Source organism: Rhinolophus hipposideros (genome assembly GCF_964194185.1).
Source record: "Rhinolophus hipposideros genome assembly, chromosome: 15".
NCBI classification, from domain to species: domain Eukaryota; kingdom Metazoa; phylum Chordata; class Mammalia; order Chiroptera; family Rhinolophidae; genus Rhinolophus; species Rhinolophus hipposideros.
The window spans coordinates 9,842,696-10,068,701 of NC_138061.1; the positions used below are offsets into that span (position 1 = coordinate 9,842,696).

A 226,006-nucleotide genomic window follows, 5' to 3' on the forward strand; every position below is an offset into this window, starting at 1 on the left:
TCTTCCCCCTAAATATCAGGATGTTAAGCTTCAGATGGACACTAGTGGTGAAGTGATTTCTTTAAAAAAAACCAAGAATGGGTGCTCTGTGATTGTGGGGATAAGCTTTTTATTCCTGTCTCAGGTGAACTCTAGAGAATGAGGAATTTGTTCACTAAGTTTCCAATTATGGTTTTGCAAACAAGGACATACATTCCCTCATGTATCAGAGAGTGGGGAGCTGATGAATTGAGACCCAACTCCCAGGTCCTGGCTCTGGATTTGGGAGCAGGCTTTGTTTACAAGCTTTGCAAACTGTGAGGCCAGCTCAGCCATGGTTCACATTCTGTCATTGTTTACTTTCATTTTGGCTGTGGCTGTTCTAGAACTTACATTTATTTAAGTGCTAAATGGTCTTGTCCAACCATTAGCTTCCAGGGTTTTTAAATTTGCATCTCTTCTCCAGGTTGCATACAATGCAGTGAGCATTGTCAAAGAGCTGCTGCCCGGGAAGCGAGGGAGGGGAGAAACCTCAAGCACAGCTAGGGAGAAGGTAGAATCGTGGTGGAAATAGTCCCCAATCCTTGGGCAGAGCAGATGGGCTCTCCTGGGATTCCCATAGGCATTGCAAGTCCAAAGTTGGGCACGCAGAGACCTGTGGGCCCTTCTCCTCTGAGTGAGGGTCTTGCAGGTCATGCTCTCTCTGGGTGCTTAGATGGAGGGTGTTCACCCCACCTGGAAAGACGGGGGTTCTTTTCCTGTTACCCGCAAAGCCACTGGGTAGGGGCACGTGGAGGTGGCCTGAGACTTTCCTGCGCTTGTATGTCTGATCCACTAGCAAGTCCTCTAGATTCTTCTTTAAAATCCAGTTTGAATGTGTCTATGTGCTCCCATCGCCACGGCTCTGGGCTCTGACCAAGCTGCCTCCCTCATCACTTGCCTGGATGGCTGTGACAGCCTCTCACTGGTCTGTCCTCCTCATTCCACACCCCTCCACATCTTCACCCAGCATCCGTCTTTTAAAAGGACAGACCTGACCATGCTGCTCACCTGTATGAGCCCCTCGGTGCCTTTCCTTGTTCTCAGAATAAAAATTCAGGTCATGACCATGGCCTCATGACAAGGTCAGGAATGCTGAGCCCAGACCCCCCTCGCTTTAGGCCCCTCTGTGGCGGTTGTCTGCCCTTTGCGTCTTTCCTGAGGACCCCATTAAACAGCACCCCCCAAATGCCCCTTCCCAGCCCCACCCCCTACACATGGCTATTGATCTATTACCAGTTTGTGGCCTCTCTCCTCAAGGACAGAGAGTGGGTGTGTTTCACTGTGTGCCCAGGACTGACCCAGAGCAGCCACATAGCAGCTTCTCCGTAAATGTTTCTTGAGTGAGTGAATGAATGCCAGGATCTCAAATTTTGGTTTATCTCATTCATAGCCTGGCACCGCAGTGTTGCCTCTTGCTAATGGCTAACCCTGTGATTGTCATAAAAATGCAGAACTGGGAGGGCTGGAGAGGCCACCATTTCCTGAGCGCCTGTTGTGGCCGAGCACTGTGTGAGGGGCACTGCGGTGGGTGTGGCTCCCACTGTATCAGTGGGGAGCTGACTTCAGAGGCATTGAAACCCCAGTAGGTCACCATGGCTCGTGGTTGATGGTGGCAGGATTGGAACCCAGTGCACAGTGTTTTAGAACCCAAAGCCCACCATCTTTCACTCTACTAGGCTGGGCTAGAATTCAGCTCAGGCATATCTCTGGCCATTCCAGCTAAAAAGGGGGACTGTTGTCTCAGGGAGAAGGGCACTACCCCGCTGGCCTGGACCCATTCTTCTTTTTCTTCTGCAGAGGGGGCCTCCCCCCAGCCAGGTAGGTGAAGGCAAATGCTCCTTTAAAAAAGGCTGGTTTTGTATTTGCAACCAGTTTTTTTTTTTTTTTAATCCCGTAGTGATATATCATGACCGTCTTTCCATGCCAATAAACATAATTATACACCATCAAAAAAGTTTCAAGATTATCTAGAGAAGATAAATGTTTCCCTTATGCTAATTCCAGCACAGTTTATATGGTGTTTTGTAACACGGGCAAACTGTTTTCTTCTCACTTAAGCATTTAAACTCTGCTTTTAAAATTGTTATGGCATACGGATCGCCCAAGAGTAACAGATGTCTGCTTGATAGAGATGTTCCCAGGAAAAGAACTTGCTGCTTCTTGGTCTCCAGAGGAAGGATGCCTTCGCAAGTATGTGGCTTTTGGTCCACATGTCGCCCCTCACCCCCATAAGAGAAATGGGAGAAGAGACATAGCACTGCAGGCTGCCTTGTAAGTATCTGTGTTTACAGACCCTGGGACTATAGAGGTGAGACCTTGGTCTCTCAGGAGGGTTGTTCCTGCCCCTCCTGCAAGGTGTATTTCTCTGAATTTTCCTCGGGAGGGGGGGGTGAGGCCACGATCTGGACACATGAAAATGTGCACCCACTTTTACTAAATGTGCAGCTTTCTCCAGAATCTCAGTAGTGAAAGAATTTCTTTCAATTATTATTATTTTTCTTTACTATTGGTTAGCATGAGAATTTTGCTTAAGACCATGTCATGAAGTTTGCCTAAATTCTAACCCAGCTCTATCACTTGTTAGCTGCGTGATCTTGGGCAAGTCATATATCTTTCCAAGCCTATGTTTCCTCACCTGTTAGATAAGGATAACATTGGTCCCAACGTGAGATTCAATAAGATATTATATGTAATGTGCACAGCACAGTGCCTGGTTCAGAGGGGGCCAATAAATAGTAGTGACCCAGAGAGGTTGTGTGCTCTGTTCAAGGTCACACAGGGCAGACTAGCAGATTCCTGGTTCTGGTGGAGGCGAATTTCTGACTCCTTGGCTGGGGCTCTTACCCCATGACCTCTGAGTGGCTACAGGAAGACCACCAGGGCCACGGGGCTGGATCTGAATGCCGTTCAAATGACTGAAGTGGGAAGTATGTGGGCCTCTGACCAGGAAAGGGTGACGCCCAGAAGAGGATTGCGGAGGGCAGCCAGGGAGGTGACAGGGAGACCTGGCTGGGCCTGGGATTGGGTAACAAGGCCAGGAGATAGCTCCATTGCCAGCCAGGAGCCAGGTTCCTAGTCCAAACAAGTGGCCAAGTTAACGGGAAGGATGTCTGAGAGAAGGTCCCTGACAGAAGGAGTTGGTGTCCCAGGAGGGAAAAGCAGAGAAAACAGGGAGCCGGTTGTGTCTCTGGAGGCATTTTGCATCTGAAAGAAGGGGAAGAGAATCTAGTAGATGGCCTTGGGCGAGCCGCTCGTGTCCTCGGTGACTTTCCTTGGCACGTGAGGACGACGGTTTCCCACGGAGGAGCTGACCCCGCGCTTTCCTGGATGTGCAGGGCTCCCAGACCCCTCGGAGGGAACAGCCTTCCTGAAGTTCCCGGCTTGGGCTCACGGGGGAGCTGGCGAGCTGCAGAGGGAGGGAGCAGCTGGGCTTCCTCCCGGGAGGTCCCTGCAGGGAGGAAGGAACCTCGGATCTCTGGGAACCGCCCCGCTGCCCCGGGGTCCCTCTAGAGCGGGCCCTGCGGAGCCCCCTCCCCAGGTCCGGTGGTAAAGGATTCTTGGTGATCAGCTTCCGAGAGCCCAGGTCTGGGGAGGGGCAGCCCCGGAACTGCCAAGTCCGTGCCTGCTGGCCAAGGCCACCGCCCTGGCTTCCAGGGCTGAGTCTGGGACTGGGCAGGAAGGTGGGGCAGCCGCTCATACCCTTCCTGGCTCCCACAGCCCCATGGCAGGAGCAAGAGGCACTTCTGGGCTTGCGGGGAGGTTTTCTTTCCACTCATTTCAGCTGGTTCTTGACCTCTTTCCTCCACCTGTGCCCCCCCCACCACCTTCCCCCTTGGCCTCTGCTGGTTCCAAAGACCCCAGATATCCCACCGGGCCATCAGTGGGACACGGTTTCATTTCTAAAGTCACTACTGATTTTAAAAAAATGCTTGGATAAAAAGTTTTGATGCGAGTTTATTACTTAAAGAACTGCAGGACTTTGTGCATAAACTGCCAGGTATTCAAGTTACAGTAACATGGAGATCAAGAAAGGACTGGCTGTGTGCAGAGGCCGAAAGGTTTAAAGTGGTTGAGATACTAAATTTCTCCCTTTCCCACCACTGGATTTTAAAAGTATATCTCCAGAGTCTCACCTTTTCGCTTTGGTGTTTTGTTCTGAAATGTAGTTATTCTATTTATTTATTTTTAAAGATTTTATTGCGGAAGGGGAACAGGACTTTATTGGGAAACAGAGTGTTTTTCCCAGGACCCATCAGCTCCATTCAAGTCAAGTTGTCCTTTCTATCTTAGTTGTAGGGGGCGCAGCCCACCTCTCTTGGAGTCCAACTGGCAACCTTGTGGTTGAAAGTACAAGCTCCAACTGAGCCACCAGGCCGACCCGGAGCTCAGGAGCTCAGCAGCAGCTCGTTGTCTTCATTCTAGTTGTGGAGGGCGCAGCTCGCTGGGCCATGTGGGAATCGAACCGGCAGTCCTGTTGCCCATAGCTCAGGTTCTAACCAACTGAGCCACCCATCCACCCCGGAAATGTAGTTCTTCTTTCTGAAGCTCCCTTCTACCTCCTACAACCTCCAGTGGGATCTGGGTATGTGGGGTGGGAAGGGCACACAGCCTGGCCGAGTGCCTTTGGGGGAGGGTTTTCTTGGGAAGGAGTCAATGACCCCCGGCTGGGCATCAGGAGGTAGGAGAGTCCCTTCTTCCTGGAGGCATTTACAGGTGGGGCAGCCTCCTGTGGGATATGGGATGGGGGCACTCAGGCGTCCCCTGAGACTGGGCTGGCCGAACCCTGAAGCCTCTTTCAACTCTGAAAGGTTTATGTTCTGGAAGATGCTTCCCAGGAAAGACGGGAACTCACATCTCCATTTTCACCCTGAGGGATAGCAGGAAGTGAGTTTAAAAGGGAGATTTAAGAGAGGTAAAAAATATCCCGAAGGGCACGTTTTGTTTCAACATTTGCACAAGCTCTTAAGTTTGGGCCCTGGAGCTTTGAGGACATCATCAAAGGAAACCGTTTCAATGGAATAATAAATATTAATCCGGGAACATTCGCTGTTACCAGCTGTCCTCAGGATCCATCACCGCCAGCTGGATCACCACCCCGCTGCATGAGGAGGCAGGGTTCGTTCTAGCCCAGGGAGGTTAGACCGGACTGTGTGATACAGGAAGATGGAGAAGGGAGAGAGCAGCAGGGGAGGTGCCAGGGAGACTGAGGGGGGAAGGGGTGGGGGGTTCAGATAAGTGGGTGGGACAGAAACAGGGATTTCAATTCGTTCCAGAATCTGGTGTTTGGATCTCCTTCAGGATGATCCTTTTCCACGGAGGAGCTGGGTTTTGAGGAAACAACAGGAAAGCACATTGGACTGTGCTTCTTCGAAGGCACAAGTCCTCTGAGACTGGACCATGTAGGTGCCGGGTTTTATAAATGTTCCTTTATTAACCCTCGGGCTTCGAGAGCAGAGGCAGTGGGCTGGCCACTGTGGGGAGTTCATAATGCTCGTTGTTGTAGGGTGTGGTCAGAGAATCTTCTAGTCACTTGATTTGCCTTAGGAATGGTACTGCTTTCTGGCTCCCTAAAAAACAACCCCACCCTATAGATTGCAAAGCACTTACTCACTCTTCCAAGTGATCTCCTTCAAGCCTCATGACAAGTCCAGAGAGAACACGTGGGTATTAATATGCCCATTAAGCAGATGGGAAAAGTAAGACTCAGAGGTATATAAAGAACACGGGGATGTGCAAGCTTACTTTTTCTGACTGCTTTTCCCACTGCCTCCCCTGTGGACATCAGACTCTCAATCCACCTGAACTTTGGCTTGAAGAGTCATCAAGTTGGTTTGGCTTTCCTGTCCCCAGAGCAACTTTCAAATAACTTTGGAACTCAAGGCTGAGTTGTGATTCTGTTGTGTGTTTTTTTTTTCTCCTGAGCTTTCTTTGCTTGTTGGAAGCACTCTTTAAAAACCCATTGAATTGTTTCTGAAAATGAGTGACAGTACACTTCCCAAAGCATCATGTGGGTGGTGGCATTCTGCTATCTGTTCTGTACACACAGAGAAATGATGCTGCTAATTACATCTGTCCTGTCTGGATGTGCCCATGTGTCCCTTAGCACTGCTACTATTTATGGTGTTCTCAGCGTTGGCTCAGACAACTCAGACGTGAAAGGGAGCCAGGGCCCTATTCTCTCTGTGGTGTTTACAGAGAGCCAAGGACGCTGTTGTCAAGGTCATATTTTCGTGTTGTTGGTGTTGGGAGGTAGGGTAGGAAAGAAGGAACAGGGTAATTCTTGGAAGAAAATGGGGTGGGGGGCAAAGGCATCATACATTGCAACTAGAAATGAAACCTTCTATGGTTTAACTTGTAGCAAGTTCAAAGGATATGTTAGGGGAAATTGCAGGTGCTGGTTCTGAGGTATTTGGAATTTAGAAGAAAAAGAGAAGCAAACAGACTACTTGGCAGCTCATCTCGTAGAGGCACTGGTATGCAGGTCACTCCTTCTGACAGGAACCTTCTTTCCAGTGGGTCCTGAAGGAGGTGAGGGTGGTGGAAGGGGGCAGAGGGAGGAGAAATAGGGACAAAACACACTTTTTGAGACAAACTCACCCAGCTTTCGATTTGGAAACAGAGTGGGGGATAGATCAGGCATCCCATCAGAAAATTCTAAGAGATTCAACAGAAGGAAAGAAATTTTCTGATGGTGCTCAAGTGCAGAAACTACAGAGTTTCTTCAGAGATGGAATCAGTTCCCTGGGCTATTTTTTAAAAAAAATAATGTAGAAAAAATAGGTTCCAAGATGCTACCAGCTCTGCAAAGCTTTCTTTAAGTATCACAGAGGTCTAGAGTGTGCAGAGGCTGGCTGATCTCTTTATTCCTTCAGTTCAGACCCTAGGAGTCAGAAATCACATGATGTCCCATGGGGTGCCCCCCAGGAGGATCTGATGGGAACTGCTCACTCATTCATTGTCCACTCCTTCCATTCGTTCCCCAGAGCAAATGCTCATTTGTGCTCAAGTTGTATGGGACGGGCTCACAGGGTGTTGGTTTCTAGATTTTTCTTTAAAAAAATAAATGCACACATTTGGGATTCAGTTGTTTCCAAGGGTATTCCATGATTCTTTTCATGATCGTGATTAATACCTAGTAGTTGGCCTCTAAGGAGGACCCAGGCTGGGTGACAAATAAGCATCTTTAAACACCAGAATCATAGGCAGTGAGATATTCTCACCAAGGTGAGGCAGTAAGGCCAGCTGACCCTCACATCTGTCACTCAGGGCAAATATGGTCCCTGTGTGGGATGGCGCGTGGAACTGCCTCAACTTTTAAAATGGTTATTTCTCTCTCTCAAGTGAATAGAGTTAAATGTCTACATTAAAGGAGCTTCCGATGTGACCTCCTTGTACTCAGAGACTCTTAGATGCAGCTTGGGGTCCCTTTTCTTGAGCCCTGAGTCTACCTACATATGACAGCCTTCCCTTTTCCTCTGTGACGTTAAGGTATGTAAAAAGAAAATAAAGGCAGGTTATTCTGGCTGGCTCATCAGCCTATGTATGATAAGGATTGTTGAGCTTCTGGTCTGTACTTGCCGGAGGAAGAGGGGCAGAAAGTGAAACAGGAATTGAGAGAAAAGGGTAAAAGCTGAGGAGAGGAAAGTGCCTCCAAACCCCTGGGGGCTGCAGTGGACAGAAGAAGGAATCCACCCCCTACCGATCTCCCATGTGGTGTGCTGAATCAGCAAATACAGCTCCTAAGAGCCAATTATGTGCATCTCTTCCCAGCTCCGAGGTCGGTGTGTGAAATTAACCATGGTGGTGGGAACATTTACACCACAGAAATCGACAAGTGCTACAATCAGGGCTTTTCACTCCTCTCCCCTAAGAGTCTATTAAACATTTACCAGCACACCACTGAAGATTCCCAGGCAGAGGGGGTCACTATCATAGAGAGTGACAGCTATTGATCTCTATTTCTGTCTATCTAGCTCTCTGTTTAATTCATAGGACCAGGGGGTCCAGAAACACATCCTCTGTTGGGCAATGGATAAATAGAAAAAAAAGGGGGGGGGCAAATGGTGCACTCAGACCTGGGTAGTGGATATGTGAGGAACGGGGGTAAACAAGAACAGAGAAACACTTATTAAGCAGATTTAGGAGGACAGACATAAAGTTCAAATTCATTCTTCTTTAGGGAATAAAAAGATTATTAAAACAAATTCATTCCTTCTTCAGCTGTTGAGAATTTTCACAAATTATGTTGCAAGAGGCAGCGTCCCCAGAGGCCTGTTGTGGAGGTATAATGTCACTAATCCCCTCCCAGTCCTCTGGAAATGGCCCCAACACCCAACTTCAAGAGCAGCTGCAAAGAAGACAAAGCCTTTTCTGAACACTCTGAGCCCCGTGAGGGATTGAGCCAGAGGCTGTCACCCTCGTCTTGCCCTTGTTTGCTACATTATGTTTACATCACCCAGGCTTTTCCCATTCGCTTGGATGAATGTTTGTTATCATTTACAAAAACATGAACAAAATCCCTGAACTACACTTTCCAACCTCAAACCCTCTTATTGTTTTTGGAAACTTCGGCGAGTCCTGGGCCACTGTGAAAGGGGACGGCTTTGTAGCTGGGCCAGTGACTCGGTCCTTGTGAAGGCTGAGACCGAGGTCCACAAAGGGACTTCTCTGGACCTCCAAGGACTTGGTGTGAAAGATCTGAATCCATCACATTTTGATGGCTTTCCCCCCACCCTCCATTGTTGTTGCTGGTTTGGGCTCCCTTTGTGGGACTGAAATAAAGATGGCTTTAGAATAAAAAACAAGGCAGTGAGGAAACTGGCTGGGAGTGTTTGGTTAGCTCTGTGCCAACCTACTTCCAGTTAAAACGTGGCTGGGCAGCTGGAGAACTGGAAATTGCAAAGAGATGAACTTGGAAGTTTGGGGCCAACTGCTGAGAGGTGCCTGGGGCACTGGCCCCCTGTGCCAGGTGGTGCCAGATGCCACAGGGCGGTGTAGAGTGAATGAACATGACACAACCTTGCCTGCTGAATCTGAGGCTAGTTGTGCTACCAGCCATGGCCTCAGGGCCAGGGCCAGGGCCAGGGCAAGGTAACATGTCCTGCCGGAGACCAACCTTTGCTCCCAGGCCCAGCAGGAGCCAGGCGTCAAATACATGCCTGCAGATGAGGAAGACATCCTCAGTGGGCATAACACCCCATCCTCATGGCCCCTGGGCATTTCAGCACACACGACGCCATTCTAGTTCGGTGTATGCCAAACACAGCCGATTCCAAACCGAGGTGGGCTGGATAAGCTGTGGGAAAAACCCAGAAAGCTCAGTTAGCTACCCTCAGACCCTGCTGGCTGGCATCATGCTTCTCTAAACCTTCCCCATTCTGGAGACAAGAAACTCTTGGATGACAAAGTTCCTTGGAAGGAAGGGCCCTGGTGGGGAAGGATGGACTGGTTCTGTTACTCCATGTGGGATGCGTTAGAAATAAATAAGTTAAATAGACTGAATACAGGGGAGGTCAGAGTGCTGATCCCAGGGACTTGGGCTCTGGGGGAGCTGCCGATGGTCTTCAGTGTGCTGCTTCTAGGCACCTGGCCTCTGAGTCCCCAACCTCCACCTTCCTGGAACCTCAGAGGGCTGGGCTTTGGCACATGGGAAGGGGACTTCTTTTCAGAGAGAAAAACCTGGGAGTGAGGGGAGGGTAAAGGGAGGTGGGGCAGGAGGGAGCGTATATGAGACCTTAGGAGAGCAAGAGACAGGCGGAGGGACCTCGATGGACGAGACACAGACAGAGAAAAAGACAGACAAGAAACAGACATGGGTTCAAAGAAACAAGCACAAACAGAGACTGACATGCGTAGAGAGACAGAGAGCAGGAGGGTTTCACTGAGGTGTATTTGAGCCTCCCAACCTCCTGCCAGCCCGTCTGAACCATGTCCGTCCCAGCACTGAGAAGGCAGGTGGGGGGTCTCTGGAGTTACTGACCCTGCAATGTCCCCCCGGGGCTGGAGGCAGTTTGGAGGACCAACACAGCCTATGCTTTCTCCTCCCTGGGAGGGGTGAAGGGCATTTATAGGCTCAGGGAGGCCTGGTCTCCTCCAGTCCAGCGCACACCCCTCCCCTCCTGGGAGCTCCCCAGAGGAAAGCAAATCTGGCTGCTGTGAGGATGCTGTCTGCCCGCCACCCATTCCCTCTCAGAAGAGAGTTGTGTGTCCTCTCCAGGCGCTGCCTGGCTCTCCCAGGTGTGGGGGTGCACAGAGGATCTCCCTTGGAGTTCAGGGCCATGTCAGCAGCCAAAGCAGGGCTCTTAAATCACCAAGGTGGCAGTAGACACTTGACCACCAGCAAAGAGAAAGGCAAAGAGAGCAGCTGAGGGGACCCCGCCTCTCCCAGTCTTGGGGGCCAGCCCCACCAGCCTCTTTTACCCGCCTGCTCTCCCCACTTCTGAAGAAACACTTCTTCCCCTTGTGGCTTATGTCCTCCTTGGCAAGCACGGTGCTCAGAGCTTAACATTTCTCCCCTCAGCAAATGTCGCATTGGCCTCGTGGGGCAGCTGCTGTCATTAGATCAGTTTAACAGACAAGAGAACAGACTCCGAGACATTAAGGTCACTTGCCCAAGGTCACACAGCTAGTAAGTGTCAGAGTCAGAATCCGATCCCAGCTCTCTTTGCATCCAAAGCAGAGAATGAATGAGTGATTGGTCAGCATTTAGAATTCTAGAGAGGCAGAGCTGGAAAGAGCTGAGAGGTCCTCAAGTTTATGAGCAAATTCACTGGCACCATTTTCCTTCCTGGGCCCACTGCGGACTTCACTAATGGATCCAGTCATTCTCTTCTGCTGAGCCACCATCCAGCCCCACTATCTCCCTCAACACTGGGTGCTCCAGGCAGCCACTCCTACTGAAGACAATAACAATAGAGCAGGCACTTTGGTGCTATGAAGATGCCTGTCAGCAGGTGGGCGCGCCCACACCCCAGATGCTCCAGATGGCAGCTGTGGAGGACTCCCCTGCACCTTGCTCTGGAGGCTAGCCCCAGCAGCCTCCTCCAGAGATGCCTGAGGAACTCTGCAGCTCTCCCTCCTGGTGGCCTGTGGAAGGGCTACAACAGTCCTGCCCCAGGACCACTTCTGGGCTGCAATCAATGCTCCAGAGCTCCCTGTGGGACCAGGTTGAGGCTGTACTTCTCCTGAGACCACATCTTTGCTTCTTCCACAGCCTGTCCTGCTTCCCTCACTCCCTTGATAAGTCAGGTGCACGAGAAGCCCAGTCTCAGGCTCTGCTTCTAGAGAACCTGGCCCAAGACAAACAGCAACGGGCTAACGTGTACTGAGCACTTCCTAGGTGCTGGGCGCTGTGACACATGCTTTCTATGCCTTGTCACCTGTGGTGCGTGAAGCTGGGAGTCTCACCTCATTTCACAGCTGATAGAACAGGCCGAGAGTGTGGACCTTATTCCAGGTCACGTCAGTGGTGTGCTCTAGAGCCAGGGTTTAAACCAGATCTCCCTGCCCCCAAGCTGCATGTTCCTTACACCACACTGGGAAGGGGCATTCTTTCCTCTTCCCCTTCCTGCTTCTCTTGTAAGCTTTGTAGGTGTAGAAGGGAAATTGCTGAAAGCTTTGGCTTGGTTTAATTCATGTTTAATTTGATTTGTTTGGGGTGGGGGTCACTTCTGGGTTTGGGTGACTTCCCAACCTGCCTGTGGCGTCCCTGTTCTGCCATTGCTTTGTGTCCCGGCAGTTTCTGCCATAGGCCCCTTCCTCCTCGATGCCGTCCCTGAGCAATCCAAGGGCCACCTCCCAGGAGAGGTAGCCGCTGATCCCGAGAACTGGTTGCTGCCTGTCTATGCTCTAACAGCTTAGCCCTCTGCAGGGGGAACATAAGGGAGGAAAGGTGGCCTGAGGTTACAGCATGGAAAAAGGGCGTTAGGCCCAAGTGGAATGGGCTGGAAGGGGTCATTAGGGCACGAGGTCCACTGGCGTGTGCCATGTGTGCTTGTTCTTTGAAGGGTGGAGGCAGGCCAGACGGGGCTCCTCTAGGAGGTCTGCACACCGCCCAGCCCGGGGGAGGGAAATTGGACCAGCTGGCCCTTCACTAGCCCACCTACCCTCCTGTGGTAGCTTCCTGCCACAGCAGGAGAGATTGAAGGCACCTCCTCCAGCCCTTCTCCACCTGCAGGATTGGAGGTTGCAGTCAGGACTAGAAGGAATCTTCGGGGGTCCCTCCTCATTCTAAACATGAGGACCCTCAGCCAGAAGTGGCCACGCCACTTGACGAGAGGCAGTGTGCGTGTTGGCATCAACAGTGTTTGGGGTAAGAAATATCTGGAACTCTCCTATGTCATCCCCTTATAGAGAAAAAGAATCAGTATGGCCCTATATGTAGACTACTGATCAGATAAAAAGTAATGAGGCAAATCTTTATGCACTGAGGTGGAACCCTCTTCAAGATGCAGTGTGAGGTGAAAAAGCCAGGTGGAGACAAGGGTGTGTAGCCCCACTGTGACTAAGACAAAAAGGACTATATATATATATATATATATATTTTTTTTCCTCTCCAGAAAGCTATACAAAGAATAATGAAAACTCTCTTCCTTTCTCTAGTAAGAGGAACTGTCATGTGATACTTTTTATAGAAAGAAAGAGAGAGAGAGAAGAAAGAAAACAATTGAATAGAAAAATGGAGGCCTCTGGAATTAGACAGACCTGGGATTTGAGTCTTGCTTCTTTCACTCACCTCAGCACCCCCATCTGTAAAATAAGGGGAGTGATCGTAATGACAGCCAGCCTGGGTGGTTGAGAGAACTGAGTGAGAAATGCATGTGAAGCACGTGACCCAATAAATACTGTTAAATGCTATGATATTTATTGATAAAGATCCCGCGCACAACCCGCTGTTCCTCACAAGCCTGAAGGCAGTGGCGAACTCCCCTCTTGCCAAGAAACTTGGGTGCTGTGAATGTCCCCCAGCTGGCCAGTGGGCGGGCTGAAACTAGGTGGCTGGCTCTGAGTACCTTGAGTACACACTGGCGGTCCACCTACATATGTGACTGAATCCAGCTTTCAGAGCTTCGGGGATGGACATGCCCCCCCCACACACACACACTTCCACGGGGCATGGTGAAGGATACAGGAAGGAAAGTGGCTCCATCGCTCACCAACAGTGAGACTGGGAGCAAATTATAGAACCCTCTGTGCTGGTTTCCTCGGTTTCAAGAAAGGGACGACCTCATCCAGCCTGCCTACCTTTTGGAGCTGAGCAGTTCTCTAAAGTTGGAGCCAAACTGTAAAGTGCGGTGCAAAAGAAACCAAAGCCCAGTGAGGGGAAGCACTTTCTTGCGATCACACAGTAAAAGACATTGAAAGGTTGTTTCATACACGTGGATTCCCCCAGGGGTTTGTTTTTGGGGGAGAAAAGGCCCTGCTGCTACAAGTTAGGGGAAAGCACTCATCCTGTTCTGCCTCCTCTCAGAATCAGGTGGGTGTTCTAGAGAACAGGTCATTACAAAACAAGACAGGAATGAAAACAAAAACCAGCTGCCGACAGCAAACCAGGAAATGACCTTAACTTGAAAAGGAGGAAGAGGGGTCCTTTCAGATCGATTCCTACAGTCCCCCACAAAGAAGTGGGGACACTGGGTGGGCAAGGAACATCGTTGCCACACTGAGAGCTGATGACAGGAGTGTGGTCTTGGCCTCGGACCCACAGAAGACTGGCTTCTGATGAGCGTGGAGTCCATCCTGTGCTTGGGAAGAGAGGTTTTCTGTGTCCTCATGATGGAATTCAAGGGGACACCACCACCGCTTTCACAACCCAGCCCAGCCCAAACCACCACCTGCCTGCCCATCCACACCCCCTCCCCTTCTCCGCCTTCTGTTCTATTGTGAAATCCCAGACCTCGTATCATGTCATCTGTAAATATGTCAGTATGTATCTCAAAAGGTATACTTAAAAACTAGAACCAAGGCAATATTGTCATATAAATAAATAGCTATTTAAACATAACACCAAACTCTCCAATAGAAAGAAAAATAAACTAGCATTTATTGTTCACAGTACGCTCGGTTCATGCCATGTCTAATGTAAACCACCTACCTGCCCTTTCAGGCACTTATGTATCGTCATGCTCTATCCAAAATTTCAACATCCGCTACCCACATCATACCTATCCTTTCTCCCTACTTTAGTTTATATTTTCTTACATATTAAAGAAAAACTTTTAATTTTGAAATATAGATTCGCGGCAAGTTGCAAAGACAGTACAGAGAGGTCCCACGAACCCTTCACCCGGTTCCCCCAACGGCTCCAGCTTATATCACTCCAGCAACAACATCAAAGCCAGGACATTGACACAGGTCCCATGTGGATGTATAGTTTTGTGTCATTTTTAAACACATGTCTAGATTTGTGTAACTACCACTACAACCAAGATACAGAACTAGTCTATCATCGCAAAGACCTCTCTCAGGCTACCTTTTCTAGTCACATGCCCCCAACCCCAGGCAACCTTACATCTGTCCCCCATCTCTATGATTTTGACATTCTGAGAATGGTGCATAATTCCCTTGAGATCCATCCAGGTTGTTGCATGTATCAATAGTTCCATCCTTTTTATTGCTGTGTAGATGTCCATGAGATGGATGGACCAGTTTATTAACCATTTGCCTGCTGAAGGGGATGTTTCTCTCTGCTTTGTTTTCTCCTTGGCATGTTTAAAGAATGCACTGTGTATTTATTTATGTGTCTGATTTATTTCCCATACCCCTCTAGAGGGCAAGCGCCAGGAGAGCAGAGACTTCTGCCTCTTGTGCATTGCTGTCTCTCTAAGGTCAGGGATAATGCCTGCCCAGAGTAAGAACTCAGGAGATATTTGTAGAGTGAATGGTTGCATGAGTTTTACAGAGGAGGAGATCTAGGTTTGGGGAGTGTAAGTAACTTGCTCAAGTGAGTGGTAGATGGTAGAGCCTGGACTTGCACCAGCTCCCCTGGCTCAAAGCCCCACTCTCAACCCCACGTGCACCGGCTTTCTTCTCTCTGGCCAAGCACGGGCAAAGCGGCTCCCAGCTCTGTGTTTCCCTTGGCTTAAAGGACGCTGCGCAGGGTTTTCAAATGAAACTTTACTGACAACCCGCAAAGCCCAAAGGGAAATAAACAAGGGAAACATGAGGGCTTATAAAATGTTGAACTTATAAAATAGAGTTTTTCTTTCTTCCTTTCTTCTTTCCTTTCTCTTTTTTTTTCTTTGTCCTTTCTCTCCCTTCCTCCCTTCCTTCCTTTCATTCTTTCTTTCAACGAGTGTGAAGATTTAATGAGAAAAAGCATATAAACTTTTAGGACAGTGCCTGGGACATAGCATATACTGAATAAACAGTACTCTTTTTCCTTTCATTTCCTCCTCCTTTTCTAAGTTCCTAGAGTGCTGTGAGGCAATACTGGGGTCCAAGAGAAGAATAAAACGCAGTTCATACCCTTAAGGAATCTATAATCTAGTTAGGCAGACACCATTGCAAAATGCCGGGGAAATTGTAAAGCTCAATATGAGTGACACTATTGAGGTAATGACTATATTAACATCAATTATTGCATTAGTTTCCTATTGCGGCTGTAACAAATTACCACCAACTTAGTGGCTTAAATCAACACACACGTATTATCTTACATTTTGGAGGGTAAAATCTAAAATGGGTTGGCAGGGCTATGGGGTGGGCCTGGCAGGTGTGGCACTGCTAATACTTGCAGTACACTCTGTGATGTACATTATGTTGGCCTACATTACATTGATGAAACGCTTAAAAATAATAATGAACATGATAAATGAAAACAAGCTTCACGTTAGAAGACCCCACCCCTACCCCGGACTCGTCCTTTGTCGTGGCTACTGCACGTTCATGCTCCTGGCGTCTAGACAGCAAGTAGGAGTTACGGGGAGGGAACAGGTAGAGAGTGAAGGCGCCAGGGTAGGGAACTTACCCACAGCCCTGGGCACTGATATTTGACACCACCGTGGACAGCAGAGAGTGGACCAAGGATGGGGCATTCAAGGGGCAGGTTGCCAGCACTCGGAGATGGCCCTGGGGACAAACTTCTGCAGAAAAGAGCCACTATTTGCCAGCAACTCTCTTCTCCTGTGAGTTCTCCAGGCTCTAAGTGGATCAGTGGAGAGCCCCGGTAGGGAGTGGCTGAATAGAACTCACCCTCTAGCCAACTGAATGGGTGTCTTTCCTGCTGTTCCCGCGAGGCTACAGAGCCAGGCCCCGTTCTCCTCCCCAGGACAACTGGCCCAGACTGGGCAGGAGGAACTACTGGGCAACGTGGCCCCAGGAGCCCTGACTCGCTGTAGCTTGAGCGCCTGTTCCTAAGGGCCTGACTTTCCTCCTCTTCAGGTCTCCAGAGAGGGCAGAGAGATGCCAACACCCCTATGGAACCCCCTCCCAGAGGGAGAGTGGCTTGAAGCTCCTTGGTGCCCCAGGGACACCCATTTTGAGCCTTTCTTGGAAATGAGTTAGTTGGAGACCATTTTCGTGCTCCCACTTACCAAATCCACAGAGATCTGGAGTTGAGAGGAGGTGAAGGGGCCTAAATGGGTAGAGGAGGTGAGGAATGGGTGCCGCCAGCCCCAACTGCAAAAGAAGGGCTCGAAGCTGCCGAGCAGAGGGGTGTAAATGGTGGGGTGGGCTGGTGCTGTGGGGCTGGAGTTTCTTCCTCAGATGCAATTACCCAGAAGGACGGTGGCTTCTCTCTGCCTGGGAGGCTGGCTCAGTGTCATGCAGAGTATCATGCGGAGTCTCTGGTCCTGCTCCCCACATAAGAACGCAGGATACGGTGAGGCCAAATAGGAACACCCACGGAGCCATAGGTAGGGAAGTCATACCACTATATTCTCGCTGGTGGCTGGGTTGGAGACACAGGAAGCAGGAGCCACACGATCTGCAGCCTGCCGTCCATTTGTCTCTGCCAACCAACCAACCCCTTGCTAACTGCAATCCATGCTTGCAGGCTCAGCCACCATCTTCTTGCTAGCCCCCATTTTTTCTGCTAGCGTAGCCACGGCAGTTATATTAGTGGCCAATGGCTCACTGGTTACAGCTGACGGCCAACTAGCCACAGCTGATGGCCATCCAATCACAGTTGATGGCCATTTACTACCTGAGTGAGCACCTTTCCACATGAGGCCGAGAGCCTGGAAACTGCTCTCTGGGGCTCTGTCCCCACACTCCTCCCATCCAGGGTCTCGCCTCACAATCTACGCGACAAGCATCTTCCGCGAGGGGCCCTGTGCGAGGAGCCTGGAGGTGAATGCAATATTCTGGACACAGCCAGGGTATCTCAGGGCACAGCCAGTCCTTCTGGGCCGAGCCCGACTTCCTGGGCAGAGCCAGAGTTCTTAGGGCAGCCTGCTTTTTCTGGGCACAACCAGACCTACTGGAATTCTTAGGGTACCACCAGTCTCCCCAGGCACAGCCGGGGTCTCTTAGGGTACTGCCACTCTCTCTGGGCACAGAATGGGTCTCTAAGGGTACCGCCACTCTTTCTGGACACAGCTAGACTTCATGGGCACAGCCAGGGTTTCTCAGGGTACCACCACTTTCTGGGCAAAGCCAGATTTCCTGGACACAGCCAGGGTTTCTCATAGTACCACCAGTCTTTCTGCACAGAGCCCGATTTCTGGGCACAGGCAGGGTTCTCAGGGCACCATGCTGGAACAACAATGTCCATAGGCAAGGTGCTTACATATTCTCGATGGCAGCCAGTCGAGACACAGAAAGCAAACATCCACAGGTTCAGCTGCATGGTGTTACGTTCTCAAGCAAACAGTCAAGTGGTCCATCAAATCAGGGATGGAAGGCAATTCCCCACAGTCCACAGTTATTCGCCAGGGCTGTATGTTGGCCCCACAACGTGTGTTCTCTCCGCCGGGCGAGGGCTCCAAGTCCTCCCCAACCTGGGGGTGAGGGACGACCTTGACCTCACCCTCATCTCCCACGGAGGACTCAGCAAGCATTTCCTCCTGGGCTACAAGTCCTGCATCGGGGCTGTCTCAGCAAGCACTTCCCAGCCCACACGGCCACAACCTTCGCTTTCTCCGGCCTGTGCTGGTCGGAGAACTGTCCATGTCTTCCTACCCCTCCTCGGGGGTCCAGCTCTCCTGCAGCTGCTCCTCCTCGTTTTCCTCAGACTGAGTGTTCATACGTACAAACTGCTCCACCGCCCTTCGGGGAGCTTTGGCCGGCACCGTACCCTGCTCGCTGCGCCATTTGTCACGCAGGGTATTAGGCGGGGTCTCTGGTCCCGCTCCTCACATAAGAAAGCAGGACATAGTGAGGCCAAAAAGGAACACCCATGGAGCCATAAGTAGGGGAGTCATATCACTATATTCTCGCTGGCGGCTGGGTTGGAGACACAGGAAGCAGGAGCCACACAATCTGCAGCCTGCAGTCCACTTCTCTGCCAACCAACCAACCCCTTGCTAACTACAATCCATGCTTGCCAGCCACCACCTTCTTGCTAGCCCCCATTTTCTGCTAGCGTAGCCACGGCAGTTATGTTAGTGGCAATAGCTTACTGGTAACAGCTGATGGCCATCCAATCACAGTTTATGGCCATTTACTACCTGAGCGAACACCTTTCCATGTGAGGCCGAGAGCCTGGAAACTGCACTCCTGGCTGTGTCCCCACACTCAACCCATCCAAGGTCTCGCCTCACAATCTACGCGACAAGCATCTTCCGCGAGGGGCCCTGTGCGAGGAGCCTGGAGGTGAATGCAGCATCCTGGACACAGCCAGGCTCTCTGGACACAGCCAGGGTTTCTCAGGGCACAACCAGGCCTTCTGGGCACAGCCAGACTTCCTGGGCTTCTGAGGGTACCACCAGTCTCCCCTGGCACCGCCAGGGTCTCTCAGGGCACTGCCACTCTCTCTGGGCACAGTCAGACTTCCTGGGCACAGGCAGGGTTCTCAGGGCACCATGCTGGAACAACAATGTCCATAGGCAAGGTGCTTACATATTCTCGATGGGCAGCCAGTCGAGACACAGAAAGCAAACATCCACAGGTTCAGCTGCATGGTGTTACGTTCTCAAGCAAACAGTCAAGTGGTCCATCAAATCAGGAATGGAAGGCAATTCCCCACAGTCCACAGTTATTCGCCAGGGCTGTATGTTGGCCCCACAACGTGTGTTCTCTCCGCCGGGCGAGGGCTCCAAGTCCTCCCCAACCTGGGGGTGAGAGACGACCTTGACCTCACCCTCATCTCCCACGGAGGACTCAGCAAGCATTTCCTCCTGGGCTACAAGTCCTGCATCGGGGCTGTCTCAGCAAGCACTTCCCAGCCCACACGGCCACAACGACCTTCGCTTTCTCCGGCCTGTGCTGGTCGGAGAACTGTCCATGTCTTCCTACCCCTCCTCGGGGGTCCAGCTCTCCTGCAGCTGCTCCTCCTGGTCTTCCTGAGACCGAGTGTTCATACGTACAAACTGCTCCAGCGCCCTTCAGAGAGCTTTGGCCGGCACCGTACCCTGCTCGCTGCGCCATTTGTCACGCAGGGTGTTAGGCGGGGTCTCTGGTCCCGCTCCCTACATAACGCAGGACATAGTGAGGCCAAAAAGGAACACCCACGGAGCCATAGGTAGGGGAGTCATATCACTACAGTCTCGCTGGCGGCTTGGTTGGAGACACAGGAAGCAGGAGCCACACGATCCGCAGCCCGACGTCCGCTTCTCTGCCAACCAACCCCTTGCTAACTGCAACTCGCCGAACTAATTGCAGTCCACACTGGCCAGCCACCATTCGCTGCTACTGCAGCCACGGCAGTTATAGTAGAGGCCAAAGGCTCACTGGTTACAGCTGACGGCCAACTAGCCACAGCTGATGGCCATCCGATCACAGTTGATGGCCATTTACTACCTGAGCCAGCACATTTCCACATAAGGCAGAGCCTAGAAACTGCACTCCTGGCTCTGTCCCCAGACTCAGACTGTGGAAGTTTTTGGAGGGGTGAGAGAAGTTTCCAGAGAAAACGCTGGGGTCACTGAGAGAACAGGAAGGGTCTTTCCCGTACCTGCTCTGAGGTCAGAGTGCTTCCTCTCTTCCACCCCCTCCATTTTCTCCTGGTGGTCTTTCACTGTCAACAAACCCTTCACTGTAGGTTCCCTCCACCCTTCCGCTGATTGGGTTCCCTCCATTTCAGGAGAGAACTTTTTTGAGTCTCATCTGCTCCTACTGCACCTCCATCGCTAACCAGCCCCCCTTTCTCTCTCTTCAGTTTTAGAGTCCCCCAGTAAGCAGAATCCTTCTCGTTCCTTTCCTCTAATTAAGAAAGGCACCTGCTTCTGGGAGGCAAGGGTAAATCACTGTTGCAATTGCTACCTTGTCTGTGAGGCCCCAGGCCCGTGCTGGGAGGCGGGCAAAAGCGAACCTTGACTCCCAGCTCAGGGTGCTGCGCCTACCGAGCTCTGCTGGGAAGGCCTCACGCTCTGGGCGGGCCTGGCGCGAATGTGGGTCTAGCACCCCTGCCTCTCCTGAGGTCAAAGAGCAAAAGGGGTCCAGAGACAACCAGGGTCACCGTGTCCTCCAGGGACACCTTCTGTGCTGAGTGTCACACATGTTCCCCACTGCGCAGGGATCTCATTTTATGAACAAACACCCCAAGGCTCAGTTCAGCAGCTACTTCAGGTTGTACTGCCAGTAAGCGGTTGCCTGAGCCCAGAGCCTTTCTCATTCTACCACTGAGCCAAGCAGGTGGCAGGGGTGCTGAAGGGACCTCAGGTCCTAGATGGGAACCCTGGGCTCTGAGGCACTCAGGTGTCCTGCCCTGCTGGTTACCCAGTTCCAGCGTGCAGCTGGCTGGGTGAAGGCCACAGCACCCCTCTCTGCACAGCCTACCTCAGAGTAAAAACACAGCCTGTCACGCAAAACATGCTAGGGAGAGGTGCGAATGCCTGTCTGATGTCTGGGTGCCAGCACTGACTTCTGACCGGGCTCCTGCTTGGTGCCCTGTGGCAGGATCACTTCTGGGGTCACTGCTGGGTTGGGGCTCAAAGCCAATCAACCTGGACAGGGGTCAGGTGGGCTCCTGAGGCCCTGCCCACCGGAGCGGGACCATCTTGGGCAGGTCAGGGGAGGTCAGCGTGTGGGCCAGTTTTGGGTGGGGCTGAACCCTCCACCTGAGCGAAGGTCAACTCAGAGACAGCAGGTGCTGGCATCTTGAAGCACAGCTGTCATGGGCGGAAGGACCAGATCAATAGCTCAGCAGAAGGAAAGAAGCAGTCATTTTCATTAAGGAATTTATTTCTCTTAAAAAAACAACAACAGTGGTTCGATCTAGGTACAGCAGCACTGTGACGTCTGAGACGGAACATACAAAGATTCTGCGCAGCAGGAGAACAAAAGCTCTTATCCTCAGGAATGACCTCCAAAATGGAATTATTTTCATTCACCCATGTTAAAATTTCCCTGAAAAAAAAAGAAACCTTTGGATACTAGGATTATTACTTTAACACTACCGACAGCCACTAAGCTCTTCTGTCGAGAACGTCTGCTTTTGATCTATTACAAAAATGACTCATTGATGGACCAGGAAAGACATCTAGAGTCTTCTTTGGGGAAATGTCCTTCCTTTCTAGGGAGAGCCAGCTTTTCACGTGTTTTTTTTTTTTTTTAAACTTTTATTTATTTAAGTGTGTTTTTCCAGGACCCATCAGCTCCAAGTCAAGCAGTTGTTTCAATCTAGTTGTGGAGGGCTCAGCTCACTGGCCCATGCAAGGATTGAACTGACGACCCTGTTGTTAAGAGCTCCACCCTCTAACCAATTGAGCTAACCGGCCACCCCTTTTCAGGTGTTTTAACCACTGTCTGCAGCACAAGCCTTTAAAATCAGACCAGGAGAGACACCCGAGCAGGGTTAGACCCGCACAGCTGAGCTTCTGAAACTGGGAGGGTTGGTTCTGGAAGCAGGTGCGGCAGGGGCCTGAGAGACGAGGCATCACCGCCATCGTCTGTGGTGATCAGAGAGAAGTGAGCTCTTCACTGTTCATGACTCACGGCTCCGGTGCTTCAAAATGCACAAAGACTTCACACACTCTCTTTCCATAACAAAGGCTAGAAAGTTAGGTCCTGTCTCAGAGGGTGGCCCTAGGCAGGGCACAGGTGCTCTCAGGGATTCTGGAGCAGACAGCAGCCCCAGAGGACAGCCGGTGTTTCCTCTTCATCTCAGTGGACTTCTGGTCGTCCACGAGGCCACTGTTCCCTTTCGTGAGGCCTGGGAAGCCAGGCTCGAGGAGGCCCCGGTTCTCCCTCCATATTGAGGGGTGGGTCATCAGCTCATATGAGACAGTTGGTGAGAAACAAACCGTTGATCTGAGCCTTTTGGTAAAGGACATGGGTGTGGAAGAGTAAAGAGGAGCTCTGCGGTGGGCTGGGCTCCTTGGAAAGGCATGGAGACCCCGGCTTCTCGGAGGGCAGGCCCTGGGCCTCAGCAGAGCTTGCAGGCTCAAAGATATTCGGCCACATCCACCTTATGCCTTCAATGCCAAGGAGGTTTGTCCTTAGAACTCACAGCCATGTGTCCCAGGGCACTGCTTGTCAAGTGTGCATATAACCAGGCCACACCACTTCCTTCTGTGCAGCATAGCCACCCTTCCACCCACCCTCCAAGACTGGGTGTTCCCTGTTGCTAAGAGCAGTGCATTTCAGGGAACAAGCATACCTTCCTGGGCTGCTCGAGACATAGCAACACTTAGCTACTGCACACGTGAGCAGCTCAAAGCTCATGGTTTAGAAAGCGAGGCTCCTGGCCTGGAAAGAGGGGCGAAGGAGTCAATGTGGGCTGTGGTGCCATCCTCCATGAGGGTGATACTATGGGTGACGCAATGAGAACCCCTGGGGGGCTGGATGAATGTGCGTCAGTCATGGTGATCGTGGCAGGGACCACCCCTGTCCCATCAGGGATGGCACCTTGTCTCTGGGAACTGGAAACAGACACTGCAAGACCCTGCGTCTCACCTCAAAGGCACGAAATCAGTGAACATCCGGTGAGAAAAATGTCAGGCTTGGAGAAAGAAATGCTCTCTGTGAAGAGCTCAAATGCAGTAAAAAGATTTCAATCCATTCACTGTCCAAATATGCCTCATCCTGGACAGGTGGATGGATGGGTGGGAAGGGGTTTTTTGTTTTTTAAATTAAATACCTTTTAAAATGCAGTTATAGGAAACAAGCTGGAGTAGAAGCAATTGGGTTGGGGGTGGGGCGAAGGGTCAGAGACAGGATCTGTGGTGATTGGTGAGAGGAGGGCTAATTTTCAGGCACTGTTCGAAATTAAGACTTCCCTTCTCTTGCACAAAGCAATGGGCCGAAAGGAAAAAGAGGTTTGGAAAGGCCAGGGACTCTGACCCTATGTCCTACGGGCACTCGCCGGGGGCCGGTGGACGTGAAGGAAGACTCCAGTTATTTTAAGTCACACAAGGACTTTTGCTGTAGTTTCGGTTGAGCTCTCACGACGTAGAAGCACACTAAGCAGATTTATGTTTTCTTTCTTGCTCCTTGAGGATTCTCTACTGCAAATGGCCAATGTGTTGGTTTTGAGGCCTAAAAAGAGACTGGCCTCTCAATGCCGGCCTACTTGGTAAGGGTTGGGTTGCTGTGAATTGGACAAAATAAGTGAAACTGCTAGATAGGAGGGCTGGTGATTATCCCAGGATGATGACCATCCTTCTGGTCATTAAGAAAGGAGGGTCAGCAAGAGCTTGGGGGTCTCAAAAGAGCTTGGGGGTCAAAGAGCTTTCCACTACTTGGCAAAAACCGAATATAGCTGTTTGTATTTATCTTGTATTCAGCCCAAGAAGGGTAATGCAGGCAGCCTCATGAGGCAAGAACTGGTCCTGAAGAAAATAATTCTGCCCATTAAAGCTGAGGGAAGCCCAGCTGTTTCTTCTCTCCCATTTGTTTGTAAAAATGACCTCAAAATGATCAGTCCCAACGGACAGGCTTTCGAGAAGGATGCCCTGGGACCACGGGTAACGTTTAGGAAAAGAGCATGGAAACTGGGACACAAGGCTGACATCCTCGCTACTCTGTCTTCCCCCCCAGAAGCTCATGCCCCAAAGTTGCCTGGGTCGCCCAGAGAAATAAGTCTGGGATGGCCTAGGATGCGTCAGAATGACCTGGCGAGCTTTCAAAACATGCAGACGCCTAGGTTTGGGGTGAAGCCTGGAATCTGCATTTTATGAGTGCAGGGCCCTCGCTGGGAGAAACCCTGGCAGTTTCCCGGTGGCTGAGACCAGGCCTGACTGAGCCTGGCCAGGGAGCAGAGGAAGTGACCCGCTTACCCTGTCCCAGAGGGAAGGCGAGGGCGGGTTTGCTCCTCTCAGAGGCAGCCGGGGAGGCCAGTGGCTCCCTGGGACTAGATGGCCACGCTCTAAGGGCCTGGGGACTGTCCTCAGAGGCCCTGGTCTGGCCAAGCCACGAAGTCCTCCTGAGGCTACCTCTGCCTGAATCTTTAAGATCCCCATTAGAGCTGGCCTCTGCCTGCCTCTCCCGGGAAGTGACTGTGAGCTTGTCTTGAGCTTCTTTGGTGGCCCAGCCTCTCCTTGGGCATTCTGGAGAGCTAACCCCATCCATGCCACCTAGGCCAATGAATCTGTGGGCCCCAGGAAGCTCTCAAGGTCCTGTGGCCCCCGTAAAGACTTAAGGAACAAACCCAGAGCCCCTGGGCAGGTCCATCCTCCTTCTACAGATTCATCCAGGATGACCCGCTGACTCCACTCTCTGATGCCCCCATGGGCCATACAGGTTGGGGACACTTGAGGCTCTGTGACGACTCCTTATCATTGTGATGCTTCTCTTAAAAATAGAATAAAACAACACTCCCCCCCAAACAAGCCTCCTTAACACATATTGGCTTTAGCAGTCACAACCTGCTTAGAAGGAAAGAGGCCCAGAGACCACTGTGCTGAAGATGCCTGGCTCCATAGACTGGCCGCCTTTCAGAAAGTAGAGGCCGAGGTCAAAGCCACAAGGGCACCGGGAGCCCCTGCAGGGACAGGGCACCTTCCACGGAGCTGCCCCAGGAACCCCACAGACCCAGCAGAGGACGTCCCGGCTGGGGGAGAAGTCCCAACAGTGTCTCGGAGGATTTAATTCCAATTCTTACAAGCCAACAGAAGGGTGATACCAATGAGAGGGCAAGGTTAGAGAGATGGATACAACCAATCCTTTTAAAGGTGAAATGTGAATCATTTTCTACATTTAATAAAAACGTTTTCTCATTGAGGCTCTGGAAGTCTTGAGTCACATTTTTTTTTTAATCCCCCCACCCCCTCTAAAATGTCTGAAAACATGGCTTAACAGTGGCTGCACAGAAAATATACACCCTCAAAGTCTGACTTTCATTTAAATACAAATATACAAAATGTAAACTGAGACAATAGAGAAATTTACAAAACTTTTCTTTAAAAATAATAAAGACAAAATTCAGTTCTAGTTATGACGCTATTAAAATACGTGCAAGTCGTCGTATCCAATTGGATTTCTATTGCAATGTCCGACAGAGACAAATCCAGTCCACCCCGGCTCGAGGGCCACCTCTGCAAACAGACCTGAGTGGAAATTGCTTTGAGAAGCCTAGAGGCTCTGTGTTGAGGGGGTGGCAGCCTCCTTCCCCGGCTCCTGGAGGGCTCCCTCATCCGCCCGGCCAGAGCAGAAGCTCCATGGGTCACAAGATCCGCTTCTGAGGAGAAGGGTCGAGGCTGGTCCCATTGTGGACTTCAAGGCCAAGCTGGAACTAGCTGCTTCCGGTGGAGTTGGAACTGACATGGTTTGAATTTATGTGGTGGTTAAAACTGCTCTTGGAATTGGGCGAACTCTTGGAATTGTTCTGATGCTGGGAGTGGGGTGTAAGCAGGGAGAGAGAGGGAGAGAGAAAGCAAATCAGTCGTCGCAGAGCCAGGCCCTGTGGCCTGCACGTCACGGGGGCCTCTGGACCTGGATGTAGGGCTGTGGGTCAGGGGCTGCTGACCAGAACTCCTCTTGCTTTTAGCTGCCTTTCGCACTCTCCCTGCAGACTGAGGTCCAGTGTTCTAGCAGGGGTGGTTCTGTCCCCAGGGGACGTCGTCTGGAGACATTTTCCAAGGAGAGGGGGTAGGGAGGGAGGTGCACTGGTATCTGGTGGCTGGAGGCCGGAAAGGCTGCTAAATATCCGTCAGCACACAAGACGCCCACATGATAACCCAAAACCGTGCCGAGGTGAAGACAGCCCGACGAACGGCAAACTTGGGGCTGGCCCTGCCCTTCCACCCTGGGGGTCCCGTCAGCCAGTGGGTTTGGGGCGCTTCACACAGGTTGCCTGCCCCTTCAAGGTTGCCGCTCCCCCCGGTCTCCCAAGCCCCACATGTAGTTGGAAATCTGCAGCTCTGGTTTCAATGGCAGGGAAGTGCCTGGGCCCAGGGTCCCCGGGGCAGAGGCCAGGACAGCTGCGCGTGGTGGTGAGGGTAGGGTGGGGTGGGGTGTGGGGGGGTGGCCTCTCACCTGACGCTTGAAGATTCTCTGGAACAGCCCCTTCTTTGGTGGTTCTGGTGGGTGGCTTCTGTTCAGGTCTGGCGAGAGGGTACCGTTGGGTCCAAACACGTTCAGCTCCTTGAAGCATTCTGTTTCTATCATCTGGAAAAGCGGTGCATAAACATGGGCAGTGTGAGGGGCTGCGGCCGTCATCTTGGGTGGAGAGGAACCCCAGCACCGAGCCCTGGGCTGACACCTTCCCCTGAGCCTGGTCCTACCAGGTCCTCCACCTGCCCTCCGTCTTACCAGGGCCACCTGCCCACTGCCTCTCCCCGACGGCCTTCACTGAGAAGGCAGAAGACGTCCACCACCAAACCTCCTTCACCCCACTGAAGCCCAGGTCACCCCACATGCTCTGGAACCTCCCCCTTTCAGGGCTTCAGCCCCCTCCTCTGCCCTGTCATTTCTATCTCATCCGAGCTACTCTAAGACCCCCACCTCATATCCACTTGTGCCTCCAGCCACTGCTCTATTTTTCCCTCCTTTCCCAGCCAAACATCTCAAGAGAGTCATCCAGACTGGCCACATCTGTCCCGCCTCCTCTTCCCTCTTCTGACCCCACCCCACACAATGCCCTAGTCCAGGCCACAAGGACACCTGAGCCAGCAGTCCCTCTTCTGTCTTCATGGCACCCCACCCGCAGGGCGAGGCCGCCACCCGGCCTGCTCACCTCGTTTTGCCACGGGATGGGCACGGAGCCGGTGGAGAACTTGGAGTAGAAGTCGTCGTCTGTGTGGTCCAGATTGACGCCCTTCACCGTGGAGAACTGCTCGATGTCCAACACGTCCTTACAGTACACGGCCCGGGGCTGAGAGGGCAGAGCTCAGTCGCACGGGCCCTGCCCATGGCCCCGCTGTCCCCCAGCCAGGCCTCGGGGTCTTATGGAGCAGAGGGGCATCTGCCCGAGGCCACCCCCACCTCGGGAACCTGTGCTGCTCTCTCAGATCCGCCAAGCGGACCCTGGCCAGGGTGAAACATGAGCTCAGGGTGTCTAGGGACCCTTCCTGCCATCACGCCCTCCCACATGCCACAGGTCACCCATGTCTTTCCTCCAGGCTGGGCCGGGGGGTGGGGGCAGTCAGAACACCCCTATCTCTCAGCTCATACTCTTCGGCATCCCTGGGGATCCCCACTCCCCTATCAGGCACTCGTTCTCTCCCCAAAGCCCACAGGATCGGGGCGGTGGGAATGTTTCCAAAGTCATCACTGTTGGAATGAGGGTTGGCAGTTTGGGGGCTCTGGTCCAGTTCTCCACAGAGAGAAAAGTACTGGTTCCCAGGGCCAGGAGAGGGCCTGGCAGAGACAGTGCTTCACTGGGAACAGTGCCGCAGGGACGCAGCGATGGCGGGTGTCCCAGGAGGACCTCCGGCCCCTCCTCATGCGAGGGTGCAGCACCCAGGCTCTGCAGCCAGACAGGCTGGGCTGGGGTCCCAGCTATGGTGCTTGGGAACTTGGGGAAAGTCACATAGCTCCACAGGCCTGTGTCCTCACCTGCAAAATGGGATACACAGGCATCTGTGCCACTTGGGGCTGTGGTAAATGCTGTCACCGAGCCTGGTGCCATGCCACGAGTGCCACTGTTACGGTACTCGTAGCTTTTCTCACTCGTTTGTCAAACATGCAATGGGGGCTGCTCTATGTCAGGACTCACGAGATGAACCTGGATGGGCTTTGCCCTCTAGGAGTTCAAAGTTGGTGGGAGAGGCCTCCCAGGGGCTCTGAAAGCCTGGGGGTCTGGAGATGAGGACTTCAGAAAGGCGATGACTCCAGGATGGGTGCAGAAGGACCCCCGACCTGGCCACATGTCTGTTACTAGAGGGCAGAGGCCGCCTCCTGCCCCCGGGTCCCCTCAGCTCCCTTTCCGGGGCCCAGCACGGATGTTCGGGGAAACTGAAGCTTGTGAACCAGTGCACAGCCTCAGTCCGGGCTGGGGGAGGCTACTCACGTCTGGAATGAAGGGAGGGTCCAACATCCCGGCTTCTAAACGCTTGAAATTCATGTTCCTGAAGAAGGGGTGTCTCTTGACCTCTGCAGCCCCCTCTGCCTGGCAGCCCAGCCTCCGCTTTGCATCTTTGGTGAGCAGCTGTGAAAAGACAGAGTCCCATGCGGCCATGCCTGGGGGGCCTTCCTCCTCCTGGAGGCAGAGGGGCTTTAGGAGGCCTGTGGTCACCTCCCTGTCACAGGTGCGTCCCTCAGCCTCCCCGGAGGCCCTCGTGCAGCCTTCTCCAGCCTGTGCAACCCAGGAACCCAGTGGACGCAGCCTGGCCCTGCTCAGGGCTTGTCTCACGGGCACGTCCGAGGCCACATCCAGAGCCTGCTGAGATGCCTGCAGCCTCCAGGACAGCAGGAACGCCCGGTGCCTGTGAGTACTGGGCACCCACTGATGTTCGCTGAATGGATGGTACCTCTTCTGATACAGGGAAGCTACAAGGGCGAGGGCTCTACCTGGAGGTCTCTCATTCATTTACCCAACTCACAAGCACAGAGCTGACTTGAGCCTACTTGGTGCAAACCACTGTGGTGGGGGAGAGGGAGGGAAGAAAGGCAAAATCGTGTTTAGAGGCCCCATCCCCATATGGTCAGGGGAACGCGAACTGGCTGCCAGCTGGGGGGTCGGGAACCTTCCTGGGGAAGGGGCATTAGGGACAGATAGGCTTTCAAAAGGCGGGAAGGTGAAGACACCAGCTGGAGGGACACAGGGGTGTGTATGAGAGCCCCCATCTGAGTTTGAGTGGAGGGTGAGTGTGGGGTCCGTCAATGTGATGGGGACTGGTTGGAAGAGGTGACAAAGGGTCCTGAAGGCCAGGTCTGCAGGTAGTGGGGAGCCAGGGAGAGTGGGATAGGGGAGTATCCTCATCGAACCATGAGGCAGGAGCGTTTCTAGGAGAGGAAAAGGCTGCAGGGCAGATCCAGGCCAGATGGGATGAAGGTAGATGAGGCCGGAGGGCCGAGCCTCAGCTGCTGACGGAGGAGAGCAGCCAGGTGACGTCCACAGGACTGAGGCCCCTGCCCCGAAGTCCCAGTGTCCCTGCCTCACTGCACTGCACCTTGTACACAGTCGGAATCTACTGTTTGCTTTGAACGTAAAATCAAGGTGGGCAGTCTGTGCCTGAGGGAGTCCAGCCCTTTCTGTCACCAGTACCTCGGGCCTTCTGTGCTCGGCCCTTCCAGACGCATTTCCAGCTGGTCTGTGTGGGCTGGGGGCGCAGTGAGAGCCAGCAGGCAGGTGAGCCTCCTGGGGCTCCCGGTCTGGAGGGGGAGGCTCTCAGGGACAGTCCTTACCCCAAAGGACTCCAAGGTGGCAGTGGGGCAAGCCCCACGTTATAGCCTTGAAAGGACTAAGCCGTGAGTCCAATGTCACCTTTTGGTCCACTGACCACCTAGATGTGTTTCACCCAGTGAGCTGGTAGCTCAGAGACTCAGCTTCTCTTCTCTGGGGGTTTTACTTTCCACAAAAGCTTCGGGAATTGGGCTGTGCTGCGCCCGAGCTCCTCCCTGTTCTGATAAATCCCAAAGAGGCAGGCTCCTCGTGTGGACCTGAACCTCCTGGCTGCAGACCCCAGAGTCTGCCAGCACTGGCCAGATAGGTGACACAAATGAGAGTGATAAAGGTGAGGGGTGAGCCAGGTGGGCCATGCCAGGCTGCCCATCAGCTCCCATCAGGCAGGAATGTCGGCCAGGGCTGCTGCTTTTATCAAGAGAAGCCAGAAAATCTAGATTTTTATGTGAAATCTCTCCAATAATAAATCTTGGTAATGAACCCACCATTCACTTCTTTCCAAAACACTGTGCAGACTGAACTAAACATCTACCTACACGATGCCTGTTTGCAACTCTAATACCAGGTGTGCAACAGAAGTGAGAGGGGGAGGTGGTGAGAGGAGGGCCGTCCTGGGGGCAGAGGCCTAGCGATGGGCTAGGACAGGTGAGACTGAGATGGCTGACGCGCCCGAGGACACGAGTGGCAGGTGGAGAAGGACCAGTGCTGGAACTCAGCAGGGGCCTAAGAAGGTGGGGCTGAGGTCTGGGCCTACGGGCTGGACTCAGCGGAGAGGGCAGTGAGACGCATAAATTTCAGGACCCCAGGGGCAGTGGAGAGGAGCTGCCAAAATGGAATGGGGGACAGAATCTAGGGACCAAGGACCAGCTTCCTTGCTGTTTGTAGAGAGGCTTTCTCAGGCAGGCAGGGCTGGCGCTGCGCAGGGCCTCCATCGTCTTCTTATAATTGGGCCCCACTGCGTCCTGAGCCAGCACCCGTTGGAGGGAAGAGAGCAAGCCGGGCTGCCAGACCAGACAGACTGTGGTTAAAGGCACAGAGGAAGCCCAAGACCAGAATCCCAAGACCCCAGGGTCATTTTTAGGAAGATGGAGCAAGACCAGAGGCCTCCCGCAGTTCTTCCCGCTGAGGAAGACGACGGGATATTGGTTTGACACGAGGCACCCACAGGCCCAGGTCTACCTGGAGCCACAGGCTCAGCGCCGCTTTTTCCACCCGTGGCCACCAGGGGGCAGACGAGGGACAGCAGCGCCTCTGGTCCTGGGGCCCCAAAGCTAGGCGCCAAAGTGGATGACTGCGGCCTCTGTGCCTCTCTGTCCTCTCAGCACGTCCCAGGTGCCTGTTGGGGTCTCTTAAGACCTGCTTGTCTGAATCCTCAACCCTCACGTGGGACATCTGATGATGCTCTGACCTCCCTCTTCTGTCCCTCACCGAGTTTGGTCCCACTGGGTATCTACTCACCCTGACACATAACCAAGTATAGTTGGCACTCCCCACCCCTAGTTTTCAAACATCCCCAGGAGCCCACATTTCCATTTACCTGCCTTTTTCTGCCTTGCTTTTCCTGTCTTCCCACCCAACTCTGGCTGCTGTGACTACCTGTTCTCTTAGAGGCCTCGGGCTTTGTGGGCAAGTGCCCAGCTGCGGGCTGGCCTGTGGGCCACAGGCTCTGGGTGTGTGTTTGCGCATGGACCTTCTCCCCCTCCCTCACTGTCTCTCACACATGCAAATGACAGCACTGTGCGTCCTCTTGTTTTTGGAAGTGGTCAGATGGCAGCTCGAGCGCCAATCCTTCTTCCCAAGGCTCTGTGACGTCAGACTGAAGGTGGTAAGAGGAAGTGGTCAAGCAGCGGATGGACGGATCCAGGAGAGGGGCCTCCTGGGGACAGGCAGCCAGGCCAGGTGGCTCCTGGGCCCCCAGCAGTGCAGCGTGTGGTTTTCTAGCAGCACAAGCTTTGCTACTTTTCATCGGCTCCCAGGCCTGCTCTTCTCCACACTCCAGCCTAGTTGCTATGCACACGAGTCAGAGGTGGGAGGTCCCACCTGCTTGCCTGCTGCTCTGGGTACAGCAACACTCAGGGAGACAATGTCCATGCGCTTGCAAGTGAGCAGACTGGACACTCAGGCCCCCCGTCCCTGTGTGGCCGCCACTGGAGGGCAGCTGCCTGAGGTGTGGGTGCCAGCACAGCTGTGTTGGGCACCAGAGGGAGGAGGGCCCCAAGGGACACAGCAGAAGCTGGGAGCCTAAGAGCCAGGCAGGAGCTGGAAGTGGCCATTCCCCCACAACGCCCCTGGCCAGGCTGAAGGAAAGGGCAGTGGTCCAGGGGGGGTCTCTCTTCCAGCCCCATTTTTGATGGTTCTTGCCACTCCTTCCTCTGTCTGGCTTCCCAGCCCCCAATCTGTCCCCCCCCCCGCCCCCCCGCCTATCTAAGTGTCACTCCTCACGTGCGCCCTGCCTAGATGGGTCAAATCTCACGACCCATTGATGCGGCCATACAGGTGTGACCAGCATTCCACTAATAGAGGGAATACTGGGTTATAAGATGTTCAGAGACCGACAGTGTCACCACCCAGCACCCGCAGCCTTCGCCGTCACCCCAGTCCAGCAGGCAGTGCCGGCACCTCGGGTGGTCTCACTGCCCACACCCTAACGTGCCCAGACCCTGGCCACCTCAGTTGTTTGCTGTTCTCAGCTGGGAGTGGGGAGTGGAAACACTGCTGGACACCTGGCCCAAGGGCAGCATCTGGCTCACCAGGAGCTCACCATTTTGCAGATGGACTTGGCCTCCTCGGAGAACTTGTGGGAATACACCTCCTCGGTCTCTAGGACCCGGCAATCCACCTCCTCCCGCTTCACCTTCTCCTTGCGGCCTCGGAACGGTGACTGGCCCTCGATCATCTCATAGATGAGGCAGCCCAGACCCCAGTAGTCGGGGCTCAGGCCATATCTCTGGTTATTCAGGACCTCCGGAGCTGGGGGCAGAGGAGGAGAGTGAGGAAAGGTAAGAGACAGCCGGTGGCAGGACAACCCAGGCACCCGGGCGCAGGGCTATGACCCACGGCAGCCAGGCCTCAGAAGTCCTGCTCCCAGGAGAGAGAATGTTCCTCATGAAGCCTTGAGTGTCATGGCTGGGACAGCTTCCCCTGCTGACTCCTACTCACCAACTGCTATATATACCATCTCCTCCAAGGAGCCTACCCTGATTGCTCTCCTCTATCTGTGGCTTCAGAAGCCTGACCACAGTGAATGGAAACAGCCTGCTCCTTTAATGTCTCCCCTAGAATGTGAATTCTTTATTCACTGCTGTGTCCCAGTAACAGGTATGACAGCTGGCACATAGTGGGTGTCGCATATATACATTTGTATCAATGAACGAGGGTATGTTCACTCAAATTAAAGATGATTTTAAATTTACCTAGAATTCAAACAGCCTCTTCCTATGGCTTCCCTACTACTTTGATAAAATGACTTACAGATTCACCATAGAAGTGCAAAAAAGATAGTTTCACGTCATCAGGCAGGTCACACATATCCAGAGGCAAATGTCTACACACATGTTGGCATGTATGCACCAGGGGCTGTGTACAGAGATGCATGCCACCCTGTGCCGAGGAGACACACACGGGTGCACAGCAGACATGTACACAGGCGCTGAGAGATCTGTCAGTCACCATCTGTCTATCCATTATCTATTATCTATCTATCATCTATCTGTCTGTCTGTCTGTCTGTCTGTCTATCGTCCATCCACCAGCATTTGCATGTGTATACACACAGTCACATACACACAGAAACGAATCCCACAGGTTCCCAAATGTCATGCATTCTGAAAAGGACCCTCTAGCACCACAACATACAGAATCCTGTGCACGTGCTGTTGGCATGAGGGTGGCAGAGGACAACCACATCCCTGGCCCCCAGAGCTTTCTGGAGCCCTCTATCTGCTGGGGTGAGTGAAGGCATGTGTGTGAGGTGTGCAGAAGAAGCCCAGGGGCGTTCCCTAATTGGAAGGGGGATGGATCCAGGGGACTGGATGTCGCTCCGTCTCTTCCCTGCAGCCCCAGGAAGACAGTCTCAGAGTAGCCTCAGGAGAGGCAGGGCTGGGAGCTCGAGGCTGGTGTCTACTTAGAATCATGCTTGGTGACACAGAAGTGGTGCGCTTCTCTCCTTTCTGAGCCTGTCCTAATGCCCTCCCTCCTCTCAGGCTCTCACGGAAAGGCTGCCCGCCAACCCACTGGACCCCCACTTCTGAGCAGTGCTGTGTGCCACCCCTGGCCACTGAGCCTGACAATAGCTTGGCTTTCAACACAGTCGGGGCTGGGGTTGGGGATTACAGAGAGGTCAGTTTAGTCAAGTCACATCCAATGCTGCTCCCCAACCTGGCTAAGACCCCTCACCGCCCACTGAGAGTCCACTTTTGATCAGAGCTGCACAAAGAGTCCAGGGACGCCGAGAGGCGGGTGTGGGCAGGGGCCACACCCAAACTCACCCATGTAGCCGACCGTGCCCACCCGGCCACGGATCAGGTCCCCCTCGGGGATCTTCACGGCCAGGCCCAGGTCCGAGATCCTAATGTGGCCTGAAGGGGAAGAGCAGAATCAGCGGGCGGTACATTTGCACCCCCACCCCAGGCAGGGCCACAGATTTGCCGTGTACCCCTAGGCAAGGCACGTGAACTCGGTGTTTTCATTTATTGCACAGAGAGGGGACTCCAATCTGCTATTTCAGGGTGACAGCCGACCCTTGGGAGAGTCCAGGTGTCAGAGGATGTGGGTAAATCATTATTTTTTACGAGAAAAACATAAAGATGCAAAAGGACGCCCGAATTTGGCTGGATGTTAGCCGACCTGCCTCATAAAATGCTCTAATGGGCTTCTTGGAAGGCTGAGGTCACAAAGTTTAAAATGCCTTGGCTTGATTCTGAGATTGCTTCATGGAAAAAAATGTGAGATTCTCCTGACATTTTGCAACAATTTGCTTAAGGGGAAAAATTATAAAGCAATTCTGAAAGCAACTCCCTATCCTGCCTCGATAATCTCGGAGGTGGTTTTCTCCCTTTAGAGAAACAAGATGGAAGATGCCCAGGTCCCTGGAGACTGGGAGATGGATCAGAGCTCCCATCCAGGACCGACCTCCAAAGGCTGAGACAACATGGGAGAGCTCGTCTCCATGTTGTCTCAGCTGGTGGCCCACCCAGGGACAGGGGTCATGGCCACATCTGACCCTGCAGGAAGGAACACTGCCCCCATCCCCGTCTGCGGGTGCCAGGGCCCCCACAGCCTGGACCTCAGCAAGGCCCAATGCCAGGGTCCCCGGCCAGGCCAGAGCTGCGTGGGTCCCCCAGGTTCAGGGGCTCCTGACAAAGGCAGGAAGGGTGAAGGGAGCACGAGGATTCCAGCCATTGGGGCAGAGGTCAGTGGTGGGCACGGCTCTGAGACCAACAGGGAATAGGAAGCCTGGTGGCCACCGGGCCCTCTGCCTGCTCCTCCACATGGCAGCATTACCAGGTCACCAACGACCGGTCCCCTACCCTGTCTGGGGCTGCCTGGTGTCTGGGGCACACTGGGGGATCTAGCCTCTGCTCTTGACTCCCCACTGATATTGCTGGGTGACCACGGCAACTTGGCTCCTCTGAACCTTCACCTTGTCATCTGTAAAATGGGTACAGGGACACCAGCCCTTTGTCCTCTGTGGAGATGGGAAGATCTACTCAAATTAAAGACATCAAAACCATTTCCTAGGCATGACAGCTTATACAGTTGTGAGGCATTGCTGTGGCTATCCTTGTTACCCATGCGTGCACACAAGAGAAAAATAACAATAGTGATGCACAAACACTAATGACTAACAGATTTATAGCTGGCTATGGTTGACAAAACAATTTCCCCTCAAGCTATCTTGTCGGAACTTCCACCACCACCCTCTGACGTAGGCAGGGCAGGGCCCCTTGTTTCCATTTTACAAACAAGGATGATGAGGTACAGAGAAGTTGTGTTAGAGTTCAGTATTTACCCAGCATCTCTGAAATTCTGGACTCCTCATTCAGCACATCATCCTCTCTCTCTCTCTCTCTCTCTCTCTCTCTCTCTCTCTCTCTCTCTCTCTCTCTCTCTCCCCTCCTCCTTCTCCCTGCCCTCCTTTGTCTCTCTCCACTGAGCCACACGGCTTCTTACCAAGTGGGATTTTTTAACCACGCCCATTGCAGGATCCCAGGACCGAGGAGATGGAAAGGGTCCTCCCCCTTCTTGCCCACTGCCCTCCCGTGGGCCCAGGCTCGGTGCCTGAATCTCTGGGAGGCCCTCTGCTCCCTTTGGGTTGCGACGCTCACCTCAGCTACACAGTAGGAAAAGGATCTTCTGAGCTGCTCCCGGACTTACCATAATCGTCTAGCAGGATATTTTCAGGTTTCAAATCTCTGAAAGGGAAAGATCACAAGCTGTGAGTGTGGCTATCCTGGGCAGCTGGGGCACACTGGCATCTGGGTGGACCCCTTGGGCCAGCCAGGCCTGCAGGTTTCCTCCCCACTTCCTGGCTCAGGCTGTCTGTCCTCTCTCTGGGTCAAGACAATCTTGGGCTGATTTCTCTCCTTCCAGTGTTTGTCATAGGCATATTCCTGACCCTGGAGAGTGACTAGGAAGGAGGATAGGCCAAGGCTGGTCATGGCTCCTGTCCACATACTGTCAGCCCCCAGGGCTGAGAATACATCTGGCTGGAGTGGTGACAGACCCCTCCAGGACTGGGAAGACCCCGAGGTCTCAGGAGGCCCTGGGGTGCCCTGAAGGCAGAGCAGGGCCTGGGAATAAAGGGAGAGAAGTTACTGAGAACAAAGCACCAGCTGTAGAATTGGGACAGAGAATTGTAGGGATGAGGATGGCTGCCACCAGGAGAATGACCCCCTTGGAAGGGGCCCCCAGGAGCCTGGGATATCTCCCAACTCCAGCTGAGCCACAGCCTGGGAGAAAGTGCAGCCAGAACGTACAGCTGCAGGTGTGGCCACCTTCTCCTGTCCCTAATCTGTCCCTAATGTCTCTCTTCTCTTTGATGACACAATCATGCTCCTAAGAAAGAGAACCTCTCCATTCCCAGTAGGGGGAATAGGCAGCAGAAGTGTCTAGTTTTACTAATAAAAGGTCTCCCCATGAGTAAAAGAACAGCCAATAGGATGGTGTATGTGCAACTCCCCACTGGGCAAACAATACACAGCATCTGGGTTGAGGATTGGTTCTCAACCAACTGGTTTTGTTGATTTAACTGATGGCAGCTGTCCTCATGGGGAGTGGTTAATGTGCCCAAATGCGGTGGGCAGCCTCACAAAGTGATAATTGCTTTTCGTATGTAGTTATTCATCACAAAATACTTTTTGTTGTTGTTGTTACTTAATTTGCATTTTTTTTGATGTGTTAATAATTCCAAATAAGGGCAAGAGCCACTGACTCAAAAAACCAGCAGCCACAGGACTGGAAAGAGAGTGGGCCAGTGGGCACAGGCCAGAACCTCAGCCCACGAGAGGCCAATGCAAGTGTTCCGGCTGGAACTCGGAGGGCCGCCTTCTTTTTTTTTTTTAATGAAAGGCAATTAAGTGGAGGATTCTTTCTCCCACTCTTAGGAAAACTGTTCTACTCTCTTCTCACTTGAATGAAAACAAAAGCACAAATGGGGAGATGGTGTGGGGGGGAAAGGAAATGTCATCAAGACCTTCCTTCTTGTTTTGAAAACCTTGGACTCCCAAGATAATCTCCACCAAGGGCTCCACGGCAAAGGTCTTCAAACTGGGGTTTGTGTGCTGGGGATCTGTGGGGGAACTGCCCAGGGGGTTCCCACAGGCTGGGATTTCTAGGTCCTTAATATCATAATGGCCTGTCATGGTATCCTTTGGGATCTTCCCTCCCAGCTCTTCTCCTAACCCACAGAAGAAAAACAGGCCCCGCCTAGCTCCTGAATATTAATTACTATGGTATCATTCTCCAGGGTCCCCATTAGAAGTGGGATCTCCTACCATGTTTCCCCGAAAATCAGACCTAGCCGGACCATCAGCTCTAATGCGTCTTTTGGAGGAAAAATTAATATAAGACCCGGTATTATATTATACTGATCTTATATTATAGTAAAATAAGAACAGGTATTACATTATATTATTATTATTATTATTATTATTATTATATAAGACCCACTCTTATATTATAGTAAAATAAGACTGGGTCTTACATTAATCTTTGCTCCAAAAGATGCTTTAGAGCTGATAGTCCGACTAGGTCTTATTTTTGGGGAAACATGGTAGTAATAACTACAATGGCCACTCAACAGAAGAAATTATTTTGATACTTAGAGCCTTACAGTCAAAGGAAATTAAAAAAAATATATATATCCATATGTTTCAGAGCTGAATGCTGATCAATGAAAGACTTTTAGGCAAAAAATTATATTACTTTATAAAAACATTCTGTGGGGGAGGAGGGAAGTGGAGGAGAAAATGGATGGGAGGAAATTCCTCACCATTAAAGAGTTTCATGCATTTTTTAGATGGATGATAGTGGAAATCAATTTGCCACAACAATTAGATTCCACTGAATACCTTTAAAAATGCGATATCACTATTCAGTTTCAAAATATTAGTATTAACCACTATTTAAACATATGATAGGCTATTTCAGATGTCTACTAAAAATGTATGTCAGAATTCTTTGAGGAGGTCTGTGAGACAAGTTTGCAGGACTCTGCTCCCAGAACCTGGACCCTGGTCCTGTAAGGTCAGGCAGTATGGGACGGACGGAGGCCTGCTGGTGGTGCTGACCCTCCTGAGGTCTTCCTGGGGCTGGGTCCAGGCCACGACCACAGGCTCCACCGCGATTCCTCGGGCACTGAGTGAAGGGACCAGTGGCCACCGCGTTTGGCCCGCCTAAGCAGCCCACCTCACTCACTCAGTTCCAAGGTGGGAGTCTGTCCAACTCAAGCCCCTTCACCCTCGAGGGCAATGACCAGGCCTTGGTTCCCAGGCCAGGAACGACCAACGACCCAAGGCAGGGACGGGTCCCCATCCACTCAGACTCAGGTGGGAGGACGGGCGAGCCTGCTCACCTGTACACGGTGTTCTCGCGGTGCAGGTCTTCCAAGCCACACAGGATCTCTGCCGCGTAGAACAAGGCTCGCTCCTCCTCGAAGCCAGGGTTCCCCATGTTGTAGATGTGGAACTTCAGGTCCCCCCCGTTCATGATGGTCAGAACCAAGCACAGTGCATCCTTGGTCTCATAAGCATAGGCCAGGTTGACCTGGGAGCACAAGACAGCAGCACCGTGAGGTTCTGCCAACTGCCCCCCCTTCTGCTCATCCTCCTCAGGGTCCTTGAAGCTGGGGGGGGGGGAGGGCTGACGCAGTTTCATGCCACCCCCCTGCACCCAGATGGCCTCATAGCGCCCTGTCTGCTGCCCCTCTGGGCTGATGAAGGACTCACACCTTTCAATTCAGTGGTTCCAGGTGAGGAGGCAAAAGGGGAGTGGCACTGGGTCCCCTGCCCTTTCAGGGATCTGGCCAGGATGGTATCTCTGTGTTTACACCACAAAAGCACGTGCAGGCATTAGTTGGCCAAAACTATATGTTGCCTTGTTGGCTGGTCAAGAAAAGCAAGGCCCAGATGCCCTCAAACGTTATCACTGCAGGGACGTGGGACTGGGCTGTGGAGGTGGCCAGCGGGGCTTCATGAAGTGGAAACCAGAGTGGCGGAGACAGTCTTCCGCTGCACGCAGGACACGCCTGGCCAGAGGGACCATCAGCAGAGGGGCTCTAGTCCCTTGCTGGTGGAGACCAGCCTGAGGCGCGTGGGCAGAGGCCGTGGGGGCGGGAGAGGCAGCGGGACTGCGTCTGAGGCAAAGTACGTTGGGTGGTACTCGTCCTTCTCCACTTAGGGAGATGGTACAAATGAAATCTGGCCACCATGGACCAGGCTGGAGATAGGCCGGGCCAGAAAACTTGGATACAAATGTCAGGAACAAAAGGGTTATTTCTGAGGAAAGGAGACAATGGCGGTGAGGGTGAGAGCTCTGGGGACTGTGCTCTGGCACCAACGGACAGCGCTGCCCCCAGAGCCGCCCCACACCTGCCCAGGTGATCACCTAGGAAGGACTCCAGGAGGGGCAGAGGACAGGGGAGAGTCGAGGAAGGTCCACGCCCTTGAAGACATGTCACCTCGGGTCTGCCAGGCACACAGCCTTTTCCTGAGTAGAAACTACCATCACCAACCCTGACAAGAGCCAGAACAGTCTTTTCCTTTACTGATGAGGGCTACAGCATCGAGATGGCGACAGTGGTCCCTATTGAAGGGGCTGGCAGCACAGAGGAAGGTTCCAGAATCAAAGAGGCCGGGGGCCAAAATAATGGCTGGTGTTGGTCTCTTCCACTGCCTCCCACACAACCCCATCTCCTGGGCGGGGCTGGCAGCTGGTGGCAGCCTGGGATGAGACCCAGAGACGCACACTTCTGTCCTCTTTGAGCGTCACCTTATGACCACCCCTTTCTAGGGAATAATGAGAGCACTAGGCTGATGGCATCGCTTGCTCTTACACACAGCTGGTGGGAGTTTAATTGGGGCAATCCTCACGGAGAGCTACCGAATGGAAGGCACACACACCCTCTGACACAGCATACATCCTGCAGACACTTTCACAGAAATGTGCCAAAGGGATGTTCAAGGATGGACATCGCAGCCTGTTTTGCTGTGGCTTCAAAATCAGAAACGCTCCTATCCGTGGGGATTGGCTGCACAGGTTCTGGTTTCTCTCTTCCCTGTCGACCAGGGGAATGGCGCACAGCTTTTTAAAAAAAGGTGCAGCCATAGATCCGGATATAGAAAATGATCTACATTTTAAGGGGAAATTAAACATTCATGCTTAATGAATAGAACATGTGGAAATGGTTCCTTAAAGAAGGAGGCTTTTGTTTTTATTTTGTATCGGTCTGTGCTGTTCGAATTTTTACCTTGTACATACATTGTTTTTTTTGTAGTGACATGTGGCAGAGACACTTACAGCTGACCAAATATGCTCCTCCACATTTCCCTACAGGTGGCGTGCCCCTTACAGGGACGAGCTCTGGCCCACACACTGCAGGTAGAAGTGAGGCTTGTCCCTGTGGCTGAGGCAGTGACGCCTCTGCACCCCTAGGGCACACTTCCATGACTAAGACGGAGGAGGGGGGCCTGGTGACTGGACCCCATGTGAGTGACAGAACAGTCTTTGGTGTTTTCAGCTACTCTGAGTTGGGGTTAATTTGTTATTACAACAGAGCTCAGCTTAGATGGAGAAACACAGCAGATATAAATATAAACAAGATGGCACCTTGTTTATGGTACCTCTCCAGGAGGCTGACACCAAGGTCTCCGCCATGAGGAAACCAGCCTACCGAGGTCTGTGGAAACAAAGCTCCTTGGCTGGGCCCAGGGTGGGCTTCTTTTGTCCACTGAGGAGTTTACAAGGGGGTCCTGCAGAATAGAGGCCCGAGTCCCACACACAGAGGCGAGCCAAGCTAGCTCTGGTGACAGGACAAAGTCAGCCATCATTGACCACGTGGTGCCTTGTGACGGAAGAGCGTCTGGCTACCTTTCTGCAGCGTACCTTCTCACTGCATTCCACCTCCCTGCGGATGGGGAGGACCACCCACTCCCCAGGGACAGAAGCCCTGGTCACTAGAAGGTAGCCCGTCACTGGGCCCCAGATGCTCACCACAAACTGACTGTTGACCTTTTCTAGGATCTGCTTCTCGTTGAGGGCCATGGACTCCCCTTTCCTCTTTTTGATCCTCTTCTTCTCCAAGCGCTTGCAGGCGTACATTTTACCAGTGGCCCGAACCTGGCAGGCACAGACCTAAGGTGCAAGAAAGAAGCCAAGGAGATGGGAGAGGAGACAAAGGGATTAGAACGTACAATACAAATTAGTAATCACAATGTAGCCACGGGGATATGAAAGACAGTTTGGGGAATATAATCAACAATGTTGTAAAGGTTTTGTAGGGGGTCAGATGGGCACATGTCTTATTAGGGAGACCACTTCATGGACAGTGTAGACATCTGACCACTGCGCTGTACACCTGAAGCTGAAGTTGAATAATATTGAATGTCAACTATAATTAAATAGACATACATGGTCACAGCCTGTGGAGTACAGCACAGGGAATAGAGTTAATGGAACTGTCACAGCTGTATACGACGTCAGAAGGGTAGTAGATTGAGGGAAAGGGGTTATCACTTTGTGAGGGGTACAAATGTCTATTACATTGCTTTGTACACCTGAAACTAATAAAAAAAAGAAAGGAAGGAAGGAAGGAGCCAAGGAGATGGAACACGTGAAGCCTGCCTGAAGCTCCTCCATGGCCAGGACGCTGGGCCTCGGGATGGGGACTGCTGGGGCCACAGCTGGCCACGCCTGGCCCTGTGGGAGTCCTCAGCCACAGGACCGGACAATGCCTGGCCTTGGACCCACAGCTGCCTTGGGCCCTGCCCTCAAGATCTGGCTTCAGGCCCACTCTGCTCTCCTTCCCCACACTTTAGGTAGATCCTAGATCTAGAAGCCATTTATGCTGATGTTTAGATGACTGGCTGGGGCCTAAAGCACCTTCCTCTCTCACAGGCCACTAGATTTTCTGTCCTAAGTTTCCAACCAGATGCAACCATTGCTAACTGGGGACTTTCAAGCCCCAGCTGCTGGTAGAAGATGCTTGTTGGGGGATCAGTGATGAGAGACCCCCGAGAAGCCCGAGTTTATAATTCAGAGGTATGGAAACCAGGGTACTTGGGTGCTAATCTTAGTTCTGCCCCTTATTGGTTGTGTGCCCTTAGCTGGGTTCCCTAACCATTTTGAACCTCAGCTTTCCTCATCTCTAAAATGGGAATAATAAGGCTTGCCTCACTGCTGGGATGATCAGATAGATAAAGTTCAACAGTGCATATAAACAGTGTTCTCTGGCCAACTTGTTTAGGCCCCTCATGCCCTCACTTCTCCCTCCAAACACAGCTAAGAACGCCCATTTCTCCTCTCCAGTCTGGAACCCTGCCTGAGGCTGGCTCCAAGAGCAACTCTGTCTCACCCCCACTGCCACACACAAGGCGACTGCTCCACACTCTCCTTTCCCATTTTAGACACGTCTGACCTTCCCAAAGACTCTGAGCCTCCCCCTCCCTCTCCACCAGGGGGCCCACAACCGAGCTGTTTGCTCAGGACACTTTAGGCACATCCAGAAGGGACAGAAAAGGTGTGTAAAGAACGGGAACTGAAAACATGGACATTCACTTACCTCCCCAAAGCCTCCCTTTCCTAGCACTCGGTACTGCCTGAAAGTGTTTTTGGTTACTGGTTGCCTGGAAAAAAGCAAGAATCCAACATTGGTCTCACGGTGTTAAGATGCAGAATCCATAAGCAACAAACGATGGCAGCATTGAACACAGCGGGTGTGAGGCACAATTCCATGCCCTCCTAACCAGGCCAGGGGACCCCAGGATTCATCGTTGCAGATGGGACCTCAAAGACTTACTCTGGGGCTGGGTGTACAAATCCCAGGCCACCAGCCCAGGACGCCCTGCAGCCTGGGAGAAGAGCAAAAGGGCAGAAAGCTTGAAAAATGTGAGCTGAAGCCGCTTGACCGCACTTTCCGTGTGGTTCCCCCCTCTCTCCCAAATGCAAATCAGGTGGTTAAACTCAGAAGGAAGCTGTGTCCTCTGTGCAGGGAGAGGGGAGGGGGCCAGGAGCCACAGAGATTCAGTGTCCCACGGAGGACGAGGAAACCGCAGCCCTCCCCACACCTGCACACCTCTGCCTGCCTAGCAGGCCTACAGCACTCTCTCCCCAGGAGCCCGGGGCTATTCCTTCCTGCTCCTCCAGCCCAGGACTGGCAGAGCCCCGAGAAGACCTGTGTCCCAGTCTCGTCTCAGCAATGTCACCATTGGCTCCTGACCTTTCCACGGAGGCCTCTTTATTATATTTCCCATCGCTCCAGAACACTAGAAGGTCCTGTCTGCCAAAAGTGGAATTTAGGGAGTAATCATCACTTTGTGTCTCCAGATGCCCCACTTGAATTAGCCAAAGCCATGTAGCATGTCTAATCAGACAGGACCTCTGACCATGAGGCAAGGATGGGACTGCCTGCAGTAAGCAAACAAATGAGTTACGATGCGGAATCTGTGTTGCAGATAACTTGTGCTTTCTCATCACTGGCCTGTGGTTACGAATGATCAGCTCTTTTTTGACCTATACTGAGGTATAACTGACAGTGTATAACTTGCTGTTTCGATATATGTACACACTGTGAAGTGATCACCACAATGCAGCTAATTAACCTCCTATCACCTCCCATGATTAACCTCTTTCCTCTTTCTGTCTTTCTTTCCTCCCTCCCCCACCCTCCTCCTTCCTTCTTTCCCCCCTCCTTGCCTCCTCCCTCGTTCCCTCCCTTCCTTCCTTCCTTCTTTTCTTTCTCTGGTAAGAACTTGTAAGACTTATCCACTCAGCGAAGTTCAAGTATACAATGCAGTGCTGTGAACAACTGTCACCACGCTGCACGTTGCATTCCCAGAACTTACTCATCCTGAGTGGCTGAAACTTCGCACCCTTGACCAACATCTCCACATTTCCCCAATCCCCTCCCCACCTCTAGCAACCACCATTCTGCTTTCTGCTTCTATGATTTTGACTATTTTAGATGTCACATGTAAGTGAGATCATGGGGTATGTATCTTTCTGTGTCTGGCTTATTTCACTTTGCAAGTGTCCTCCAGGTTCAGCCATGTGGTCATGAATGGCAGGATTTCCTTCTTTTTTAAGGCTGAATAATACTCCACTGTGGATATGTGGGGATATATGTATATATGCCAAAAAAATGTAAACAAGTGGACACTTTGGTCAACGTTGCTCAAGCAGTAGTTCGCCATAATTAGAAGTGTCTGGACACTGATGGGAACCACTTTGAGCACCTCTTGTAATTGCAGAAGTCAAACGTGACTTGTATTTATCTTTTGTTATTGGTATATATTATTACAATTTTAATACAGTTTTCCTTTCTTCAAATGCGTATACATTTTTTTGGCCCCCTCTGTATTTATGTACACACACACACACACACACACACCACCACCACTACCACCACATTTTCACTCCCATGTTCACTGCAGCATTATTCACAATGGCCAAGATATGGAAACAATGTCTATGTCTATCAACTGATGAAACGGGTAAGAAAACCATCAGTTTTACGACATTAAAATTGGCTCTTGGATCTGCATCCTCCAACTCCACCCCAAGATCCTGACCAGGGTGGGGATTGGAATGAGACTGAATTGGGCCAAAGAACTGGGTCAGCCCGAGAAAGACCCGTGAGCCTCTGGTCACCCGGCAGCTCTTGAATGAATCTGCCACAAAAACTCTTCTGGCTGCTGGGTCCAGTGGAGGATTTGGGTTTCACCGGAAATCACATCTTTGGACCATGCTGTTCTCACAGGACGGCCCTGAAACCCCAGGCCACGCCATCTGGAATTCACATGCTGTGACTCACTCTCTCATCCCTGGTGTTTCTTTAGGATGCAGGGCCCAGGCCCCACCAGTAGCACAGGGCTGCCCCACGGCAGGACTGGCCATTGCTCTGTATCTTTCTTCTGCACACGAGCAGCCCGGGCCCTGGAGAAACCTGCCGAGCGCCGGCGTCCGCCATGCGCCCTGGGAGTGTTTCCTACAGCTGCCCTCGAAACCACATGAAGGCATCCGGGCCTAACAGTTTACGATACATGGAGAACAAACAGTCGGTCGACATTACCGCAGAACTCCTCTGCTAGGGGAAATAAGTGTAATACAATTTCCGAGGAATTTCTTGGTTAACCTTGGGAGGGAAAGAATCCTTTTAATATTTCAACAGTACAGCATTAAGGGGCCATGATCTTGTTAGCAAACAAAAAAAAGAGTGGATGGGGAGGCAGTGTGTTGTCAGTCATTTAGGATGGTCCCGACTGGCTTCAACAACTTAATGCAAAAGGGCTTAACTTCTCAGATTTAAAAAGTCCATTTCTCCATTTCATGTGCTTGGTACACACAAGTAGGTAAAAGTCAGTGGCCACAGCTGGGTTCTGTTGGAATGGGAGTGTTGGGTACATGAAAGGTGAAGGATTTGAGTGAGGGACCTGGAGTTCAGATTCCAGCCTTGCCAGGCTCTTGCTGTGTGACCCAAGGCCAATCCATCAACCTCTCTGAGCCTTGCATCTTCAATGAAATGGAGATATCGAAAAGGTATTTGCATCCAAAGGCTTTCTGTAAGCTGCTGTTCAAACGTCATTATTAGAACTCTAGGAAGAAAGGACATGGCCCCCTTTGGGGATCTCTGTAGTGGAAGTCCCCACTGCTCAAATCACCCTGTAGGGTGGCCAGTGACAGTCAGTGGGCTAACAGAGAAGGCTGTCCACTGCTCACTCTGTCATTCCCATTGGTCAGGGTGCAGAACAACGTCCCTGAGCGGCTGACGGGCAGTGTTTTACTCTGGCTTCCTGAAGTGGGCAGGGAGGGACCGGGAATGGGGCTTCCAGGGAGTTTGTGCCTGAAGCTTCCTGACAGTCTGTAGGGGCCTCAGACAGCCGAGGTGCTGATACATACCCAGCAGCAGCATGGTTCCGTGCTCTCTAACCACAGCAGGCACAGATGGCTGCGAGTGCCAGGCCTTCAGGGCACAGGTTGCTCTCCCAGCCTCATCTACCAGCTTAGCCCAGAACGGACTCAATGCAGGCATCACCCTGCCCTGCAAATCCTGAAACGTGGTGGGCAGAGCACTGTGCCAGGAGTCCTGGTCCAGGGACCCCCTTGGCTGTACTACTGGCCTGCTGGGTGACAAGGAAAGCCATGTCCTCTCTGTGTCTCTCCTTCCTCATCAGTCACATGGAGGCCACATCTGCCCGGTCAAGTCACCACCATGCATATGAGAGTACTTGGCAGAAAACGACGCAGCAAATAAAACATGACAAGATACTCAGTCTCACCCAATGTTAGAGATGAAAAGATAAATGAGAAGGAACATTGCTGCACATGTATGGGACGGGAAGACATGAGAACGGGGTTGCTGAAGCTGACAGGAAATAGGCACTGGGGCACTGGCAGGACTGGGAATTGGACACGCTGCTTGGGATGGTGATATAGCAGGCCCTCACTATAGCGGGCCCTCACTATAGTGGGCCCTCACTATAGCACGCCCTCACTATAGCGGGCCCTCACTATAGCACGCCCTCACTATAGCACGCCCTCACTATAGCACGCCCTCACTATAGCGGGCCCTCACTATAGCATGCCCTCACTATAGCGGGCCCTCACTATAGCACGCCCTCACTATAGCACGCCCTCACTATAGCGGGCCCTCACTATAGCACGCCCTCACTATAGCACGCCCTCACTATAGCGGGCCCTCACTATAGCACGCCCTCACTATAGCGGGCCCTCACTATAGCACGCCCTCACTATAGCATGCCCTCACTATAGCACGCCCTCACTATAGCGGGCCCTCACTATAGCGGGCCCTCACTATAGCACGCCCTCACTATAGCGGGCCCTCACTATAGCGGGCCCTCACTATAGCACACCTTCACTATAGCATGCCCTCACTATAGCAGGCCCTCACTATAGAGGGCCCTCACTATAGCGGGCCCTCACTATAGCACGCCCTCACAGCTTAGCATCGGTGCTTTTGGATCCTGAAATGCCTCTGCTAGCAATTTCTATGGTCATACTTGAAAAGTACATAGAGGTATATGTATAAAGTTTTTCATTACTTAGGGAAGGTTGCACACAAAATTGAGAGCCACCTGTATGTCCATCAATAGCGGATTGGGTTAAATAAGGGATGTGCAACTCATTCAAAGACTATGGCAGCTCTTCATTCTCTGATGGACAAAGAATTCCCAAGGACAGTGAACCAAAACAGAACCAGATGCCAAGATGCTGTATAGGTACATGAGTGTGAGTGTGAGAGTGTGTAAGTACATTTTAATAAGCACAGAGCATTTCTAGAAGAATACACAGAATTTAATTAATAGAAGGGTGGTTAATTTAATTTGATCCATGGGTCCATGGAGGTACCTGATTTTAGTATCACTTCTCAGGGGAAAAGCCAGTAACCAACCCCCGCTTCCCCTCCACACACACACATTGTCACACGCACATAGGGTGTGCCAGGGGAGCGCTCACCTTTCCAACCACTTCCACTGGAGAAAGCGATCAAAATACATGCTGTCCAGATACTCGTGGAAGGGTTCTCCACTCAGGTAGTTGTGGACAGACCTGGCTCGGAGGGAACAGAGAAACATTTTATCATCCTGATCCATCAGGCTGACGCAATGCTCCGGCCCCATCCATTTCCAGACTTTGGAAATGCAAACACACAGGGTCCAGAGGCCCCACAGTTCCAGGAGGTCACTGAGATTGCCTGCATGATCCTGCAGACATGGGCGGAGTATGTGCCACGGGCATGCTCCAGGCCTGGGGTATAGCAGTGAGCACGTGGATGGCATCACAACAGTAAATAACAAACATTAAATAGGGACATGTTATCATGAGTTAGTTAGGTGAGGTCCCGGGGTTGGGGCGGGGGGAGTCATGGAGATCTTTCTGAAAAAGGGACAAGAGTGGAGATGACAACAGATACAGATTTAACTGCATGCAGGGGAGCGTAGGGACTCCGAGGTGGTGGGTAGTGTTGGGCTGAGTGGGGATGAGGCCTGAGGGCCCAGGCTCTGCATTTGGTCCAGGATCAGCAAAGCTGTGGGGAGATTTTCATCCCCGCAGCAGAATTTACTGGTCACTTGCTATGGGCCTGGCCCCAGACCAGACCTGCAGGGTTCTGAACCTGGCTGCAGGCAGGGATAGGATTCTTCCCTTTGAAAAGTGGCAATGCCAACCAATCTGGCCCAGGCACTTGGGATCTAGTGAAGGGAGGTGCCATGGGGAGTGGGGGCATTTCACAGCTGTGTCCTGCCAAACCTGAAAACGGGCTGGCATGGCCACTCCCTCAGAGTCCGGGTGACAACCCAGAGACCTCACTGGTTGTCACATCTGACCGTTGGCTAGCTCCAAGAGGGCAGCAACCAGGTCTGATGCTGCTCATGGCCGTGTCTCCTCGGCACCTAACACAGGGCTGGGTCCCAAACTGGCCTCCCTAAATGTCTATCCTCTTCGTCGCACTCCCTGTGCATGGGGGGTGATGGCTTCCTTGCCCTCCCTGCCTGGCAGGAAGCTCAGTGAAAGCTGGGACTGGGTTCCTGCTCACCATGGCGTCCCCCGGCACCAAGCAGAGTGCCAGGCACACAGCAGGTGTGTTAATACCTGTGAGGCAAAGGCTGAACAAGGGCACACAAAAAGCCCCCAATTCGCCCAGGTGTGTGGAGTGATTGGGCTCCGGACGTCTCTTGGTGTGTAGGTATGTTTGTATGCACGCGTGAGTCAGCTTATGGGGAGCAGTGCGTGTGGGCAATGAATGTGTGTGCTACGGTTTCGTTGTGTGTAGGGGCTTAATTGGTACACGGCTGGCACTGCACCCACAGAATTGTCTCATATTCCATACGGTGGTTGTATGGTCTACAGAGGTGATTGGGTGTGGCTCTGACGGCAGCCAGCAGCCCCCTCCTGTAGCAGTGCCACCTGGCTGTGGTTGGTGTCAGCGGTGGTGGTTGGGGGGCCGGGGAAGGATTTCCAAACCACCCAGACTGGGTCAAATTTTTTCACATTCCTCTGTCTCAACAGCCTGGAGAGCCACTTGCTTTCAACACCCTTTGAGGCAGATGTTTTCTTTGGACTTGGCCCCCTGGTATCTTTTTCCCTGCTTAAGAAGTATACAAATAGCTGGGTGGCTTGGCTGGGGCCCTTGGCCACCGAAGACCTGTGCCCAGTGCCCAGTGCCCAGGAGGAGGCTAGAGGCAGCCCCTCTCGGGCAGCTGTGTGGCTGCCCAGAGGAGGCTGAGGGGCCTGATGCCCCCGGCCCAGGAAGGGAGGGAGACGGCTCTGTCTGGGGAGGCCAGGCAGGCTGCGGCACTTACTGTGCACAGGCAGAAAAGAGTTCTTTGCAGGGCTTCTGAAGGAGCTTCTCCTCTGTCTGGGAGACTAGGTCCCGGCCGACTTGAGTGATGAAAACTGGGGACTGGAGGGAGGAAGAGAGAGGAGGTGGTCAGTGATGGGAGGAGCGGGGCGGCCAGGATCACCCCAAGGTGCTGGGTGCACAGTGACCCTCTCTGAGTGTCTTGTCCTCCTGCCCACACCTGGCCCTGGGCCACGTGCAGTGTTCGGTGGTGCAGGTAAGTGGCTAGGCGGAAAGATGGCTCTGCCACTTCCAGTTGGTGTCCCCTCATGGAGGTCACACAGCCCTCTGAGCATCACTGCCCGCGTCTGCAGGACATCCATCACGACATTCCCGTGCCTTGGGCCTGTGGTCAGAACTGAATGAGGTATGCGAGTGCGCGTGACATAGGGAGCCGTGCAAGACAGCCCCTTCCATCAGCCACCCCCTCGGAGCTTGCCGACGTCCCTCAGCCACTCTGGGGCTATCTCCTCAGAAGGCAGACATGAAATGAATACCTGCCTAGTCTCAAGGTCATGAGCAAAAGGGTCTGAAATGGGCAAGAGGGCAGGTGAACAGGATGGCCCAACAACCAGGGGAGGGGAGCTCAGCAGCTCTATGGGGATAGCTTTGTCATGGACAGGCCTGGGTTCTAATCCCAGATCTGCTATTTGTAGCTGTGGGACTTTGGTCTTGACTGCTCAGTCTCAGTTATCAGGAAGATGACCAAAAATAAGAATTTCTCCCAGAAGGAATCAATGAAACATTTAGGTTAAGCCTTTGGCCCAGATCCTGGCACATAGTAGAAAGCATGCAATAAATGTCACCACTGTCATTTCATTCTTCTTGGTTAAACTACCTGGCCTGAATAATTCAAGTATGAAAGAGCAGCTCCGAGAGTTTCTGTGTCCCACCCAGAAACAGCCACCTCTGGGAAGGTAGCCCCCCACTGCACCCATCCCCTCCCCGCACCAGTCACCCTCCACCAGCTGCTCACCCACCAGGTGGGTTTTTAATAATCTAGAGCAATAATTGTGAAAATTGCTGGGAGTGGGCTCAGAAAGACAGGGTGTAGACGTATCTTTCCCAAAGATGTTGAGATCTGAAAGGCTTTCTTTCTCTTCCCAGCTATTGAAATGTGACCATGGGGCTGATTACTCTGCTAAGCCCACTGGGCAGTGTCTGGGAGGTGGTTCCATTGTAAGAGTGGAGGTGGGGCAGCCTGGAATAGCCCTGGTGAATGAAACCAGTGGCTCATTTTCTATTTCGCTACCTTTCTGAATGCCTTCCTCCCTCCCTCCCTCCCTCCCTCCCTCCCTCCCTCCCTCCCTCCCTCCCTCCCTCCCTCCCTCCCTCCCTCCCTCCCTTCCTTCCTTCCTTCCTTCCTTCTCCCTCTCCTAGGCCCTGCCCTCTGTAGGTTTCCCCTGCCCTGGGGCCTCCCTACGGTGCAGGGGGAGGCCTTAGGTGTGGAGGGAGCCTCTGTGATGGTAAATGCCACCTGTCCACTGAGTGCAGGCAAAGACAATTACACCATGCATCTCAGCATGTCTCCCTGACGTCTGCTGTCTCCAGTCCTGGGTGGTGGGGGCTCCCTTTTGTCCCACTCCACCCTGGACCATCCCTCTCTCCCACCCGAACAACTTAATGAGACTGCAGAAGAGCAACCAGTGCAGTGCTGGTTTCTGGAGCTCCTGCTGCTCCTTTCACAGAAAAGATGCTGAACCGAGAGGTGGGAGCCCTCCACTCTGGCCCACCCTCTGCCCTTGGCCATTTTGGGCCTCCATATTCTCCTTGATGACAGGAAAGAGCTGCTCGAGACGCCTGATGGGTCCTTCAAAACTTGGGAATTGATGGTTAGGAGTTTTTCAGCTTCTAAGACTTGGGGAACTTTCCCGGGAATTCTGGCATCTGAGTGTCTTAGAGACCAATAACTGCAGGCAACTTCAGAGCAATCAAGTATTAGAAGAAACCTTGAGGCTGTGGGCAAATGTGCTTCAGGAGAAGAGGTGATGGCTGGCACAAACAAACTTGGTTGGAAGGGCCCAGGGGCTGGCACAGAACTGGTGCCCACCATTTATTTGTTAATGAGGGAGATAAAACAATGTGTTGTGCCAGGATACGGCTTGAACCTGGGGTGAGTCAACAAAGACCAAATAGAGATGCTGGGTGGATGGGCCACAGGGAGAAACAGCCATTTCGTGGACCTCGGAAGAGGCACCAAGGTTGTGCACTCACATATACCCCTGTGGCCATCAGCTGACACCCAGGGAGGACCCACCCTTACCCACAGTAGGCCCAGCCTGGTACTGGGTACAGTGGGCTGCGGGTCGGGGAATTTAAAAGGTGAAGCCAGTGTGGTCCTTGACCGCAAATCACTTTTTCTCCAATAGGACATAAATGAGATAAATTTATATCATACCAGAAAAGTGCTTTTGCATTTCTTAGCTATAGGTGGTGATGGATAAAGTGGGCGGGTTGGAACTCCGTGGTTCTCAAACTGTGTATACATATTTGTAGCAGCAAGTTTCTTTTCTCCTTCTCTGCATGAAATTTATCTATAGACTCGATATTTAAAACAAATAGAAATAATATAATGGGTAACAATAGTTTACTTATATTGAGGCTAACGCTGGCCGGAAGCCACGTGAAATGCCTTACATGCATTTTTTCACTCAGTCTTCATTGTGGCTCTGTGAGGTAGACGCTATTATGATGCTCTGTGAGGTAGACGTATCACTTCGCAGATGAGGAAACCGAGGTTCAGAAAGGTAAAGTCATTTGCCCAAGGCCACCAGGACAGGAAGCGGCAGAGAGGGGATTTGAACCAAGGGTGAGTGGGTCAAGAATGAGTTTGAGGTGGTGGGGTGTACTCCCCTCACTCCCCACCTCCCAGGAGGCCCCTGAGACGTAACTTTAGCTCTGCTGACAGAACGCTGCGGCCCTCCAGCAGAGGCAGGTGGAGCTTACATGGAAGAGGACATAGCTCAGGGCCACGAGCCACTGGGCTCAGGGAAGGGGGAGATCCTTATGGGAGGGTCTCCCTGGGGAAGGCTCCTGAAGGATGGGGTCAGAAGCAAAGCGGAATCTGGCTGCAGACCCCTCACCCCTCCTGGGCCCTCCCAGCTGAAGGGCTCCCTGCTCAGCCACCCTCCCCTTGCTCCTAAGCAGATGGCAGGACTGTCCCGGGACTGAAGGTGACCCAGCTGTGTGTGTGAAGTCGCACCATCCCATTCCTTGGGGTTGGCTGGAGGGAGGGCTCTGAGGACACTGCCCACGGGTCAAAGCCCTAATGAGAGTTAACAAGGAGGTAATAATGCATTTAGTTTAACGACCATGGGTTCAAACTCAGTCTCTGACTCGACATGAAGAGATTAAGAGATTCCAACCAAACCCCCTTTCAAGTGACTCCAGGGAGTGACACCTTTGCCAATGAGAAGGGAGTAAGACGCCCTTGGCCAGTTTAAGTTGGAAAGTGAAACCCAAACCTGCCAGGAAGGTGAGCTGAGCGCTGCTCAAAGGGGCATTTCAGTGGGACATTCGCTATTTGCATTGATGGAATCAGAGGGTGTCTGGTCCTTCCCCTTCCTGTCAGAGAAGTGAATTTCAAAGGGAGATCATTAGGAAGGTTCTGCCTGGCCTGTATGTAACGTGTGACCCATGTAAGAAAAAGGGCCCCCAGATGTTCACAGGACTCTGGGGTTCCAGCAACCACAATCCACCCCCTGCAGCTTGAAAGCAGAATTTCATGCAGTTTCAGATCTCTTTCCAGGAAGTTAATCTCTTTTGGTCCCAGGGGGCCTCTGAGGAGGCTAAGGAAAGGGGGGCATATCCTCCGGGCCAGGTGGGCTCTGGACAGCAATGACAACCTCACTGCACCGAGGGCTCTGGAGAGCTATGGCTGGGCTGCCCCTGGCACGGATGAAGGGGACCCAGTGGGCTTTGTACCTTCACTCTTCTCTAATCCCCTCTGCCCCCTTTTATCTCCATGCCCCCATTACATTCTGTGTCCCCAAGCTGCCTGCACTGCCTGTGACCCTAAACTTGGATGTATGGCCTAGGGCATATCTCTCTCATCCTCTGCTCCATCAAAATGAAAAATATCACAATATTCAGGCACAGTATTGATGAACTCCTTTCAGTGCCCTGGAGCAGGGGTGTCCAAACTTTTTTCAACGTTTTTTACCAAGGGCCGCATGCGGTAAAATACACAAACAGCCGGGCCACTCACTCGAAGTGAAGTACGTATTGCCTCACCTGGTTTATTTAAGTAAACTAAATATGTTTTTGGAATTTGCTGTGGGCCAATTCACAATGGATTGCGGGCCGCAGTTGGCCCGCGGGCCGCAGTTTGGAGGCCCCTGCCCTGGAGCCTCAGGAGTTCTAAAGAGGAGATGATAGATGTTGGGGGGTGGGAGGGACAGTCTGGTTGGACTGAAAACCTAAGGACGAGTCCTGAAGCTGCATTTGCGTGGCGATGGCTTTGGAGTGAGCATAGGCAGTGGTTTACAGCACCCCTTGGGGCTGCAATTGCTGAGGGGCTCACCCCTCCCGGGTCATAACTGCAGCTTCACAAGGGCCTTCTGTGCTTCACCTGAAGCAGGACAATCTAGGGAATTTCAGGGACTGAGTAGGCTGGTGAGGAAGGAATGGTGGTAGAAAAGACATTGGCCTGGCTTGGGCACGAAGCCACCCCGCAAGGGCTTTAGTTAGCTCTCAATCGGGAAGCATATGCTCATCACCCATCACTCTCAGGGCTCTGCCTCCCTGGGATTCTCCAGCATCCAACCTCAGTGATTTCACAGCAAGAGGGACTGACGCCCCAGGCAGGCCTACAGCCCAACCCCAGTGGGCTCAGCCAGTACCGGCCAGGTCATCCAGTCTCGGCCAGCCTGGCCATGAGTCCACAAGGTGGCACTGTTGCGCCCTTGGAGTCTGTGCGTCACTGTGCACCCAGCGGCGGGTAGACCAGCAGCCCCAACCCCCAGGCCTCTAAGAGCAGGCAGGCCAGGTGGCACACGGGAAATAATGATCAAGTGATTCATCTCAGACCTGAGGACTGCGGCCTTTGCAATAACAGTTGGGGGGGAGGGGAACGAGAGATTGGTTTTGGCGGGAGCTCTGGAGAGGGAAGATGAGAGAAGTCGGATGTACCAGGTGGAGGGGACAGCACCGGCAGAGCCCTGGAGGCGGGACTAAGTGGAGAGCACGGGGGTGCTGCTCAGGGCGAGAAGGACTCATCTAGACAACGCTAACTAAGCAGGACTAAGCACGTGCCAATGTCTCTTGTGAGGCTGGTTCTCCCAGCCCCGAGGGCGGCATTGTGAGGGCCCTGCGATCAGCTGCCCCAGTTGCTGTACCTGCTCTCTCTGGGCACTGCTGTCCCCTCTGCACTGTGATTGATGACTGGCAGAAGGAAGGAACATCATTTCCTGCAGCAGTGAGAAACTCCACATGTCTGAGGACCCGTTTCCAAAAGCATCTCCCAGCTTCAAAGTCTCTTGTTTGAAGATGTCAAAGTGGAAATTTGATCGACTGTATGTGGCTGGTGCCGTTGGAGGCAGCCAGGGATGGAGGCACACACAGTTGGGCCATGAAAGGCTTTTCAGAACCACCCCCCACTCCTCTTCAGTAGCCATCAATCATTCTGAAGACAGCACCCATCATGTCACCCTCGGAGCCTTCTAGACACACATACCCTCTACTTGTTCAGAGATTCAGGACCCACGATGGAACAGGAGGAGGAGGAGATCACAGGACTCTCCTGGGCCCAGCTGATTCAATGCATTCATGGTACAGATGGGGAACTGAGAGAATGGACCAAGAAGGGAAGGGACTCCTCCAAGGTCACCCTGCTGGCCCATGGTGGAGCCAGGACCAACACACACAGCAGGGCTCCATGGCAGGCTTCAGAGCGGTAATGAATCTGAGCTGCATGGGCTCTAAGTCAGCTGTTCTGGGCCAGCTCTAGGGGAAGGACATAGCTCTGCCTTCATTGGTCCCACTCAAAACCAGCTTGTCCCCATTTCACAGATGGGAACATGCACACACAGCAATCTTAGCCCTGGTATCTCTCCCACCTACCTGTCCTCTCCATCCCCACCTCAGTGCCCGGTTTTAAGAATTCTCTTCTCTTGCCTGGACTATCAGTATGCCCCTCACAGCTCTCTGTTACCACTTACACCACTTACACCACACAGCACAGATGGTCTCCACTGCCAAAGGACAAAGTCCACTGCCTTCTTGGGCTTGGCCCCAAACACCCTTCTCGACCAGCTTCCCCTTCCTGCCTTCTGCTCGTGGATGATCTCACGCTACACTCGCTGTTTCCTGGGCAAGCTCTGGCTTTCCGGCTGCTGGGCCTTTGCTCATTCCTTTAGAAGGAGCCCTTCGTGCCCCATCATGGCACGTCCCAAAATCACCCAGTCTTCAAAATGCCCTTCCAATACAACCTCATCCAAGATGATTCTCTGAGCAGGCAGGACCTTTCACCAACCCCACCTCCCAGTGACAAATGTCACCGTCATCACCGTCATCATCGTCACTGCCATTTCCTGAGCACCTAATGTATATTAAGTCCTAGGTGCTTTACGTGGGATTACCTTTTTTAATCCTCTCAAGATAGGTTTTATTATTACAATCTGCATTTTACAGATGCAGAAACAGACTCAGAAAAGTTAAATAACTTGCTCAAGGTCACATGGGACTAAAGATAGAATTCAAACCCAGGCAATCTGGTCAGAGAGCCTCTTCCCTAAGCCATCGTGCCCTCTAAAAGACGCCACAGTCCTTCTCAGACAGTGTGAGGAGGGTATGGCTTTGGCCTTGAAGAACAAGGCTGGATAATGAGGCGCAGTGGGCGCTGCACGTTTTGGCAAATGCTATTTGTACAGTGCTGTCAACGTACCGCCCCCCACCCCCACAGGCTAATGGCCAACATACGCTTTGCTTCAACATATGAAAACATCCCACCAACGGGCTCAGTGCTCATTAGCAGTGGTTCCATCAGTGAACAAAAGGTCAGTCCAGGAGACTGTCCGCTTTATCTCCAGACGCAAGCACTTACGGCTTAATGATGATGTATATTTTCACATGTGGGCAGCTGACATTCCCCATGTAAACTATTATGATCAAGTGAAAGGCCAGCTCGCTTGACTCCAGCACTTTCCCAATGTGGACAGACTTAGCTTTCAGGAAAAGCAGAGCAGGACAAGACACTCTGGAAGAAAGGGGTTCGAGGGGGTCCCCTTCCTTCCAAATAACAGGGGGTTGCCCTCCCACCCAGTGGAGGCAGCTACCTCTTGGGGGCCCACCCCCCATTTCTCCTCCAGGATAGGAGGGGGAGGGACACTTGCACAGCGGCCCCTTGACCCTTCACAGGGGAATCTGCGTCAGTGACGGGAAGCCACTAGGGCCTGGCCATGGGTGGGGGCAGGGGTGGGAAAGAGGCTCCAGTTGTGGGCTCCTGGAAGAGGGGGTTGGCCTGACCCCCTTGACGTGAGTTTCCCTACATTTAAACTGCTGCTGCTCTCCAGAACAATGTCATAAGGTGAAGCTTGTCGTCCCAGGGTCACAGGTGTGGAAACTGAGCCTCAGAGAACTCTTTGAAGGGTGGGAGTGTTCATTCCTGTCTCATCAGCGTCCAGCACAGTATTTGGGGAGCAGCTAGTGCATGCCACACATGCTTGTAGACCGAATAGTAAACGGTGGATCTGAGATTCAAATCCAGACTCCAAAACCTGTAATCTCTCAACCCCTTTGCTGAAATGAACCGGTGATATTCCCGGCACATAGAAGGTAGTCAGTATATTTGTGGCATACATGTGTGTGTACACATGTGCATTCATAGCAGGAACGAGGGAGGAAGAGAACAAAGACGTCTGTCTGTCAGAAGCACTTTCATGAGGTCATCTGGTCTACCCCTGCCTTTGGACAAGTGGGCCAATCAGAGCTCTGTGGGAGTTTCTTAGTTGCAACCTGTTGGAACGCCTATGTCAGGCAGAAACAGTGGGCTGGAGGCTTGGGTGGCCAGCGGGGGGAGAACCCAGCATTGACCTTGGGAGAGGCATCCTTGTGCTAGGGTTTCCTCGGCCCAGATACAGCCATGTCTCTCTCACAATTTCATTTCATCATATCCCCCTCCCTTCCAACAAGTTCCTCCTTTGTTTGAGCAACTGGGTTAAGTACGTGCTACTTGCTGCCAAGACTAGTTCACCATCTGTAAAATAGGAGTTGGGCCAGGTAACCAGAAGTAACTTCCAGATGCTACCTAACCCACCAGGGCTTCCTCTCTCTCCTCGCTTTTCTCTTCCCACCCTCAAGTTGGCTGGTTCCAAGCTCCATGAAATAACTGAGGCCAGCTCACTTGACTCCAGGAAAGGAACTCAGCAATGATGGCACGGCTGGTAGAAGGGGGACAGACGGGGACTCCCTTCAACCCTAAATCCTGGCTTGAAATGAAACCTGCTTGTACAATCACAACCAGAAGACAAAGGACAGTTTACTGAACGGCAGCCTTGGACAGCGTTTCCTCACTTGAGGGTTGATTTAAGGTCTGGCTGACAGGAAGAAAAAGCGCCATTCTTCCACCTTTTTAATCAAAACCTTCAGTGCCATGTGGAAAAGTCACCGCCGTGTGCCCGTCTGGGATAGTTCCTCTCTCTGTACACAGCCAGGCAGCAGGCATGAGCCCCAAACAAGACCAGAACCAAAGAAAAAAGGCAGGGTTTTGTTTTCTTTCTCACTGGGGAAAAAGAAATCCGCCCAGCCAAATGCTCATGAGCGAAGTGCTGTGGGGCCATGGCTCCCTCCACGCGGGGGCCTGATGTCTGCATCCTGCAGCTCTTGGCAGAAAAAGCCCAACTCCTCCCCCCGTGTCTGCATGGTCAGCCTGGATGGGGAGACTGCATGGTCTGAGCACTGTGCCGGATCAGCCCCATTGGGCAGGTACACACGGCTAGACATGCAGCTGGTAGCGGGGATTCCTTGGGGCAGAAGCCTGAAAAACGACAAGTCTCCCCCTCAGGAACTCACTGGGCCTCCTTTAAGTTCTAAGGGAAGGTGACGTTCACCGCTTCCCAACGTGGTGGGCATGGTCTCCACCAGAAGTGACTTACCCTGAAGCAGAGGAAGTTTAAGCTTTGGGGCCCTTTACCTGCAGTCCTGCGAGCTACAAGTGTTCTAGGTGGGAGGAAAAGCCACGTTTCGCGGGGGAAGCATTTCTACATAAGCACCTCAGGTACCTTGAGATCGCAGATGAAAAGGACCTGAATCTCCAAGGCTCCTGTCATTTGTTATGATTTCTTTTCCCATTCTCAGGGAAGACTCGCTTTTGTACCTAATGTTCTGTTCTAAGAGAACACTCCCCAAGTTATTTAAGCTTCAGCCCCCACAAAACCCAGATCTTCCCTTGTCTCCAACAGCACTCAGTCTCAAGGGGGCCTTCTCCAGAGGGACACCCAGGAGTCCACCTCCTGCCTGATGCCACGAAACCTTAGGAAGATGGAGCCTGATCTGCACCGTTATCTTCCGCGATGAACAGCCAAAGACCAGAGTCCAAGCGGCTCACGGGACCCCCAGGGCTTCTCATGGTTGGAGGAGGAGGCGAGGAAGGCCAACGCCCTGGAACTGTATTAGGAAGCAGCCCCGGGGCTTCTGTAATGCCCACAATTCTGTTATACCTGCGACTACCCTGGCTGCTTCTCCTTAACTCTTTGGGCAACGATCTCTTGCATTAATTTGGGGGTGACCCTGAGAATGGCTGCTCACTCTGCCAGGCCGGGAAGACCCTAAAAGGGATGGGAGCAAGCGGAGCTGGCGGTGGTGCTACTGCTGTGACTCATCAGAAAGCCAGGAGATTGTTGCTTCTCCAGCTGGGGTCTGAGCTGATTCAGTCTGTCAGCCACACTGGTTCCCCGAGTGTCCATTCTGTGCCCAGGTCAGGAGCTGCACCCCAACAACCTCATCGACCACTCACTCGGTCAATGGCAGGAGTTCAAGGCTGATGGGGACCAAGGGAGCCAGGTGGGCTGCAGCCTATCAGCCCGCAGGAGGGAGAGCTCAGGGAGATGGTTGTCTCAGACTGAGGTGGGGTTTGACTAAGGCCCGAAGGAGGAAGGGGGTTTGGCTAGGCAATGAGAAGGACCCTTCCTTCCTTCCTTCAACCTGGCATTTTCACACTGGGAAGTACTGAGAAGGGCAGGGCTCCGAAAGAATCGATTTTTTCCTATGGCAAGGACACTTCTCTGGACAAACTTAATATGGCAGGATTGCCTTTGAGAACCTCGCAGCAGGCTCAGAGTGAACATCAAGAGAGGGAGGGGCCACGAGGCCAGGAAGTGCTCTGAGGGAGGGGGTTCCAGCCTTTTCTGATGGTGCCCCTGCTGACCTGGTCACCCCAGGTCACAAGGTGTCACGGACCCTGGGTCAGCAAAGTACAGAATCACAGCTCTTGAGAAATAGCCACAATCTTCAAGAAGAGAAAAGCAGATTGGGGCCTAACAGATCTTGACCTATATTTCTTTGCTATTCCTGGGCTTCGCAGAAATCAGGATGAAGGATTTTTAGAAGTCAGGAAGTGAGAGGATGTTTCTAAACACTGGCGGAATTTAGCCAGGGGCCTGAGAGCTGGGCAACTTTAATGAGAAAGAAAGGAAAATACACAAGCAACTCTGCCCCAGAGCTTGACTCCTTACGTCAAAAGCCAAAAAATGATAATTAACAAAACGAAATATGCCTGGAGGTGGACGGAGGGCCCAGCCGGGCTCTGTCAATTCCATAATCCCCGGTCAATTCCATAATCCCCAGTCATGACCTATGGGCCCAAAGTACATGATGGGAGATGACACATTGTTTACATAGGCTGCGAGCTGACTCTTGGGGACCCCGAGAGTGGGGGTTTTTCCTGGCAAGTGGCTTGAACCCAGCCAACTCTGCTCTGGGTCAGTGCAGCCATGTGTAGGTAATTGTCAAGTGGAACCTGGGTCCGAAGGGCTGGGTGCAGAATGCTCACGGCGGGGAGTGTCCCTCATTCCTTGTGCGTGAGAGGCGAGGGCCCTGCAAGCCAACTTTCCATCTTCCAGAACACCCTCCCATTCCACGGCTTCCAAACCGGCTTCACTTTGAAACTGTGTTGGAAATATCTTGGCCTTGGAAGATTTTTCTCTGGTGAGGATTTCATTCCCCAGGCTTGGGAGTGAAGGAGGGGCAGGAATCCAGATCCAGGGAATTCAATGTACCCCATCACCATGGTGTCACTTCCCTGCCTAAAGCCCACCTGCGGCCACACGGGGAGTCAGCCCAGCACAAGCACCACAGAGACCAGCGTCACCGCCCACCTAGGGCAAAGCTTGGGGGAGGGAGATGTTCCTCAGAAAGCCTACGGCTGAGCTCTCTGTATCCAGCCACTCTAAAGAGAAGAACTATGGGCAGGAAATACTCTACATACACGGGGGAACAGGGAGTTGGAGGCAGAGCTGCTCCACCAGCATGAAAGGAACATCCTACTTTCTGACCTTGAAGGTCACGAGAAAGGAAAAGGGACCCAGACGGGCATACTTGGGCCTGCTGTGAGGAGCCCCAGCTGGCACATCAGTCTCAAGGACCTCAGGAGGAGCAGGAAAGAAATCAGGCTTTGGGCAAAGAGCATCTGTTTCTCAGGAAAGGTTGGGGGAGGAAATAAAGTATGTCTATTTGAAAGACAATTACAGTCATTAAAAATGCTGTGTAGGGAGACTGTGACATGGGAATGCTAAGGACACAGTACAAAGTGAAAGTTGATGCCCAGGTTCAGGGCCAGTAGCTGGACAGGGGCCAGAATGTACATCCTCAGTTTGGCCCACCTGGAATGGTGGGGGGGAATTTGTGGTTAAGTTTTGAGAAGATAAGACAGTGGAGGAGAAAGACTACAGATACTGGAACCAGAAAGAGCGGGGTTATACCTCAGATTCATTCTTTTTTTTGTTGTTTTTCTTTCATGGTGGTAAAATATACAGAGGGTGCCAAAAAATGTATACACATTTTAAGAAAGGAAAACTGTATTAAAATTGTAATACTCAATATATACCGATAACAAAAGATAAATACAAGTCACGTTTGACTTCTGCAATTACAAGAGGTGCTCAAAAAAAAAAAAGCATTCAGACACTTTTGATTACAGCGAACTGCTGCTTGAGCAACGTTGACCAAAGTGCCCACTTGTATACATCTTTTTGGTACCCCCAGTACATTGGCATTGGAACCATTTTAAAGGCACAATTCAGTGTACATTGATTACATTCATAATGTCAGCCATCCTACCATCTTTTTCCAAATTTTTTTCATTGTCTTAAACAGAAACACTATACCCATAGAGCAGTAACTCCCCATTCCCTTCCTCCCACCAGCCCCTGGTAAACACTAATTAACTTCCTGTCGCAATGGATTTGCTTATTCTGGACATTTCATATAAGTGGAACCATACAATATGTGGTCTTTCGTGTCTGCTTTCTTTCACTTAGCATCATGTTCGCAAGGTTCATCTGTGTCGTGGCAGGTGTCAGAACTCCATTCCTGTGTCTGGCTATAAATAATAACATTGCATTGTATGCACAGACCATATTCTGTTTATCCATTCATCTCTTTATGGACACTTGGATCATTTCTACTTTGTGGCCACTGTGAATAGTGCTGGTGTGGACATTTGCATACGAGTATCTGTTTGACTCCCTGTTTTCAATTCTCCCAGCTTTCACTCTCTACTAAGGAACTTTGCCCAGGGTACAAAGGGGACAATTGTGTCTACTACACAGAACTGTCATGAATATGGGATGAAATAAAGAAGGAAAGCACATAGTGTACAGTAGGTGCTAAATTAATGTTATGTTGCTCCATCTCTCCCATTAAAACCCACCCTTAGTAAAGGAGTGGGAGAGGGTTCATGATGGCGCTACCCCTTCCTTCAAGGGTATCTCCTTTTAAAAAGCACCGATGTTCAAACGGTGGAGCTGCAGCCTTTTCTGCTCTGCTCAGACGCTACACAGGGCTCAGTATGTGACACAGATGGACCGGCCCAGGAAGAAGTGCCCCAGAGGAGTTCAAGCCCAGTTACAGGCCAGCCACGGTGGGCACCTGAGAGCCGAGTCAGGAAGCATTCCTTTTGGTGCCTTCTCTCTATGCTTGTAGCACAAAGTTGTGGAAAGCCCAAAGAGGAACATTCCAGTCTCCTCCGAGCCATGTGACCCTGGGGAGGTGGTGGGGGCGGGGGAGGTCCAGCCTTTTTTTGGGCCTCAGTTCCCTCATCTACGAAATGACAAGTTTGGCTTAACTCCATGGTTTTAAAACTGGGTTCCATGGAGCCATAAGTGTTCTTCTCAAAGCCAGGGCCTGGGGAGACGGAGGGAGGCAAAAGGGGGGCCTGGCCCTCAGGTCGCTCAACTATAGCAGACCTTGTGGACTGGATGGCCCCTGAGATTCCCCTGGGTGCTGCAGCCAACCCTAGGTGGTGTCCTCCTTCTTTTGGGGTGAACTGGAGGAAAACTCCTCAAGGATGAGCTCTCGGGTCCTCTTCCAACGGACCTGGACTTCTAGAGGCCCTGGCCCCAATTCAGAGGAAAACTAAACAGCAGGTGTGCTCCATGGGGAGCAAGGCAGCTGCTGGGCTCTGGGGCGACCTGGAAACGACTCAGGAGCCCTGGCAGGCCTTGCTGCCCAACATCAGCACCCCAGCTCTCTGGCGAGTGCTCCTGGGACAATAACAATCCCTCAGCAAGAAGAGATGTGAGCGGTAGGGAGCCAGGCTAGGCTACCTTAGGAGAGCAAGTTACTTAACCTCTCTGTGTCTTCATCTCCTCACCTTTAAAATGGAGACAATCCCGGGGGTAGATGTGCGGATCGAGTTATTTAAAGCCCTCGGCAGAGTGCTTGGCACATAGTAAGAGCTGTTTCTGGGACTGTGAATTTTATCATTACTATAGGTGGTTAGAGTGGAAAGGCAGCACCCAGACCAACTTCCTCCCTCTACCCATGGTGAGGCCCAGGGCGAGGGGACATCTGGCTGGGAGGGGATGGGAAGACGACAGGCCTGGCTTCAAGTCCCTGCTCTGGCCCTACTGGGTGTTCTTGGGCAATTACTTAACCTCTTTGAGCCCCCATTTCTCAACCTTTCAGCTGGCTATTATAAGGACTGAGTTAAATGTGAAACATGAAGTTCCAGGCATACAGTAATTGCTCAATAAATGCTAGCTCCCTTCTGTCTCGCCCCAAGACAGCTAGTGAGCACAAATGTGGCTTTGTTTTGATTTCCAGCAATTCTCTGCTGCTCCCAAAAATGGAAGAGGAAGAGGCCCAGCCCCTCCACTCCCCCACTGTGGCTTGAGAAAACTCCAGGAAGTTCCTTTCAGGAACTTTCAGTCCTCTTCCACCGTTGGGTCCTCTTGCAGTGCTGTGGTGGAAAGTAGGAGAAGCCAGGGGCATGGCCCAGCTGCCCTTCCAGCCCAACGCAGGACAAGCTGAAGGGAATATGGACTTCAAGCTCACCAGGTACATCAACGGGATGGAGATGCTGCTCTGGGTGCTGGGAGACGGACGAGGGCCAAGCAATCTTTGCAGAGATGAAAAGCTGGCTCCAGGGCCAGGGGCTGGAAGCCCAAGCCCCAGAGAAGATGGGGCAAGCTATTGTAAAGGAGGGATTTGCTCAAGCCACCCATATTCCATGCCATGGGCTGCCCTGGAGACCAAGAGTTGGTTAGATCTGTGGCCTCCTCCCAAGGCCACAGATCCAGGAAGGGAGATGGGGAATAAGCCTGACTCCTAGTCCAGTGCTCTTTGCTCTGTCACTCTGTCTCTTCCAACAAGCCAGCATTTATAAAATGCATCATAGCTGGGAAGTAGTTAGCCCAGCATTTTCCCAAAAATGATGAGGTAGGTGATTTTAGGAGGTACAGAGACACAGTTTAATCATATTAATCACTCAGTGAAAACGGTGGTCCCTTTTCGATTCTCCTTCAAGCCCCCCACCCTCAAGTAGAAAGCCTGCGTGTGGTGTTACAATGTTATAACCTTGCTCACACGTCTCTAATATTCAGGAATCTCCCTTCAAACAAAGAGGAAGGAGGCTTCAGGCTCAGGGCCTCAGGTAGGCAAAAGTCTATCTAGCTAGAATTCAGTATCAATCCTTCCACTCATCTTTATGTATGACAAATCAATGCTGGTTTTCCAGACATGTTCCTGATACAAAGTTTCCTCTTAAAGCTCATTTAAAGTTAACGGATGAGTTAATTTAAAGAAAAATGTTATATAAATAATTGTTAGGGGGCCTGCAGATATAGCCATATACATGCAGATATAGTGAAGGTGCTTTGAGAATGACTGACGGCCACAAGCCCATTTGAGCACCATTGTCATCATCTCCATACTCAGATGGGGAAACTGAGGCCCCAAAGAGGCACAGCTATAAAGTGGCAGAACTGGGGTTCCATGTGAAACTGGGGACAAGGACTGAAGCTCCTGACTGCCCCTGAGGCAATCCCCTGCTAAGAAGCCAGCCTGCCTGGCTAGCTCAGACTCCCGTGGTGGGACAGGGAAGGCACCATAGAAGTGGCGCTGTGGGGGCGGGGGGGGGGGGGTAGCAAAGAAAGAGGAACTTAGAATTATTTCCTTTCATTCAAACTCTTTACTTTTAAAAAGGTGGATGTTTTCCGGAGAGCAAAACAAGCATTAGGAATAGATTTCTTTTGTGCAGGGCTGATGGGTAATTTCGCCCTAAACAAGAACAAACTTCCCTGTCTTACCCTATCATTGTTTATAGAAACAAAGAAGCATCGTCTCTGGAGGGACCCAGAAAACAATATCCTTCCAGCGGACCTCCAGCAAGAAATGCCCTCTGAGCGCTGCCTGCCTGGGGCACTGTGAGCATCCCACAGAGAACACAAGCAGGTTCACGTCAGAAGCCTGCTCCAACGCACTTGTCCACTTGGTTGTCAGAGGAAACCCACGCAGGCGCTTTCGCCAGGTCTGAGCTTCCCCTGGACTCCACTGATACTCCCTAGTAAAACCGCACTGAAATTGGTACCACCAGCCGGGCTGGTGACTGGGAGGGGGCAGCTCAAAGCTGGAGACCCCGCACAGTTGCTCATGGGCCTAATTAAAATGAACCACAGCGGGGCGGCCGATGGCTCAGTTGGTTAGAGCGTGAGCTCTGAACAACAGAGTTGCCGGTTCGAGGGCCAGTGAGCTGCGCCTTCCACAACTAGACTGAAAACAAGCTGCTGCTGAGCTTCAGGAGGGGTGGCCGGATGGCTCAGTTGGTTAGAACGCGAGCTCTCAACAACAAGGTTGCTGGTTCAATTCCCACATGGGATGGTGGGCTGCAACCCCTGCAATGAACAGCGACTGGACTTGGAGCTGAGCTGCGCCCTCTACAACTAGTGGAAGGACAATGACTTGGAGCTGATGGGCCCTGGAGAAACACACTGTTCCCCAATATTCCCCAATAAAAAAAATGTAAAAAAAGACTAAATTTGTTAAAAAAAACCCCAAAAACTGAACCATAGCAAGGTGTCCTGCAAACAACACTGCTGAAGCAGCATACTCAGGGGCTCCACGTAAGCCCTAACCCTGCCTCCACTAATATAAACCAGCCTCTTCCCTTCCCAAACCTCAGTTGCCTGATCTGTAAAATGGGTCCACTAATACTCATCTTGGGGAGTTGCTATGAAGATCCAAGAACCCGTCTGTAAGATGCCATTGCAGTGCAGACATAGAGGGCCTAAGGATATTGCCATGTCAACCAAGGGAAGGGCTGGAATGTTCCTGAAGGACAGCTGTTTCCAACAGGTAATTAATTGGGCTTCGGTTCTCTAGAAGAAGACAGATTCATGAGCCTAATGTGTACTCCAGTTTGTTTACTTTGTCACCATACATAACCTGTTCCCCCCAAAACTGAGACCTTCTTATAAGGACAGATCAAAGTAAAAACCAACCATTGAAAAACACGTCACAAAAATGAATTTGAATTTCATCAAAATTTAACATCTTTATGCTTCAAAGGACACCGTCAAGAAAGTAAAAAGACAACTCACGGAATGGGAGAAAATATTTACAAATCATATATCTGATAAGGGACTTGCATCCAGAATATACAAAGAACCTTTAAAATTCAACATTAAGACGATAACAAAACACACACAAAAAAACCCAATTTAAAAACCAGGCAAAGGATTTGAATAGACATTTCTCCAAAGAAGATATGCAAATGGCTGATATGCACATGAAAAGATGCTCAACATCATTAGTCTCTGGGGAAATGCAAATCAAAACCACAATGAGATAACACTTCACACCCACTGGGAAGAATAAAATGAAAAAGATAGAAAATGTCAAGTGTTGGAGAGGCTGTAGCGATAGAGATTGGGAACCTTCGCACACTGCTGGTGGGAGTGACAAATGGTACAGCCACTTTGAAAACAGTCTGGCAGGTCCTCAAATGACTAAACATTGAGTTACCCTATGACCCACAAGTCCACTCCTAAATATATACCCAAGAGAAATGAAAACACATGTCCATGCAAAAATGTGTACATGACTGTTCACAGCAGCATTATTCATTAGAGCCAAAAACTGGAAATAACCTAAGTGTCCATCAATTGATGAGAAGATAAATAAAATGTGGCTTATTCACACAGTGGAATATTAGTTAGCCGTAAAAAGGAATGAAATATTGCTACATGTCACAACACGGATGAACATTGAAGACAAGCTAAGTGAAAGAAGTCAGTCACAAAAGTCCACTTATTATATGATTCGATTTATAAGAAATGTTCAAAACAGGCAAATCCATAGAAACAGAAAGCAGATTAGTGGTTTCCAGGAGCTGCGAGGAAAGGGAAACAGAGTTTCTATTGTGGATGATAAAATGTACTGGAATCAGATAGTGATAGCTGGACAACCGTGACTATTTTAAAAACCAATGAACTGTATACTTTAAAAGAGTGAATTTTATGGTACGTGAAGTATATTTCCATAAAGCTAGTATTTTAAAAAAGAAGTTCGTAGTGATGAATGACCATGGTATAGAATACTGTTTTCAGTATCACCTATTATTATTTATTATTACAATTAGAAATATTTCTGTCCACCCCAGCTCAGAGCAACCCTGCCCCACCCCCCAACACCTGTCACCTGTATCATTTCTGATCTGCAGGTACTTGGAAGTGAGCTGCCCAGGTCTCTACAGCCCCCAGCACACATGTCTGACGCTACCAGGGGGCTTCTGGGCAGCTTCTCTGAGCTGATCAGCCTGAGGCTATCGGTAAGACATGCCATGCTCGTGACTGTCTCAGCAGCACCAGAGACTAGCCTGCCACACAGACAATGTTTTCAGCTTGAGAGATGAGAACGGAGGGCAGAAGCAGTATTCCACATGGTCCCCTGAATACCCCCGCTTCCTAACCAAAGGCCTGGGAGAGGAAGTGACATGTCTTCCAGGCCAAGGCAATTAAAGCTCTTGTGCCTCCTTCACTTCTCTCTTCCCCTTTGGTGGTGACCATATGACATCTTCAAGACGGTGGAGCCACCAAAGAAACCAGGACCCCTGGTTTCACCCAGGAGAGTTGAAAACCCAATCAGATTGTACATGAGAAAGAAAGAAGTCTCTGTGGTGTGAAGGCCCTGAGAGTTGGGGCTTGTTTGTTGTGGCTGCTGGCGTTAATCGTCCTGACTAATGCATTGCGTTTTCATGAGTCTGGCCTGTCTGGCCAGCCCTCTGTGGCTGGGGGCTCTCTGGACCCCTCCCTGGCCTCTCACAACTGCACAGCTGGAGTTCATGTCTGGATGATTTCCTCTTTCAAGAGTCTGATTTTGAAAGCACAGGCAAGAGAGGGGAATGTCCGATGACAGCAAATGCTGAGGGAATGTCTAATATGTACCAGCTCCTGGGCTCTGCATGTGTTCACGACCCTCACCACTACCCTGCCCACTCCATAGACAAGCAACCCGTGGCACTAAGAGGTAAAGAAACTTTCCCAAGGCCACACAGCCAAAAGAGGCCAACTGTGGCTTCCAACGCAGGCACCTGGTTCTAAAACTCACCCGCTCACAGCACGCTGGTGCCTTCATGTTAGATCTCCATGGCTTTCAGCCCCTCCCAGAACCCACCCCGGGCTGTGCCCTCTAACGGCCTCCCCAAGTAAAGCTGGCCACTTATGGTCAACTGATACAGGACTCTGGGCAGCGTCCAAAGAGTGGACATTGCCTCTTGGGAGGGAAGCCTTCAAGCCAAGGTTTGAAGGGAATCATCCCATAGCGGGCAAGAATTTGACTCTGGGCATAAGCTTTGACTTTGAGCAGGGACTTTCCAGCCAGACTTGTAGCAAACACACCAAGTCATCTACCGGGGGACACAAGCCAGCTAAGTGTCAGCTCTCCAGAAAGAGGCATGCAGCAGGAGAGGTGAGGGGCCGGTGGAAAGAAGTTTCCCAGGACCCCCTCATTGTCTTAAACCAACTGGCAATGAATAAGAGTCATGTGTCCGGCACGGGGGCAGGGGACACCAGAAAGAGCAGGTGCCATCGTCTCTGCCCAATGAGCTAATAACCCTGCCACTTACAGCAACAACCCTCGTCCTATGCTCCCCTTCCTCCTTGGGCACCTGCACCCACTCAGTGACTCAAGATGGAGACAGGGAGTCACTCGGGAGTCCTCCCACCTGTTCTCGCCACACCCCACACCCGCCCGTCTCCCAGAGCTCCTTCCTCCTAACGTTTCCCAAGGCCCTCTGCCTCCCCATCCCGGCCCACTGCTCGCGCGTCAGCTCCCCACATCAGCTCCTGCCTTCAGTCTCTCCCCGTCTCCTCCGTGGGGTCAGAGGGATCATTCTGAATAGCAAACGGCATGCAGAGCCCTAATGGCTCCCCACTGCCTTTGAGATGGTGTCAAAGTCCCCAACATGCTTTTCCAGGCCCTGCCCCCCAGAGGACCCTGTACCCCTACACTGGCCTCATCTCACCGTTCCCACCTCTCTACCAGGGTTTCTCCCCCTCAGCACTACTGACATTGGGGGCCACAGAATTCTTTGCTACAGGGCCACCCTGTGCACGGTGGGACGTTCGGCAGTGTCCCCGGCCCATGTCCATTAGATGCCAGTAGCACGTCCTCCCAAATTGCCAATCAAAAAGTTCTCCAGGTACTGCCACATGAGGGGGGGATGACAAAATGTCCCCAGGTGAGAACCGCTGCTCTGACCTTTGCCCATGAAAGGCCCTTCTCTTTTCCTTTCGTTGGCACCTGACTTCCTCCTCCTCATTATCACGTTAAGATTTAATTCAGCAGCATCACCTCCCAGAAGCCTCTGCGGCTCCCCCAGGCTGGTCTAGGGCAGCTTCTCACGAGCCCCCTCCCCACTTCCCTTTGCACAGTTCCACCACTGCTCCTGTCACACTGCATCCCACCCATCTGTTGATATGTTGTCACCCCCTCCGTAAGGCGGGCTCTTGAGAACCCCCCCACCAGCCACGGAAGCACTGGCTGCATGGACCAGTGAAGCCCCACAAAGCAGCACACTCAGAAACCATCCAGGTAGGAACATGGCTTCTAACCAGAGGCACAGGAGGCTCCGTGAAGCGGGAGGCGGGCTGAGCAGGGACAGAGGGAGAAAGATGGAGTCGGGGGGCCACACCTGCCAGATGAAGGGCCTTGCAGGGAACAGCCCGAACCAAGGCAACGAGGTACGGACGTGAAGCTGAGCATGGGAAAGGTGTGGCCAGGGCCCCGTTTGGTGGCTGTGGAAAAGGTAACAGGAGAAAGGATGTTGGAGCAGAAGGAGGCCAGGTCGTGAAGACCTTGGATGTGTTCTGCAGCCCAAGATGTATTCAGCAGGATGTGGATTTGAAAAAGAAGAGCAGGTCTGATGGTCATATAAGTTTGGGAAATGTTTTGTTAGCAGTGAAACAGGTGTCTTTATTGCAGGACTTCTCAGAGTCTTTATTTAAAAGAGGGAGAGGCAGTGTTGCCCTCCCTCTAATGACTGCAGAGGTGGGGTTTTTTCCTCAGAGCCTCTCAAATGACCAGAGTCCTATGACCTACACTTTGGAAAATGCTGCTTGGAGCCAAGACACAGGAGCTGCAACTCGAGGGGGGCCCAAGGTAAGGATGATTTGGGCCTGGGGACAAAGGCTCTGGGGGTTGTTCCAAAGCCTCAGGGCCATTGCTCAGCCTCGGCCACTAGCTTGGCCCCTCTCCCGGCCCCTCGCTCCCCAGCACTTGGGCATCTGCAGGACTGACAAGTAAAACAGGCTGAGGAGAGGGAGACTACAGGAAGGCCTGGGAAGGCAGTGCAAAATTTATTGTCGAAAAACAGTCGACCCACGGGAGCACTTCGGCCACCTCCCCCAGGCCCCTGGGCCATAACATATGGTGCGGTTTAAATTCTAAAAACTGAGGAGTACTTAAGGAAAAAATGTTGGCAGGCTCCAAGGCGCTTGTAAAACGGTCTGAGCTGCTGGGGAGTCTGGGCCCCATCCCTCCAGGAGATGGATGCAGCACTGAGCAGGGGTGGGAAAGTCTGCAGGGCCCAGCTTGGGGTCTTCTAGCAGAAGCTTCTGGATGAGGTTGGCCAAAAGGGAAGAGAGGGAAGCAGCCCCCACGGCAGCCCTTGGATGGGCCGGAAGAGCCGACGAGACTGGGCTAAGAACCACCTCATCCTCACTGAGCTCAGCTAGGCCACCAGACTCGCGTGTGGGGTGGGGGCACTGGAAGGCAGCAAGGGGGCCGGGGTGGGAAACAGTGCACCACAGGGGACAGACCAAGGCCCAGGGCTTACCCCGACCTGGGCTCAAATCCCAGCTGTGCGACCCGGGACAGTGACAGCCCATCCTGAGCCTCCCTGTTCTGAGCCATAGGGTGGAGCCAACAGAATCCCATCATGTGGTGATGGTGAGGATGGCGCCTGCACACAGTGGGTCCTCGGTACATTAGCTGCCGTTGTCTGGCGGGAACCCAAGCAAGTGGGCAGCCCCGAGGGGGCCCAGATGCAGAGATAGATGGGCAAAGCCAAGCCACATGACAACTGCCTTCGCAGAGAGCAGCTGAAGAGTCCCTCAGCTGTGCCCTGTCTGGTAGCAGATTACTCCCTCTCAATCCTGGGAGCCACCTATAAACAGGGCTATCTGTCTCTCATCTCTTGGAGGCTGGAACCATCACAGAGGAGCACGCCTAGTTCTCTCAGGCACTCAGCCAGTGAGCTGTTGTTCTTATACCCCCCTGGGGTGAAGGAGCTACTGTGGGTTTACACCCCTCGTGTCACCCTGGATGCCTTCACGGGTGTGCAGGCTTTCAGCAGCCCAGCTGTACTGGAGGAGCTGCTGTATGTGACATGGATTCCTTCTGTCCACAACCCACCTCTGTCTCTGGAGTAGCTAACGCATCCACGTTTCAGTGCCTTCAGCTGACACAAGCCATGGAGGTTAGTGCCCCCATGGCGGCAGGGAGCTGGGGCCTTTTGAATTAAGCTAATTAAGAATCAACTAATGGATGAATACTCTTCGGTGGGTCAGGGGCTGCCTTTCTACAGGGGCTAAATGTCACATCCTGGATCTGTGTCTCGTTGGCAACACGTCTCTCCTTGCCTGGAAGCATCTCCCACCATCTGCTCATTGTTGTTTGGTTCTGGTCTAGGGAATCGCTTATCATTCCTTCAGTGTGGGCTTGGAGAGGATAGATTCTGATTATCCAGTTTGCAGGGACTCTTTGAGATGATCTGGTTAAATCTCACCCATTTTACAGCAAAGACCACTGAGGCCCGGGGAGAGGAAAAGCAAGGTCTCATAGAGAGTTAGGGGTAGGGCCATTTCCTGACCTGCGTGCCTGTGTGTTGCCACCCCTGCCACTCTGTGTATGGATGGACTGACAGCCAGGACCTGGTCACACACGCTATGGTGACCTCAGTCCACTGGCAGCTTGGCACATGAGGAGCACCCTTCTTAGGGGGCTGGTGCCCATAGTGCCCAGGTCCTGGGTGAAGATGACGCCACGGCTGGCCCACAGGGATGCAGGACGCACCCACAGCTCTTTGCACATAGGTCTCACCTCAGGTTCTCAAGGCCTCCAGGAGGTGGGTCCCTTTTAAGAAAGGGAAACTGAGGCCCAGTGAGGGAACATGGCTTGACTGCATAGGTAGACCAGCTGAGACTAGAACCCCAGGCGCCCAGGCCAGGCTCTCTGAACTAGACGGAGAAAACATTCATGTGTCAAGTCGGGGGCAAGAAGACACAAGCTCCAAGGAGCCAAGGCCACCAGGACCCTGGTGGGGAATCACAAGTGTGAGAGGGGTTCAGGGTGACCTGTCACCCTTCTGTGCACTCCAGAACCTACTTCAGGACACTCTGCGTTCTATCACGTGTTCAACTGACATTCCCTCCGCCGACAAGCTTCAGCCACCCCCTTGCGCTCCCGATCACCTCGGACCCTGCCCCACCACAACAACCTCTCAGAACCACCCCCCCACCCCTGCTGGCCTGGCCTGGGCCCCCGCCTTGGCCCTTCAGGCGTGTGCACTCTTTGGGGGAGGCTGAGAACTCTGGATCTCTGGAGACCAAGGGCAGCCACCAACCAGGTGCTTCCAGCTCCCCACACAGCCTGGCACAGACCTGGGGGCCCATATTCCTGGATAAGCCCTCCCCTGCCTCCTCTTACCTTTGAGGTGAGGTACTTGGTCATAATTTCCTTCCCTTTTTCGCCCAGTTTTTCATCTGGAGTAACTTCATATTCTGCCTAAAACAGAAGAAGGAAAAGAACAATAATAGATTTGCTCATGACCTTCTTATAGTTCAAGAACATTGGAGGCCCTGACCAATCCCCTCCTTATACAGGGCAGGGAGCTGAGGTCCAGAGAGGGGAGAAGACCTGCCTCCAGTCCAGCTGACTCCGCACCATCCACGATGTGTGCTTAGAACAGCGGCTCTCCTCCCGGGCTGCAATTAGCATCACTGGGGAGCAAACTCTGGTGCTCAGGCCCCCCTCCACACCAGCTGGGCCAGACCTTCTGGTGACGAGGGCCAGGCATCCAGGCAGCTGGGTTTGAGATGCCAGGCAGCTGGGTGGTTTAGATAAATCAAAGCGAGCCACTAGAAAATAACAAGCCACCAAGCTGGAAGGCCCACCTACGCCCAAGAGGCTGCCTTGGGTCACTCAGACCTTACAAGCGGCGTGACCTTAGACAATTTCCTTAATCTTTATAAACTGCAGATGGTGACTTCTAGGGTGATTGTGCAGATATTAATAGAAAAGTTGTGATAAAGCTCTTAGCCCAGAACTGGGCACGTAAATACTCAATTAACAGTTGCCATCATGATCACCATTCTTATGATGACACCTTCTGGGGACAAAGGCTCTGGGGGTTGACAAAGGCAAGAGGAAACAACAATATGGATGCCTTACCTTGTGCAACTTTTCAGCTTTCAAATGCACACACAGAGACTATTCAGATGTTCTTATCTGAACCTCAAAAGAGCCCAGATAGTGAAGCGGGAGGGCCAGGGCCACCATTATGTCCCTTCATCCACTTATGAAGAATGGGAGAGTCAGCAGAGTTTCCAGGGTCGTTCCCAGGGAGGTGGCAGGTCTGGCATTTGGACCTCCAATCCTGGAGCTTGTTCGCAACGACACCAAGGAATTTAAGACTTCAACTTGCAGGCCAAGCAGGTGGGACCCAGGCTCTAAAGAAGTGAGGCCTCTGAAAGGCAGACCTTTTTATTTTCCTCACCCAAGAGGGCCTCTTTCACTCACATCTGATGCACTTGCCCAGTGGATGACGCCTGGGGTTAACGGGAAGCCTGGGTGAGCCTGCCTTTCTCGTTGAGACAAGGCAACTAATTGCAAATTATTTATAACCATTTCAAAATCTACCACCCAAGTATTTGTCAGTCTCAGTCCAAAAGTACAGCTAATTCAAAGGAGACAAAGACAATGACATCAGCACAGACGAACTGAAACTCCTTCCCCCTCCGTCTCACTGTGGAGTTAAGACCCCCCAGCCCTCCGGGCCGGGTTCAGGGCAGCCCAGTGTCTAGCGACCAGTTTCTCCCCAGGGCAGTCCAGAGGACCCTCCCGGAAAAAGAGAAGTGCAGGCAGCACATGGAATGCCCACAGGGGCAGCCGGGCACGTGTCCACCCAAAGTGAGTGACTTTTCTTTTATGACCATTTCTCTTCTCATGGAGAATCAAGAGTCAATGATTTTCTCCAAGGAAACACTGACTACCATCATTTGAATCCCAGGACTATGGGATGGTGGTTCTGGAAGGAATCCAACCCACTCACTTAACAGAGCTGGACACTGAGGCTCAGAAGTGAAGGACTGGCCCAAGGTCACATAGCTGGTTGTGGCAGAGCCGGGACAGGTGCACAGACCTGACCTCCACTAGGCCACCCGCCGCTGTGCCTCTCTCTCCCGAGGTACAGCCAGTGGCTCCTCACCATTAGGATGAGTTTTGGGGGACTGATCATTCTTTGATGATTTAGTTTGATTGATGACGTCTTGAGACCATTTAAAGAGAGAAGGTTGAGCTTTTTCCTGTTATTTTCTCATTCTGTGCTGCCCAACAATCCCCCCAAACTGGCAGACATGTGCACGCACACACCCACACACAGTATGGAGTAGATTCTAGGCTCTCCCTACAAGGTAGATAGGTATTAAATCATTCCCAATTTACTGATAAAGAAACGCAGGCTCTCAGAGGCCAAATATAACCAGTTCAAATACAATAGAGCTAGCATCTAGGCTGGGCGCGGCATCTCTAAAGGGGCTGAGAGTTCTAGAGCACAACTGGCCACCCTTTTTCCCGGGTGAGGAGAGAAGCACCCAGCATCCACTGCTCTGGAAACCCGACCCTAGTGGTCTGGCACATGGGAATTTACTCAGACTGCTTTGCAAGGCCCAGGCCCCGGGCAAACGGCAGACCACCTTTTGGGGTAACTCAATCCCATGCAGAAGTCTGGATTTGCGCTGTCCCAAAATACATCTGTGAAGGCAGCTCTATTTAACCAAAAGGAGTCCTGAGGCTCACTAATCAGCCTCAATAACCAGCTGAAAATATTATTGCTTTAGGTACTAAAACCCACGTTAAAAAAATAACATCACTTTTAGGTCAGCTGCCTCCCAGCAGAGGCCTGGCCGGGCGGCTGGGCGCCACAGTTCCACAGGGAGGCAGCCGGGAGCACACGGGGACAGGCCTCCCAGCCCGGGATCAAAAGGCCTTTCTTTGAGAGTCCACATCAGGTCACCACCACTTGAAGGGCATTTGTGTTGGGAGGCAGAAAACCAACAGAAGGCTTCCAGCTGGGCTTTCCACACTGTTTAAGTCACTGGGAGTGACAGGCCATGTCTCCACAATGACCCCTGAGAGGGGCTTATGACCCCCGATGGGGAAACGTCTGGAGAGGTCACCTGCAGAGCTCAGGCACATCACACTACCCAAGGCGAGGGACCACCTGGGAACGCACTGCAATGGGAACACCTCTGCCCAAGTAGTGGGCAAAAGCTGCTGCAATCAGCTTACACCAGAAACCATAAGCAGCAAAGAAGAGGTGGGGCCACCAGCCTAGAATATTACAACTGGCTTGGGAAATGGCAGCCCGACAATGACTTCGATGACAAAAATGGTAAACTCCATGCAAGGTGTGCTCGTGTGACCTCCATCTGCCAGAGAGTTTCCTCCAACCACAGAGGGTGGTGGGCCCTGTCCCCTCCCCCAATTGAGGGGACACACACCACCCGTCCTCTCTGCTGTAATGCCCATGTGAAACCTTCTCCTGTCCAGAGCTCACCCCTAACAGCCAGAGCACCTCTGCCAATCCACTCGGAGAGCATTTCTCTTCCCCCGGGACCTCCAAGGTGCCAACCGAGGGAGGCACCCTTCAGTGGGCCTTGTCTTCGCACGGTGACGGATGCCACATGCAGGAACAACCTTTGGGGCGGAGATGCTCCTCTAACGCAAAGAGCAAAATACTGCATGGAGTTTACGGCAAAGGGAATTCTTTACTTCTCTGTGGCTGCCAAAGAGTATAAACACCCTGTGGACACCCAGTTTATAAACCTAATATGTCATTTTCTTGGCTTGCTCTAATTGCATCATCGGTCTTAGAAAATGCTGGTGAAAATATGTACTCCTAAGGGCGGTGGGGGGAGGGAGATGAGGGTAAGGGGGATCAAATATGTGGTGATGGAAGGAGAACTGACTCTGGGTGGTGAACACACAACGGGATTTACAGATGATGTAATACAGAATTGTACACCTGAAATCTATGTAATTTCACTAACAATTGTCACCCCAATAAACTTTTAATTAAAAAAAAAGAAAATACGTACTCCCTATTAAGACATATCCCTCATGATTTTAAAAACATGAAAATTGCAAGTTGATAAAAGGGGCCCTGCCACATTTTCACGCTGGTTTAAAGAACAGAGTTTGAGCTGAACTCCTCTTGGTCTCTAACTTTAGATGTCACCTCCTTCTCCCAGGAGACCTTCTCCTGCCCTGACAGGAAGATGAAGTCAGAGATGCTATGAGGTCTTGCCACCTCCGGCTTCTATAATTACCCATGTGGTCAGCTTTTCCACAGTCCTCATGGCAGGGGCGAGACACGCCTGCTTGGCAGCGCAGCTCACCATGGCCCTTTCTGGAGAAATACCCGGCTCTGCCCACACTGGCCCTGGTGTCTTACCCGTGCTGACCATGTGGATCGGGAGGAGTCTCCATTTGCCTCTCCAGAGCCACTTGCTGCCATGTTGCAGGGGCAGGCAAGAATGAGGGGTAGTTATCTGCTGGCTCTCTCCCCACCTGGGCACCACGGGCTCCTGCACTCCTCTTTGGAAGACCCAGCCTCAATACGCTGCCGCCTATGCAGACTATTCTCTGATGTCCAGCTGCCATCTGAGGAGCTCACCTGGGTCTGGGTCGGGAAGGGATTCATTAACCCCCTTTAGGGCAACAGATGGGACAGGACCAAAGATGGGAGGGAGGAATGAACCACTGGCCACAGTGGGGTAAAGACTGAGAGTAGTAGGAATGGCCCAAGGTGACCCTGGAACTTACTGACAGCGCCACAGCCACCAACCTGTGAGACATGGGGCAAAAGCTAAAAAGAAGGAGGAAAGGGGTGTGCACTTCTCTCCCGGGGAGAGGTGATTCATTTACCAGCAGCTGTCAGAGGGGCTATGCTGTCACTCATATCTGCACCATCGTCCTCCTGAGAGCCACAGCCCTGAACGGCTCCCCTGGCCCCAACCCCTGCCCAGCTGCTTCTCCTCCTCCCCAGGTCCCAGAATTAGTTCTGTCCTCACTCTCTGCTGATGCTGCGAAGGCCACTGTGCAGAGATCTTTTGACTTTCCCGGTTACTCTTTTGGTTCTAAGAGAAAAGGATCCCAACCCAGCCTAGTTCAGGCAAAATTATAATCTCTAGGTTCCTGGACTCCAAGGATGGGAGACTGGAAATGCAGCTGGCCTGGAGCACCAGGAACCAGGGACATAAGCACTTCTGGAACCTACTCTCATCTGTGTACTCATGCATGCGTGTGTGTGTGTGTGTGTGTGTGTGTGTGTGTGTGTGTGTGTGTGTTGGCCTCACGTGTCTCAGTGTTCACTGGCTTGCTCCAGTGGTAGGAAACATGGCAGTCAACAGCTCCCAGGTTTTTTATTTTAAGTCTTCTCTATCAGAAAACAACTTCCTCTCAAGTCTATAAAACCCAGAGAAAGGTCACAGGCTCCTCCCTGCTCCAATCAACTATGGTTTGGGGGTGACATCATTAGGAACGTGGCAGCTTCTAGGAGAGCCATGTTGTTTGGAAGTATGAGTGGGGCACCCAGGGGAACCCATTTTACAAGTATAAGTGGTACTTTTCCAGGGGGACCCTGCTCCCAGGGTCTGGCCTCACCAACTGCTGGAGTGTCTATATGTCCATCTGAATAATGATCACCTCCCTCCACCTTTTGGTTGATCACAGCAGTGATAGTAAGATGAAGAAGAATCATGGTATTTGTCTTTTCTCACACATAAGAGAAGCAGAATACTTAGTTCCCCGGGGAAAGTCTGTCAAATCAGTTTAGAACATAATTTCAGGATAATCAGGCAAATCTAAAGCCAAGTGATAACTTACTAATTTCAAGTTATTTTCCCTAGTTCTGGACTAGTACTATGGCTTGGAGATTTCATTAGTGGTGACTTCATGTTTGTCGTTGCCAGGCTCCACTATTAGAGACTTTAATAATTCTTGCTCCTGCTGTTCCTGCTCTAGGAAAGTTTCTTCCCATACTGAACAGGGCTAATCTGTGTAACCATTACGATATTAGGGACATGACAGTATGGAAACTCTGAGGCTAGGTTATAAAAGACATTGCAGCTTCCACCATGCTCTCTTGGGTCACTCGCTCTGGGGAAAGCCAGCCATGTTATGAGGACACTCAAGCAGTCCCATGGAGAGCTTCACACGAGAAACAACTGAGGCCTCCAACCGTCAGCCAGCACCAACCTATCAGCCATGTGCAGAAGCTTGGAGACACACCAAGCCTTCAGAGGGATGCAGCCCCAGCCACCATTTTGAGACAACCTTTTGAGAGACCTTGAGCCACTAGCCCCTCAGTAAACCATTTCCAAATCCTGACCCACAAAAAATATGAGATAACACACGTTTATTGCTGTTTCAAACTGCTAAGTTTTGGGGTAATTTCTTACACAGAAACAAAGAACAAAATACTTAACAGGCAACTGAACTCATAGCGAGTATCACTTAACTTCATTAAAAATGTTTCTTTTTCAATCTCTCGTTTCCTCAGCGAGCTTCACGAGAGTAGGAACTTCATGACTCCTGCTCTCTGCGCAGTCTCCAACCGCTAGAACACAGTGTGACGCATTGGAGACATCCAATATGTGCTGAGTAAGTCTGGTTGAGGATATGCCAAATGCCCTCAACCCCAAAGAGGAGACCTGAATACCACGCTGCACCGAACTGTGGGGACAGGAGGGTTTCCGATGAGCTGAGACGCTATCAGGGCCCCAGAAAACAGGTTAGAGAAGTACATCAATGTTTAAGAACCCCATGGCAAAACCCTATTAGCCTGTGGACGCTGACACTAACCTGAAACCCCTCTGATCCCTTGACAAGCTGGGCAAATCCTCTCGGCCCTCCAGAAGCCAAGCCTAGTCATAGCTTTGACTTTAGTCACTGACTCCACTTCTTGGTGGGAAAGCAATGGGGACTCCTTCTCAGGTTCCCAGAAGTCCCTTGACAAACAAGATTAAGCGCTGAAGTAGCCCTGCAGGCTGATAAGGGGTACACACACAGCTCTGCTGCCCCCCAAATCACCCAGGCCCCATTTACAAACAGCCGTAGTCTTCCGCTTGACTTGAGAAACTCAGACATGAGGGCTGTGCAGGAGAGCAGCCTTTTCTGGGGGGTACGTCAGAGCCCGACGAGGATGGGTTATTTTTAATAAACTCCACTTGGTAGAAATTCCACATAGAGGTGGGAACGGTGTGGATGGCGCTGGCTGAGCCAGGGAATACTGGGCGGTATGCAACACCCAGGACAGCGCCACCTCCTCCCTCCTCAGAGTTCCAGTCAGGATGGAAGGAAAAAAAACGTATTTCAGACAAGAATTGCGCCAGCCCTGGAAAACTCAATAAAGTCTTCATGCGTAAAAGAAGTGTTCCAAAGACTGGTCATTTGACGTCAAGATGGGCGATGAAAAGGCCTCGCTAATTCCCAGAGATGCAGACAAAACGCAAAGGGATGGGGTCAGCCTCTCGTAAGTGGCAGCTTCGTTAAGGCAATGTAAAGAGCGTTTGTCACGTCAATACAGGCAGCCAGACTCACATTTCCTTTCCAAAAAGAAAAAAACCTCCTGGTACAGGCCCAGCAAAAGGGAACGTCTGCATGCACAACCAGAATGAAAATGGGCATCCATCGGGGTTTTTTTCCTTCTTCTCAAACTGACTATACGCATCTAACAAGACACATGGCTGGAAATTTCCACTGGCTCCTGGGTTTAGCCTTGCTTCTCTCTGCCTCATCAACTCTAGACAGGTCCCAACGCTGCCGATGCCTTATCTTTTCCAAATGGGGAGCAGCTTTGGTCCAGCGCTCAGTCTTTGGGTTTCATCTCTTCCCTATCCACATGCATCTCCTTGGTGAACTCATCCAGCCCACGGCTCTAATAACCAGCTATACGTTGACAACTCCCCATTTTGTAATGGGAGCCCAGATCTTTTTCACAAAGTTCGGACCTGAACACCTTCTTCCCCTCAAACATCTCTATTTGGATGTCTGACAGACGTCTCAAGCTGAGTGTGCCTAAAATGGAGCGCCTGATCTTCCCCTAAACAAGCCTCCGACAGCCTTACCCTAATGCATCCTTCCAGTGGCTCAGGCTGACCCTTGGAAGTCATCTGTAACTCTTCTCTCTCACCCTCAATGCATCAGGAAATATGGTTAACTCTGCCTGCAAAACATGCCCCAAATCCAACCACTCTCACCACTGCCAACTGCTTCCACGTGGCTTGAGCCACGATCAGCTCTCACCTGGACTGCTGCAGAACCTCCTATCAGAGTTCCCTGCTCTTACCCTCTCCCCATGGCCTGTTCCCAACCCAGGAGTCAGAAAGCCTTTTGAAAACCTAAGTCAGACCACGCCACTGCTCTGCTCCGAACTCTCCAGTGGCTCCTCATTTCACTCAAAGTTCTTTAATGGCACAAGGTCTGGCGTGATCAACACCTCTTCTAGACCTCTCTGCCTTGCTCCCTCCATTCCAGCCAGGAACAAATCGCTTCAACCAGCCTGGCAAACAAGAGCTATCACAGGCAGATGGTGGGGCTAGAATGTAGGGCCTAAGAAAGACCCAGGGGAAGGTCGAGGATGAAAGGGCAGGCAGGGGCCTGTCGGTGGAAGGTCTGGTAAGCCAGCCTCAGAACTTGGACTCTATCCCATATCTCAATGCTTCCCAACCTTGGGTATTTCGTACAGTCCTGGGAAATTTGAAAAATGCAATGTCTACTACAAAGTATGGCCAGTCCAGTGGTAATGAGCACCCCTAGTGCCAAACTGGTCTCCAGCTATCATTTCCTAGTAGGGGAGCCAGGGCTCCTTGGAAAAATGATGGACTCTAGGAGTAGGGCAGGAAACATGCAACTCGAGCCTGGAACATCACATTATACCATGTGGCCAGAAGGCTACCAGTGACTACCGGGGTCCTCTCAAGAGCTCAGAAGCCAACCAGAAGGGCTCCCACTGGCCAATGAGGAAACCATGGGACACCAGTAAAAATAATGCCTACCATGCATCAAAACACACCATGTTTAAATCCACATGTTTCAAATCCAGCTGGCTACTGCTGTTGGAGGAGGCCAGTGCCACAACTCGGTACTTTGCAAACATCCATACAGGGAAAGAATCAAGCATTTCCTGTATGAACTTTACTGCTGGGGAACCAAATAGTAATCGAAAGGAAGTATTTCCAAGTTAGCAAATGGAGAAGGAATGATAGACTTAGAATGTCACCACGTTGTGACCCCTAATTAATCAACTGATATAGGTATTGAATATCAATGGCTGCTGCCATCTCAAAAAGAAGGACAACCAGCTATCACATGTCCCCTGACAGAGAACATGAAACCACTTATGAAGTCAGGCCCCCACCCCCAAAGTGGAAACTAATCTGACAAAGTTTCTAGATTCAATGAGCAATTTACAAGAAATACAGAGGAACCTATTAAATGACACATGGGGACGAGAGCACAAAATTCAGACTATGGGAGGCTCTTTGGGATGAACACGGGGAGACGCTTTTATAAAAAGTATGAGGAAATCAGAAATGGGAACACTGACAAATATTCGATCATAGGAGAGAATTATTTTTTTAGCTGTGGTGATGGTACTCTGATTATTTTTTGTTTGTTAAAGAGCCCTTATCGTTTAGACACATACTGAAATGTTCACAGGTGAAATAATATGTGTAAAATCTGCTACAGAGAGGAGGAAATGGAGGAAACAAGATTGGCCATGAGTTCATAATTATTGAAGTGGGGTGAAGGGTGCATGGGGGTTCATTATACAATTTTGTAGACTTTTACTTTTTATAGTTTGAAATTTTCCATAATGAAATGCTATGAAAATACTAGGCTCCACCCCAGAGACACAAATTAATGAGTGTGAACCAGTTCGAGCACTGGTATCTTTTTAAGGCTCCCAGGTGTTCGTACTGCTCAGCCAAGGTTGAGAATATTGTAATCGCTTACAGAAGATGTGCGGAGAACCTGCATGAAAACCCAGACAAAGGCCATGGCGGGGAGGGAACTGGTCTGGGAGAGGTCAAGGAGACAAGTGCGTGGTCCTTGATGGGGTTGGGGAAGGGACGAGGGAGAAGGAGGCGTCAAGGACAGTGCAAAGATTTCAGGCTTGGGTGACCAGAGGGTGCTGGTTACTAGAATAGGGAACATGACAGGGCTGGCAGTTTTGGGGGCCTTAGGGAAAAGTTCTGAATTTGTTTAAGACACGTTGACTTTGAGGGGGCCGATGTGACTGCTGGCAGGTACATTCAGTGGACAGTTTGGCTTGTGGGTCCAGAGATCCACACTGAGACCCTGAAGGAGACACAGAAACTAGGGTCCCACAGGCCTGTCTCCTCAACGAAGGCAGAGGTCGGGATGGCTGCAGCCGATAATGGCAGGAGGGTGTCTAGGAAACAACAGCACTTTGGCCCCCTGCCTTGGGAAAGAGCGCCTGGATGACCCCACTCCTTTCATGAGTGGTCTCCACTCTTCACCTTGAATAGAAACCCAAGGGCTGCTGCTCAGGCTGAGGTGCCTGCCTTCCTGAGCCCGTGCTCACAAACTCCTGCGTATTCCTACATCCGCTCCTTAAAACCCACGCAGCACAATCAGCATTTGTTAACCAAGTGAACACTGGTGCCTCTGCAGGACGTCCCCACGGTGCCAATCACAGCCCCACGAACAGCAGCTGTCAGGTTGGCTTGAAACTGCTAACACGTTCATTCCACAAATATACTGAATGCCTGTGTGTGCCAGGCACTGCGCTAGGCAGGGGTGAAGCGGAAGCCCAGGGTCCTGGTCTCAGGGAGCTGGCGTTCTAGTGGGGAAGTAGACAGGAAACAAGTACACAAACACAAGCTTTGGCATTTTAGAAAGTGGGTTCTCAGCGGGGGAAAGGGACATTGGGAACATCCTCCGACTTGCCCGGGCACAACCTGTGTAATAACCGAGGCTCCCAGAATCAGAGCTGATAGGGCCTCATTTTAAGCAGCAGCAACTAGGCCCAGAGGGGCTAGGTGGCCCACCCTTGGTCGCCCAGCAGTTGCACACCTGGAGACAAGCCTGCATTCTCAAAGTCTGCATTGGAAGTTTCTTGAGGAACAATTTTATTCTTCACCCTTCTAAACCATATGCTCTATCTTTTCCTTCGGACAAAAGTGATTGCTGATCACAGAGGACCAAAGACACCCCTTCTCCCCAGGACCAGGGACTTACCACTGAGTCCAGGAACTGAATGTAACACTCCAGCCCAGGTCTTGTTTCACAGAATTGCCGGAAAAGCAGTCTCCCAATTGGCTGCTTGTCACATAAACTGCAGTAATCTCTGTCTGGAGACAAAAAAAAAAAAAAGAATGTGGTAAGACTTAGGAGAATGTCAGGCAGAGCCATCCCACCAACCCACACCTGGTTCTAACATCCCAGATGGATGGAGAAAAGCGACTGGTGAACGCTTAGGACCCCTTATTTATTTCCAGGCTCTGCAGACTCAGAGGGGTCAAGGTCAGTGGAGAGGAAGGCAGGGGTTATGACCCAGCCTCTACTCCCTAGCCCACTCCCCCTTTCCAAGGCCCTCATTTCTGTATGTAGATGCCAGCAGTTCTGGAGACAATGACTGCCCCCTGGCTGGCAGATTAGCATGTCACATTCCCTGATTACAGTGACTGGGTAAAGGTGGCAGGCATGTAACCCAAGCCAGTAAAATCAGAATGAACCACAGACTTTGCCTACACACTGAGAAGAGGGGCTTTCTCTTTCTCGGGATGCTGGGTGCATGGGAGTGAGGCCAGAGTCCCACTGCGGCGTTCCTGGCACTGCAAAGGAAGCTGTGACACACAGAGGCCAGAGCTGGGAAAACTACAAGTAGACTTGGGGCCCTGGAAATGTCATGAATCTGGATAAACCATGCCTGCAGCACAAACACATCTGGAAAACTTATTTATGACCTTAGTTTAGGGCAGTTTGAAAAAAAAAATTTTTTAATTACTTGTAATTCAAAGCATCCTAATGAATACTGTAAAAAGTTTTTTTTTTCATTTTTGCCCAATTGGAGCAAGCCCCAGTTTCAGAATGCTTCAAATTATAAAAAACCTGCATTTTCTAGCTGAGGAGCTAAACGCACAGAGACAGAAAGTGATTAGGTCTCAGACACTCAGTAGCCAAGAGAGTTCTGAAGAGGAAATGCAGTGCAAGACTCTAAGCCCAGAGGCCTGGAGATCAGGGTTCTAGCCAGTGACTGGCTGTGTGACTTCAAGAAACTCACTTGCCTTCTCTGGGCCTAAGTCGTCCTCTGAAAAAAATGAAGACACATGTTGGAGGTAAGATGGAGGTGGGGGCTACCCCTTCTTGGCCCTTCCTGCAATGACTACAAGAGGCTTTCTCTGGCCAGAAGAGGCTCAAAGGACCGACTGAGGCACATTGCCTTGAATCCTCTCAAGCACTGAAAATTAGCCCTTTGATTCTGCAGTTGCACCAGAAACAGTCAGGTGGTTTTGTGGGGAAACCAGGAAGCGGGGTGAGCTAGCCTTGGTTAGGAGAGGTGCCTGGATGGAAGGAATGACTACCCTTGCCAATTGTAGAGGAGCCAGGACAATTGTCTCCGTAGAGGACGTTTCTCTAGAGATAGGAAATACAACAGGAGACTGGAATACAGCCATCATGCCATCTCATTTCCACACCCAAATTGCTTATCGATGGGGAGGTAAAGCTGTTACATGTAGGGAAGTTGGGGGCTGTGAGCATGGGTTATGGAGCTAAACCTCCTGGGTTCGAATCCCAGCCTCACCACTCAATGCCTGTGTGAAGTTGCTTGACATTTTTATCCCTCAGCTTCCTCACCTGTAAACTGGGAACAGTAACTGTACCGACCTCCTGGGACTATCATGAGGATTAAACAAGACAATTCATAGAAAGGACTCAGACCAGATCCTTGCACACAGGAAATGCTTAATAAACATCATCTATTATCATCACGGATATGGACTTTTTGGTCTGTTCCATCTCCCTTCCTTTTGGGACCTTCCTTTGCCAGAATCTGTAAAAATCCAACCTAAGGTTGTAAGGAAGCCGACTCCTCCCAAGCCTCAGGGATGGGCACATGACTCAGTCATAGCCAATCAGAGCCCTCTGCCTCACGGACACAATGAGTCGGCCTTGGAGTCCTTCCAAGGGTTTTGCTAGAACTTCCAAGAAAGACACTTGTTCCTCTCTGGGATGACAAGGCTTTAGGACTAGTCAGCCAAGAGCTGCCACAACTGTTTTTCCCATCAGGCAGCGAGAGCTCACGGAGAATGTAGGCAGCACAGGGAAGACAATTGAGTAGAGAAGAGAGAAACCCCGTGCTGTGAATGTCACTGTAGCTCCTGAAGCCAGCCCACCACGCCAGGCCGGTACCTACAGCAGTATTCACCTGACAGTCTTTCTTAAGCCAGTAGGTATGGAGGTTTTGTCTCTTGCAATTGAAAGACTAGACATACTGGCTGGAGAGAGCTACAAGCCACTTCTTCCTTCATGGCAAACTGCCTGAGGGCAGAGGCTGTTTTTGTAAGAATTCACCGGGCCTAAGTATACAGTGTACAAGAAGGCGCTCACAAATTGTCACCTCTCTGAGTAGGTTCCTTGATCAGTGTGGCCCCTTCCTCAAGTGGTTTGGCGCTGAAACTCGCCCTGAGCTATGGCCTTAATTCAGTCTGCCTTTCCATGCACAGATGGTTCACAAACAGCCACTCCAACAAACATTTAACCCACCTCGATGTGCCAGGATCAGTGGGGGTGGGAATGGGACATGGTCCCAGCCCGCGGGGATCCTGGAGTCTGTTGGAAGGGGAGTGTGTGTGAGGGTGAGCAGACAAGATCCCAAGTGACAGTAATAAAATGTCAAGTTAGATGAGTGTTGTCCTCAGCCACCGTAGGGAGTCTGGAAGGAGGGAGCCCAGAGGGGACAGGTCTGTAGCCCGCACCTGTGAGAATGCCGCCCTGCAGACCCGGCCTGCATTCTCTCTGCATCCCATTCCACCTGCTGCCCCAAGGTGAGGAAAACAAACTTCCCTCTCCTTTCCCAGTCAGCGGAGCTTCCCCAGCACAAACACAGAAGGAAAGTAAATTACTTTGCGTCAAATTCCAGTTTTATTCAGTTACGGCAGAGACCACACTGCTTATGCAATTTGAGCATGATCCCCCACCCCCTCCTTCTTTCCAAAAGCAATTACGAGATTTCATGTGCCATATTGTGATTGCTTAAGGCTTCATCTGACAGGATTTTTTCTCACCATATGGTGTTTGCTGTCAGTATGGAAACAAGGCCGTAATAAATTCATAGCACAGTAAACACCATGTGATTCCAACACAAGCTGTCAGCACCTCAGCTCCTCAGAGGCACAGGCCGCTCCCAGCTGTACAGGAGCCCAGGCAAGAGAGTCGCTTGCTGGAAGCCCAGGAAGGAAAAAAGGAGCAGTAATTATCTATTTGGAGTCTTTGCTCAGCCTTCAATGAAGATAAAGGGGCTTATCTTCTGAGGAAGCGCCGCCACTGCTGACCACCAAATCCAAGTGTAACGTTCGGGTTCCTTTAGAAATGAACAAGGAAGCCACAGAAGGAAGACGACAAATTTGGGGATTGATCCAGGTGACAAGAGGAGGCGCAAGTCAAAGTTCTCGCATCAAGGGCCAACCGGAGGGGCAGGGCACTTCTGGAAAGTCAGGCAACCCTGAAGCTGGCAGCATGAGGACCCTTTCGGGTCGGCGTCCACGGAAGCTGGTCCTGGGGTTGAAATCCAGTGTGGGAGCGCCCTGCCCCATGTGGGTTGTTGGGGTTGGTGGGGAACAGTGTCCAGGACAGAGGGGCGGAAGCCTTTTCTGTCTGACTCTCTGTCAGGCTGGGAGAACCCTGGGATGTTGTGCACACAGGCACCCATGCTCTGTACACACACACACACACACACACACACACACACACACACACACACACCCCAGCTCTTCCACAAGAAAATCCTGCTTTGGGACATTTGCCTCACTGATCTTTCCCTCCAAGCCAGAAAAAGGCTATTGTTAGGTAAGATATGAGGGGCATCCGTGTCCCCTGCCCCCAAAGTACCCACCAGTCATCTAATCATTCTATCTATTATTTTAGGTCCTTCATTCATTCAATAAAGTGTCTTCCAAGGTCTCCAGCTTTTTGACACTGGAAGTTTCCTTCAACTTTGAGACTCTCTTCAACACCTGAGGGTGAGTGGATGAATGGGTGGGAGGAGACATACCTTATATCCACTGGCAGGTTAATAATCCAGTAACAAGCTTGGAGTTAACAGCCCCAAGAACGGGGACATGGTCTTTGTGACATTACATCCGGCCTTGGCTGCAGAAATAGAGGTCCGGTGGACATACCAAATGGAAGCATGCCCAGAGATAGACAGCTGGAAAAGGGGGTGTAGAAAGCCCATCACAAGTTCTAGGACACTGAGCTGTGCCCACTGTGCCCACAGGAGGGTGGTGGGAAGTAGATGCTGGAAAGGCAGGCGGGGCTCAGACAGGAAAGGGCTGGGCTCCCAGGGCAAGGAGACTGGAATGGATTCACCATTCACTGGGACACCCATGATTTTAGGGCACAGATGATTCAAGTACAATCCACAAAAAGGTGGACAAAAAGGGGTGGGAAGCAGGGAGCCTGAGACACTGATGGAGGAGGTCGCCGCTCTGGAAGCCGTGGCCTCCTGTGCTTCCAGCCCGGCCCTGGGGCAGGGAGGGCACAGCCTGTGGTTGAAATCCTGCTTTGGTGAAGAGCTGGACTGAGGAAAACCACATGCGTCCTTTGTTTCTTCAAGGACTTGATACCGCTCAGGCATGCCCACGGCTGGCCTGGGAACACAGGATTGCCACCCCTTTCTGCAACACACTGAACTCCAGCCATGCCCTCACACAGAACCACTTCTTCCCACAGACAGTCCCTTTAGCAAGCTGAAAGGCACTGCTGTGGCCCTACTGCGCACTGCATTCAGGGCCCTGTCATGAGTACCCCTGAAAGCAGACGAGGCACCGCAGGCTTTGTCTTTGTCCTGACAATTTGCTCACAAGGGTCAAGGGGGAAGCACAATCACAGGCAGGCTGGGAAGAAAAGCCACAAAACAAAACTGCATAATGCAGGACTGCTGGCAAAGTCCTGGAAGGGGACGCACACTCCCCTCGTGATATTGGGTTGGTGTCCACAGGACAGCATGCTGGAACGCGGGAATGGGAGTGGCAGAGTCAGCAAAGGCAATGCCGGAAGACGCTGAGTGCTGGGGAGGAAGTGCCAGAGACAATGGGGCCAGAGGTCGGGGTAAGGGACAAGGAGAAGCCACAATGGGGAGATGAATCCCCAGGTGAGACGCCAGGAGGACAAGGCAAAGCATGGGGATGGTGTGCTGGGGGAAGAATTCAGGGCTAGGTCTGTGACCACTGCAGGAAGCCTTCAGGAATGACTGAAAGTGTAGGAAGGGATCTCAAAATAATAAAAATTAAATCTAAAACCACCACATGATCCAACGATCCCAATTCTGGTTATTTCTCCAAAAGAACTGCAATCAGGATGTCAAAGAGATACTTGCACTCCCATCTTCACTGTGGCATTATTCACAATACCAACATGTAGAAACAAGCTAAATGTCCATAGATGGATGAATAAATTACAATGTGGTATATACATACAGTGGAATATTATTCAGCCTTAAAAAGCAAGGAAATCTCACTACATGTGATGACACGAATGAGCCTGAAGGACATTATGCCAAGTAAGAGTAAGAAAAGAAATAAGCCCATCACAGAAGGACAAATGCTGCATGATTCCACCCGTAAGAGGGTATCTAAAATCGTCCAACTCATATGAACAGTAAAATGGTGGTTGCCAGGCACTCAGGAGAGGGTTAATGGGAATTGTTCAATGGGTGTAAAATGTCAGTTATGCTACAGAATTAAGTTCTAGAGATCTGCTGTGCTTATAGAAACGATATACTATTGTGCACTTAAAATTTTATTAAGTGAGGAGCTCGCATGTTAAATGTTCTCACCATCATACTTTTTAAAAAAGAAAATGGCTTAAAAAAAATGGACAAAAAGTGATAGGTTGCTTGGCGATGGAAGGTGAGGCATGAAGGGACAGGAATCAGAATGTAGCATTAACTGAAGGGGTCAGCAAGTAAAATTACTACATAATGAATGTCACTGTTTGAGAATACACATGCAAGCATGCATGCATGTGCGTACAAATATGCAACACACAGCCAAGGCACTTAAAATATTTCTTACCCAGGTCGGCATGACACTTACCAAGTAGTCAACCAACAGAGGGTGCAACAAGACAAAGGGCCTCCATCTTGTGATGCCTGGATGCTTTGCTGAGAGCTTCCCCTTGTCTTGTAGCCTGTTCTCGCAATAAGCTACTGAGGGTACCACCACCTCAAGCCCACTGTCAAGGACACTCGCTATAGACTAAATGTTTGCGCCCCGCCCCCAATGCATATGTAGAAACCTAATCTCTAACGTGATGGTATTTGAAGGTGGGGCCTTTGAGAGGTGAACAGGTCATTAGGGTGAAGCCGCCACGAATGGGATTAGTGCCCTTATAAAGAAGACCTCTGAGAGCTCCTTTGTCCCTTCTGCCATGAGGACACAGCAAGAAGATGTTCATTTATGAACCACAAAGCAGGCTCTCACCAGACACAGAAATCTGCCAGCACCTTGAGCTTGGACTTCCCAGCCTCCAGAACTGTGAGAAATAAATTACTGTTGTTTATAATCCACGCAGTCTGTGGTACTCTGTTACAGCAGCCCAGACACACTAACTTGCTATCTAGTCTTGGACAAGTCCTTTAATCCTGCCTCCCGTATCACAAGGGCAACCAGAGCCAGCCACTGCTACCAAGGATTCGCAATACATGTCTAACTCAGCAGGCCGTACATAAACAACTGCCATTCGGACAGCTCACATGTCCTCTACAAGACTTAAGAAATGACTCAAGAAATGGTGTTTTTTCACTTTTCTGGAGATGTAGGGGGGAAATGGGATGTAGGTGATGAAATGGGTCTTGACTACATTGGCGCCAAAGAAGGAAAAAGCCGCTTCACCCATGGCTGATCCATTCCATGACTCCAAGCCCCAGGAGGGCAGGGGCCAGGGTGCTGCCAGCCTTTCTTTCCCTCACTTTGAGCGTCCTTCTCAGAGAGAAGCCACATGTGTCCTCACAGCACATGGCCGAGGTTAAAATCTCACAACCCACAGTCAATTCCTTCAAGACTCCTAACCCCCAGTGGAACTCAGAAACAGGAATGATATTGATAGTGAAGATAAATAAATGCTGTCACTGTTTTCATTCCTTTCGAGTGACATGAGACGGGAACATACTTTCTTAATTAGGAGCCTGTGGTATGTGGATGCTTGGAGGGCAACCAGATTTTCCCAACCGAGGGCCAGAACGCAGGCAGCAAGGCCAGCATGGCTCCCCTCAGAAGGCCAGGAACCCAAGTGAACAGGCCACCCTCCCTGGGCTTGGAGACTTGGCGTTGATCCCTGGCGGATGGGCAGCAAGGAGAAGTCATGGCTGGGGTGGCGGGGTGTCGATGACTGAAACCTGCCTGGGGCTGTTTTCCCTGTTACCCCAGGCACTCCTTGAACTTGGGCCAATGAAAATGCACGTTCCATTTCAGAAAAGCGAGAAACGCAGCTTCCTGAGGAAATGGAACCGCTAACACCCGAGCCCTTGGAAATGAAACCACATGTTTATTGTACATGGTGGTGCTGAAGGGGGGGGGTCCCCAAACTGATTCCTGGAGCCATCTCTACCAACTGGAGGTTTATTTTATTTTGTTTTATTTCACTTTATTTAGTTTAACATTGTTTTACTGAAATACCAAGGATGGGGGGGGGTTGGGGGGTAAGGGGGATTCCTAAAAGCTCCTAAGGCAATTTAGGAAAACAGATGTGAGGAGACTGGATTAGACACAGGCCACGAGCCCTTTACTTCGCCATACTCCAGGTCTAAAACAATAAACAGAAAAGTGATCTGAAAACAACTTTCTCTTAAAAATTCCTGCCAAAATTGGAAAAAAACAATCGGGCGTTTGCTCTGAGGAAAAGGCTCTCTGACGTTGGAAAGGCAAGATAGCATCACGGATAACGGCAATTCTTCACAGCCCGCCTCTTGGAAGGAGCACGAGAGGAAAAGGGAAACATTTGGCATTTGGTTAGCAACAGCTGAGTGGGTTCCTATTACTTCAAGAAAGATGTTTTTATGTGAATAAAAAATGACATATGGCACATTACATAAACACGCCCAGATCAAGCCCCATCTTCCTGTGCCTTTTGTCCCCCTCATTCTGGTCTCTAGTTTTACTGACTGTCTTACACTTGTCACATGTCTCTGTAGGGTAAAAAATATTAAGGCTGGGCTTTACAAAGGTTGATGGCACTTGGCCAAGCCACATGTAAAAACCACTCAATTGTAGGGAGCTTTGGGCGAGGCTGCCAGGTGAGGGAAGGGAGAGAAATACAGGTGGGGGTGGTGGGGGGAAGGAGGGTCTTGTCTATGGATTTGTGAAACAAAGAGGAGCGGTGGGTGCTTCTGGGGCAGGGGCAGTGCAGCAGCCCCTACCAGCCTCGCCTCTTTGATGAAAGTCAAAGTCTCTGGCTTGACTCCATTGAGTGCAGTCAACCCCCAGCAGATACCTGGGAATCTAGAAAAGGTCTGAGGGCTGAGCTGGACAAGAGATGGAGTGAATGCTGTCACCACGGGGCCCTCCAGCCAATAACGGGGCCCCATAGTCAGGCAGTGACCTCTCCCTATTCTCAAGGCCAAGAAAAGCAAAGAACTTAGATATTCCCTGGCAGGGGGAATGGGACAAAGGATGAGGTGGGTCAATGGACGGGTGATGTGGTGTAGGTGGACCCAGAGAACGGCTAGGTAGACACGGAGACTGCGCAGGTAGTGGCTCGAATGAGCCCGGCATGTTGGAAAGAGCTGGGGACAGAGTTGGGACCGAGGTTCCAGGCCCAGCTTTATGACCTGCCATTTCTAAAGGCAGGTTGGAACCAGTGAGCTCTGAACCCTCTCCTGTGTGTGTTGCTCTGACTGGAAGCCTCCCTTCCATGCTAGCACTGGACTCTGAGCGTGACCACCCAGAGGCACTGAGCTCAGCAGCAGTGCTGGCTCTTGAAAATGCCACTCATAAAGGAGACACACCAACATGTGACCTGTAGTTACTGCTATTCCTCTAGATTTTCAGTATTTTTACAACTGAGGGGGAAACAACTCTTGTAAAAACACAGCTGCAAAATCACTGAGATTAGGAAGGCCTTGGAAAGCAGAGCCACGGTGACCGCCAGACATGTCCCCCTTTGGTGCAAGGCCTGGGTAAGAGGTAGGTGCTCATAGCTCCGTTTTACACTACCTGGCCTGCAGTGGAAACTTCCAGCAAGCCAGGACAAGGCCTGCTTTGGTGCCAGCACCCAGGGACGCCTCAGTGGATGGTAATTCTGCCCACTGCCTGGTGACCCAGGCATTCCCTCTCTCGTGCTCTGCTCACAGCCATCCTGAGGATGCCATCCTCTTAGAGCCACATTCTTTCTACAAGCCTTTTTCTCCTCGAAAAGAAATTTCCATATGGATACAGGCAGCTTTGGTAATTGAAACACCCAGGCCACACCTGGGCCAACTGCATCAAACCTCTGGGGGTAGTGTCAGCATTTTTTAAAGCTCCTCGGGTGATTCTAACACTGTATGGACTGTAAGGTCGAGGTCACCATTTTATCCCCAAATCTGGATGGGAGCCTGGTTGGAGCAGGAGCTCAGGTGTATATATGTAATGAGTGAATGACTGGACAAATGAAGGAACAAAGCAGTGTGGTGTGGGGGCCACACACTTCCAAACTGGAGAGTAGAAATTTCAGGCCCACACTCCCTCGACACACCCCTCTGGTGGTTAATGGTCTAGAAATGACAGTCTCCCCAAAGAGCCAGATGACAAAGACTCGCTCCTAGTGGAGTTTCTTCTGTCCAAGAGAAATAGAAGGACTCCGGGTACCCAGCCACGGTTAAGGCTGGGACAGGCTGTGTGCTGCTCTGGGAGCAGCAGCTGTGGTGACCGAGGGCCCCCAAAGCTGGTGGGCCTGAGTTCAGGGCCCTGCCTGACTCCCTGCTCCCCAGAAAGCTCGGCCAAGGCCAGGAGTCTGGACTTTGCCTCCAGCTCCTCTTCTGACCCCTGTACGAACTCAGACTCACCATTCTCCTCTCTGGACCTTGGTTTCTCTTTTACAAAATGAGTCTGATGAACGCGGGGAGTTAAATGCCTGTCTCCAGTTTGGAGTTCCACAGGAGGAGGCTGGTGGGCATGGAGACATCAGTGGGCACAGACCTTTCTCCAGTATCGGGGGCGTTAAGCCCATGCAGCTGCCTTCCCTCTCACACCTGCACTGTGGCCAGAGCACCACAGTGTGAGCAGGAGCTGAAAAGGCAGCATTTCTGGAAGGCCTGGGAAGGGCATTGTTCTGGGGGGCCAGGGGCCCCAGCTTCCATCCCAGCCCTGCCACAGTTTGCTGCGGGGCCCCGGTCGTTACTTCTCTCTGTGCCTCAGTCTCTCTGGAGTGCTTTTCTGGCATGCCAGGCGCACCCTTACTGCCAGCTGCCCTGTCTCCCTGGGGAAGAGAGCAGGGCGGCCTGGGGGCTCTGAAGCCTTGAAGGCCGGGCCCACTTTGCCATCCGGAGGCCCCAGGACTGGCTTCATCTGGAGCTGTGAGTTAATGAAGCAAAAGCCATGGGGGTGGGGTGGGGTGGGTGGGGAGTGTAGCCCAGAAGTGGCTGGGCAAGGTGGCGGGGGTGGCAAATAGCAACCTCTCTGCAGAGAGGCAGCTTGCTTCTTCCTGGGCCACTGTGCCAGCGAAAGAGCTGGAGAAGGGAATGCCTGGGAAGGTGAAGGCAACTGATGGTCTCCTCAGAGTCCTGATGTCTCCAGATCCTAAGACCTCAGCCACTCCAATCCTCTCGACATGGTCCCCACCTGGGGCTTGGTCAGCCATGGTCTGTGCACTTCTGGGGACAGGAAGCACTTCACCTACAAAGTGGCCAGCCGTCCTTATCGACGCTGTGTTAAAAATCTATTCTGAACATGACACCAGACTTGTCTTTCTCTCATGCTGGCCCCTTGGTCCTCATTCTAGGGATACAGAGGACAAATGTTAGGTGGCAGTTATTCTCTGCTCCTGGAGTCTTCTCTCATAAACCTCAGGTTTCCCCAGCTGCCTCATCACAGCTCCTAGAAGACTGGCCATATCAGGTCTCTGTTTCTCAAAGGAACAGAGCATGGAGGGCCTGGCTCGCCAGAACCAGATCTGGGTCTTTGGTAATTAAACGTGAAAACACATCACTCTTTCCTTCAAGCCATCTTGGCTTAGCTCAGCCCAGATGCAAGAGGGGCTAGATTTGGGAAGAGAGGGACACATTCGCAGGCACACACAGTTCACCCAATGCCCACGTTCCAAACAAGAAACAGGGGAGAGGCCTGATGCTTCAGTAGAAATTAACATAGAGAAAGCTGGAGTCTCAATTCAGACTCGGCTTGGCTGAGTGATAGGTCAGGTGCTCGGAGTTTAAACAGATTTTCAGAGTTTGCCAGAGCTAGTTTTCAGAAAGAGATGTCCTTTGGGTCGGGCCGTGGCCTTCCCACTTTGCCACCTGATGTGTGATAACAGTCACTGAAATGGTAGCAGCCAATGGGGTGCTTGCTGTATACCAGGTGCCCTGCTAGGCACTTTTCATGCTTGTCTGTTGCAATCCTCATAACATCCCTACGAAACGGGTACTGTTATCAGCCAATTTTTCAGATGCCAAAGAATGAGACACTGAGAAGGAAATAGCACAAGGTACCAAAGCTAGCAAGAGGCAGAAATGAGATTTGAACTCAGCTCTTCCTGACAGCAAAACAGCTCTTCTTCATCTTTTAGCTTTTAGGGATCTGCAACGTCAGCAGGCAGGGACCTGGGACCCCGAAGGGTGGACAACATCCCGCCAACCTCTGGGGGGCACCCCAGTCACCTGAATGTACCCATGTCCACAGGCCTGAGCTGCTCTGCACACTGCGTCCAGGAGCTCTAGCCTCCAGAGACAAAGGCCCGGAAAAGCCATGGCAGCTGGGGGGCGAGCTATCAGCTGGGCGTGTATGCTCCATGGGCTGGGCCAGCCCAGGAGAAGTATTTGGAACACTTTCTCTCTTCTCCTCCAGAAAGCCTGAGTATGCCGCCTCTTCCCCGCTCTGAGCTCCGTCAGCTCCGAGGCCACACAGCACCTGTGATCACAGAACGTACGTGCTGTCTCATTCCTTTGGCTGCTGTCCTCTGACTTGGCCTTGTCCCCTCGGCTGAGCTATAAATTCTCTCCATTGCTACCCCTTTTGCATCCTTATAGAGCCCGGGACAGTCTGGACACTTAAGAGGTCACCAAAAAATATACCACTGATTAAAGCAGGAGCAGCCATGAGAAAAGTTATTCACTAGGCTCCTGTTTACACTTCTTTTGTCAAAACAAATCCCTTGCTCCTTGAAGGGAGAAACCTTCAAATGCTCGGTGTCCAGAAGTCAATGCTTGACTTTTAATAGGGTGTTGGAATTGCATTTCGCAGCACATTCCTGTGCTCAGACCTACATCGAGACAAATCTTGAAGCCAACAGGACAGGAGCCCAAACAGGGCTGGACCCAACGTGGAGCCGGCAGCGCCCAGGCTGCCTTGTTCCCCGCACCCCCAGAACCCAGCACAGAGCCGGCACGCAATCACATTTAACGAGTGAATGAATGAATATATTAACGACCTAACTCATCCATTTGCTAGCTTTTAGCTGTCTTCTAACATATTTGTTTCCAAATTTCTCCTGTTCTAGGTCAGGTCAATGAATGGATCTGCCACACAGGACATGAAGCCCTCCCCAACACTGACACCCTCCTCCTGTACGGGGCAACAACGGCAGGGCAGAGAAAAGGCATGTTGGAGGGAGCACGGTCAGAGACCTTTCAGAAAACCCGAAGGAAAGCCAGTCTGACCCCCCATCTCTCAGATGGGCAAACTGAGGCCCAGGTGGAGAAATGGCCTTGTGGGGACAGAGCCAGGAGTGCAGTTTCCAGGCTCTCGGCCTCACATGGAAAGGTGTTGGCTCAGGTAGTAAATGGCCATCGACTGTGATCGGATGGCCAGCAGCTGTGGCTAGTGGCCGTCAGCTGTAACCAGTGAGCCATTGGCCACTAATATAACTGCCATGGCTACGCTAGTAGAAAAAATGGGGGCTGGCAAGAAGATGGTGGCTGAGCCTGCAAGCGGTGCAGTGAGGGTTGTGAACAGTGTGGCTCCTGCTTCCTGTGGCTCCAGCCCAGCCACCAGCGAGAATATACTGGTATGACTCCCCTACTTATGGCTCCGTGGGTGTTCCTTTTTGGCCTCACCATGTCCTGCGTTCTTATGTGGGGAGCGGGACCAGAGACCCCGCAGGCCGCCCCGCACGACAGCCTTGTCCTATCCATCTCCCCAGGGCTTGCTTAGCCACCTCAACTCCTCCAAGGCACTGGATCCGTGTGAATAGCGAGGGGAAGTCTTTTAATACAATTCAAAGACCCTCACCCAAGGGTCCCACCCAGGTCTGGCACAGAGACACTCAGTCAAGCCTTTCAAAACTGCCCCCAGGACTGGCACTGTGAACACCGTGAAGTGTAGCTGCTCCTGTCAGCCTGAAGGCCTGTGATCGATGCCACACAGGTGTCTCATATAAATCTTCAAGGGCCGTCTCTGCATGGAGCCAAGTAGACGCTTTTAATCATCAAGAGGGAAGAAAGCAAAATGCCTCATGCATTTTCATTTTTATCTAAGTAGGAGAGCACGATCAATTTGTCAGCAGGCAGTACCACTTCTTGCCAAATACCACTTCTTTTAAACTAAAGCTTTCTCAGCTACACAAATACAGAAGAGGAGTCTGCAGGACCCAAAGCACATGCTTTCCTTTTTTCTTTTCTTTCTTTTTTTAAGAGTGCCACATATCTCATGACTGTCTAGACCTCCTAAGCTCCGTCTCAGCCGGGAGCAGTGCTCCCTGCTAATGCTTTTTCTCTTCCCTCTGACTGCCAGGCTTGAGAGATATTTTGACAGATATTTAACTGATGTTAAACCTAATAGATAGCCTCCTCAGTTACTTAGCACAGATAGGTAACTGGGGGAAAGCTCCCCCTCCCAAAAAAAAAAGATTGAGATGATCAAAGTATACCATTGTGATGAAGCCCCTATTTCTAACTGGGCTAAAAATGTAACCCATTCGGCTGTTTGTTTTAAATTATTCCTTGCCAAGCACAATGTTCAGATGATTGAAAAATTCCACACTGAAACCTCGGATGCTCACTTATTTTTCCTTCTGAGCACCTGCGTGGAGAGAAGCTTTGCTCAGAAAAAGGTAACTAATCCTAGGGCAGGCGAACCCCCAGCTCCTCACATTCAGTATTCCTGCCTTGGGAAGTCCTCTGAAGATTTCTTAATAGGGGCGGGGGGAGGGGCTGGGTTCTGAAGGTCAGGCTGTAACTGTGTTTTGCTCTAGATGAGTCAAGGCCAGTTAAAGTAGGCGGCTGCAGCACAGCGGGACGGAGGCATGGACCCTTCCTTGCAGGCAGGGTCTGCACGGCGGCCAGCAGCTGACAAACGTGACCTACGTATGTGTAGCTGGAACCAAATCGGGAATGTACACAGCACAGCCAAGTGACCACCACTAGGAAAGAATCCAGTTCTTCCCAAAGGGGGCTCAGAATAAAATTTCCATTCTGGAAGCACAACTCACAGACGCTGGGGTTAAGCTGGGGAGCCAACAGGACACCCTGAACCTCTGGCCCAGACCGAAGCAGCTGCAGAGCTCCACCCTGGAATGGAATCCTAGACCTGGCTGCTTTCTGGCGGTTGGTCACCAGTTTCCAGACCCCTGTATATCCACATCCAGGTTTGCTCAACTCATTTAGCTGGGGTTGGATCTGGAAGGCCAGGGCCCTCTCTCCCACCCCACCCTTTAATATTGATTTACGGAGCACCTACTTGGTGTCCTGCTCTGAACTGACCCAAAGGGTCAAGGCATCACCGGAAACCCCTACCGCCCCATGCAGCCAAGGAGCTGACGGTCCAGCTCTGGCTCTTTTCCTTAGAGATAACCTAGAATTCCTCCCGGATGAGAGGTGGTGGAAAGGTGAGGAGCATGAACTCTGCCAACCACCTGGATACATATCCCAGTCATCCAATGTCTGTTCATCATGTTTTCTATTGTAATAGAACCTCCGTTTTCAGCTGGGTACATGGCCACCCAAAAGAAAGACTTTTTTCTTTGTGGCTAGGTGTGGCCATACGACCAAGTTTGAGCCAAGGGAATGTAAGCAAAAATAACGGAACCCAGTTAGTTCTGGTGAGGCCCTTCACCATCCCCCTTCCCATGGACTGGAACGCAGACACAGTGGGACGCCATCTTGGACCATGGAGAAGAGAGCAGTACCTAAAGACAGAAGAGACAGAATAGCCACATACACGGAACTTCCACAGCACTGTTCCATGAGAGAGAAATAAGCTTTACCTTGTTTAAACTCATGTTCATCTGGGTTTTGTTATAGTCCCCGAACTTACTCTCTGCCTCATACAACCACCTACTAGCTGCATGACCTTTTCTGAGACTCACTTCCGTGGTCCTAATACGGAGACAATAAGATGACCTACCTTATAGGTACGATTCCATCAAGGTGCTTAGCGCAGTGCCTGGCACATGGTGGGCCCTCAGTAGATACTATCTATCCACTGTTGTTGTAAGGAGCAGCTATTGGATATTGTTGACCAAATCCCCTACACCATTCTCCTTCACTGCCCAACCAGGAAAGAGTGTGAGCACACACTTCCAGGAACGGGTTAACTGGAACCAGGTTGACTCACCTGAGCCTCATCTAAACAGGTAGAGTTTCAGACAATCTTAACTACATAGCGGGAGGCCGAGGGGTTTCCAGCACAGTGTGCCCACCAGGACCCACGGTGCTGTGACAAGCCTCCAAGGATCCCACGTCCTCTGGGTGCCCCTGCACCGGAGCAAATCTAAGACCGTTTCTCTGGTGGGATTTAGGTACTCCAGTCTCAAAAAGCATGTGTTTTGAAGATGATGACCAGAAATGCAGAACAATTTTTCTCCCTGCCAAACACCATTTAGTCTTTCTTCCCTGTGATATCCTAGATGATTCACATCGAAAGAGTAGTTTAGTGAGTTATAGTTTGGATGCTGGAAGGTTCTGAAGTCAACAGAACTGCGTTTGCTGTATATTACATAAAATAAACACTCAGTTCCAGGAACTCAAGGCAGCACACTGGGAACCACATTTGTTTTCCCAAGATACACAAGTTGTGCGAAACTGCCCGTGTCCTGACCATACTGGGTCACTCAGACCCGAGGGTCTCTAGGGTTGCCAAAGGGCACCGACAATGGGCAACCCTGAGCTGGCCACTCAAGCACCTGGGATGATGGCACCTCCACTCACAAGGGCCGGGAGGAAGGGTGGATGATGTACTCGCACTCAAGGGGCAGACATTCAGGGGCTATAGCATTATTTCAATGGTTAAACACAAGATTGTATACAGGGCTACTAAGGGTTTCCTAAGAACTGACATTTCTTCTTTTAAATATTGACTTCCTTCTTGCAGTACCATTGCCTCTGATGGTCGCAGAGCACAGAATGGGGAAAGCCTGCAGCTGGTGCCCACATTTCCTGAGAGCAAGGGCTGCCTTTCCATTCTGAACCCCCTCAGAGCCTCCGCCAATGCTGGGCACCCAGCATGGGCCCCTATCCTGGGCTCCTATTACTTCTTCTCTGAGGCCCTCAACACTGTGACCTTTGCAATCTGCCTGGGTGATGGCCTGATTGACTTCCCTCCACACCTCCTTGGTCTGTCTGACTCATGCCCGTATTCCCCGGATCCCAGAGCAAGGCCTGGCATATAACGGGGTCTTGGAAATGGGAGAATGGGAGAATGAATGAATGAATGAATGAATGAATGAATGAATGCTGGGCTTGCTGAATAAGGAAATGGTTTTAATCAGGATGAAGATGAGGACTCCATCTAGGCAGTTAGAGAACAGCAGAAGGTCACACACTGACCAGTGTGTGTGGGCATCTGCTCATGGTCATCCAGTGAACACCAGAACACTCACTCTGAAATGAATGTACACATATTTGGCACCTACTAGGAGCCACACGCTTTCACACTCCAATCTCTCAGTGCCACCCCGTGTGGTAGAGAGTGCTACCCCGATACAGCCAGTGTAAGGGGCCTGCCTGAGGGCACAGTGTCAGTAGAGGAACTGGAGTCTGAGTCCGGGTTTTTTTTGGCTCCAAAGCCCTGGGTTCTCCCGGCAAGCACTGAGGAGGCCAGAGCCTGCCTGGCCAGACCTTCCTGGGAGAATTCCCTGATGTCACAGAGACCAGTCCTTAGCAATCTGAGGGAGAGAGTGTAGTGACTTGTTCCTCCCTTAAGAGGAAGCCACCATTTCCCAGGGGCTGTAGACTCAAATACTCAGGGGCCTTCCTCGGGCCGGAAGGGAGTAAAAGGGCCTGGGAACAGAGCATGACCCCGAGGAAAGGGCCCTGGGCCAGGTGCAGAGCAAGAAGATAAGGGATGAGAGATGTGGGAGGGTAGATATTCCATCTTCTCTTAACTTGGGTGTTGCGAGTACCTTCACGTACTTTAACATGGAGCTGCAAGAGAGGCACTTTCCCTCTCGGAGGGACTGTGGCTTAAACTCTGAAAAGCACCTCCCTAGACACCTTTGGAGCCCCCCTGGGGCCCAGGTGTGCTAAGCCACAAGACAGACTTATGAGAAGCCAAAGACAGGCTCTGCATCCCCACAATGGACAGGCTCACAGATTCTGCTTTGGGGCAATGCCCAGCACTGTGGCCTCCATGGAGGAAATGTGAGCCACAGGAAGTTCCCCCAAAACAGCAGAGTCTCTCAGCCTCCCCAGCCTCCCTGACTCCCTCAGCCTCCTGGCTGGGCACTTACTGCCACCCTGCCCAGAACCCGAATCTGCTCTGGACCCCACAGAGGGCTTGGTGCATGAACCCAAACCTCTGCCTTGGGAAGACTGCCCTCATTCCAGAAACACAGACACAGCAGAAATTTAAATTCTAAACCTGGCAGTGAGGATTCTCTTCACCAGCCACATGCAGCATGTGAGTCTGAGAAGGGAGGACAGACACAGGATGAGGAAGGCAAGAGAATTTACATCGAGCGCTCCCACATGCAATGCTGTCCTAGCACAGAAAGACAGAAAGACCATGTTCCCCAGCAGCCAGGGCCACAGAGCCGGGGGCTGGCTGCCACGTGCAGTGGCCTGCTCTGCAGACCTCTCTCTGTCTCTCTCTCTCTCTCTCTCTGTCTCTCTCTCTCTCTCTCTCCTCTCCTCCCACCTTCTCTCTCCACAGGTTGAGGTCCACTTCTGCCCTCCTTTGCTCATCCCTGCTCACCCAGAATTCCATTCTCTTCTACATTAAAGACCTGGAAATGCTACCTAATTGGCTGCATCAAGCTACAGCTGCCTGTGGGCCAGGCAGGGACCACATGGTCCCCTCCCTCTTGCCACATCCATGGAGAGAAAGTGGTTCCTGGAAAAGAGCCACAGATCATCTGAATCACTGGGGTGGATTACATGTGGGGCTGCCCTGAAATGGGCCAGAGTCCCAAATGAGCCGCTACTGCAGCCCAGCATATATGCATACAAACACATACCCGGAGTCACACACACCTCCAGAAAGCCTTCCTGAATTGCCCCGTCCTATCCCTGGGCTCCTGTACAATCATTCCAAACGACTCGTTTAATGTGCAGTAGCAGCCATCTCCTGGTGTGATCTGGAGGGCCCAAAACAGTGGGAGGGGCTCAGGGTACCTGGCGGACTGAACTGTGCCTACCCCACCCCCCAAATCCGCATGTTGAAGCCCTAACCCTCAATGTGACTGTATTTGGAGATAGGGCCTTTAAGAAGGCAATTAAAGTTAAATGCGGTCATAAGGATGGAGTCCTAACCCATTCGGACTAGTGTCCTTATAAGAAGAGGAAGAAACACCAAAGATTATGCTCTGTCTCTCTCTCCCCCTACACAGAGGAAAGGCCATGTGAGGACACAGCAAGAAGGCAGCTGTCTACAAGCCAGGAAGAGAGGCCTCACCAGAAACTAACCCTGTCAGTGTCCTGAGCTCGGACAGCTAGCCTCCAGAGTGTGACAAAATAAATGACTGTTGTTTAAGCCACTGAGCCTGTGGTATTTTGTTGTCACAGCCAGAACTGAAAAACACAGGGTGTGTGATCAAAAGAGTGAGGTTTGAGGCTTAGTTCTGCCATTTACAAGCTCAGTAATCTCTAATGAATCACTTGGCCTCAGTTTCCTGGTCTGTAAAATGGGGCTACCGTGTTTCCCTGAAAATAAGACCTAGTCGGACAATCAGCTCTAATGCATCTTTTGAAGCAAAAATTAACAAAAATTAATATAAGACCCGGTATTATATTATGTATAGTATAGTATAGAAGACCTGATTATAATATTATATCATATCATATCATATCACCCAGTCTTATAGTATATTAAAATAAGACCGGGTCTTATATTAATTTTTGCTCCAAAAGACACATTAGAGCTGACTGTCCGGCTACTTTCAGGGAAACACGGTACTAACTCTCTCTGCCCTTCCTGCCTCCCTGAGAGGCCTGTGGAGGTCCTGGAGAAGGTGGCTAGGCTGCAGGGTAGAAGGGCCTGGGCTGGGGCATGTATGGACACAAGGTCAATCCTGATTCACCATTTACCATCTGAGCGACCCTAGACAAATCACATAATCAGAGCAGTTACTGTTAGCAGAGCATTCGCTACGTGCCAGGCACAATCGATCTGTTTTCTGAGCAATGGGGATGAGGATCCTACGGCTGGTGGGAGTGACATCCAGATGCTAATGTGGCACAGTGTCCGAGCCAGGGCCAGCTGTGCACTCGCGGCAGTCACCCAGGAACTCTGCCTCCTCGCCCTCGCCACCCTGGGCCCAGGGACACTCGCTGGTACTGTTTGCTCCTTCTCCACTGCACAATGGGGAAATCAGCTGAGGCCTTGGAAAGAAGGGGCCAAGCCATTCCCAGCCATGTGTGGCATCGTCCAAGGCTCACATACTTTCCACACTGAGGCGTCTCCCCTTGGGGTGTGATTGACGCAGCCACCCCAAGAGAACCGGAATCTGCCCAGCAGACGCTGGCCGGCCCAACTCACAAGTCTGCCTCAACACCTTGTCCAAAATCCAGTCCCCACTGGGCATGCCCCCGACCCACTCATCACCCTGTTAATGGCTGTGGCTACTGACAATGGAGAAGCTCTGATATGCAAAGGGGGTGCCTGTGGGCAAGTGGGGTTGAGAGGTGGGGAGGCAAAGGGGGCACCCTTGCTTGCATGGAAAAAAATGCATGCAGAGCTGTAAATTATGGGAGCCAGAGGGGGTGCTGAGTTTGAGCTGCGATTGCTGTCAGGATTTCCCTGGTACCTGGATGCAGGTCTTTGGAGGGCAGCCAAGCAAACAACAATTTAGATCATGATGCTTCCCACCCGTCCCTCTGAGAGACAGGAATTCAGGAGGCAGCAATCACAGTGTGCACCAGAATGGAACAATCGTGGCCTTTTTAAACCCCTCCCAGACCCCAAGCACCCACTGCCGCCACAAGGTGCCTCAGCCTCTATCTCCCAGAAGATGGAAATGCAGAGAAGATGCAGGACCCTCTGAAGGCACCTCCTTGTGGTGCAGAGATGGTCTGGGGCTTGAGGGAATTTGCCCAGAGAAAACAGAAGGCATAGCCCACCCAGTCTGCCATTTGTTGCTTTATCTTTGGAGCAAAAACAAGCTTTACCTGCATTTACAGTCAAATCGGCCAAACTACTATTCCAGTCCTGCTCTGTTAAAAGGAAAAAGAGAAAAGTCACAGATCTCTTTCATTACTCTGGAGGGGGCACAGCATTTGGTGTCACTCCACCAGGGCTCCAGGCTCCATTTGGCCCGGCCCCTTTTCCACCTCACTGGTTGCTAAGAATCTGTCCTCCCTTAGCCTGGCCTCACCCACATGCTATTCAGTGGGTGTGGAAGCTCACTGTCCCAGGGCTGGGTCTTCTTTGACAAAGCCCTAGAGCAAGGGTGTCCAAACTGCAGCAGCGGCCAACTGTGGCCCGCAATCCATTTTTAATTGGCCTGCAGCAAATTCCAAAAACATATTTAGTTTACTTAAATAAACCAGGTGAGGCAATACGTACTTCACCTCGAGTGAGTGGCCCGGCTGTTTGTGTATTTTACCGCATATGGCCCTTGGTGAAAAACGTTGAAAAAAGTTTGGACACCCCTGCCCAAGAAGTACCGTGAGACTGCCCAACGCTGATAGGTTATAAAAAGGAGACCTGGCACGCATATTTCAGTAAAGCAAAGCCTTTCTCCTTCTGTCAATTTGCGAAGGATTTCCACACAGGAAGACAAATCCTACTGTAGGTTGTGTTGAAAACTCATGAGCAAAGGGATCAAGGGTGGCTGGACAGTCACGTGGATGCTAAAGCCTACAGAGGACTGTCGTTCTGTTTCGTTGTTTGTTTTCTATTTTTGACAGTTTTCTCTGTTCTAGGCTCTTACCTTTTGAGGGTCCTGGGGCACGAATGGAAATCAGTCTGGGGTTAAAGGAAAGAGAAGGAGCTAGAAAAACCCGAAGCCTGTTCAAAGCTGGATTTCAGCAGTGCTGGGAGTAGACAGCCAAGCACAGTTAAAGGGCTGATCTGACAAGGCAACAGGAAAATAGGCAACCAGGACTCTGGCCAGCCCAACCTCACAAATCAGATGGCACCCCCGGAAATCAAGAAGGGATGAGCAGTGAATGGTCTAAAGTCAGGGCTCAGAGCCCCAAACCTGGACATTCACAGCAGTGGAAAGCATGAGACAGCAACCAGTAGAAGAGCTGGGTGGGGGCAGGCACTGGCATAGATGAGACCTAAAGCTCAGCTGTCCATTCCTAGCATGGTTCCTATGGGGCACAAGCCAGCCTTAGCAGAGCCTTCTGGACCAGATATTGTCAAATACGACAATGTTCTCCAGATAATTTTAAAAAACATAAAATTCTGGGCTGAGAGGCTCTGATTCTGTAAAGCCTTGGAACTATTTATTTCTTAAAAGCTCCAAGGTGATTCTGATGTGATTCTCTAGGCTCCTTGATGGAGCACTCACTTTCCATCCAACTGGGGAAGAGGGTATGTAGGCAATGATATTGTCATTATGTGTTTTTTGAGTTGCCCTCTGCACCCTGAGAATTTCTATTGAGTCTAAGCCTATTATAATGTCATACCCTGCCTGACAGAATTTGCTCTTTTCTATATCCTTGTTAGTTGAATAGCATTTACTCACTAGTCGTGTCCCATAGAGCTGGGTTGTAATACATCAGTTGTACAGGAGATGTCACTATAACACAGGATGAGCATGACCCAGTCTTGAAATTCTTCCAGATCAAGGTTCTCAGGCCTGCAGACAATATTAGTACCTTACTTCTTAAGTTCTCTATATTTAAACGTTTCTATCTTGAGTTATCTTAGGATGAAGAATAACTAGCACCAATTGTTCTTAAGGTTCAGAAAATGCCATTTCGTAAGGATTGCCTTGTACGTCTCACTGTTTCTCTCATTCTTATTTCCCTTTCTACTACAGTGGTTCTTAAACTTTCTGGACTCAGAACATCTTTACACCTGTAAAAATGATTGAGGACCCCAAACAGTTCTTGTTTGTCTGGGTTATATCTATTAATATTTTCTTTCTTTTTTGTAAAGGAAGATAGTTTATTAAAAGCAGGAGAAGAGGTTGCAGCTCTTGAGCAGGAGGGGGTACCCGAAACTGGAAAGCCCCTCTATTAATTTTTTCTATATTAGGAAACAAAATTGAGAAAAAAATTAAAACAAGAATACGCAAGTACATCTTGTTAACCATCAGAGTGATGTTGTCATCACATATCAAGTACTCTCTAGAAAACTACTGTACACTCATGAGAGAATAAGAGTGAAAAGGGCAAATAATATTATTATGGATTATTATGTGTTATTATGAAAATAGTTTTGACTTCACTGAAAGGGTCTCAGGAACCCCTGAGGGTCCTGGTCCATATTTGGAAACTGCTGCTCTACTAGTTTCAAAGTTATACTGTCTGTTCTTAATAAATCCAAAGTTAATCAACATCTTTACTTTCCTTCCAAAAAAGATATAATGAAATTTGAATGCTTTATTTCTGATGATCCTATTCCAGCTTACATGTTCTGGTTGTCCAGTATTTTAGTTCTGTCTTGTTTTTTAATCCCTCAGTCAAGACATCATTTTATACAATCAGCATTTGTTTAAATACAGCCAAAGGTTTACCAAAATTTTTGCACACTATGCCATTTTGCACCTCAGACCTCCTGGCCTATGTTTTCTTTTGCCTGAAGAACATCCTTTAGAACATTCTATTGTAAAGTAAATTTGTAGAAAATTATCCAAGCTTTGATCTTCTTTTTCTATCTTCGATCTCTAATTTTGCTCTTATTCCTGAAAGGAACTTTCACTGGTATAGAATTATAGGCTAACAGTTACTTTCAGCACATTGAAGATATTCTACCATTTTTTGGCTTCCATAATTGTTGAGAAGTCATTTGACAGACTCATAACTGTTCCCAAACAGGAAATCTTGCTCTTCTCTCTGGCCGCTTTTAAAATCATTCTTTGTCTTAGGTGTACTGCAGGTTTAGTCATGTGTCTTATTTTTATTTATTTTAATTTTATTTACATTTATTGTATGACATTTTTATTTATCACGCTTGGGATTCATTTAATTTCCTAGATCTGAGGTTTTAGACCAGTCAAAGACTCTGTAAAATTCTCAGTCATTACCCCTTAAAATATCACCTCTTCCCCCATTTTCTGTATTATCTCCTTCTGAAAAGTCAATCAGATGGGTATTAGACCTTCCACTATATCCTACCTGTCTCTTGCTCTTTTCCTTTTTTTTTTTTTTTTTTTTTTTAATAAACAACAGTAATTTATTTCTCACAGTTCTGGAGGCTGGGAAGTCCAAGATCAAGGTGCTGGCAGCTTCGGTGTCTGATGAAGACATACTTCCTCATTGACAGCCATTTTCTTGCCGTGTCCTCAAAGGGCAGAATTGCCCTGTCTTTTATTACTTCCATCTCTGTATGTCTCTGGAGTGCATTCTAGTTCATCTATTTGAACATATATTTCACCTGTCTAATTTTTTCATTCACCAAGTCTAATCTGCTGCTTAACATGTCCACTGAATTTTTATTTCATTGATTAAATTTTCATTTTTCAAAGTTCTTTCTTTTCAAATCTGCGTTGCCATTTTTATGGCCTCTTCTTCCTTGCTCATATTTCCAGGTCTCTTTTACACTTGTTATGAACGATACATACATCCCATGTGCTTTTCAATGTGATTGACAGTCCTCCCACTGAGAGGTGGGGTTTCTGTTCCCTCCTTTTGTATTCTGGGTATGGGCTTCTCACTATTCCAACCAACAGAATATGGTGAAGGAGACGCTCTGTGACTTCTGAGACTGGGTCACAAAAAGGATGCAGCTTCTGCTTAGCTCTCCATCTCTGGGATGCTCACGCTCAGAACCAGCCACCAAGTTGTGAGGAAGCCCAGATCACATAGTGAAACCAAATGGAAAGGAACTGAGGACCCATCAATAGCTAGCACCAACTGCCAGACATGTGAGCAATAGTCTTCCAGCTCCCAGCCTTCAAGGCTTGTGCTGAGGCATCGAACAATGGGGAGCACAAACAAGCCATCCAGCTTTACTCTCTTTGAATTCCAGACCCACAGAATCTGTTTGCAAAGTAAGTAGTTGTTTTATGTCGCTATGTCACTCAGTCAGGGAACATTCTCCAATGTCTCTCCAGTGCCTAATTTAGGTCTGGCACATAGTGGGTGCTTAAATATTTGTCAGATTTATGAAACACATTAGCTGACATATTGTTCTCTTTGAATCTACAGCCAACTTTTCAGAAAAGTCCCATGCCTCCCATTGGATATCTTGATCCCTCATTGGAACAAAGGCTCACTCTCCTGGTTTGCCCTTGAATGAACAGTTCAGACAGGGCTCCTGCCCCACCCAGTTCCTCAGAAAGCTAAGGGGTGTGGTCAACCCTGCTTCCTGCCTTCTGGGATCCACCCTCAAAGCAAATAAGGCACTTATCCTTCTGTTTCCCAAACAAATACTTATATTGCCTTTGGCTGTGTGGCTGCCATTTTGTTTTTCACCAGGTACTTCCAGGACAAAAGTGATGTGGGGAGAAAAAGACATTTCTAAACAACACCCGCATCATCCAACCTAAAAATAAAGCAGTAGAACTGGTTTTAGGAGAGTGATGCCGGTGCTAAAAATAATGTTTAGATATATAATGACATTAGCAGGTTACTGGCCTGGAACTTGGGCCCCAGCATACTGACATCTTAAGGAGCTGCCTGCTTTCCAACATGCGTCAGTTCCTCCTCACCCACCCCACCCGGCCTTCATTTGGGGAGGCCATGGCTGGACCTACTGAATCCATGAAAAAGGGATGGAAGAACATAGGGAAAACCTAGATTTAGAGATTTCATTAAAAAGTAATCCCAGACTTTCTATTTCAAGAACAGAATGTCTAACAGTGTTGTCAAAGAGAAGCTCTCCAGGACCTGCTTAAATGGTAAACACAGAACTGCTGTAATTAGCATATTAATAGCAGTTTGATTTCCAACGCAGTCGGAAAGCATCTCTTCACGACACGATTTGCTTGGAGGTAATTACAGAACAGACAGAGCACTAGAGTCTGGAGCCTGTTCTCGCCAGTTCTGTCTCTAGCCAGCTGCAGCAAAGTTTCCTGATCAAGAAATGGAGACACTGGGTAGCACCCATTTTAGCCCTAACATTCTAGCCACCGTCTGACAAAAAAAGTGAAAAATGCTCCCAAAAGGAAAAGGGAATATTTCAGACCCAAAAGAACCCAAGTCCCAGCAGAGGGGCTTCACACCAATGACTCGTCTTCTATGAGCTAGTCCCCTGAACAACGATGGCAACTCAGAAGAGCATCACTGTTTTTAACGAACTCTCTAAATCTGCTATTCCTGGCAACTAGTCAGCATGCTCGCCCAAGAACAAGTGAAAAAGCCAACTTAGGCCCCCGGGGCCTGGAGGCAGGGGATGAAGAGGGACAGAGGGTGGCACCAGGCGGTTTCCAGGCCATTCACCTTGGGACTTGTGAACACCATGCAGGGCCCTCAGTCACAGCTCAGGATTCGGTCTGAGTTAAAGCGAAAGCTGGCTCTGTGACTCCTGCTCTAATTGCACCAGAAGGTGGAAGGTTGGGGAGATGGATAGTTTTGTGCTCAAGAGCAGTTCTGTCTTTTCAGAGGGGCTGATGGGATTGCAGGCAGGGGCTGCCTAATTGCTACAACTTTACCCTCCAATTAAACAACAAACACGCAATCCAAAACAGAGCAAGCTTATTGGGGCCATTCTACAAGCAAGTCCCAGTTCAGAGGAGGCTTTTTCCTTTCCACTCAATGGCTGTCCCCTCTATAGGCACAACTGGAAGCAGCTCATGCCCCCGGAAGCACCTTGAGGACAGGATTTCTGTTCTCCACTCACGTATGCCTAGCTCACAGTGAGCGGCCTCTCTCATAACTAGGGCTGGCCAAGGAGATGCAGACAAGCTGTTAGGTTCAGCTTCTAGAAAAGCTCCTTAAAGGTGGTTGCCTCGTTGAGAGAAATGCACATTTATCCCTTTCCCTCTTTTCTTTTTTCTACTGCCTATAAATAAGAATATGATGGCTGGAGCTGCATCAGCCATCTTGGACCATGAGAGAGATCTGGTCCCTGAAGAGACAGAAGAGCCAAGCCACAACCTACTTCAAGACTTCATTCCTGGGAGGAAAAAATACATTTATTCAAACCATCCAGCCAACAACCATGGCTATCTGATCCAGGATGCTCGGCCTTACTACCCAAACTCGCCGCGCTAAATCTTACCCCTCCTCTCAGACAAGGCTACCTCTTCTAGGAAGCTTTCCTGGATTATACACCCTAGGGAGAAAATAATGACGTCTTTATTTGACCAACTGCAGTACTTTGTCATGTAGCATAGTCCTGCAGGAGTCAGACAGACCAGGCTTGAAATCCAATTTCTTCCACTTTTAAGTCATGTGACCTTGGGCAAATCACTTCACCTGTTTGAGCATAACTTTCATCAGTTGTCAGTTGGGATGGTAATACTACCAACTCCCAGAGTTGCCTGAGGCTTGGACGAAAATATCAGTAAAGCCCCTAGCATCCCGTTAGCGTGCAATAAACCTGAACTTCCAGACACCAGCCCTTTGTGAGTCAATGTCATGACTTTTTTTACCGTAATCTACAGCCTGTAACAGGTACCATTATTACAGTGTTTCCTTGATATTTTTCTTTCTCTTGGATTTGACTCTCTCTCCCGCCTTTTTTCAACTCAGCCTCTCCAAGCAGTATCATATAGGAAATTTACTGTAGCAGTTAGTGCTTATTTTTCATGACATACATTAAAATAAATGCATAAACACAGTTCATCTGTGTACCACCTAAAACCATCTCACACACCGAGAGGTGTCCCTCCACCCTTCCTAATGTGGCTCGGATGTATTTGGGAATGAAAAGCACTTGCATTGTCCCTATCTTCTAGTCTCCTTGAGGATGGGGGCTGGGTTGCACTTATCTCTGATTAGCCCAGCATCTGGGCCATAGAAGAAACCCGTTGAATATTTGCCTAATGAGCAGGAGAACATTCTCTCATAGCCATATCAGAGACCCGGACAGAGAGCACAGCCAAATTCCATTCCAGCACATTCCGAGGGCCATCCAAATTCTTCTGCTGTGTAGGATGCATGTTCTATCAAAAATTACACATAAGAAGTGGGCTGTCAGCAGAGGAGTCTGCAATTGTTTCCACAGACATTTCCATGAAACTTAAACGGTTTTTGCTATAATGGGATTTGATCTATTTCATGGCTCCTTGGCAAGACCCAGTACTGACCAGTGAAACGTGGCAGGGACTTCACAGAAAAGGGGTTCTTCTCTGAGCCGGACAAAGAACACCTTTTGAAGGAGTTCTGCACCACCTCGAGAGCTGAAAACATTCTTGCAAAATATTTCCATCAGGGAGCATGGTCCTTACGCACAGCAAGAGGTGGTGACATCTGAAAACACCGGATCCCAAATAAAATGTGAGCTGTGACAAGGACGCAGTAGGACCCAGCTTCTGTGTCAGAGACACTTTCTGAATGATGGAAATGTTTTGATGGAAAATCGTACACTTGGCCTGTTAAGAAGTAACCAAGTAAAATGTTTCTTGGCATATATAAAATGTTTTATTTGGCAACTTCATGCCAACTCAGACTGGAAGGTAACTCACTTCTCCCACCACCTCACCTTTCCATGGCCAAATGGCATACTGAAAAAATGAGACAGGTGGAGGCGGTAGGCTGCTTGGGGCCAGACAGCCAAAGATCTACAGGCTGAAGGCGCTGGAGCTAGAGGGTCCCCATGAAAGAGGCAGCTGTCCCTTGGCCAGAAGCTCGTCCAGCAGGAATGAGCTCGACCCTGCAGCCCCATGTACACTGTATCCTCCCCCATCCCGTAGAGGCAGTGGGGGCGGGGGGTCACCACCATGCTTATGCCACCCTCCCACCCCCCCAAGAAGCAGCAGTGAGCAGTGGCGGGCCAGGCCTTGCCTCTAAGTGGGCGACTCAGGCAACTTCTGGGAGCCTGGTCCATAAAATGAGAATGAAAATACCACTTACTCGAAGGATTGTTGGGGGATTACATGAGCTCAGGGAGTGTGAAAAGAGCTTTCCAAGCTGCACGGCTGCCTGCAGCCTGGACAGGGAGTGAAGACAGGCACACTCAGAGCCACAGCCAATGGCAGGCGGCCTGAGTAACCCCCATGAGCCAGTGGCAGTTTTGAGGATCACAGGAATCCCTGGAACTCAGAGGAATAGGAGGTGATGGCAGCTGAATCCGACCCAGATAGGAGAGCTGGCCTTCACCATTCCGGCCTAACTGGGAAAACATGTGGCTGCTGGCCAATGACCCCAGAAAGGCTGTCACCAGGACAGGAGAGAGACCCAACGCCCACTCCCGATGACTACCTCCTACCCCGGTGAAACGTATTCCACACCTGCAGGTGCCAGCCCTGAGTACATGGAGACCCTGCGGGTATGTGTTCTTTATTCACCGCATGGCACAGGTGGGGGAACTGCTTCCGGAATATGAGAGACTTGCCCAGGGCTATCCAGAGAGTAAGTGGAAGAGCAAAGAACAGAAGCCAGTCTGGCTTTACAGACACTGCTTTCCTTCCAGAAGCACCGGAAACAGCGATGCAGCACCTCCTCGTCCCACCTTCCAAAGCCACAGCACTGTCTTTAGCGGCGTCCTCCCTTTCACCTGCACCTCTGTAACACTGAAGCCCAGTGCAGCCCAGGTGTGGTCCATTGCTAGGCCAGCCCCATCAGCTCCCTCCCCGTTTCCTTCCTGCACAGACGACCATCATCCACCATCCTTTCCTCTCTTCCCTCTGGTCCTTCGCCACAAGCTCTTCTCTGAATACAGCAAATGGACCGTGTTTAACCTCTCTGCCTGGAGCTCATTCTCGCAAATTCTCTCTTAGGATGGCTGGCGGGTGGGGTGGAGGAAGCAGAGGCTGAAGGGAGAGTGCTCAGCTCTCATCACTTGCCATCATCTCAGAAAACCTGTCTCCTGCTGGAGGCCATGCCCTCCAGAGCAGCCCCCCACGGTGGTCAAGGGCTGAGCGATCGGCCGCCGTGTCATCTGGCCACCCCAGCACTCCTATTTATACCTCTAATCAAGCTCTCTCCTTTTTGGACAATGTCACCGTCTTGGTTCCCTGCGGGTACTCAGTCATTGTATCCCTCGCCAGGGACAGAGAAGCACAGCAAAGCAACGCGTGTGGTTGGCCTGCCGCTGGTGCTGGGGCTGTGGCTGGAGAAGCCTAACTCCCCTGCAGGGCACTTTATGATGGCCGGTCCAGCCAAGCTCTCCGCCAGTTTCTCCAAAACGGGAAGCCCGCCAGCTGCGCCCAGCCAGGCAGACTCCAGTCCTCTCCAGGCTGGTCGTCCCACAGACAATTCCACGGAGGTGCCTGGCTTCTTCCTGCCTGGGTAACCCCATCTTCAAGAGCCCTGGGGCAGGCGCTGGCCTGGCCCTGCCCCGCACGTGGCCTGTCACAATGCATCCTGCTCAGACGTCCATCCAAGTCAGCAGGACAGGTGCTAATCTGCCCACTCTCCAGAGACGGGACCGAGTCACACACACCTGCTTCCCAGGTGGAGCAGAGCCATTTCTCCTTTTCATTTCTAATGTACTGATTTATTTATTGCTTGTTCACTTCCCAAAGGGACGCACAGCATTTTCCAATAAAAGCACATGTCCAATGGTTCGATGAAAGACAAAGAACAGGAAATAAGCAGCCAAGAGGGAGGAGAGAATGAAAGGAGCTCCCTCTGGGCATCTGACGAAGGAGAGCTATGCTTTTGGCACAAAACTTGGCTGTGGGCTTCCCAGCAGTTTGAACAAACAGGGACTCAGGTGGGTGGTTACTAAAGGAGCATAAGCTAAAACCAGGCCTCAGGACTCCTCAGTAAATGAACAGAACCACACCTACTCTGTGCAGGCGCTGACACATGATGAGGCTGCAGGGAACTGAGATACAGCCCCGGTCCTCGAGGGCAGACAAACCGGGTTGGGTGGGTGAGAGAGGAGCTTGCTCATGGGGCACCCCTCTGCCCTCCCTCATGAGGAAGGGAAGGGGGAACTCTGGAACGGAAGGGGACAACGGACAGCAGCAGGGCCCAGGGGCTAGCCCGCCCTCTCTGATGGTGTTCTGAGGGTACGCCGGTGCTGGCAGAGGCCCCTCAGCCTTGCAGCTGCAGCCCACACGTCCCCAAGAGCCCTCAGGTCTGTCAGGAGCTGTAGGCTCCCCGGACAGGACTGAGGCTTGACTGCAGCTTCACACAAGCGGGAAGCCAGCTCCACAGGACAGTGTTCACGCTCCGTAATGCAGCCCCATGGAGCTTTGCTCTTCCTGTCCCAGGAAATGACAAATCTGACCCAGGAGGTCATGGTCAGGAAGTAACTGAAGCCAGTGCCCAAACCCCACAGATCATGGCGGTGTGAGGACGGGGCTGCCAGCTGCGGGTGGCTACGCTGGGTCCAGGAGCACGTGTGGCGGCACAGGCATGCCCCGGGGAGCTCTCCTCGGTGCCCACACAGTAAACCCTCTCCTCATTCACTCCTTCCTTCCCCCTCTCGGCAAACCCCTTGCTGGCTTCCTGGCTTTGTGGATACCTTATCAGCTCCCACAAAGGCCCAGGTACTGGGGAAGGGCATCACATACCTTATAGGAAAACAGTTGGACCCTTCAGTTGGACCTGAAGCCAAGTTCTGTTCTCCGTGGGTGGAGGGGGTGGGCAGTTATTTGGGGCAGGGGTTCATTGACACTGGAGGTAGGACATGAGCAGACGGAGAGGAAGACAGAGGATTCGACCTGAGCAAAGGCCTAGAAACAGGCAGAAAACATGTTTACAGAGCTCCCAGCACTGGACAGGGCCTTCCAAATGCACCACCACATTTCAACCCCCTTAGCAACCCTGGAAAGTGCACGGAGTGGTCCCCATACCTGTGAACGAGGACCAGCGCCCAGACAGGACCTCAGCGTGGCTCTGCCTCTTCGTGTTGTGTGACCTTGGGCAAGGGGCTTCACTGCCACAAACCCCAATTTCCTTCTTTGCTAAGTGAGCCTAAGAACAGCACCTCCCTCTTAGGGTTATGGGGTGGATATAAGAAGGTCATGCAAAATGCTGGGCACAATGGCACATAATAACCACCTGACGCTACAAGTGGGAGATGCTCTGTAGCCCAGAGAAGTTAAGCAAACTGCTCTAAGTCACACAGCTCCTACACAGAGACAGGGATTTGACACTGGGACGTGAAAGGTCACGCTGTTAACCACCATGTTGGTAGACGTTTGCCCAAGGGCACAAAACACCTGAAGACTTCCAGGGATGGGAGTCCTGGGGTGAGGACCACGCTGGGTGGTTTTACTTGGAAGTCAGACAGCAAGTCGAGGGGCAGAGGACAGGCCAGGTAAGAGGCCCTGTCTTGGGCCTTGACTCTGTCCCATAGGCGGACTGCCAGGGCTAGAGAGCTCCCTCTGCACCCCACAACGAACATTCTGACCCCCAGTCCGCTTAGGTCTGCAGGCCTCACCTGGACAGGGCCCGAGATGCTCTCTCGGCTGGGCCCACACACAGCACGGGGAAAGAGATGGCCAGTGTGACATTCATGCCCATCTGCCACTTTCCAAAAGGCCCTGCAGGGGCGGAGGGTGAGAGAACAGACAGCAGGGGAGTGAGAAACCACCCCCCAAAAGAGGGGAGGAGAGACAGGTGGGCAACAGGGAGAGCTGACGCTCAGAGACTTCGCAGGTGATTGGAAAGGCATCCGTGACCTGCTCCCAGCCTGACGCTGCAGGTGAGAGGAGCTCCTGCCCCCTGTGACGTTACCTGAGCCATGAGGTATCATCATCAGAAGTGGAGGCCATTTATGGTACATTCCAGGTCCTGGGCTGGGTACTAGAGAAACTGTCTCCTGTCTCCCTGGCACATAGCAGGTAAAGGATAACTATCTGGAGCAGGGAATGGACGTCATGTTGCCCTGCAAGCCCAGACCTCTCTGTCCACAGCCTCTGTGCTCTCTGCTCTCACCCTCTGCAGGGGCTGTCAGAGACGGACATCCATGGGCTCCCTACTACCTGTAGGACAAACACCTACCCCTTCAGGCTGCAGACATGGATGAGGGCGTCTCCGGCCTGACCCGGCCTCTCTTGGACCTGCTCCCTCGGCACCAAGCCTGACAAAGCAGGGCACACAACACCTCCCAAATGTGCCCCACATTGTCCCACCTCCATGGACAACGCAAGGCCAACATGGTGGAAACGCACAGCCAGCGTGGCCTTGACTCAGGCCCAGGTTTGAATCTGGGCTCTGCTTCTTCCAGAGCTTTCTAACTGAGCAATTAATCTCTCTGAATCTCTGCATATTCATCCATAAATTGGGGTGAGGAAAAGGGTACCTGGCTCATAGAGTTTTGTAATGACGCAGTGAGCCTGTCTGTAAAGCAATGCCCAGCTACACAAGTGCCCAGGACGTGATGCTAGAACCTGCTGAGCCCCAGAGTCTTCCCTGTCTCCCACTACTCAACAGAAAGAGCTCTGTCCCCCTTCCCTGCCCCACCTCTGGGCACTGGTACTGAGGGCAGACATTTGACAGCTGCCCACTTTCACGTGGCTGTTTCCCAGGGTCACGTGTGTGCTTCCTGTCCTGTCTTCCCAACGAGGGACAGCTCCGTAAGGGATGGAGCTGGCCTCACCTTCCCCCTCGGGATGCTCTGCAGGCCTTGCCCAGGGAGAAAGCTGAACGGGTGTTCATGGATGGGACTGGCTATCACCCCGGGTCTGAGGTGGTTGAGGCCCCTCCAGCCTGGAGGCAGAGGGGTGGGTGAGAGAGGCTTTAAGAAAGAGGAGGGGTGTACCACGCAGAACCTCTAGGTCTGCTCTGACAGTTCGCAAACAGCAATTTGAGGGAAGGGCCTGGGGCTCAGGGAAAGGGGTTACATTCAGGTTACATAAAGGCAATAAATGTGGTCCAGCCCACGCTGCCAAGAGCCACTCCTGAAAGCAGCTCCCGACCACCTGGCAGCTCCCCGGGTCCCTGGCACAGAGGAAGGGCTTAACAGATGAATGAACGAATGAATGAACAGATAAACTTAAAACCAGCAGGAGCTGGCAACCACCACCCAGGGGAACCAGGAAACAAAGCTCTGAACTGAACGGCACTATTGCCGACAGTGACGACAGCCAATGACAGTAATGATGAGAGGTGGTGGAGCCGCTGCTGCCTGTAGCTCTGACGGGGGGCCAGGCCCTGGGTAGAGCCTTCCCGTGTGTGTCTTCCTTCACTCCCTGCAACACTCCTAGTCCCATTTTGCAGAGAGCGAGATGGAGGATTAGGGAAATTAAATCACTTGCCCTAAGTCACCGTCAGTAAGGAACAGAGGCTGGCTCAATCCCAGGTTCCTCTGACACCTGAGCTCACGCTCTTCGCTGTCTCCATCCCAACTTGACCGAGCTGGGTTAGCCGCTCCACAGCTTTGTCCCCACTGACCTGCCTGAGAGGAAGCGCAGCGCCCACCGCTGCCAGGCACATGCCGGTTGCTGACACCCAAGCCTGATGACGGAGTCTTTTGGCGACATCGTTCTCAGCACCGTTCTCTGCCCCAAGCTGGGCTCAGCCAAAGGCCTGGAACAGCGTCACCTCTGTGCCCATCTCTGCCCAGCCAGTCGGGCTCCGACGTAGAGGGATCCTGCATGACAAAGCTCTGGGAGCACACACCTTCCCTCCAACTCTCCCACACCTCCCACTGAGGTCCGTAGAGGGCCCAGAAAGGGAAAGACAAGTGGGGTCGCTGCCCTAGGGGGTTACAGTAGGACATCTCCTCCCTGAGCCATTTTTGATTAAAAGCAGCTACTTCAGAACTGACCAGGTGATTGCCAGGGCCTTTTAAAAGAACTCAATGAGAAAAATAAGACCCATCAACAATCATTCCAGGATCAGGGAAGATTAAGGTATGTGTTGTTTTCCCCCCGTCTCCAGGGAAGAACAAAAATATCTGAGCAAAGAAAATCCAGATTCTGAAAGGGCCTGGCACACAGTACACACTCTCGTTGGGTGCTGGGGCAGCAGCACCAGGTAGACCAGGATCTACCCTTATGGGGCCTGCAGTCATGTGAGGACCAAGCCCAGGCCAGGTGAGGTCACCAGGGAAGGCTCCCTGGAGGAAGTCACCTACAGAGTAGAGGCCCGAGGTTGAGTAGATCACCAGGCAGAGCTAGGGAAGTGTGCCAGCAAAGGCCTGAAGAAGGGAGGAAATGTTCAGGAAAGGCGGAGTTGGGGATGGCAAGAGGGGGCAAAGCTGGAACAGTTAAGCAAGGCCTGGTCAGCCTTACTAAGACCTTTGGCTTCACCCTGACCGAAATGGAAAGCTACTGAAGCAGGTGGTGGCGTGATCAGATGGACATTTTAGAAAGAGCCTTCTGGTTGCTGCGTGGAACTTGTCTGGAAACAGGTGAGCCTGGAGGGAGTTGGGAGCAACACAGGATTTCAAGCAGGAGACAAAGGTGGTCAGGATGAGGGAAATAGTGGGGATAGCGAGAGAGGGGGCCAACCCAAGAGATACTGTAGAGACAGAGATGCCTGGACATGGAGAGAAACTGGCCACACGCACTGGACAGGCGGGGGGGTGGCAGGGCAGAGGGCAAGGGAGGTTCCAGGTCTCTGGGCAGCTGGAGGGATGTGGCGATTTTCACTAAGATCAGACACAGGGCGGCTTTAGAAAAAATGGTTACAGTTCACCAGAAAGACAGGAAAATGACTTCAGCTATTTGTCTAGCCCAAGGGTCCCATAACCACATTGAAAATGGCCACACCAAATTGTGGAGCGCATTACAAATCACTTTCTACCAGTAACTCCGTGGGCCACTTGGTCATCCACTGAGGTGGGGATTACTGGATCCCCATTTTAAAGATGAGCAAATGGATGTTAAGTGACTTTCCCAAGATCACGGAATCAAGGTGGCACAAGAACCGGGGTCTTCTGCCTCCCAGTCCAGTGGGAATACTACAACCACGTACGTATTTCAATTTAAAATGGCCTGGGCAGGGAAACAAATGAGAGGTGTGCAATTCTCTCTCTATAAGCAGAACCAACTACGAAAGGGCCATAAACCAAAATGTTAGCAGCGGTTATCCCATTGGCAATTTTTATTTTCCTCTTTTTAGATTATGTTTTGGAAATTTCATCGGTGGATGTGTATCGTTTTTGTAAAGAGAAAAAGAACTAAAAGATGATTTTTTTCCCCTTTCTTCCGCCTTGCCCCCACCACACACACACTCCGGTTCAAGCCGTTGTTTCTCAGTCTAGTTTGTAGGACACAGCTCCGTGGCCCAGGCTGGTATTATGAGCCTTGTGATCAACTCCCCCCCACTGAGGCAGTCGATCACCAGTCGTCGGTCGGCCGCTCACAGCAGCCCACAACAGCTCTCACCGGCTGCCGGCCACTCACGCTGGTCACCGGCTGCTCATGGTGGCACACGGTAGCCCGTGGCAGCACTCAGTAGCCCGCGGCAGCTCACGCCAACCTCTGGCTGCTCACAGGAGCCCAGCTCCAGGGAGAGCTCAGGAGCACAGCGCTCCAACCACCTGAGCCACCAGGCCGGCCCTAAGAGATAACTTTAAAAATAATTTTTGAAGATGACACAAGGACAGCACAAGCTCGAAACAGAAAAAAAAAAAAGCAGCAATCAAAATGTTTCTTGATTTTGCGTTTTCCTTTCTAACACTGGCTGGAAAGGGCCGCAGGTAGAAGTCAACAGGAGCTCTTAAGGGGATAAATTTTTTGTTGTTGTCCTTTGGTTAGGTTTTTTTTTTTTTTTTAACTTGAAAAGTTTATATTGGCCCCAAATATCCTTCCACCCACATTTTTTCTTCTCACCCTCTCTTGGGTGCTAACTCCGGGGTACTCAGAACAAGGAGCGTTTAACACGCTGAGGCGGACGCCTGGGGAGATGCTGAACAGACGGAGCCCGGGAAATAAATTCCGTAAATACAGTCTGGGCAGAGACCATTCCAAGTGTTGTCCTAGCGTCTCTTTATGGGGCAGAATGCTGTCATGCTCACACTGCTGCGGGTCGACTGGCCTCTTGTGCTGGTTTGAGGTCCCCGTTACTGCATAAAGCAGCTTGTTTTTCCTGTTTTCAGTGACAGGCCTTGAAAGACAGAAGAGCCCTTCTCATGCCTATGACTGCAGCGGATTGGGCCTGGTAAGCAAGCGGAACCCAGGGTGCTCCCCAAACCTTGCTTTGTCCATCAGCAGCACGTGTCAGGTTAACGGCGTCTGCAGATGAGCTGGAGGGCGGACATTCCACAGGCAGCAGACGAGGCAGAGGCAGAGGCCGCGGCACACACTAATCGGGTTTTAGCCAAATGCAACTGGCCTTCAGAAAGACAGTGTGGGCTTTCTCACCCTGCCCTCGGAGCCAGAGATCAAAATGACACAGTGAAGTACAAAGGTGTTCATTTGAATGCTAACTGTGGTGGCAAAAAAACTAGGGGGGGAAACCACCACCAAATAGAGTAATACAATACTATCTATACATGTGATATAGAAGAGGCCTTTCAAAATCAGGCCGATGCTGGGCTCTGGGGTGAGGGCTTATTTTCAAGGGAGCTTAAAGGGAGAATCCAGCCATAGGAAATAAACAAGCCATGGGTGGGCACAAATCGGGGGCCTGGACTGATGCTGGGTCAGGGGCCACAGGCTGGTCACCACTGTCCACTGGTGGAATCACCCACCTGGAGAACAGCAGCCCCTGAGGACATGAGGTTTAAGTTTTGGTCGCTGATGAGGTTTTGGAGCCCCAGTGTCTGACACTCAATAAATATGTGTCAAATGGAAAAACATAAATCACATTTAGGGAGAATTTTAATGACATGGGAAAATACTTTTGAAATTCTAATAAGAGAAAAAGTAAGAAACAAAACTGTAGGCATGCACGAGGGGAAAGGTAGAAGGAACCAAGGAAACTGTCACAGGGGGCTGGAGCTGAGCAGTAAAATTATGGGTGGCCTGTCCTTAAAATTTTCTGAATGGTTTTTAGCAAAATAATTTACCAGTTACTATGACATGAACAATAACAACAGTAATAGAAAGAGGGAATGAAAAAGCACCATACCACACGGTTTGGGAAACAGTTAATCCTCCCCTAGATATTTGTAGACTTTCCTGTGGCGCGTGGGCAGTCGGCCCAGGCCTGCAGGGGTAAACCCCAAGCTTGGGTGAGCAGGGAGGGAAGCGTCTACCCTCAGACCTGATGGGAATCATGATCCTCTGGCCCCTCAGACTTGACCTCCACAGACCATGTGAGAAGTTGGGCATCAGGGATTGAATTGTGCAGCCCTCCCCGCCCTCAAAAAGATACCTTGCAGTTCTACTCCCTCGTTCCCTAGACTGTGACCTTACTTGGAAACAGGGTCTTTACAGAGGCAATCAAGTTACTATGACGTCATTAGGGTGGGACCTAACCCAACATGACTGGTGTCTTGATAAAAGGGGAAATTTGGACCCAGACGTGCACACGACACACAGGGAAAACACCATGTGAAGGCAGAGGTGGTGAGATGCATCTACAAGCATAGGAACAGCAAAGATTCCGGCAAACCACCAGAAGCTGGGAGAGAGGCCTAGGACACATTGCTCCTCAGAAAGAACCGACCTTGCCGACACCTCGATCTCAGACTTCCAGCCTTTAGAACTGTGAGATCTTACATTTCCGGGGTTTAAGCCCACGGTCTGTGGCACATTGTTATGAGAAACTAAGACAGTGTGGGAAAGCCCGCCTTGGAGTCAGATCACGGCGAGACTTGACAAGTCCTACTTGTCTCTCTGGGATTCAGTTCACTTATCTGGAAAATGAGAGACATTATCTAGAGCGGTGGCTTTCAAACTTGGTTTTAACCCTGGAATAAAATATTGCACAGAGGCCCAAATATAAAAGGTAAAAAGGTAGAAGCCTGCTCTGGGTCATACCCGCTTCCCGCAGGGCAGTCTTTGAAAGAAGCCAATGCCAGATTGTCTGTAAAAGCCCCATTGATGTGCCACTCTAAGACTCTCCAAACGCAAGACGCACTGACTAGGATGTCTGAGCATCTCACAAGCTCAGACCAGGCACCAAGGACCGACCCCTTGGCTCCTGATCTTGCTGGGATAGTGAGAGGAATGCCCAGAGAACAGAGGGCAGACAAGCCAGGCTGTCCTCTCCCTCCCGAGTGCTACAGCTGCAAACAGGTCACCTGAGGTTCTAAATCTGCCACGTCTAAATTTATCTTGCCCTCCAATTGCGAGCAGATGCTGTGCCTTATCAGGGCATGGCAAGTGGCAGAACGACAGCCATGACGCGTCCTTATCACCCCAAGGACAGGAATGACGTCTGCAGAAAGACTTGGTTTCCCTGACGATGAAATCAAGAGCTCGTGTGCGAGCCTGGCAGGCCTGAAAGGCACTGGGTCATGTGCACCCCTGGGTGGGGTGGGACCCGACCCAGGAGCCCGAAATCCTTTTCTGACCTCGATGCATGCCTGACAATGCCAGGATGGCAGCAGCCCTTGAGCAGTGGGGAGCAGAAAGGGAAGGCGTTTGAGGCACAGGCCAGCCCCTGCCGCATCTCCGGGAGAGGACCCAAACCACCCCATTCCATCCAGTGAGCACCGATGTGGTGTAGACAGAGACCCTGTGGGGCCACTGTTGGTCGGAGAGCAGAGCTGAGCAGCCTAGCACGAGGCTGGAGACTCCAGGGGTGGGGTCCAGAGTCAGACTGAGCTGATTCAGGCCTGGGCTTTCCTCCAAACCCTCGCAAGACAGTGGCCTTGAGACCTCACCTGCTGGAGGCTACAGGGTGATTCCTGCCTTCCGGCATCCCAGAAGAACCGGGCAGGGGCCCCTCAGCCCGTCCTGTGGGGTATGCAAAGATGGTGAGGCTCTGACCATCCTCTTGGAGCCCACAGACTCCTCAAGGGACACAAAGTCAACAAGGAAAGAGGGAAATGGTGTCACTGTCCCCACTGCCCCACTGTGGAATCAGGCAGCAGATCCAGTCTTTTTTCATTCAACTTTTAATTACACAAAATAACACACCTACTCATTTTCCTTTTTCAAAAACCACCTAACAGATAAAGCTAAGCTTCACGGCTTCCCAGAGGCAACCATTGGTAGGACTCTGGGGTGCAGCCTCTTAGAACAGCCACATGTCCTTGCAAAGAAACCCACCAGGCCAGGGATCTGGGCAGAGTGGGGCACTGTTAGCTTCCCGGGGTGTGCTGTGGGGTCAAGAGGAGCATGGAAGGGAAGAGCTACAGGAATCTGAGTGGGGTAGGATTCAGATGGCCCCAAGGCAGGGGTTCCTGGGACACTGGACCCACATAATGCAGCACAGAAACAGCTCGTTCCATTCATCGCTTGTAGCCAGTTCAGCTTCTTTGGAAAACTCTAAAGTCCTCCCAAAGGGTCTTCAACCTCTGCCCTGAAGCCACTCGCCCCCCGGTGATGATGGCATGTGCCAGGCACACTGCTGGCCCACCCACCAACTCTACCAGCTTGGTATCGCTGTCTCCATTTTACAGACAAAGAAACTGCAACCCAGAAATTAAACAACTTGCCCACCGTCACTCGGCTGGGAACAGCAGAGCCACCCTCTGACCTTAGTACCAATGACAGAGGAGGTCCTTCCAGGAGACTGCACTTCTATAGGCAGTGGCACAGCTCTTGTGCCTGCACCAACGCCTAGTACATAGCAGGGGCCCAACCAGTCCTTGCAGGCTGATTTCCTATTTAAAGAATATCATACACTGGAGGGAGCGACTCGTCAAGTGCGGCTAGTTCACGGCCATCTTCACATTTCTATGGTGCTTTGGGTTTTTTTCTTTAATGTGAAGGTTCTACTTTTTCTTCTAGGAATCCCCCGCAGCCTAGAGCTTCTGGAAAGAGCTCTAGGAAAGAGTTAAGGCTTTGGCACGAGGCTGTCCCGCCAGGCAAACGAAATCTCCCCATGGGTCGTCGGTCGTGAGGGCACAGGGCACTGCAGCAATCACTTTCTGTGAACAGCCTCCTCGTAAACGTCAGTCACACCAGGGGGTGTGGAGGGGGTCTTGATTTATTATATAGCTTTTGGACAGTTCCTACAGAAATATTGCCAAACAGTGGAATAATCAACTCTTTCACTCAAGCCCCCTCAAACTTTTTTTTTAATGGAAGAATAAAGTACGCAATGAGACTGAGCTAAATAAATAAAAATGCCACACTTTTCCCCAACAGAACTTCCTGCGTCACTGAGAAATATTTGCAGACCTCAACAATCTTTTATCTTCGCAATGACGTTTTAGCCTTCCAAGTTTTGGACATTCTGAGAACTCCTTTGATTTGGGCCCTCTAATTATCTTATGTGAACCATTAGCTTATTAACTAATGTCATTATTTGATGTTTCATCAAGCAGATTACAGAACCCCTTCATCCTCTCATGGTCTGTCTGTCCTCAGCCTGGACTGTCTAAAATCAGTTACTCATGTCTGGGGCTCACACTGGAAATAGATGTGTGTAGCAAGGAATTTCTGTCTTAATATTCATCGCTGCCAATCACAGTTTCCAGGCTGGGAAGGAGGACAATGTCCATTCAGCCACTTTATCCATCCATCCTTCCACGACGCATCCATTCACTGTGCTAGTAATGGAGACTCCAAGACGGACAGCAGGGGTCCAGCTCACAGAAAGAGATGCCCTGGGAGGCTCAGAGTGATCCCAACTCCTCCAGGGATGTTCCTGAGAGGTGCAGACCCTCAACACTTTTCTCCAGCTCAGCAACCTATTCCTCCATCATAGAACTTTCTCAACTTGTTATCATCACTTTATTTCTCTCAGTCTCCTGGGCAAAGCCATGAATGAGCTCCAGGAGAGCAGGACTCACATCTGTGATTCCCCATCCCCAATGGATGGCACATAGTAATTGCTCAATAAACACTGCTTGAATAAACAAATGAACTACAACCCATACTTACAAGACAATATAAAAAGAAAAACAGACAGACAGAAACGTCTGCCCGCATGAGTGCCTCATGAATCTCTCCTTCGATTACTGGTAGGGGCTGATGCCCAAAATGTTTATGAGTCAATAGGATACTGTGGAATGGGAAGCTATGTAGACCAGGGGCCTGCACTGTCCTGGGCGGGCAGGTCACTTCTGATCTTGGAGCCTGTTTACTCAGGTCTGAAATGGCTGGTTGGACAAGATGCTCTCCGGTTCCCTGTGTTGAGGATTCTGTGGAAACCTAACATCACTGTGAGAATAACTCAAACTGTAGCCTTAGGGGAAACTGGCCGGGGCCAGGAGCCACTAGGTGACGTCCCCCACTGAGTGGGTACCAAACCGTGGCCCCAGTCCTGTAACTGTGCTAAGCTGACTCATCTATCTAATAAGTATTGTGGGGAGGAGTATTAAAGTGGATGTTTTCTAAGGTACCTCTTAAGTCTACATTTTTATGACTTTAACCACTGGTTAAGATTAAATTTGGGTATGACAAGCACATGTTACACATTTTTTTTAAAGGCCTCTAATTTCCAATATTCCACCTCATTCATTCCTTTATTCATCCAGTACTTAATGAGCCCCTATTACGTGCCAGGCACTGTCCTGACAGTGAGCCAGACAAGACACAGTCACTATTGTCATGGGACATCCAGTGCAGTGGGGGGAGGGAGACAGGAAAGACACAGTCAACAACTAAACAAACGATGACTTCAGATGGCGTTACGGGCAAAGGACATTAACAAACAGCAACTGCAGGGAGCGTCTGGTTCCTTTCCAGAGGCTGCTTGGGAATGCTTCTGTAGGAAGGATATCTGAATGGAGACCTACAGGCCCCTGGAAAATTTGAGGGGAAGAGCATTCCAGGCCATGGGAACAGTAGTTGCAAAAGTTCAGGCTGGAAACAAGTCTGAGGTATTTGAAGAACAAAAAGACGATCCGTGCAGCTAGTGACTGGGGAGGAGAGAGTAATCCGAGACAAAGGCGAGCCCGGCTCATGAAGGGCAGGGTGGGAAGGCCATTGCCAAGAGGTCCACGGACAGTATTTAGGGGGCCCATGGACCTGGACGGAAGAACACGTCATCTCTCTTTTCACCAACCTCTAACTAAAAATGAGCATTTGGTGCAGCCGTGAAAGTTGACAATAACCCACAGTAATGTTAGCGGCACCTGGGACTCGTCAGCAACAGAAATCGCAGAGCCATTCATAGCACCATTATGACAGGTATCTGGAAATATCACTTAATGCTCCTCACATTCAAAATTACAGTAGCTCTTTGCTGCCAAACTTTATTATTTAAAGTCTTAACAAAAAAGCACATATACTTCAATATCATAAATTTTAAAAGTACCGAATAACTGAAAAGAATAGGTTTCCTTTGTAATCCCCTGTATTTTATTTTATACACATGAAAGCATTTAGAAGGCGTCTCTAGGCCTCACCCAATGGCCAATGTGCTTATAAGGCAGGATAAGGGGGATGGAGGACTGTTGCAGTGTTTCCTGCAGGGGATTCAGAGGGTACAGTTTTCATTTCTCAAAGTCACCCTGGCTGCTGGGAGGACATGGCCTGTGGTTGTGCAGGGCAGTGCTATGGGCAGGAGAGGGCGGGCTTTCACTGACCACTGCTCTGGGCAATGCAGAGGGGGCAGCGGCCCTGGGTCCTTGTGCGCTCTGATCAAGGGCCTTCCCACCCAGCACTGTCCTCTGGGCCCAAAGAGGCCCTGTCACCTTGGCCCAAAGCTTGTGGCAGAACATCCTCCCAAAGAGCTTCAGAGCGTGAGCTCATGTGTCCACAAGAAAAATAAATGCGGCATTTGCCACTGTTTGGTTTGTGTCTTGGTCTAGAAAAGCAATGAGATTTTTATTTAAGAAAGCTTTCCAAAAGAACCCCAGCAGAGGCTCAGCAAACAGCAGGGCGACAGAGTGTAAACAGGCGGGAAAGCCCAAGCACTGGGGCCTGTGGCCACGGACGGCAGCCCCTCGGCTTATGGTGCCCTTCCTGTTTTGCCCGGCCTCCCCTCACACTGCACTCGCACACAGACTCTTTTCAATGCCCTCTAGCATCTAGGAGAACGGAAGAATTCATTGTCACATGCCCGCTCGCACCCTCCCAGGGGAGTGGGCCCTGCCAAGAGGCCTGTTTATGGACCGAGAGGGACCCATGGGGATGGGCCTTGTGGGGTGGGGTCCACAGACAAAGAAAAGCTCAGAGGCAGATCCTACACTTCTGGGTCCCCTAACCGGAAGTGAAGAGGGCAGAGCCAACCGGAAGGTGAGGGACATTGCCGGCATTTCCAGGGCAATGTCCAGAAGCCTCAGGGGGAGCAGGGCTGCAGGGAGGGGGTGCTGAGGGTCTGCTGGGGCACGAGCCTCCGCCAAGTATCAGAACTGTGAGTCAGAGGAGAAGAGCGCAAAGAAGGGCGCCCTGGATCTTTGAAGCTGGATCTAGGTTGAGTGAGAAGAAAGGCAGAAAGGGAGCCCTCCGTACTGCTGGGACGAACGGTACAGAAGTTTGACAGTTGTACCAACAGCTGTACCAACCAACAGCTTCCCAGTTCAGCTCAGCTGCCCCTTTCCTAGGCCTCTGGCTACAGAGCATGGGTTTTTGTTGTTGTTGTTTGCGGGGGGGGGGGGGGGGGGATATGGGTCTTTTTTGTCTGCGCTTATTGGCACTCCCAGTTTCTCCAGCACCCAGTCTGTGGGAAGTAGTGAGGCAAAAAGGCAAACCCAGGCACTCACTGGCACATCATTGCTCACAGGCCAAGCTCCCCCGCCAGTGTGCCTCTTCTCTCCGTCTTTCAGAATCTCCCTACATTTGCTCTATACATGATGTCCAAAGCTGTCTGTGGTGAGAGGGACAGGGAACAGGGTGTCCACTTCATCTGTCTAGAACCACAAGTCCTATAGTTCATATGTTTTGTATTTTTAAGAAACACACAAATCAAATATAGCAAAGCAGTAAGCGTTTTTCAATCCAGATGGTAGATACATGAATGCTTGTTATATTACTCTCAATACTCCTCCGTTTACTTGAGACAGTTCAGTGTTCACTCACTCACACGTCTTCATTCATTCTTTCCTTCACTCATCCATCAACCACCATCTATTGGGCATCTCTTGTAAGCCAGGTACCGGGTACACGATGGTGAATTTAAAAGATCCTTCCTGAAGAGCCTTTCATGCTTGAGAGGCAAAAAGATATCCAACAATGGCTGAGGAGGGGACAGGACACTCCGAAAGACCCTGGCCAGAAGCTAATTTATTTCGTCTGAGGATGTGGTCTTTAGACCTGGCTGTGCCTCACAAAGCATTCCTGGCACCACCACCTATGGGCAGTTTGCCCAAAGACAGAGAAGCCAATGGTTTCCCAAGAGTGGGCTTTTCAGGCAAGGCCCCTCCCCGGTGATCCCAGCCCTCACACAGCCACGCGCCTCTTGGTATAGCTACCCGCTTTGGAGGTCCTTTCCTCCTCCTGCAAGCTCTCTCCTCCAATTCAACACCTCAGAAAGGTCTCTTGGATCAACCCTTTGGCTCTGAGGCTGAGTGGGAGCCATTCCCTGGGGCTCGTTGAGGAAAAGTGGGACTCAACCTCCAGGAAAGGCATTCTGGTAGCCAATGAACATGCTGCCCCTGGACCGAAGAGCATAAAGAGAGAGCTTGGATCCCCAGGGGTGTACAGCGACCATGGCAACTGAGGACCCACCCCTTCCCCACCCATACTCTCTTTAAGCCTAAATTATCACGAAGAACAAAACACCCCTGGGAGGTCATGGACAAACCCTGGGGGCTCTCCCTTCCCTCCCCTCTCGGAAGGCCTTTCAAAGTTGTCAGTGGCAACTGCCCCGTGCCTCCAGGATCACGAGCAAGCATGGCCACCCAAGCCCCCAACATATGAGTGGCCCAGCAGGGTGGGAGCTATCAGGCATTCCAGAAAGAAAGCTGGGGTGCTGAGGGGAGTGAGTCCCTCCTCCTGAGAGGGTTCCAGGGAAGCCCTTTACACACAGTCTCATTTGACTGCATTCACTATCACTATGTTCAGCTGGGGACACTGAGGCTCAGCAAGGCTGAGTAGCTTGTTGAGTGACCAGCAAAAAGGCTAGGGTTTGAACCCATGTCTGTCTGGACCCAGAGGCCCTGATGCCTTGAGCCAGCTTCAGTCTCACCCCCAAGAATGCCATAATGATTCCAAGATGTAAGGTGGGTCTCGAGGACATTTCCCCATTCTTTAGCACCCTACCTTCTTCACCTGCTCACATCAGCCTTCGTGGGGTGCAGGTGGCTGCCTTTTATTTCATGAACACCGATTAAGCAAACCCTCCCCCATGCTAGGCATGTGGGACGCACAGAAAGAACAACTGCCACCTGCTGTCACAGTGGCACCGAAGAATCTGGAGAGTGGGCCTCAGGCCAGCACTTGGCAGTCCTGGGCTGCCATGTAGGTGCCATGCACTTCCCTGGCCTGGGAAACTGCTGGAGGCCAGGCCACGTGGAGAAGCCATTTAGAAAAGTAAATGGTCGGGAGTGGTGTCACATTGTAGGGCAGGCACAGGGCAGTTCATCCAAAGGTACAGAGATGCCCCAACAGCAGATGGGTCTGCAGAGGTCTGGATAAGAGGGCCATCCTGTGCTAACATGAAGCCTTCAAGGATCGAGCGGGGGACCCCTCCCACGGGCAGAGGAGAAGGGCCAGGGTCCCCCCCACTAAGAAGCGGGGCACCGTCACACCCACCCCTCGTGAGCCCTTGCCAGCCCACAGCCGTGTCCTAAGTGGGGCCGGGATGGACCTCACCAGGTGTGTTTGGCTGTGCCGGCAGCCCCTTACTGAGTACCAACCTCCCCGGCGAGAGGAAAGGGAGCCCAATGCTCAGCCCACCCTGGGCTCCCAAAGCTTGGGGCTGTTTGCAAAGGATGGGCTCCATGGGCTCCAGGAAGGAAGGTGGAATGCTACGAGCGGGGCTTCAGTGTGGGGCCTGGCCCACGTCCACCACCCTCCCACAAGCTGTGTGACTCTGGGCCAGATGCGGAACCCCTTTGCACCTCGGTTTCCCCATCTGAAAGGTGGGGTAAAATAAAGTACCTGCCTCTAAGGGTAACTGAGAGAGAATTCTGCCCGGTACACACCAAATACTCAATAAATATTGGTTGTATCTTTACGACAACTAGCAAGAATGGCAGCCTGGAGCCTTACCCGGAATCATGGAGTCAGCTGATTTGTATTTGACCCACCGTTTGGTGGTTAACAGGCTCCTTGCTCCCTCCCGGCCCCTCCCCGAGCTCCCTGGAGGCAGGATGGCTTACCTATGGTCCTCCGGAGGTCTTCACACTGGCTAATGTGAGGGAACTTCAGGATTTCCTTCCACTTCTTGCTTTTCCCTTTGCGCTTTCCTCCGCCCCCTGCAGAGACAGAGGACAAAGATGTCAGTTGATGTTGGTGCCGCATCCAAGGCTCCTGAGCCTGTGTCCCATCCCCGAGAGCCTGGGATACAGCTGGGGAAGAAGGGCTCACAACAGTCCCTTTCTCTGCAATCGGCCCTTCCTGTCTGCAACCTGGCCAACCAGCCCCAGCTTCCTCCTGTCAAGTCTGCAGAGAAGGCGGAGGCCTCAGACTCTGAACGGCAGAACGAATGTGTACCGGGCATGTGCTGTGGCCAGGCACTGGTTGAACATTATCTTGATTAATCCTCAGAATGACTCTTTGAGGAAGCAATCACTGGGCCAACGTCACAGATGAAGAAACAGATGTCCGAGGTTGTGTAACTCACCAGCTGAGGGTCTGACTGACTCCACACTTACTCTCCCCTCAGCCGGAGCCAACACACACATGCACACGCAGGCACACTCTGCAGAGCCCTTCCGCTGGCTCTGCCCTGGGCCAAACCCCTCACATGCACCCTCCTGGAGTCCTCACTCTAACTCTATGAGGCAAGAATCTTACTCTTCCCACGTGACAGATAAGGAAACTGAGGCATGGGGAGGGAGAGAAGTAAGATGCCTATGGCTCCACAGCTCACTAATGGCAGAGCCAAGACCCCAGCCTGAGTGGAATCCAGACCCTGGACACTCACCCTCACCCTTTAGACCTCCCTCCTGGGTGCACTGAAAGCAAGAGAAATTCTCAGGGATCAACGAGAAACCGGGTGTCAGACCTCAGAAGTGATACAGCGGCGCTAAGAGGAGCGGGCAAAGGGATCTCTCAAGCTGGGGCCCGAGCCTGTGAGCTCCTGGAAAAGATGGCAGCCCAGCCCCGAGGCTGCAGATCTGTTCTGTCTGACCCACACATGGCTTGTTTGCTCGCCTGTTCACTGAACCAGTTGTCAAGATTTAAACATTCGGAGATTTTGCCTACAAATCCACTTCGGACTTCTCCCGATAACCGGGCATCTCCCATGGCAAGAATCAGCGGGAGCTGGGCAGCAGCTGTCCCTGTGGACAGAGCACGAGACCTCTATTCCGGCAGCCCGCCTGGCCTCCTGAGGGGCAGAGGTGAGGATGTACTTCCCAGAGAAGGCTGCCATGTCAGCACTGCCATCTCAGCCACTAACAGCCTGCAAGGCCTCAAAGGTCCATTCGAACCATCTCGTCCACATCGCCTCCCCTCCCACATTCCCACCCTAGTCATTCCCCGACCTGATTGGGACGAAGCAAGCTTTTCGCGTGTGTGGTAAAATACACACAACATAAAATTTACCCTCTGAACCATTTTTAAGTATGTAGTCCAGTGGAGGCCAGTACATTCACATTGTTGTACAACCATCACCTCCATCCATCTCTAGAACTTTTTCATCTTCCCAAACTGGAACTCTGTACCCATTAAATAATAACTCCCTATTCTCTCCACCCCCAGACCCTGGCAACTAGCATTCTACTTTCTGCCTCTATGAATTTGACTACTCTAGGTACCGCATATAAGTGAAATTATACAATGTGTATCCTTCTGTGATTGGCTCATTTCATTTAGCATAATGTTTTCAAGATTCATCCACATTGTAGTAGGTGTCAGCTCTTATTCCATTTTTAAAGCTGAATAAAATTCTGTTGTGTGTATAGGCCATATTTTGTTTAGCCATTTATCTGTTGATGGACACGTGGGTTGTTTCCATCTTTTGGCTATTATAAATGCTGCTGCTATGGATACGAGTCCCTGCTTTCAATTCTTTTGAGCATATACCTACCGTGTTTCCCCCCAAATAAGACCTAACCGAAAAATAAGCCCTAGCATGACTTTTCAGGATGACATCCCCTGAACATAAGCCCTACTGCGTCTTTCGGAGCAAAGATTAATATAAGACCCAGTCTTATTTTCGGGGAAACACGGTAGGAGTGGAATTGCTGGTGTGGGGGAGGAAGAAACTTTCCTCTACCCTTCAAGGTTCTTTTGTTCTTCAATTCTAACAATTAAATCTACATGAGACAGATTAACAAGAGAAAATAACCAAATTTAACTAAATACGTACATATGTGGACCCCACATATGTGAAAGGTGCAAAGACAGAAAGTTAAAATGAGGTATATGGCATTCTGAGCGACGGATGAGGGAAGATGCCTTCAGGTGAGACGCTTCAGAGAGGGGCAGGGTCATTGCAGGATGATAAGAAGAGCAGATGTTCAGTAATCAAAAGTTTGCCTGTCCTACAAAAAGTTAGGACCTTTTTATAAAAGTCATAAAAAGTTGTTTCTGGTGATAATTCTTATTATGGGCAAAGCCCCTAATTTAAATTCTTTAAGGAAAAAGTTTCTCATGAACCTGAAGAGTCTCCATTGCCTTTAGCTTAAAATAAGCAGAGACCACAGAAGCATATTTTGGGATGATTCATTCTGAACCCCTGCACTGGATCACATGGTAATTCTATGTTTACGTTTTTTGAAGAACTAATCTAGTATTGACAACAGAATCCCATGCTGCACCCATCTGTCTGCACCTCAACTCTCTGTGATTAGAACCCAGAAATATAGCTTCTTAAAAGGCTCCTCAGGTGATTCTCAGGTAGCCAGTCTACAGAAACCATGAGTCTAGTTTATACACACGTGTGTGAGTGTGTGTGCATGTGTGTGTAGTTTTTATAAGTTAATTTATCCATTAATTTAAGAAAAGCAACACAGATTCACTCATTCATTCGACTAATATGTGTTGAACATCTACTAAACACTGAGCACTGCAGGGCTGGGGACGAGGTCATGGGCAAGAGGGAGGGGGTGTCCCCCTCTTGGGACTTCCCCTTCTTGGGGCACCCCATCTATCAAGAAAGACAGCCGTCAAAGGCTTTATTTCAGTAGTTCTCAGCCACTCTCAGGAGGCTGTCCCCCTAAAAGGCCACGGGGACCCTGAATGGCCTCCCTGCTCACACCTGGTCTCCAGTTCCTCTAAAAAGCCTGTGAAATAAACCGAGTTCCTCCCCAACTCAAAAGGGTTGGGGCAAGGTTCCATGCCTTAACAACAAACCAAACCTGCCTCCAAGCGGTCCCCACTTCCAGACAGATCTGTGGCTCTCGAGTGTGCCACTGAACTATTAAGTTGCATATTTGATGGCTAAAGTGTTGATGCTGTTCATTACTTCAGTCGGACTCGACTGTTTCTCAGAATCCTGAGGTGGCCACGCCCACCATGCTTCTGCAGAGATTCCTCCTGCCTCCCAGCCCTGTGGCCCTGTTTGGGAGGTCATGGCCGGGGTCTGAAGTGAGGGCAGTCCTGCGGGGACTGCACTCTTCCTCACTGGCAGAGCCCATGCTAACTCTGGGGGGCTTAGTATAGGGATGCGTTGCAGCATCCAGGCCCCCAAGTCCTTGGGACCTTGAAGCCCAGCTCACTGCCCATCTGCCGGAACCCTAAATCTAAAGTCCCAAGGAGCAAATCTGATTGGCCGACTCATCTTTTCTCTCCAGGCCACATCGTGGACCAGCCTAGACTCTGAAACAATCCAATCAGTTCTGGCCCTTGTGGATGGGGAGGGCAGAGGTGAGACGGTGGGGCTGAGTGAGCCGTGGGCACCTTCAGACCAGAAGTCCCTAGATGGTGCCAGGATAACCAGAGGCAGCATGAGTGAGACCACAGACACAGCCACCCTCCCTTCAAAACAGCTTAGGGCGCTGCTGGTTCGTTTAAGGCACAAGGCCATGGGTGGAGAGCCGCACAGGCTGCAGCCGCCCAGGATTCCCAGCAGGGCCCCTTTTCTCCTGTCATCTCACGGAATAGCCTGTGGATCGCAAGGGGCCACAAGGCTTGGAACGGTCAGCATTATGGTAACGTGAGGGAGCAAATTTGTTAGAAATCCGAATTCTGTGGCTCCAGTTCTTTTTTTCTGTGGCTACGCAGGTCTTTTTTTCTTTTTTTCAAGTGTGTTTTTCCAGGACGCATCAGCTCCAAGTCAAATAGTTGTTTCAATCTAGTTGTGGAGGGCGCAGCTCACAGTGGCCCATGTGGGGATCGAACCTACAACCTTTTTCTTAAGAGCACCACGCTCTAACCAACTGAGTTAACCGGCCGCCCCTACGCAGGTCTTTAGAACACACATTGTGGAGGTGGGGGAGAACCATGAAAGTGCTCTCGGCACATTCTGATCAAGGTCTGGGAGGTTCTCGAGTATCCTAGAGACTGTACGTGGGAAGGTCTCTCTGTGTTCCCAGCCACAAGACGCTGATGAGTCACCCACTCTCAGCCGGTCAAATGGAAGGTAATGTTACAATTTTGCCTGTGACGTCTGTGGAGCTAAAGAATCTGTTCAATTCCTTTCTGCCCAGGTGAGCTTTTAAGACTCAGTTTCCACAGTGCTGCCAGCAGGGTTGGTTTTCCAGAAAATAACACCGTGGGGAGGCTGTGGGTGTGCTCAGAGGCCTCGGGCACAGTGGAGGCGGCTGGTGTTTCTGATGAGGGAAGGTACCCCTGTGTCTGCTGATTCCACTCATGCCCTCCCCACCACTGCTATTTCATCTGAACCACCTGGGCTCTGCCACCTTTTCCACCACCAGGGTGAAACATCCAGCTGAAGCTGCTGAGGAGGGTACGTGGCATCTCTCTGGTTCAAAGTCTCTTTTCAGTCAGCCCCAAACAAGGCACGATCCCAATTAGAGGGCCGAATTTGGGGGCTGCGCCACCGAGTGACTCAAGCCTTTTCAAAAGGGACATAACTCCAGCCAAGTGGACTTGAGGTGACCTCAGCCTGCAGGGGACTTTGTTCAACCCAAAGCACTTGGCAACCCCCGTGAAAGGGAGACAGGCCATTTGGGAAGCAGGAGAAAGCACCAATGCCACTCTGCCCTTAGTTTTCTCACCCGGGACCGGGGTGGTTTCTGCCAGGACAGGGCAATAGAACCTCTTTTTTTCCAAGAGTTTTTTTGTAGATACTGGCAGGCAAGATAAATAATAAGGGAGCCAATTGGGTGGGGAGGGCAGGGGGATGGAGCTTGCAAACTCAGGGCTGGTGGCCTCCTCCTGTCTTTGAGGGCCTCACTTTCTGGAAAAACCCCGCACTTGCAGGGTCTCTGCCTCAAGGCACCGTCCTCTGTGAAGCTCCCTGAATTGAGGTGACTCATCCTCAATTCCCCCAGAACCCCAGCCCTTGGCTTCTCGGTGACGTCACTGTCCCAAAGTGCTCCACCTGAAGGACATGATCTGGTGGTGCCGGGTGGAGATGCCCCAAAATAACTACCCACTGGCTTCATGTTTAGAAGGAAACGTAACAAGAGGGGCCACTAAAGGCACCTGTAGCCCAGAATCTCCTGAGACAGGGCCTGTGCTGTGTCCATTGGGTGGCCCCGTCCCCGGTTCCTCAGGGCAGGAAGCATCGGGCAGCCCTGCTGTCTTCAGGTGTGTGCAGCACCTTCCTAGCTGTGCACAGGACCCCAGGGGTGGGCAAGAGAGGCACAACGGCAGGTGTGGGGGGCACAGAGCCTCTTCCTATCCAAGGGAGCTTCCCACAGCCTGATACCACCACCAACTTCACCACGTGGCAGGCACTGGCCCTTCTTACCTCTTCAGAGACCCTACTCGGGATGGGCCCAGAATGCTGGAGTAAGCCCCGGCTCCATTCCAAAGGCTGCCCCTGGTGCTGGCACAACCAGGCTGGGGAGAACCTGCCAATCTCAGTGTAGTGAGGAGGCAGAGAAGGCAGGGAGGGCCCGAAAGCCTTTCCAGGTCCTGCGAACACTCCTGGGAGTCGAACTCAGCTGCTGGTCAGAAGCTGCTGTTGTTCAACGGGACCTGACCAGGAAGGTGGGCAATAACCATGGTGAGCAGACTGGGGTAGGCATTAGCACAACCCAGGCCTTGAGGCCGGCTCCACCCTGTGGGACCGGACGTGGGAAGGCAAAGACACATAGTTAGCCTGACCCCAGAACGTTTCGTGGTGCTGCAGCTGTCGGCTACAAGAACCTGAAACCTCTACTATGTTCTTCAAAGGAAGCACAGCGTTGAAGTGGTGTGTGAGGCATGTGGGGCGGCACGGGGCATGTGGGGCCTGTGGCCTGCGGGCAGGTCCCAGCACCTCCGGGCCCCCCTCATGGCCACACCGCAGTCGGGTTTCCAGAGCAGAAAAACCTCAGCCACAACCAGAAGGATCCCACACCTCAATTAGGAAAACCCAAACCAACACCAGGCCCCCCCCCCCCATAGTTGGTTGCCATGGGGACGGGGAGACATGGCCCCTCCCCAGCACACTGAGCCTGAGAGAAAGGAGGCTTCCGGTGTGGCTTTGAGGGGGAGGGGGAGAGAGGCAGGCCCTCCCAGGAAACCCTGCTGCCAAGGGCAGCACTAAGACTGGGCCACGTCGGCCAACGGCTGCTGCCTTCGAGTGAAGGCTGTCCTGTTTCCCAGGGGTTCTGATGCCACTGCCTCAAGGCCTCTTCACCACAATATGATAAGTGGGTATCACTGCATGTTATCTGAGCCCTGCCACACACCAGTTGTGTGGCCTTCCTTAGTCATGCAGTGTTCTTTCCTGCAAAGATGACGCTACCCAATTTGGACCTCTGTATCAAGGATTAGAGCCAAGTGTGCAAATACCTAGCATAGAGCAGGAGGCTCACAAAATGTATTCATTTTCATCACCACCATCGACATCACCATCTTCACCACCAACACCATCTCCACCAGGACCACCACCGTCGTCATCATTGCGACCATCCGCACCCCACCATGACATCATCGTCACCATCATCAACACTCCTGCCATCATCACCACCATCACACCACCATTATCAGCACCCCTCATTACCACCACCATCACGACTTTTGTAGATGAGAGAAATGAGGACACAGCTGGCAAGGGGCTGACAGCAGGTCTCAAGCCCAGGTCTTCTGACTCCGAGTTCAGCTCTCTCTCCACCCGACCTCCACCCTCCCCCCCACACACACGCACACACATGCACACACGCACGCACTACTTCCCCATCAGCACGGTGTCTGTCCCTATGTTTGCCAGAGAGTATCACAGGGAAGTCATGCAGGAGGCTACATGATTTGGCCCCCGTTACCCCTCTGACCTGCCTGCTGCTACTCCTTCCTTTACTCACTCCACTCTAGCCGTACTCTCCTCCTCATCTCCCCCAAACCCCAGTCATCTTCCCACCTGAGGACCTTTTTTTTTAGATTAGGAGTTGGCAACTTTTCCTGTAAAGGCCCAGGTGAAGTCTCAGGGTAACAGACAACATGTAAACAAATGAATGTGGCTATATTCTAATAAAACTTTATTACAAAACTAGGCAGTGGGCTGTTGGCCCCAGGGATTTGGCCCGTGGTGCGGGGAGTAGGGGGTCACAGTTTGCCCAAGTTTATCTGTTCGCTGTTCCCTCTGCCTGGAACCCCCTTCTTTCTCCCTGGAGGAAAACATCTTCAGAGGTAACACCTTCGCCTCCTTGAGGCTTTTGCATAAATACCACTTTCTCCATGAAGTGACCCTGACCATAGTTTTTCACCTAATGAACAATTTATTGAAGTAAAATTCATATAACAAGAACTGAACGACTTAAAGTGAAGAATTCAGTGTCATCTAGTGCGCATTCACAATGTGCTACCACCACCTCCATCTAGTTCCAAAACATTTCCATCCCTCGAAAGTAACACCTGCTGACCACCATTTGTAATGCTACAACCTGCAACCACCCGCTGCCCCACCTCTCCTGATCCCTCTGCCTTTCTCTGACTTTTCGTTTTTAGTTTCTATCGAACCTCTCCCCTTGTAACATTCTATGTGGCTTATGGATGCTATTTATCATTCATTGCCTGTCTCTGCCCCTCCTTCCATGAGAAGGTAGGCTTTTTAGGAGGGCAGGGCACTTTGTTTTCTTCCCTGCTGTCTCCCAGGCACCCAGAACAATGCTCGGTACATAGTAAATGCTCAATAAATAGTTGATGAATAGACAGATAAACAGATAGAGGTAGGACCAGAAGGGAAGAGGTGGTTTCCAAATGGACTTTGTAACAAAAAACCACATCATATATCACTGTTTTCCTTCCTGAAAATGGGAACATAGCCACCTTCCCTGGGAGGGGTAGAGTACACACTGCTTTCTCCTCCCTCGGGTACGTCTCCTCCCCTCTCACTGTGTCAGTTATCCCGACCCTGGACCAAGAGCCCCTTCTCCTGGGATAGCGTGGAAAGAGCAAGGGCTCCCATCAGACAAGGCAGGGTTGGATTCCTGCTTCGTCTGGCCACCAGCTGAGTAACCACAGGCTACCTCCCCAACGTCTCTGAGCCACAGTTATCTAACTGCTGTAATAGCCGAATGCCCTTTGTAAGGGTGCTTGAAGCTCTAGGGCTGTGCCAGACTCCAGGCGGATCTAACACACTTCTAAGCCTCTCACTTCCCATCCTGGCTCCCCAAGCCTCTCCTCCCTGTGGCTTCCCCCGTCTCCTCTATTCCCCCGTGTCTCTTTAGGAGTTTAGAGAACATTTCCTTCTTGAGAAAGCAGACCCCCGTTCTCCTCTTGCAAACACTAATGACCTTCTTTAAAATGTCCTTTCCAAGGAAAATCATTTTTCAAATATATTTTTGGGCTTACTACACTTTGCCCACACCGGTTTTCACAGTTGAGAAAGTTTGGCCACAAAAATTAACTTTTCACTGCAAAAGTAATCCCCTTCTCTCAGCAAAGCCCAAATTTGGTCACTTTTTGTCTCCGCTTATGTTTTCTCTGGGTTAAATAAGAAGAGAACGTGGGGAGGGGTGAAAGGGAGGTGAGCCGACCCCTGAGAAAAGCCACTGGCCGTTGTAAGTTGGCCCCGAAGCACAACTGTGGCTATTTTGTTGGAGAAATAAACAGGACTATTTGCTCATGAAAAAATGCCCCAATTTTTCATAGGTTATTTGTAAAAATATTTGCATTTCCCTGTGAGTAATAATTACTTCTGCTGTCCCCAGAATTTTTGCATCACCTACTTAAAAGAGGCTGAACGGACTCTTTAGAAATCCTTCCCAGTCAAGTCTCGCCAGCGACCTGGTATGTTCTAGTGGAGATAGGAATGTGGGCACAGAACTGGGAGGTCTGAGGTGGAGAGGGGTCAGGAAGAAGCAGGCCCTCGCCGGAGTGCTGCAGCTCCATTATCTGTGAGTCTCATGACACCACAGCAAAGTGGATTTCTTTTGTAGATGAGGAAGCAAGCCCAGAGAGGCCAAGTATCTGGCCCAGGGTCACACAGTGACTAAGCTGGGATTCGAACCTCAGAATACCAGGTTTTTAACTCCTGGTCCACGAGGCTGACATGAAGTTAGCTCAAGGGACAGATGAGAACTGGGCCCTGACAAAGTTCCCCCAAAGTATGAAGCCATGAAAGCATAAAACAGGCACAGCACAGAGACATGGCACCGAGAGGGAGAAAATTTCCAGCACCGAGGTGCAGTCTTCCAAACTGGGGTCCAGAGAGAGTTCTGATTCCCACCTTCCTTCACCCAAAAATGTTCTTCCTCTCTCAGTATACGGCACCACCATCCACCCAGCCGCGGAGGCCAAACACCTAGGTGTCATCCTGATTCCACCCTCCCCAGGGCCTTGTGGTAAACAGCCTCCAAGATGGCCCCAGTGATTCTGGCCTCCTGGTAGTCACAGCCTGTGCAGTCACTTCCCACGGTGAACCTGTGGAACCAACGGGATGTGCAGAAATGACAGTGACTCCAAAGCGAGGTGATGGAAGTCATGGTGCCTTCTGCCCTGCTGCCTCTTGGATCACTCGCTCTGAAGGGACCTGGCTGCCACGCTGTGAGGACCCTCGAGCAGCCCCGTGGCCAGGCCCCCGTGGGAGGAGCGGAGGCCTCCTGCCAACAGCCGGCATTAACTTGCCAGCCATGCGAGTGAGCCAGCTTGGAAGTGAATCCTCCAGCCCCTCAGGCCTTCAGGTGACAGCAGCTCCAACCAACATCTTGACAGCAACCTCATGAGAGACCCTGAGCCAGAACCACCTGGCTAAGCCACTCCCAAATTCCTGACCCACAAAACCCAGGAGATCATAAATCTTAATTGTTCTTTGCAGCTAAGTTTTCAGTAATTGGTTACACAGCAATAGCTAATTAACACAGCCTTCCACCTGCCACCATCCCTCAGGTCCTATGGATTGTCTTTCCAAATGATGTATCGACTCTGTCGTATCCCTTAACCTCCATGCCCACGGTCCTGGTGCAGGCACCATCACATCTCACAGGATGACCACAGCAGCCTCCTCTTGGGCCTCCCTGCCTCCAGCTGATTCTTAGGCGACACTATCCACTGCAGCCTGTGACGTTTTATGCAAGCAAACCGGTTCTACTCCCTCCAACGGCTCCCAGGGCCCTTGGGGTAAAACCTGAACTCTTGGCCCTGCAGGCTCCAGCCCACCGGCCTCCCTGCTGGTTCACCCCACACCAGCTGCACTGGGCTGCCTTTTGTTCCTCAAATACATGAGTTCTCCCCATTCTGAGCCTGTGTGTTGGCTGTTTCTTCTGCCTGAAACACTCGTCCCACAACGCTGCCTTTGGTCTCCAGCTGGGAGTCGTCCTCGGTGAGGCCCTGGCTGACTAGCCTGTCTAAGGAGATTCCCCATCACCACACCTTGTTTCCTCCCTGTGAGGCTGAAACTATTTTATTCACTTACCCTTTAAGCTTGTGTATTGTCATGCTACCCCCCTCCAGCCCTTAGAATATTACTTCTTGAAAGCCAACACCACGTACCCCGGGCCTGGCACCAGGCAGGTATGCAATCAAATGTGGTTGAATGAATGAATGAATCCCCTGTCTTAATGTGACCCCACAAAAATCGCCTATCATCTAAGAGCTTGGAATTTCCACCGTGGAATTCATTAACTAACTTCCTGTGTGACCCTGGGAGTCCCTTCTCCTCTCTGGGCCTCAGTTTTCCCAGATGAGGAGCTGGACTAATAAATTCTCAGGTCCCATGGGTCCCGTGAGCAGTTAAGCCATATGCTGGGGAAGGTAAAAGAACCCCATATTCTGTGCTTCTGGACGGGACCAGAGGGCCTCACCTTGGGTTTTGTAGAGCTAGCAAGCACTTTGTCCTTAAACATCAGCTCAAACGAGCATCGCCAGGGAAAGAACTGCTTTCCGCCAGGCTAATTAAATTCCGGACCCAGTAAAACTCCCGGCTTACTTCTACCACGAGCATGGCTCTGGCACCTGCGGATGAACCAAACCACCTGTGTTCCCTGCAAAGCCCTGGGGGGCAGCCTACTACCTGCTGCCTCAGACCTTGGCCCTGGCTGTGCTTGTTCAGCTCACACAGAGGTGCTGGGCGTATGTGCAGACCTCACTAGGTTGTCACTCATTGGGGACCAAGCACAGTGACTGCAGAGGTAGAGTGTCCAGCTGGGGACTTTCAGAGGCAGGGTCTATGCTGGGGTCCCAGCCCCGCCCCACCTCCTGTGACCTTCCCCCTCCTTGTGTCCATCACACAGCACAGTAAACAGGGGCAAGGCAGGTGGGTTGACAAAATCTTCTTCTAAAATGCTTCTTGAATTGCAAAACGGCCAAGGAGGGCTCCATTTGGCAGATTAGATTCCTACTCCTAGGAATTCAGAATCAAATTTGAATACAGCAATACATGAGAGCTGACTGCAAGGAAATGAGTGAGTAGAACACAGTAGTATTAGCTTCCTATTGGTGCTGTAACAAATTACCACACACTTACTGGCTTAAAAATAACATGAACTACTATCTTAACATCCTGGAAGTCAGAGATGTCTGAAATCAGATTCACTGGGCTATATAATCGGTGTGTCGGCAGGGCTGGTTCCCTCTGGAGGCTCGAGGGGAGACTCTGTTCCCTTGCCTTTTCCAGCTTTTGGAGGCGCCAACATTCTTTGGCTCATGCTTCCCTCCATCTTCAAAGCCAACAGTCACTGGATGAGTTTTTCTCAAGCTGCATCAATCATTCTGACCTCCTTTTCTGTAGTCAAATCTCCCTCTGCCTTCCTCTTATAAGGACCCCTTGTGATTACGTGGGCCCAGCTATAATCCAGGATCACCTCCCCGTCTCAAGAGCCTTAACTGAATGATTAGGTTGGTGCAAAAGTAATTGCGGTTTAAAAGATTAAGAATTGCAAAAACCACAATTACTTTGCACCAACCTAATATATCTGAAAAGTCCCTTTACCTTGTAAATAACATATTCCCAAGTTGTAGGGATTTGGATATTAACGCCCTTTGGCAGGGAGGCATTATTCAGCCTCCCACATACATTCTAGGGTCAGACTGCCTGGGTTCAAATCCCTGCTGTGTCATTTACTAGCTGTGTGACTCTGGGAAAGTCATTCAACCTCTCTGTGTTTTAACTGACTCCTTTGAAACCTCATGGACATAGGAGTAAAGCATTTAGCACATTGAAGACAGCTCAGTGAAAGGGGACTGCAATTATCCCCTCCCCCATTAGACTCAGAATTAACACAAGTCCGAGCTGGGTGAGACCTTGGTGATAACTCAGCCTTGCCCCTTACTGAACAGCTGGGGACACAGAGGCCCAGAGAGGAGAGTGAGTCACACAGGCCACACAGCATTTTCTCATGCAATCCCCAGTTCCCACCAACCACCACAGGCACAGACCGGCCCAAAGGAGGGTCCAGCGGGGCAGAGTCACGGCCCCCCAGCATCCTGCACCCAGTAGATGATGGAGGACACTGCAGCCAGAGTCACACAGAGCGGGAGGGAAGGGCTCCCCAGCTGAGCGTCCGTCCGCAGGAAGCACCTGCAGGTGCAGCCACCACCCCACCCCTCCCCCGCAAGAATCTCACCACCGCCATTCCCACCCCACCCACCACTCTCGGCTGAGAATCATCTTGCCCCAGGAGAAGTCAGCGGGACTCATCCATCGTGGCTGCAGACACCGAGAGCCACGTTCAGGGCCAAGAGCAAGTGCTCTAGGCGGCAACTGTCAGCCAGCCCCTCGCTGCCTCCCCATGTGGGGCCTCCGTTTCCACATCAGAAAAGCAAGGTCCTGGACCAGACCAGTGGCCTTCAGTCTGCAGTACGCGTTTCCAGGGCCCAGGAACCCCTGACCAAGTTTCAGAAAATTCTGGAAGAGTCGTACATGGATATAAAGCTGAAACATGTGCCCAAATTTCTGGTCCAGCGCCAAATGTCATCAGTGTGTGCAGCTGAGGCTGAAGAGACCTGTGCTCAGAGGTGCTCCGAGGTGATTAACAAAATGGGGGACACAGTGACTCACCTCACACAGACGTCCTGTTTAGCAGGCAAATTCCTCCACAAAAGGGGAGAGGAATCACCATGGTTCCTTGGCAGAAGATCAACTCAGCTCTGCTGCTTCCAGCCAAAGAGGGCTGACTCTCCCTGAAGGCTTCCCCTCCCACTAATCTGGCTTAAGCAGGCACTGCCCACAATGGTTCAATTTCCCCCACCATCACACTGTCCTCCAGCCGATAACCCAGACACCTAGAAGGCCTTTCCAAGACTCAGTAAAGGGCCTTGCCCATGGTCTCAGGGGCAGCTGAGAGCAGACTTTCAAACAGAGAGATGCCAGAGTTGGGGTGGCCTTCGGAGCTAAACCCAGGCCTTCACTTGCTTCCTCACTGGGTAAGTTATTTCCTGCCTCAAGGCCTTTGCACATGCCATTCCTTCTGCCAGATACGTATTTCCAGCATCATGTTTTAAATGAAATATTTCATGCTTAGAGAATAAACGTTTTTAAAACATACCCGCAAGTTTTATAAAAATATTTCATTCTAACACTTTCTGTTGAGAGACATGTAGGTTATTATTCCCAGATTTTTACCATCACAAATACGCTTCTCTGAGCGCTCCGATCCAGATGGCTTCCACTGCCCCTAGCCAAGCCTTCAGGTCTCAGTCAGTGAGACATCATTGCCTGGACCCTCTCCTCGTCAATCAGAGTTATGTCTCCACATGTCTCTCCCACCACTCCCCAGTCTTTCCTTCAAAGCACATTCCCTGATTTCTGTTTTTGTTAGGTTCCTGTCCAGCAGAACAGGACCATGTCCCTTTTGCTCACCTGTGCCTAGTGACCAGTGACCAGTGCCTAGGACACTGCCTGGTACACAGCAGGCCTCAGTGAGTGTCTATAAATGAGTGGAAGAATGAGTCAGCAGAGGCACTACCCCAGAAGCGGGCTGTCTGCTCCTTTCCACCCAGGACTCAGAGATGGCACATCAGGGCCCCAGGACCTGGAAGGTCAGAGGCTCGAGGACAGGCTCTCGGTGCTGAATACAAAGTGCGGTTCAGACCTTCATCTGGCTTTCCAGGGCTCCCTGCAGCCAGACACCCAATGCTGCTCCACCACGGCACCTTTGGGTAACACACTTCCTTCCCAAGGCCACGGCTCTGAGAACCTGGAGATCTGGGCCGGAAGCTGCACATCAACCCTCGCACTCCTGAGCAGCTGGAATGGACTAGACCCCCTTGCTGGCTACCCCTGATCTTGGGGTCAGGCTGAGGAGCAGGGCCAGGCAATGCGCCTTCACTTGCTATCAACCATTAGGGTCTATTTCCAGCGCTTCAAGGGAATGCGCTGGATAAAGAAAACTAGGGGGCAGCCAAGGAAATGATAATGTTCCATGTTAGCTGCTGTTACTGAGCCATGCTCTTCATAGGCTGACCTCTCTCAACTAGACGAGGAAGGTCCCGCTCTGACAGACGAGGAAACTGAGGAATGGTGACCCATTCTTTGCTTGCTTTTGGAGCTGCTAAGGCCTTAACCCAGCAGGCTTAGGGACCAGCCAATGACGCAGACAGAGGGACAGACAGACACATGGGGACAGAGCATGCCGTGGTAAATGATGGCATTCTAAAAACACATGCGGCAACAAGCCTCACCGCCAGCCATCTCGGTCCCTCCTGCCACGGAACTTCCGGGCGCTGTGTCAGAAGTCAACCCTCCTGGTACCCAGCACAGATCCCGGCTCAAGTCCTGGGTCTTCTCAACCCTTTTTAGCTGTGTGGCCTCTGGGAAGTTGCTTCCCTTCCCGGCCTCTGTTTTCTTCTCTCTGAAATGGGCTAATGCTTGCTGGACTGGGAGGACCGACAGAGAAAAGGGATGGGAAGCCATTCAGCACTACATGAATTCTGGTAGCTTCCCAAGACACTAAGGGGGAAGGGGCCCCAAAATGCCATCCTAGTACTGAACCTGCCCCGCCCCCTTCCAGGGCTAGGATACAACCGTGGGGATGGAGGTGAAAGTATTAACCCCGCCCCCACACACACACAACTGGCCTCGTTCTGAGCACAGAGGCTGCTGAAGGGCATCTATGCCCCAGCACCACAGAAGGCCTGGGGGGAGGGGGTTCACCCTAGGGACCCAGGGTGGAGATGGCACACCCACAGCTGCCCTGCCCTCCCCTGCTTCCGGTGCTCTCACCCTGGGGCTCCGTGGTCTGAAAGGAAGCCTGCCTGCCTTCATACACTCAGTCCTTCTGACATCGCTGCTTCCTTGGGGCACAGGGACTTTTAATTTCACTCTCCTCCAACTCATCACAGTCCGTATTCTGAGTCCCAGGAGCAGGGCTCTGTCGTGACCTGGCCAAAAATCCCAGAAATCAGAGCCTGCTTCTTGGGGAGGTAGAGGGAGCACCCTGGGCCCACACACACAAGGCACTTCCATCTTCTCCTGTTCAATTCTGGCACCAGCCATGCCCATTTCAGAGGCGAGGAAACTGAGGCTCAGAGCTCTGCCTTCAGTAACACAGGAATGGGAGAGTCAGGATTCCAACCCAGGTCTCTCAGTCTTTCAAAGACAAATACCTCAGTCAAAACCAGTGCTGCCTGATAGGAATCTAACACAAGCCACACAGGCAATTTAAAACTGGCTGGTAGCCACATTAGAAAGGAAAAAGGAATGAGTGAAATTAGTTTCAATAACCTATTTTATTTAACTCAATATACCCAAAATATTATCACTGCAACAGGTATTTAGTGTAAAAATTATTAATGAGATATCTTATATTTCTTTTCATACTAAGTCTTTGAAATCCAGTTTTATACACTTATAGTGCATTTTAGTTCAAACCTGGCCACGTTTCAAGGGCTCCATGGCCACATGTGGTGAGTGGCTACTGGCTTGGACAGCGTAGGTCTAAAGCAACAGAAAAGCACTGAAAACGGGGCAGCTCATTCATTCATTCATTCCCTCACTCAACTTACCAACCATTATTTACTGTGAGCCTACAGTGGGCCAGGCAGGGTGCCAGGGGTGGGGATACAATTTGAACAAGACAAAAGCAATCTCTTCTTGGGGCAGGGGGACAGAAGGGGCAGACATGGAGAAGATGGCAGTGAGGAAAAGCACACCCCACTGGCTAAGAGAACAATAGCCTTTTCTGGTCCCCGTCTGCATGCACAGAGCCAGCACCTCACGTGGGGATATCGGTTTTCGGGCCCCCATGCCTGGACAGGGTCAGGGCACAGAGCAGGCGCCAGCTCGGTGCACAGCTGGTGAGAGGACAGGCTGGAAGCTCATTGAGGCTCAATACCTAGAGTCAGGGGCCCATCAGTGGGCTTGACAACTCACTAGCGGGGTGGCCTTTCCAAACACTCTGAGCCCCAGTCTCCACACCTACAGGATGGGAATGATGTGCGTTGCCACTCAGGGATGCAACAGAAAAAGCATGTCCGGCTCTTAGCTCAGTGCAGGGCGAGCACTCAGCCAACAGAAGCACTGGCTATTGTCCTGCCATTGCCATCACTGGGGACCAACCACTTAGCCCTGTTCACTTCTCCAGGGCCACATCCCACTCCCTGGGCCCATCAGCTGCCCAAAGCTGCCTCTCGGACATTAAACACAGTCCAGACAATCTGCCAAACTGAGTTTTCCAATTTCCGCCGGCTCCGGGTAACATCACACTGTCCCGCCTTCTGGACCCAGAAGGTAGCTGGAGTCAACCCAACCCCTCCAGGCAGGATAATGGACGCCTCCAGGAGCCAGGCACCGCACTTGCACTTTAGGGAGAACAGGCCCCTGGCTCTGCCTGGGGAGAGGAAATCCTGCGCCCTGCAACCCTGGGAGGTGAGTGGATCAGAGGAGCCCTCTGGAGCCCCAAACCCAAGGGAACCCTGGATCCTTCTCTTTCCCTCCCCCGCCTTACATTCCACACTGGGTCCATCCCCAAGCCTGTGGGTTCTACAGCAAAACACACGCCTGTCCCCTCCCTCTGTCTCCAGGCTGCCACCCGAGACATCCTCTCTTCCTACTCGACTGGAACGACCTCCTCCTTGCTCTCCCACCTCTGTTCTCACCATCTTCAAACCATCTCCACCCAGCAGCCAGTTCTCCAGACCCAAATCAAACCATGGAATTCTCTCACTTAAAGTTCTCTGGTGACTTCCCAACAGGCTTAGCATAATGTCCAAAGGCCTCGCACACGCCAGACCCACACTCACTCCAGACATCCTGACTTCCTCCCGCTCCCAGTAGACTTCCAGCTCATCCCCACCTCCAGGCCTTTGCTCCAGCTGCGCCCCCAGCTCAAAGCACCCCATGCTGGCTCCTTTCTGACACAGCTTTTTCGAGTCACATGCCCCCCCAGGAGGCTCCCTGGGCCCCCTCTAAAGACAGCATCACCTTAAGAGTCTGCCTCATTCTATCATCTAATCCTGCTTATCTCACTGGCTCCACAGTCTTCAACACTCTCAGGAATTATTACTGTTTATGTATGTATAGGTTGTTTATTTCTGTGTGACATGACCTTCTTTGCTCCCTGGCTTACTACCCGTCTACCACCCCCACCAGAGGGCAGGGACGGCGTCTGCACTGCTGATCCTCAGAGTCCAGACGATTCTGGACACACAGGCCTCCGTAACTGCTTGGGAAGGTCACAGAGCCCAGAGCCTTGAGCCCCTGTGCTGTGAAATGCCAGCTCCTGTCACTGACCCTAAGGAGTGTGGATGGCGGAGGAGGACCAGGAAAGGAGAAAGGGAGCAAATGCTGTCGCCACCAGTACAACCTTGACCCCAGTGATCACACCATAAGCAGCGGTGGGGCGGGTGGGGCGTTGGTCACCCTGGCGACAGGTGGTTCCTCCAGGGCCCCTGGCAGAGGCCCCCGGGAACCCCAGAGCTCTGAGTGGAAGAAGCCTGACAGGCCACACCCTCTCTTCAAGCTCCAGGCCTCTGCTCAAACACCTGGACGATCCTGCTCTCTGGCCCCAAGAAGTATTTACATTTTGATTAAGTCTGGTTTTATACCACCAGGTAGTCTGGCCTGAGGCCGATACACCCCAGCCAGTCCAGCTGTAATAACAAAGTGTACTGGGGGGCAGGTAACAAATGTGGGATCCAGCGAGGAATTAACCACATTTCCAGTGATCCCGCAAACCCACCCTCTGCGTTAAGCCACCTGCTAGAGAAAAAGACAAACCAGCTCTTGTGAACAGAGCTGGTAAGCTCCTTGGTGAGCCCCGAGTTCAGCCTTGGAAAGAAACACACAGGACAGGGAACACGGGTCACCCTAACCAGCCTGACTGCGAGGAAAGTGACCTCGGCCTCGGGCTGTCCCCACACCCCTCAGTAAGGGCCTCCCTCCTGCCAGATGGTCTCACCCAGGAAGCACGAAGTGAGCCTTCCAAACTGGGGGCTTGCACCAAGTCACAGTTTTATGCTGTTGGGTGTATTCCGAGGACTCCACTAACAACCTACACTTGTGAGACCTCCGGAGGCTGGGAGTGAGCCCAGTAATTTATTTTACTACCTTCAAGTCTCCTTGAAAGTGTGATTTTGGAAGCAGCAGACGACACCCTAAAGGAATGTGGACTCCTGAATTCAAAATACAGTAGAGCCCCTTATCTGTGGCTTCACTTACCCTGGGTCACCGTGGTCTGGAAATATGAAATGGAAAATTACAGAAATACACAATTCATAAGTTTTAAACTGTGCCCCTTTCTAAGTGGCATGATGAACTGTCACGATATCCCTCTCTGTCCTGCCAGGGTGTGAATCATCCCTTTGTCCAACTATGGACGCTGTACCTACGGGCCCATTAGTCACTTAGCAGCCTCCTCAGTTATCAGACCGACTATTCCAATGACACAGTGCTTGTGTCCAAGGAACCCTTATTTAAGTTAATAATGGTCCCAAAGGGCGAGAATGCTGATGCTGGCCAAAGAGCCAATGAGCTATAAACTTTATCATAGGTCTATGTACCGGGGATGCCCCCAAAAAATGTATACACATGACTTTGTATTCATTTTTTGTTATCTGTATATATTATTATAATTTTAATAGTTTTTACCTTTTTAAAAATGTGTATACATTTATTTGGCACCTTCTATATACGAGATCAGACAATTAAGTTCGCAAACTCATCCTAGAAAAAGTGCTGCATACCTCATTGCTGAATATCACTATGGTCGCCTTCAAAGTACTCCCCTTGGGAAGCTATGCCCTGACGCCAGCGCCTAGTCCACGCTTCAAAGCAATTTTGGAACTCTTTTTCTGGAATGGCCATCAGAGCTGTTGTCGTATTACCCTTGATGTCCTGAATGTCATCAAAATGTCTTCCTTTCAATATTTCCTTTATCTTCAGGAAAGAAAGAAGTCATTGGGAGCCAGATCAGGTGAGTAGGGAGGGTATTCCAATATAGTTATTTGTTTCCTGGCTAAAAACTCCCTCACAGACAGTGCCGTGAGAGCTGGTGCATTGTCGTGATGCAAGAGCCATGAATTGTTGGTGAAAAGTTCAGGTCGTTTTCGTCTAACTTTTTCACGCAGCCTTTTCAGCACTTCCAAAGAGTAAACTTGATTAACTGTGTGTCCAGGTGGTACAAATTCCTAATGAATAATCCCTCTGATATCAAAACAGGTTAGCAACATCATTGCAACAAGTTCACAAACTTAATTGTCACACCTTCATATATATATATGAAAAAACATAGTATCTCTAGGGCTTAGCACTATCCATGGGTTTAGCATCCACTGGGGGCCTTGAAATGCACCCCTACGGATCAGATAAGGGAGCACAGCTACTATACTACTAGACATGCCCCATCACCCACTCCCTGCCACTCCTCCTGTAAAGGGAAAAATCCAGACAACTAACGAATGCCTCAGAAAGGCATCTTTCCTTCATTTCTGGGCCCTTGCATAGGAAACCAAGTTTCCATGGCAGAAAGCAGGATTCTGCTTGTGCCAGTTGGAGCTGCAAAGGCAAAAAGATTTCGTTAAGCCTGTGAGTTCCAATCAGATGGCAGTGGCAGGAGTTCTAGGACTCAAGACAGGGTTCAGGCTCAGTGGGCAAGAGTGCCGTAATTGATTAGCAATGTCTGCCACTAGCACAGGCGGATAGATAATGCTATGCATGCTACAGGTTTGTTGTTTAGCGCTGAGCTAAAAAGCAAAACCAGCAGTGGGAATTCAGAACCCCAGGATTTGACTGATAAGGAAACATGGTCAAAGTACCTCAAAAGGAGAGCCAGGGACTCTTGGAGGACCAAAGAGAGAGCCATTGGCAATTTCTAGGGCAAAGGGACAAATCACTCCCAAAAAGATCAAGTCATATCGTCAGCAGCTGTTGGATGGGACTTGTCCCAGAGCTACTACCCCCCATATCCACATGGGTTGAGTGGATCATCACTCAACCCACGATCCACTCCCAGCTCCTCAGAGACACAATTCAGACTTCAGCAAGAGACGGAAGGATGTTTGACCTTTAGGGCCCAGGAATAAATACCCAGAGTTATGAATACAGTTTGCTGCTGCACTGTGGAGGTGGTGGCGGGGATGGGTCTGGTCTCCCTGATAACAGACGTCCCATTTAAAGGCTAGGGAAAAGGAGCAGCTGGGGCACAGAATGTTCTATTAGTAGGCGTCCATTCGTCAGGGTTGTGCAGGAGTGGGGTTTACAGCAGGAGAAAAGAACAGGCCGGTGGTTGATACTTTTGGGGGACAAAGTAGGCAGCTCTGCCTCTATGTTTCCACCTCACTATGAGGCCCAAGGAAAAGGCTCCCAAGATGACTGCCTGAGGCAGCCTTCCCAGGAAAGCCAACCTCAATGGAGGTTTTCTAGCTGGGTTCAGTTTGAGAGTCGCAGCTAACTAAGGAAAGGCTTAGAGGGGAGCAACCCGGATGGTTACAGAATGGGAAGGAGGGTTGGTTCAAGCATCTCTCCGCCGGCCCACTAAAGGTGACTTCCAGGGAATGCGAATTATTTCCCAGAGGAGCAAAGGGGAGAGTCTCCATTTCTACAGAACAAAAGATTATGGGGAAATTAACTTCTGCCGCATCCCAGAAGATTAATGTGAGACTGGAGGGGAAAGTTCCGGAACATATTACATTTGATTGGAGGAGGGGGCTGTCAGTGCAGTGCCTCGGGATGTGGAGTGTCGAGATGTGGGGAGATTGATCTGGGGGAGCCCCGGCCCGCCTCTACTGAAGTGCGTGACCTGTGCTTCCTTCTCTGTAAGACAGGAGAACAGTCCCCACCCCATGCACCTCATGGGGGTGCCGTGAACATCAAATGTGTGTGGAAGACAGTGGACTACTATGCAGCAGTGAGAAAAAAAACACCTGCCACTACATGCAACCACATGGCTGAATCTCAAACTCAGGGGTGAGGAAAAGAAGCCTCAAGCAAAAGAGCAAACACTGTATGATCCACTCATCTAGAGTTTAAAACTAACCCATGGTATCAGACAACCTTGGGGTAGAAGGTAACTGGAGGGGACCCCAGGCTTCTTGGGATGCTGGATCTATGATGCATGCACTTTGTGAAAACCCATCCAGCAGTATATTATAGTTTCTGTACTTTTCCATGGACAGTATATCTCAATAAAAAGTTCACCCTCCAAATTGTCTGGAAGCCTTTTGTAAACCTCCAGGTCAAGACATTACTATAAGGGAGAGTGTTCTAAAACATAAGCACTATCGATCTTTTAGAAATGAAAGGCAGGTGAGACAACCCCCAAAGCCCCAGTGCATCCTATGGTTTGGGGGAAACTGGGGGAACCTTGTCCTCTCTCCATGACTATCAGTTTCTAACCTGGGCCACTGCATAGGTGACAAAGGGGACGACCTTTGCCCTTCACCAATTGTACTTTGTCTTCTTTGTCCAGACTGGGGTGTGCCCTCCCTACCCCATAATGCGCCGATTGCTCGCTGGTTCTTGGACCCACACTTCTTCTCTTGCTGAAGCTCGCTTCATTGCTAGCCATGCTGACGTCACACTAGTCTTCAAATGAACCAAATGTCAATTTGGCACCCTACAAAAAGGAACATTTATATTCTTCCTCACAGGCCCACTTCCTGTGTTCCTCACAACTTTAAAAACATAGACGCCAACTTGTTGAAACTTGTGGTGCACTGGCACCCAGGCTCAGAGAGCATGCATGTTATTCCACTATTCAGCAACATTTTTCTTTAGGGAGAACACCACAAAATTTAAAGAAAACTCTAAGGTCCCAGCAACGGAGCATTTGCAAAGGATGGGCTCACACCATGAGGATAAAGGGCTGCATTAGAACATCTGCCTAAATGCAGGACGTGGTGGCTCACTGGAAATGGGCTCTGTCACTATGTCCCCCTGAGATGGAGGCACCTGCAACCTACCCCCCTTCTCTTCTCCAATCTTCACTGATACAAAGACAGCTTGGTTATTTCTAATTGTTTCACTAGGACCCCGCGGGGTGGCCCCAGGGACTCCCTCAGGAAGCTTTAAAGTAGGGCAATTCCGTTGGAACAACAGGTTTTGAAGACCTCTAAACAAGCTGGATATTACTGACCTAGGTGAACCTAAGGCTCCTTAAAGAACAGGATTCTCTTGTGGTATGAAAGCTGACTCCAAGGACCGCGTTTCCACCTCTGTCCAAAACCTACTCCTTATTCTTCTATTCGCCCTGCTGGTCAATAAACACTTACCATCCTGGGCACTGAAGATGAAAGAAGAGCTGCATCCAGCTCCCTGCACCCCAGGAGCTCCCGGGGCGGTGGGAAGCGGACAAGAAGTCTGGCCTTAAGGCCAGACTTGAGGAGCCGGACATGCACACTGCAGGGAAAGGTGCACACACATCTGCTGGGAGGGTCGGGGAAGGCTAAACGCAGGAAAGACTGGAATTTGCCAGGAGCACGGAGTAAACAGCATCGCCAGCAGCAGGAATAGCATGTGCCAAGGCAGTGAGGACGGAGCAAGGCTGAATACGCCGAGGCTGGAAAAGGTGTGGCGCTGAACCACAGCAGGGCACTGACATGGGGCCCAGGAAGTGCCGTGGGGAAGCCAGATAACATGGTGTGGGGACCAAGGGACAGCGGGGTCCGGACAGGCCATTTGTGGAGGAGGCGGGTACAGAAGAAGAGGAGCACATTCGGACAGAACAAAACTACAAGGCCCATTGGAAACACTAAGTCTGTGCTACCCGGACATCCAGACAGAGACAGTGTATGCGGAGAGAGATGTGGGCCGGAAGTGGAGAGGGGTGTGGTCAGGGTGGGACAAGGGGCAGGACGGTAGGGGACACAGGCAGGACTGTGACGCGCATAGGAAACCCAGCTCTGCTGCTCTCTGCTACCCTGGATAACGCCCCCGAGGGTGAAGTCAGGGCTTTGTCTGCCTTGGTCAGTACTTGGAATCGTGTCAGGTACACAGGAGGAGCTCAATACTCTGGCTGAATGAGCGAGTGAACAAACGAGCAAACAGTACTGAGCTCAGAGCTTCACTGTGAGAACCGGACACCATGTCACACGTAAAGTGCTAAGCAGAGCACGTGCACGCAGTCAGTGATGGATACATGCTAGCTGGGAGTCAACCCCGGCTCTGTGCAACGTTCTCTCACCACCACACAGCCATCTCGCCCAGGTCCGGGGGCCCTGTCTCCCTGCAGGAAGGGGCAGGAGCAAGCACGAGTGCATGTCCTCAAACCCTGAGCCGGAGTCTCCCCGGTTCTGCTGCTCCTGGGTCTCAGGTTTCTCCAGCCCCACAAAGCCCAGGGGAGGTGAACATACTGCTGCTCCCAGACTCCAGGGGATTAGCAGGTGATCGTCAGGCATCTGAAGACAGAGTGCTCCTGTCACTACTAGACCATAATAGACACACATCACGCTCTCCAACCACAGGTGTCTATTTCAGGCTTAACGTAACAGTATTGTTCCCACTCCTGACTTGGGTACCACCCTGCAGAGACGTTGCAATGAAGGATGGGGCAGCACCGGCACCACCCACTCCTGGCACTGACTCCTGCCGGGGCTTCTGGGCACCGCGCACTCCTACCACCCACTGCACCTCCACAGGCAGCGAGGAGCAGAGCACAGGGCTATGTTGGCAGGAGATGCACACTGACCACTCTCACCAGAAAGAAGCTGATTCGCTGCCACCTTGTGCCTGGTGGCCCTGGGCATTTTGACATAAAGGGATCTGTTGTCACCCATCATCAAGGGTCACCCGAGTGACAGCCTGTGGGCAGTGCTCTGGGGGGAAAGAGGGAGAGGAACAACAATCACTGAATAGGCACACAGGTAGAGCACTTGCTGAGTACCCACCGCTGTTCCTCCATTGGATATAAGCTTTACAACATTGGATATAAGTTTCACAACTGTCCCGTGGGAGAGCAGCATCTGACAGCTAATAACACAGGCAGCGTGGCCAGAGGAAAGTGCTCTGGAACTCAAGTCAGCAGCCTGGCCACAGGCTGCACACGCCTCTGTGTGACTCTCCCAGCCTCGATTTTCTCATCTGTAAAATGGGAAGTAAAAATACGTGTACTTCCCCTGGTTGGTTCACAGGATTGCTGTAAGAGTGAAAGAAAAGTGCAAGTACATCCCACGCTCAGCCACTTCCTGGTTGCATGACTTCCAACAACAAGTGATACCTGATTTCTCTGGGCCTTAGTTTCTTTATCTATAAAATGAGACAATTTGTGCCTATAAGGCTGCCAGAAAGAGTATGAGATGACTTCGTGCAGTGCTTGGCCCAGAGCAGCCCTAGTGCTCAGGGTTAAGCCAGCTAAGTTATTAAAGGCGCTTTGCAAACCAGGAAGTCAATATGATTGGAGACCCCCACTCCGTCCCAGCTGACAAACGGCATCCTTAACTTAGTGTACGACTTTAATGTGCTTATGCCCTGAGGGTAAGAACTAACTTTGGGGCTTATTTATTTTTTCATAATTCTCTGAAAGACCCTCAAAATAGCTAGTCGCCCAAGGCAGCAACCCATAAACAATGAGCGGATGAGCTGCCAAGCGAAAGCACCAGACGATTGTGAAGGCTGAGGAGGAGGGCTGCGGAGGCAGTTCCTTCCTGGCTCCAGGAAGCAGCTCTGCACCCACCAGCACCCATGGCGGCCTGGTCACACCCATCACCCAGGTTCGACCTGAACAAATGATTCCCAAAGGGAACTTGAGCCCAGATTCCGGTTTTTCCAAGGATACCAGGCTGAACCCTCAACCCGAGGGTGTGGCTAAAAGGGCAGCAGCAACTTTACTGGGTTTCCTCTTACTGGGTGACACTTTGGAAACCCAGTGGAGCCCTCCTTTGCTTCTGAGGCCAGCTTGCAAAAAGTGGAAAAGGTCAATCCAGAGGAAACGTAAAGATCATGGATCATGTAAAAATGCATGGGATCACCCCCCAGCATTGCTCACCTGCTACCACCTGCCCATAGCGGGCTCCGTGGGACCCCCCCTGCCTATGACCCCGCCTCAAATCCACCCACCAACCTAATGTCTGCTCACCTCTCAAGGGCCCACTCAAGTCTCCTCCCTCTACAAAGCTTCTGCTGCTACTCGCACAGGGGACCACCTTTTCCCGTCCCTTTTCCTTTTGCATGATCCTCTCCACGCGTTCCTGGGTGCATTTACTGAATAAAACACATCTGTTCCCATCTTTGATTTGTACAGCATTGGGCCTGACGCGGGGAATACGGGGATGAAAGCCCCCCTTCCTTAGGGAAGGCCAGTCCATAAGATGAGACAGGAAAGCAGATGACTATGCCCAACACAGGGGGGCTACAGCATCCGTGCAGACATAGGGGCACAAGAGGGGAAACCAAGCCCAAGGCATCCAGGAGGACCCCTGGAGGAGAGATGACTCATGGTGGCCTGGAAAAACAAGGAGGTGTCCTCCAAGTAGAGGAGGGTGCAAGCACATTCCAGATAGAGAGCATTCCAGGGGTCAGGGATCTCTGTGGATGGCTGGACCATGGGCTGCAGGGAAGGGATGGAGTCAATCCACAGACTGCTGCTGGGCCTCTGGGAGACTCAGGATTGGGGGGGCAGGGTGGCATCTGACACAAAGACCAAAGAAGCAGGGAAGCCACTCTGATCCCAGCATCCGTTCATTGCTACCTGGTGGCTGGGTGGCCAAGTCCTGACCCTCTCGGGGTCTCAGATCCTACATCCACCAGATGAGAATTCAGGGGCTGTAAATATGCTCGCGGATGCGGTCACCCCAGACCCCCACAGTAGAGGAGAAGCCAGAGCAGAGCGGGGCTGCCCACCCCACCCTACCCCCTACCCCCACCCAGGTACAGATCCCAAAAACATAGGCATTAAGCACTTCCGGCCATGGGAGGAAATGCTGGTTTACAGCCCTCAGCTGGTCCAGTCCTAGGTCTGCAGATGGAGAGGAGAAGGGGTCACCACAGAGACCAGAAGAGCTACAGGCTCAACTAGTAGGAGCCTTTCAGAACCGTAGTGCATGGGCTTCCAACACGTGGCTCCACGCAAAAAAGAGCTCCAAGGAGCCCCCACAGCACACACGCACACACACGCAAAAGAAACCCACACACACCTTACTCTCCCCATTACCCAAAGCCCTTTTTTAATGAAAAAAAAATCTTTTAAAATGACATTACAAAAGAAAATATGCTCCTTTCCCATATTTTCTCATGAAGTTAAAAATACAAGTGTTGGTTGGAGGGGGGAAAGTTTGGTTTAAGGTCAGGAGGGGAAAAAAGGCATGTTTTTTTGAAATCTCAGAAAATAAACAGACTCGGCCCTCATCTGCAGACTCTCTGGGAATGTGACCTGAGTGCTGCTGGGGGTCGGAGAGCCATTTAAAGGAAAGTTCAAGGGCAAGCCCAGCTAGGGATTAGTAGCTTGGACACTGTGTCCGCCTCTCCAGATGACCAGCCTGCTGGCCACTTGGGACAGGAGTGTCCAGGAGATGAGAGGGGCAAGGAGAACAGAGCAGGCAACCCAGCTGCCCTGGGAAACAACCCCGGGGGCAGCAACGGCCTCAGGGGCCAGGTCTGTACTAAAGGAGGCCAGCAGGGCTACGGGGACATACTGTAGGCAGCCAAGAGCAGTGATTCCAGTGAGGGGCAGTAGAGCTGCTGATCACTCAGGGGATAGGGTCACACTGGGTGGTTTCTCGTCCTGCCCCTCCCACGTCTCAGCAGTAGCTACAGAACCCACACCAAAGGCAGCTCTGGGGAAGGTCCAGAAAGCAGGGCTGAAGTCATTCCTGCACGCGATACGTATTTATGAAGCACCTACTACGTGCTAGAACCTGCAACAGGCACTGCAACTAGCAAGACAGAGAAGGCCCTAGTCTGCATGGAGCTTACATCCGAGTGTTCAGAGCCCCTCCACTCTTTCCTTTCCCCCTCCCCACCCTGGTAGTCCTTCTGTTAATCCCATTAGGTGTTGGTGCATGCTGAGCTCTGTCCCACAAGGGCTGGAATAAGCCATGTCCCTGCCCCTCGGGGCTCACAAACTTCTGGAGAGCTTCGCAGGTCATCGGGTTGGGATGCTGTGTGGCCAGCCATAGAGATATGCCACCATTTGATTACTGAACACCTCCTGCGTCCCCAGCTGTGAGCCAACACCAGGAGCAGTGGACACAGACACAGCTCTGTTCCGACCTGGGAGGATCTGCCAGGCCAGAGAGGGGGACTAAAAAGGATTAGGACGCACTTGGGAGCAGAGGGAGGAGCAGGGCTCTTAGAAGGGCCTTGGAAACAACCAGGCTCAGTTTGGATCTAAGCCCAACCTTTCACCAGCTGTGTCGACTGAGGAGAGTCACTTCATTTCTCTGAACCTCAGTGTCCCCTACGGTAATGTGGGTATGACAGTGCCAACCTCGTGGGTCATGTACAGTGACCAGCACGCCACTGGCATTTGACAAGGCAGAGCAATGACCAGCTACCGACCTGCGCTTTACAGAGGCGTGAAGAGCAGTTTGCGAGCACAGAGCAGGGGGCCATGGATTTGGCCAGAGAAAGCCCAAAAAATTTTAAAACATGACATGTCATCTGAATAAGCCTGAGATAGAAACACAATTTCTACAAGAAAAAGTGGAAGGGTGTTCCAAGTCCAGAAGAAACAGGCATTTTTTTTCTTGGGGGCCTTCTAAGGACATTTTCTTGTCCTGAAATGAAAGATTTGCGATGGATTATTAATAATAGATAGATGGATGTAGATTTCCTTTCCCTCTCTCCCTCCCTCCCTTCCTTCCTTCCACCCTTCCTTCCATCCTTCTTCCCTCCTTCCCTCCCTCCTACTCATCAACATAAATTTATTGAGCACTTACTACGTGCCAGGTGCTGTTCTAGGCACAGGTAACAGGTCAGTGGACCAGACAGATGCTTATATTTGACCCTCACAACCACCCAGAGTAAGTTGGGCCAACTATCGTTATCAATCCCATTTTAGAGACATCAAATGAACCACAAGAAGCCTTAATCAAACACAGGCACTTGAAGCCAGAACAGACACAGCAGGCCCAATCAGCCTTCACGCCCACCGCCTCCCCTTCACACCCAGGCAAGGGAAGGGGTGACCATCCCCCACAGTGACCACTTCCAGGGAGACGCCTGCATGGCGAGCTGAAATGAGTGGAGGCAGGCTGCTGGAGACAACGGGCTTCCCAGCTCCCTCATCACTCCAGCCAGCCAGCCACTCCCAAGTCTGTGTAAGTAATCATTTAAACCTCCAAACAACCTTTTCCCTTCAAATTGTAGCAACTTGACAAGCAGAGTCAACAGAGGCCCCAAACTCCTGAGAGAACTGAACTTGCCTTCGTGGCTTAAGGAAGAGCAAGGGGGCCCCAGGGGGCCCCAGGGGCCCAGGCCCACGCTGTCCACTGAACACTTAGACATTGCTGAAAAGCCAATCACAGGGTGGTGCAACAAGCATGTTAGTCCAAAAACCTAATAGACAAAAACCCTCTTCTTTCCCAAGCAAGGGGGCACAATTTTCGGTAATTTATTTAGTCAGATTTGACTCTGGGAATTCAATTAGTGAAAGGGATTATTATTAAGTGAGCTCAAAATCGCCCTGATGAAATATTAAGAATCGCCGAGGCGAGCTGAAGGGCACAGGGGGGGTTCAGTATACTGTCCTCTCTGAGTACACACAAAATTTTTCAAAATGAAACTTTTTAAAATCCAGATAAAACAACACCCCAATATACCATAATGCTGCAGAATGAATAAAAATAAAATACTCCCAGTAAAGTTAATAAAAATAACCCCTGGATTTGTGGGGTGCTTTGTTTTCCCTACAAAGCACTTCATATCAACAGCATCTAATTTGAACGCCCACGGAAAGTAGGGGTTAGTAGCCCCATTTTGCAGATGGAAAAGCTGAGGCTTGGGGCTTGCCTGAGGACTTTCCACCAGGAAACCATGCAGTGAGGCCTTGAAGTCGGCCGCAGGGCTTCACTGGGACTTCACCCCTCCTGGCTCTGGCCAGCCCCAGCAGGCAGCAGCCCCTACTCCTGCACTCCCGCCTGGGGGGTGTGGCTGATATCAAAACTATTTTGCCTGCCACCACCCCTATGCCCGAATCACTCCACAGGGTTTTAAGCAATGCGCCAGGGCCCCCACAAGCCACGCTGGCCAGATTATTCAGTCACTTGCCAGGGATTCTTGGCCCAGCATCCATCTTCCCTGTTGGACCTTTCGACCAAATACATGTTTGGCCAGTGGATGGTCCTCAATGTAAAATGTTTCCAGAGGCATAAATCAAGTCATAATGGAATGCTTCCCCTGGCCAGCCTTAACTGTTCCAACCCCGACGCACCTTTTCAGAAACCTTACCTGGATAGAGACTGGCCACAGATTCTTTTGATCTCTGCCCCCCAAGCCAGGAACCAAGAGTGGGGGGTGGCCCAGCCCAGGAAACTTCTTCTAACCATCCACCTTCCTCCCATTGCACCTTAGGACCGATCCAGGAAATGTTTTAAGCAACAGTCTTAACCTCTTTCATGCCAGACCCACTTGAGAAAAACACTAGTTCGTGACTGCCCCGCCCTTCTGTAATTTCTAGCCTTCCCTGCTACAGGCGCCTCCAAGCAGAGGTGCCCTAAATGCGTCAGCCAACGTTGACCCATGATGGATGGCTCCGATGACTTCACTTCTGACACCGGCCTGGAGACGTCCTCTATTTGTATACTCAGAACCTCTGTTATGTCTGAAACCTCATAACCTTTTCTGAAGAACACGTCGTACCTTTTCTGTGCTCTGGGAGTTCTGCAACTGCCTTTAGCCAAAAGCAACACGGCTCAGAGCCAGATCGCCACGCAGACGAGCAAGGCCTCCCCGCAGCCCAGGGGCTAGAAGCACAGGGTGTCTGCGCTCTGGCCAGGCCCTCCCACAGAGCAGGCAGGACGCTGGCTTTGCAGCGCTGGCCCTCATGGGACATCCCTTTGTTGAGGCGACAGCTTTCACCCAGCACTCACGCCTGGGGAGAGACACCCAGAAAGTGTCTTCAGAGCCCAACATGCAAGCTCAGGCCTGCCCTCCCATCTCTGTTACTCCCTCTACCACCTGCTTGTGCTTCCCTCCGCTCCGAACGGGAACAACTCCCAGTTCTCATTCATTGACTGGCAGAGCGGCTCACAGCTGTGCCGCCCAACGCGCAGGCACTGGACACAAGTAGCTACTGAGCCTTCGAGACGTGGCTCGTCTAAATTAAGACGTGCTGTAAGTTCAAACAGACCCTGGATTTTTTTTTTGAACACTTAGTACGAAAAGGAAAATCATCTGAATTTTTATTACATGTTCAAGTATCGTTTTGCACATGTGGAATCAAATGAAATGTATGAAAGTAATTTCAGCTGTTTCTTTTACTTTTTTTAAATTAACGTGATGACTGGGAATTTTGCAGTTTCACAGGAGGCTCGCGTGATTTTCTCCTATTGGACAGCTGCTAGTCCAGACAGCGGCTCGGATCCACTGTCTGGGTCCAAACCTCAGCTCCATTTACCAGTTGTTTGACATTGCGCAGGTTTCTTTTCCTATCTGCATTCTAGCCTCCCCACCTGCACAGAGGGCATAAAAGTACCTACTGCCCAGAGCGGGGCAAGGATTCAATGAAATCACATAGGTTCACAGTTACCACAGTTCCTAGCACTCCATAAATAATGTTGGCTGCTATTATTCATTCAACAAAGATTGACTGATCTCCCTCTGACGCGTCAGGCTCTGCGCTAAGCCCTCGGGACGCAGAGACAACCTGAAACATTCTCCTGCTGGAGGTATCCCCAGCTCAGACCTGCATGAGCGAGGTTCACCTCACAGCTTTGTGAATAACTGTGCGACCTTGAGCAAGTCATGTTGCAGAGAGTGGGGCTCACGGTCCCATCTGCAGAGTAAGGATGGGACATCCAGCTCAGACAGATGCTTGATGACTCTGAGAGCTCGTGGAAACCATCAGCAGCCAGGCCACATACCCAGAGGGCAGGCATCAGAGCTTGCCCCACCCCAAGGCTGAGCCACACTGGGTAACAGCATCTGCACCCAGGCCCCATCAGCACTGGCCAGGCAGAAGACCAGGGACAGGGCACTCTCACGACTTGGCAATTCCTGGCCCTGAGAATGGATGTGACTAGCTCCGTCCCCCAGGCCCTGGCCCTGTGTCCTCATTTACCTGCCTGAGTCTGGGGGTGGGGGTGGAAGGACGGGATGGGGATGGCAGAGGGAACTTGGCTTCACTTTCACAGAAGCCTCAAGGACAAATATTTATATCATCTCCAAATGTGACAACACGCAGCCACAGGGACAGAGGACACTTCTGTCTTGTCACAGCTCCGCTCTGCAGGGCGCACCCTATGAATCAGTATTTCTTATGAATTGTGTCATTACCTTGTAAATAGAACTGCTATGCAGTTTTTGTTTAAAAAGCACCATTTTAATAAAGGTAAACAGTTTTAAACATCAGAAAGTTTGTAACCTTCTTAGAGAATTAAAAATTTTTTAGTGAACTGGGAGCCTCAGAACAAAAAAAAAAATTGGAAGCAGGCCAGACCTCTTGCCACCCTTGAAAGGCTCGGAGATGTACCCAGCTTTGCAGAAATGCCAGTGTCCAGTGGGTACCTGTGACCGTCCAGGTCAGCAGCTTGCTCACCAGACCACACCAGCTGATGTAACCGTCTGCTTATAAGAACTTGCTTTTCAGATTAGACATGCAGTCTTGTCTGCTCAAGAGAAAGCGGCTCGAATGTTTCTGGAAAGCCTCTTAAAAGCCTCCACCAACCCTGAACCCTACTGATAGCTCCTAGGGCACATGCCTCTCTTCCAGTTAGCCCAGGTAGCTCTATGCCCGGCTGCTGACGATGAGAGCGAGAAGCGGCTGCAGCTCACCTGGGCCTGTCCTTCACGCTCCAGGGAGCAACCTGGCCCCGTGGAGAGCCTTGGTCCACGCACCCGTCCCTCCATCCATCCCCACAGCACACAGTTCTCCAGCCCGGCCGTACCCAGGCCCTGGCCTAGGAGCTGGGCACACAGGGGTACGAGACATGTCTAGACTGGTGAGGGAGACAGACAAGAACAGACCCCTATAACGCAGTCTAGTGAGTATGGGCTGCAAAGGGAAGTGGGTACACAAGTTGTAGGGACAGCAGGACTGGGCTCAGAGAAGTATCTCCTGGGGAGCAATGTCTGAGCTGACGCCTGAAGAACAAATGGGAACTGGCCTGGTCAAGAGCTGGTAGAATGTTCCAGGCCCAGGGAATGGTACATGTGAAAGCAGACAGTGAGAGGGAGAGCTCGGTGCACACTCAGAACTAAAGTGATTCAGGGGCCCGACCCTGCAGGAGGAAGACATGTTAGTGAATCACTGGTTTGCAGGGTGCAGCTGGAATTTGAACTCTAGGAAGACTGTGCTGTGTAACAGGCAGATTGTGGGGGGAAACCAGGAGGGAAGGCACCCTACAGGAAGCCAAGCCAGCATCTAAGCTAGAGACGAGAAGAGATATTTCAGAGGAAAACTCACCAGTGTTAAGGACGTGCTGGAAGGGCTCAGGAGACGACAGCAGGGTTCTGGCTGGGGTGACAGGCCCCTCAGGCTGCTTTCTGTGCAATGAGATAATGCTTAAGAAATAAGAGGCCGGGTATCCACCGAACCAGCCCACAAAGCTTAGTCAGTGGCTGCCTGCTTCCCCAGCACTAATTCACAGGAGGAGAGTTCAGCCAGGCCTCTCAGCCGTCGTGGGGATCAGATGACCTGATGGCCTGGTTCGGGGATGGCAGTGCTCGAGGGCCTGCTTCCCACTTGGCAGGGGCCCAAGAGGGGAGACAGCTAGTCACCACCCGGGGAACCTGAGGCAGACTGCCAGCTTGGAAAGCTCAGCACGCTCACGCCAGGGACCAGCCAGAGCCCTCCCTGTGCAGAGAATGCCACGTGGGGGGTGGAGGGGGTGCTGCTCACAGAGCAGCAGCTTGCACACAGGTTGGCACAAGCACTGAGGCGAGCGAGGCAGAGGCATCGCCACAGGGAGGGGCCCATGTTGTCTCTGTGTGTCTGAACCCTAAGAGGACCTAAAGAGCAAGGGGATGGGGGGCAGAAGGGTAATCTCAAGGCAGAGAAGAGTAACCCAAGTTAGTTAGAAAATTAGGATGGAGTGTCACTGAACAGCAGGTTGGGGCAATTTTTTCCAAAGGAGGCGGTGAGGGCAGGATTTGTACTGGGTCCCAGGAAGAGGCAAGGCGTGTCCCAGGAGAGAGGAATAACCCAGCCCAAGCAGGGCGGCAGGACATGGTGGCAGAGCAGCCTCGCCGGAGCAGACCCTTACGCTCAGGCCAGAATGAGAAAGTCCGGAATGCAAGAGACAGGCACTGGGGCTGTACCCTGCAGGCCATGGGAAGTCGTCGCCTCCAAAGCATTCTGGGAGGAAAACAGCTTAACAGTCCCTCAAAAAATTAAACATACCATCTAACAATTGCACTTCTAGGTTATACCCCAAAGACTTGAAACCTGGGACTCAAACAGATACCTGTACACCAATGCTTACAGCAGCATATTCACAACAGCCAAAAGGTGGAGACAACTGAAGGTTCTATCAATAGGTGCGTGAGTAAACAAAATGTGGTATGTCCACACAATGGAGCACTATTCAGCCACAGAAAGGAATGCAATACTGGAAAATGCTGTAATATGAATGGACCTTATAAAGATTGTGCTAAGAAAAATGAACCAGACAAAAAAAGGACAAATATTGTATGATTCCATTTAAAAGAAGTATCTAAAATAGGCAAATTCATAGAGGCAGCAGAAAATAGAACAGAAGTTACCAGGAGCTTAGGGAAGGAAGGAATCGGGAGTTATTATTTAATAGGTACAAAATTTTTGTTTGGGATGATGAAAAAAGTTCTGGAAATGGAAAATGGTGATGGCTACAAAACACTGTGAATGTCATTCATGCCACTGAATTGAATACCCAAAATGGTTACAATAGTAAATTCTATGTTATGCATATTTTTCCAAATATACACATTAAGAAAAGACAAAAAATATATATAATTCCAGGAACACCTCCACTGGGAGACAGAGAATGGGCTGCCATATTAGGGTGCTCTGAGCATCAGGTAAAGGGGACTCCCCACCCAGCACCTGGAGAGACCTGGTGGTGCAGTTCCAGTCAAACATGGCGGAGCTGAGCAACATGTTAACTTTTACTCCATCCTGAGACCCCTAAATAACAGCCAGACAATAAAACAACCTACAAAGACAGCGGGTACTGGAGAGTGGATGGCAGTGGACCAGAGCTGTTAGAACCACTTTTGAACAATGATGACAGAAGGATGGATTGGCAGGCCCAAGCTAGCATTCACCTTCCTGCAGGTAGCAAAGCCAACAAGGAAAGCCCCATTTGGGAGCTGCGGGCAACAAGTGTGCCAGCCCACAGGCTGGGAGAATTGATTCTGTGGTGTGACAAAGCACGCACGGGATAATTTGTTAGCAAACATAATTTGTCCCTGCACCAACATTTTAAAGTTCACTTTTCACTTTGACTACAGTTGTTCTGCATGGACAGGGAAAATCTTCTGCAGTTAAAGGTTGTAAGGCCTCCAACACCTGGGTACAGTGCAGGGACTTTCCATCGCCTACAGGTAAAGCCCCAACACTCCTGGCTGTTGAATTCAGGGCTTTTCCCATTCGGGCCCCAGTGCAACATTCAGGTACCAGATCTGTGGGGTTTGGGACAGCGGGAATCCAAGAGAAAAGGGAGGCCAGGCCACAGGATCCAAACAGCCAGTGCATCCAAGCCGTGGGATTCCCGGCCCCCTCCACCACCACCAGCACGAGGTGTGTGCAAAGCAGCCCACAGCTTCTCCAGTAACAGAACAGACTTCACACTGTCCCAGGCCTGCTCCATTTTTCACATGCTTCCCTTCCACTTCATTGCCCCCCAGAAGATGGTATGAGCTTTTCCAGTGAGAGCACTTGCTGAAAACATTGAGAAGCCATTGATGTGTGCATCGGGGCTGACACAGGGCCTGGAACACAATCCTTACCCTGCATGGTTGGAGCCGGCGTTGGCCATGGAATGCCAGGCCACCTCAAAAGTGATGGCATGCTGTGAAGGATGAGCATGAACAGGGAAGAGACGCCCTTGCTGTGGCCTTGGCAGTGCAGTCTGGCTTACCCATCCTCCCTCCCTCCTCCCCTCCCAGTAGCACCAAGCCTGTTCCCTTCCGCACCTGCTTCCATCAGAAAATCGGCCCCTCCTGCCCTTTTCCCCAGGATGCTGAGCTCCGCCGTGGACACTGAACAACCCTGTGCCTCCTTCTACAATAGCACCTAGCTCAGGGCTTGGTATCTAAGGGGACCAATAAATGCCAGGTGACGACAGAAGCACTGGGAGAAGTCCACCTCTCAGGCACAGCAGATTCCAGACTGTCCCTTCAGAGGGCACACATCAAGCCAGTGGACAACCAAAAAAATGATTCCCAAGACACCCAAGCATTCCTGAGGGGGCCACAGGAGTGTCCACCTCTTTAAGGCCTCTGTGTGGGACACTGGCATTGGATAAGGCAGCTGCCTGCCACATGACTTGTCAACCCTGCAGAAAGTCAACGCATCGGCGTAGCTTGGGTGGGTCGGAGGCGTGTATGGACAGGAAGCATCTGAGCTGCCAGCTCTGCTTCTCCAGCACCCCCACGCACAGGGGAAGCCTACAGGAAGCTGCCGAGGCCAGGCTGGCTCTCAGAGAACAGGTGGAGGAGACTGGCCTGCAAGACCTGTCACTCTGGGCCAATCGCAGGGCTATTCAGTGCTCTCAGGAAGGAAAGGGCTATAGGAGAATCACTGGAAAAGCTTATTTAAAAATACAGATTCCTCGCACAGCAGTGTATCACTTTAGAATAAACAGTTTATCAATTTCTGGAAAAGTTCAACATATACCTACCACAAGATCCAGCCATGCCATCCTAGGTATTTACCCAAGAGAAAAGGAAATATACATCCAAAGAAAGACTTGTACGTGGTATTCCCAGCAGTTTTATTTTCTATGGCAAAAACAACTGGAAATAAGCCAAATGTCCAAACATGGGAGTGGATAAGCCAACTGTGGTACGTCCATACATTGGAATACTACTCAACAATGAAAAGGAATAAACTATTGACACACAGCAACATGCATGAATCTCAAAATACTTATGCTGAGTTTTTTCACAGACAAGAAAGAGTACTTACTGTATGATTTCACTTATAGAAATGTCTAGAAAATGTCCACTCATCCATAATGACAGAAAGAGTGGTTGCTTGGGGTTGGGGCTGTGGCAGGGAGGGATGAGAAAGTGGGATTATCAAGGGGCATCGGACACTCATGGGTGATGGCGTGTTCACTGACTTGTTTATGGTAATGGTTCCTTGGTGTAAGCATATGTCCCAAACTTCTCAAATTGCATATTACAAATATGTATAGTTCATTGTCTGTCATTTATACCTCAATAAAGTGATCTGAAAAGAATACAGATTCCTGGGTGCCACCCTGGAGAGTGGAGGCCAGTCATGGTGGGGGTGTAACGGAGGAGAGAGAGGGGTGTGGGGTGCTCCCCAACAGCCTGGAGCAGTGACGAGGACCAGCCATGCGGCCCCAGGCTGCCACCCACCACTTGTCACTTCTGTTCATTTACAGAATATACACAAGGATCATGTCTCCCCATCATCAGTTATCCCTCCTGGGAAAGTGTGCGGACACAGTCAGCCAGTAGTCTGGACTTTGAGCTCTGGTGGTCTGTGAGCTCTCTCGTGGGTCTGGCTGAACTGATCCAGGGGTCAGTGACCCATGGACAGGGTCCAGCAGGAGGATTCCAACCCAACCACCTTCCAGACCCATCACCGCCTAATTTTTCACTTGAGGACATTTAGGTTAAAAATGTGTTCACCAGATAAGGCAGCAAGCAAAAACCTGGTCACGTGATCCTGAAGTTTGGCCAAGGAATCATAAATTTTCCCAAGTCACAAGGACAAGGGATGGAAATATGGCCACCGGGGGACTCCACCTCAATTTCTATAAACTTCAAGGTCAAGCTAAATGATAGATCTGACATTATTAGAGTTATATACGCTTGTATGTTTACTTTTCAGGTCTATCTTTTTCTTTCACTTCTCACTCACATGCTTGGACACAAATGAAGACAGGAAAGAAATATGCCCAAATGCTATTGGTCAGTGGACTTTACTCCTTGGAGAAAATTTTCTGTAATACGATTATGTTACCTAAAATAAACCCATATGGTATAAACTTCTTTTGCCAATATAAATTGGTACAGAAGTGATGAATAGCGTAATAATAATGAATCATTGTATAGATCTGGCAACAAACTATAAGCCATTCATGGAAGAGCGCTAGATTGGAAGTTAAGACACGGGTTCAGGTGTCAATTAGGTTCTAAACAGCTGTGTGCTGTTAGGCCTTCCACTCACCCTCTCCGGGCCTTGGTTTTCTCCTATGTAAAAGGAGGACTTCATCCTCCCAAAATTCCCTCCCCACTTTGACTTTGACAGGCCAGGACTCACCTCAGGCCTCCTGTTGGAGTCTTCTACCCCGCTTTGCTAAGTGCGTTGCTAAAATGTCAAAGGGGACTTTAAGGAAACCAAAACTCCCTCTGATTCCAGTTTTGAATTTCATCCTGTGCAGCAGGATCTGAGCTGTCTGCCTTTCCAGCCAAAGCCCAGCATATCCCATCAGTGGGGCTAAATGTGTGTGAAATGTTAACCCGGCAAACAGAGGAGCAAAGGCATGAGACTTTCTTCAAACCCCAACCAGGGGGACCAGCAAGACGGTCCCCAAACCACAGGCCTTCTTTTCCTGTCTGATGTTGATACTAACTACATAAGTACCCTTTTTACACACGCTCAGCCCTCTCCCCCAACAATGTTGCGTTTTTATTCCAGGGACTAACGTTTCGGAATGCCTTCTAAAGGCACCCATCTCACGTCTTGGCACTCATTGGGATTACCATCCAGAAAGAGCAGCTGCCAAAAGCACAGCATGGCGTGTCTTTAAAACCATGGCAGCAAAAAATAAATAAATAAATTCTGCCTTGGAGAATTCCGACTTAACCCCAGTTCCAAAGGTCATTGTTTATCACAGGAAATAAAGGGTTCATCATATGTTTTTCTTCCCCTGTATCAGGACTCCTTCACAGGAAAGTTTAAATAAATGAATCACAAAGCTGAAAGGACTGGCTGTCTCCAGGAAGTGGTAACACGAGCAGTGGTCACAGAGGTCCCACCCAGGGTAGAGGAATCTCTCTCTGCCTGGTTCACTTCTAACAGGTCAGGCGCAGGGTCACCTTCACACAACCATCCAGGTCACTGCTTGGGGAAGAAAAACCAAAGATGCTGAGCAACTGTGTGACCTGTCACTTCGCTCCAGGTGCTTATGTGAGTGTCATCTCAGCCACAGGAGCCTCGCCCCCACCCTGAGTGGTGGTCACGCTGTGGTAATGAGAATGGGGAAAGCTGCCACCCACCGAGTCTACCATGCGCCAGTCACTGTGCTCTGGTGCCCACGTCATTTCATCTTCCCTGAGCCCAGCGGTAGGGACCATCATTAGCCCACTTAACAGGCCAGGAAACTGAGAGCCTTAGGAAGTTAGCATGCGACCGAACCAAAATTCAGATCCCAGGCTCTTCACCACTTTGCAATATTCTCGTTGCAAACAATTTTACATTAAAATGGTCTTTGCATTTCCACAGTAACTTCCCTGTAATAGTAGGAACCCGTGGCCCACAGAAGTCAGAGCTGCCCAAGGCCATCTAGAGGGAGCTGGAGCCGAGGGCGGAACCCTAGTGCTGAGTCCCCTGTCAGCCTTCTTGGGTGTGCAGGCCGGGCCTCAGAGCCCTCCCAGACGCCGTGTGAAAGAATGCAAGAGCCCCTCAGACGAGGGGACAGAGAAACCTAAACCTGTATCTTCCTTCAACAGGCAAAACTACACCCCTTGCCTCCAGTGTATCAGTCTGGAGAGAAAAATACTTAGCTGTGCTTCAGGAGGCACGACAGAGTCACCGAAGGAAACCTCCGCCAGGAACAGCCATGTGAACAGACGTGTCCTGAGTCCTGCAGGTTTCTGACAGCCCAGACACGCCCTGACAATGCCAGAGTGACACGCAGCGGCAACGGGCTAATCACCTTCTGAAGGAAGCACAGAGGGTGAGTGCCTCATGAAGCCACGAAAGGAACGTTACCCTTGGAATGTCTCCACATGCTTACTGCTCACGTGCTTTCGTCTGTTACTGATGTGCAGCCTCACCTGGACGGTGTACCAGTCAATGGCTGGCGTTCCCCAGCCTTGTCAGGGTCACACATCTCCAAGATAAGTATGGCCTGTGTTCCTGTGCCCCAGGGGAAACCTCTGGCCTCCCATGGAGCCCGGTCAGTATTGTAATCTGAGTGCCAGTCAGAGCCTGGGTCCCGCTCCTCAGCGGCATGGCTGGGTGGAACCAGTCCCCAATCAGATGCCAACAGCTTAACCAGGCTTCACTCCAACTCAAGCATGTCAGGGCTCCCTCACTTATGACATAAACCCTGATCTAACTAGCTGAAGGAAAAAAAGAGAACATGTAGGATCAAGGAAAGGCTAGTCAAATATCTCAACAAAAGGTGATGGCAACACCCTTGGAAAACCTTAAGTATCAAAAGATAACACAGGAGGGCCGGCCCGCTGGCTCAGGCGGTTGGAGTTCCAAGCTCCTAACTCCGAAGGCTGCCGGTTCGATTCCCACATGGGCCAGTGGGCTCTCAACCACAAGGTTGCCAGTTCAATTCCTCGAGTCCCACAAGGGACAGTGGGCCACGTCCCCTGCAACTAAGATTGAATACGGCACCTTCAGCTGAGCTGCCTGCCGGATGGCTCGGTTGGTTGGAGTGCGTCCTTTCAACCACAAGGTTGCCGGTTTGACTCCTGCAGGGGATGGTGGGCTGTGCCCCCTGCAACTAGAAATGGCAACTGGACCTGGAGCTGAGCTGCGCCCTCCAGAACTAAGACTGAAAGGACAACAACTTGAAGCTGAACGGCACCCTCCACAATTAAGATCGAAAGGACAACAACTTCACTTGGAAAAAAGTCCTGGAAGTACACACTGTTCCCCTATAAAGAACTGTTCCCCTTCCCCAATAAATAAATAAAAAAAAAAGATAACACAGGAAAGACTCTAGATGACTTTAGGTTTGGAGATGACATTTTAGATACAACACCAAAGACAGGATTCCCTGAAAAAAATAATTGCAAAGTTGGACTTGATTAAAATTAAAATCTTCTGCTCTGCAAAAGACATTGTCAAGAGAATGAGAAGACAAGCCACAGACTGGGAGAAAATATTTTTAAAAGATAAAGGACTGTTATCTGAAATCTACAAAGAATTCTTGAAACTCAACGATAAGAAAACAAATAATTTGGTTAGAAAATGGGCCAAAGACCTTAACAGATACCTCATCAAAGAAGATATAGAGATGGTAAATAGCACACAGGTGTTCATAGAAACTTAACTCATAATCGCCAAAACTTGGGAGCAACCAAGATTTCCTTCAGTGACGAATGGATAAACTGTGGTCCATGCAGACAATGGAACATTAGTCAGCACTAAAAAGGAATGAGCTATCAAGCCATGAAAAGACATGGAGGAACCTTAAATGCATATTACTGTGAAAGAAGCCAATCTGAAAAGGCTACACACTGTATGATTCCTGCTCTATGACATTCTGGAAAAGGCAAAACTATGGAGACAGTAAAAAGGTCAGCGGTTGCCAGGGGTAGGGGTAACCAGGGCTGAATAAGCCAAGCACAGAGGACATTTAAGGCAGGGAAACTACTCTGAGTCGTATGATGGTTCTATATGATGATGGACAACACGACAGTGATGGGGGCATGCCACTCATTACACATTTGTTCAAACCAGTAGAACTTACAAAAGTAAGACTGAACCCTAAGGTAAACGACACTCTGGACGGTGTGTTACTGCAGGCTCATGTATTGGAAGAAGGGTGCCCCTCTGGCATAGGGTGCTGATAATTGGAGAGGCTGTGCACATTTGGGGGTAGGGGATATATGGGAACTCTCTTTAGCTCCTTAATTTTGTTGTAAACCTAGAACTTCTTTTTTTAAAAGGTCTTAAAAAAAAACCACACACACACGCACACACAACTAAATGTATGGTTCAACCACTTTCCTACCATCAAACAAATCCTAAAACCAGAGTCAAAAAGTAGATGGCCAATGGGGACAAAGTCTGGGGAAACAAGTCAGAGCAGTGGCCCACCCACACTTGTGGTCTGAGGTGCCAATGCCTCAGACACGGTGGGCAGGCTTGAAAAAGCCAGGGGCTGAGTGTTGAGTCTGGCACCCTGTCCCCATACTGGCCACCATGGATTGCTCACGGATGAATTTGCTTACAACCCTTATTAAGTGGTCATGGGGAGTCTGCACACTCTTGAGGGCACCCACTCCTGATATTTACCACCTGCTATACCAAGGCAGGCAGCAGAATCTCAGAACAAAGCTCCATTTGGAAGGGACCACCCTGGCCCCTGATACTACTGACCTCAGAACAGGTGCCAGTGGCTGCATCTCAAACCACCTTTTTGAGCTTCGGGGGGCATTGCCAAGGCCCCCTTCCAGAAATCCACGTTCAGTCTACCCATGACCCAGGACCCCACATAATCGCTCCTGAGCCTTCAAAACTAATAGAGACCCGCAGATCTGTGTGCACATATTCCAAGGCACAGGGATTAGCAGGCACGTGGCTTTGAAGGGGACTATTATCTCTGGTTCTGTACAAGAATGCTGGAATTCCAGACTGAGAAGGATATGAAGGTGATCAAGCTGAACTGCCACATCCCTAGCCCTCCCCAGGGGCCACCCAGCTTTTGCTGGAAGCCCTCTTGGAACAGGAAGCGACTCTCTCCAAGACGGCGCAGGTCTCTCCAGAATAGTCTTGCCTCCTATCACTCCAGTTCTGTGAGCTGGACCACAAACAACATAGACAATCCTGAATCGGATGAGGTCAGGCCTTAAGAAGTTTAAAGACTGATTATCTCCTCTGCTCCCCATCTCAACCACTCCAGTTTCCTCAAGACTGTTGTATTTCCAATGCCCTTTCTAAGAATACCTTCTCAGGTGTAGCCCATGGGTCAGGGCAGCCCCCCTTTCCACATGCTGGCTGTGTGCCAGGCCAACCTAAGCACCTTACAAACACAGGGTCAGGTCAGTTAATGCCCACAGCCCTCCTACGAAACAGGGATTTCGTAGGCTCAATTTCACAGATGAGAAATGCTCAGAGAAGACAAGTAGTACGTCCAAGGTCACACAGCTAGTAAGAGCAGAAGGACACTCTGTCACATTCAGCATCTGAGCTCTTAGCTACCGACCCATTCAGTGACACATCCCATGCCAGGGAGACGTTAAGAACATTCTGAACCATTTTGGATGAACGAACCACCACCACTACACCCAGGACCACATCAGCCTACAAGGATGGACTCCTCGATTCCACTTCTAGGTCGAGTGGGTCCATAGGAAAGCCATTCCCGGTAAGATCTGTGAGGGAGAGTCCGCAAAACAGAGCCCAACAGACAAATAACGAGAACGGCTAGCACGTATGCACGAGGCTTGGCACCAGATGATTTCCCAATATTAATGTCCGTAAGCCGCCCAACAGCACTGTGAGGTCGGTGTTGTGTTTACCAATGAGGAGACACACTCACGTCAGGTAAGCAACTTCCCCCAACTCACACAGCTAAGAAAGGTGTTGGGACAGGGCCTCAATCGTGACTAACGTGGTTCTCAAACATGGGTCCCCCTTGACTGATCAGAGGCCCAACATTTCCCTTCAGTGAGCAGCCAGCAACTGAATCTCTGAACACGCAGGCAGCATGGATGGTATGAGTCATTTACAAGTTCTGGCCCATCCAAGATCTGCAGACTCAAGGAGTTGGTGACTCAGGGCAGCCGCCGGTCCAGGCCTCCAGATTTCTCTTTGTCAGGCACCCAGATCTGTATATGCTAAATGTCTGTTGACTAGAGCAAAACAAGGAAGTCAATGCACGCAAACAAAATCTGTAGGAAACACATTGTCTCAGCAAGTCACTGGGGCAGGAAACAATAGAAGGGAAAGGCCATGCAGAGATCTCTGACGAGAGCCTGCCTTGCAGTCCCCAGACCTGCAGGCCTCTAGCGCTGGCAGCTAAGGGGGCTGAGGGAGCCTCTGAAGAGGTGAGGCCAGCATCCGAGAGGCCATGGGCCTCCACGGCGCCTCTGAATGACCAGCGCCCCGAAGGGCGTGGAGGATGTGGCTGAACACGGTGACCAGGGTGGGGCTTCCGGCCAACACTCCGTCTGTCCCTCATGGTGGTGCTAATGGAGTCAGATGGCGCCTCCCCAGAGTCTGCAGTCTTGTCTGACTGCGTGGACTTAGGAAAGCGCCCGTCTGCTGTTTGGCAACTTCTAGGTGGGTCCTGTTATTATTATTAACAAAGATAAGATTACAACTAATAATAACACTCATGACATTTAAATGCATTTGGCCCTATTGCTGCAGCCTTGCTCTCTGAGGTAGGGTAGAGTTCAAATTCCACATTTGTATCGCTCCAGAAGCTGAGCGTGCCAATTCGCCCAACACAGATGCAATTGCCAGAGGTTCTTAAGAACAGAGTGATTCTTTCATTTGAACTAGCGCGCCATGCATGCTGCCGTTTGAGATGCTGGTAGGAAAATGTCTGTTGTGTGACTTACAAAAAGCACACTTAACTCTCAACTTCACACCTCAGAAGAAACCTCCGAAAATCTCCTAGTCAGTTCCCCCAAACTAATTCACTCATTCACCCAGCGTTTGAAGGTCTGCGAGCCAGGCCGGTGCTGTGGAGTCAGGTGGACCAGCCGGGCCTGCACTGAGCAGCTAATGGTCTAGTCGGGAGAGGAACCGCCAGTAAACCAACAAAAGCACAACTACAAATTTTGGTGAGTACTGGAAAAGAAAGCAATGAACAGGGGGCTATGATTTGGAATAATGGAGCTGACAGGGGTGGGCAAAGGAGCCCGGCTACTCAGGACGGCAACTAAAGGACCCCTGAGAAGGTGAGGTTTATGCCAAACCCTGAAGGTCGCGAGGACTCAATGGGGGACAAGCAGGGGCGAGGGCAGAAGGGGGGCTAGGCGGTGAGAACAGCATGGAGGAGGGCAGGCACATCCAAGGAACTAAAAGGAAGCCAGGTGCCAAAAGTAGACAAAGCAGGGAAACTGGCAGGAGGTGCAGGTGGCAGGGTGGGCAGGGGCAGGGTAAGCAAGGCTCCCCGCCTCCAGAAGGCCCACGTCCCAGGCCTGGGGCTGGCCAGCCTCCTCCGAGACGGTTCCGAGGAAGAGGCCTGGCGAGCAGAATTCAGCAACCCATGTCAGTCCTGAACAGCTCCTCAGGATTAATTAGAGTGCGTAAAGTCTCAGAACACGGCCTGCCCACAGGGCCCCTCAATCACGTGAGCCCTGACTGCTCTCATTACAGGGCCATCACATGGCTGCCATGACCTCAAACCCCTGAGCACACTCAGGGGCTGTGGGACCGGGGCTCCAGACCCCACCTGTGCCCATTCTTCCTTCACACAGGAAGCAGGCCAGAACCATTGTCTATTGTTCTCAAACAAGTCACACCGATTGTCAGAGAAGAGGCCACAGTGCTACTGCGAGGAGAAGGTGTCAGGTCTACAAACTTCCTGTGAAAAGTCCCTCTTTGTTTAGAAATGATGCCATTCGTTTCTATGTTTCCACTAGAGAACAAACAGACACTTGGCCCGGAAGAGGGTTAAATGAGGTAAGTAATGATCCGCCTGTGACCAAGGCCTCACTTCTACCCTGAGAAGAAGCTGGAACACCCTCCCCCTCCGGTGGGTAGCCTTCCGGGCCCATAGGGACTGGGCTGCCAGGTGAGGGCACCCCCTTTGTCATCAACTCTCAAATCAGCCCCGGAGTGAGGCCAGCTGGGGCTCGAGCCTCTACAGACAATTAATGAACCCCACCTTTGGGTCCAGCCCTGGACACAAGACCAGGACATTCTATAATGACAAACGAGACAGGACAACCCACCCATTCCTCATCTCTCCTCCATGTCCTGAGAAGAGGACAATGACAAGTACTGCCACATGACTCCTATGACAACGGCACACACTTAGCCGGCATTTATCATGTGCCTCAGGTTAATGATTCAAATCTCAATAACTCTATTATTCTCCCACTTCACAGATGAAAACGCAGAGGCTCAGAGAAATTAACTAAATTGCCCCAGGTCAGGTTCTATTTGGTAGAAAAGCTAAGATTCAAGCCCCGGCTGCCTGGCCTTTCACCCACAACACCACACCGTGATCTTTTGTGCAGTGAAAGCAGCAAAGGGGGGTCTAGCTTATGATGGGGTTGCACTGACAGAGGCAGGAACGCAGACATCAGGACCATCTGCTGAAACCCACACACGGGGTCTGCCCAGAGGCGGAGGGAAGCCACCTTGGGACTCCTCCAACCGTGAATGCACTTCTTAGCACAGAAAAGCACTGAATTGGATTTTGGTTTTAAATAATCTAATTATGTCCACCTAGTTAACACAAAGCTTGTCTGACAGTTGACTTTGCTAATTCAATTTTCCCATCTGCTGCTTCAGAAGTAGGTGAGGATAAACAACAAATACGGAGAATTTCTCCCTCTCGGAGTACATGTCAGTGTGGGCAGGGCCAGGGCACAGGACGAGGCCGAGTGGGTATCAGCTGTCTCTACCTGTTCTTTACCAAGTGGTGATCTACACCCCGCAGGTCCCAAACCCCGGAAGGCTGCAGAGAGGACACTCATTTGGGGATCGATCAGCACAAACAAGGGTACCCTGTCCTCCTCTTCCTGTGTCTGCCGAAATTCAGTTGGTTTTTATTCGTATCATATCCTCAGGGGACCCCGTTTCCTGTGAGGCAGCGCCTAGGGTTTTGCACCTGCCTGGGCAGAAGGGGTGGGGAGGACCCGCTTTCCGATGCTCAAGCAGCCTCCCTGGTCCCACGTCACCGCTTATGTGGCTGACAAGGCAAAGCTCCCAATCAAACCTTAGCTTTGAAAACATTCCCAGAGGCCATCTAATCTAACCCTTTCATTTCATGGAGGACAAAACTCGGGCCCCCACAAGTAGTCACTGGACCTACTAGCCAGAACCCAAGACTGCTCCCGTGCTTTTTGTCCCTAGACCACAATGGCAGGGCGAATTTGAGTTGGTTCTGCCCAACAGCTGAAAGACCAGGAGCGCCTCCCGCAGGGAGAGGAAGGCCTAGGCCGTGCCCCCCTCCCTCACCTCCACTCCTGCCCACCTTGATTTGTGGGCTAGAAGTACCCGTCACATGCCTGTTTGGACAGGGCTGGACACTTGACCCTGGAAACTCGTGTCCCTTGGCTGGCTGGTTCCTGTAGCCTGGAGAGGACAGATGAGCTCTCTCCAGGGGACCCCAAGAGCTCGGGGCACTCAGCCATGGGGACATGAGAGCCACAGGATCACGCTGCCTGGGGACGAGGCTGCCATGTTGGGTCAGGTGCTAAATCAGCAAGCAGCCCCTGTAATATAAAAAGAACAAAGGAACAATTCTGTGTCCTCGTGGGGTCTCTCTTGACATGCCTGTGGTATCTGTGCAATAAACCCCTCTTTGCTGGAGGGAGGTGATTCTCATGGGGTTTCTCTCAAGACCAAAGCAGCCTGAATAGAACTCACTTATTCCACTTTGGTGCATAAAACCCCTGGGTGAGTTCCATGTGGCAGGCAGAACAGAGAGGCGAGTTGAAAAGAGCACACAAGATCCTCGTAGGTCAGTCACACCCACATACAGCCCCCTGGAGTGATCACCACACTTACGCTGACCCACACCTGGAGTACAGCGGGGATGAAAAGTTTGAGAAATGCTGAAATCGGGGCAGTGTGCCACAACAAGGAAGAAAAAGGCTTCTTTTGCTGGGTGTGGGTCCAACCTCTCACAGGCCACGAGATCACCTGGGGCCCCAGGGTAAGCTTTCTGAAACCCTAGTTGCTCATGCATTACAACCATCTACGGCTCCCTAGCACTGAAGCCCTACATCTTCACTGAGGCCCCAAGGCTCTGGCTTCAGTCTCCAGCCTTCTCGCCTCCTTCTTTCCTACCAGGCACTCCCCCATAGCAGCCTGAAGTGCCCGCGACGGCCTTGCTCTTTTATACCCAACTGCAAAGAGAGGACACCAAGACCACCCTCCGGTGACCTGCTCTAAGACTTTACCTCTCAACTCACTGCCATCCCAGTCCCTAACGCAGGGCACGGTCAGCTAAGCCTCCAGCCCCTTGCCAGCCTGTGAGGACAGCCGTCTCGCCCCAGGTGAGGATCCCTTGCCTTGCCAAGGGAAGAAAGCTTGCAGCCGATGCCAGCTTACCCAGCAATTATGAATCCTGCCCCCAGACTGGAAGCTAGCAGGAGGGGCCATCTACACCAGCTCCAGATAATAAAACATCTTCCCAGCCCTATCCCAACCCCTCCAAACTGGCCAAATCCAGGCTTCATGAGTGAGAAAGCTGCAGAAAAAGCCCTCTGGCTCCTCAACCAGCTGCCCAACCACAAAGAGCAGCTAAGCCCCCAGGTCGAGGCACCTTCCCTGCTTCCCATCCCAGCCGCAAGGACTGACAGCATGTTCCCTTGGCCGGCCGGCCCTATGGTTTGACTATTTAAACTTCCTTACCTTTCAAAACATACAAGTTATGCAAGGGAAGGAAAAGCTCCTCGGATGGTGGCTGGGAAGCACCTTCTCGTTGGGAAGGGCTCTCCTTGGTAAACAAGCAGCATTGTATCTAAAAGTAGTTTAAGAACTCACACTGCTCAGCCCACAGCAGCCTCAAATAAACCTCCCGGAGACAATGGGCACAACCACTTCACCTCAGACCATCCCCCCACAAGAAGCCAGGGATGCTCTGTGGCCAGGGAGTCCCAGGCTCAGTTGGGGGGTGGGGGAGGACTCCTCAGAGAACCTCTCCCTTTGTGGGGCCTAGAGAGGGGCCCAAGGTGGCTCAGTCTGTGGGGCCAGGACTGCGCAGGCTTAGAGGCCTCCCCACATTGACGGCAGCTCACAGGGCAGCGGCCAGTGATTCCACACGGGGACCTGCAGAAACCGGCGTGTTCCTGGAGGACCCAAAGTCCTGGAAATACGCACATGCCCTAGAATGGGGGCTCCTCGCTACTCGGTCACAGTGGAGCCCAGGCACTCTGACGGGGGCTGAGACCCCAACTGTCGCAGTCAGCGTCAGCTACCATAAAAAAGAGTTCCACAGACTGGGGGGCTTAAACAACAGACATGTATTTCTCACAGGTCTAGAGGGCGGAAGTCCACGACCAAGGTGCCGGCCGATTCCATTCCCTGGTGGGTTCTCTTGCTGGCTGTAGTCAGCTGTCTTCTCACTACGTCCACACATGACGGATGAAGAAAGCTCGGGCTCTCTTCCTCGTCTTATAAGGACACTAATTTCACGATGAGGCCCCACTCTCATGACCTCATTGAACCCTAATCACCTCCCAAAGACTAAACTCCACATACCATCCCACTGGAGGGCAGGCCTTCACATACGGGTTTTGGAGGCCATGGCCATTCAGTCCATAGTGCCAACTCTGGGTCAGAATCCTCACCCAGCCACCCACCCACCCTCCCGAGAGCCTCGGCAAAGGCCTGCGCTACCCGGAGCCCCAATTTCCTCATCTGTAAGACAAGACTACTGATGCTTAGCTCATAGAGAAATTAAGATGAAGGAAACTAAGAACAGAAAGAAAGCAGGAAGCACAAAGCCTGACACATGAGCAGGACCCCAAAAATTACGGATAGGAGGTGAGCACTCTGAGACCAGACACACATGCCTGATTCACAGCGAGAGGCTCCTGGGTTCCATTAGGGAGGGTAAGATGGGTAAAGGCTGCTGCTTGCCCAAAGAGACCTCTGCAAGCGCCCGCTAGCCCAACATGGAGTAACACAGGAGGATGGATGCGTCTTGGAGTCTGCCTTTCCAGCTAGTGTGCACCTTCCTCTTTGGGTGTTCACCCTAGGACCCTGTACAAAGTATTGTTTGTGGTCGGTAACAGCAACAATATTTAAGTGCTTGGTAGGGGCTAGGCCCTGTGCCAAACTTATCCCACACATCACATCATCTCAGTGGGGGCCTCAATATTCTCCCCATTTTGTAGATGAGCAAACTGAGCACAGAAGGGTTAAGGGGATCACTCAAAGTCAGGCAGCTATTAAGTGGTAGGTGGAATTCAAACCCAGGTCATCTGAATCAAAAGAGAACCCCAGTTTTCACTCAACCGTCTGCTGAATGCATGTGGTTTTTCTGTTTTGGTCTCTTGTGGCCTTGCTCTATCTTTCCCCTCAATGGCCCAAGCTATGAACCTGATGACCTCTCCCAGTCTTCCAATCTTCTTGGTGGATCCCACAAGGTGTTGTGCTGGAGCTGGCTTACACCAGCACCTGCTAGGGGTGACGTCTTTCCCCACCTCCCTGTTGACAGATATCAGGTTGGTAGCGTGCAATAGGTCACGGAGGGAAGATTTACACCAATAAATTGTATTATTATCATTTATATAATAACAAATATAGAGCCTCTTCGGACACGTGGCACTTGAGAAAAGCACCTCTGTGATTCTCTCTCTACCTTGCTTCCCACCATCGCTCTCAGAATGTGTGTTACAGAAAAAGAAAAGCCCCACAATTAGTAATCCACTCAGTTTTAATACTTGGAGGAGGAAGCGGAAGAGAAAGGGAAATGAAGGGAGGAGAGGAAAAGCTAAGAGCATAATGGAAAAGGAATTCAAACTTCCTCCTTTGCGAAGTACTCAGACTTTTAAGCTGGAAAAGTTTACGAATCACCAACTCCTATTTCCCAAGCTGATGGGTTTATAGAACAGTATTCTAGGAGATGCCAAGAGATGTTACACACAGACACACACGCATGCACGCACGCACACGCACGCACACACAGGCTAGAGTCCATGCTCAAACAATTTTGGAAAACTTGATTTATATAATGTAAAAGATATATCTTATTCCTCTACAGGACTTCTCAGAGCCTCTGATATAAGAATGTGCTTTGGGGAGGGGAAGAAGGGGAGGAGAAGAAAGAAAGAAAGAAAGAAAGAAAGAAAGAAAGAAGGAAGGAAGGAAGGAAGGAAGGAAGGAAGGAAGGAAGGAAGGAAGGAAGGAAGGAAGGAAGGAAGGAAAAGAAAGAAGGAAGGAAGGAAGGAAGGAAGGAAGGAAGGAAGGAAGGAAGGAAGAAAGAAAGAAAGAAAGAAAGAAAGAAAGAAAGAAAGAAAGAAAGAAAGAAAGAAAGAAAGAAAGAAAGAAAGAAAGAAAGAAAGAAAGAGCACTGGAATATCCAAAAAGGAAATATAGTAAGTCATATTTCTCAACGTATTTGACCGTGGAGGTCTTTTCCTCAGACATGACTATTAACATTTCCTGCAGTGCTGTTCCATGGAACATTTGTAAAATGCAGATCTAACCAAAACTCCATAGTCACAGATGAAGCCAACAATGTTCAGGGAAGTACAGTCACTTGCTAAAGGTCACAAAGCAAGCAGAGCAGTGCACAACCTGAGCAAGAAGCCTGTTTCCCAGACTCCCTGTCCAGTGACTCCTGAAGCTGCATCTCATTATAACTCCAAAAGAATTTGAAACAGGTGTCTCTTAGTGAATTCCTTAAGCCAAGGGAAAGTCATATTAAAGCAAAAGTTTAAAACATTCCTATATAACCTTCAGGCAGTACAGAACCTAATTTGGCTCCGACTTCAGAAATTCACACTTAAGCTGCCATCGGGAACACCACTCGTACTTCTGACTTCCAAGAGACGACTTCAGCCCTACTGCCTGGTAGGCCCAGTCAGCTGCCACATGTCTCCACGTGGAAGGAGGAAATCAGTAACTCATACACATACGTTTGACAACACAAAATACGTGTAGTACAAGTGTCAGAGTGAGTTACAGAATCAAAGTGAGCTTCTGAGAATAAACTGTAAATAGATCAAGGTAGCTTCAGAACAGAATCATACCAACAGGTCATTGGGTCATCATTGCCTAAAATGATGGTATTTCTAATTTTTGAAGCAAATGGGAAAAAATGAGTTTAAAAGATTCAGAATCAGAATCACAAAGACTCTGAATCAGGTAACTGGCTTTAAAAAAAACAGATCTCAAGAGAATGTCACATGGTATACTAGAGAGAAGAGGCCAAGGCCCCTTCTGAGCCCATGTTCTAGAACTGTACTGCCCAGTACAGCAGTCACGAGCAACTATCAATTTAAATCTTAATTGATTAAAATTAAACTAAATTAAAAATTCAGCTCCTCAGTGGCATTAGCCACATTTCATGCGGTCAGCAGCCCCATGGGCTAGCGGTTAGCATATTGGACAGTGCAGATACAGAACATTTCCATCATCACAGAAGGTTCTATTGGAGAGCAGTTACAGAGAATATTTCCATCATCACAGGAAGTTCTATTAGATAGCACTGCTCCAAACTCGAACTTGCCTCCCTGGTCACAGCTGATTGGCCCAGGCCAGGCCACGGATGGCCAGGCCAGGCCTTTGACCAGGCCTGGTCAAAGGGCAGCCAACGGATAGCCAGTGTGTCTACAGGATGACCTAAATAGGGGCTTTGTCCCATACAAAGGCAGTGACTTACTTATCAACCAATTTCTCTCTTTGGGGAGTCTGAACTCAACAGAATCAGTTAGTTGGTAGTGGGAAATAAGAGACACACTAGCAGAAAATATGAAGCAGAAAAGGAAGCCACGAGTGGATAGAGCCATGTTGAAAGACGAAGCATGGAGAGCAGCTGGAAGGAAATGTTTATTACCTGAGAAGAAGAGTGTATCTTCACTGTCACATATCAACCTGACTTCCAAATGCCCTTCACCTGTGACTCTAGCTGCCAGTCAACTCTCCCTGCACACAGGGTAGCCAGAAGTGCCAGGATATGAATGAGACATGGGCAGCTGCCCTCAGCCAATGACTGAAGGGAGATGGCTTATAGAACCCAGCCAGAGACCCTTAGGTGGGAGGATTCAGGCACGTGTTCTGTACTGTTCCTCAGAGTTCCTAGTGGGACAGAGCATGAGTTGCCCCAAATGGTAACTTGATTGATAGCACGTCTTTTATTGGCTTCCTTCCTTTTCTTCTCACTTCTCCACTCCCCTGCTGGTGTTTCCCAGGACCACCAGCTAAATAAGCCACTTACACTCAAATCACTGCCCCAGAGTCTACTTCTGGGGGAACCCAAACCAAAATAGGTAAACAGAGTAAGTCTTTCTTCCTTGCAACTAAAAAAGCCAAGCACATATAGGCTCTGGTCAATTTGGGGGTCTAGGAAATAATAAAAGGTAAAGAATGTTTGTGTATCACTGGTGGGAATGCAAAATGCTCCAGCTCTTTGGGAAACAGCTTGGAAATTTCTTACAAAGTTAAACATACACTTATCATATGACCCAGCAATCCTACTCCTACATATCTACCCAAGGGAAATGAAACTTATGGTCACACAAAAAGCTGTTCATGGATGTTTATAGTGGCTTTATTCATAATCACCCCAAACTGGAAACAATCCAAATGTCCTTCAACTGGAGAACAATACACAAACAATGGAATACTACTCAGAAACAAAAGGGAGCCAATGCACATAGCAACACGACGAATCCAAATGCATCCTGCTAAGGGAAAGAAGACAGTCGAAAGGTTACATTCCATGTGATTCCATCTATATGACATTCCTGTAAAGACAAGCCATAGGCAGAGACAAATCACTGGTTGCCAGGGGCTGAGGGTGTGGGAAGGAGGGGAGTATAGAGGAGTCTGGGGGAATTTAAGGGGTGATGATAATGTTCTTGATTGGGGTGGTAGTTACATGACTGTACGTATTTGTTAAAATGTGCAGAACCGTGCATTTTACAAAGGTGAATTTTTCTGTATGTAAATTACATCTTAATAAAATACATGGGAAAACCAAAGCCAGTGAAGGTGGCACTCTAAGCGAGGGCCTCAAACACACTCTGGGACTAGCGCCAGAGCCCATCTTCACTGCAGCCCAGGAGTGGCTATAAAAACAGACTTGCCCCCAAGTCGTTCAGGCAGCCCCCCATCCACAGCATCCTTTCATCAATGGGCTCAGCCACTTTGCCCCAACACTCTTGGGAATGACCTACTCCCAACCGTAACAGTGCCACCTGGCTGGGGCATGTCCTCCGGAGAGGTATACCAGAAGAATATCTCCTTCCCATTTCAAAACCACTGCTCGGGCTTCTCCTCAGGCAACCTGGAAAATATGCCCAATATAGCCAGCCTACCAGGTGGAGAATGCTGACCAAATTTCCAAAAGAGAAATTAGAAATAACGTCCAATCACCGCCTGAGGAACTCAAGGAGACATCAGGGGGGCTGTGATTGGAGTGAAAATGAAAGCGTCAACAGATGAATGGATAAAGAAAACGTAGAACAGTCACACAATGGCATCTTACTCGGCCACAAAAAGGAATGAATGTCGCACAGACTGACACAAGCTACAGCATGGATGAACCCTGACAATGTTACGTTAAGGAAAGCCAGACACAAAAGGCCACATATGGCACGACCCATTTATGTGACGTGTCCAGCACCGCCAATCCGCAGAGAATGCAGACGGGAGGTTGCAGGAGCTGCAGCAGGACAAATGGGGACTGGCTGCTCATAGGCACAGGTTTCTTTTGGGGGTGATGGAAGTGTTCTGGAATTAGTAGTGATGGTTGCACAATGCTGTACATGTACTGAAAATCACCGAAATGTACACTTTAAAATGGTGAGGGTCATGGTATGTGAATTGTACCTCAATTTCAAAAAAAAAATGGTGCTCAAAGGCAAAACACTCATCACCAGAGACACAGCACTACTTTAGTGTTGAAGGTAAGCACTCAGAGGTGAGAGAAGGGGAGGGGTGGGGGGTGTGGTGGCCTGGTGCAGCTTCCCCCAACACCCACAGGCCTCCACCCAGCCATGCCAACCTCAAGCAAGTTTCCTAAATTCTCTGAACTCCAAGGAGACTTTCCACAAAGAGCAGAGAGGGCCGGGAGGATGGGGGATGGGGGTGGGGGATGGAAGATGGGGGGTGGGGCTGGGGAGTTGGATAAGGAGTAGGGGTAGGGGTGGGGATGGGGGGTGGGGGGTAATTGTTGAGTCCTGGAGCCATGACTCCACTCCTGCTCAGTTTCCAGTTCACAACTGTTTTCCCCATTAGACTGTAAGCCCCCTGAGCATAAGGATCAGGTCTGCTTTGCTCACCACTGTATCCCCAGCACCTGGAACAATGTGTGACAATCAGAGATGTTGAAGGAATAAGACCAGAGTGGGAAAACAGTACTGTATAAAACTGTCATAATATACTGTCTGGAGTCTAAAGTAGAAAAGACAAAACCCTTTTCTGGACATCAAGAGACAGGATTCAAGTTCCAGTTGTGCAACCCAGGGCAGGTCATTGGTCTTCTCTGGCCTTCAGTTTCCTCTTCATTTAAAATCGGTCATTTGGCCAAGATGACCTTTCAGGCCATGAGTTGGAGGCACTCAAACACTATGATGCTGAAAGCATTTTCCAAAATGTTTAGAGTTAAAAGAGTGACATTTGGGGGGGGGCAGTCACCAACCCAGCAGGCTCCATGTGTGGCTCATCCTCTCCAGCTGGGGTTTGGTTTGGTCTAAAGGCCAAGAGTCAGAGGAGACACATCAGCCTCGTTGACTAAGGCATAATATTTTCCATCAGGTGTCATAGCATTCTGTACTTTCTCCTTCCCCAAGGGACTCCCAAAAAGGTCCACATGAGCATCTGAAAATAAGTGTGCCCCATGAAAAAGCACACACGTACACACACACATGCAGACACACACACACACACACACACACACACACACACACACACACACACACCCCTGGAGCAAAGATTGCCAAGAGCCCAAACACTATACACCCTCCAGGCCCCCTCCCCCAGGCAAAGCTCCAGAAGCTGTATCCGGGAGATGCTGCATTTTTCCAGAATTGTGTCATTATTCACAAAGCAGTTCAGTCTCAGGCCTCGCATCCACTGAGCCCTGGGTGGGCTGCCTGGAGCCACAGTGAAGGAAGAGCTGGCCACTCGCACCACTTTTCCGATGAGCTATGACCTTCGAACGAGCTGGGAGTGTGCAGGGGATGGAGATCGGGCTGCTGGTCCAGCCTTGGAGAAGCCATGCCCTCCACGCACACTGCGGAACAGGCCCACGCAGGGTTGGCCTCAGTCAACTGGGTAAGTAAAACTGGCCTTGAGACTGGGGTCCAGCACCCTTCCCCGCCGTCCTCAGTGTAGCCCTGTGCACTGGGCCTCGGTGCTCTGGGGGCTGCTGCAGGCTCGTGTCCCAGAAAGAGATCTTCCTGGAGCCTTCCACTCCCTGGCCCTGGGAAAGGGCTGCGCTCCTGCTCACGTGATCCCACTCACTGGGAAATTCACCATCTCTGCCCTTAGGGTTCCAGAAGGGGAAACAGCAGGACAGCTCTCTGCCCATCATAGGCCTGGGCTGCCCAGGGGTCAGAGTACAGGGACAATGAGCTGCCCATGCCATGGCCCAGAGGCTGGGTCTGCCAGGCTCTACCCCACAGAGACCAAAGGGAAGGATGGTTTCCCTTCCACCTGTCTCAAGGATGGTCTTGCTACTCACACACCTGCTCCAAGCAGCACCCACACGCCAGTGCAGACCAGCAGCGATAAGGACTCGACGCAATGTGCCTGATTTCAGTTACCTGGGCCCCGGGTGAGCTTGGCACACTTGTCCCCATGTGGCAATATCTCAAAGCATTGAGGGTGGGGTGACAAATACCTACGCTCCCATTCATGGGAGAGTTGTCAGTGGAAATGCAGAGGGCAAAGGAGCAGGGAACAAGTTCAAGACCACCAAGATCTAGGGCAGTGGTCCTCAACTGGGGGTGATGCTGTGTTCTGGGGACATCTGGCAATGTCTGCATTTTTGGTTGTCATAATTATGGGGGTGTTCATGGCATCCAGTGGGTAGAGGCCTGGGAAGCTGGTAAATATCCGGCAATGCACAGGACAGCCCCCCAACAAAGGATTGATTAGCCAGCCCCAAATGTCAATAGTATCCAGGCTGGCAAACCCGGCTTTAGGTACATACCTTCTGGAAGGTTTTTCCTTTTCTTTCCTTTCCTCCAGACCCTTTTCATCACTGCTCTATAAGATAGCAAGAAAATAAGATGGGAGTATGGCAATTACAACTTCAAATAAATGTTCTCAGCCTATCAGAATGGAAGCTTTGGCTTTTCGTCCATTACAATGACTATTAGTAAGTGGGTTACAGAAAGAAAGGTCAACCTTTGGGAAAATAATTCATAGTAAAGACAGGCTTACGAAGAAATTCTGAGCATGTTCTTAAAAAGTTTCAGCATCACAGGAAAAGGCCTTCGTGATGCCATACACATCCAACGTGGGCTGCCTTTTTAATTTGATTAAATAAGAAGCACTCTTCCGGGGGCTTTCGGATATAGCCTATTTTTTTTTTTTTTGTCTTAAACTGGTTTTAATCAGGGGATCGTGGCTCTTGGTTCCTTGAGGAAATTCTGTCAAATGTTTCACATTCCTCAGAGAGAACTACTGTCTACACAAGATTCCAATTTTTAAATTTTGGGGCAAGCAGCATTTTGTTGTTGTTTCTTAATGTGAGAAAAAAAAGTGAGGGGAGGAAAGAATGCAAATGTTCGTCATTGAAAACACACACAAAACCAGAAACATTTTTTCCCTCATGCACAAGGTCAAGAATATCTGGGTAAATTTGTTTCATGTTTTGCATATGCGCTAATGGAACATGAGAAACGCTATTGCAAAGGCCCTTGACAGGAGCACAGAGAGAGGCCTAAAAATAGCCATTTCACCCTAAGAAGGGTTATCTATTAGAACTGCATTATTCTCGGCATGACTGAGCAGCACAGACTATGACATCGGAGCAGGCAAAATAGAGTAGCACACACTATTACAGATTCTCCTTACTTAAAATGAGAGGAGATTCTCAGCCACGACAAAGCCATTCCCTTCCGAGTTCACTTGCGATTTTTCAGGGAGCTGTGACCCAATGATGGAGATGCTGATTTGGAAAAGTGAGGATAAAAGATGTAGTGTGTGTGACATCTCTTTACCTCTTCCTGGAAGTAGGGGAGTGGAGTAGAAAGTTTTGTGGAGTCCCCTACAACTGGGTTCAAACCCCACTTCTGCTTTCTTCGCTTCAGGACCTAGAGCAAGTTATTTAATTTCTCTGAGCCCTCAGTTTGTTCATAGGTAAATAGAGGTGTTTGTGCGCACTAACAGGCCAGGGGCTCAGGGCAGAAGAGGCCGTCACTCAACCACAGGGGAGCGTGTGCCGCTGATTCCTTCGAATCAGGACACAGCTTTCCAGGGAGAGCGCGCTGAGGACCCAGCTCTCCTCAGACTTGGTTTTCTTATCTACTCCGTGAGTCCCTATCCTGCATAGTCAAGAATGTGGGAAAGCAAAGACTCCATGGGTGGGAGCAAAACTGGGTGAAGCAGTTTGGGAGGCATTTTAGTAGCGCTTTTCAACACATACTTCACCATCAAGGCCGCTTCTGGGTGTATCTGTGACAGCCTTGCACGGTGTGCACAGAGAGTTATGCTAATAGTAACAAAAATGCAATAGAGTAGCTGAGCTTTACTGAGCATTTTAAAAGTTCTGAGTGTTTCACATATAATTTATATGTGTACTTTTGATGTGATACATCAGATATGTTCTACATGTGATATGTGTTTGATATATGTACTGAATAACTTAATCCTACAAGGTAGGTATTATTATTATTATCTCCATTTTTTGTAGAAAAGAAAGCTGAGACATGAGAGATTGGTAACTTGCCCTAGGTCAAAGGTCAACAAATGTTTTCTACAAAAGGCCAGATGGTAAATATTTTAGGTGGGCCAGATGGTCTCTGTCACAACTACTCAATTCTGTTGTTGAGCATGAAAATAGCCCCAGACAATAGGTAAACAAATGAGCGTGGCTGTGTTCCAACACACTTTATTTATGGACTCTGAATTTTAAATTTCATAGAATTTTCATGTATCAGCAAATACTATCTTTCGATTTTTTTTTTAACTTTATTTTTTATTAAATTTTTGGCGGTGACATTGGCTAGTAAAGTTACATAGGTTTCAAGTGTACAGTTCTATAATATAGCCTATATATACACACATACATATATACATACATACCAGAGGTGCCAAAAAAATGTTACATGACTTGTATTCATCTGTTGTTATTGGTATATATTGAGTATTACAATTTTAATAGTTTTTTCCTGTCTTAAAATGTGTATACATTTTTTTGGCACCCTCTGTATATGAAATTGTGTGTTCACCACCCAAAGTCAATTCTCCTTCCGTCACCATATATTTTTGATGATTTTTTTTTAAACCATTTAAAAATAAAATCATTCTTAGCTCACGGACTATACAAAACACGAGGAGGGCCCATTTGGCCTGAGGGCTGCAGTGTGCCAAGCCCTGCCCTACCTCATTCCTCTAGTCAGTGAAGTCCCGTTTCCAAACCAGGCCGTCTAGCTCCAGAAGGCACATTCATGATCTCCTGCTATCATTACTTCATTTGATAGCAAAAAGAACGAGTAGGGAAATGGCTCAATAAATTACACATTCATATTATGGAATGCTCTATTAAGGCCTTAAAAAAAATCATACACACATGTACTAACTAGAAGCAGTGCTGGCCATGGAGAGTGAAAAAAACAAGTTGTGCATCAAATACATACATCACGACTGTATTAAAAACAAAACTAATTATACACGCGTGTGTTTACGTACATACACACTTGTTCATGGACATAGAAACAGTCATCATAAGAAAAAGATCTAGAAAGAACAGGAAGCATTAGCGGCCAGGGATGGCAGTGGGGTGGTAGCGGTGAGGGGGAATTTCGAGCTTCCCAGGGCATGTATGCTGCTCTGTAAATTGAACCTTTTACATCCCAAATGCATCCTTCTATTCCTTGTGTAATAAAAGAAAAAAAAAATGGAGGTCCCAGTTACAAGGCACCACTTGCCAACATACTTCGAGCTCTTGGAGCAGTTTCCTTGTACTCTGATCTAAACAAAAGCTGGTTACAATTAATTAAGGCAGGACGAAGACATTCTTTCCAGAGGGAAACACAAACAAGCAAACAAAGGTGGCATAAACTCTACTAAGTAAGCGCAGCTCTTCTCTCTTGGACCATCAACAGTGATTTTCTTTAATAGCACATGTGCAGAACCTAGCCTTCTCCAGATGCCATTAACCTTCAAACCAAGGATGTCAGCTGGAAACAAAGTCTTCAAGGTTTTCATCTGGTGGGTGATATTCCAGGCGTCGCTTTTTTGCCTGCATAAACTTTAATTTATGAAGTTATTTTGGTTTGCTCCACTGGCATGAGCACAGCTGAAGAGGGAGTCATTGACTGGGGAAATGAGATTTTCCTCAGTGCCAATTTTTAAATCCAGCCTCCAGGTCATCTTATTTTTTTGGATGCTTTCCACAGTCACATTTTTTGTTTGTTTGTTTTACATGAAAGAGCACATTCCCTTTCCCCAAGTCAGGTTTACCATTTTCCATTGCTCTCATTAAATTCATCTTATTCAAATGGAATGTCCTCCGAGTTTCCGCCTTTCGCTGGCCTGGGTAGAGGCCTGGAGTGGATGCCCTAGGACGGACGGTCACACAGACCCTGCACTCCAGGCTGCTTCCATGGGAGCCATACCGGTCTAATCACACCGGTAGAAAATACGAGGGTCCACAATCCCCTCTCTAACCCCAGGACCCCAGACTCATTTTCTCAGATCTGGCACAGACCCCAAGGGGCCCTCAGCCAGTCCCTCTGTGCCTATTAAAACAGCAGCTGGCTGAAGCAGTCTGCTAAAATGCAAATCTGTGAGGAGATGGTCCTTCTCAGGTGACATTCCCATCAGAGCTGTGAGGGCCTTCTGTTGACCAAACAATGAATGTTTTCAATCCCAAACCACCTGGTTTGGAAGGTACAGGAAGGAGCTTTAAATCTCAACTAGGCATGCCACGCTACTCCCAAATTCATAACATAATTGCATGCATTACCCAAACTGGCAAGACAAAGCCAGTTTGAACCCAGCCAAATCCTAGCCAGGATTTGAACCCAGCCATTCTGCTGTGGCTACAGAGGCCATCTCTTCAGTATGGCCACGGCCGACATCCCCAGTTGATTAGTTTGTGATGGAACATTACCTACCCCTTTGGACAGGTCAGCGGTCAATTCTGACTCTTCACTTTTGTGATGGAATCAATTTTATATTTTCTAAATACTCCCACCATATTAGGAACAAAAAATAAACTGTTATACAATTTAGTATACATATAGTGTGTGTGTTTTTAAAAAATAACATGAAATCTACCCTCCCCCTGGCAACCACCGTTCTCCTTTCTGTTTTAATGAATTTGACTATTCTAGGCGCCTCAGATAAGTGGGATCATCCAGAGTTTGTCTTTCTGTGACTGGCTTATTCATGTCCTCAAGATTCATCCATGTTGTTGCCTGGGACAGGATTTCCTTCTTGTTGAAGGCTGAATAATACTCCACTGTAGGTATACACCCCATTTTCTTAATCCATTCATCTGTTGAAGAACATGTCAGTTGTCCCATCTCTTGGCTACTGTGAATAACGCTGCAAAGAACACGGAAGTACAATATCTCTTCAAGATCTTGATTTCAAGTCTTTCGGTTCAATACTCAGAAGTGGAATTGCGAGATCATACAAGTATACAATAGTGCTGTTTTTAATTTTTTGAGGAACCTCCACACTGTTTTCCGTAACGGCTGCACCATTTTACACTCCCACCAACAGTGCACAAGGGTTCCAGTTTCTCCACATCCTCACCAACACTTGTTATTTTTTTTGTTTTTTGATAATGGCCATTCTAACAGGTGTGAAGTGATATCTCATCGTGGTTTTGATTTTCATTTCCCTCATGATTAATGATGTTGAGCATCTTCTCAGGTTTCTGTTGGCCACCTGTATGTCTTCTTTGGGAAAATGTCTATTCAAGTCCATTGCCCATTTTTTAATTGGGTTATTTGCTGTTTTGCTATTGAGTTGTAGGAGTTCCTTATTATTTTGGATAGTAATCCTTTACCAGACATGTGATTTGCAAATATACAGATTACTTTAGAGCAGTGTCTCATTGCCTATTTGAATATGAAACTTTCAGATAGCTACAAGTATAACAGGGGTCAAGATAATGCCTTGTGGGCCAAATCTGGCTCAATGCCTGTTAAAAATAAAGTTTCATTGACACACAGCCTTGTCATTTGTTTAGGTATAGACTATGGCTGCTTTGGAGCTGCAGTGGTCGAGTTCAGTAGTTGCAACAGAGACCACATGGCTCATAGGCGTAAAATATTTACTATCTGCCCTGTACAGAAAAGGTTTGCTAAATCCTGGTGTATAGAATCAAGGCTTGAAAGCATATGTCTATTTTGGCCCCAATCACAATGTGACATGGACAACTCTGGGTCAGATAATTATCTTTTAAACACTAATTGTTGTCACCGGAAACAACTTTCAAATCCACGCTCCTGCCACCCAGGCATATCAGTTACCATGAGCCACTGGTCCTACCAGGAGATGCCTTATTCTGACATGGCGGGGGAAGACAGTGGTGGTTTTCACTTGCCTGGCACTTCTTCGTCCCCTTCTTCTCTAACAGCCAGTCCACAGGACCCCAACCTTCCTTCCCTCTCTCCAACTCCAGCCATGGAACAGGCAAATAAAGGCAAGTGAAGATGCTGTCTTTCCACTGGGGCTGCTCAAAGAGCAGCTGTGAGGCCTCCTACCAGCCAAGAATGAAGCCAGCGAGAGATAAGCAGAGCCGAGAGGTGGGGACAGAAAAACCCCAGGGACACTTTGAATCTTTGGATTCAGATATCTACAAATATCTAGATTCCCAGACACATGAGGTCATAAATTCTCATTTTTGTTTAAGCTAGTTAGATTTGCGTTTCTGTCACTTGCTACCAAAGTTTCTGAGTACTACAGTTGTGATCTTACTATGTTCTACTCCTTGCATTTAAGAGTTCGTCTATTATTTTCCACGTTTCTACTTTATCTTAATAATTTTCATCTTTAATGGGTACCTAACCCATTAGATGAGATAAACCCCTACTGACACCAGTACAGACCTCACTGGGTACCGTAATCCTAACTCGGTGAACCTTTTGTGCAGCGGACATTACTGGGTGCCATGATGTCATGGGCAGCCTTTGTAATACAGGCGACCACCTCTAGCCAGCCACATGCCTTCCTAATTCACAAGCCCAGGTATTGCCAGCCAGGCACCGATACTTAGTGAGAGTACCTTCCCAGTGTCAATGAAACACATCTCATGGACATTTAGCTATGAAAGACCTTCCTAGACCTCATCCCTCACAGCCCAGATACCATGCTGTTGGGCTCCCTACTTGATAGTAAAACTTTTCCACTTGGTGCTCCATCTCTGATCTCCTGATTTTTTCTTTAACAGATGGTACGTTGCTTGAGTTATTGGCAGGTTATTCCTTCAAAGGAACAAGTTCCAGATCAAGGAGGATACCGTGTCTGCCCAGCCACCCCAATCACCCCAGTGCCTGGTACCTGTTCGCTAGGTGGTACGCTGAATGAACCATTCGTTCATTCAATGATCGAATGAATGAGTGACTACATCCTATGTGCCAGCCACTATCCCATTTTTCCAATCATATATAACACTGCCTCTTTCTACAGCTATGCCAGCCTCAATTTGGCCAAAGATGTTCCCAGAGAAGTTTGTGGTTAGCAGCATGGGACAGAATTGAGAGAAAATCCTGTGTTGGGAAAAGCTACTTGAACACTTTAGCAAAGCCTCATTGAACCTGTCAGTTGCTGACAGGGCTGGGAAGAGAACGCACGACAGGCCATCTGTCATGTGTCCCTGACACGAAGGTGCTCAAGGGTTACTACTCCCTTCTGCCCAAAGGAAACAGCAGTTATGTGACCACACAGGGGCTACAGGGCCATTCCCTCATTATGGCATGGCCCATCCCTGCTCACTGACGTCCTTTGCCCTCCATTTGGTTCTCACCAGAAGCCCTGGAGATAGGTGATGGTCCATCCCCATTTTACAGATGGAGAAACTGAGACCGAAAGAAGAGAACTACTTGCTATACGTCATTCCATCTAGGAAATGTTAAATTAATTAAACAAGGAGGCCATTAGACGGAGGAGACTCTAATGCTGTGACGACCAACATAAGTGAACCAAAATCTACGCCTATAAAGGTCTCAAGGTCATGAAAACAAAACGCTAAGGACAACCAATCCCAGGCAGCCAACTAGGCTTTATGCAACAGCCAATCAAATAATTCCCTTTCTTTGCTTCCACACTTTTCTCTGTATTCGTCTTTCCCCTGGCTCCTTTCAGAGAAGCACTCTTAACCACTTCCAGTTTGGCGCTGCCTGATTTGAATGGATTTTTGCTCAAATAAACCCTTAAAATTGTTAACATGCCATAGTCTATCTTTTAACAGAAATGACTAGAGCCTAGATTTTTTTTCAAGTCCTAATCCCCACTCTAAAATAAACCATGGTCAAGCATGCATCCAGTGGCCCCAGCAAAAGACCAAGAGCCCTGGCACCATCCTGCTCTCCCTGACCTCGAGGCCCTTTGGCCTGGGCATCTGCATTCCTCAATGTCCCAGCTACGCAACGTCAAGTCACGGACCCCAATGTATCCTCTTTCTTTCAAAAGTGTGCTCCTCAGGAGGCCTGCCCAGCGATGACACAGGCTGCCCCGAGCTCTCTGGAGCCCCCATGGCCCCCAGCGGGTGACAGCCCCTGCCTGTGAAACGTCCCTTTTTTTCCTTTTCTATAAGCTTTTTCAATAACTACACTTCCTTCCTTTCTTTCCAGCATGAAGTCAGGCTCTGAAGGTTGCAATGTCATTTACAAAAGAAATATATATATATATTTAAATGGAAAATCACATTTTTCAAATGCCTTGGTTTTAACAACCCCTCCCAAAACAAAGTTTTCTACTGAGCTTTTTCTGCTCTTTCGCGGTAGAGTGACCATAATTTATTGTCCAAACAGGGACCTTTTTAAGAATGAAAGGGGACACTATTAATCCTGACACCAGCCATACAATCACCCGTCTTTGCGGGAGGAAGGGGGTCAGAAGCCCAGAAGAATATAGTGGACCACCTCTGGACAGCAAATTGAATTAATGAGGTTATATTCATGTCGGGCCTTGAAAGCCGACAGCCCTGCAGCCCCCTCTCACAGAAGGATTCGATTCTCTTTGCTGTACTCTGACAAGGCAGCTCAAGTCACTGGAGCAAACCCCACGTGTCACACAGAAGGTGGGTATTTTCCTACTTGTTGCCCAAAAAACCAAAGGAGCCAGCTTTACGGATCCTTCTTTTTCTAGCCATAATTCTAATGTGCTGAGACTAAACCTTTCTAGATCCAGAAATTTCTCAGGCGGGTAAGGGGTGGGGTGTCTCGTCTCAGAACAAAGAAGACTGAGGAGACCATTGGGTCCATCCCAGCCGCCAGGCAGGGCCACACCCATCATTCCAGATGGAATCGAATCTCTGCTCTTTCTTTTAAACCTCCAAAGGAAATTGTGCCACCTCCCTGGGCGAGCCAGTCCAAAGTTTAATTGAAATCTTCAGGGCCAGGCACCACTCCTCCGGGTCCACCCTCCACCCAGGAAACTAATAACATCTGACTCTCCCGCCTGTCATCTGGTCAGCTTCCGTCCAGGGTAAGGGCAATCTTCTCCTCTGCAGACTAGAAAACCCTCTCTGGGCCCAGAAAATATTCAGAACACAAAACAGAAAGACACATAAACACACACGCAAGATCTCTTTCCTCCCTAGCTCAGCACCCCCACCCCCAAACTTTTAATCCCCAAGCAGATTGTAATTGGAAAGACAGGAAGTGCAAGAAGCAAAGTTTAGAGCCATTTCCAGGTCAACTCCAGCCCCTCCCCCATCCCAGCTTCTCTCCCCGGGATAGACAGACAACCCATTAAGAGCTCTCCCTAACAGCCTTTCCTGTAAGAACATGTAAACAGCATCATTGAAGCTTAAACGGGGGTATTTCCCAGCTCACTTGCTTCCATTTCCTTTGTTGTGGAATGTTCCCATGGGGAACGGTGGGGAGGCGAGGGGAGGGTCTCTTCTCTCCCCACCCTCTCCACCTCCCTCCCTCCTTCAGTCTCTGAAGTTCAAAGGTCTTCGCCTCAGGATACTGCTTCTATCACTTAGCTTTGTGTGTTCCTTTGCATTTCTTTGAAGGAAGCCCTTCCATTTAGTATGCTGGAGACTCCAGGTAAAGCCTGCCATCTCCTTCATTCTGACATATTCCTACTGCTAAGTATGTAAGTGGGGTTCTTGCCAGTTCCCGGCATTAAATAAGCAAAATCAGTGCCTGCTGAAATTACGTTTTATGTAAACTCTATGCCTGCAAAGCTGTTTTAAAAAGAGAGAGATAACTTGTTTTGTTATGTAATTTAAAGTTTGTAAGGCAAATATACTATAGAAAAGGGCAGAGACCCCAAACCCAGAGGTTGGTCAGGTAACACAAGTGAGTGAAGGGGACTTGGTGTGAGGCCAGAGGGAATAGAGTGGTCTGCAGTGAAATGTACAGCCTCGCACCTTGCCCTCGAATAGACGACCGACATTCCATTGTAGACAACTGTTGCCACAAAAAACTTTTTATCTAATATTGCCAGAACTTCCCATTTTCTCAGAGAAATCTTCCACCAGGAATGTTACGTGAAATTATCTGATTTTTAAAATATCGCGTGGGCAGAACAGTTTGCAACCCCTGGACTAGCTTACAAACAGCCCCTGGTGCCACCAGAGCCACAGTGCTGCTGGGCACAGAAGAACCCAGTCCTAGGAGCAGCACCACTGTCTGTGGGGTGGGGAAGAGGCAGGCGTGAGGCTGGGCATGAGGCCAAACGTAGATCCCACACCCCACTGCTCAAAGCCCAGCTCCTCTGCAGACTGTGGCCTTCTGGGACACTTTATGGGAGAGATCTTATCTTTTAGGGAGAAAACGATCGGGAAATAGAATTCACTTTACTGTAATTCACTTTACTGGAGTTCACCTTAGAGAAATTCACTTGACAACCAGGTTTGCTGAGACAGATCAATGAAAGCTGTGATGGACGTGGCCTTTTCCCAATAAAAACGTCCAAGATACATTGAGCATAAAGCCCTTAACTAGCTCACAGTTCCCTGTTATAGAGCAAAAAACAGTAACTCAAATAAATAACCCTACAAAACAACAAAGACCTGTATCTTCTTTCCAGAACTCATAGAAGGGTAGTGCGCCCTAGACACAGCAGGGAAGAAAGCAAGTGTAAAAGCCCTGTTCCCTTGCTTGGTTTAAACAACTGAGAAGATCCATAATGTTGAGCAAGTTACTTATCCTCTTTAAGCCTCAATTTCCTCACCTGCAAAGTGGGGATGCTAACACAATCCTAACAGGATCCTTGTAAGAACCAAAAGATAAAGCATGCTATCGAATAAGGGTAGAGGTAGTAACACTTTTTGTATATCAGAAAGGGAAACAGTGAAATAGAAGTCCTAACGGAAAAACCCGAGAGAATGTATTTAGTACTTAGTACAGTATACAGCACACCTTAAGTAACCAATACAAAGTTAGCTCTTAATTAAGACAACCCTCCCGCCAGGGTTGAGGCCAGAGATAACCTAGAGGTTCCAGAGGGTAGAAGGTGGAAAGCAGGGTCTTCCTGGGCAGGTCACCAGTACCCAAACCCACACCCTCGGGGAGCTACTATCTGGCTGAGGCTTAAGCCAGCTCCAAGCCAGGCCCTGAAGGCTCCTGGATCTTCTGCCTGTGTCTGCCTTGCTCCATCTCCCTGTTCTGATGGAGAGGGACTTTTGGCCTTTCAGGCAGAGTGGTGAGAGCTGAGATTGGGGCTGAGCCTGAGCAGGAAGGGGGCCCCTGGGCTCCCAGACTGGGCCACCTATTCTAGCTATCGAGAGCCCCACTTGGGGCCTTCAAATGAGCTGTAAGTTTCCACTGGCCTTTGGTCATCTGCCAGCCTCAAGGAACCTCGGAGAGAGAAGTGGGCCTTGTGGGGGCCAGAATCTGGGTACTCCTGTATTCATCAGTCATTCAAAAAGTATTTACTGAGCACCTACTGTGTACAGTCACACGACAGGAAGCAACAGACACCTGTCCTGTCCTGAAGCTTCTGGGTTACCTGTCCCCAGACCCACTTTGATTTCTAACAACAAATCCTAAATATAACCTATTTTCAAAAAGAAAAAGTGTTAAAAATGACTCGAGCAGCTGTCCCGGCACCTTCATATTAATATGATTCATGTTTTTTGTTATTGAAGCAATTTATGAGTTTGGGGGAGTTCAAGCAGCACGAATGTTTCTTGTAATGGGCCCTCAATGAAAATAAAATTGTCACATACTCCCACTCCACAGCATTTGTAACACATCCAGCCAGCCCACAATCATACACTGGGGTTTTTTCTTCAGCAAGGAGCTGACATAAACCTAACGGTGTGATTTGGTTTTTAAGCCTTACTCTCTTGCTTTAACATTTTCCAATGACTTCTATGTTAGTGAATTCCAGGATATGGTTTTCCAACCATAATAGACAAATCCAGTTGCTATTTATTATTCTCTGTCTACATTGTTCACTCTCCTGATTTGTTTCTTTAATATAAATCTACATATGAAGAACATCACAACCAGTGAAAACCAGGTTTAGAAATTACAGTTTTCACCCATTCTGAGCTTCCGCATTAAATTTAAGGCACATGAGCATTCCAAATCCATCTGAAAAAATAACCTCAAAATATATTTCTGCCTCCTACTAACTGTAGAACGTGGGCAGAATTCCTAAATCCTCTGTGCCTCAGTTTCCTCATTTATAAAATGGGATTAGCCAGTGGTACCTACTTCAAGGATTTGTAGTAGGAACTCAATGAAATAAGACACGTAAAGTATTAGCTACTTTTTCCAATATTTTTTTCCAACACTCATGTGAGATAGTGAAACGTGGTATTTAAAAGAGCAAGGACTCTGGGGCCTGGGTTTAAATCCTGGCTTTTCCGTTAATAACTCTGACTTTGGGCAAGTTAAGGGATCTCGCTGAGCTTCCGTTTTCTCATCTGTCTATCTGGGATGAAAATAGTACGTCCCTCACAGGGCGGTTGTGAGGAGGGCCTGGGCCTGCATAAGAACCATATTAAGTTTACAGGTATTTTAATGATGATGAAACCAAGGTTTATCGGCGGTGTTACCCTCTCCGGGAGGAGCAGGCTATATAATGAATTTATGGACACCTTCAGGCTCCCACAGAGAAACAGATTTGGTATCAAACTAAGGTCTCTGTGGACAGCATCCACTTCCAGACTCACACTCAGCTATTGTTCCTAACACCTTGGGTTCACATTTCCATGGTGACCAGCATGTTTGTTTACTTGTTTCCTGATTTTTTCTTTTCTTTTTTTTTTTTTTTTTTTGCTATAACTGGAGTCCCACAAGGGCAGCCAGTTTGGGGACTGTATTATTTGTTTATTTGTAGCAAACATGGAATGCACTTGCCCCTACGTTTAGGCAAACCAGGGGTAAATGCTCACTCAGCCTTCCTGGATTCAGGGCACCTTCTCTTGCTCCACGCCACACCCCTCCACGCCTGCCGTCTTGGGCCCTTCGAGTCAGCACCCTTTGACTATAAGTGTCAAGTCTTCAGTTCACCCAAACAGGAAGGGGTGAAGGGTGCACATCTGGCTCCCAGGATGACTGGAGACCACCACGTGATGAGGATTCAATCTCCCCCATGTTTCCTATATTCTCAGGCAGGCTGTGGTAACAGCAGCCAGAACCTCCAAGTTTCCCTTCCACCAGCTTGGCAACACCAGCAGCAGAAGAACAGTCCTTTCTGGACCAGAAATCACATCCTCATCCCTGAACTGGTCCCTGAGGTCAAAGAGAGAAGCAGAGCTCTGATTGGCCAGGACAGGGTGACATGCTCACCAACAGAGCCAACGAGAAGTCATCCCCATCCAACCTCGTGAGCTGAATATGGGGAAGGAGTGGTCCTCCGAGAAAATGAAGGTGCTGTTACCAGAAGACGGAGTGGGTATGCGGCAGGGAAAAGCAGCAGAGCATCTGATCCCACTTTCTTCAAAGCTGCTGCTGTGCGGGCACCTCCTGAATCCCCACCTCTGGCCTGGAGGCTCTCTCTACAGCCTGAGACTCAGTGCTGGCCATGCCTCCACCAGTGAGGCCCAGCCATGCCTACACCTTTCTGCAGAGCCAACAGCATCTCCCAGTTGCCCTGCAGTGTCTCCTGGGTTCAAACTTAAGAGTTTCGTCCTTCTACACACCTCCATGTCCCAGCAGGTACCAAGTACAATAGATTCGGCCTCCCCAAAGCCGCTCCCACCCCCGGACCCCCCTTTCTTGCAGGACCCTGGCCAGCCCCCCACATGCTTCTCAGAACTACTGCCTATTTAGTTAGTCTCACAACCTCTGCTGCCACATCCAGAGTCTTGTAGCTCAGCCAGCGTCAGCCTCCTCTGCTCAAAAAATGCTCAGTGGCTCCATTTTGCCTAGAAATTTAACTCCTGACCTCTCAGCCTGACATTCAGAGACCTCCCCCAGGACAGTCCCCTTCTCCCGCCTTCCTGTTCCCTGCTCCCCTATAACTACTCCATGCTTCAGGCAATCAACCACCTCACATCCATCACCCGCAGTCACCACCACTGGGCTCTGCCCTCCCCGCTGCCAGGGACTTCTGTTTACAGGGTACTCTACCCTGTAACCTCACGAGGTGGAAATCTCCCCACAACACTGGCTTCAGGATCAAATCCAAGCTCCCACGCTTACCTGCTGCACCACCTTGGATAAGTGCATTAGCCTCTCGTTGGATTTGCCATGGGCAAATGATGATACCTAACTCATCAGACTGTCGTGGAAAATCCATCTCTAGGAAGCCCCTGAAGAGTCCAGAGGCCTGTAGGAGGCCTGTGTTCATGGTGGCTTCATACTATCAGCCACCAGGCTTCAAGGCGCGGCCCAGATGGTACCTCTCTATGAAGCCTTTCCTGAACCCCACCGGCCCCCAGCAAAACTGCCCTTGTATTTACTTCTGCCTTGTAATATAGTTGGCCATGCACCTGTCCCTCCCAACTAAATTAGAACTTCCGGAAAGGGAGGAGCAGTCTCCTCCGTCTGTACGGTCCTGAAACACCTCTCTAGCATCAGACACCGGCAGAGGCCGGAATCATGTCAGTGAAATCGACTCCAACTTTGTGCATCCCAAAGTATTTCTGCTCATTAGCGGGTTGTTAGCTCACTAGACAAAGCTGGCAGGAATGCAGTCCCCACTGGACACGTCCCTGGTTTCAGGATTCCAGGTAGTCACAGTGTCCTCTCTTCCTCAATTCCTCAGCCTGTCAAACAAGACTCAGAGTGCTCACGTCCACACACTGCCACATGAAGATAAAAGAAGTGAATGATCGTGGTTACTGTTAAAGCAAACCAGGGCACCTGCACACCAAGAAGAACCCTGGGGGAGGGCGTGGGGAGGTAGATAAAATCCGCCCCTGCCAGGGCACGAGGAACGGTCCCATTCTCTGTTCTTGCCCCCCCACTCCCCACCTCCAAAACTGTCACCCAGAGGAGTTGCCTGTTTTATGCACCAAATCGGATGATAAAGAAATGCAGGCTTTTCCCAAAAATCAAATTCCTACCTAAAAGACAAAGGTGTGTCACCATCTAGCAGAATCCAAAAAGTGTGCTAGACACACTAGGGAATTATTTCACAGGAGCAATCAGGCCAGCTAGTCAACAAATGGGCCCAAAGAGAAGTTTCAAGGATCATGTGGGCAAGATGGTTGCAATAATCTTAGGTATGACTTCCGCGGTGAAATGCTAAGGAGAACAACCCTTGTAAGATCCGGAGGATTTAGCACGTGTATTTTTTTAAAGGATTTTATTTCCTTATGGTCTCATCAAGTGGCCTTCCAAGGCACAGATTGTCATCCACTTCCTCAAATGGAAATAGCTTTGTTTTTCTAAGTAAGTGTTATGTACACTCACTGCACAAAATCCAGGTTTTCCTTACCTGCGTTCACTATGTGATGAGCACATGTCCGTGTCAATGAGAATAACGTTCCATGACTCTGAATGGCTACATAGGAGTCCATTATTTGAATATGCCAAACTTCATTTTATCCGCCCTCTGCTTATGGTCATTGACATTATTTCCAATTTTCATTATAAGCACCCTTTAAACAACCTCCTGCAAATCACTATTACACTGATTTTTCCTAAAGGTAACTTCTTAGAAATGGAATTTCAGGCCAAGGGCTACACAGCTTTAAGCCTTTGGCTGTATATATTGCCAAACTGTCCTTGAGAAAGACTTACCCATCCACGCTCCTATCAGCAGTGCGAGTATAATGTTTGAAAGCACTTGTTCACCCACACTTCCTTAACCAGGCATTATCAGTGTTTCCATTTCTGCCAATCTGAGATTCTGCACGTAGATAAGATTCTGCTTACTAGTGAGGGTGAGCATCTTGTCATGCACAGTGAGCCTATTTTACTGCCTGTCTGACCAGTACCTTCTTTTTTCCTCGAGACACTACCTCCCTCCCCCCTTACTATCCCTTGCCCCTCGGCTGTACCAGAGCCACCCTGTTCTTACAACAAAACCCCTATGACCTGCAATCCGAGAATCTAAGAGTTGATGCCTGCGATCTACGTTATCTGTTCCAGAACGATCCACTGACACAAGACAGGCCAATTGGAGTCATTCCCTAGGATTTTCCAAATTTGAATTGGGGAGGAAAAGACCAGTCTCTCTCCACTGGTGGAAGCTGTAAGATGTGAAACTATGAATGTTTCCTTATCATATAGAGAAAGTAGTGAGAAAATAAGAAGCTTCTCTGTTTTCAAGAGATGCAGGAGAGAGACGTGAAGAGCTCGAGGTAGGGTCAAGTTCCAAGTGACAGGGGTTCTGAGGCCATCCTGGTCCCTGCAATCCCTGCCCTCCCTTTGACATGAAAGATAGCCCAGGATCCTCCTGGGTGAGTTCTCACATGTCTACACTCGTCCAGATTGAATTTCTGTCACTTGCACCCAAGACTCCTGTCTACTTAATATACGTATCTTCTTTACTAGCTCTTTCTTCTTTAGTGAATTACCTCTTCATGTTGTTTGCTTACTTCTCTGCTGGAAGTTTTCCTCTTTCTGATTAATTTTATGAGAGTATTTTATACACCAAGACTATTTTCCCAGCTTGCCACTGACTTTTAACTTTTGTTGTGATCTCTTTTCTCAGACAAGTTTATTATTTTGCACTCTCACATACATCCATCTTTTTTCTTATGATTGCACCCCCAAGCTGTAAGAAATATTCACCGACATTTTCCTCTAGAATGTCTAGAGTTTCACTTTTAAAACTCTAAATCTTCAATGGCTCTATAATGTTTTTTAGTTAGTATAACGCTATGTTTTCCCCAAGGGTTACTTAGCAGTTATTTCAACATCATTTCCTGAGTAAGCCATTCTTTTCCCGTTGAAATGCTTCCTTTATTACATATTAAATTTTTGCATACACTTGGGTGTCTGTATCTAGACTTTCTATTTCATTTATATTCTTTATTTGGTTTCTATGATCATTAGGGCATTGTCCCTATGTGATGATAAAGATACAGAGAAACTAAGTTACTAGCCTTGGGACCTCAGACAAATTAGCAGCAAAGCAAGGACAGAACCCAAATCACCCGTCTCCACCTTTCGTCACTTCCAGCTACAGAAAACTTAAGCAAAAGAGAACCACCAGTCCTGTCAGCGTCATCCCAGACCGTGAAATCTGTGTCACCAGTCAAAAGAAGGCAGACATCTAGACCCAACACATGACGTTGCAGGCGAATGAGGAAGTGGGTCAGGATTTGTCAGGTACCCACGAGAGCGCTGGCAGTGCCCGTTCCCATCCCTACCATCTTTCCTTGTGGATGACAAGTGTCCCCAAACAAGCCTTGGAAAGTAGGTAATGCTTATCAATATCTAACTCTTTGGAGGATGCCTTCAGGTTTACACGACAATGTTTCCCTAGTGTCCAGATGGAAAATTCTTACATTTTCTCAACAATATTGACATTGTTTTCTTTGGCCAGACAGAGCACTGTGTATTTTTAAACTTTCCAGGAAGGCTGTTTATTAAGATAATTCAGTGCAGAACAATTAAACTGTTTGTTTTTGACTTTTGATTTAATTTTCCTTTCTATAATCCACTAAAGAAAATATGAGAATCATGAATTTGTCTTTCTTAGATTGCAGGCATCAGTTAAGTGAGCAGTGGCAGGGTTCTTTCCTGTTTGCATGGCACATGTCACCCCTCCCAGCACTAATTCTTTCCTTGGGGTAATTTTCATTTTAATGTGTAATGCTCGCTCTTCAAATTAACGTTGAATCTTATTATGAAGTACCCACAGTTGAATTAGTATCAGTGGGAAATGCACCAGCAAATTCTCAAGATCTAAAGGGTGAAAAGAGCTCCAGAAATCACCTGGGTCAAGGCACACATTTACACAGCTGACGAAAGTTTGGCTCAGAGAGGTCAAGCAATGTGCCTGAGCTAACACAGCGTGTGGGTGACACATTCTCCCTTCTGTATCAGCCTTTCCGCTCGAGGCATTAATAGAGCTTTCAATGGCAATTGAAACATCTCAGCTTGGTGCACTTCACAGCGAGAGACCATATTACCTTGAAAAGAAAAAAAAGTGGGGTCTTGACCCCACCTCTGGGAAGTTATTTAAACAGTTACGTCCTCGAGCTTTGCCAGATGTTAGTTAGAAACACCACATTCTAGTCTGCTAACTGATTCTAACCCTAGATTGAATGTGTCTGTTACTCGAATGTGCTGTACAATGAAAGCACTGACCTGACCTGGGAATCTTCAGGCCAGGATTCTGGTTTCAGTCCTACAGTGGGCATTTCAGTCGCCTTCTAATATCAGAAGGACCCCTCTGCAGAGGGCGGTGCATTTATTCTGGATGCCTCCAAAGAGCACAGCCAGGACCTTGAGGAGAGGACAGGACCAGGCACACCGGGGCTTGACCTGCAGACCTGGGTTTACCACTAGCATTTGGGGAGGCCCAGGGAGACAGAAGGAAAGGAAAAAGCCTAGTCCCGGCCCTTGAGGAGTTTGCGATTTCCTGGGTGACACAAGAAGCCTATCTAATAATTTCTGGGTTTTAATCCAGCAGTTCAAAATGAGATGGGATGTTTGAGAGAGGGTGTGAGTTCTGAATCCTAGAAAGATTTGAGCAGACGGCAGAAACCAACTCACAGGGATGCTGGAGAGGCACCTGTTTGGGGAGCCAGGTTGGAGCAGTCTCCAAGATCCTCTCAGAAGAGAATCAGAAAATCTTTAGGGCAGTGGTTGCTGATCCTGAAGCATTTTTAAAATACAGATTCCCCGGTATTACCCATGAGCTTCTGATTCAGAACATCATGACCAGGGCTTTAGGTTATGGGTTGAATTGTCCCCCAAAATATGATTATGTGGAAGCCCTAACTCCAGTCCCTCAGAATGGGACCTTATTTGGAAATAGGTCTGTACAGAGGTGAAAAGTTAAAAATGAGATCGTAAGGGTGGACCCTAATCCAATATGACTGGTGTCCTAAAAAGGAGAAATTTAGACAGAGGCAGAGGGAAGACTGTGAAGAGACACAGGGAGAAGCCGGTCGTCTACATGCCAAGAAATGCCGGAGGCTTCCAGAAGCCAGGAGCGAGGCCTGAGACAGACAGACCCTTCCCCGGCACCCTCAGAGGGAACGTGGCCTGCCCACAGCTCGATGTCAGACTTATGGCCTCCAGAACTGTGAGACATACATTTCTGTGGTTCTAAGCTGCCCATTCTGTGGTACTGTGTGGCCCTAGGTGGCCCCTAGAGACAAATGCAGCCTGGGAATCAGAGAGCTGCAGAAGTGCCTCGGAGGAAAACCCAAGCCTGGGGACCAGCCCTGCATTCTGCCACCCACGTGGGCTTCCTTCAGGCCTCAGACCCCTCCTCTGGAGAAGAAAGGAGCTGGCTTCAGTGTGGTGGAGCTCCTTCCTGCCCGCTGAGATGACAGTGAGCCCACAGCCATGTTCAGACTAATCATCCAATGAATGGGCAGCCTTTCTCCATCTGGTCACTCTGCTGCTTCCAGGCAGCTGTGAGCCACCGGGTGCGAGCCAACACAGCTACAAATGCTTCCAGGGAGAAAATGCCACTCCTTCTCCCAACAGTTAGGAACACATGGAAGACTGTAGGCTTTGGATTATGCCCTCATGCCCAGCTTCTCTCAGAGGGGAACAGTGGGGAGGCGGGGCCTTTGGCTTGTTTCGTTTTGTACTATTTTTGTGTGTGCTTTCAATGGTCAAGAGGGGAACTCCTAGAACTGTCACATGCAGGTAAATCACATGCAAACCTTCAGGCAAAGTAGTTACTGATGGAAGAACCCACAGAAATCCACAGAGGAGAATCCTGTGGCAGATAAAAGACAGGAGCAAAAAATACGATGTGGAACCGACGCCAGCACATGCAGCACCTTTGAGAATTGGGAAAGGGTGCCTGAGCCCCAAGACACATTTACAAACTTACCACCTCCATGGGAATGATGCCTCCCTCAATGTGTGCAACCTACAAACAAACGTGAAAGTCCTTACAGATTAAAAAAAAAAAAAGATGCAATGGGTCTGCCCTAGAGGAGGAAGGCGGAGAAGTGGGTCCCTGCTGTGTGACCTTGGAAAATCATTTCACCTCTCTGAGCTTGATTTCTTTTTCTGAAGTTGACATAATAATCAATGTAGCTGTCAAGTGTGGATTGTGGTGAGGACCAAAGGAGAGAGCGATGGAACCACCTTTACAAAGCTGTGGGGTTTGTTATCTGACCCCCTGTTCCTTGCCAATTTACACACTCAAAACCCAGGCGCAATTACAAAGTCATTGCCAAATAAAGTCTTTGACTGAACTGGATTTCCCTAATCTAAGCTTTGAATACCCCAGAAAAGATGACTGAACACTCAGAGATGGGGGGGGGGGGAGTGGAGGGGTGTCAAATCTCAAAGGTGTCAGAACTGTCCCATCACATGTTCTTAATGTATTATGAGCCTTTCTCATAAGAACAATGTACTTTGTACATCCCTGAGGTCACTTAACTCCATTTCGGAAATTATTACTATTCTTCTCAAAGAGGGGGAGGGAAGGGAGGGAGAAATACTATTAGACAGATATCACCAGTGAGGGGGTGGGAATAAACTAAGTCTTTAAATAAATATATAAAGATATTATACCATGGGAAGGATGTTCCTACACTGGTGACAATATATTTAAAAATTGGAAAACCTCAGTGGCCCACCATAGGGGCTGGGTTACAGATGTTATTCCACGTGTCAGACACTCCAAGACGCCGGCCCGGCCCGTTAGGGCCAGATAACCCCTGAGGGTCTGCTAGAAAGCACCCAGCATTCCACTGACACGACACTCTGTTTCCAAAGTCTTTCACAATTTTTCCTGACACCCATCCATTTCATGGGAAACTGTAAACACAGACCCGGAAAGGTTTTACAACATACTGTTGACTGAGAAGAGCCGCAGAACCGCGAATACGAGGAAACCATCTGTGTAAAACACATCTATCTGTATGCTCTTACTTCATCGACAGAGAGATCAGGGGTAAGGCCCACCTCCGTGCTGACAGTAATTATCTCTAAGAGGTGGAACTGGTAGCAGAAGCACATGGGGGGACAGAGATTTTGACTTTCTTCTTGGCGTTTTGCATTGTGGTTTGGATTTTCTTTAGCAAGTGCTGTCTGTGCGGATTTTTTTTGAATCTTAAACATTGGATGCAATGACTCCTATTTAATTATGCATCATAGCTACACACTTGATTCTTTTTCAGATGTCTCATATATGTTCGTAGTGACGTTCCCAGCAGCTGGTAAGAGTGTTAAGGGAGGGAGCTGCGATGGAGCAGAAAGAGTACCAGATGTAGAGACTGGGTCTGGGCGCTGGAACTAACAGGGTGCTTTGGGTAAGGCATTTACGGCTCTGAGGCCCCAAGTCTTCATCTCTAAGAACAGGGAAGAATAAAACAGATCTCACAGGATTGTAAAGATCAAATAAAACAATAGACACAAAGAACTTTATAATTTTCAAATGATCCTTTTGGAAAGAAGATGGGAAAGGAGGCTCCATTGCTCACCCTACCCTCCTTTCAGAGCCAAGCATGGCGCCAAGTACACAGTAAGTACTAACGAAATTCTGGATTTACGACATTGGGTTAAGATCCAAAAACCAACCCAGGGCTATTCCCATCAGAATTTTGCTCCCATGGAACCCCCACGCTCTCATGTTTAAGGCAGATATTTAGAGCACAGAAGCCCACCCTGGGTGAATGAAATCATAAGCAGACACAGGTTCATGTCTAAGCGCTTGCCCAGGAAGAATTGACTCTGACTAGGCCTCTCAAATCCTCAGCCCCCTCAGTCATTCCTGAAAGGCTTTTAAGCTGCCAAAAAGACTAGCGACAATACCACGCACCGTGACACAGAACAATTAGTCGCCCAATAGTTACCAAAATATAAACTGAGAAGTGTACTTGAAGTGTAACCCTCACCTTGGTAACCCATTGAAACATCGAGGAAATCAAGTTTTCCCTTCTTTAATTTATATTCTGCTATATGTTATAGAGAATTAAGCTTTAATTTTTAAAATGCCTCTAATTGGATACTACTGATGGGAAGACATCTGGGGCAAATATCTATGGCCAGTGCATTCCATCCCAAGCAATGGTTAGTGGTTTGGAAAACGAGTGTGTGGCAAACTAACCAGTGGTTACTAATTATTATATATCACAGGGTTTGGCATCATCCATAAAGCCTAGTCATGTTGGCCTCTTCCTCTTCAGAGAGGATTACAGAATCGACTGTTTAGAAATTTCTTCTCCGAGTTAACATACATTTTCTTTGTCTTAATTGGATCCAGCCTCTTTGCCCATGAACAGAAAGGCAGTTTTCTATAACAATTACATCCTTCAAATGCCAGGTCATCAGCCATTCTTAGGTCTAGAAGGATCACTGGTTTGGCTTCCTAGTATCTTCTTTCCATTTGCTCAGCCTCGTTCTATTATGATGTGAAAAGCATGTGAAGATTGCATCCTAAGCTACCTTCGATTTAGCACAAAAAGGTATGAGTGTTATGGCATAAGACATCTCCTCCAACCCACATAGAGCCTCAGAATTAAGGAGATCTGTTTGCCCCAAATGTTTGGTCTCAGGCAAATATTTACTTCTTCCAAAACAAGTAAAACAACCCACTTCCAAATTGAAGGTGGGGGTGGGGGAGTTTTCCAGACATTTTTCACAGTTAAGATAAACATTTGGAAAACATTGTCCAATTTGCCCTATACCCTTAGTTAATCTTCCTTAACTATGCAGAATCATTTCCTAATTTACCATCTACTGTGACATCAAGACCATTTCTTGAGGAGCTTACTTTCTCTGCTCCCTCCTTCCTCCATAGAACTTTGATACAGCATCCGTCAGTCACTTCTGGAAATGCTTGTTGGACACCTACTATGTTTCAGACACACACTCATCTGACACCCTTTCTCACCCGTGACTGCAGGCTTGGTGGCATCAGCCCACAGTGGCACTTGGCTTGAGAAAAGCTGGACCTTGAGACACCCTTTGCCATTCAAGTCAACAGCCTGATTCTTTGTGCCCACCCCACCCCGTTTTTCCTACAGCCTGGAGCTTCTTCCATGGGATGTCACTTCAGTATCCCAACAAGCTCTTCCTGAGTGCACGAACAGACAACATTAAGAAGAGTCAGAGCACATTTCTGCATCAGCCATTATAACAATTATAACATTTTTCCCTGGGCCTTTTGCTGACCCTCCTCCAGCTTGTTTCTATTTCACAAGTGGTGCTAAGACCCGTGCCAAGATGGAATTCCATTTTCAAATGAGGTTTCACAAGACCTTTTATCAGATATGCAGACTAATTACACTGGCTGGCTTCTCTCTAGTGTGTAGTAGGGTAATTCTATCCTTCGTCCCTCTTCCTTCCAGAAATGGTTAAGTTCAGAGCTTCACCTTCTCTGTAAGAGATGATCAAACGCTTAGCTTCCTGTCCTCTCATTACTAGGCGGTGAAATCATGCTGCCTTGTCTCCAGCATCTCAAATTTGACAGTGATCCCCAAGGAAGTCCATGATTCTTAGACTCTCTCACCTCACCACACACACACACACACACACACACACACACACACACACACACTACGCAACCACGTGCCCACACATGCTGTGTGGTTTCGAAATGCAAACATCCATAAGGTTACCACAGAAAAAGGGAAAGGGTTAACCTTAAATGCACTTTTCCGGAGAAAAAGGCCACTTCAAACATTCTCTTTAGGAGGGAGAGGGGGATGCCCTACAATCTGGCAGGGGAATCACTCTGGTAGGTTTCCCCTCACCTCTCCCCACCCTGGCCCCGTAATTTTTTAGGTTAAGGAAGCTACAGAGGGATGAGCAGACACCAAGGTGCCACCATCTGGCAGATGCTTGAGGGCTGGGATCTCCCAAGGGGCAGCAAGCCCCCAAGGATGTGGGCCTTGGGGCAGCTGGGAGCCGCACATGGTAAGCCAACACGTGCGGGAACTGGCCTGCCCAGGGCCCACAACTTGGCTCTGCCAAGGACAGGAAGTAACACCACAGCCAATGACATGTTCCCTCTACCAACCCACCTGGTTTAACACCCGTCCCTCAGGGGCAAGTCTTTGGCTTCTAAAGATTCTCTCCAAGTCCTGTGAGGAGGAAGAAGAGTGCCAAGAGGCTGACCTAGGTCTTTTGATGTGTTGGTGTGTGGAGGAGAAGAGAGAGCATGAGTAGGAGAATACAGGTAACCGGGGCTCCAGGAAGGACCATAGCCATGCGTGTGCACACACGTGTGCGGGCATGTAGGTATAGCATGCATACCTCCCCCCTCTCCTCAATCATAGATTCGAGTTGATGAACAGCTCTATTTTTAAAGTAGAAACACCTACTGTGAGGATTCACCTATTAGTCTTTCACAACCTACTGGGAATTACGTTATCCAACTGCTCTCAAATTGCCACTTAGCTGAAATCAAGGTCTTGTGGGAAAATTCTATTCCCACTTTGCCCCCTTCTCCAGGAAATCTGACACAGCTGCAACTTCAAGGAGGTTTACATTTAGAAACCATACTGCCCTGAGAAATGGGTTTGTTTTTTTGGCTTGCATTACCACAGGAGAGAGAAAAGATTTATTTTGGAACATTAAAGGACTGTAGAAGGTGTTCCACAGAAGTCCACAACTCAAGTGACTTGGACAAGTGGCTCCCTTGTCCAAGACCAGTGGTTTCCCCATCTGTTAAGCCAAGGAAACCCCTATTTTGGAAAATGAAGGACAGATCAGTAGGCCGAAGGTTTGGGGCAGCCGGGGCCCTGAACAGCCTGTGGGCCTCTGCCACGTCATGGTACAGCAATGTTCTTATCTGTTTATCTCAGCTTCTTCTGCTTTCTGCATAGGCCCCAGAAGTTGTCTTCAGAGATTCATTTCTTAGTTGCCTTTAAAAAATATACTGATACTCCACTGGTTACTGATTACAAATTCCTAGAGACGAGACAGGCTCTCTCAAAATTAGCCTAATTTATTACTGACTTCTGTCAGGAAGATGTTATCAGTTGACTGTCACAATTTCAAATAGAGTTCCCTGCTTTAGACACCAAAGAACCGCAACTAACTGTTTCATTGTTTCAAATGCTTATGTTGCTTTCTAAGTGTGCTCTAACTGGGCTATGGTTAAAATGTTTCAAATCTCACAGGACACAATTTTTAAAGAAAAATTTTAAAGTGGATACAGGAACACTGTGTTTTTGACATCTTTCTTTGTGATCTTATTTCAGTCTGTCCCCGTTCAAAAGAAATGGAAACCCTTAAAATTGTTTTACCTATTATCAGCCCCCTTTTAGAGCACTTTTAGAAGTCTGAGAAGTTTTATTTGTCTTCCGTCTGTGGATTTACTGTATATACAACTTAATTTTTTTTCTTAATGATTGTTTCAAAATATCCTCCTATCAGAAGTTTCAGGAAGGAACATAGTGCTCTGTATGTATTGATAATATGCACTTAATTTGAATCAGGAAAGTCAGTTGCTCAATCTAGGCAAATTTCCCAACAAGATATGAAAAAAAGGGGAATATATGGGTGGCTCACCACCACCACAAATATCTATGGTTGTTCCTGAACGGAAATTTTCTCTAAAGTCTGTCCTAATCCCCAACCCTCCAGACCCAGCCTGCACCTTTGTCTTTCCCCCTCTTTCCCTTTTCTCCCCCTCCACTTTTCCCTCTCTCCCCCTCCTTAACCTTCCCCCAATTATCATTTCAGAAGTGGGGTGTTATCACACGCTTCTTTAATTCTATGTGTAGAACTCCAGAGCGGCTCTGTCCAAATGAACTTCTAGCGGCTCTTTCCAAATGAGCTTTCTGCAACGCTCTGAAGGTTCTATAAACATGGTAGCCACTAGCCACATGTGACTACTGCGCCCTTGAACTGTAGTCTGCATGCTTAAGAACTGAATTTTTCATTCTAATCAGTTTACAGTTGCCTTCTTAGCACAGTATGCCGCGTATCAGTCTCATCATTCTAATTAGTTTAAATGTAAATAGCCACATGCAGCTCAGAGCCACCATGATGGACAGCATACCTTTAGAGGCCCAGATGCCTTTAACTCTTTCAGGTCATTGCCACTGGTAGGCTACAGCACAGGCCATGCCCAAACCATTCTCAACAAAAATCTAGAAAGAAAGGCAGCCTCTACCATCTTTATTCCAGAACTTTGGCCATTAACCACGTCCGGGTCGCTACCCCAGATAAACCACCAAAGCTCCCCCTGGAGGCACCAGTGCACACCAGTTTTCCTCTTGGATCTTGTCATTCCAACCAAAGGGTCTTCTTGCCATTGTTTTTCATGGTTTCCATTTGTAGGAAATGATCTTCATTAAAAGCACAGTGTCTTGGAAAATTAGCAACTGTCTCCCAGATTCGGGCCTATCCCTCAAGGATGGCCTTTGAATTATCCTCAAATCATATTTGGTCCCTCAGGCGATTGACCATGTTCTAGGCACAGCAGAGTCAATAGTGTTCCCAGTTAAGCAGGTCACACCGCAGCCAGTTTCAGCTCTTTGGGGGGGAAAAAATCTGGTCCTACTCATATTGGATTCACCAGTTTAAAAGCCTAAGAAGATAATGATGGTGCCATCCCATCTCTTCACCCACCTCTAGCTTCATGTCTCCAAAGCTGACATCCAGATGGCAGCTCCCACAGGATCCTTCAACAATCAGTGTTATGAATGAATGAATGAATGAATGATTTTACCCTTGTAAGAATACAGAAAATTTAAGAGCGGTTTCCTCAAAATGAGAAATTGGGGGTGGGAGGATCTTGTCAGGAAGTAGCTGCTTTCTCTTTAAAAGGCTGCATGACTTACACAAAACGAAGTGCTTCTTCCAGTGTTTGGATGGCACTAAATGGAACAATATTATTTTCACCACCAAAAGATAAAATTGTAAGAAGCTTGATTATTGATTAAAATCTTTTCGATATTTAGGATATTTTTAAATAAAAATTTTCACTGAAATTTAACAGGATGTGTTTTAAAGTAGAAACCGCTCGTTTTATTGAAGCCCACATAATCATTTCCATCACTGAAAATCACATCTTAACACCCCTTTGTCTTCACTATTCTATGTTGATGGGAGGTGTGGGGGCTGGGGATAAGGAGACTGAAGAAATTCCTGATATCCTTTTCTATGTGTCACCTGTTTGGAGTCACTTTCTATTGTTTCCTCAAGTTTCACCTCTGAGTTGCATGATCTACCGCAGCAATATCTTTTTGTAACCATCAGACTTTATTTCAAAAACGTCTAGCTATTATAATGCTGTACCTTGAGCCACAAATATATTGGCAACAAATATGAACCTTAAATACTGCCAGCAGTCCCAGACGGTTTCCTAAGAGTACTGGAAGTTCCCAGGCACGGGTTGAATAGCCCTTGGTAAAGGTGAATTTGGTTGTATGTTGAGCTCTTTCCCGGAATTTACCTGGATATTACAGAAGTCTTCATGCTAGACCCAAAGGGTATCATTTAGCAAGCAACAACAAGAGTGACAGCTTCTGAAGACATAATTTAAACAAGGATTAGTTTGGGACTGGAAGAATCAAGCTTTTTGGAGTTTAGAATCTGACAAGAAGCAGCTAAGCTCTTGAAAGATGAGAGTCTTGTGGGCATTTATCTGATGATTTTGAAAAGAGGCAGCTGGATTAATTAAAATCATCACTTGAAATCTTTCTGAAAGAGGGAAAGGCTTCTGAAAACACTGCTTTTCATTTTTCTACCTCTAAGTTGTCGGTCCTGAAAAGAAGCTTAGAAAAAATAAAAGGCAGTTTCGTTTAGCAGCATTGTACTTAATAGGCCAGGCAGCCTTTGCCCACACTGAGCTGCCTGCGCCAGGATCAAAGCTGTTGCTCTGCTGTGAGGTAAGACTGAAGGCAGAAGCCACAGGGTGGACTAAGTGTGCGTGCAGAGAGCAGTAAGAAGGCAGCAAGCCTCAGAGACACTGCAATGGTCTAGTCATGAAACACCAATGTTTCAGTTTCATCATCATGAACTTGTACAAGGGAAAAAGGGAAGGGAGGCCTAAGCTTTCAGCCCTGCTGGGGAATGCTGAGCCTGCCCTGCCCTGGCTAGATGCCGTTCCCTCCCTCCCCCAGCCCTTCCCTAGCTTCTGCTAGCCCCCAGTTTCACCTTTTCCCAGGTCTCTAATCTTGATTATCGAGAAGAGCCAGACCAGCAAGTGGTTCTCGCATATTCTGGTTTTCGGCAATTACAATCAATGGCAAAGGCATTATGTTTCTGACGTCTCAGTTCCTGTGCTCAGTGCCTGCTAGAATCATACCCAGGAAAATGTGATCAATACTCCCCTCTGTCATCTTTATTGATTAGATTGGCTACTGCTGGCCTGTGAAGAAAGGAAAGGTGGGCCCCTGCACGTGGGCCCCTGCAAAATTTCTTCTCACCCCTGTTCACTCAAATGAGACAACAGATCTAGAATATGAGAAAAACACAAAAACCTTTACTGCAACAACAAAAGAAATACACAAAAGGTACTTTGCAAACACTCTTTCGCACTACTATTATTAATATTTCAACACTAGCTTGCTGGCCAATTTTATAAGACTCTGAAATGTAAATAAATAGTTATTCTGGGTCTCTTCATTAAATGCTTAATCATTTAGCTCATCTCTATAAATTGGCATAAATTCAGTCTCAACTTCTTTCTTTTTCCCCTTAACCATTTTTCAGGAGAGTGATCTAGAGTTCCTAAGAGTGACCAAGTTGGTATTTTCTCATGGACAAATAAACGGCCCACAAAATGCATTTGGGTGGTTTAAAATTTTGAACCCAGATCTTTTCTTATTTCAAAACAACAGTCCCAAAGGTGCAATTTATTTGCTAGGTTTTCTAGTTACTGACAATGAATCACTTTTACGCTAATCTACTTATAGGTTTTTCTATTTTATTTCTATATTCATGTTTTCCACTTATACATGTTTTATTATGGTACGAATTTGAATTTACAATGTATTTAGAAGCCATCTGCCTTTCAGAACGCATAATAACAATAGATAGGTCCCCAAATTATCCATCAACGTGGACAGCTACAAATTTCTTTATAGTATTTGCAAAGTGTGTCTGTCTTTCTTCATTCAAGTCCTGTTTGTCTATTTTTGGGAACAAATGTGACTTTTACTTGAAAGCCACATTTTAGATTGTTTACAATATGTTTTGTTAAGTGAACTAAATTAAATTTCACGTTCGCAATTATATTTCTCATCTGATGACCATTCACAAGAATCTTCAAGTGGGAAGTGTTTTGAAACATTCCAAACCACTCAGATTTCTTAAGATACTACAAACTTTATATTAGATATTTCACTAAGCGGACTGGAACTTTCGTTTCTGAGTATTTGGATAATGTAACTATTTCCTGAATTACTTAATTTAAAAGAATGACTTCAAGTATATGAGAACTGAGAAGAGAAAAATAAATGGCTTTTATTTCTAAAAGCATCCACACTGGTTAAAATATATGTGCTCAAGTTTTTCATAAAGACGCAGCAAGAAGAAAATGGGAGCACTTAAAATCGTGGGCTCTGTTTAGACAGAGAACGAGGGGAAGAAACGCAAATTTAAAAATGAATTTCCATGTGATTAATTTTTCTCATTCATGTGTCAGTCTCTCCATTTCCTCACAGGCAAGGCCCTTTCCACTTCAAAGACATCGTCAAGAGCTATTTTCTCACCATGAGCTGACTACCAAACTCTCAAAGAGAAATTGAAAAGACTCTAAAGGCAAAAGGAAGTGTGAGGCACATTCTTGGGCGCTTTTAATCACTGGAATTCTGTCACTGCATATAACCCTCCAGCCTGCAGCGCTCTTCCCTAAGCTTCTGAAAAAAAATAATTTGTTAACCTAACAAACCAAAGTATCAGGCGGTGAATTCATTTCGGTGGAAAAGAAAAAAAGAAAAAAACTGAGAAGACCAACTTGGGGAAGAAAATTGGTAACACTTTGCCCACTCCAAGCAAAACACTTTAAAAGAATGAAACCAAATGAGGAGGGAAGGAAAAAGCATGTCCCAGGCAAAAGAAAGTGTAGCACAGAAAAGTCAGGGAGCAGAATTCCCCGGGCAACGGGAGAAACCAGTGAAGCTGGCAAAGCCTCCAGCACCAACCTATCCAGTGATTTCCCAAGAAATAATTTCAGAATGGAGGGAGGGAAAAAAACTTTGCCAGCCTCCGAGCCCTGAGCTGTACAACCATCTTCCACCACGAGGTGGCGGCTGCAAAGACTGAGAGCGGGGGGCTGTTTTCTCCACTTATTCCCCACCAGGACGCACTACCCAGTCCAGGGGAGAGCCCTCCAGCCCTCGCTTTGATCCAGCTCGCTAAAATTTCGGGTTACTAAAAACTGGAAAACAAATCAGGTCTTAGAACCTGAAGTAGCCAAGTAACGGCCTCTCCTCCAAATGCGTTCTCACACCAAAGCTGAGCAAAGGGGATGGGGGGAACCTGCATATTTTTAACTTTGCTGGGGTTTTCAAAGCAGACCTTCCAGGCGGCTGCTTTTGAGCGACAAGTGACGACGAAATTACGATGTGAACGCTGGGTTGAATTAATGGGCTGTGCATCACCCAACCCACACAGCGTGTACAGAGCCACGAGGTGATGGAACCGGCTGGATAAACATGAATCGTTTTATTGCTGGCCAAAAATTCCTCCTTCATTCATCAAAGTGGGTGAATGAAAATATTAAGAAGGGGGGTGGCCGGTTAGCTCAGTTGGTTAGAGAGTGGTGCTAATAACACCAAGGTTGGCGGTTCGATCCCCACATGGGCCACTGTGAGCTGCGCCCTCCTTAAATATACATATATATACGCATATATATACATATAAAGAAGTAAGTAAGGCATTTTCGTGGACTGCTCCCCAAGTATCCTTCTGAAGTCAACACCTTGCTTAGGCTGCCTTCTACCTTGGGTGTCAAATAAGGCCTCCTCCCATGAAAGGGAAAAGCCACTTCCCCGTTTTATAAAAAGGCTGCACGCCAGAGCTCAAATCTTGGCAAAAGAGATGTTACATAAATTCCAGGTGTTCCTAAATATGTATGTTTACAGGCACACAATCACTTTAGGAAGCAGCTAAGTTTCTGGGGACACTTCCTCTCCCCCGCCCCCCCCCCTCCCGTCTCAACGAAGCGGCAAAACGTGTGTTTACAGCTTTGACTTTAGGATCTTCCCCACTCTATATAGTCATTTCCTGCCAGCTAAATGCAGGAAATCTAATGATTTGCACCCAAAACGCATCGAAGCACCGGCACACTTGCCTTCCTTTTCTCAACTGTGCCCAAATCAAACAATTTAGTCATCCTCCCGCCCCCCGCCAAAAAATAAAAAAGGAAAGAGAAAAAAAAAAAAAGGCGCCTCTGAAATCCTGACTTATTTTCTAAGTGATTTGTACAGCTATCCTCTCGTTATTCTAGGAACAGGCTAATTCCTCAACATCTTACTTTGCCTTTAAAAGGCTTCCTTCCACACGACGGGATTTCCCTAAGAAACATTCCCAGCGGATGGTTTCCAGCAATTGCCTGTATCAACTCAGCCTGCGCAAGCAAAGACTTGGCTTCTGCTAATTCCACCCCCCCCCCAAAAAAAAAAAAAAAAAACACAACCACACCAATTCACACTCAGTACCACCCCGGGCCGGCTCGAAAAGCTATTTTATTTGCATGTTTGCCCATCTCTTCCCGAATAAATGCTCTTCCAACTGACCTTTCAACAGCTGCCGAGCGGTCTGTAAGCTTGGAGCAGAAAACCCGGGGATATTCCAGCATCCCAATCCCGCAGCCGCGACGTTTCTCCCTCCCCACTCCAGTCCAGATTCCCTGAGCTCCAGGACAGGCGCCCTGAAGCGCTCGCACAGCAGCTCCGAGGGGTCCCGCCCGCCACCGGCTCCCTGCGGGCATCCGGCACACTCACGTCCCAGCCCACACGCCGCCCGACACCCGCACCCTCGCCGGCGGCGGACGAGCCTGGCACGCACCAGCCGGCCTCTTACCTTCCCTGGCTTTCAGCAAGACCGTGTTGGCCACGATGTTTTCCAGCTCCATTGACAGTCGGCGGTCAGCGAGGGAGCCGGCCGGTGGGGCTGTCAGCGCCTGGGGGTGCTGCCGCTGCTGCTGCCGCTGCCGCTGCTCGGGCTACCGCCGCTGCTGCCGGAGCCGGGAGCCCGCCTTTCCTACCGCATTATTGCTGCTCTTATTCCTCGGAGTTTTCCCCCTCTGCAAAGAGGAGCCGCCGCCGCCGCTTCTTCCTCCCTCTGTGTCCCCCCTCCCCCCTCCCTCAACACTCTCCCCCCCACCCCCCACCCTCCGCGTTTCTCTGTCACTCCATTCTCCTCCCCTCCGGCTCCCTCGGATGCTTTAATGCCTCGGATGCTTCTGCCTCCCCTCTGTCCCTCCCGGGGGTGTGGTACTAGCAGGCTCTGGCGGCAGAACTGCGCAGGCGTCAGGCCGGGCCGCGCCTCCTGCCTGGGCGCTCGCGGCGCGAGGCCTGCTGGGATTTGTAGTCTTCCCCGCGCGCCGCGCTGGGGCCGGGCTGGAGTTCGGCTGCGGGAGTCGGAGAGCCGCCCGAGGACACGCACCCAGAGTGAAGGCGGGCGCGGCCCGGGCCCACGAGGGGCGCAGGGCTGCGAGGGGCGGCGGCCGAATCACAAGCGGCCAGGCTGAGCTGGATGGAGCCCCCAGGCCCGGGGCCCAGACTCGCACGCCCACGCCCTGGGCTCCCGCTCGTCCGCTTCCCGCCCTGCCGAGAGCCCGGAAAGCGAAGTCCACAGGCCACGGCGGCGGCGACGGACGAAGCGCTGTGACCCGGCAGGAGCCGGTGCGGGTCCTGGCCGACCCTCGGGGCGTGTTTGGGGTGGGAGGAAGGTCAGCCCCGCTGAGCCACGCGTCGCACCCCCTTCCTTTGGGGCCCACGCCGGACCCACGCGGGGGCTGCAGCCCAGAGGCGGCGAGGCGCGCCAGCGGGCCCCGCACCGGGTAACTGTCCGCCGCCTCACACGCACACGCGCCTAGTTGCTGACAAAGGTATACTTTGTCTTCTGCAAGGGCGCGAAGGGGTCTGCGACTCAGCGCCCCCCCACTCTGGCGGCCGCGCAGCCTGAGCGCCCCCCAGCGGCCGCGGAGTGACGGCGCAGCAGCAGGTCCTCCGAGCGGCGTCCCCCAGCGCCCGGGACCGCCCGCGCCCGCCTGGTGGAGACTCCAGGGGTCCCTGCGTGGGAAACGACCCGTTCGGCTAATAAAGTGCCTTCCAGCACTCGAGGCCCGCAAATCAATGATCCCCACTACAACCAAACTCATTCAGATTAATAAAACCGCAGACAGAATTGCCTGAGGTAGGGGGAGTGGTAAAGAATAACAGCGCCTAGCCGGTGTTGGAAATGCGTTTTCCAATTCTGGGCTTATTTATCTTAGGGCTCTTAGCGTCTTTCCACTGCGTGCTCCGAACATCAAATTCCAGCTCTGCGTTCAGCCTCGCTTCCTTGCTTCCTCTGAAGACCCCACTCCTGGGAAATGGGCACTCGGTCACCCTGGGGTCCGCGACGTGTGTCTTCTGGGCTGGGGGAGGGGCGGGCCGGCCCCAAGAACAATGAGGCCTTTGCTTCCTCTGCATCCTGCGGGCCGGATATCCGCTCAGAAGCCGGCTCTGGGCCTTCTCTGCAAATGGAGGAAACCTGTCCCCAGGACTGCCAGGAAGTGGCAGGGAGGTGCCGAGAGAAACGGAGAACAATTATTAGGCATTGGAGAATATAAAGAAATGAATAGACTTTTCAGGCCTTGGAAACCAGAATGGTTGCTGATACTAACAACAGGATTGTCTTTGTTTCCTGATGTTTCCACCACCGCTTCCTAGCGTCCGAATTTGGGTCAGTGGGTCTTCCTGGACCTCCCTTGTCTTCTCTGCAAAGTGGGGGCAGTAACAGTTTACCTGTTAGAAGGCCGGGAGATGAGCAGATGACTTTTCAGGCATCTTCCACTCCAAGAATTACTGTTCTAAGCAACCCAGGCTTGGTCTTGGCTACATATCCACATGCCCAGAGCCCTAACTTATAATGGAAAGGTCTCAGAGAGAGAGAGAATCCTAGAGCTGGCAATATCTCAGAGCCATCATCTACAATGATCATTTTGGCAGCCTAAGGCCTGATGCAGCCCTAAGTTCGTTATTTTGGCTATTACTTAAAACAAAACAAAACAAAAATACAAAAACAATGCCTTTTTATGGCTTATGCTCCATAGCAGCCTTCTCAAACTTTTAAGTGTATACAGATCACCGAGGGATCTAGGTCTGAGATGGGTTCTGACAAACTCCAAAGTTCTGTCAATGAACCACACTTGGAGTAGCAAAGCTCTACAAGTTAACCATAATCCCCACCACTTGCTAATGCCTTGCACTCAGCCCAAGTCACCAGTGATTTTACCTGTCTGGCCTCTATAAACATTTGAGTTTCTACCCTGGAAAAATTCCTACCTGACCCCCTTGCTTTACAGATGTGAAACAGACCAGATAGGATAAATGGATTTTGCACAGTCATTCAGTAAGCAAAAGCCTATCTACTCTGCCACCCAGTGATACATCCTGCCTACAAAAATAAATGGTTGTGCTTCAAGTACCTGTGCCTCTGTGAAGAAATTAGGACATTCCAGTGCAAGAATGGAATGATAATGGCTAGATTTACTGGATACCAACTGTGGTCTAGGTCCTGTGCTAGGTGATTTACGTGAATTATTTCACTGAACACAGTATCTGGATGAAGAAGAGGACATAGCCTCATTTTATAGATAAAGTCACCGGGTTGGGAGAGGTTTTCTAACTTGCTTAAGGTCATACAACTAATAAGTTGACCTAGGATTTGAACCTAGGGGTCTGACATACAGGGGCTATGTACTTAATTTCTGGCTAGGTCAGGCTGGCCAGCAGAACTAGGTTGCAGTTGTTCTGTTTGGCTGCCAGAGTGAATTTAAATTGTTAAGGCAAAGCAGGCAATTGGCTAAATGATTAAGACTTAAGGGGGTTTTCCATCCCAGTCCATAATCCACCATTATAGCTTCATTCTTTTCAATTAACTGTATTAACTACTCGCAGTCCTCTTGAAAAATGGATTTGATTCAAAGAAGAGGAGTCCATTGAACATCAATAAGTAAGCAGGGAATCTTGCAAGAATGGAAATCCAAGTGGAGGAATGGGTGAGATTGAGAGGGATGGGAATATGCCAAAGACAAATACGTCAGATGACACTCAGGGATCAGCTGAGCCTGAATTGCAAAAAGATACGGAATCTTCTCGTGCTGTGGGCACCTGTTTCACATGGATAAAACTGCTCGGTCAGAGTTCTTGTAAATGGAAATGGACTATTCTGGAAAGCCACAAACCTATCTTCATCCTAAAATATGGATTGCTTTTGTCTAAAAAATCAAACTGGCTTTCTGAATAGTGCTGGAGCTGGAGTTTTCATCCCTTTCCTTGCCTCACAGCTTTCTAATCATCAGGAAACAGCTAGAGATAGTGCTTTCATTCTCCCATTTATTCTCTCCTTCAGTTTACCTTTACAGACCAAGCACTGTAGGGAAGACAAAGGTGATTTCCCAGAAAAGCTCCCCACTAGGAAGGAAGGCAAACTGGGAGGCAGCCCACCGAGATAAAATGGAATAAGGGTCAATGGGGATACATTTGGAGAGGAGGAAGTGATTTCAAGCACCTAGGATGATTCCAAGGAGAAACGAGAGCTGAAAGTGGACTTGGAGGTCTGAGGTTTCCAGTTGCATTCCTTCATCAATGGCCTCCAGTAGTTACCAATTTAACATTAAAAATTTTGCCATGTTGTAGACCACCTATCATTCTTCTAATATTTTTTATCATATTTTATCTTTTTTTTTTTTTTTTAAGGAGGACACAGCTCACAGTGGTCCATGCAGGGATCAAACCGGCAACCTTGGTGTTATTAGCACCACGTTCTAACCAACTGAGCTAACTGGGCACCCCATTAATATTTTTCTTTAAAGTCAAGTTGCTTTAAAACTTTTTTATTCATCCCAACCAATAATATTTATGAAGTGTGACTAGTAGTAGAAATATCATACTTTGAAAATATACTGACCTCCAAGTAACACACTGGGAAAAACACTTCCAAACAATGGGGGCTAAGCAGCCTTTGGCTCAAGACAAACCAGCTGATCTTCATAAATCTGTTGAGATGCTTAACCCTGGTGTTGCTGGATGATTATGACCTATCGACATCTAAACACCTAGCTTGGTGACAACACTTTTCAGGGTCATCTTGTTGGGTTCTTAACTACAAGTTCAGAAGAGAAATTCCCAGTGAAACACACATGTCTGCTGATGGTCCCAACCATATGTGGTCTCCATTGCTCCTGGAGCCACAGTTTAACACGGTTTTCTTTCATGAGAATAAAAGGACTCCTTCCCTGGGGCCATGTTCAGTTAGGAGGGTCCCCACAGTGCTTACTTGGGCACTAAATTGTTAAAAAGTTTTTGCTTCCATTGTACGTGTATATAGAAGAGGTCTGTTGCCCAAGGTCAACTGGTAAATGGGTGGCTAGGCTGCTTTTTAGGTAAGTATCTGCCCTCCCTACCCGAAGGCCTGAAATGTGCTTTTCATCTTTCAATTCCCTTTTCTATAAAACGAAGTACGTGCCTTACATGTAGTGAGCATTTGGCAATATTTGCTGACTCTGAGTAAATATGACATCACTCAACCCCACCTAGGCTCTGGGCTGCTGGTTATTCCTTACTAGTTACCGTAACTATCAAAATTACCACATCCCTGCCAGATCAGAGATTAAAAGGGAAAAGTAAGAGAGATTAGCCTGCTGGCATCAAAGGTCAACATCACAGAAAGCTGTGGGCAATCTCTCAGTGCCTGGAACTTCCAGCTGCCTGACTGTACCTCCAGCCTCAAATCCAGCTGTCTCCTGCAATCAGCAACAGTAGTTAAACTGATCATACAATTTTAAAGGACACTAACCAGACCAATTTCATTTCTCTTTTCAGACTGAAAGAAACACAAGACAGTTATCCCCAAAATGGTGCATGGAAAGCCGGGCACTGTTTAGTTCAGTGCTGAGCAATCAGATAGCTTCGGATGGAGGAAAAATGTTTAAATGGGTAAGGAAATTACACGGCAAACGTATAAAAATTAATGCAGAGTGGGAAGAGGAAAAATAGCCTCTTCTCAAGTAATCTACTTAAAAGCCGGTGACTTGCTGTTAATACGGATAAGGAAAGATTCCAAACCATCACTTATGGTCTATTTATGACCAGCATCTATCTGGCAACAACATGACGAAAGCCAGGTTCATTTGTCTGAGCAGGGTAGCCTACAATAGAAATGTGGAGTCTTGACAACAAAGGTAGAGTTGCTTCTTAAAACAGGAGGAGGAGGTGAGGAATTGAATGCAATGTTAAAAGCCCTTAAAACCAGATGACTCATAGGTGAGATGGGCTCCAGCAATTTCAGCCTAAATGCTGCAATAACATAAACTTTCTCTTGCTCCAGAGACTCTGGGCCTAATTATCTGAGACCTTAGTACAAAGATTTTGCTGTCCTACGATAGGCCATTGTATGTGAATATTTCATTCTCGCAATAAAAGGAGGGCATACTTGCTCCTTTCTTGAAGTCTCAGCTAACTAGCCAGTTGTATGCTAAACAGAATCTCACAAATACTCAGAGTTTTAAAAATGTAATGTTTTGCACAGATTGCTCTTTAACAATTACATAAAACAGAATGTGGTATTTAATGTGTCCATATTGATTTGGAGGGCTTCCTTTCCTCCAGTAGAAGCAAAGTCATGGACCACCATGCTGTGGAAATGAGCTGATGCAGGAACCAGAAAGCTGGAGCACTCATTCCACGTGACTGTCAGAATCTCCTCCATAGAGACAGGATGCTGGAGAGCTGCAGCCAGCCCCGAAATGGCAAACGTAAGCCTTAGGCTGCACTTCTTGTAGTCTAAAATGAATCCACAAGTGTGCCAGGCCAGTT

At 50.1% G+C, this 226,006-nt stretch overlaps 1 protein-coding gene across 3 annotated transcripts; it reads right to left on the minus strand.

Annotated features, from left to right (window-relative positions):
* Positions 1–21,289: 21,289 nt before the first annotated feature.
* GRK5 (G protein-coupled receptor kinase 5) lies at positions 21,290–220,403 on the minus strand. Of its 3 annotated transcripts, none has more exons than XM_081075259.1 (16): positions 220,002–220,403; positions 131,344–131,439; positions 84,398–84,510; positions 73,556–73,633; positions 49,878–49,978; positions 48,034–48,126; positions 43,121–43,184; positions 41,554–41,694; positions 38,918–39,108; positions 36,220–36,257; positions 34,332–34,421; positions 32,607–32,815; positions 28,511–28,648; positions 27,236–27,373; positions 26,536–26,667; positions 21,290–25,891 (listed from the first exon to the last, which is right to left on the minus strand). In XM_081075259.1, the coding sequence occupies exons 1-16, from the start codon at positions 220,051–220,053 to the stop codon at positions 25,793–25,795; spliced, it is 1,773 nt and encodes a 590-aa protein (XP_080931385.1). In that variant the 5' UTR covers positions 220,054–220,403; the 3' UTR covers positions 21,290–25,792. The 3 variants fall into 3 exon arrangements, with proteins under 3 accessions (XP_080931385.1, XP_080931386.1, XP_080931387.1); XM_081075260.1 differs by lacking the exon at positions 220,002–220,403 and adding an exon at positions 164,617–164,857; XM_081075261.1 differs by lacking the exons at positions 84,398–84,510; positions 131,344–131,439; positions 220,002–220,403 and adding an exon at positions 73,766–74,048 and having other exon boundaries at positions 73,556–73,629.
* Between the last annotated feature and the right edge of the window lie 5,603 nt (positions 220,404–226,006).

Excerpts from the sequence above, each read along its gene's own strand:
- GRK5 (XM_081075259.1), bottom strand. The coding sequence starts at position 220,053 with ATGGAGCTGGAAAACATCGTGGCCAACACGGTCTTGCTGAAAGCCAGG. Across the intron at positions 84,511-131,343 it reads AGACCTCCGGAGGACCATAG|ACAGAGATTACTGCAGTTTA; the intron begins GTAAGCCATCCT and ends TTTTGTCTCCAG. Across the intron at positions 41,695-43,120 it reads GAAAGGGAGGCTTTGGGGAG|GTCTGTGCCTGCCAGGTTCG; the intron begins GTAAGTGAATGT and ends CTTGCACCTTAG.